We start from the raw sequence: 288,358 nt of genomic DNA on the forward strand, positions 1-288,358 counted from the left end.
ATTATGTCCCCCACTGGAAAATTCCACACAAATGGCAGCACTTCCATGTTGCCAACTCTGCAGCCCTGGAGCACTTAGTCAGGAATGCAATTTATACCTCTTTGGATACATTAGGAGGAGTACACAAATGCAATTTTACATGGTGTCTTGGTTTTAAACATTGTGAGACTCATTTTCATTCAAGCCAGATTAAGGTTAAAGCAAACAAATATTTTACTTATGAAACTCATACAGTTTAGAGAGGTTTTTGAAGATGCAGGACAGAAAGGAAACTGCATACCGTCAAGACGCCACATGAGATAAACTTTAAAGGTTTCTCTTCTCACAGCCCAGTGAAAAGCAGACTTACTCCTCATGCATTGCCAGGACTCCTGCTGTACTGAACATCCTTTGTCCTTGAGAAGCAGCCTTGGGATGTATCTCAAAGTGGGGGCAAAGGGGTGCCTGATGGTTTCCCTTCCTGTAATTTGTGGCTCGAACTGAAGGGCAGGATGCAAGGATATCCTTCAATCTCACACCTTTCACGAATGTTTTATTTCCAAACTTTGTTACCTTCTGCAAATGCTGCTGATGGTGGTCATAGGCAGCCATTGCCATCTTCCATCTGGATAACTAATTTTGGCTTTTTTCTGTGTTTGGTTTTTCTTCTGTGTGTCCTCATTCAAGTTAGATGGGAGCTCTGGAGATCTGTAATTCAACCCTTGCTCCAACATGACCAACATTTAAGTCAAATCAGGCACTCAGGATCTTGTCCAGGGGAGTTTTGAGTACCTGCAAGGATAGATTTGACATGTTCCCCAGGCATCCTTTTGCATCCTTAACTGGCTTCCCTGGAGGGGAGGAGAAAGGAAGGTTAGTTGGAATTTCCCTTGCGCCTACCCATGACCTTGCTTCTTGTGTTTTCCTGTGCACCTCTGAGAAGGACCTGCCTGTCTGCTGTCCATCCCTCCCCATCCTAGTGCTGGTGGCAGCCATCCCCCAGCTCCTGCCTCAGGCTGAGCACGCCCAGCTCTCTCTGTGGCTCCCCGTGCCCGCAGTGCTCCCGCACTCAGCCATCTCAGGAGCTCCCCTCCGAGCTCCCTCTCTCCTCTGCATGCACAGACAGCGTGCTGCAGCTACCCAGCAGGGCAGCTGGCCTCCTGGCTTTTGTGGAATCCTTTCCCCCACAGGCTGAATCCTGTTTTGCATGACCCACATTTTCCTCAGTCACGCCCTGCAGTGCTGCGTAGGCAGGATCAGTGCCTACATCCTGCTGAGGATGACACTTGACAGAAGAGAAGTACTTCAGAGTGATACTGGGGTAATTTGGGATGAGTGAGCTCCTCCATCTTCTTGTTGGCATTCTATGTGTAAATAATATGCATTTGACCTACCATTCTTGTAAACACTGGCTTGATGATGCTCCCTCAGCAGATCAAAAGGCTGTGATTTAATGTCTTTCCTAATGTAGCCAGCATTTGACAAGGTATTGCTGAAGATGCATATTGTTTATAGTTTTACTTATTGTTTTACTATTTAGTTCTGAACTCAGGGTGACTACTGACAAAAATAGCCCTACTTTTAAACACTCTCCAGTAGGCTTCTCCTAATTTATTTTTTTCATGGGAAGTTTAATACAGTTGTTTTTTTCCTTTTTGGTCAGGGGCAAAAAAACACCAAAGAGCATATTTCTAACCCAATACCTCTTCAAAAAATATTAATATTAAAATTTCAACATTGAAATATCAGCTAACTGAAGTCAATGGCAGCAATTTTCTTGCTGAACTTTTTTACACTCCTTTTCCACTAAAGGAAGGGGGCTGAATAAGTCAGAAATGTATGTTGCCTGTGGGGAATATAGTTTAATTTAGTGAAATCCTTCCCTGTGATAGAATAATGTCTTCACTCCTCTTTTGAACCCATTTATTAGCCTATTTCAATTGCATATATGATCTGAGATTATCCAAGTGCAGTATCAAAGAAACACCTCCCCAGCAGCAATACTACTTCGACTACATGGTGCTTCCATTAATAAACTTGGCTGTCACCACTGGGGTGGTTCCATCAGGCTGGAAGGATCTTTTCCAATTCCTTTAGCAAGTTAGAGGGGATTGTCTGGAGGTAGAGAAATAGTGCAGGATGGATCCTGCCACAGGAAGCAATCTTTCCTCCTCTTTCCTTGCTGCTTGCATCCCATGAGTAAACTCCTCCATGCTGTAGCAATGGCTGTCTTCTTCTACAACTGGATGAACTTCAAGCCTGAGGAGAGCAGACTGAGGACTGGGGAAGGGAAAAGAGGCAGGGGTAGGTTTTGTCCCTCAGAGTACAACAGCTTGGATAAGTCTTTGGTAACTTATTTATGGCAGCCTACACTTGCAGAAGTGGGAGGTAAATATTAAGGGCACAGAGCTACGACTCGCCAGGACTACTTACATCTAAAGGCTGAAATTGCTAAAACTTATCAGTCAATCCCTTTGGGCTTCAGTTAATATTCCTGATGAAATCTGAGGGGCAAGAGACACGGGAGATGGTGCTGATGCTGTAGAGCTATCCCTTGGGAGTTGCTTCCTGCCCCTGACTAGAACAAGCTGGCACTTTGAGCACAATGGTGCCCTGCCCAGCACCCAGGGTATGCCTCATTTTTCACATTCCAGGCTTCTGCAAAATTATAGTTCATTTCTCTGGGCCAATTAAGTCTGATATTTAGAAGGTTGATATTTTTTTGTTTTCTTGGTCAGATGAATCTCTTAGCCAAAGAGTTAGAATTACTACTTTTCACATTAATCTTTTAAAGTTCATTTTCTGTGCCTGCATGTTGAGACCTCAGTTCAAAGCCACAGCAGTGTAATAAGTTGTTCCTGCTGGAGAGAAGCCAGGGGAGTTATTCAAAATGTAGTGAGAACTGATAGAATCTGGCTGCCTTAGAGCCTTGAAAGGCAGTCTTAATTTCTTTTAAAATTGGAAGCTAACCAAATCCCTACCTTTTGAGCATTCATTTTGCAATTGTGAGGTTTTGCATATTTATTGTCCCTGGGGCTCCCACTAAGGCAGGTATTTCCATGGAGCTGCCTTGGAGACCTGGCAATGGCAGCATCCCCAGGCCCTGCTCGGGAGGGCAGCATCCTTCTCTGTGCCTGGGTTTCACCTGTGCAAGGATATTGCTGGCACTGTTCTTTCCCTTGGCCTTTTCTAGTAAACTTGTCTTCAACAGAAAAAAATTTAAAATTATTAAAAATCTTCAAGCCAAGCCTCATTTCTTTGCCCTTTGCCTGGATATTTCAGGGTACGGAAATGTAAGCATACGTCTGAGGTTTATTAGGTGTGCACATTTTTCAAACCCAGATGTTATTTTAAACATTTGACATGGAGTTTTGGCTCTGGAGGTGTTCTACTGTGTGCAGGCTCTGGTCCATCGCAGATGAACAAAGCCATGGCAGACTTGAGACTGAATTTGTCATCCTTTAGGGTTAGTGAATGATAGGCATTCAAAACTGAGTCAAAACTTGCTAGAACTGATGAATTACTTGTAGAACAGGGTCTTTGTCCAGTGAAAACCTATTCTGAAATGTTATCACAGTGAGTGTCTTTGATTATGATAAGTACTTTGTCAAAAAAAATATAACAAGGTCATATTCACACGAGAGTCTGTTCCTTGAAAGCCTCTCAAATTCTTCACTTTAGTATCAGGTATTGCAAAGTTGGAGATAAAAGCAGCCAACATAAAAAAAAAAATAGACATCTCATTTCATAAAGCTGTATGTTAATTGAATAATCAGAGCTTTCATTGTCTCCCTAATTTAAATTACCATTTGTCATCTTGTCACCATTGGCTGATATGAGTAATGGCTGTAACATATTGCTCTCAGTCTGGTACCTTGCAGGGACAAGGATTCATTATGGTACCATGTTTCACCTCTCACATAACTGCTGCTATTACTCCTGCCACTGAGCTCAGCTACCTTCAAATCTTACCTTGAGCTACTGACTTTTTCCCATGATTTCCATCAGGATTTTTAAAAATACGAATAGTGCGGTCATATCAGAAATTCAGTTTAATAGTAACAAGGTTTTGAAAGCTATGCTGATTGAAAAAACTGAAAGTTGGGCTTTTCCCCTCTCAGGCTTGCATTCACATTCTTCCCAGCTGAGGTCGGAGGTGCTTTTTCAGCACAAGTCAGCATGTGGTATGAAACTTCTAGTTCCAAAAAAAAAAAAACCACACAGTAGAAATTTCTGGAAGAACCTAACACAGAAGTCACACAAGCAAGCCTGTTTTCTTGGGTTTTTTTCCCCCATGTTATGGGATAATTGCTCAAGACTTTAGGACCTGATTCAGATGGGACTTTAGAACTGGCTTTCATGTTTTGATGGGATATGTAAGAAATCAAAATCTTCATTTTGTGCTCTAAGGTTTTGATGTGGATGTACTGGAAAAGATAGTTGTAGAATTATCACATTATGTCTTACTAAATTAGTGCTTAGGCAAATATTCATGCTTAGCTTTCAAAATCTTTTCTCTAGTCCCTCTAGAACTGCCACCCCTTTGACACTTTTCTCCAAGCTATGTATGAATGTCTTTGGTTTGCATTATTTTTCCTCAGAGGTAGCATTTTCATATTTTCAGACCAAGGCATCATGTTACTGTCTGTCCTGCAACCTTAAATTTTTCTCATTGATGACTGAAACATTTCCAGGTTGAGAACATTTTGTAGCCCTAATAATGCCATTATTTTCCCATTTAAGACAGGATTTTAGATGTGTGTTACAAATAAACGTACCAACTATTTACTTCTGGCTTGCTTTAAATCTTGCTTGTTTGTAACCCTTTAGGCTTTCCACTGCCTAGCAGAACAATTAGAGAGGCTGGTCTACCTTGAGGGCTGGCAAGGGCTTTGCTGGCCCTCTTTTATCTCTTTCAGCAGGGGATCTGGAATTATCCCAGCTCCTTGACACCCTGTCTTTCCTGCAGTCAGATACTTGAAACCTCTTTCTGAATTCCATGGTGCATCACAGACTGTGCCTAACCAGATCTGGGTAGTCCAATGCCTCTGGGCATCAGGAAGCACCAGGCATGTCCAAGAAGGCTGGAAGCTAAAAAAGAATGAAAATGCAGAGGCAAAACCAAGCATGTTTTAATGTGTATTGAATTCTCAATTTGTACATTAGAAATAAAATCCAGCTCTGACTAACTGGATATAATGCAGGAATGGATGTGAAACAGCTCGGAGATAGAGAGCATTGCTGCTCTCACCAGGGCTGAGCAAGAGACCAGCAGAGGCATTTACACTGTGCTGGGGACAGCTCAGGCAGGTGAAGCTCTCTAGGATTGAAGGGAAGTCTGCAATGAAGGAAAGGAAATCACCACTAAGCTTTCCCTCTTCCACAACCAGGAAAGATCTTGCCCTACTCTCCTAGCCCTGCATCTGCTTTTGGAAAATTTCAACTGACTATCACTTAGAGGCTGATTTACCAGGAGTAAAGTTCAGAATATAAAACTAAATGGCAATTTCTTTCTATTACAAATTCTTACAAGCCTGACAGTCCTTCATCAAGTTGGTTCTCTGGAGAAGGGATTTCTGTTGTGCAGCAAGAGCTTTTTAGTGAGAGCAGTTACCCAGTTTTCCAAAACGTTCAGGTTGTGTCCTGGATTAAGGAATGCAGCCTGGGACTGTTAGCAGTGAACTGGACTTGCATGGTCTGTGTCTTTCTGCTTGAAATCTCATTTCAGAAAGCTGTTCTTCACTTTGGGGATTTTTACCCAATACACCCCTGCCACTTGGAGACCAGTTTAATGGTGAACTTTCATATACTTCCTCTGTACCTTGATTCTAACTTCTTGCAATCCCCCCATTCATTTTCAGTAGAGACTTTGGCTGCCTTTGACCTGAGTTTTATACATTTCTCCATCCACTCCTTGTATCTTCCAGAACTAGCCAGATAATGAACACTGAAAGTTAATCAGGTGATTAATCAATTGTTTTTGCACACTCAGAATAATTCTACAGACACTGTACTACCACAGTAACTGTCTATAACATACACTAATACAAAATATATGCAAAGATCACGTGGGACCATTTTTCCACTTGCCAAAAACTTACAGATGTTGTAGATGCATTAAGCTCTCTGTTTGTAAAACAGCATCTGTAAAAGATTACTCACCATAAGAAGAACTAGATTACATCCGATATTTTGCAGAAATTTGTACTGTAAGCTTCCAACAGCACTCTGTTGCAGGCTCTCAAGGATATGAGAAAGCATAACAAGTGGCAGGCACAGCAGAACTGGCAGGAGCCCGTGTGCTAGTGATGCAGAATTCATATTCAAAGTGATATTCTGGTACCTTATCTCAAAAGCACTCTTAAAGATGGACAGAGTCTGTTTGAATTAGTCTGGAAACACGAGAGAGAATATTTTGATATGGAACAGTGTAACTAAGAGACGTTGGCACTGGTTTAAGTAAAAGAATCAGAATAAATATGCTTGAGGACTGTGCTGGGGTTTGCTTTTCTTTTTAAAGAAAAAAAACAATGTCAGTTGACAAGGGAAAACTATCAAATAGTTTTCACTTAAATACAGTAGTAGACTGAAGCCTGTTGTGAAAGAGTAATTAAGGATCAAGGTCAGGCTGGATGGGGTGCTGGGCAACCTGATCTAATTGAAGATGTTCCTGCTCATTGCAGGGCAGGACTAGGTGACCTTTGAAAGGTCCCTTCTGACTCAAAGTAGTCAATGAATCTATGACACAGAAAACTATCTGAGGGGGAAAAAAGCCAAGAAAGGCCCATAGAATTATAAATAGCAATGAGGAGAGGAGAATTTAGAGAAAGCTGATCAGAAAGGCAGTTTGGGATTCAGTTGCTGAACTGTCTTGGTAATTAGGTCAAAAAGAGAAACCGTGCAATATGATGAAAAAGCTGATCACAGCTCAATTTCAGAAGCTGTAATATATCAAATTCTTATCTACACTGACTTAGATTGTTTGGGTAGGATATTCTCATTTATAGCCAAACATCTGCTTTATCCTAGCATTATGAATCCTAATAATCCAACAGGCTTTCAAAAGTTATGAAATAGTTATCCATGTAATGCAATTAAAAATGCCTAGTGGTACTCTAGATTTTTATCCCTACTCTTCTCATATTCTCTGCAATTCCCTCTCATGCAACAGTAATTAATTTTTTCTCAATTAACTGTTAAACTACCCAAGAATATGAGTAAACTTTAATTAAAGTGGAATTTTAAAAATATTTCCCAAAATTCATTCATTAAATTTTTAACACCATACTGACATGAAGTTTCCTTGAGTTACATTGGTTGTCCTCCTCAGGCTGCTAGAACATATGTTTTTCTTTGATTAGATGTCTCCCCTATCTCTTCTGATTCCTGTTTGACAAACAGTACACTAGGATGTGAATACATAAAAAAGAAACCTTTTCACTCTGTTTGGCAAAAAAAAAAAAAAAGGTTTTTAAATTGCTGATGGTTAGCTTGTGATAATGAAATAATGAAGCTGTTAAAACCTTGTGGGGTGATTAGGTTGTCCTCTTTACTGAAGGCTTTCGCTATCCTGAATTGTCTGGCATCTCCCTATCTCAGTGGGTTCCTGAAAACTTAAAGAATAGCTTAGAAAAAATGAAATCATACCTCATACAGGAAAGTGACTTCTTTTCATTACAAAATGGTGGTATATCAAGCAGTTGAAATGGATTTAACAAGCTCAAATTCAGCATGAAATGGAACAACATACTTTTCTGGCAAAGAATTCTAGGGTAGGACAGCAAAATTCAGCAAACACTCTATTGCAGCAAAAATCTTCTGCTAGCCTTACACCAGCCCTAAAAGCAGCCATGCCTGCTTGATTTTATCAGGGTTTGCAATACAGGTGAAGAAAACTGGAAGCTGAGCTTCCCAAAGACTGCAGTGCTGACCCATTGGCCAGCTGTGTACAGAGGCATTTGAGGGTTCACTAAATGCCTGCCCTAACTGCACAGCATGCACTATACCCTCCTCACTCCCTAGCATTAGAAGAGCATAAGTAAGAATTGTTTCCACAAATGACAATATCTGAGCTCTTAAAGAATTCCTCTTCTGCATTAGGATGAAAATATTTAATATTCCTAGATTTTTTTAGTACACTTATTTGTCCAGATGACTTTCTCAGGCAGTCAGACATAGTCCTCTGAATGCCTGTATCCACATTTATCCTGAACTCTCCAGGGAGAGCACCTGGCTTTATTCCTCTCAGAAACCTGAGACCAGTTTTTCCACCAGCAGCTCAGCCCCTGAGATCCTGTAAATTGCAGGCCATGTATCTCCTTCAGGTGAGAGAAACCAAAACCAGGGGAGCAAGCTCTGCTAACACCCAGCTCTCACCAGGATCAGCTTGTGAACTCTGCTGCACAGGTTCACAAGCGTTAAATAAAGTCGAACTCCATCTGCTCCATGATTGCTGGAGTCCCCCTATGCTGTTATTAAGTTATTCACTAGTTACTTATCTAAGTGCCACATGTGGTGGTGAAAAGAAAAGCAGGAAAATATAGCTGATAGCCATTACCAGTATATAGAGCTATGGGTACTAAGAGGTGGTTTAGAAAATTTCTTAAGCTCAAAGCCAGAGTGGGTATCAAGAGCTAGGGAAATACCCTCTGCATGCTGGAGAAATCAAGTATTTTTGCAGTAAAGTACTGTGCCTGTTTAGGTTAGGACACCCTGATCCAATTTATATTGCAATTTATATATATTCAACTCCTTGTGGACTTTGATGCCTTTATGGAAGCTGTGCTTTCATCGGCTGTTACTGAGCTTGCTCACAGGCTGTATGTGAAATGGGATGATGTGTTTGGAGTGCTGGACAAACTAGGTGATGTGACTGTTTCCTCTGGCCTTACTCTACTGCTTCCATAGCTTAAATTCTTGACTACAATGCATGGATAAAATAAGTATGATTTCACAGTAGCTGAAAATCATACACATTTTTTGAGGAAAATTATGCAGTGAAAGTTTCATCAAAATAGATGATGCCTTAAAGAATGCTCAGGTAGTTTTCTCTCATGAACATTGCTTTAGATAGCCAAGTGAGCTTTTTTAGGATGAGGGGGTTACCTTTTTTACATTTCTGTCTATTTTAAAGAAAAAAACAAGCCCTTTCATCAGTGCTCCTATGATCATTGTTTTCACCCTAAGACTTTAATTTAAAAGCTGCTCACCACCCCTCCTCACAAAGCTAGTGCTACAAACCCGCTGTTAAACATTTTCTGACCTACCTCTATCTCTGTCATAAAAACAGCACATTAAAAACCAAATATTTTGGATTCCATGAAGAATATGAACTTCCATTTTCTTCAAGAGGTACCTGGAATTTGGCCCTTAGACCTTTTTGTATGGTCCTCGAAATCTGTTGTCATCCTGCTCTTTTTCTTGCACCCAAGCCTCTTCTTCGCTATTGAGGTTTCTGAAGCATCTCCTCCTCAGTCAGAACTATTTAATTTCTGGAAGATTGATTATGGTAGCTTCCTGCCGTCAGCCCAGATACACTTTCCCAAGAGATGCTATTCTTCCTTAATTATGCTGAAGTTGCCAATGTTAAATTAGGTACCTACGAATAACAGAGCGTCTGAATGCACCCTCCTACTCATCTTTCCTAGGAATGTGCTGCAAATAATAATACCTGTGAAAAGGTATTGGGAAATGGGAAGAATTTTTCTTCTCCTCCCTTGCTGTCAAATCTGTAAAGCAGAGCAAGGCCTGGCCACTGCAGGGACCAGTATTTGCATGAATTTTGTTTTCATATACTAGTAAATACTTCCCTCTGCAGGAAGCTTTAAGCTGATAGCAGCCACAGCCTCTGGCAGTGTAGGAAAAAATGCTCAAAGCCTGAAGTGGGATCTTATAGAAGATATTTGTGTTTTTGTAATTCTTGAAATTTCACCCACCTTCAAGCAGTACCTAAGATTTTTTTTCCATTCCCATGAGCAGCTATTCACATTCTAGAATTCTGTAAGTTCGACCTTGTTTGACAGTTGCATTGTTAAATGCTTCTCCATGGTAGTTGTGCAGCACCCATGTTTTTGGAAAAGGCCTGTCCCGTCTGGGTCATTCCTGATAGCAGATGCCATCCTGGCAGCTTGAGCACTTCTTTCATGGCAGCATGGGCCTGGCTTCTCAGGAGGCTAAGGGTTACTGATGCAGTCTTTGATTAAGCCATTTTACTTCTTCTGTCTCAAAGTTTAGCCATAGCTAAACAGCTATGGCTAATCGTTCCACAGCTTGGAACAATTTCTAGCCATGGGGGCTCCTTGTTAGTATGGTGAACAAGTGGCTGGCAGAGTAAGAAGCTCTCAAAGACTGCTTTTAGCCTTCCCTTTGCCTGGCTTTTTGGAGCCTGTCCAGGCTCTAAATGCAGGAAAGCTGTATTTAGGACTGATGGATCATTACCTGCTTTCTTTCTTCTGGTCCAAGTTGGACACTAAACAGTGTGGAGAGATGATAAACGGATCATTGTTTGTTATACATGCCAACTGCTGTCAAGAAATTTGTTGAGTGGACTTAGAACTGACTTCTTGGGGATTGCTTTTACCTCAAAAGTGTGCATTAACCCAGTATCTTCCAGGAGACTTGCTCTTTAATGCTGTTTCATATTTAATATTTTTTAATTTCCATTAATTTACTAACTCTTGTTCATTGTTATATGGGACACTAACTTTAGTTCCCCCATCCCAAACAATGTAGTAATAATATTAGAGGGAGGAGAAAAAAAAAGGCAAATAGATGAAAATGGTAATTGTAATAATGACCTCCTTTTCTTATTTAGGGCAAGGTTTTGATGCAGTGGATGTAGCTCAAAGTAACAGAATTTTGCTTCAGCAAAGTCAATGACCTCTACTTTCAGAGGGGCTTTTAGTTTCTACACCAGTTACAGAACAGGGTCATACACAAATTTACTTTTTACATTATACAAAAGTATGTTAAAAAAAAAAGGCAACACTGTGTTCTGTCACAACCTTTTTAGAAGAAATACATGGTGGTTTATTTTTCAAAGGTTAATAAGCTCCAGTGAGATTTTTATAAGCATGAAAAATATGTTTGCAATTTTGCACACTGATTAGAGATTTCTAATGATGTGTTCTATATAAACTTCAAAAAGCCTGAATTACAGCAACTGTGTGCTACTGCTGCTTCAGCTGCTCATTCCTTACACCACTGTTCTTAGCTGTAGAACAAAGACAAATTCTGCCTGAGGGTTGTATTTGGCTGCATCAACCTAGTACTCATTACACTCAAATGCTTGATAATGGTTTAGTACTGTCACAAATGTTGGCAGTATTAAAAATAGTTGCCAAGATAAATGGTCATGTTAATAATAATGGGATTTGCTAGTTTGTAGCAAAACTGGGGTTTTTTTGCCTCAGCTGGAAATCTGATCAAGAAGGATGTTATGCACCTGAAAAATGCAATCCCCAGGCTTTCTACCTCCTTTTGTTCACTGAGGAGATACTTTTGTTTGCATCTCTTCTTCTGGTATTCACTCTAATATTATGCAATCTTTGTGCACCTTGATCCACAGCTCCCTTAATTAGCTAACAAAACTTATTTTACCTCAGTTTGCTGGGTCCAGATTTTCATCAGAAATGCAAAAACCTAAGTCTTCATCAAGACACTTGAAATATTAAATGAAGCTTATTTCAGCCGTCTATAGACTAGAATTCTCAGGCTGCCAGGAAAATACTTTTAAATTACCAACCCTGTGTCTTATCAGCCTTTTACTGTATCATTCTACTTCAAACTGATTTTTGTCTTGGCCTTAGGAACTGCCTGGTTTAAACACGGATTAAACAAGTTCCCTGTTGCCTCTCCTCATGAGTTTTTTAGGAAATCCTGACCTTTTAACAACTTTCACATGCGATAAAAGGTAATCAACTAACTTGCTTTCCAAGAATTACTTTTCTTTTTTAAGTGTTCACTCAGCCCCTTAATCACCATTCCTTTTGTTCAGCAAAGCAAGCAAAGCACTGGAGCTCTGGCCAAAGGTTGTTATTACAGAAAGCAAAGTGAATTCTGCAAAGTAAGTTTGTGAAAGTATCATGTCTAAAATAATAATTTATTTTTCTTTTACACACCAAGTATGAACAGCATAAATTTAATATAAATGTTAATTCGTGTACAGAAGTCAAACACATTATTTCAACATTAGAAATTGCAACATGAAAAAGAATTATTATGTAGCTAATATCAAATGCAAATAAAATGAAACTGCTGTAACTGCACCTAAATTAACAGCAAAAAGGACAATTTAATATGGTGATGAAATACACTGAACCAAAATACACAGTGGACCACAACAGTTGATTGCTTTTAAGAAAAATTATTCAACTTGAAATCTTTCCATTGCATTGTTTTCTGTCTACATAATATTCCTTTCTGACAAACAATTTTCAGATACAACAGCTTATAAACAATACTTGCATAGGTGAGGCCCTTAGACATTTTAACCACCTGGTCCATTCCTTGTCAATGAACTGAAACTATGTATAAAATTCCAAAAATAAGAATGGTCTACAGTATTAGTTTCAGATTGTTAAGAAGGTTAAAAAAAGGTTGTTTTATTTTGTCATTCAATAAATAAAGCACTTGACTGAGAAATGCCAAATAGTCACAATAAAAATAAAGATGGCTCACTCAAAATGAATTACATATATCTGATTTTAAAAATCAAAAACTATTTTCAGTTTAATGCTAAACAATGTTTATTAAGAAGAACACGGCCTGATTAGAAAGTGAGCAAGCTGCTGTTCCACATGGCTACCACAGGCAAGCACAGGTGCTGGTTTCAAGGGACAGCCTGGATAAAAGTAAGGCCTTTACGAATATGAAAGCACACATTTGTCCCAACAGGGAGGTGCTAACAGGAAACACAACCTAGTGAGCTGTACATAAAAGCACATGTAATCTGTATCGGTCAAGATTTTTTTTTTTTGCCTGTTTTTGTCTCCAAGAATTAACTAAGGTACTGGACCTCAGTGTTATGACTACAGCAATGTAGCCTGATGGTACATTCATGCAAAGTCCTTCAAAATACCAGTTTTCCATTGATGTACTGCTAGATCAGAAGCAAAGATTCTATTGGACATGTTCTTCCTATAAAATTTTGCATCAAGTAAACGGAAGCAAACTTGCTGATGGTATTTAAGTCTCATATTATGCATGTTTATGATTGCTAGAATGGTGTTCATTGTTTTGTTGGTGGGATTTTTTAACATTTGTTTAAGATTTATTACATACAATAGAAGCTGAAAAAATTCTGTGCGAAAATACAAGAATAGGAATTGTGGCAAATTGTTTCAACACTAAATATAAATTACTGCTGTATAGGCTATTACAGGTAATAAAAATCTTTTAAACAAATTATATTTCAAAACCCAAATTTAATCAAACTAACCAAAACAATTTAACATTCAATTTCACTAATCTTTAAATTGAAATGCTTAATACACACGCTTTGAAGAATTATTCATCAATAAACATGGAATGTGAATTTCCAGTAATTATGTATCAGTGGGGTGTTCCTTTCCTTTTCATTACAAGATCCAAAGCAATAAATTCCAAACTCCTCTTCTTCAGGGATATTCAAACCAAGTAGGGTGTACAGTTGGCTGTGGAAAGAGAGGGGGAGGAAAGATACTTTGATTTTAGCAAACATACTGCATTATCCATTTCAAGACTGACTGAACAGTTAGGATAATGGTGTAATGAAAGCATTCACAGTCTTATACCAATGCTGTGCTCTTCCCTTTCCTCTGCAGCACTAACACTAACTCAAAATAATTAAGAAACTGTTAGTCAACTGCTCAAAGGGTTTTTTTTCCTGAGAGCCTTATAGTTTTAAGAGACCCCATTCTTTGGTACTGTATGCATTTTCTCATCAAATATACACACACACACTTTTAACTAAACTTCAAAATAATAACCCTTTGTTTCACCTTCACTGAATGAAAAATATTAATGCAGACAACCCTCAAGTGCAGATTAGGTTACTGTTCTGAGCTATATTCGCTGCATACCTTATATATATCATAGCAGCAGTCATTCATATTGCATATTTACCACTTTAGATCAGAGTCTACACTCAACTAAGCACCAAGTTCTTCCTGATGTACTCTGCATAGACAAAAACCAACTTCAGTATGATCATCAGTGGAGCAGAAGAAAGTATGTTAATTATATCCTGTTTTGAAGTGACTGACTCTACTGAAGGCAGACAAGTTATTTCACAGATAAAGTCAGTCCAACATTGTTGTATCTAACTTACTCTTTTCCAAGTTCTCTTACACAGACCAAGATTTACAAAATCTGTGTTCCCTGTCCGTTAGCAGCAGCCGAAAAATAACTGAACTTCGGGAAATGTTCTGTGTGCCTGGGATTAGAAGCTTCCAGCAGTAAAGTTAACACAGATTTAATGCCATTTTCAAACTGCCTTGTAAGCTTTTAAAAACCATTCTCACGCCACCCCAAAAAAAAAGGGGGAGGTCTCAGAAGTGACAGATATACACACTTAAATTCATCCACAATAGCATGTTCAAAAAAAAAAGACAAAGGAGACAATAGTCTCTTTTACATGAAACTGTGCACCACTTTTGTACATAAACTTATGTACCACTTCTGTACATAAATTTAAACCCAAGCTGGAAAGGCAAATAATTAAGAAATGACTGAAAAAATAACTCAGGAGTCATTTTAGAAATAAAAACCATAACCATCTTTGGGCCGCACAACCAACAAGAACATCAGACTGTGTGATTCATCATCAGGTAGAGGGCAGTAGAGATATGGTCTCCTTTGAAAAAAGCAACAGAGAATCTCTACAAGCCACAAGAGCTGTTTCTGTGAGGAAAGTACAACTTCTCTAACAAACAGTGCAGCTAAGACAATGTCTCTCAGAGAGGGAAAAGCCACAATGAACAATCCTGAGAGGCTTACTCACCTTTACTATCCCACCATGCTGCATTCAGGGACAGCAATGTTATATATGCTTGCTCGGGGGCTGTAAGAAAAACCATTATGTGTAAGTCATCTGATATTTATTTCAGACTTCTCAATTCATACTGTTAAAAAACTTCTTATAATACATCCTGAGCCTTTCTAAAGATCACTAAAAACCTCCAAACCACGAACTACCACTTATCATCTGTATTTGCTAAACAAAGCCAGCAACTCCTGTATTTTTTTTCAAACATCCTACAATTTGTGGCTGTTGATTGTTCCAAGAGCAATATAATTAACTTTGATAAAGCAAACCAAGGCAATGTTTAAGTAAAGAAAATTCCTACAACAAAACATGAAAACCATCTCACTTGACCTTTAGGCTTGATGTCCAAAATCTAGAAGAGCAATCTGAGATCCATTTGTTCTGAGATACAGATGCTAAATACAGACTCTTGAACTAGCTTATAAAAATTTTATCCATGACTTGTAAATTTCTACTGCATGCAGTATTTAATATGTTTAAACAAGTGAATTCATAGTAGTATGATACAATGCCTGTTCCACCTATTTAAGTATCATTTCCTATAAAACTTATATGAGGGGAACTGGAAGGAAACTATTATTTATGTGCTATAGTTACTTATTAAAAGGCTTTTCCTTGAAGATTTATCAGTTTATTTTTCTTATAAATACTTTAAAATATTCTCTTCTACCTAGAAAAATAATTTCATAAGTTCTGTTTCAGGGAGATGTAGCATGAAATAGCGCATGTGAAAGTGCAAAGCACACCCCATAGTGGAATACCCATTTAAAACCTGGCTGAAACTTCGCTCATTTTTCCCCATCACCCTTAAGTCAAACTTGGTAGGGAATTTCCCAAGACTCAGCCTTTGCTATAGAGAGTGTTATCTTAAGGACTAGAAATAGGTAGAAGTATTAATTTTCTACAGGACATTCAGGTGTTTCCCTATTCCTTTCCCTATCTCCCCACTTCTCCCCCTGACTACATTCACCTTCTGAAATTTCAACATGTAGCTCTGCTCCCTTTCTCATAAATGGACAGCCAGACAGATGATTTTCACACATTTAGCCAAGACTGAGTGTTTTCACTCCCCTGATGTGTTGGTGATTTATCTAGTAACATTAAAATATAACTTATTAATCTTTCCCTGACAGCATAGTTTTCTGTGTTTTCTAAAAACCATCATTTTCAAAATACTCAGGTGACACCAAGTGGTTAGTTGTTGTACTGCTATCTGCTCAGGACTGCTGTGTACCACTACTGTATAACTACTGTAAAAACCAAGTACTCTGTAACGCATGAAAGGAAATACAGAAATACATACCACAAAAGAAAAAAAAAGCCAGAATGCCTTGAGATTTTTAATCAAAGCAGCCCTTTCTCATTTACTTACCTCAGAACAGCTATATGTTTTAAAAAGAAAAATAACAGCAAAACCCAACCTGTACACATTGTCAAAAATTAAGTGGCCAAAAAATTAAGTTCCTGTAAGAGAAGTTACTTACCAGAAAGAATCAGTCCCTATGTCATCTTTGTACACTCATGTTTATAGGAAGTTGCTTCCAAGAAACACACTCAGACTTTTCTCAAATCACTGCTAGTTATCATAAACACAACCCCAGACAAAACCCCCAAACCCCAAAGAAAAACCACAACCCATACATCCATCAGCAGCATCAGCATCATTCAACACTTCCATGAGAAGGAAGGACTCTGTCACATCTAGCAAATCGTCCTTACCGGCAGATATTTCTTTCAACATAGAATATATATTGAACTGGAACAGAAACAACTTCTTTAGATTAGATAGGGGAAATAAATTGTACTTTTACACTCCCTAAGGCTATGTTTCAGCATCACAACAATGCCAACATCAAAATGGGGGTTTTTAACGAATAAGAAAGATGTGTATCTTTCAAAAGTCAGCCTTGTACGTTTGCTTCAAGTCAGGGCTCTGTATGCTCTTTGCAGGCCCAAATCCTCACAAACCAGAATGCACAGAGGCCATCAAAAGAAAAAAAAAAAGTGTTATTCAAAGATAACAAGACAGCATTACCAGCACTAGGCCATTAGTAGACAGCTGTAAAAAGCAAACCTGGTATTTGGGAACTCTGCTAAATACCAATTCACATTAACTGTGATTGTATGGCACAATCAAGTGCTAAAAAGCTTTAGAATATTATTAATTTAAATCCACTTTAAAACATTTTCCCTACAGCATTTGTAATTATAACTGAGGAGATAAAAATCTCCACACATACTTTCTTCATTTTTTTTGAAATAGACTGCATTCAGGATTTGCCCACAGCTGTGAATAATCGCTCTTAATCTAACTTTAATTGTTCCCTTGATTCTTTTCCAGAGAAGTACAGGAGAGAACAAAACTTTAGGTAATGAAAGAAGCAAACTGGGCAGGTACATATGGTCAAGCACAAAACCTGCAATTGTATTTATTCTTCTTTTAAGGAGAGCCTCACACCATTATTTTGAGTTTAGTACCCTTTTAATCTTTGTGTTTACGATTACATGGGTCATAAAGGTGTGGCCCTAATTTTCCTAGCTAGAAAAACATGGAAGCAGACACTCAATTAGTGAAATGCTGTGTGTACAAAACCAGACACAGCCATTTATTATTCAAAATCACTTTGGCCATCTGAAAGCATCACCTTCCAGAGGCATCCCACTAATGTAAACCAAGCACACCACTGCTGAAGTGGACACAATGTATAAGGCTTTGCACTTCAGAGGTTCTTTTTCCTCTAAGACCTTTTGGCCATGCCAAATCCAAACCCAAGGAGAAGAAAGAATGTCAGCAACAAGAAAAAGCTTGTTTACATTTTAGTCATGCATTGCAAACAAAAGGCATCACAGTCAAGCCTAAAATAAATCCGCTATGAACTCATCCAAAGGAGAAACCTCACCACAGCCTACATACAACTCAAGAGCTAAGTACAACAACAAGGGCTAAGTAGCAGTATTAGGAAGAGAAGAATGGTAACACTATTTTAATAGTGTACTGCAATCACTTTTCCAATTCACCAAATACAGAACAGGTGAGGGAAAAACCCCAACCAAAGAAAAAAAAATAACCCCCCCCCCCCAATTTTATAATAGGAAAGCTTTCCTCTTCTAGTAGTTGCATTCTGATTTTTAAAAAATGCAACATATATAAATGAAGATGGTAGAACACAGACTTTCAAATAATTTTTCAGCACTGTAATCATCTCACAGATGACCTTAAACCTAAGTTACTTACATGTCATCTAATTCTTCCTTATACATTATTCCAGTAGATAAATGTAAGCAAAAATTACCCAGGCATTGGACTGTTTAGATACTTACAGTGTTTTCTCAGTGCTTTCATCTAATGGTCCAGACTCAATTGACACAAGAACCAAGTCTTCTGCAGACTACTTTATACAAAACACACGTGTGCACCAAGATATGTATACCAAGAACCATTTAAAAGTAACTTTTCTAGCTCCAGTTCTTCATATATAATCAAAAATATTTATACTTACCTAGATGTAAAAGTGTGAACTGTGCTGCCAATTCCTTTGCATCTTCTACTGTTGTACAGAGTTTCTCTGGCATGAAATAACTCTGGGAATCATCTGCAATACTAGAAATAAGCACCTTGTACACCAAGAGTATTTTCCCATCCTGACTTGTGGTTGAATACAAGCAGTATTCTGGTGGTGCCCAGCTATTTTTATGGCAAAAATAATCCAGATGCATTACTGCAGAACTGAAGTGACTCAGCTTTAAAGAATACATGCTAATTGGAGTAAGCTTTATTCCTGGAAAAATGGGATATGTACTTCTTTCAACTTCAGGAGGGCTTGGACTGTGCTGACCATTCAGACGAACTGAAAGACTTGCTGGTTTCCCCAAGGATTTTTGAGTACCATCTTCTTTGTTAGGAAACCCTAAGAGGTTTTCAGAACTGGGACTTATCTGACCATTAAAATGTTGCTTCCAAGAACTTTCTTTGTTAACTGGCTTTGCCAGTGTTACCTCAATGCTGGCTCCATCAATGCACTTTCCGTTCATTATAGACATAGCAGCAACTGCATCTTCACGGTGGAAGAAATGAACAAAAGCATAGTCCCTCAACTTCTTCACACGTTCAACTACTCCTGGCTTGAATTTGTTGAATTCAGCTTTGATTTTGTCCTCTGTAGTAGATATCATTAAATTTCTCACATACAATACTTTGACTCTCTGCATAGTTTCTTCATCAACTACTTTCTCAGGATCTGCCCAGTCTACTTGAATAGTGTGACCCCAGGGCTGGAATGTTCCTACAGCAAAGAATCATTATATAAATAAGAAACATGCAAAGGAAAGCAGAATCATTCTTATCACCTATCTCTACAAAAAGGAAACATGATGCATACCACTAGAAACTAGATTTTCTTGCCTACATCTACTAAATTTATGTGAAATTGTTAAAGTAAATGAGACTCTGCAAAAATGACAAGTGTTCTGTTACCTTTGGGTTCATTAAGCACCATAAGCTGTCAAAACAAAGAGTTTGTGACAGGCACATAGAGACACACAAAAGGAGACCAAAAGTAACGTATTTAAAAAGCTACTAAACACAGCCTCTTCAATAATACTACCACTTTAAAAAGCATGGGCAACACCTGGAAATAGTAATCTAAATGTACAGCTTCAGCACAACCCTTACTCTGTGTTGCAGCAGATGCCAGAACCCAAATTAAAAGAAAAAAACCAAAAACCAAACCTGCTTTGTTACTCATGTCAACCCATCATTTCGCATATCATACTGGTTTATTTTTTATTCAGTGATCTGTAGGTATTTCACCTCCACTTTGCAGAGAGATATATATATATAAAATATACCAATTACATGTTGAATATATTACATATTATTACAAGTATTATAGTGATACTTATTATATATTTGATATTTTGCATATTATATATATTTTTGCATATTTATTTACTTTTTCTTTCAAAATTATTTTCTAGTAAAATATTAAAGACCTACCTTTTTTTAAAATATGAAACATTAATGTATTTCATAGTGATGAAAATAACATTACTCGTGACAACCCACAGAAAATACAAGGCACATTCCAGGCATTATCCTTTCTAATCTCACTTTTAAGAGAATTTGAGTGCAGAGCCTTCTGCACATAAATGAAAACTGAATGTGTGCCCAAGCAAATACATATTGGCATAAACACCTAAATTACATAAAACTGATGTGTATTTTTTAATTGTCAGAACTACCTAAATTACAGCTTCTTGAAAAAAAAAGGAGTTAAAAAAAACCCCCACAAACCTAAAAAATAAAAATCATCCTTAGCCAAAAGGCAATATTGCAGTTTTCTAACTCTCAAAACACCTTACAGAATGGAAAACAGAAATGATCCACCATCTCATCCCCCCACAATACGGAAATAGATACTCTTCATAAAAACTCAGTTTAATTACAAACAGTTTTACCTGGGATTAGTCGTCTTCTAGCCATTGCAGCTGCTCTGTGAGATTCATATTCTACAAAGGCAAAGCCACGATTTTTAGTTTTGTCGGTGGCATTTGGATAAACAATGACATCCACCACTCCTTCTGTAACTTTTTTCATTTCATTCAGTATTTCTTCTTTCTTCTTATCTTTAGGAATTGCTCCAATGAACAGTCTGCAGTTGTCCAAGCTTACACAGACACCAATAAACTTCCCTGGACGAATTTCATAATTATTAAGAATCTTGATGGCCAGCTGGGCTTCCTCTTTAGTGGTGTACATCACAAAAGCGTAGCCTCGGTTCTCGCCACTGAATTCCATCATCAGTCTGAGCTCATAGATCTTCCCGGCTCTCTCGAAAACAGGAACTAGTTCATCTTCATACATATCACGAGGAATCTTACCCACAAAAACTTCACAGCCACGAGGTGGTGGAGGACCTTCCCAACCTTAAAATAAATTGTCCAACAGCAATCTTAGTACAAATGCACATTTCCTCCACATCCAGTTTGAATGTGGGAGTTATTTATTTTTGGTCTCAGCAGAAAACTAGCACATTCTATTATGTCTTATTTCTTTTATGTTTAAATTTTAAGCAATGCCACAAACCCACTGTATGCATTTCTTTCAAGTCCATCTTCTGAGCTTTTTTCCAATGGAATCTATATGACAACACACTGAACTTGTTTATCAAAAACACTGACAGGTTTACCAAGAGTTTCTATTTCAATCATTTTATGCCCCTTAAAATTTTATTTCAGTTATTAATAAAACTGATATACCTAAGAAAGATACCTAGGTAAGAACTTCAGTTTTATTTTCTACTACAAAGCTTTAAAGTTACAAAATGTTTCTCTGCACTTCTTGCCCCTACATTTTTATAAATTTCACTAAAGTCCCAGTGCAGTACTTTTTTTTTCTTCCTTGACATCAATCAAAAAGTCCAAACATTTTGCTTCCACCTTCATTTATCCAATAAAATTGGACTCCCTAAGAAAAGCTGGATACAGAGCCAAACTTTCTGCAAAAGCCAGAAAGATGGAACACTTTTACTCTAAAAACAGACCATAGTTTTCACAGGCAGTAGTGGATGATAGGAAAAAAAGAAGCAAAAAAAAAATTCCACAGAACAATTCAGTCTTTCATTGACATCTGAAAGCTGCAGAACATCTATACCTCTCTCCTTAAGCCAAGGACATTTAAACATTCTTTCATATCTCTGCCATATATACTGAAAGATTTGTTCAACAGATAATGTAAAGGTGTATTTATGCATTTAATATTATGGAGTTATGGTCTTCAAATACAGCACTTCATTTTCCCAAAATAATTTTAAAAAATTTTTAAAAGGTTGTTTGGCCTTGTTTCTTTTTTTGAATTAGACAAACAGCTCAGGCAGAAGGTTCAAAGGCAGACACTTAAATCATGACTAAAAGTTTTTTCTAAAAGTTTGACAAGGAAGGTTTTCTACAGGAGAAAAAACAAGGAATACAGAGATGGTAGAAAAAACTATTAGCATAGTTTTTTCTATGCACTAATCATACTAGTGTATGACATGACAAAGCATAATGAGGCAAGCTGAAAAAATAATTACTCTCGACAAGCTAAGACAAGAAGATAATTAAATAATGGACTTCAGTTTGAGGTTCGGAATAAATTATATTCAGATGATTTTGTAATTAACACCTTTTCCTTAATGTATTGTCAGAGAGCCTGTAATTTACTTTTCAAAAAAATTAACAAGAATTGAAAGATTTTTGCCTTCTCACAAAATCATTTTTCATCTATAAACTGTACAGAAAGAGCTACGTGGCACACAGGGAAGCTACCAAGTCACCAGAATTGACATGCATTTTGGAATCACACCGCCATGACTTATCTAGGAAAAAGCTTGGCTCTATTCTGCACAGCATTCCACTTTTTTGTCATTTTCACCTTTATAAAAATCTCTGACCACTTCAGCTGAGGTCTGACTGGACATGGCAGCTAACACCATTTTCAGGCTAGTACTGCCATCACTCACATTGTGCCAGTCCCTTCCCACATTAAAACAAAAAACCAACTGTACACCATTCAGGAGCTCCAAAGACAAAGGCAACTGCACACCTCAGTAGAGGGAAAAAAAATGTGTAGGAGTAATGAAATTAAAAACCAATCTTTATTTATTTATTAACAAGATAAACTTTTACCATCCTTCTCAGCCCAGTAACTGACTGATGCTTCTCAATAAGCAAAATCCACTTACCACACAAAAATCCCCCTTTCTAATTTTAAAGCTGCATACTGACCCAGCAGTACAGCACAATACTGCCAACTGGAATTAGCCTCTGACTCCTGATTTAAAGGAAACTGGCCTGTGCCACATGTGCCAATGAGGGACATGTACTTAGCAGAGCACACATGGAAAGTTAGTCAAAAGCATTCCACAAGTAGCTGACAGAGCTTCCTTGACCAGGTACTTGATTCATCATTGGACGACAGAAAATGGGACTCCTATTTTTGCAGCAGTTCAATCAACATTAGTCATAATCCTCCTACTGTTAGTGTCCATGTCATCTTAAACTTCCACATAATTCTAATGACTCACACACCTAGTGACATCACCGGGTCCACTGCTTAGATGGGAGCAGACATAAAACCATGAAAATTCACTTTCAGCTTTTTTTTTAAAAAAAAACTGTACAGATACATTTTTCACAAGTGCATGCACTAAACAAGAACTGTGGCAGGTAAAAACCTGTAAATTTTTAGGGCAATTCTCAGCCACTGCTGAGAACAGAGCTGACAGTAATATTATCCTTTGACAGCAACACAAGCTTATAGAAATCACATCTTAAACAAGGAAAATTCATAGTGAAACCCTTCATTTATGAAGATACTGTAATTTCCTAATCTCAAACATTTAAGCCTCACCTGGCCTACAGCCATTTATAGTAACTCAGAGTAACTGCCAACCTAAAAAAAAAATGCATTTTCAATGTCCTACGAAAATATATGAAGATTTGAAGAAATTATATGTACCTAATGTCAATAAACAGACTGACGGAAGAGATACCTGGTCAAACCCATCTAGTTTCAAAAAATATTAATAAAATTAACTTTTCTAAACAAACACTCAATACCATCTAATGTTTTAATTAAAAGACATTATTAAGTAAAAGATGTATAATAATTTAAGAACAGGCTGAAGTTAGAACTGCAGGACATCACTTTCTCCAGTGCCATTTTCAAAAGAGCTTCACAGGGCTTCCTTCTGCTATTTTATATAGGCTTAGTAAAAGTACAGACAAAATATAAAACAGAAAAACTTCCAGAGAAATAATTTTTATGCAGCTCTAACCTAAACTCCACACAGCAATAAGTAAATAAAGTTCATGCTTGTGAGCATAACTTATAAAGACATGGGATCACAGGTCACAAGTGAGAATGAACTGAAGAGCAGCACAACAAATTTTCCTTCTTCTCTGAAACAAAATGAGTTCATCTTCAATGGTGCTCTCTCAGAGAACAAAACTTCAAAAAAAAAAAAAAAAAAGCTTTGGCCAATGCAAGTGGTAAGATGTAAGAGAAGACACTAAGTAGGTTAGGCCTCTGTCACCAACTTGTTTTTCCCTTCTGTGTCCCTAAATGTTTTGAAGCATGTTCTCAGTCATATGGAACACACTTGGCTTTGTGAACTCCACATCTGTTGTGCTACCTATCAATTTCAGGTAGTTTTAAAGGTGTGATTTTTAAGTCCACCAAAAGCAAATGTTCCACACAGTCTAGCTCAAGAGATCTTAAACTGCTGGAAACTGTAAAACACATCAGGACTCTCCCCATATGTGTCATGTTTCTTAGACTGTTCCCTTAAGCTTCTCTTACTGGTCACTGTCAAGATACACAACATGAGTTTTCAGTCTCAAAAGAAATGCTTACCTGGTGGTGGACCACCAAATTTTCTCTGCCCATTTTGCTGAACCATGCTGTATCCAGTCTTCTCCATCAGGGCAAGTAAAGCTGCCCCATTTTGAGCACCACTTCGGATCTTGCCGCATCCATTTGCTGCAGCTTTATTCTCCTCATGCATATCTGCAACAGCTTCAACAGAATATCACAAATATTCCAATTCAGCAAATTCTAAATTGTTACGTGCATACAGAAGCTACCAAAATACCAAAAAACCCCTCAGGCTATACTTGCCTATTTACTGCAACTTTGTTTAGCATGAAGCTTCAATCCTACACACAGCCACTATGACCTGTGTACTTGCTTTCAGACCACTGTTCTGTAGCTGGGATAATCTGGAACTTTACCCAGCTACAGAAATATGTAATGTAATAGATTATTAAATGATCTATACTCAAACTCTCTTAAGTGCTATCACAGCACAACATAAGTAGCACAGCTATTTTTAAGAATGCTGCCCTTCAAGTGGAAGCATGAATTCTTTCATAAACCATGTCATCACAGTTATGTAAGGGACCAAAAAGCTACTCCATGTAACAAGTTCCATTTTCTTATTACTTCATTATATAAGAATGCCAACTATTTCAAAATTGTATTTTAGTATTAAAACACTGGAGGAACACCTCAAGTCCATGCCCAGTCACTATAAAGAAGTCGAAAAACCCATGTACATAAATAATTTTATTAATACCAATATAAAATAAAATTAGGCAGAACAGTCTGGCAAAATTAAAGGTTTGAAATAATCCCACCTCTGAGATCCCTATTTTCATGGCTTTATCCATTTTCACAATTTCAAAAACTAAACCTTATGGATATGGTTGCTGCAGCCCTATCTCCTATTTCTCTAGTTATACACGATCTCAGCCAACAGCTTTAGGTTTCTGTCACCCAGCTGATGAAAAACATCACACCACTTGGGCAATTACCAATTTTACTAGTCAAGCCAATAAAAAAATCTCAAGTCAGATGTTTCTTTCATTGCCTCTTTTAACTTCTGCAATTTACTTATTCTTTTCCCAAAATTATCTGCCCTAAGGTCTGCTTAGGCAAGCAACCTTTTTCATCACTTCAATCCCTTGTCCAAATGCCATTTCCAAGTGCTATGCCACTTCTGGAGAAATGCTGCCCAAAAAAATCATCACCAGAAAAATAAAGGTACCACTGTTTGTTCTTCAGTGCCCCTGACACTTTCAGCTTTCTTCATCTTCGGGCTCAGGCTCCAAAAGATGTCCTGAGACATCAGCAGTTTACTTTTTATAAGAAAAACATTTAAAAACAGCTTAAAGCTCACACAAACATTTCTTGGCAACCCACTACTATTTGCTCAACAAAACTGAGGTTTTTAAATATATTGTAGACCAAATTTATGGCCTGTTCCCGTACTACATTTATGGATATTATGCAATGATATTACTATTGAGAGATGGGGTGCAGCTTATTCCCCCACTCCTGCCCCAGCTTTATAATTTCAAATGTGCTTTGTATCAATGCCATTTCTAAGTGCATTTTTTTTCACAACAGCCTTCACATGATAGACCCCACAAATCCTTCAATTAGAATGGTGTTAACAGTTATTTTTCCCACCCTAGGAAAAATAGACTTTTGGTGGGGATATATTTTTTAGTCTTTTCATCAAGCCAGTATTCACTTTAGAGCAGGAATCCATGCAGGCAGCCACTCTCAAGAAGTTTAAATTGTATCTGTCACGGGGCACTAAAAAGGCCAAATTTTTAACAAAACTCCAGGCTTTATCAAAAGGAGATTCCACAAAGCAGCAAGGCAGAGCACAAAAAAAAAAAGAAAAAAAAAATCCCGCACAAGCAAAAACAGCATGGCTCCCACCTGCTAGAAATGGTATCCCATCTCCTTTCAGCAAGCGAATTACATTTACTGTGTTTCACAACCTACAAGCTGCACAGTGATTCCATAATTAGGAAATCTTTCGGCAGCTTCAGGCCTAACATGGTATGGAGACGACAACGAAGCTGGAGCGAGGGAGAGGCAAACTGATTCTCCCTTTGTCGTCGTTATCTGCAAGGGCAGCACCGCGGCAGCTCGAAGGGGCGAAGCGGCCCTGAGGAGCTGCAAGAGGCCCATGCAGAAGCAAGCCAACCTCGGGCACGCCCCGGGCACAAACGCCACGGGCACAAACGCCACGGACGCGAGGAGGCATGGCTGCATGTGGGACAGTAAGGGAAGACAATAAACTCAATAAACTCAATATACACACACACACCCCACACACCCCCCCCCCGGAATCTCCACGCTACGCCCGCGGACTCGCACTTTCTCCACACCGCTTCATCCCTCATCGCGCTGCCTCCGCCTTTCCCCACGGCACGGCAAGGACCCGAACCCACCACTATCGCCAGGCAGACGAGGCCAGGGCATGACTCCCCGCTGTCCCGTCGGGAGCCGCACGCCACAGAGCGCTGCCCGGCTGCTGGCGCTGTCAGCGCCTCATGCGCCCGGCCCCGCGGGCATGCATGGGGTTTCCCTCGCTCTCAACCCGCCCGGCCAATCAGCGGGCGCGGAGGGCGGGCACGGACACAATTGACAGGCGGCGCCAGCCAATAGCAGCGGGGCAAACGTGCCCGGCACGCGAGAGCCCTTTAAAGCGGGCGACGGTTGGGCGAAGGAGGACGTGTCCGGCGCGCGCGCGCCGCAGCCGCCGCTGGAGCCGTTGGGACGGCGCGCGCCGCTCCCGCCCTCAGGGCGGGCGCGCGGCGCCGCCTCACGCCCCGGCGTTCCATTCCCGCTCCATGGCAGAGCGGTGCCGGGCCGTGAGCGCGCCCTTACCGTTTTCAGAACCTGGCTGGTATATCTTTTTTTTTTTGCGTCCTGAGGCTTTTATCTGCTCCAAAGTGGCATGTTTGGGTCTTTAAGATGTGATCTGGCGTGCACTCGTTCTTTAATGGAGTGATTAGTCTGGTTCAGGTCCGTGTTGACAAGTAATACCAAAGTGAAGGATCACTGAATCAAAAAGGTTGGAAAAGACCTCTGAAAAAGCCAAATCTAGCCTACGACCCAACACAGTCATGTCCACTAGACCGTGGCGCTAAGTGCTGCATCCCATCTTACACAGGGGTGGTGCTGATCACCTCCCCGGACATCCTATTCCATTCCAATATTTGATCACCCCTACTGTGAAGAAAACCTTCCTAATGCCCAACCTAAACCTCCCCTGGGTGCAGCTCAAGGCTACGTTCTCTCATCCTGCCTCTGGTTGTCTGGGAGAAGACGTTTCTGCTTTCAATCCCTGTTGGCTCCGTTAATGTTTCAGTCTCTTAGAAATGAACCCCATGAGCCTCACAACCACTGCAGCCACTCCGAGCCAGTTGGGTTGGAGGCCCTGCGGTCGTGGCGCTGCTCTTGAACTCCCATCACAGCTCCTTAGGGCTCACGGAGCAAGGCATACATCAAATTTGCCAGGGTTAATACCATGTGAGGAATTAGCTTGCAAGTTCTTCAAGTTGTTATCATAATGTTGTGCCCATTTCCCCTATCTAGCAAATTAAAGTCTTTCAAAACAAATATGCTTTCAGCAAAAACTTCTCTCCCTCATTTTTCCTAAGGTTTACATGCTTAACTGCATTTAGTAATAAGGCAGAGAATCCCTGAAATTTTACCTTCAGGACATGCAAATTCATCTTTATTATGAATATGTTCCAAAGTTTTTAGCAATCTCACTTTAAACCTGTACTGCCACAGAATTACCACATTGTCATATTTGACATTTAGTCATTTGAATTTGCTTATTTTTCAAAGAGAACGCATGTTGGGCTTTTATTAATAATGACATGTTACACTCATCATGTAATTTACAGATGGTATGTCTCCATTTAAAAGTTCTGAATAGCCGACATACCAAAGCTATTGCCTTCAAGATTAAATTTCACCACCTTTTCATTTCAGATGCCTGTTTGGTTTTTGTTTGGTTATTCCCCCGCTCCCCCCCCCCCCCCCCCATACATTTAAATTAGCCACAAAGCCTCTCACAGGAGTCAGTTTGGGGTATATTAAATCAAATAAAGTTAATGGGTATATTAAGTCAAATGTCAAATTTGTGGCATTTTGACTGCAGCTGTGTGTCCCTGTTACCTTAGAGACTGCTCACTCCCTGGCTGAAAACTCTGTGTGTCTCAGTTGTTATTGGTGGTAGGAAATACTGAAGGAATGCAGGCAATCTCTTTTAGATGAAAAAAACCCACCCAAACCCACAATTCCTCAGCATTTTCTTTGTATTTCATATAAGTGACACCTTAATGGATAGGTTGCCATGTAGAGCCATTTCTGGAGTACAGCAGAAGATCTCAAGGAAAACACAAATTTGCAATCATGTTTTTCACTTTATGGCATGAATAAAAGAGAATGTTAAATTCACTGAAAAGTATTACATTTTTATAATCTCTTATTAAACATCAAAGGCGAACAGAGGAGCTAAAGACCCCTGCGTTTCTGAAAGAAATTAATGATCCTTTTCTTCCTCTGTTCCCCATGTGCTGGTTGGATGTCAGAGTTGTCAGTGCACCCTTGCCCACAGGTGTGAGCTGCTTTTCTTTGATGATCTGACTGTTCACTATAATTAGGGTTTACTAAGAACAACTGTTTATAACCTGTATTTTTCTTTTCTATTGTTCTTTTAAGAACGACTGTTTCTAACCTGGATTTTGCTGTGACATAATAAAATCTGAGCTGAATGTTTGAACTCTTTTTCCTAGTAAGACATAATTTACAGGGGAATTTAATATTTTTTATTAAATTAACAACTATATCAGATAACTTCAGGTCTTCAGAAGAGATTTTACACACCTGAAAGTTTTATTCACTTGTTTTGCCTGAACTTTTATGAAAGGATGAGAAAAAAGAACTAGGCCCAAAACATGTTTTGGTATTTATCACAGCATTTATTTTTTTTATTGCTCTACTGAAGCAGTACCTTAGGACATAGCTGTTTAACTTTCAAACCTGATAAACAGAAACTTATTGTAGGATTATTGTACAAGAATTACAGCAAAATTTACCAAAAAGCATTTGGCACCAATTCTGGTTAGAAAATTACCTTAAATTGCAAATAATATACTGTTTGGCCCAAAGCTTTTACAGTTCCTTTTAACACTGATTTCGTTTCCTCACTAATGTCTAGTTGAAACACTCACGAATCTGATGGATGAGGAATGACGGCATAGTCTTGCCAAGATTATGACATAGATTCCTCTGGCTAGATTTGAAAATGTGAAAGAGGTCTTTTTCTTACACATTTTATTTTATAGCACTGCACCAGACAGTGCTTTTCCTTCTAAGTTATTTTAGGTAGCTGTAACACAGAAGTCCTTGATATTTAACTTCTGTTTTATTGGAATGCTAGCAAGTCCCACTATATATATTCCTGGAGTGGGCTATTAATGCAGTTGTAATATACTTAAATAGAAGCATTAGATTTTTTTGTCAGAGTGAATTTTACTATGGCCTGGAGCAGAAAAAGAGGGTATGTAGTATTTCAATGCACTCTGACAGATTTGATATGTAGTAGAAATACTTTAAAAGGAACCAGACATCCTTTGAAGTTTAGACAAAGGTCTCTGTAGAAAACCTAGACATAATATGATTGTAAATCTAATTACAGTAAGCTGTCTGAAAAGACTTCATTTCAGTCAATCAGTCCATTTTATTTTGGGTTTCACTTTATCAAGCACTGCAGTGCTTGTTTATTAGGATTCTCCTAACAAGGCATCCTAGTGCTTAAGGGGTCTTTTTTCTTGAAAAACACGGTTTGTTCTCATTCAGCTTTCTGCCTTAAAAAGTTGGCATGTCTTTTAATTATAAAATTACAAGACCTAATATTGCTGAAATAAGCATTTTGGGGGAACAGAATATCAATTGCAGAAAAAAAATATAATACAGAGTTCTTTTTTTGGGAAACCACTTTGAGACACATGCCACATGATTTTAACATGCAATGTTAAACGATATACAATGAAGATGAAAAAATGGATCCTGGAGCAAGTTCTGTCTTCACTTTTATGAGTACAAATGTCAACAATTGCACTGATGTAAATTGAATTAAATCAACTTTAAGCCAATATTGTTTAGTGTGGAGTGATGTAAAATGTGTGAGTGATTAACAAAGTGTGTAAAATATCTTGTCTTGTTTTTCCCTTCATTGCATCCAGAACTATTGCTTTCTGTTCCCTCTGAAAACCTGGGCCCTTCACAACAAAAGCCATGCTTTTATCACTGAGGAAAGTGGCAGTTTTCTGGCAATACAGCTCAGCCTGAGAGGGAAGGAGCAGAAGGGAACTGCTGAAAATGTAGCACCACAAAAGGTTGGTGGAAAAAGTGGTGAGTGTCAAGAAAGTAAAGTGAGGAAAGGACAGGAAGGAAGGAAGGGCCAAGGGAGACACAGAAAATCCTGTCCTTACAGCACTGTGGTCTTTTGATGTTCCACCATCACAGAATGCTTTCCAATCTGCTTTTTAAGCAGATGTTTCAAAAGCATTCTGAAACAGAGATATATCCTCTTCACCTCTGTGGAGGAGGAATTTAAGAGGATTGGCAAGAAAATGGCTACTGCCTCAACAAGCTTGAAACTAGAGTTTTCTTCACAGAAAGATGTGAGACACGAAGAACTACAAAGCAGGCTTCCTTCCTCACACCACTGGTGTCTCAGTTCTCATCGAAGGGATTGGAAAGTTCAGTCACAGTCCCTGCTCAATGTTTTATTTCTCTGCAAATATTGCCAAAAATACTTGAATTTATGGCAGTTTCTGTGAAAATCTTAGAGCATATCTCAGCACTGAAACTAAATAGGTGTTAAACTGTAAAGTCTTTGGTCATACTGGATCTGACATAGACATCAGGTGGAAGTTTATCAGGGAGTTTGAAGACTTTTATATCACATTAGTTTTTGAATATTAAATAATTCTGGAAATGAATTACATTGAGTGCAACAGTGGACAACAAGATGTCATTCTATTTTTCCTGAATTTAAATATTTAAAATACCTTTTGAGTAATTTGAAAAGTGGAATGAGTTCGGTGTTTCTTTAGATTGCTCATACTTGGCATTGAATTCCTGCTTATACTGAGAATCCTAAAAGGCATTGATGTATCCAGTTCACATCTTCTAAATTTGCAGTCCAGCTGCTGTGAGCTCCTAGCTAGCTTTTAAGCCAGGAAACTCCGGACCGTCAATACTAATTGTAGTTGAAGAACTTACAGTGCTTCTGTGTAATTTTCTTTATTAGGGATATAGTGCTCTGCTTGGAGACACAATTAAGAGAGCCTGAAGCAATGTTACCTGTCATTTTGGGTGTTTCTTTCATTTGTATACATTTTTATATATTTGTCTTTTATACATGCACAGATTACCACAATTTCTCTTTAAGGTTTCTGATGGTATTAAGTACCTCTAACAGAATCGTTTTTAAATGCTTTTCTGTATCTAGGTCTGTCCTACCAAGCCTAGTGACACAGCCAAAACTGTGGTGAAAAACTAAATTAAGAATCACTAACTACTACATCGTGGGCAATTATATACTATAGTAATAACTATAGTAATAACTGTAAAATCAGTGTTATGCAGCTTAACTGTTCCTTCCCGATTTCCGTTAGATGGTACAGCAGTGAAATAGGAATTCAAAACCAACGTTTCTAGACCTACTGCGAAGTTATATTGACTTAGTAAATATCTCAATTACTCGTTCTTTAAATGCGAGTTCCACAGTTAACTTCTCAATTTGCTGGAGACGGTGCATTTTCCGGACTCTAAGAGAGCCACTAGGTGGGAGTATGTTATCTTAACAGGCGCTTGGTCAGCCACAGCAGTTGTCATTTTGCAGGAGTTCCGCTCCTCTTTTCCTGGCAGCCGGGAGATGTTCAAACTCTCTTCACACCTCTTCAAGTCGGTGGTGATCGATCTGGCATTTTTCGACGCTTCCACACTGGACGCTGGGGAGACGCTGCCTGCCTCCCTGCACCTCTGGCCCGGGAGTACGTGAGCAGGGGCAAGCAAAGGCAAAGACTTCATAGAATCACAGAGAATCCTGAGTTGGAAGGGACCCACAGGGATCATTGATTCCAACTCCTGGCCCTGCACAGGACACCCCAAGAGTCATTTTCCAAATGATTCTTGAACTCTATCGGGCTTGGTGCTGTGACCAGAATCACTGGGGAGCTGTTCCAGGGCCCAGCCACCCTCTGGCTGAGGAACCTTTTCCTGATACCCAGCCTAAACCTCCCCTGATGCAGCATCATGCCATTCCCTCAGGTCCTGTCACTGGTCACCACAGAGGAGAGATCAGTGTCTGCCCCACCTTGTCCACTCATAATGAAGCTGTAAATCACGATGAGGTCTCCCTCAGTCTCTTCTCTAGGCCAGCCCGAAGTGACCTCAGCCACTCCTCATATTACTTGCCCTCCAGACCCTTCACCATCTTCCTGGCCCTTCTTTGGACACTGTCTAATAATATTACAAGTGCCACCCTTCAAAAAGTCTATCAAGGAACACAAGGAACACAAGCAAATTATGTAGAAAGCCCTGAGGACCCAGGTGAAAATAGATTCAGAGGATCACCTCGCTAACATAAAAGCTAATAATAACAATTTTTAAAAAAACACCTTGTTAAAATATATTAAAAGCCAGACATTTGCCAGAGATAGAACTGAAAGGTGATAAAGAAAAGGTCTTTTGAGGAATTAGGCTATAGGGAAAAAAAAAAAGTTGTAGCAATATTCAACACAAAAGTGATAGAGCAGTTTTCAACATATGCTAGTTCTTTTTTTAAAGGAACAGAGCCTCACATTAGTTCTAAACTGAGAATACAATAAAAGTTATTTTAGCACAGATTAATAAATTCCAAGTAATGACTGAAGGATGTGTGTGTTCAACTCAAAAGATCCAGGATGATACTGTTGGACTAAGAAGTGTAATGTGTAGTACATTTTGGAGGGCAGCCATGGTACTAGAAAGATGGTGCCAAATGAGCTGTTTCCCAAAGTACAACTTTGTGGAAACAGCAAAATCTCTGATTTTCACATCAGGAATATCTGAGCTGTAAAACTGCAAGTGGAAAAAAAGTACTGCAAATGATTATTTATTGTTCCCTGTAGTATAAGAAGGGGAGGGACAACAAATTTTTAAAAAGTGTTTTTTCATATATCATAATTTATCTTGCCATAGAGCCTTTCAAAAATCAGGCTGATAAACTAAAACTGAAGTAAGATAAGTTCACACAGGGTAAGAGTATTAAACGTGATGAAATGAATGGAAGCTCTAAAGCTGGAAGTTTGTGAATTGTAAACTTCTGAGAAAATATCAAGAATCCATCTGTACCTGTACCCTATCCTCCAGTGTTTGCTCTTAGTCGTCAGTGGAGAATGATACTTTGCTAAACTGACTTCCACATGTTGCTGAGGTCATTCTCAGTTTCCTCTGAGGGTAAAAATCTGGCCCTCATCTATAAGCTCAAGGTGCTCAAAGGCAGTAAAGTTGTTAACAGTGTCTGCTTGTCTTGCTGCAGCTCTGGATTGAAAGTCCAGTTTTCCTAAATAATAATGGGAGTAGATTTGTTCACAGAAAAAAAAATCTCAGAAGCCACATGAAGAGTGCATTGCCTAGACCCACAGAAATTTGGTAGAAACAATGGTGGCAGTGCAAAACCATCTGTAGACAGCTACCTGTAAAGATTCAAAAAGCTACAAAGAAAAAAAACAAAGCTGCCAAGTTTTTGATGTGTAGGATTCTTCGAATCATAATTCTGTGTAAAGTTCATAATTACTGGGGTTCATTTCTGACTATCAATATTAAATTTTCACAGGTACAAGATTTTGAAGAAGTTAGGGAATTAGTGGCAATATTTCATATTTAATTTTGCTCTCTATGAAGTAAGTAACAAAGCTTCTATTGGTTTCAGCTGGAAGAAACATAACCCAGTGATGCTGTTGTAGTAAGCCTGTAGTACTACTTAATTATAAATATAATGCTATAACTTTTACCTGTGCAGTCCTAATTATGCAACTTTTTTAAAGGAATTTCTCTTAAGATATTTTTTATTTAGGGTCAAATATTTTTTTGTATAAATAGATATCTTGTTCACACCCCATGTTTCTTTCCTGCTCAGTTATATACTGAGCTCACAATTAATGTCACAAATCCACTGTCTTTCCCATAAGAACAGACTGTTGCAAGCACAGATTTGTATTGAATTGCAGCATTAAGTACTGTCTGTTAGAGAACTTTCAATGCAATCATTCTACAAAATGAGAAATGCAAACTAGAAAATTACTGAGGGAAAGTAACTTCTTTAACTGGTTTGGGTGGATATTTTCAGCTTGCTAGTAAAAATCTCTTTGCAAGTCATAAAAACCTCATTATAATTTTGAAACACATTTCATGACTATGCATCAGTTCTACTGCCTGTGGAGTTCTCAATGCTTTAACAGCATTAGTTACTGGAATTGCTCAAAGACATCAGAAATAGAAATGCTCTGTTCCTTGCTGGAATTTATCAGCCAAGCAGAATTACTGCTTTCTCCAGGCAAGTTTTTGAATAGACATTATACTGTGTCTATGCCCTGTCAATACATGATGAAATTATCATTCTAAAATAGTTACTTGTACACTGGAGTGGTTCTTTCTTGCATACCGTGCGACCAAACCTACTTGCTACCAGAAATTGGGAGTAGTAAGAATACAAGAATAAGAATAAGTAAGAATACAAGAATATAAGAATAAAGAATACAAACAGCTGTCTTTACCACGCAATCATCCGTGATAAATGGCTGATGTACTGGACGAAGAAATGTTATTTTTACCTATTTGTCAAGGCCATGTCCTAGTTTATTACACATTTGGATGTCCAGAGGAGCTGAGGTTTGTCTACATCCCAAGACTGATGAAGAGATGAGTAATGGGATGTAGTAACATGACTGTGGATATCACAGGCTACCTCTTCATGTGTACTTCATGCCATTGCTACCTTACACACTTGACAGTCTGAGATGATCTGCAGCCCTAAGTGAGACCTTCAGGCTCCTCTTCCAAAATTTGAAATACTTTGAAAGGGACTTCTGAGATACTGTCAGAGCTGCATCCTGTGTAACTCACCTAGGAATAAAATGAGGCTTGGGATGGAATTGAAACAGTCTGAAGTGTATCTGCATGATTCAGATCTCTTGCTTCAGGTGAGCAGGTATGACTGCAGTACAGGACAGGGTCATGAAACTTTATCTGCTCAGGCTCCAAAAGAGACAGAGCTGGGATAGATGGTGCTGTACTGAACAGTTGCCTCCCCCTAGGGCTAAATGCACTGCTCTTTTTTTCACAGCCATGCTGTTTCTGGTTCTGCAGACAACCAAATCATCCTTGGCTCCAGGCTACTTACACAGTGCATTATCATGTCATTTAGACACTAAATAAAGCAGTTGAAACCAGGTGCCTCCCTTCCCCTTAATATTCACTTGGAGCTACCTACAATCCAGTCTGCAAATATAAATGGCAAGTTACTCTGTTTAATATCTAACCCTAATATTTCCAGCATGAGTGCAGGAAACTCATTATCTTCACATCCACATTTCTTCACTTTTGATTAGAACTAATTACTGATTTTTTCCTTCCATGCAGGAGTAGCAGACCCAGCCCTCCCTCTGTTTATGTGCAGTACTAAATGGCATCGTGCAGGTACTTTCTGCAAAATTACAAGGAACATGGGTGCAAATCTCAGCCTATGCACAAAAAGAACATAAAGTGGCTTGGCAAGTTAAGCAGAGCATTACCTTTCATTTGAATGTATTCTTAATTCCATCCTATAGTATGCCTTCTTAGCCTCAGAACCCTGGTTTCGCAAGCAGAGAAAATGCCTTCTGGGGAGGAACCATGCATTTTATTTATTGGGTATGTCCAATGCAAAAAAAAACTACAACCTTATGCAAATATTAACCAAGTCCTGGAAGCAGCCAGAAATCAGAGAGATAATTATTGTCATGGTTATAGAAATAGGAAAGAGTTAGAAAAAAAAAAGACACTGTAGCCAATAGTTTGGGAGGTACAGCAGGTATCTTCTTTAATTAAGAGGATTTGTTGCAATGAAGGCAAGGCAACAGTGCAGTAAAGAAGCAGATCTCTGATCTAACATAATAGTTTCCCCTTATTTTTACCTGAAAAATTTATGAATGACTTCCAGAAATGTCCCAGTCTTAGCGGTTTCTGACTGCATCTAAAGATCTGTTTCCCATTTTGAATGTCACAGGGGCCAATAGACCATGAGAAGTGACACCCTCCTCCCAAAGGAGCCTGTTCCAACACAGAGTGGACAGAGAACCATTTTGCCCTTCTAATTCAAAGTCACAAGTGTTGTCTGAGTTGATTAAAAAAAGAAAAAAATCAATAATCACTCTTCTAACGATGAGACTAAAAATTTAAAAAGTGAAGGGTAGCCACCCCACAGCCTTATCCAAAGTATTGTGAATTCCTGCAGGATGGACTGAGAAGGTCCTAGGAACAAGTCTCCCAAATCCCCAGAAATGCTGTAACCATCACATTTTTTTCCTCTCTTTATAAATTGGTATTGCTTTTTCCATGCAAAGTGCTGCTCAGGAAGGGGCTCAAGGTTTAGGGTAACAAATGGGGATGCCTATCTTGAAGTTCTGGCTAGGGTTATCAGCTAAACAAGGTTGCAAAATAGGTTTGCACATTAGTACATGGTCATCCATGTTTGCATTATTCCAGTTGCAGCACCTGGCAACTGGTGCTCTCTTGGAGCATGCCAAGGCATGGTCAAGGGAGAGCTGCTCAAGGCAGGCCAGGGAGGGCTACTCACAGCCAGCAGAGGTGAAACAGTGGAGTAGTTCAGCTACACACACGAGTCACAGTGTACCACCACACAGTCAGAAGATGGACCACCAGTCATTTTATTTACTAAGTTAGATTACAGCCTGTGGCATCAATGGAATACTTGAATTTAAGGGAAGGCAAATTAATCCTTTTAATCTCTGTGCTACCATGCAACCCCACTGCAAACCTCCTAAACTCCAGCTGGGCACAGGAAGGCAGACACAACACTGTGCCCTGCATCTTGAGTCTTCAGGCACACACTTCTGCATTCACCACACTTAATATGCCCTGCCCTTGCAAGTAAAATAAACCTGCATTATCTGCCTGTCACATTCCCACTGCTTTGTTCAGACCAAGCACCAAGTTGCAGGTGTTTTGATATAGTTGTAGGGGACTGTGCAGCTGATTTGCTCTGAATCACACTAGCACAGAGCAGTCACCAACAGTTTTGCGGTTTACAGACACACAGTACAGACTAGGCAACTTCTGAAACAAAGCTACACAGCTAAACAAAGTTCTCCTATAAAAAGGGAAAACCTAAAAACGCTACAGAAAGTTTTCTACCCTGCGAGACACAGAAACAGTAACTCCAAATCCCCAGTTTTGTGATGGACAGAACTGTGGTACTGGAATCAATGTAATTCTGACTTAAGCCTCCTAAAGGTCTCCCAACGTGCCCCCCTTCTCCCACAGTCTCTGAGTACTCAGGACCATGTCCTAATATTTTCTTGACTTCAGAACTGAAGCTACATCACAGAACACACCGGAATAATTTTTTTTAAAGAAATTATGCCTTAAAAAGCCTTCAAATACTTTTAGTGTTCCATTCCTGCAGGAGAGGAGATTGTTTATTCTACCAGCACAATACTCTGAAAGATTTTTGTAAGGCTGATGAGAAACTGGAATGCACTACAGTGCTAAAGAGCTTCAAAACTACTAAGCGTTTCTATCTTCACTTCTCATTGGAAAGCTCATTCATGACAGTTAAGTACTCAGGTGAATCAAGTCCAAAGCTATTACAAAGCATAATGAAGAAATGCTCTGAGTCACCTGAGAACTTTAATTTCAGTGGATAATAGAGCTGCTAACTAATGACTGTCTAACACGGTTCTGTATCATCCAGTGGTGCGTGATGCTTGATTTAATGTGAGAACATGCCACAAATAATACAGCACCATATAATTTCTAGCGATCACAGTTCTAATGTTTCTTGTTGCTGCATTTTGCACTCCAAAACCTGTCTGGACGATGTCAAGTCACACACAAATTTAATTCCCTCTTCCCTACCCCCTCAGCCTTTAACAAGTATTACTATGATTTTGTTTTCATTAAAAGCCTAGACAGTATTTATATGTAGCATTCTCCTCCAGCACAGGAGAATGCAGAGTGAAATCAAGCAGCAGATGACTGTTCACCACAGAATGAGTAATCATTTTTGTTCCAAGCTAAAATAAATGCAAGCAGAAAACCAGAATGCACACTGCTCTAATGTCTTCATTTAGTAACATACCTTTTTTGTTAATTTCTTTTAAACAAGGGTTTTCTAAAAACATTTTACTCATTTTATTTTTGTTTTCCTTGGAAAGCCTGAAGTGAAACATCTATCCTTAAAACCTGATGTCTTCACTACTTGCCTTTTCCAGTGGCATGGAAATACTCCTTCATTCCTTATACACCTTCATTACGTATTCTGGTTTAACCACACAGCTTTTCAAAACACTCCCCACTATAATGAGCTGTGGCTCTGGATTTACACTCCCCATCACCATCACTTACAGTTACCGATGAACAATTTCACTTCTAAGCACACACATTTCCCCAACAGCTGAACTGCTCCACAGTTTTCTGTGTTTTTCTTATTATAACTAGCTCCTTCATTTCAATGGCATCACAGTTGAGCTCAAGTCTGAAATGCAATGCTCCAGCTAGTGCTTATTTTTACTCAAGTAATTACAGAAAAAAAAAGTTGACACTGACATTTACCAAAATATATCAGAGCACAAACACCACCCGCTGAGCTGAACACGAAAATTCATGCCTGCTAGTCTTGTTTTTCTCCTCAGAGTATGACTGATTTGACTCATGCCTGACTTTAACAAAATTTCCAGATATTTGCTGGAGCTACAGTTGGTAAGAAAAATGCCTAAACATGCAGCTGAATTTCTGCTCCTATGTCATTATTACTTGTCTTTGATGAAAGGATGCAGCAAGACATTCTAGACCATTTCATAAGTTTAAAACTGTATTCTGAAGGAAAATTCTCTACTAATACATCTGAAAGCCTGCAAGGAACTGCTTTCATTTCTTTCGTAGACACCTATGAAAATCCCCATTTAGTCAATCTGGATGCTTTCTGCTCCACACTGTTAGCAGTGTAGAAGCACAGGTCCTTTGATACCAAAGCTAGAGCAGGAACATTTCTCTGCCTTCCAAGAGTCCCATGTGTGATTCGGTTACTGGTCATGACCCCATTGTTTATTGTATATGCGGATCATAAGAATTACTGGAATTCTTATAAATCCCAATTAAATAAAAGGTAAAAGAAAAGCCCACCTGTAATCAGACACCATGTAACTGCATGTTAATGGCTTGTTCAGTGCCCTACTGGGATATCTTAGAGTAATGCTACAGCATTAGACTCAATTTCAAGAGGTCACTAGACATTTTTAAATGAATAAAATTTATATAATTACAGTTATGACTACAGCTCATGCCTTATTCACAGCAAGTAAAAAAAAACACATTGGAGTTTATGTAAATATTACTAATGCATATGCTATAAAAAGTAACTCATGTTAATTAAAAAACATCTTAATTTCAAAAGTTTACCAGAAACAGTTACACTGAGCATTGCAATCTTTCAAAGCAGAACAGAAGTTGTTTACAAAGATCCAGCAGTAATCGATATCCAGCTGCTCGGAGCTGGGCTGCCTACTGAACATGTGAAAACTGGGCTGAAATCCCCTATTTGATGGCAGAAGGAGTCATGCTGCTCTTTCCTATGAGCTGGAATTTCACCCCAGTCTTTACATTCTTCGTCAGCTATGGTGGAGCAGCCAGAAGATGATGATTAGAGAGTAGTTAAGTAGACTCTCAGTTCTAAAAATCCCCAAGCTTCAACCACCTGTAAGGTCTAGGGGAAGGAGGAGGGGGTTTATAGCACAGTTAAAAAGAGTCTCTCTAAAAATGAGCAAGTGGCCTTTTCAGCAACAGAGCTGATAGCAGGACACTGCACACCATTAGTAGAAGTAAATCTGAGGTTGAGTCTTTAGTGAAGACACCATCACATTGGCCTTTAACTAGAAAGGAAGGCGAGCACAGCATGTGAACAAGTAAGCACACAAGGCATTCTAGGAGCTGAACAATTTCTCTGCATACATAAAAGACCTTGCTAAGAAAAAAAAATAGCAAAAGATTTTAGCATTTAAATAATTGCCTACATGAACTTGATTTCAAATCCAACTTTACACTTTCTTGATAAAGGCCTCAGCATTGAAGATAAAACATTTCTAGCACCAGCTACTGTCTTGAAAGTGAATACTTACAAAAGATGAGTATCGGCAGACATGTTGTCTTTCACTGAGAAAGTGTTTTAAGGCAATATGCAAAATGACAATACAGCCACCATAGAAACTGCTCCAATGATCCCTGATACTTTACAGCACCTACACAGGTTCCACTGCTGAGGAATGGTAGGAACTAAATTGGTGCCTGTCCTCCTCCTCTCTGCCATGTGCCCTGGAATGTGGAAACGTCCCAACATCTGTACATCACTAGTTGACATAAAGCAAGCAAATTTCTTCCTATAGCTCCTAAATCCCTCTGTGGCTGTTTATATTAGCCATATTAGCCACTATCACTGGCAAGGAAACTGGTGAGAAATTGCCGTGTTTCCTTATCACCAACTCAATTAAAAAGTTGTTCAATAAGGTAGCAAGTGTTTACACAATTAATGCAAATGACAGATTTCTTAACATTTCCCAAAAGGGAAATGACTTTAACTGGTCAGGAGAAATGTGCTCCCACAGCATCCAGCTCAGGGTTGGTTTTTCTTCTTTGCTCTCACAAAAGAGTCAATTTACTTGCATTTCCACCAAGGAGTATTTTAGGAATGGAGACAGTAATTTCTGAATATACACTATATGTATAAAAGGAAGAGGTAAGCAGTTTGTTATCCATTTCCATCACTTTGTGGAACTCCACCATCCATTTTTATTAATAGTTATGGCACCCAGGTATGCAGCTAAACAACTGAAGAACATGAAGGGTGTTATTAGAATCATTTTTGGCTAAAGACAAGGAGCAGAACTGCATCGCAACCCTACTTTTTCCGTGATTTAAAGGTGTGTTAAAATATACCAAGATTTTCAGGAAATCTGTTATTTGGCTTACACAGTAAGCTATGCCTTGTGCACTGTGTTCTAGACAAAGTTGCATTTTAAAATGGTGCACAAAGTTAAGAAACTTTACATGATGCCAGTGAGTAATGTGTGCTTTCATAAATACAGTAGTATACATCCTATATACAGACGCTGGATGAAAGACTCCAGGAAGGCTGTTAGCCAGCCATCCACAGAAAGAAGGGAATGAAGATGGTGGGGAGTGTGGTGGAGGGTGCCACACCTAGGCAGACTATTGACGCTAGTCCCACAAGCACCGATGCGAGGACACTCCTCTGGTCCCGAATAATCATCTTCACAGTCTCACAGAACTGGAAAAAAAAAAAATTGCAAGAGATGAGATTGAAAGAGGAAAGCTTTGGCTGCAGAGCTGTCGATGCCTACTCTCTCGGGACAGAGCAGCGATTGCTGCCTCAACTCTCACACAGGCTCCCCGGAGGGAGGGGAAGAGGGAAGAGTTGGACTGGCACCGCATCACCCCCAGCATCAGCCCCGGTAGTGCCTGTAGCTCCGGCTAGAACCTGTAGTTTCAGAGCATTTTAGAAGCGTATTAATTGTTCTACTAATTCGGCTTCGCTTTCCTCGCCGCTTGAAGCCAGCTGAGGCCAGGCTCGCCGCCGTCCCGAGCAGCTCCGTGCCCGCGGCACTGCCCGCTGCGGGAAGAGCGACATCAGCGGCGGCCGGGCCGGCGGGCGGTACCGGCACCCCCGCCCGGGGCCCGCGGCGGCGGCCGGCCCAGCTCCGGGGAGCGGGGCCGCCGGGGGAAGGGCAGCGCCGCCGCTGGCCGGGCCGTACCTTGTCGGTCTGGAAGCTGACGGGGGCTCCGTATCGGCAGTAGGTGACGAAGTGCTCGCAGTTGTTCCAGAGCAGACTGTAGGCCGTGGCGCCCACCAGCTTCTCCGCCCGGCGGGCCGCCTCCTCGCTGCCCAGCACCTGGTCCTCGAAGAGCCGGTCCATGTGGTTGACCAGGATGCTGCCGCCGTAGGCGAAGTCCTCCACCGTGTCCACCCGGACGCTGGCCGTCCTGGCGATGACGCCCAGGATAAGCCGCTTGTTGGTCACCACCTGCTGGATCTGCCGACGGTCGCCGGTGATGGAGGGCAGGATGTCGGGCATCAAGTGGGCGACGCGGTTCTCGCCCAGGTAAATGCCGAAGTGGATGAAGAGGGTGCGGGGCACCTCCAGCAGGTCTCCTCGCTTGAAGCAGCTGGTATCGTAGTAGCCGGGCGCAGGCGGTGGTGTTTCCCCGCCGGACCCCGCGGGCAATGGCCGGATGTGGACGAGGAGCATCAGCTTCTCCAGCAGCAGCGAGGCCGCCTGTGGCACCGGGTTCTTCATGGTCGGCGGGGAAACCCTCGGTGCCTCCAAGCAGCTCCTGGCCCCCGGCACCGCTTTTCTAGGCTACCGGCGGGGCGGGGCGGGCACCCAGGCCGGCCCACCGGGTGAGGGGCGTGCGGGGAGCACCCGCCCCAAGGACCGGCCGGGCTTGACTGGGGGGCGCGGCGGGCACCCTCAGCCGGCCCGGCGTCCCTGGGTCCGGCCGCGGCGGCGGCTCGGCCCTGGGGATGGCGCGGCGCCCGCAGCCTGGAGCCACCCGCAGCTCCGCCCCGTCTACCGCCCGCGCTGCCCAGGTAGAAGTGCACGGAAAAGTGCGGGCAAAGCCCTTCACCCGCCCCGGGGAGAGCAGCGAGGGGCTCCCGGGGCCACAGCCGCTCCGTGCACCTTTCCCCGCCGGCGGGACCTGAGGGGCTCCGGGTGCCCACCCCGGCCGTGGCGGGGGGCGAGCGGCGACAGGATCGGATCGGGGGGGCCGGGCGGGCTGCCACGGAGCTCGCAAGGCGGCGGGACAGGAGAGGGAGCCTCCGTCTGTCTTCCCTGAAAGGAAACAGGTTTCCGAGGGATAGCGGCAAGTCACATTCATAAATTAACTCGCCCCAAAGGTCCGCCAGCTAAGAAAGAGTGGGAAACGGCGGAGCGGCATTCCCGTGCGTTCAGTTTCATGCTAATCTATTATGCAAATGGCTAAATCCTGGCAACGGAGGGCACAAAAGAGCAGTCCTGTCAGGTCAACAATGCCGCCCGATCGGGGCTCGGAAGTTTCAGTAACCAAGGAGGTTACCGCCCCCTCGGGGAGGGCGGGATGATGGATGGGACAGACATTCATTTTACCTGGAAGATGACAGGGCGCGGAGAGTGGCAGGGGAGGTGGCTGTGGCTGCAGCCTTTCACCGAGTCCCCGCCGCCGCGCCCCGGCCCGCTGCCATGGATCTTTGTTCGTGCCCAGCCGCCCCGGCTGCAGGGGGGAGCTTTCGCCTCTGAGAAACGCGGAACGGGTGGAGGGAGGGGGAAAGAGGGACACGCTTGTAAGAATTCTGGAGAAGTTTGGTGGAGCACCTTCCTTTAAACTCGGGCAAACACTGCAACTTCAGGATGCCAAATACGAAACGGGGAAGCGGGAAGAGGAGCGATGGTGTGTAACAGCTTGGCAGCTCTCCCACAGGCAAACCGCGTTGAAACAGTAGGTTATTTTTCTCTCCTCAGTCACTTTAAACTCTATGGAACATGAATGAGACCTCTAGACCACCCCAGAGCTGTAGAATCCCTTTGGTCACACCAGCAAAAAAGAGAAAATGTTCACTATCCCTTTTCTTTCCATTAGCAAACAACTCTGGTATGATTCAGGAGGCAAAGGGGATGCAAAGGACCCAGCAGGTGAGAGCCTTCTACCCTCACAGCCTTCTACCCTTGTAAATACGAAAGCTTACTGATGAACCAAAAGCAAGTTCTCTCACTTCCTCAGTAAAGAAAATATTTCAGGGGAGGGGGTTACCTCACTACTTGTCCACAAAAGACAGTGGTTGGTACCCTTCCATTTCCTCCTGCTTGGAGCAGAGAGCAGCTTCCTGGGAAGCTAAGGCTATCCTCACCTTGCTTCATCTGCAAAAAAAGAGGCCCTCCATAAGCTCTTGTTCACTTGCTGATTACAGGCCAGAGCCCCAGCACTACTAACAGTGATTAGGCCTTTGGGATTTTCTCTGGAGTCTCAGCCAAATTTTTATGCAACAGAGGCTTACCCCTCTCAAGACCCCTACTTCAAATCACATCACTTACAAAAGAGAAAATACCTTTTAGATGTAGCTTATGATGTTTGTGCAGGAACCTTGTGGATTAGCTACAAGACACACAATTATATAATTAAACCACAGTATTTTCAAATCCAGCTGTTAAAAAACATTATTTGGAAGGTTTGAGGCTTTTGCTACTAGTAAATAAAACTGAGGGGAGGAGAAGGAGGAACTTCTCATTTTTAACTAGTGCATTTTGTTAATGGATGAGGGGAAAAGAAATTTAAACACCTCATTCTCATAAAGGGTCTCACCCATTTGGTGACGGTCACAGCAGGTGGTCCAGAGCTGGAGGCACAGAAGGTTGTCAGACTCCACAAAAAGTCCTGGCACAGCAGTGTCGCTGTTTCCCTCCTGTGTGGATAAGCACCATTCCTGCCCTGCACTGCTGTCTCAAGACTCCCCCTCTCCCCTTCCTTAAAGCTGTCTAGGGAGTGTCTGAATGGTCTTTGCTGAAATAGGTGATAGAGATGCTTCAGTCCTACAGTTCAGGTTTCTCTTCCCTGTCCAAAGGTAGGTAGAGGAATTCAATGAACTCCCTGGCAGATACAGACACTTCCCCAACGGGATTTTTCACATGGAGGCAACCTTTGTTTGCTTTCTTCATGCCAATTAGCTTTAATCCCAAAATCACCAGGGTCCATTTCAAGTAAATCCAGAAAGGAAACCAGGATGAAACTGAAGAAGAGGAATTGCCATGAGAGGGAGACTCAAAGCCTTACTACTGCATGGGAGGGTTTCAAAGTAGTAAGGTGAAAGGTGTGACACTTCTGCTGAGTAATTTCCTCATACCTCAGGGACTGAAGAGCTTCCTCTCTCCCTCCCCCCCAACACTCACTCACTCACTCACTCACTCACTCACTCACTCACTCCCTCTGAAGCCTAGAAACCCCAGCGAACAAGCCCAAAAGGCATTACAGAACAGACAGGTCCGTGGAATCCACCCAGGTAATGAATGCTTTGCCATTACCTTGCAACTGTTGTGAGCATTACTGTGTGCAAAGCACTTAATACAACACATCAAAGTAATTCCTGAATGAAACCATTCAGATTCTTGAAAAGCAACCTGCAACCCAACATTTTTTGCTTTCAAACCCAAGGGGCTGCACTTCTATTACTGTCAAAGTTCTACAGTGCAATGCAAGGTATACTTACCATAATTTTGCATGTGAAAGGGGGAAGAAAACATGTACTTTAATGGAAAAACATCTCTACTGGAGATGGCCAAACTAAAAATACACATTGTGCATCAAACACTGGCACATCTTCTTGGGTGACTTTTGTATACTAGCTTTTGTGCCTTTAGTACACAAATTAAAGTGGGAAAATCACTCTGAAATATTTAATATAAACAGTCCAAACAAATACTTCCTCAGTGTTTTTGGGTTAAGTGTCATGGAATAATTTAATTATAAAGCCCATGCTTTATTTTTGAGTAAGGCTGAGATGCAGTAAGGGAGCTGTGAGAGGTAAGAATGCAGCCTTTGTTTAGTAGTGCAGATGAGCCAAAGTACAAAAACTTAAGTAAGAGGTGTAAGCCAGTTTCCATTACACTGAAACTCCTGTATTAGAAGGAACCTTATTTTTTGCACTAGACATTACTATTTCCATCCTGCTCTCACAGCTAACACAGTAGGGAAAAGGCAGGAAAGGCGGGGAGTTGGAAGGGTATGTTCTTGCCTATATGAGGAACAGACCTGGTTTAACGAGCAAGCAAAATGACTTTTTAACTGACTGTTAAACCAATGCTGACGGCATATATGCTCACCTTTGTGTGTATTTTACTAAACCCCTCTCAATTAGTCAAGCTTTACTTTCAGATCATCTGGGACTGCTGAAATAAGCAAAGGTTCATGAATTCATGTTAAGATATTCAAGGAGTGTAATATCTTCGGATAGGGGGTTTTGGAGGACATAATTTGCAAGAAAAGTATCTGAAAAGCAAAGCCATTTGGTTTAAGCTGGTGTGCTGAAAGAAATAATGGACAGAAAACATGTTTGTGAAGGATAGTTTAATAGCATCCAAAACGTCTACTCCAGAGATAGAAAATAACACCTTTGTATTCCTATATCCAATCCATTTGAACACTGTACCATTCCTTTCAGCAAATTACAGCTTTCATTACAGAACTGTAAGTGACCAGCTCTCCAGCAAACAGTATCATTTTCTTTTTTGGTTTATGTATTAACAAAGACTATGGACAGAACAGAAAAAAATCTGAACAAAGAAGAGAGCCAGCAAGACAATGCATGAAATTGCAGGCAAGTGAAACAACTCCAAACAAAGAACCTCTGAGCTAAGTATCGCTCTCTTCCAGTAGAAGAAACCACATAAACAACAAAAACAAATTTATACTTTATAAATGTTTACTTTTATTCAGAAACTGATTGCATACACATTTCTAGAGTAACTTAAGCAGCATATTAAGTGAACTGCAAAAAATTACTGCAGCCTTTTCATCCTTGTAGGTTTGCTACTGAGGTCTACCACTTTTTCTTTTTTACTTCTCTCAGTAGGCTTCCAAATTATTAAGGAGAGTTTTCAAACAAACAATGACTGTAAACATAATAAAACCTGCATGCCATTTTCCCTTTGAAGTTATTAACTTGGCTATTTTTCTGCAACGAAGTAATGACTTATTTTTTACAACCTGACAATCATGTTGTACACATGGACAGTACCTATGACTTGCTCAGGCAATAATTGTTTAGATGGATAAAGCATTCGTTTATGATGCCTTCAATTCAAATGAACAAAACCACAGAAAACATGGGAACAATTCACTTTATAGTCCTCATTAGCAAGCAAGAGGCTAGGAAATTAATAGCAGTGATAGCACTGGAAATTTAGGATCTAACAGACAGGTTTGGCAACAATTAAAAAAGTACTTATTTCCATTATTTTGTCTATTAGTAATGCCTCATTTTATACAATCTCCCCAAAATAAACAAAAGTATTAATTTCTGAATATAAAATGCCTGAACACGTGAAGTAATATTTTTATGGCTTCTGCAGAAAAAATACAGTTATCAGAATTTCCACCTTGCTATCGTCCCAGGAAATCTGATACAGATTTTTAAGTCTCTTCTTAATGAGAAGAAGTTCAGAAGTATCCCAATTTGAACATGTTAATCATATTGTGCAGGAAGGGAGATGGAGAGGATAACTGGGAGTCAGAAGATAAGACAAGAGTACACTGCATTCAACATGGTTTTCCTTCACAGCAGAAGACACCTTTTTGTGGGAAGGGCAATGCAAATGACAGTCAAATAAATTTAATCCAGGGATGACTGTGCTACACAAATCAAGGATTCAATAGCCCTGGAACAAAACCACCCAGCCCTGCTTAACCCCTGCCAAGATTGCACCACCACAAGAAGGAGTGAGCAGGCTGACTCCCCTTTCCTCATCTTCAAATTTATTACCACACTAAGATCTGAAATTTACTACTACTCAGTGCTTTCAACTGAAGGATTAATTAGTAAAATATATTGGAAAATGCAATAAAAAAAGTCTGTCATTAACCAGACAAACTGCTGGAAGTTTGGTGGATCACCACCAAAGGTCAGCATTTATGACCAGTCACTGTATAACAGTACCAATTATTACTTTTCTTTATTGCCCAGCAGGGAAAACTGTTCCCCAGTACCAGACAGTGCTGCCTTCCCAGCAGTGCAGAGCATGTTACCCAGCCTCACTCACTGCACAGGACAGACACAGCTGACAGGACAGCAGTCCTGGTGGTTTTCAAATAAAGGATGAGAGAAGGAAAAGAGAGATGGACGGAACAGGAGGTAATTTCCATCTTGAAATAAAGATTATCTTGTCTAATAATTAAATGTTATGCTGCAATTTGATTAATTCTGTTTTTCAGGAAATAAACTGATTCTTCATCCACTGTATTATCTAGACAGGAAATGTTATCAGGCACAGACAAAGCTATTAGTCTGGTATTACTCAAAACGTTTGCCACTCTGTGCCATATAGCTAATCCTGTGAGAAATAACTGTCAAATTTCTACTCTTTAACCTTAAAAAAAATAAAAATCTCATTCAAGAAGCCAGTTCTTGTTTATAACATCTTTTTATACCACTTAGTGTTAAAAGCGTATATATTAAACACCTGTTATTCTATCAGTGATTTTAAATCAGGAACATTTTTAATCTGGAAATCCAACAGCATCTGTCCAAGTGCTTTACCCTGCAAGAAAAAGATCCAAACCAACATTTTATTTTACTATCTAAATATACTATCTTTTAAAATGTTTTTTTTAATGGTTTCATATGAGTATTTTTCCTTTAATCAGGGTGAGAATTCATTCGAAGTTTCTTGTGTTTTCAAGCATCCAAATCTGAATAGATTGAATAGTTTCTTCCATTTATTTGGTGCCTAGTGCTAAAATCAATTCATTTGGGGTTCAATTCTATCTATTCATACATAGCATCACCTCACTTTGTGGGCAGTCTTCTTGACTATGCTGAGATTATATGAAATGAGTATTTCTGAGCCTATGAGCACAGCTATGTAAGCCATAGCATTGCTCAGGATCTAATCTTCAGGTTTAGATGTTTTAAATATTTAATACTCAGATTGTACACTTGCAAAAAAAAAAATCTTATGTATATCTTTCAGATTCACATACAATCATCAACACAAAATACCTCATATCCATCTGCTTTTCATGTTTATATACATTATTTATCAGTATTTTAACTATAGAAGGCATAGACTAAATGAGGAATTGTCCTATAGCATAGTTCCTGTAAATACTAGGGAACAATCAGAACTGTCTAGTAAATCTGCATTTTTCAAAATGAGAAAAAAGTTTCTGATATTAAATTCTGAAATTAGTTTCTGATAAACTAATTATGCTGGTGCATCAAAAAACTGGTAAGTCTTCAAATCAGTAATGCTCTTTATGATGTGCTATCTTATTAGTACACATCTTTTTCACCAAATATTCCAAATCCACTTTCTACTTTCCTATGTTGTTTTCAAACCTCACAAATTAAATAGATAGTATCTATTAACAGAAAATTAAAAGGAAGTGGAGTCAAACCCCAGACCTCACAGTTCCAGCCCAAAAGCTGGTTATGAAGAGACCCATAAAAGATGTCTACATTGAAAAATGATTGCTTTGATACATGCCTGTGGGTCACTTCTTAGGGATGCTATACCACCACCACCAAGGGAATTCTTCAGAACAAAATTTAATCCATGGATTCCTGGCAACTCATATCTGTAAAAGAAAAAAACTGCACATCATTTCTAAGCAGATTCTGGACAAAACACATGTAGAGAACATCAAACAAAAACCTGCATGCAAAATTTTCATCCTTTTGATCATATCCTACTGCTGAGTCAAGTCCAAAGGTAACAAGAGTAACATAAAGCCTTACCTGCCTTCTTGTTCCTTCCTTACTCCAAATTACCAGCCCTTAATAGTTTTAAAGCTGGACCATAAGGTAATCATTCTCCTCTATTCAAAAATCACCAATTTCTAATAGGCTGTTTCTAGAGTATTTTCTTTCTGTAAGTTAAAGCTGGTATCTGCAAGCCACAGGTTGAAGATCCAGTATGAATTCGGACAACATGAAGGGCAAAAGGAATTATTCATATTAGCTCCTAGTTCTGATAGTGAAAAGTACAATCACTTAATTCCTGGAACTCACTTTTGCTAAAAAATGCTGCCAGCTAATTGGAAAGACACCCTCTTCATTCCTGAGAAACCTCTATGAGTCACTACATCAGCTCTTAAGACGAACAGATAACTTTATGGCAAATTCAAATCAGAGCTTTCCTGGAGCCATGTACTTTGTTCAGATAAAACTTTATTTTAGTGTGACAGACCTACGTTTCTGTTCCATTGCCACTGTAAGCATTTTTCCATCCTTGCTTTTGACTGGTGCAGTTCCAATTTGGAAACTTCTGTAGCAGTCTGGCAAATGGCTCTGTGGTTTCCTATTGTTTCAAGTTCCATAAATAGGTCTACAGTATATTTCCATTTGCCTCTCCTTGCAGTGTTTTGCCATCGTCTTTCTATTGTTGGTTTTCTTTGGTTTTGCTTTCCTCCAATATTTTCTTCATCTAAGTACCTGATAGCTTTGCTTTAATTCCATAGGAAAGAATTTAAATCAGAACATCATTAAGCCATGAGGAATTAACAGAGAAAGATGATATCCAATTTAAATCCTGCTTCCTCCAACATCACTTATTTTGCTTTAGTCACCTACCCGATCTTCATTTGTTTGGGACAGATTCTTTATATCTTTCCCCTAATACAGGTGCAATTTCTTGCAGTGCTCTTACACTGCTGATTTTGTCACTCAGTCTATCTCTTTCAGCTCCTTTTGAGCACTGTGAAAACCATGGCTGTTGCTGGTGCTCATAGCCCTGTCAGCCCTTTTATCTTGGGTATATGACCTAAACCTCTTGTGGAAAAAGATAATTCTGCTGAGCAGTGTTGCAAACACTTCAGTTCTTGTTCTAGAAAGCAAGAAGTCATTGGAGTGTCCATGTCCATCTCCCAGGCAAAAAGTTTTAATGAGTTCCTTCAACTTTTTCATTACCACACTCTTCTTTAGTGTTAGCATTACTAGTTGTTATTAAGAAAAAAAATTGGTGTCAGTGTTCTATTACCCTTTCTCAAAAACTAGTTGACAGGCACCATTATCATGCTTAAAGATAAATCCACTGGGAAGTCAGGAAAGTAGATTAATCCACCAGTGCTCTATTAGACAACAAGAATATGAAGAATAAAGCAATTCTACAGTAAGTTACCTACCTAATTAACTAAATTTAATACCATAATCAACTATATAGCACAACCCCACCAAATTTTCTGAAAAACTAAATAAAAATTGCCAATCACCACATTCCATGAAAGCCAGAGATCTACCAAAGCGAAGCACTACACTATGAATGTTACTCTGAAAAGCTGGCAAAGATTTCCAGGCAACAAAGAATTTCACAACTGGAAGAGGTCTTCTCAAGAACTAGACTGATGGAATTTTGATTCCTAATATCTCTTCTCTAAAAAGAAGTGTCATGAAAACCAATCAGGAAAAACAAATCAGGAGAGAAACTGAAGATAATACAAATGCAGAAACAAATAAGTGGAAGAACTTAATTTCACTTTCTGCAGTAATTTTGGCAGAGGAAATATGTAATACAAGCAACAAATCTTAATCTGGAACACTATAACATGGCATATTCATTCTATTTACTTTGAGAAAATATTTACAGTGGGGTAATCCAGCTAAAATGAGAATTACAAAATAATATATGATGGCCAGCATCTTCACTATTTTAAGGCTTGTCTGTAGCATCTGAGCATCCAAAATATTTCCACAAAGAATACAAACTTGCACAATAAAAGGAAGAAAAACCCCTAAAACAATTAAAATAGTCTTAAGCAGCAACAACACATTGACCAAGATGCTGGCAGGCATTTACTCAGCATAATTAAATAATTTAAGCTTAATTAACTGAGATCTAAAGGAAAAAAAATCTAATTGTTCAACTTAAAACATTTAATTAAGAGCTGCTTTTAAAAACACAGAAAACAAATAAACCTTTCAAAGAATAATGTATCTGTGACAAAAACCAGTAAGACAAGGAATATTCACTGTTCTAGCTGAATTCGTATGCTTATGCCCAACAGAGTGCATGCTTAACTACTTTCTTTAAAATGCTGTCCATAGTATTCAGAGAAGTAAGGTCTTCCGGTTCACCTCCCATTAAAAAGCATGGAAATAATAATGATATAAAATTATTTAATGCATTTAAATCAAGGAAAAGACTATGAAAATCAAGGAAAAAAGCGAAGGAAAAGACTAAGAATCCTGTGATGATTCTTTTCATCACAGGAAAGCAGGAGCCAAGTCCACAAATTTAAAGAAGTGTTTGCATATGAGAGATACTGTAGAGAAATACTTATTTTTCCTAACAAATGTATGTAAGAAAAAGCCATCTAGAAGGATCAGCATCCACATTCCTTGTTCTTCAGCTCTTGGTGAAAACATTGCATAGGAAGAAATCAGCCATCAATTTTTAATATTTCTGAGCATTGAAATGTTCTCAAAACATGACACATAGCACATTTCAGAAGATGAAAATAGCAAAATCTTATAGGATAGTTTTACTGTCCTTCTTAAATGACTGACCTAGTACCACTGCACCGAAAGCTTCTTGTTCTGCATCTTAAGATACTTGGATCTGTTAAGAATGTACTCCAGCACTCTGCTGTGGGAAGCAATCACCTGAGGACTGAAAGACCAAATTTTTCTATTATTCTACCTAGAGATCTGGAAATTCATGAGTTTTCAGTGTCCTCTACCAAAATAATCCCGTCTTTTCTCTGTTTAGTACACCTATTTAATGCCTCTAGTGAGAAAGCCTGAAAGGCAGCTGGTTAACAGACTGTCCTGTAGTGAATAAGAGCCATGGTTGGTATGTTTATAGTAGCAAAAGTAATACATAGTTTTTAAATACTCACCATTTAAATAAAGGAAATTAAGGAAAAATCAGACAGTAAGACAACTCTTTTTTTAATGACAGTTAAAACTAAAAAATAAACAAGTAATTAAAAAAGAAACTACACAATCTGAAGCACATGAGCATAATCCTTATAATCCTAAATATTTCCACAAAAGGTTTTATTCTTTTTCCCCAGTAGCTTTCCAATTCACTCACAGAGCTCCATTATCATTAAAGGAAGCCAAAACCACAAACAGATAATCTAATTAATCAAATTAATTTGGCTACATCCAAAGAGAGCAAATTTGTACTTCTATTTATGAACATAAACAGCATTAAGGAATGACAATGAATCCATTTCTAGAGCTATCATTAGGAGGAATGACATTGTTTATTTCTTCTTGTCTCTGCTCTGTTTCTGAGGAAATTCAATTACAATTCTTAGTATCACAATTAATTAGATACACAGATTTGTTAGCACTTATGAAACAGTGGGTGAGATCTGCACTGAGCTGCTTATGAAGACAAAACCAGCACTTACAATTCAAAGATCAGGGGTTAAAAAAACTCCAAACTCTGTCTGAGCTTTGAGCTGTCCTTTTCTGACTCAAGCTTTCTGAGCAAACAAAAAGACAGCCAACAGTTTATCCACTAGCCACGGAAATACATAAAGGATTTTAGCAAAATCTTCTTTTCAGCATAACTGACTTTGTATCAAAACCTGTTTTAGAAGACTGAATGTTTTGTGGCAGATAAAAAGGTTTAAAACCTGTTGACTGTTTTACTGGACATCGTTAGGAGAGCGAGCTTCATTACCTCATGCTACAACAAGAGCAGTGTATGTTTCATTCAGTCCCCAAGAAGGGCTCTGAGCATCAGCCATACCACAAAAATAGAATGTTACATATGTTATCTGCTGGCAGAGAATATTCTTTAGTAGGTGAGTATCACATAAAAGTGTCCTGTTTAGGATGTATTCTCTTTCAGATTTTAAGAGAAATTAGCTATGTTTTTTCTTTAAATTCTAGCTCAGTATATATGGCACAAAAGTGGGTGAGAGTGAAGTACTAGAAGGAATACTTTATCTAAAGTGAATGAACTTCATAAACATTAAAATGCTTTGCAGAAACACGGACAGTATGAGGCCCATTTCTGATGGATCATCAGGTAAGTTTGTGCTCCAGACTACAGTGGCTGTGTGAATGTCTTTCAGGTAGTGTTTTCCAGATTCCTAACTCTCAGTTCAGCACTGGCTCAGAGGCTTAGGAAGCCTCAGTTACTAAGGCTCCTGCAGTTCCCAAATGGTGCAAAACCAGTGGAAAGATAAATTTCTCAAAGGGCATTGGAAGCTATTTCTAGTCGGTAAAGACATTCTGTACTGGAACAAAACAAAGGAACAGTCCTAACACTACTATGCTAATTCTGAGAATTTAAATGCCTTCACTAAATGGACTCACAGCCTTTGTCCAGCTTTGAGAGAGGCCCAAGTTCATGTTCTTTCTCAGTGACTATGCTCAAATTGTTATTTAAAAAGGCAAAGGAAGAGACATTAAAAAACCCAAAGAAAATACATATAAACTCACAATATTGTATTAACATATTTTAAGACAATTTCTGATACCATCATGTATCTACCATACAACTGTGGGCTGCACAGCAAGCTACTCACCTTGTTACTAGTTCTTCTTCTGGTTTCTCATGCTCTAGAAGGTGTTGAAAGTAATTCTCCAGGGCTTGAGCAGTTAAAGTTTTCTTTAGGTATGGATAGTAAAGGGGATGCCGTGCTATCACACCTGTTAGGCATTAACTGGCATTAGATGACACAGGAACTGTTAAAACCAATTTGTATTTATCCTTTCAAAACCAATTTGAGGTCCTTCGCTTAACTGAAACTGTACATATGGATCCCCTTTAATGAGCTCCTGAATAAAAAACACAACAGTATGACAGCTCTCCCTCTGTCAGTAGAGATGTAGGGTGGAGCATGCACCAAAGAATGCTAAGTTACCACTAAGTGATCACTGGATTTTTTTCTGCTGCAAACAGTCCCTGTCACTGAAAAGACACACAAAGAACAACAACATCACAACAAACAACCCACAGGCAATTCTCTTCCCTAAATGGTTTGCAAGACTTAGATATTTAAGTAATCACAATTAACCACAACAAGGAATGATCAGTGACCAAAGGTTTGGTCCTTGCCCCACCTCTTGCACGGGATTCTGACGGAAGTATGACAAATCGCAATTACATTTTTACTGCTGTAAATATGCCTTATAAGCTTCCACTAATTTTATGCTGAAGCTGAGGTTCCAGAGCAGGATCAGGAAAACAGCTTTGTATCACTGGGACCTTTCTATGTGGACTTAAATTAGAGGTTAAGTTTGTTGTTGTTAGTGTTGTTCCTTAGAAAAGCAGCAGTGTCTTTGTATCTGAAGCAGTCTATTACATATACATCATTCATGACTTGGCAATGCTACACTGCAACAGTGGTCAATCACGGAGAAAGAAAAAGAAAAAATAGGAAAAAGAAAAAAAAAAATCAACATGGCTTCATTCTTCAACCCAAAAAAACTAGTTTCACAAACAAGGACAAGAAAACTATATTCCTGAATACAAATGAACAAAATTCATCAGTTTTAGCATGACAGCTAATAGCAAATCAAATCCCAAACGCACCTTTAATTCATACTGAGCTTTGAACACCACACGCTCTCATCTTCCAACAAGTAAGAGAGCCAATTGTTGCATGCAGAAGTAAGGAATAGAAGGAATTATTAAACAATGCAAGAAGCAGCACAATAAATGCAAAGAGACTGCACACTGAAATATGCCATTTGCATTAGCAATATAATAAAAACATTCTTGTACGTATGAGAACAACTTTAGTATTTCCTAATACTGTCAATGTTTTAGCCATAGATGTGTTACAAAATTAATGTATGAAAATATTATACATGATCAGACAGCCAAGAAATTACATTATGTAACATACATACATGAAGGACCAGCAACTGATGCATAAAAGAAACCTTAAAAAGGCATTCCTTAACTTCTGGGAGCTCAACTTTCCAACCCTAAACAAAAACCTTTCTTTTTAGTATGACATATTAGTATTTTTTCTTAGTACCTCAGATTACAACAGCTACTAATCAGAAGACTACAGATATTTCATTAGTAAATCCATATTCAATAGGCGTTCTCATTTGTTTCAGCACAATTATAAAAAAGGTCAGGTGATGTTTAAACACTTGATATGTAACTCTTATGTGAAAATGTTACATCACTGCAGAAAGAAAAAGGAAGAAAAATACCTATGTTTGCAGAATTGCCTTTGTCTCCACTTCTAGTATAGGCAAGATCTTCTAAGCGGTAAGTATGCGGACCACTTGGCAGATCTGTCCAACATAAAAATGAATTCATTTTAATGGTGCTACAAATAATTGCATATTTTAAAGGAATAACTGTCAGTTTAAGTGCATGTTTTTTGCACTGTTTGCAATACTCTGAAAGCATTTCCAATCCTTCTTCTCACAGAAGCACCTAGAGAAAAAGAGGCAAGACTGGGGGGTCAACATAAGGAAGTTGATCCCTCCTGCTCCATTTCCCAAATCCCTTTTACTTTTTTACAGCCAAATGCTGAACCGGGCATCCCCTCTTCCAAGACCCTTCAACATGACTTCCATCTTGGCCTTAGCAATCCAGGACCTCTGAAAGAGGGAGAGCAGCTGCTTGTCTTTTCTTGAGGAACCAGTAACTTTTGCCCCCTTAAGACACAGATCCCTGCCTCCAGTGCAGGTGGTAAATACCTGCAGTTGCTCCTGTCCTGAGTGAACAATGTTACAAAATTATCTACTAATGCCTGTCAAAAAAAGTAACAAATTCCTTTTCAAGACAACACATCTCTCACTTGCATTTGCACTATACAGCTTCTTATCCAGCTGTATAGATTTCTTTTTCAAGTTACTAGTTTAGTAAATATCTTAGTATTAGATAAGAAAATGTATGCTTTCTAGGAAGCAAGTCTCGATTTTCTAACTTGTTGATGTCAGAGTATTGGATGTTCAAGGAACATGGAGGTTGTTGCACTTCACTGAATAAAGTTGATATGAAATATTTTTATCCATCTATGTATCAAAAAGCAAACCCAGTCCTGTCCAAATCCAGAAATTTAATATTGTGGGATTCACACAGTATATACCCAAGGTTTGACGGTTAAGTTACACAGCACAGACCTCTTGCAATTGTTGATTATGAGTAGTAGGCTGTCACCATCTACCTCCTGTTCTCTAAAGTGAGAGATGATGCACCCACTTTGCTAATGAGTTTGAGCTATTCACTGATCACAGCATAACACTGAAACGTAAAGCATGGGCTATATCCAAGCTTTAGGCAGCAAGAATCAAGTAATTTTCAGACAGTTTTGCTTCAGATCCAACTTTCCTATGGCCTATGAACTCTCCTGGACTCCCTGGCTTTTCAACCTCACCATCAATAACAGACTGACCTCCATTCCTAACTCACAGTAAACTTCTCATCCCTCAGTCCTTCTCTCCTCTGTCTTTTGCTTTTCTTTTTTTCCATCCTTCTGGACACAAGTGGCAGTTCTCCCCCTCTCTCTGCTCCTTGGACACCAGCAGGGGGAATATGCAGGGCAGGGAAGTGACAGCCTTCCTGCTTTATGGCAGCTTCTGGTGCAACTGCTGCTGATGGCAGCCAGAAGCAGCAAGTCACAAATGTCCTGAATTTAAAGGAATTGATACAAGGTTTTGTAAATCAATTTTGCTGGACTCACTTTATGTTGCAAGGCACAATGCAGTGTGAAAATACATCAGTCTGTCTTTTTTGTACTATTATTGCTTCTGCTGAGAATACCAAACTATTTGGGTTGATTTTTTTTTCCTTTTTAAATTTTGGTTTAATTTTAGGGAGTAGGAGAGCAAGCATTAAAGATCTTACGCCTCAAATGTTGGCCTGAGTCATCACTTAGAGCACAGTGCACCTCCTATGAAGGCACAAGTAGATATGTAGTCTGTGAACTGCATCAGGTGATCAGGTAAACCCAGCCCTAGTCTAATCATCCTAACCTTCAACTCCTTCCTGCCCACAGAAAATTACTGAGAAAGACTGAGCCAGGTGAGCCAGGCTGACCTGGGTAAGAGAGAAACTATGTCCAAATCCTACTGGCTGCAGTTTTCACTGACCCTGTCTGTGGCAGTGGCAGCTGGACAGATCCCCCAAGTCCATTTGGGTATGGGGTAGGAGATATATTTGGTAACAAAAATGCCTTAGTACAACATGACACATAATTTGCACAGTGTATCTGTGTTTGGTTGAAGGAGATCAGTCAACACTCACAAGAGGAGCTCTGCTGGCACATGTGAGTGGCAATAACAAGGAAAATGTAATGAAGAACTAGGGGCTTTCCACAGCAACCTCTCCTACTGGCACACCTGCATCAGAAAATCTTCCCACAATCTGCCCAAACAACTTACCAGCACTGAACTGCTTTTATTAAGACCTAGAGTTTTATAATATGTATTGGGTCACTGTGAAAGGTGAGCTGAAAGAGTGATTACAGTTCAGTCTGGCACATCAGCTCCTCAGTGGTAGAAACTCACAGTAATGTGAAATTTGAAGAAGTTAAAGCATACAGTGAAAAAGAGGAACACAGCAGGTTTGTTTTGAGCTTAAAGCTCGCAGTCTTTTCCACATTCACCTGCAAGCAGAAACGTGCCATGAAATGTGGCAGAAAATATTTAAGGGTGTCTTTATTTAATTGGGAAATATTATTTGTAATTAAACATCTCCATTGAGAGTGGATCTGAAAGTCCACCTAAAGCTCATTGCTCTTTTTGGACCAGACTACCACACTTCATACACTAGAGAAATCACATTAATTTTAATAATTTCATTCAATATACAATTCAATACAAAATGTAGTGCTTTATCAAAGGCTGAAATGTGACAATATCTAAATCGCATACACTACTGAAATCTCTTCTCCATCAGATGTTTTACACAGTCAGTCTCTGAAAATCTCCTTTTAAACAAAACCAGTTCAAGTCAGTGTTTCTGGTATTCTCATTTATTATTAGCCTAATTGATTTATCTTTCATGATCTGTTTATCAGGAAATTGTTTTCATTTAATAAACATCTTAAACAAATCTACAAAAGAATTCCCTTCAAAGCTAGGGAAAATGGTAAATACAAATTCCACCCTCCCAGAAGCACATCTAGCACATATTTTAAATCCATTTTCACATATTTCTCTTATCTATTCAACGACAACTAACAGTCCCTCACTCTTGAGATAACCATGAAACTGAGAAAAATACTTTCCTCTCTAAATGCTTACAGAAAATGCTTTAACAGAAGCTATTCCTTTTACAGTCTAACCCATTTGTCTTTCTCATCCATGCTGTCCTACATTAAGCCACAGAAGTAGGTAAGTATTTAGTCACATGCAGAAAACGTTTATATTTACAACCAAGGGCAAAAGTTTAGAGATGCTTGTCAGGAGAAACAACCGGAGAAGTTCTGCTGTCTCTCAAAAGTGGGGTTTTGCTTGAACAAAGGCCTGAAGAATTCAGTAGTTAACTACTGGTGTCAGGCACCTCTGAAAGCTTTCTCAAGTTATAAAAAGGCAGTAGGGAGTCCAACAGCTTTTTGCTTCTCCCATATTTAGCACTGTAGTCACCTTGAAAAAAACCCCAAACCCAGGACTTTTGCTAACCCTTTCATTAAGCAAAACAATGATCTCCTATTCCTTAACTTGCCCAGTATGATGGTGCAAATACCACGCTGCCCTCCTGAGAACTCCCAGGGACCTGAGAGATGCTGGTGAGACATCAGATTTCCAACAGGCGCAAGAGCCAAAACCTGCTTAAGACTTTAAATTGTTCCCACACAGCACAAATCATTCTATTGAAAAGATGTTTGAATAGATGGGGACAATAAACACATGCATGGCAATCAGGCATCCACTATCAGTGGCTCTCAAATGGCAATAAACACCAAGTCATGTATGTATTTCAAAATTTCTCTATGTGACACAAACATTCCCTACTAGCTCATATTAGTTGTTACACTGTTCTATTGCTAGCTTTGAGAAAACACCACCCACCTTTATCTGGAATCTAGAGTAAACCTTAACATATAAATAATGCCTTAAGAGCATTAATTTTTTAAGTATACACAGACTTTAATACCTGAATTACTCTTTCACCATCAGTATTATTTTCAGAAATTTTTCTAACTTGTAATTTTTAGGTAGAGTCACTTGACTGAGATTTTCAAATACCTAGCCACAGCTTTAAATTAATTCTCTCAGTTCTCTAGTGAGCAGAAATAAGATAATGAAGACTGTTGGGACCAAAAGAGAATGATGGAGCATGCTGTACTTTAAGAAATACTGTATACAGTTCAGCCACTAGAAATAACAAAAATTTCCAGGTGTCCAGCACTTTCAATAATTGCTTGTATGAGCAACTCTGATTTATCAATTCCTTTTCATTGCAGACATCCTGACCTGCTCCATTCAGCTCACTGGTTAGCCCTTCTCAAGGTTCCTTTCTTTCTCAGAGAATTTGGTTAGACAAGTCTAGCAGCAACACAGCAACTATCACACGGGATTATTACCCCAGTGTGGATTCTTTTAAAGTCACCAGTTCCCTTCTTGCTGATTTTGTGAAGGCTGCCATATGGAACAGGAGGGAATTTTAATTATCTAAGTGCTGTGAGTCCGTAAGTCATTCCGTTTGTCTGTTCTGTATTCTGAACACCATTTTGATGCAACATAAACCAAACTATTCCCAGGATTCACAAAAACTAACATTACAGTATACTTTGAAATCATTTCAATTTCAAGCCAGCTTTACACGATCTTCAGTTGTGTTTAAGGCTTAGAGGTTTTTAATAAAAAATTTACTTCCGTACTTGTTATTTGAGACTTGTTATAGTCTCAAATACTGCATGACACTTCCAAGAAAACAGTCTGTTTTGCAACTGCCATAAAAATGGCATAAGGAGGCAAAATGTATTTCACAGACAAAATCCAATTTGCCAGGACAAAGATAGCAAATGATAAATTCACAAGTACAAAGATGAACATACCCTTCAATTCACTGCTAATCTTGGGTAGGTCAAACGAAACCACCTCATCTGATGTAAACGTGAGATCCTCTTCAAATATCTCAACATGCTGCCCATTTAAAAACAGGTTGATCTGTACAAAGAACACAGATTTTCAAACAGTGAAATCAGAAATCCACTACAATGTGAATAAATAAAGCATATTCCTAATTAAGTACTGATCTAGTAGGCTTCCAGTAATAGCTTTACAGACAAGACTCTGTTGCACCCTTCTTTTAAAAGGTCACAATACAATAATAATTCATTATAAACCTAAAAGAAATCTTTGTTTAGGGAAAAAAATGGTATAAAAACCCCAAAGGAATTCTTCGTCCAGTTTGGTATTTTTTAAAGGAAGACAAACCTCTTTATATCTCACTCTATATACTGCAACACTGCATGGAGCTGTGTCACAACTCTTTGATAGTTGAATCCCAAAACTTGAACGTTTCCATCTTTTCCATGATGCAACCCCCTTTTCTTCTTAATGTTGCTGTCTGTATTGTAGGCAAACTTCTCTCTGCATTCTGTGATCTTCTTCAAATATATTTTGTGAAAGCTGCTAAAAAAATACATCAATACAGGAATTTTGGGCTTGGTTGCTGCTCAGTAGCAACACTTAAGAGTAGACTCTAAGTCAAGGACTTTTCAGTTTCCCATCGTCTGCCAGCAAACAGTTGCACAGAGAGCTGGGAGGGAGCATGGCCAGGAAACCTGACCTGAACTGGCCAGAGGGATATTCCACACCAAAGAGCATCATCCCCAGTACATAAATGGGAAGAGTTGGGAGTTGGCTGGTTGCTGCTGAGCTCTGCTGAGGCACAGGCTGGGCATTGATCAATGGGTGGAGGGACACTCTACAGGGTCTACTTGTCTTTCTTGGGTTTTATTCCACTCATACTTTTTTGTCACATCCCTTTTTTAATAATACCAACAACTACTACTTAGTTTTAATTATTAAACTTTTCTTATCTCAACTTGCATAGTTTAATTTTTACCATTTTTCCCATTCTTCTCCCTATTACACTGGGGAGGAAGGAAGTGAGAGTGGCTGAATGGCACTTAATTGTCAGCTGGGAATAAACCCTGACAGGCCTTTTTCATGCCCAGCATAGGGCTTAATTGGTTGAGATAACAACAGAACTGACTAGCATATGTTAGAACAAATTTCTTACAAGCATTCGTTGTATTAGTTTAATTGCCACTGGCCACCATGACTTCTTACTACCAAGTGGATGTGTTTGTACCTTAAGTTCAATTATGTACCGCCTTACTTGCGGCATGTGTTCTCTGTTAGGATGTTTATCACCCATGGAAACTGGGCTGAGGTTATCAAGCTGTACTTTGTAACACTGGCTAATTATATGATATAATTACTGGTTGTGAAACTAATCTGCTATTTGCACTCAGCATTGCTGTCATCCCTGTACTTGGGAGTCATCTATCAGCAACTATTGATAATTATACCTTTTACCTTTTCTCTTTGGAAACTCAGACCATGGAGGGGACACACTTCCTTTCTTCTTCCCCTTATCCTCCAGGCTAATTACAATAGATCTTGAGATTTTTATATATCCTGGGATGCTCAAAGTAGCATGTTCCTATCATTATGTCTTCACAGAATCAATTAGATTGGGAAAGACCTCTGAGATCATCTTAGTCCAACCTATGATCCAACACCACCATGTCAACGAGACCTAAGTGCCACACCGAGTCTTTCCTTAAACACCTCCAGGTATGGTGACTCCACCTCCTCTCAGGTAGTTGCAGTGTGTGATAAGGTCTCCCCTGAACCTCCTATTCCCCAGGCTAAACAACCACAGCTCCCTCAGCTGCTCCTCGTGAGACTTGTCTTCCAGATCCTTCGCTAGCTTTGCCAGCTTCTCTGGACGTGCTCCAGCACCTCAAAGTCCCTCCTAAATCGAGGGGCCCAGAACTGGACACATGACTTGAGATGTGGCCTCACCAGTGCTGAATACAGGGGAATGACCACTGCCCTGGTCCTGCTAGCCACACTATTGCTGACACAGGCCAGGATGCCATTGGCCTTCCTGGGCACACTGTTGGCCCACGTCTTGTGAATGTGTCCCAGGTCTTGTTTAAACAGCTATTTAAGACTATTTCTAAGAGATCAGTCCTGCAGAGAAAGACTTGGGGGTGATGGCTGATGGAAAACTCAACCTGTCAGTGTACGTTTACAGCCCAGAAAGTCAACCAAATACTGAGCTGCATCAAAAAGGAGTGTGGCCAGTCAGTTGCAGGAGGTGATTCTCTCCCTCCACTCTGCTCTTGTGACACCCCACACGGAGCATTGTGTACAGTGCCGGTGCCCCCAAAATAGGAAGGACACAGACCTGCTGGAGCAAGTCCAGAGGAGACCATGAACTTCATAAAAGGACTGGAGCACCTTCTCTACAAAGGAAGACTGAGGGAGCCTGAAGAAGAGAATGTTGTGTGGAGACCTCATAGCAGCCTACCAGTATCTGAAGGGGCCTATAGGGAAGCTGGAGAGCAGCTCTTTGTCAAGAACTGTAGTGACAGGACAAAGGTAACAGGTACAAATTGAAAAAGGGGAAATTTAGGTTAGATATCAGGAGGAAATTTTTCCCTGTGAGGGTGGTGAAAGAATGGAACAAGCTGCCCAGGGAAGTTAGGGATGTTCCATCCCTGGAGGTGTTCAAAGCCAGGCTGGTTAAGGCCTTGAACAACTTGGTCTAGTGGGAGGTATCCCTGCCCATGGCAGTGAAGGCTGGGACTAGATGATCCAAAGGAAAGGTATCCCTTCAAGAAATGCTGAATGTCACCCACATAAGAGCACCACGATGCAGGGAAGTATCCACTTCTTGAAAGAATTAGCCATGGCAGAAATTATTTATTGTGACCTAACTAATATGCAGATTAGTCAGGTCAGATCCAGATGAAGCCCAATTCCCATGACCCACAGGACAGCAATTTGTGTGCAGCACATCATTACTGTATCCCAAGTGATTGGCAGCAATGACCTGGAGAGGCACAGAGGCATCAGCTGTGGATCAAGTGGCTCAACACCTCCAACAACATGGCAAAAAAAAAAAAGTCTTGCTCCCCAATATATATATGGACCAGTATCTCAGCTTTTAACAGTAACCATCCTTTTGATCAAGAGGAAAGACGTAGAAAGTACACACACAGCAGGCTACCCTTCATTTTACCTGTAAAATAATAGCATTCATTTCATCTGTATGGGAGGACTCCCAGTATGAAAGATTCAAACACAATCAGGTTAAACTTCCAGAACAAAACAATATAAATGAACTTAGCTGCAGCAGTTATTAGTACTCTGTTGTCAGCAAATGCAAAATAACTCTACTCAGCACTCTTTCTTAGGATTGTCCTTAAAGAATAACTAGTAGTGACTCGCCTTCAGTAGGTTTGCTGCAATTTCTCCCTACATAAAAGTTTTAGGTTACTTTCAAAGCACACATGGAAAACAACTATTTGAACTGTAAAATCAGAGGTGATCTATGATAAAATCAGTACAATTGCATAAAAGCAGTGGAAACAAATAAGACATTGAATCCAAGCTGACACCCAGAAAAGTGTTACCTAACACAAAAGAAAAGAATCCACTGTGGCAATGTTAACATAATTCATAATCTGCTTATGGAATTTTTTTTAGGTCAAATGCCTAACTAGACTCTTTGTAACTGAACTTCTAATTTAGAAAATCAGTTACTTCATATCCTACTCACTCTGTAATCTCTTGCTGGACAACAGTTTTTAAAACACAGCTAGAATTTTGAATCAAGGATTTGAATCACACCCCATTTCTATCCTCAATATTACTGCAGGACAAGAGTGATAGGACACATTGCATTTTGCTGACAGCATAGTAGTGCCCCTATCAGATTAGTTACACAGAGAAAGGACTTTGATTTTCTGTACTGAAAAGAGTAAATGAGACACTGCTTTCTTCCCTTGTTAAATTAGGTTACTGTTTAATCTCAACAGCATTTTACCAAGTATGGAACACAGTGCTAATTAAGTTAAGTTAATACTGAATTTGAACAACAAATTGATAGACTAAACTTCCATAAAGATAATAATTTCACACTAAACTTGGCAAAGACAAGCCATTTGTATACGGCAAAATGTAAGATGATAAAAGTAAGTAATTCAATTTTAGACGACAAGAAAGGTAGGGTTTTTTTAAATGTTTTTCCACAGTGAAGAGTTTGTAATTAACTTAAATTTAATAACTAAATGGCATGTTCTGTATAAAGTTGTAAAATTAAAATATTTTCCTTTAATGAAGAATACTACTTAAGGAAGAGGGCTTGGTTGTGCCTTCTGTATTAATGTTAAAGAATGAAACCAAAACAGTCCCTTTCTGATCATGTTGTTTTGTTTGTTCCCCCTTGCCCACTGTTTCCCTTGATGCCTGTGCTCCCAAAGCTTCCCAGAGCCACCCTAAGCAGAAGCCTGCTGACCTGTGACCCGTTAGGTCACAACACCTGTGGCCTAACACAGACCAACATTCCAGCCTCTGGCCACTTTCTTGACAGCGGATGGGTGAGAAGGCTCTTACTGAGTATTAGGATGCCTTGGCATGACAGGGATACAACAGCCACAAGCTACTTGAAAAAGAAGGGCATACATTCAGTCTGCAGTTTCCAAAGGATAAATTCAATACCTGACAGCACTCAGAAGAACAGAGACAATGTTTATAAATCCAAGCACATTATGGTTTCAGCAAAAGCAACTTCTTCAAGTTCATCTTGAAAACTTTGAACTAGACAGGGGTACATGCATCACAGAAAAGAAGTAGGCTCTAGATGAACATGTCATCTTACAGTCATGTCTCACCTAGGGCTGCCTAGACATCTGAACTGTAAATTCTTGGACTGAAAGAAACTATTGCTATGAACTGAACAGGGCCACAGTCACAGTTTCCACCATGGCAGCACAACAGTAGCACTGGTTTTCATAATTTGACAGTTTTTGTAACACAGGCAAGAACAGAAATTACTACTTCTATTTTTATAGACCTGTTATAAACCTGTTCAATCAGAGGAAATGCAATGATTTTAGTATTTATTTCCAGTAGTATACACAAAACACACCCTTACCCAAAAACTCAGAAGATGTATCCAAGTTCACAAGAATAATGTTCCACTCACTGAACACCCAACTGACTACTCTTTAAAGAGATTCCATTACCCTCCAAAGAAGTCAACAATTTTCTTAAGCACTCTTTGCAAATGCAGTAAAAATAATTCAAACCTACAATTCCAGAAACCTGAAAAGAGCAACTCAGTTTTGATGTAAGATATTTCAAAATTTGCAATAATTAAAATGGAAGGTTGGCAAGTTCAACTATTGCAAAACATTCTGTATGAGGAACATTCGTCTCTCTCAGGAAATATTTTTTAATCAAAGTCACCAGACTACTTTGCAGTTTTATTACTGAAAGTCACCCAAAAATGCCAGAGTCAGCAGGATTTTTCAAATTACTTCCAAGAGAACAGAACTCAGACTTTAAGCAGGTCTTACCTGAACATTGCTTTTGGGATAATAGAAGAAAAATGGCTTCAAAACCGGAGACCTAGACACACAAAACAAGAAGCACAAATGCATTTACCTCAAAATTAATGAAACTTGCAGATCATATACCTTTGGACTATTCATACACCAAACACATGGGAAATTAAATCCATTCAACCATGACTAGCAATGGTTTTTCAACCAACTTTGGAAAGCCTGAGGAGTGTAAAAACTCCTTAAATTCCATTAATAAGAATGTAAGATTTTGTTAAAAAAACTGAAGAAAATTTAATGAGGGGAAGTAGCCAAAGCAGCAAAAATATTTTCTTGACAAAGGATGTGCTTCTTGACATTGAAGTCTACTACACTGTCAGTAGCCCCACCGTACTAGGCCAGCTACACAGGGCTACTGGAAATACAGCCCCAGGTTCTTCTCCCATCTTCATGTGCAGTATTTGCTAAATGAAAGTTTTAGATGAATAAGCATGAAAAGGTGAGGATACAAACCACTGCAAGATTTTAGCCATATCTAGAAAGAAAGTGAATCAAGCCAAGTTTTTTTTCTAAACATGATCAATATTGCTATGTTCAGCTCAGTCATGAAATGGTTTCATGCTAAAATTCTGTGGGATGTTCTGGCATTTGACCGTACTTTTCTAGGCGAAGTGAACTCATACAAATGTAAATTTGGCAGGCCATATTCCAAACTACCAGCTACAAGAGAAAACTGGTCCAGAAATTTGCATGTGTTAATGCGGTTGAGCTACTGCCTTGCCACAGTCACATTTTGAGTTTTCCCTACAGCTCATGAAGCAAAGACATTGCTATGAGCCGATCAGAAACCTACATAACTCAAATTTAATTCAATAAAGACTTTTACTATTTGCATGCATATTGCATAGCACTATTATCTCGTTATTAAGCACAGTGACACAGAAAGATTTAGTTGCTTTTGTGGTTGCTGTCCCAAGCTGGGGAAGTTTGTGACAGTGACTGGTAAGAACATTATCATCACACATTACAACAAGTTAATAGTCGGGAGTTAACTTACACTCTGGGGCGCCCTCCAACAATTCCAGTGAGGCCAGGGGCTGGAAAAGGAAATTAAATTCACAAAAGAATGGTTAAAGCCCTCTTCAAAACATCAGAGCTTGCAGCTTACCATAGCCTGAATTGATCCATTTTTAATAAATGCAAGAAAATCTCTAGAAAATTACATACATTCTCATAAATTAGCAAAACTGAACATTTTATACAAGTTAAAAGGCAAAACATGTAACTGTGAATTTTAACAAAAAAAAATTTAAATGTGCAAAGTGTGAACCAAATCTTTAGAATCTTCTTCCAAATACTTTGTATACGAATGCCAGTGACATAATACATTTGATAGAAAAATAACTTGGCCTTAGTTTTTTTGTCATTCTTGTTTTATTTACTTTCAAAAAGAACAGAGAAACAATTCTGACGGATCATGGCTTCTTTTAGTATTTAATATGACTATGCTTGTATAGATGAACTGTTAAATTTGAATCACTCTCTCTAGCCTTTAAACTAACTTTGCTTTTTTAATGTGCTGGGTACAGTAGATCCCATTCTTTCTCTGTGGTACAGAGGCAATTCAGGGGTTTAAGGCACTAGCACGAGCCCAGATCTATGGTAAGTCAGCCCTGTATTATCAGGTTGCCAGGCTCTATCATTAAATCCATCTGCCCAGCTCAGTATTTCTGAAAGAAACAGTTCTGCTCTCCTCATCCTGAGCATAGCTTCTCACCCTTCTGTCTGGCATGGACAGCAGGAACACATGATGCATCAGAGCTCCAAACAGTATTGCAGGGGAAAGAAACAGTAAAATGCATACATTACATCGGCCTAGGAATTAATTAACAACTATGTTAAGCAGTCCCTTTAGAAGAAGTGCTGTGGAAAGCTGCCCACATGTTATATTTGGCCAAATTAATTATGGCTAAAAAGGGCTTCACACTTTCTGCAGGTGTGAATGCCCTCAGTTAGTGCTCCAAGCAAGCTAAAAGCCAGGTAACTGAGCTGTTGTGATGCTAAAGCTTACAGTGATGAGCTCTACTCCACATCAAGCTGCTCTAGCTTGGATTCAGTGCCTTGTCAATGTGGACACATACAAGGGGCAGCAGAGATTACACAGCCTTGCCATACTCATGCTCACCAGAAGTGACTTCCCCAAAAAAGTCTATGATGTTTTACAGTACATGGAAAAAAAAACCTTCAAAAGAAACAACATCACAAATAACCACCTGCCTGCTCACTATGTACTGCTAAAATGAAATGTGGTGGTGGATAGAAAACAAAAGAATCCCTTACGAAAGTATTACACAATTTTAAATGATCCAGTGAGGTTTCAAGCCCTATATATCTTACCTGTGCAATCATTCAACAGAATTGGCACTCAGCAACAAAACCAGCTGCAGAGATTTTATTGAATTATGTGCCTAGTTTGTTTATTTAGGTTGCTGGGGAAGGAGGGTGGATATGGTAAGGTCATGTTGAAAATACAGGTCCATAAAGCTAGTTAAATTATCTGTGGATTGTCATATGGGTCACTTCCTGCTAGGCAGCTGAACTGCTCATTAAGGATACCCAATTTTGCTCCAACATCAACTTCAACTTCCTGAAAGCTTTTAAAGAAAGCTCTTCATTTGCTTGCTTTCACACAAGGGATCTTGACTCCTACAACAAAGTAGTTCTCAAAACAGATAAGAAAACAATCCAAGTAAAAGCAACAATTGCTCACACCTCGAGGCCAGGATAACAGTCTTCTGTTGGTCTTTCAGGAGCTCAGGAGCACAAGCTACTGTAACAGCATATCTGTCTTTGGAGGTACTACAGATATCCCTGTAACTGCAGAGCAAAGCTACACCCACATCCCAGGTGCAAACTACTAAGTTCTATGCTATGATTATTGTATATGTAAAAATAAATATGATGGAAGCAATTTTAAGTCAAGTTTAATTTTCATCTATATGAAATTCCTAGTTAGGCTTCAAGCAGAGAAGTCAAAGCAAATCTTCAATTACTGATTGTAAGCCACAACCAGTTTGTTAATTCTGTAAACAGCACAAGAGCACTATACCTCACCTCAACCCAGGTCTCAGATTCCTATTACATTTCTCCAGTAAACCAAAAGAAGGCAATGGAAGGTGCAGTACAACCAAGTAATACTGAACTTGTCACTGTGGTCAGACCTACCTTCTGTTAATTAAATTAGAATCTCCTTGGATCAACCACTGTCCCAGGAAAACTTCTTATAAAAATATCTCCTTGTGCTCTAATTTATGCATACATTGCACTGCTTGCTTAAATAGCTGTACAGATGCTCTCCCTCCTTCCTGGAAGGCTTATCTTTATCTCCAATGACACAAACAACTTGTCCTACTTGTAGAGAATATCAATCAGTCTCAAATGCAGTCTCAAATTGCTAAGATTCTCAGCTAAATTGAAGCTCTTGATCTTACTTTCCCAGAAACTTCACATGACCATTTTTTGTCATCAGATCTCCATTTCTTGGTGCCTCAAGGAAGATAAAAGTATTCTCCTCTGCTATCACTGAACCTCTTGAACAAGTTGCTTCACTTCAAGCCAATGAACTCACCACCACTCTCTGCCAGCTTCTGTGCCTCAGAATGCCATAAAACTGATGCACTGCAGAATGGAGTGATTACCTTTAGATGGGAGACCTTCCTTTCAATGCATCTATACTCCGTTCATCTGTAGGTACAGTGTTTGTTTGGTGTCAAACTGAGTATCATGACATCTATTTTGATTCAAGCATTTGATCCAAAAGCCTTCTATTTTCTCACAGTGGCTGAGGACCAAGCCTAAAAACTACAAATTCTCCAGGGGGCTGGGCATTTTAAACCAATGCATACTGGGGATTACACCACTGGGATTCCACTGTTTTTATTAATTCCCAAATATATTACATGGTTGGAAAAACTTAAGGCAGTAAGAATGGTAAACCTGCTCCTTTTTAGATGACTAAGCTCTGGTACGGGTCTCTTCCTTGAGATTCTGTGTTTAAAGGTTTAAATCTACACTAAATCTATTAAATAAATATATTATTAGTTAGAAAGTGTTTTTCTTTGATTAATCTGCACAATTCTTCATATAGTCTTATCCTGCCTTTTCATTTTATGACTCCTTCCTCTATCTACTTTATGTCTTACTAATTTTCAGCCCAAGTATCTTATGAAAAAACAAACCATTATCCTCTGTGTATACATGTATGTATAATTAATTATTTGTCAGGTTTTCTTCCTTTGTCCTTTGTTCACAATTCTGCCAGAACACCTGCAGACTCCCACATTTTGGGTCCAATGGCAAATTTGATCCAAATCTGAAGGATGGAATCTCAAGAATACCAAAGCATGACTGGCACTGTCCTTGAGCAGAGATGTAGGAACAGATATCCATGTAATACAAGGTGAAGCCCAGTCAGGATACACCCACTCCTTGCTACAACAGCTTGACTATTTCCGGCTTCCCATGTATGTTTTATCTCTCCAGCTGCCTCTTAATCTTTTTTATTTTCTCACCCTGTAAAACCCTTCTGTGGATGTGGATGGACTTGCAAATACAAATTCTTCTAAAAATCACATATGATGTGCTGTAAAAGAAAGCAAGTTTCTGATAAATTTCATGAGCAGAGGTACGAGGCAAACTGAAGAGTGCTTGGGAAAACTGATGTTGCTCTCAGCTGGGGCAATCCAGGGAATGGATCCAGTGATAACCAGTCCTGATAAAGGATGCATAAAATCAGCCCAAATAAGCATGTATTTCAATATGCAGAACCACCCTGTTCTAATACATTATAATCTATGTCATATATACCACACCCTGTAAAATGCCCCACAGCAGAAAAAACCCTGGTTGGAACTTGCAATCAACCTGTGAGATGCAAATTTCCAGCAAAACAAGCCTCATTCCTTCCAGCTCTCATTATTCACCATTAGATTTACAAATGGCAGAAAAGCCAGATGTTTTGCCTCCTTAATATTCCCTCTATGCTATTCCAATCCTACCTGAATGGTCCACCTAATTTTGGATAATTACTACTTATTCTTTAATCTACTTCTGTCAAAAATAAAAAAATTGCTTCTGTAGAATTCTATGTATTTTTCAACAAAACAAACCATTATGCAATATACAAAGGATGCTAGACTGCATGAAGCATTTTGTAAAATATTTTGGAGTAAAAAAGCATGAAAATGCTCCAACTACTTGAAATCTAAAAAGCTTTAAGCACTTTAAGTTTAATAAAACTTAAGGGCTTTTTTTGAAGTTTCACAGAATCTCAAGATACAGCAATGTCTCTTGCTGAACAGCTTTCAGCTTTTGACCCTTATACTTCCAGTGACTGAATTAGCTCAGCCAATAGGTTATTACTGTATTTACTGCATATTCTAAGGAATGAAGCATGTTTTTATATAAAACCAGACAAAGCAGTCCACTTGTCAGGCATTATTTTTTTAGGTGATCACACTGGAGAAATCTGAAATCTCAGGTTTTATACTGAGCAGTTCTTACAATATGGTTAAGCACCAGTATAAAATGCATACAACCTTTTTTTACAGGGGTCAATTGTACGTTCTTAATTATTCTATCTATGCCCTCTGAAAACAGCAGATAGTTTATCTTCTGCACTATTATTCTCAAAAAAAACAGGGACTGCAGCAAACTGCTACCACAAGGACATTTCTAAAAGTATCTTCCAACACACTCAGAACATCAGTCAAAATATTTACATATACTCAAGCACTTTAAAATCTCAAGTTGTATTAACCAGCTGTCATCTTAGTGTCAAACTCCGGTCATTTTAATGTGAAATAAGGGTCAGCACATGATTTCAGCTATTAGTAAAACATTTCTTAGCTACTGAACCCCAGTTAAACTATAAATGCCAGATTCCCACAGTAAGGCTCTTCTTGAGCCTCTTCTATACTGCATTTCACTCAGAATAAAGTATCTGAATTAAAGAAGACAACATAAAGACATTAAATGAACAAAAATTATTTAAATTCTAACCATTTGGCTGACTGGACTGTACATAATAAAGAGATTTTCACTGAATAATACAAGCCACGTATGGGTTTGCTAGCTTTCATGAAGGGAGGGTGAACTTCTGTGGACTGAATGTTGCAGAACTGCACTGAACTCCCAGTGATCACCACATATTTAAAAATCTGAGTCTATGTGTCTAGGAATCTCTGCTGCCAAGAATAGGAATCTCACTTTACAGAACAGGAAAAAGCTGTGAAGACCCCACTATTAGGACTGAACTGTACAGACAGATTGGAAGTTATTATTTTTTTCAGGAGACCAACATGCATAAAGCCAAGCAAACTTGCTGCTTGCTGATAAAAAAAATCCTGGCTATTATCAACTTTCAGACTATTGAGGACTAAACGGGAAGAATAATTGTATCAATTAAAAGGTTAAATCCAAGTATTAATTGCAAAAAAATATTAAAAGATGGGATAAGGTGTGTTTGGCCTTTTTTTTTTTAATAGTATGTATCCCTTTAAGAGCAGCATAATCCAAATGAAAACTGATTAAGCGTTTGAACTTGTGAACTAAATACCACACTCAACAGAAGTTTACAGTAAATGTCTTCCATTCCAAACAGAAAATAAACAACAAATCACTCTCCAACATGGCATGTCTATATATACAGTAACTTCAAATTCTTCTCTGGGCTTAAGTGTCTCATCTGCAGTTTTAATAATGCTTTAAAACAATTTCTGTGAAAGTATGCTAATGTGTCCTGCTGGGTCTTACAATGGGAATTTAAAAAGAATTAGGAAAAAAAGTCAGGGAATAACTATGAAAATCTCAGTCATTCATTGTTGACTACAGAAGCTTCTCAAAAAATGCAACATCTCAAAATTCCCTCTTGCAGGTCTAACTCCTTGCACATATTGCAGAGCACAAACCCACACGGGCTTTAGCCCATTTCAACACATAGAGAGCATTCCTTCTTTTTATGCAGAGGATGGAATTTCATAAGAAATTGGGAATTTCAGATCAGCACAATGCCTTTAGATGGTTGTCCTTCTACCAGTGTGGAGGGGAGGGGCGAGGAATCACAATTTAAGCCCTCTTTAATTGATCAGAAGCTATGCAATGCTCTCCTTTTATGAGGCCTGAATTTTATTATCCTTGACATATACCAATTCCCTAAAATTTTATCATATCCAAAAGTCATATGCTGCAAAGTAAGTCAGAAGTTATTAAATACTGACATTAAGACTCTAAATTTGCTAAAAAGCATATCTGATACTCAAGACCTAACATCCAGTTTTAAGTCTCTGAAGTGAAGCATTATGAAGATCACTCCTCAAGAAAATTATTATGACGTGATTTTTATTTACAGGAAGGAAAAGAAGTTCTTTAATTTTACTGCTGTTCCCTGCAAAATCTGAAAAAACATAATTGAAAACTCCCTCCAAAGTTTATCAGGCAAATAGGTAAAACATTTTGACTCAAGTGATTTAAATTCAGTCTAAGTGAAAAACACCAAAAGTAGGGTTTTAGTACTGATTATTAAAGAAATCAACACCTATTTTACATACAATTTCTAATTTTCATATTATGATATTGCCAAAATAAAACTACCAACCAACTCCAGCTGACAGCTCCACAAGTAGTGACTAGCAGGCTAAAACCACCTGATGAAACACCAGAAGTGGCAGTGCTTCTGGATTTCACTACAAAAGATGCAGCAGGAGCTCTTGTGACTCTACACCCTTATTCTGAACCATCAAATCTCTTTTCTCAATCTCTCTTCTCCTCTACTCCCCATTCTTAAATTTTAGCCAGCTAGGTCCCCTTAAATACTGGTGGAGTTGCTTTCCAGCATTTCTTACAGGGAAAGGAGAACCAAGGACTCTTGATTCACATTCTTTTGTGGTTATGCTTTCTTTCACTATCTCAGGAAACCATCTGTAAAGCAGAGAGAATACTTTCCAGTGCTACTAGATGTTAGAAAGCTTCGCTGATCATCTTTACACAGCTTGCTAAAGGTTCTTGGATGAAAGGTGCTATATTTGAAGATTATTATCTGTACAACTGCCTACACAGCACTTAAGAGTAACAAGCACCAGACTGCTACTGATGGGAAAGAATATAGTTAAAAACAGTACTTGTCAACCACTATATACAGTCCAAGCAGAAGAGAAAATATTCTTTTTTTTTTCTTTTTTCCTTCTTGCCTAGTACAGATCTAAAAGTGTACTTTGTTTTTTAAAGGTCACTCTTAAATGTCCAAAAATAACGGAACGAAGTGTTTCAGTTCAGCTGACATCACTCTGCAAGTCATCAACTTCTCCTTCCTCCCTAGTGTCCATTATGAAGGATTTGTAATTTGTTCCTGCTTTTCCTCTGTTCTTCATTAAAAGGATATGCAGAAAAAAAGGGTTATTTGCAATGACTCTCATAGTCACTATCTCACCTCCTGGAAGTGAGCTAACACGGGAGAGCTGGAAGGGGTGTGACCAAGCTGCCCATCTTTGAAACACAGGACTTCACTGTTTAAAGGATTTTCATATGGAAAAGCCACTCATGCTCAAAATCTCACTTGGAATGTATCCCCATAACTGCCACCATTTTGGCAGAACAACGCCACACGCAGTTACATCACACAGATCCATGTGCAAAGCACAAAGCCACATCTGACAGGCATGCTCTATCCATGTAAGAGACAGCAGCCACAGCTATTTTTACTCAATGTCCCATGAGAAAAAGTGGTGCAGCACTGCGGTGGTACAGCACAGGACCTCAGGTGCTCACTGCCCAGAGCACTTACCCAGGACATGCAAGGCTCAAGTTCTGGGCTCTCTGCCTGTGGACAGCCTGACCCTCTCATGAAGGTGACCATACTGCCATGGGGGGAGCTATGACACTCTGGAGAGTTGTAATCATTTGCAAAAATGTCCCGGTGAAATAGAGGGAAGGGGGAAAAAGCTCAGGCAAAACGGGGTGGGGGGGAAATGAACACCAGGTGCTGTTACTAGAGAATTCACCTAGAACAACAACAATCCCAAGAGTCTTCGTTCTGGCTTCTGTTCCCAAGATCACTTACCCATCCCTACAAATCTGGAGCTGCCCATTTTAAGACAATTAAGCATCAGGAATTCCTTGTTCTCCTCTTCACAGCAAGGTTTAGAATTCTACACTACTGTCAGAAATTAAGCAGCGTTAAGCTGATGCAGTTATTAGAACACCACTAATTACTGTTTGGCAGTGTTGCAAAATTCTAAATCTCACTGAAGAAAGAAAATGGAAAACATTCTTCTTAATCACTGCTTTAAACATATTCCACATGAACAAGTAGCTTACTAAGCACTCAGATCCCAAATCTGACCCTTCTCTGCTTATGTAAGAGTTTATGGGCACAGGTAATACAGAAATTTAGCACACAACAGCAACTGACATAAGTGATTGTATGAAGCAGTCCCAGTATATCTCCCACAATTAAAAAAAAGAATGACTATGCACTTGGAAGCATGTCAATAAACAGCCCTGATAGCCTTTGACAGTAGTAATTTATGTCATGGAGGCCAAAAAACTTTTTGCAGTCCTGTACCTGGCAAGGGAAAGTGCTATTTATCACCAGATGCCTCGGATGATTCCAGAAATAGCCTCTTTCCCATTGCTGCTCATTAGGAGCAGCTCTAAGAATTGAAACAGATTTTTTTTCTGAGAAAAACTTCTACAGGATGTTCTAGAAAGCTTAAAGTGCTCCTTTAGGAAACAAACTCAGCACCCCAACCATTATCCACACAGACTGCCTAACCCTATTCCACATAGGAATCCATTTGTTTCATCACTGAAAGCCCACATAGGAATGCATTTGTTTCATCACTGAAAGCCCTGACAAAAAGAACTGAAAGTTTGCCAGCCACCTCAAGGCACAGATGTTCACATGTTACAGTAACTCAATTTCAATTCTACAAATTTCACCCAACCCACATAGGGCAGATTTTCACTTTTTCATTCTAGGAAGATCAGTGGTAAAAGGGAAAAAAATGAACCCTTAATAAAACCAACACTTTCAGACTTCAAATGAGGTTTAAAAACACAGCAATTATAAAAGAAGCACAGATTAAGAATTGAGAGACAAGTACAGGTCTATTAGCTTTGGACCTTACAAATAAGTAATGATTTTAAAATCCACACAGCTTTCTTTAATTCAAAAGGCTGTCTTCTAGGGCATTGTCTACGCATACATAAAATAAATAGTAAGAATAGATTTTTACTTTCTTAGTCTGCTATGGAGAAACCACTATGAAAAAGGAGAAACTACTTCAGTTATGATTCCCTAACTAGTTACAGAAATGATAGTTTGGTCCAACTGAAAATACTATCCTTCATTCATAAGGAAAACTCCAAGTCCTTAGAAGCAACTTACATCTATGGTAAATGGTAACCTGCTGATCAGGCTTCAGAACTGCAACATTTTAAACTATTATCTCAATGAGTACTTACAGTTAGTTCTACATGATCATATCTATATTGTATAAACAAAAAAAAAAAAGGACCACCATGCGCTGACCTTGTCTCTATAAATACAGCTTTAAAGAAAACCCCAACTTGCATTAAACTGTTCTCTGCAAATACTGTAAAGACTATCTGTAACACAGAATGTGAGAATGTGCACACTTCTACACAATTTTTAACCAACTGGCAAAAAATGAGTTCCTTAATTGCAAGGCAACACCTAACTATTCCTCAATTAATCAGTATTTTAGATTTGCTATGAAACTTCAGAATTTCAGGTGAAGCCCATGGAATTTAATTTTTAAGATCTATATAAATCCTAGATATAGTCTTCATTAAGATATGCAGAGGCCACTGCAAAATATCTAGGCTCTGGTCCTCAAATTAGGCTGTCAAAATTTAAATTCATTTAGAATGGATAATAGAAGCAGGATGAGTACTCGTGATTTATGCACGAAACACATGAGAGAGCTCAGAGCTCAGACAGTTTTAGGGGTGACACCTAAGGGACTTCAGAGTAGAAGAGAAAAAATTTTGCTCAAAATAATCACACAGTAGGTCACCCCAGAAAATTTAGAGAAACCAATGACATTTACAAAAAACAAATATGCCCTTTTTTGAAACAAACATTTGGCAAGTGACAGAAGCACAGATCATTTCACATTACATGACTTTCAAGCAAATACTTAAAAATAACCCTCAAAACTAAGATGGACTTAAATTCCAGTGGTTTGATTTTTATCTCACAGATCAATTAAAAAAATAAATCTTGCAATACAACACAAAATCAAATTCTGAGGACAGAATAATTTGAGGTTAGATTTAATACTGCAGGATGAAAACTCAAGATGGGTACTTAATACACACTGTGAATTAAGATGCAGATTGTCAGCACCATACTGCAGTATTAATTTTTTTAAATTATACATGAATGTTGTAATTACTTACACAAGCAGCTGTACATTAAACAGTTAGAAGTACAGTAGCATCAATAAAAATTCTTTGTAGCAACATCAGATAATGAAGTATGAAGAGAACCTTCAAAACTCTCAAACTGCACATCTCTTCCTAAACTGCAGTGCTATAGCTGGACACTGAGTATATTTTTGCCAGTTGAGTAACATTTGGTGTTTATTGGCAGTGAAGTCTAATAGCATTACTAAGTTTTAGGAACATGGTGAAAAAGTAAATCACTGTTGCACATCAGTGCAGTCACAGGTAGGAAGACAGATAAGGAAAAGGAGAAAAAACAGGATGGAACAGTAGCAGCAAGGGAAGAATAAAGAATCTAAAAGGAATGCAAAGCTGAACTTCGAGGACTTTCATTTCATCATTCTGCTAATGTCTGCTGCATTTCTACACCAAGCTTATATACCTTTAAAAATTATTATTTCACTATGAACAACATAAGGAAGCTTAACATGACTAAGTTTTTGGGTGCTAGTCATGCTCAGAGAATAAAAAGTAACTTTAAAATTCTTAGAAGATGATCTGAATAATTACCCATGCCAGTTCCAGCTGGTGCAATCTCTTTGGAGAAGATTTCTACAGCTTCTCTTTGTTTATGGTGTACAGCAAGCCAAATAACAGCTTCTCGAGGTCCCTGCTTCAAAAAGGTTAAAATTAGATTAGCTTAGATGCAGAACACTGGTTAAATTTACAAAACTGAAAACTAACTGTAGCTCAGTATTTGAGTGAAATCATTCAGCAACTTTTTATCCACCATCACTACCATTTGCTGTTAGCTTTTCATTATCTTTCTTTTGGAATACCAAGGAATCAACTATTGGGTATTTCAAGTCACTAGGGCACTGTGCCTGTTCTCCAGCATTCTCCAAGAATCAAGTACTGTAACTAACAATACCAAATACTTGGCTTCACTGTCAGTGGAATGGGCAAACAAACTTTGCTCTTATTCTAAGAGCACTGAGAGTACTCTGGGGCCAAGTTAGAGAGCCAGGTTCACTTCTCTTCGCATCAAGAAGGAAGCAGATCAGTCCACATAAAAGAGTTCAAACCTAATCCTTGGGAGATAAATGTGAGGACAGAACTTGTAAAAACCACCATGTTTTCAGAGAGAAGAGCAGATGCTCCCTCTAAAGATAAACCAAATGTGCTCCCTACTCTAGTCAAAACACCTGTCCTCGCAGATAAGCACTGTCTCTCATTTCAAATTTTACTTCTCCAAAAATTCTATTTTCAGCCACTGAAGGATCTACCATTGGAATCAATACACAAAAAGTATACAGCCATACAAAACTATACAGCCATACAAAATATACAGCCAATGGATGCACAATTTTAACATTCAGTGTTCCTAAAGCTATCACAAGATTCATTAAATTACTACAAATAATAATCAACTGGAAACATTCTTGCAAAAAAAAAAAAACCAAACAAACCATACTCATGCATTCACATCTGCTTTCTGGTTCTAAACTGTACCATATATTCAACATTCCATTTAAAGTTCCATGTTTACCTCCTTGCCTGCAAATGCAAGGTACAATGGTCTATGAAAATTAGCTGAATCCTTTTGGAGTGGATGAACCCAGTATTAAAACTGGTATATATATATATAGGCTGAAGCAATTAATCTTACAGTATCAGAATTAAAACAAACAAACAAAAAAAAAAAACAGCAAAAAAAGTCTGAACAATGTCTTGGAAATCAATTAATAAAGGGTTAGCAGAAAACTAACAGAACATACACAGTTTTTATGTAGCAAACTCTAAATGCCTGATGTACTAGTAAAAAACAGCTTACATGAAACACATCCCAGATTTCCAAACCACAAACTCACTGACACTTTCATAATTCCTTCCTCCCCAGCAGAACAGGGGATACTAAAAATCAAACATCACTAAAATTACTCAGTGCTGATTCAGGTCCCTTTCTAGCTCAGGCTGGGCTGGTGCTGACAAAGTGCTATCAAGAGTGAAGGCAGCAGTCACGTCAACAGGCAGACAAGTCTGAGAAAAAGAAGGGCTAGCCACTCTTTCCCATTTCTCAAGGGTATTTTGTGTTGTCAGGAACAGTCAATAGTCCACACAGCAGTTCAGACTACAGGCTTACCTGAGACACAGTGATTTCACAGCTGCAAAGGCTAACCATTGCAGCAGTATGACAGATGTGCATGGGAAGCAGTCCAGCCACACCGTGTATCAACACTGAGCCCCAAAAATCATTCAATTTACCCTGTCTTGTAGAAGTCAGTTACGTATTTGCTTCTTTGCTTCAAATTTAGGTGGTAGAACTTTCAAAGCAGGAACTTTTTTCCTTATGTGTTAATATACTGCCTAGCATAGTATGGCTCTGGTTTTGTGTAATTTGTAACCCAAATAACCAGGTCTAACTTTGCACAGAAGGACACAGTAAGGAAGTGTTTAAGTAACTACACTATCCCTACCTGAATACCCAATGAGTACATGTTTTCCTTGGGATTCTATGACTTTGTATTTTATATGGAAAAGCAAACTCCTCTTCCCAATCCTTTTTCTCAAACTACCACGGCTGCTTTCCAGATGAAAGCTCCCCTGGCTAGTTTCCTCTAAAATGCTGGAGGAAGCATGAAAGGCAATAGAGTCAGATTTCCTGTATTTCAGCCTTAGCTCTCACATCCTGTTTCAGGCAGGGATGAGATGCACATACAATGGCGGTAACACTCTGTTTACTTTTAATATAAGACCTGAGAACTGAGGCTGGAAATACAGAAAGTACTAAAAATACTCTCTTTCATGGAAAAAATTTCTTTAATGTACTATAAGCAAGGGAAACTGAACAATCAGGAGAGAGAAAATGCTCTACTTCAATTCATTATTCACTTTCTACAGAACTTCCTATGTAACAATTCTGTTAAAGAATATATTACAATGTGTAATGATCAGGAGTTGGTACAAACTGAACACAGACTATTTGAACATCTGGAACATCTGTTCCTCTGTTTCAGAATTCTGAGTCTGCACTCTTAGTAAGACACTTAAAGTTGCAGGGTTTATGGTTTATAGCCCTAAAATGAAAGAGACCACATTATAAAGCTCAGTCTTCAGGAGGCGACTCTTGCTGCTTTACTGAAGTAAATTGCAACTCAAGCACTGAAATGAACAGCTGTATTTATAACTTGACCAATTTCTATGAACACTCAATTTCACTAGTGAGAAGTCCACTGTCCTTCTCTACAGCACGTTCACATTTCCTTTAGATACAAGCTGCTGGATAAAATGTCGGCACTCGTAAGAGCAAACTCGGAGTTGAGTTTTGCCACGTGTACCTTAAGAGTTTTGCAAGACTGCCACTGACAAAGAAGAATTAAATGCTACTGTTTTGGAACAAACTGAACTGTCTAAATATTTAAACTGTGTCTAAGTGAGGATATGATTTACAGTCTTCTTCCTTTAAAAAGGACTTTCATTCTCTAGATTAGGAAAACAGACCATGGATATCACAGCTGCAGTGACTATGGCCATCATTCATATTCTTACATATGCACTCACAGTACAGAATTACATAGCTGAAGATTATTTCTGAAGTAGTGCTCACAGACAATTTTGAAGTTGTGCAGGCAACATTAATGCTGAGACTTCCTGATTGCAATATTTATAATGTGGTCTTTTTGCATTACATCTAATGCAATTTAAGTCTATGCCACAGAAGTTATTATAATAAGGTATTTCTTTCAGAGACCATCAGAACAAAGTACAACATTTTTGTAAGATTTTGTACCAGTGCCTTTGGAAGACCCAATACTGCAAAGACCTTGTCACTGTTAATTTTCTACATTAAGTAGTGACAGTGAGTTCTTTGCAACATGAAGGGGTGAAATTCCCAAGATGATAATGACTTCCTTAAAAGTTGTGGAAAAGATAACAATATGGAAAGATTAAAAGAGGTCAGTAAAAGTTTAAGAACACTCCACTGCATACTTACACCATCTATACTCCTTCTAGCATGAGGTCCATATGTATCTTCAGACCCTAAAACCTGTATGTTAACTGCACTGTAATCTTCATACCCAAGCTGACTGAAAATAAGACGAGTCCTGCAACAAATGATTTTTTTATTAGTAAGCTGTCTCAAAATGATTATCTGAAATAGCCCTGTGTCGTTCACAGAAGTATAAAAGATTTTATCAGTTGAAATATTGGAATTTTGTTAGGATATATATTTTGCCTGGTAGAACAAGCAACATTTTTTGCTTTGGTGGAACATTCGGAAGACACTGTTCATGTATCATTGTTGCCATAAATATAACCACAGCACCTGAAATAGTGAAAAAGTGTACAGAACATTAATACAAAATACAATTCTTCAATTGCTGTAAAGAACTGGAAAAGTGGTCATGCATTACAAATGAGGCCACCTTTATTTTTGATGAGATAAAAAAAATAAACAGAACTTAATTTAAGGTAACTAAATTTGTAAACTGTGTCTGTACTAGGGTATTTTAAATTATTCATCTACAAACATTACAGTTACAGATACTAGAGTTGAAAATACATTCTGCAGGTCATTTTTAGCCCTTTCACGTGTTAGTAATGTAACAGAGAATCATGAAAATAAAAGGACACCAGAGATTATTTCAAAAAGACTTCTTCACACACATACTGCCAAATCCCTTCTGCTTTCAATAATGAATAAACACGTAAAGGAGAAGTACACAAGAAAGAAGCAAAATAAGTCATCTTACAAGCTGCCAAAGCTGTTTAATGTCTTAGGCTAACAACTAATTTGACCTGTATAAACGAAGCACATTAAATTTGTGTGCCTTTTTCTGCACTTGCTGCCACTAGACAACTGGACAAAACTTAACCTAGAACAGACTGGAAGCTAGATAGTTGAAAGAACAATTCTCTTGAAACAGACCCAGACAGACTCGATCAATGGCCTAAAGACAACTTCACTCAGTAAGGCAAAGTGCTGGGTTCTGCATGTGGGTCACAGCGAGCGCAGGCAGCTCCACAGTCTGGGCCAGGGTGCCCTGAGAGCTGTTTGGCAGAAACTCTCGGGTGCTGGCTGACAGGCAGCTGAACATGAGCCAGCGTGTGCCCAGGTGGCCAAGAAGGCCAGTGGCATCCCTGCCTGGATCAGCAATAGTGTGGCCGGCAGGACCAGGGCAGTGATTGTCCCCCTGTACTCAGCACAGGTGAGGTCACACCTCAAATCCCATGTCCACTTTTGTGCCCCTCACTTCAGAAAAAACATTGAAGAGCTGGAGCATGGCCAGAGAAGGGCAATAAGGCTTGTGAAAGGTCTAGAAAAATGTCTTACAAGGAATGGCTGAGGGAGCTGGGGATGTTTAGCCTGGAAAAAGGCCACACAGTACATAGGAGGGTGTACTGAGGATGAGGCCAGCTCCTTCTACTGTGCCTGCAGTGAGAGAACCAGAGGAAACAGCCTTAAGCTGAGATGGGAGATCCAGATTAGATATCAGGAAAAGAATTTCCACTGTTCAAGCTGTCAGGCATTGGAGTAGGTTTCCCAAGGAGGTGGTGAAGTAACCACTCCTGGAGGTGTTTAAGAGATGTCTGGATTTGGCACTGGGTGATGTGATTTAGGGATTACAGCGATGGAGCTGAGTTGATGGTTGGACTTGCTGATCTTAAAGGTCTCTTCCAACCTTGACAATTCTATGATTTTATGAACAGAAACCAGTAAAAAAAACCTGCTGTCCACATTTCTGAAAGAGTTATAGTTGCTGATAGAGCATTCTTTAAGAGGGATCAGAACAGCTTAATTCTTATTCTCTATCTGGGCTGACATATACCCATCTTTTGATGTGTCAAAGAAACAATTTACATATTAAGCTGTTTAAGACTACATTTGAGATACAGAATGTGTATATTGTAATTTTCAAAACAGAGAACTAGCCCACAAGCATGCTAATGGGCTAGAGGCTACTTCTCACACCAGTTAATCAGCCCTCAAGTACCTCACATCAGCTCTCCTTCTGATGATTGCTCAAGAGAGCACAGTATACAGGCTGAATGAATTTTCCACATGTCAGAGACAGCAGCAGCACTACAATCTGTTTCAACCAGACAAAGATTCACAGAGTCCAGTCTGAAATAATGTCCAAGAGCAAACATGAAATGGAAAACACAACATTCTATTTTATTCCTGAAATAAATATCTAGGTTCCAGGAAGATGGCTTTTCAGAGGTTCTGAGTCTCTGAGTCTTTGTATTTACCACTCCCTGATGGGTTTTTCTATAATTTTATTTTCTCAATAGCTCTTGGACACGAGCTTTTAGCATTTGCAATTACACAGCCCCTATCAGCTTGCTCTTATCTGCCATTTCTCTTGAGGGAAGTCAGACAACTCCTCCTTCACCACAGTGCTGCACACAGGCACATGAATAATCACCCCAAGTTCACAGTAAACCTTGGATTTCTGCATGGGTCTACAAACAGGATGGGGAGGAAGCTTTATACAAAACATGGCACAAAGAAATAGATCTCTTAATGAGAAAGACTGGAGGTACTGGAAAAAGCACTGAGATTCCTGATATGAAATTATATTTAAGAGGAATTCCTCCTTGCCCAAATATACTGGCATGACAATACAACTGAAAGTTTATCACTCTGTCTTGGAACTGTAACTCTGTTCTAGCAAAAAACCATCACTGAGTCACATTTTAGAAAGTGTGTTTTAAATACAAACTCAGTAAACTTCCTACATTTCCTATAAGCAAGACTTTTCATAAATAAGTTTTGTAAAAGCTGTTGAAAACTCATGTGAAACTAGTTTATCTCTGGTATCTAATAGAATTTAATCTCAATCACAGCTTGCTCCTCACTAAATTAGGTTTTCTCTCCAGCCATCTGTTTTCAAATGTATTTGGCACCTTCCTCACTCTGTCAAACCACACTGAAGTGCAGCTACATACTGAAACAGGTTTCTTGAAAAGGCTACTTAAGTCTTGAAATGTCATCCCAATAGGAAAATTATCATCTTCTAGGATTCTTACAAGGTTAGTAATGTTGCCAGCATGTGTCACTGTTCTATTTTCATCACATCTGGAAAAAAAAAAGGCAAACCAGAACCCTCTGCAAGACTCAAATACCAACCTTTGCAGAATAGCTTCTGCAGTGCGTTTTGCTTTTTGTACTGCCTTTGGGCCTCCCACTGGACAGACAGCAGTAGCTCTGAAGCCATCAAGATAAGTGCCATTTACCTAATGATAAAGGGATTATGAAGTTACATGGAATTCAGCACTGATAGACTACAAATGCTCTCTGGCTATCATTATCTATACGAATACACACTTTTTAAACAAAGTAACAGGTTTTTACATACAAAATAAGGTTTGCCTTTTCAAATTTTCTACCTCTTTCTTTTACTCTTGGGGCAGAGAAGATGAGGATAGTGATAAGTTTTAGCAGTGTCTCCAAAATTTAAGATTTTGTAAATCAAAATATACCTTTCACATGAAAAAATGAGGTAATACCTTATAAAATGTTGAAGGAGGCAATCCTTTTGCTCCAGAAACTTTCACTGCTCCACCATCAAAACCTATAGTGGTTAAAAATCAGTATTTCAGCTTCTTCAATATAACTTCAAAGACATTCTTTCATGATACATATTAATCAAATGCACTTAATTAAAAAGCAAATGGTTGATAGCTGTACTGCCAGAGAAGAGAGAACCTTTCAGAAAACAGTCCTTCCTGCCTTAGAAAGCACAGCAGCAAACTGGTGACTGAATTTATGTCTGCCATGAGCCTTTTAAAAGGGCGTTTGAAATGTTTATTCATGCACTTAAAAAATACTTAACAAAGAAAGCAGCCTTAGGACATTAGACTCAAGAGTTACATTCCTCTTAATATCCAGTTATTGCACACACACACAGAGCATACAATTTTCTGCAGCTGGCTGGAGTGGACTGCAGTCCCTCACTTGGAAAAGAATCAAAGCAAGATGAGAAACCAGCAAGAGCTATTGGCTGAGAGCTTAGTAAGTGAAGGGTAACTTAACTTTAGCTTTCTTATCAATACCAGAATCAGTCTGAATATATGTTCCAGGGCAACAACCATGCTCAGTATTAGGAATATTAATGCAAAAAAAGAAAAGCAGAAATTTGCTGGGATGCTATCAGGTTCAGGCTTGAGCTGGAGAAAATCAGTAGGTGCTACTCCTTTAAAATCAGCAGTGCAGGATTGGCACCTCATGCTTCAGAGCCAGAATTATAGTGTAGCTCACCTGTGCCTAACCTGTGTTTGCAAATATTTAAGAAGCAATTCAAAGCCTTATACAAATACTCTGAAAAGATCAGATCAGAACATATCTAAAAAAGTAAATGTCACTAGTACAAATTTTACACACCAGTCAAATAACATCATCACCGTCTCTCAAGACTGAGATGAGGTTAATTTAACTCTCTAAATATAGAGCCACATCTCTCCATTCAGGATGAGGATCTGGAAGAGTTTTATGTTCCAGGTGAAAGCGTAGTACAACAAAACAAATACCACAAAATCAAATGCATAGCATCCATTGACAAAAGGAAAACAAGCACCTCTCAGCTCAAACCCTGCAAGTAATCCAGCAGGACAATAAAACTAGCAATATAAACAGCAAAATTAGATAGCTTGCCTCTTTTTACTGCTGTACGTGTCAAAGCACTTCAAACTAAAATATTTAAGCAATCTGCCCGTTTTCCATCTGTTATATTTCTAAGAGGACTAACTGAAAGTTCATGTGAAAGTTCATTTTAAGTTCAAACATGTCATATCAGGTCATTTGCAAGCTAAAAGTTCATAGGAAGGTTAGGGATTCTTTTTTTAAAAAGAGAAAGACTAGGGGCTAAGAGCAGCAAGCTGGCCTTATCAGACTGCCATTTGTTGCATGAGCAGAAGATTCACTGTACCATGTTATGTACTTTTTTACTCAAGCAAAACTTTTTTTTATGTTACCACATTTTCAGTTTTATCCCAGTAAGTTTTTAATTTGAGATTTTGATTGTTCTAAGCTTTAGAAAGACACTTGGCATTCTGTCACAAGTAAATTTCATTAGAATGAAAAAAATATAATATAGATCCAGTAAAAGGCAAACTTTAGATGACTGTAGATAAAGTTTTTTTCAAGCTGTCTTACTCAAATTACAGCTCTTTGAATCTGGTAAGCCTGGGGTTTTTTTGTTTTCCTTTTGAAGCTAAATTCTGACCATACATTATATCCATCTTTAGTCAACTGGCTGTTAAAGTGTTTTGAGGATTGCAAACGGACTTTTTTAAAAAAGATTCTCTGGTGGAAATCCTGTACCTAATCATTCTTCTACCATGAGCCACCTAAATGTGCAAGAAAAATGCCATTACCAAGTAGTGCTTTGAAAGACACAGCCTTTCATTGCTACCAACACTTCAAATGCCCTAAGTAAAACCATGTACAAAATATTTTTCTGAGAAAAGAAATTTACCTGCAATTCAAAAAAAATACTGAAATCATAATGAAGTTGTCTTGATGTTGTTCACACTGAATAAATAGTTTAAGGGCTTGACAGGTGCAACACAGGCATTAAAAAGTAAAGCAAAAGAAGCAGTGATCAAAAATATAAAATAGCCAGCAAGATAAATAAGATTACATTTAAAATTTATAAAGGAATTTCTAGCAGAAGTCCTTGAAAGTATCAGCGTAATAAAACATGACTCTAAAAAACCGATTTAACAAGAAATACGCAGAGACTAAATGGAAATTAAAGTAGCTATTTTTGTTTGATAACACACTTCATTGACACAGATATCATTGCATGAAAGAGGACTAACCTGGAATTTCAGTGATGGAAACCTGGGAAAAGTCACATGTAACATCTGGTAAAAGATAGCGCTGAGGATTGCCCAATTCATACACCAGCTGCTCAGCTACAGTGCCAAAAGAGATTAGTCCCCCTGTGTCTGGTGGTTTGGAAAGAATAAAGTCTCCTTCAGAGGAACATTCTACAATGGGGAAGCCTATGTTGTGCCTAGAATATGAAAAACATTAAGAAAAAAGCCTTATAAATACAAAGGGAAAGTGAAAAGAAGTATTAATAACACATCAGAATTTCATAGTAAGGGCCAATCAAGTAAAACCTGTCAAGAGTTACGATTTATCTGGTTGTTACTACAGAAATATGCACTAAAAAGCAACCCTTGAACAAACTGCTCAACTGAAATAATATGAGGACGTAGTCTACTGTCTGGGAAAGAAAGATAGATATAACAGGAGATTCCACCTGCAAACATGGATGTAGGGAAGGGAATGGAGAAGGACACCAACAGAAACAGTTCAAGCAAAAAGAAGGTGAAAGAATTAGAGGACTATGATAAAAGATGTAAGTTTAGAGTAACATAAACCATGGTTAATTCTAGCTCCATTTGGCTACAGTAGCACACACAGCATGACAGTGAAGACACCTAAATACACCTTGCACTCTGGATTTGTAAAAAAGCAGTCAAAGCAGGAAGAACAAACTGTGCTGGGAACCTCAGAGATTAAGGGAAGCAGGAAACAGGAATAATCACACCTACAAAGGATAATTTCACATGTCAATAATAAATTATACACAGGAAAGTCATAACCTGAAAACAGAAAGACATATGAAAGTAAAGATCTTCAGCACACAGAACATTACAAGGCACAGCAAAAAGAAAAGCACTGAAATTACGGACATGTTCATAAATTAAAATATTCTTCTTCCTCCTCACATTCTCACAAGCAAAATTTATCAAATAACTCATAATAGGAGGCTCATACTGGTAATTACAGTAGCAGGGCAGAGTTTTCAGGATTATGTGGACAAGATCCAGACATCTGCTTTTCTAGCTAAAAGGCTTTCATTTATTTACACAGAATTTGAGCAAAATTAAGAACTTCAAATTTTTTAGAAATACCTGAGAATTAAAATTAAGAGTGCAAAGATTCTTCTGAAAAGTCTACCTGGCTCCCTTCTCTCTCAGGAAGCCGAAATTTGTACAAGTGTGCCACAACATAAAATAAATACAAAAAGAGGAGTTAAGGAGATACAGTCCCTTGCAAAAGCTAAACCATTCTAAAAAAGGTCCTAATAATGAAAGGTGGTAAACTTTACTATGCTCATTAAATCCAATGACCTTCAGGTCTTTCAAACAAACTTAAAACCAGTCTATCCCACAATTAAATTATTTTTGGGTGGTAGTGGTAACAATGTGCTGAACATACAACTGAATTGGTTATCAGCAAAGGTTACATGAACACAGTTTGTATAACATAAATCCACAAAGTCTGAAAGAAAGTAAGCAAAAATACCAGTGAACTCTTAAGGGACATTTGTAAAAGTTCATGGGAGTTTGAGCAGATTCCTTATCATCAAGAATATTCAAACATAACTCCATTATTTTAAAAAAAGGATTAAGACACAAGATCTGTTACCAGAGATCAGCAACTTTTAACACTTATAGCAGACAAATTTGAAAAGTATGGTAGCTGGTGGACACCACATCAAATCAGTTAAGATAATACTTCATTTGACTGGTCTTTGAAACTATTTACACCACTAAAAAGATACAGGAAACAAAAAAAGCTTGTCCTGGTGAATGCAAAGAATTGAATGGAATCAACAATTTCATATACAGGCTATTCTAGGCAGGAGGAGGGGGGTGGTTGAGGGGAAAAGGAGAGAGAACAAATGGTAGCAGAAGTATGTATGATTCAAAATTTGGAAGTGTGACATAGAAAAAAACACCCAAAAAAGCCCTCAATTCTGGAATGGAACATTAACATATGGTAACAGACTAATGTGTAATTATCCCCACTTTAGATGCAAGGAGACACACAGAGGAAGCATCATGATTTGGCCAGGGTAACAAAGCAGGATCAGTGACTGAACAAGACTAGAATTAAGAAGCTTCTGCCCTCTCAGTTTCATGTTTGTGTGCTTGACCCTACCACCTATCTGTCCTGTCTCAATGCAACAGCACCCAGTGCCCTGCTCGCAGGCTCAATGCAGCTTGATCAGATCAGGTACCCAGAAGAGACACCACTCACATGAAGACAGATCACCCAGGGCAGTCCATCCCCTGCACTGACAGCCAGTGTCCCTGCTGCAGCCCACTGTGATCTCAGTCATCAGCACAGGCAACTCTTACAGCACTCTCCAGTGATCTTTGGTTTGAAGGAAGTAAACGGTAGACACTCAACTTCCTACTCTGAACCAGTCTACTAATATTGATTCAACTTCATTTTGCCCAACTTGCACTCTCAAAACCCCCAAAACCATTAAAAAACAAAACCCAAATGTAATAGCGAGACAAAGTGAGAAATTTCACCCCCTAATATAATCAAAACACAGCAGATATTGTTGCCCCTTTCAGGGTACACCACCACCCAAGGAACTTTTCTGTATGGCCAGTTAGTTGCAGAAGATGCGTGTTCCCCCAGGTTATGCCAGCCCTGAAAGCTTCCCTCACTTTTTTAATAATTCACAACATACAAATGCCATGATCTGGGTAAGAAGCACCTGGATTCTACCTGTATTGTAACTGCATGACTGGGAAAACACAAAACTCAGTACTATCTTCTAGGAGATGGCACTAATAACTCACATACACATGCTTAAGACAAAAATGTATTTTGTAAATTGCTAAAAGACATTACTTAAACTTAATTTTCACCTTGTAAACAAACTGGTCTGTCACTCCTAAGATACAGTCAAATGACAGCTACTTGAATCAGGCATAAAAAGCTCTTTAGCAGCAGTAGCTGCCTGCTTCAGGTATACCACAGGCAGTATAGTCACATCACCACCCTGACCACCACTTTTAAAATAGTGACTCTTTGCCTGATTAACTTGTTTTTGCTGAATGACTACACACCATCTGCTCTGTGGGGAACATGCCACCTTTAGGCTGACCATAACTCACAGCCAAGCTGTACTTTTGTATAGTGTAGTAGGGGAGTAACCACAAAACTATGAACTTTAGCAACAACTATGGTCAAAGAATCCTAAGGTACCTTGGCAAAGTGGCATCCTTCATCAATGAAGGAATTGCATCAGTTTAGTGACAAAATTCCTATGTAGGATGAGGCAGTAGCAAACAATGGAAACAATTCCAAAAGGGAACTAATACAATTCGTTCTAATTAAATTATATAAATTAATAAAATACAGTACCAGAGATAAATATCAAGTACTATTTTTAAAATATTTAAGCAGTTCTTTTAGCACAGGGTCAATATACACAAGTAACACATATCAGCTTGTGAGGGGAGATGACAACTACCATTCTTTAATCCAAAAAGTCCATTTCAGGTAGCATGTACTTAGCAAGTAAATACATTCTATATAAATGTATATATAATATAGACATTGATAAACCAGAGCACTGAATGAAACCAAGGTAATATTACACCTCAGAAAACCCCTCCAACCTGGGCCTAGACAGGAGTTAACAGTTAAAGTGGGTCTTAGTGAAGACCTACAGCACAGGAATAACCAAGTTACCAAACTGGTTTTGCAGCTGAAGCCTCCATCTCATCAACCTACTCTTACAGCAATCAAGAATCTGAGTTTTCTGTCAAGTTCTCTGCCTGCCAACAACTTACTCTTGGATTCATTTTTTCCATGTAAAATGTTATTTTTTCTTCAGCTTTGGCTCTCAGAAATTTTACAGTTTATGAGCATGTCACAGGTGATAAATTAAGCTAAGCAAGGATCTCCTCCCTGTCTACTCCGGGACACTATTCAGAAGCCTCTGAGGAGCCATCAAGATAAACTTCCTCCTTGTTTTGCCATACTTCTTACACCATTTGCATTACAAGGAAAGTAAAATCCATGACCAGTACTTTGGCTCAGGGAGAGAGACATTACTTGAGATAGAACACTTATTTCTCCCCCAAAAGTGTCAAATCCCTCAAGTACCTCATTCTAGCCACTACTGCTCAATGGAGATTTCTGGCAACAGAAGATGGGACAGAGAGTGTAGTACATTTACTTGCAGGGGAAGCTGCTGCAAGAATGAAAACAAAACCCCACAGCAATGCATGGTGGAAGTGAACCAGGATCCAAGTAAGCTGTGGTGTGAACTATCAGTTTTACAGCTAATGCAGCTGCCTGGGTTGTGACTCAGTGAATGTCACACCAAGGAGAGTTCTGAGCCAAGCTTCTCAACTCCTTAGCTATATATTTTAACCAGGATTCTACTAGGCAAAAAGCAGAAACTCCTACCACTTCTAGCAGTGTTTTGACAACAGGCTGAAAACTGATCATACATCAGGCAAGATCAGCACAAACTTACAAAGCAAAGGTACTAGCATCTCTTCACCTGTAGGTACCAAAATGTTTCCTAACGTTCAATTCTGCTTTAGGCAAGACTTACTGATTGCATCACTTCTCCCCTCTGACTAGGGCATTTCTGACTATGTCTCGTACCTCCACTTCTAATGGCCAAATAATTTCAGCCTAAACAGACCAGCTGCCTGGTGTTCTCAACTGCCTGGAACAGATGGTGCTACAGAGACAAAAACATTCCACACTGCTGAATGGGACTTGCATGCTGGATTTTGTGCTAGTCCCAAATTAAGAAATCTGGATCCAGCCCTTAAGAGTCTACAGCTATTGACTTACCCTTTTGGTCATCCCAGGCCAGAGGATTATGCAGTCTCAACCAATGTACACTCTTGGCTTAGGGCAAAATGTCAGTGTTTATCATCTCCTCAAAATGATTATCTACTGATCAGCCTTAGTTTATTCTCTCCTGCATTTCAAAACAAAACAAAACAATGTACTAATCACCCACTGGCACTAAATAGCAAGAGACAGCAATGTCTGGGGACAAATGAAATTAAATAGAGTTCTGTGGATTATCGATGTAGTTCTGGCAATACAGCTCATTTTCACACATGGCATGAATTGCCTGCTGGAAGCTGTAGACAATGTAATGTAATGTCTGCTAGCAGACATTAAAGAGGGAGCAGCGATGTATTATCACTTCTGCTGACCCTCTGCTGATGTGTATTACTATAAAATAACAGAAATGGAGTGCTTTTTTTGATAACACTAACTTAAAATCAGAATTTAAGAATGCACATTATTCTTTCTATAGACTATGAACTAATGGTTTCTCGCACTTTCTCTGCTAAACATCAGAGAATCCACAGAAGAGTCAAGCACCCACCTTAACAGCACCTAACCCCTCTACCTGTCTATCTGTCTTCATGAAAACTGGACAAAACCTTATAGCTTCAAGATTCCCACCTCTAAATCAAATGCACTAAGGAGATACACACAGCACAAATCCCAGCACCTTAGGTGAACACAAAGAAAGCAAGCAAGTTTGGCTTCGATCAACTGAAGTAACTTGGAGAGTCACAAGCTGGAACATGCACTTCATTTGTTTTACATTAAGAACTTACTTTAAGGAGACAACAAAGAAAATGAAAGAATAGCTTAGGTTTTGATAATTAACCATTAAATGCCCATACAAACATTCCTGAGATTCAAAGCACCCTTCTGCAGTGGAATTGAGTTCACAGACGTATCTGCATCAAACATTTCAAGAAAATTAAAAACAAACAAACAACCCCCCACACACACACATCAAAAATCCACCAACTAAACTATGTTGGATGAATGAAGTGGATGCAATCCAGAGCCTCAATACTCACTGAGACATGATAGTAAATGCACAGAATGTAAGCTCTAAATTGCCTGGCTTCATTTAGATTAACCAAAGTACTCTTGTTTACAGAGTTAATTATTTCTGCTTATGCATAAACAATAGACAGAAAAGATTCATAAGCCTGAAGTGTAGCAAATTCTTTGGGTCTTGTCTAGAAGTTAGAAAAAACCACACCCATCAGTCCTTCTTAGACAGAAGAGCCACGTACTGTTCTTGGAGAGAAAAAAACCCCAAGGACAGTAAAAAAATGACCCTGGTTGGAGCTAAAGAAGCTCACCCTCAGCAGTGAGGTGTGAGGAGGAGAGAGGCTGCCCTCCAGTGTTCAGTTACCACACACCAGTAAGTGCAAGGGATGGGTTTTCTGCTCTTGGGCTGCACAAATGCACTCCTGGAGTGGGAAACTCCTATGTGAAAGGCACATTAATAATAAACACAGATTTAACTTGCCTTCTTCCCCTTCCTATTTACTGATTTAATTGGGCTGGTTTGGATTTACATTAGGTATCACAGACACAATGATTTATTGAGATCTAAATTATTTTCAGGAGACTGTTAAAAATGTCATTTTTTCTAAAGGGGGGAGGAATCATTAATAGACACAGTCATGTAACTTCTGCAAACTCTGTCAGAGCTCTCTTTGCAATATAGCTAGTAAGTGGCTGCAGGAATGGCATATTCTGGTCACTACTGAGACACCATGTTATTACTGTACATTATTATGAATGCATTATCTGAAAACAGGATTCAGACTGTCTAAACAATGAAAACCCCAAGCCAGCAAATTTCTTTAAAATAAGAAGAGAACAGGTTACTACTAGACTGTTAAATGGGAAACATTTTTCTGCATCTCAAGAGTTTTCATAGTATTTGCCCTCCATGCTTTTGGGCCTAAATTCAGCAAACTACTATTTATATTGATGCCAAAATTTATCCAAATAATCTTCTCCCTGCCTTCCTTCTCCCCACATTCTAAGTGGATGTGCTGGATCACAATCCCACTTCATTCAGCGATGCAGATCTCCACTCTGCATCTCAAAACTTAAAAATCAAAGCTCACACATTATTCTGGTTTTGACTGGTTTTAGCAGCTTATCATACAGGCTGATGTGCCACACTATTTTATTTCAAGAATTTCATCAATTACATGTCTAAGACTCAAAAACTGCCAACAAACTGACTAGTTTTAAGGCACCATGACCAATTCTTTAGCAGACTTAAACTGAAGGTAAATAAATAACTGTTATATTAGCACAAATACAGTCATGTATGGTTTCAGGGTATGTAGACATATTGTTGGGGACAAGGTAACAGCAGTATCTATGTTCTTTAGCAGAGACTTAATTCAGCACTAGTCAGCTCTAAGCCACAAGTCTACTATGATTTTAGACAAAGCTCTGTAATTTTACAGATACAAAACTATTAGCTATGCATATTCATGTACTTAAACTCTTCTGTAAAATGAGCTATTCCCACTCCAATAGCTCACAATAGCTTCATATATTCAAGGTTCCTTTCTTTTTTAAAGCCAGGTTGACACTCCTCACAGAAAAATCCTTAAAAATAAAGACCTATCAAACATTTGAATAAGAAAATTACTATTCTCTTTTTTCATTTTAATTCTTTTATAAAGCGAGGTCTTCTGGGGTCACAGTTACAAAAGATTTTAAGAAGTTTCATGATGCAGCACAATTAAATGACTGGGAGGGACATCAGAATAGGAATTATAAATTTCCAAACCAAACTTATTACTATAAACTCTCTCCTTTGATTTCCCATAGAATGCAGCAGTGAAGAGTGAGTGCACTTTGTTCAGTAACCTTCCAGTAGGTGAGAAGAAATGTCCAATCCTGTTTGTTTCAATGCCATACACGCATTCACCTTTAATCAGCAGTGCTCAGGACCTCAGAAAAGCAGCACACATCTTTTAGGATAGCACTCTGAATCAGAAGCAGTCACTACAACGAGAAGAAAAAATCCAGGCAGCCCTATGGCTCCTCAGACAGTAGGGCACAGTCCTGCTGGGTCACCCAGCTGGACCAGAGTCAGCCTGGGAGCAGGAACACAATGGATTAAAGCACTCTTCTCTCCTGCACCTCCCCGCTGCTCTTCAGCCCTTTCCTCCATCACATAAAAGAGCTGCCTTTCTCACTATACAGCACAGGACAAGATTCCTCCCTCTCATCCCAACAAATACAGAAGTAACTGCAGCCAGAACTACACAGAAAATGTGTTCCCCAACTACTTTTAAAAACAGGTTGGTGGAAAGCAGGCCCCCTCAGCAGGCAGAATGACACCTATGTGTAACTCTAATTCTACAGCTCTGAACACAAAACACACAAGAGAACTTTTTGAAAGGACTGACCACCCAACACATTTCAGGATGTTCATCAGGTTATTCAGCAGGAAAGAACTACAGCATGCAATCATACCTACCAAAGCAAATTATGTGAAATTTTTGACTGACCAGGAAGCATCTCTGATCTAAATGAAGACTATTGTAACAGCATCCAAAACATCAATATTGTCTTTTCCAATACAATCATACATGAAAGTTAATAATGTACCTTTTCAAAAAGCAGAGGATACTGGAAAAAGGAAGCAGAAGGAAACAGGAAATATAGTTTTAAAGGGCTAATTTGTTTTTCAAAATCTGCAGAAATTAACAAAAGAAAGACCCTGTCTGACCAAAAAGGAAAACTTCAAAAGCGAAAACAGAACTTGTAGAAAAGTATCACTGAGGTGGCAAAATATCAAGAGGCCCATATTGTGTCCCCAAAAAGAGAAAGGTAGAAGCAATATTTACAACTTAGATATAAGCAGAAAACCTCATCTTTGGTCCACTACAAACATGCAGGCTGGTATCAAGTTTACCTACCAGTCTGGTACTGTGTGCCAATCAGTGAATATTCCACCTGTACACTGAGCACCACATTCAATGAGATGACCTGCAAGACTGGGAAAATGGCATTAAAGTAACTAAGTAAAATGCATAATCAATTTTTACAAATCCAGCTTTAAAATACAATGGAAATAGAGCTAAATAACAAAACATGCTATTTTCTTCCACAAGTATCTAACACAATTATGAATTATACATTAAGCATAACAAGGGATCCTGAAAGATTAATACAGTGTTTAAAGGACAAATTTTTGCAAGAATTTTCCTACAAGAAATTAATACCAAGAAGATTACCTCACACCTAAAACCAAGTTCTCCTAGTCATTTCAAATCTTGATCTAAATTCAGTATCTTAGTAGTCTGCACTGTGTAACTAGACAAAGACCATTTTTTAATGAAGAGACAGAAAATCTCACTTCCATGTATTATGAATTCACCTCAATGTACTGCCTATTACTATTTTCAAATTTTGATTGTGATAGTCCATAAATACTCAGCAGAATTATGGGGAAAATCTTCATCTCTATCATCCCCAACTCTGTGGAGCCTGAATTTCTCTCCATGTTTTTTCTCAATCAGAGGTTCAAGAACACTAACACTAGAGTTCACTCAGGCTAAGTAATCACTCAGTAATGAGGACTTCAATTCAGATAAATTATGCACAACATTAAATGAGGTGGCATAATTCTACTCCTTTCTGAATCAGATTCCTAACCTTAGGACTACAACAAGGATTTGTAAATGGGAGCACTGACACTGAGCTTCAACAAAACCATACCAGGATGCTGCCTTCCAACCAAACCTGCTTTTGTGAATCTTTTAGAGCAAGCCCTGCCACCATCCCAATTATCAACAGTGGCAGCCAAACAGAAAAAACTGGGAATCAGTGGCCTGTACTGTAAGATTTCATCTCTCAACACAAAATGAACAGCAAGAGAAAGTAAAGCTGTTAAATAAAATCTTTTAACCCTTTCTTTCTTATTCATATTTTAAGCTGGTTCCGGAATGAAGTTTTTATAATTTCCATTCCAAGTGAGAGTAGAAAGTGAGCCTTGAAAAAGAACTCAAAACCTAACAAAAACATGCAAATAAATTAATACAATGATAATATAAAAAATTAGTATGGGTTTAAAAAGTTGGTATCTTGACATTATGATATGAAATACAGATTTACTCCATTTCTTCTAATACCATTTACCTTCCTGCAGCTAGCAAGTCATAGTCATCCCTATTCCAGCCAAACTAGAAGAAAAAACACAAATATTTAAAATGCACAGAAGTTTCATACAGTACAAAAAACTGCACACAGTATGTTCATTGCTTTGAATAACAATGCATTGGATATATTTAAAATCTAAATAACAATAACTAACAGGGACTGTACACAGATTTGAGCTCCTATACAGCAAATCAGCAAAAAAATCTGACACATTTCAGTTTTTTATTCTCCTATTGATACACCCCAAAAAATTTAAACTCTGCAAAGTCATAATCTCTTCAAAAAAACTGAAGTGAAACATCCATATTACTTAAAACTGCACAACATACAGGTTTAAAAGTATAGTACCTACCCTGTGTCACCTGGACAAACCACTATGTGTCTTCAACTTTTGAAAATTATCAGTTCCTACAGTACTACCAGTCACCCTCAAAAACTGGAAGTATGCTTTCTGTTTAATGGGAAATTTTAGCTAGACTCCTTTCCCTGAGTTCAACCTGCATGCACAGTAATTGCTACAGTAATTGTTTCTTATTTAGCATTTTGCAGAAATCCTCCTAAAACCTTTCCTTAATAAATTAGATAAGGTCTCTCTGGAGTAGGCAATACACCCTGACAGTTATTATTTTAAGAATGTAAACAACTAGGAATAAAATAAGAAGTCATAATGGAAATTATAAATGGCAAGTTAATTAGGCAATGTTTGACATGCATGAAGTCAAAAGAGTATGATGTCTTAGAAAGTATGTTTTTAACTAGACACATACCCTATTTTTTTAAATATACACCAAAAGAAAGCTTCTATATTTGTCCATGTGTGATCCTTCATAAAAATTCATGAAAACCTATTAAAAATACTTCAGAAAACTACATACTATGCCTGTATAATTTTCAATTTCAAGGAATTTCAGAAATGCTGCATTGAAACTTGACTACTTTAAACAAAACTGCTTACCCACTGAACAAAAAACCCCAGTGTTTTAAACCACCTCACATGCTACCCCCCAACCAGAGTGAGCTCTACTATCGACACTTTGTGGTAAAGAAAAATATACTTGCACACCAAACTTTGCAGAAAGGCAAGGGAAAAAGCCCAAAACAAATGGTAAGAGTGAAATACTGGTGAAAGAGGCTAAGACTTCCTAAATGTCACCCATGTTTTCTAGCTCAATGGTATACAAGTTAACAAATATGCCTACTATCAGTTCAAGGGAAGGGGAAACTGACACTTTTCATGCACGTAAGAAAAAAAATACAGATGCTCGTTATTTTTAATTTAGAATCTACATTTTCATAAGGGACAAATATTGTCTGACAATGACTGCTGAATACTCACTCGCTATATTCATTATCATTTGAGAATTAACCTGTACTTACAGAATGAATGAGTGGTCCCAATACAATCCCACTGTCGACACATCTGCCCGTCACAACAATATCAGCTCCAAGGTCTAGAGCTCTGCTTATTGGTCTTGCTCTAAAAATGACAAAACACAGCACTAAGTACTTTCATCTTTTAAAGCATCATTTAAAAAACAGTTCACTGACACAGTTAAAAATCACTTAAAAGCTGCGCAAGAAATCAATAAATCTACTTCAACAACTACCTTGTCGTTAGGTATGTACATCAAGAGTATTTGAAAGAGCAGTCATCAGGGCACTATCAAATTCAGGTACCTAAATAACATAACTGGAACACTTCTCTTAATGTCCATAGAAACTTTCTTGAATAAAAAGCAGAGTGGGACATTTCTATCATCAGTCACAAAAGAGAGCGTTCCCAGAGATTAATTAACTATTTTATTTTTAGATGAGTGTATAAAGATGAACATTCTTCAGGGACAAAGCCTGGTGACTTAGCCCTCCAATTTTAAACCTTTCAGGTCAATTACCTAAGTGATTTAAGAACTCACAATACTGTCCAACTTCAAGAGCACTGTGCAAGAACAGGATCACCAGGACCATCAACTGGAAGAGATGTATGTGACCACTGTCTCATTTCTTGGTCCTCTCCCTTTACTAGACCTGATTCACATTGATTCATCTGCAGTGGATGGTGACAATGAAAATGCAACTTCACAAAGAGGTAGCTAGAACACCTGCATTCAGAGACTTACGGAAACCCTACACATCATAAAGGAGGGAAGGGAGATCTTTCAAAACAAGTGACCATCCTGTAAAACTGGTTTCCAAAATTTCAAGAGTACAAAGCCTGACACGGAGTTCAGCACAACATAACAGAACCTCCTACAGCACTGACTACATCCCAGTACTTGAATTCCTTGCTTGCACTTCTCTAGTGACAACACAGTAAACTAGTCCATTCTGCAACAGAATATTCAGCATATGAAAAAGCATTTCTGCAATTGTTTTAATTGAACTAACACTGTTTTGGCTTCAACTAAAATCTGATGATTCACAGATGGTGTATAGCTAAGAAGTCATAACTTACAAGGTTGTAACGAAAACTTACATACAAGTTACAAACACATTTTTTTCTGATTGCCTGAATAATTCAAAGAGGAACCTCATCTACTAAGTGGTTCTAACTGCAAAGCGAAACAAATTCCTGTATTCAATGTGTTAAAATTAGTTGTTCATAATAAATATACCTTGCTACAATAACTCACCCAAGATACACATTCATGCTGTGAATATTCTCTGGAAATTGTTTGCCACTCTCTAAATCAGTAATACCAGCTCCTTTTAAGTTCTCTTTCTGTTAGAAAACAAGCAGAACACACAAGCTATGAGTATTTTGAAGTTTCTACTTTAAGCCTCTCATTAGTATCAAACAACAGACAAACAACAGATCTACTTCATAGCAACTCTAAGCCAAGTATAACTATTAAAAGTATTAACAATACCAATGAGTTGAATGGCTAAAAGACTTAAATAGACTTTTAACCACAACTTTTCCAGCATGCAGAAAATTAAGGTAGTCTTTAAAGAATGTAATGTTCATTTATACATGACCAACAACAATGTACTGGTGCATTTTCTAGGCTTTAAAAGGTCTTTAATTGCTGTAGGACTAAATAAATCAAACCCTGCAAACAGAAATGTATCTGCCATTTCTGCAATGGTGTCATGGCCAGAGAACAAAGTTAATCCTGCAGCTTCACATGGTACCTAGAATAAACTGGGTTTTCACAAAAGTAGGGGCGAGGGGAGGGTGTGGTTTTGACCATGAATTAGGCATTAGCTTGGCAATCCAGTGGACTGAGGGGACAGTCAATGCATAGACACAACATCCATGTAAACTCTAAATACTAATTTACAGGTGGGATCTGTAGTGCGGGGGAAAAAACCAAACTTCCACTCTGAACTAATTTGGTATTCTAAATTAATGACTGAAATCCTCCAAACCACAAGTAACATTTACCATGTTTCATGTATCAACAGTAGAAGTTGCCTGTAGACCATAAAGCTGTGTCTTTTTGTTCCTGTAGGTTATGCACTGACAACAGCATAGAAAACAATGCATTTCAGATCAGACATGTCCATAGCAAGCTCAAATAACAACCACTGTTGTACCAGTAATGAAATTCTGGCCCACAGACAGTAATTTCAGCAGGGCAGAAGTTTCTTAAAAGGAAGTCCAAGCACCACACATAACTTGCAAATAAAGGATCTTACTTGACGATCTTCCACATTGAAGAGCATGCAAGAGGTAACAGATCCTATGCAGATAAATAATTTTCCACGTTACAGGCAGAGATTTAACCACAGTGCAAACCTCTCCTCTCTTAACTACTATTGTGTACAAACTCTTTTCCTAGTATTTTTCAGGTATGGCCAACATTTTTTGGCACATTGCATAGGTAAAGTGTAATTCTCTAAGTAAAAAAAAATCTCATGTCTTTAATCGTTCAATTTTTATTTTATATTTAAACTTCAATCCTCTCACTTAACGTTACCTTACTGGCTGTAAACTAATTACTTAAAACCAGAAAACCAACTATCTATAAACAAAGTACCATCAGGAAATGCCTGTAAACCACTAAAAAAGGTACCTACACCATATTCAGAAGAATTAACTGGCATGATTATCTAGTTTAGACAGAATCAGTTAATAACAGCATGTAAGCATGTAATAGCTTCTCCTGAAGAGCAGGCAGACCTTACAGTAGAGTCACATTTCGCTTCAAAAAGCTAAAGAGAAGATCCAGAGGCTTGTAAAATTCACCCCCACTATATACCAAACAGCAGATGTGCCAAGAATTATATTTATGCACTAAAAAAACCTAAAAGGTAATGAAGAACAACGCTTCTGACAGCAGAAGACTACTGCATAGAGACACACAAGGTTCCTAGAGGACAGTAAATGCCACCTTCATGCTATACAGACTTGAGCTACTAAGGCTTAAAAGAAAGTGAAATACCTCACTCATCAGATCATCTCCAGCAACAACAGCTATTTTCAAATCAACATCTGCTTTCTTTGCCACCTCCTGAAGGGCAGCTGCACAAGCAAGTGGATTAATTCCACCAGCATTACTGATGACACGAACACCTAACAGAAAAAAAAAATAGGTAAATAAAGTTCAGCAGCATCAATAATCAAACACCTGTACTTTAAAAAGTGTGCTGGAGCACAAGCAAGGTATCACCTTTGCAAGGTAACAGACATTCAATCAAGCAAAACAAGAAAACCACGTTAAAATAAGAACCACATTTAACCTGTGAAAGGATCAGAATAAGCCAGTACAAATTTTTTATGAATGGAAGGAGAAACTGACCAGAAAGACACACATAATGAGGCAGACAGACACCAGCAAACACCTCCGACAGAAACAGTAATAGACACAGTGAAGCTTTACTAATGTAAAAAAAAAAACCAAAAAAACAAAAACAAAACAAAAAAAAACCCACCAAAAAAAATCCCACACAAAAAAAAACCCCAAAAAAACAAAACAAAACAAAACAAAAAAACCAAAAACAAAACAAAACAAAAAAAACCTGTGGAAAATCATATTGTACAACTATGTAATCATATTGTAGAACTATGTGGGAGTTTTGAAAAACTTCAGTTACCTTGAAAACATCTAGCTCTCACGTTTTAATAAAGATATGTAAAGCAATCTACCATTCACAGATTGAAGCTATAGCAAGAAATACATGGAAATATACGCATGTATTTACAATTGTAACAAATACCCGAAATCAACTCAATGTCATCATCAGACCTGTGCCCCACATCAATTACAATGGGAATTTTCACAGAATTCTAGAACAGTTTGGATTAAAAGGACCTTAGAGATCACCTAGGCCCAAGCCCCCTGCTATGGGCAAAGTTATTCAGGGCTCCATCCATCGTGGCCTTGAACACTTCCAGGGACTGGGCACTCACAACTTTTCCGGACAACCTGCTCCAGTGCCTCACCACCCTCAGAGTAAAGAACTTCTTCCTAGCATCCAACCAATCTAAATCTACCCCAGCTTATGGCCATTCCCCTTCTTCTATCACTACATATCCTTGTAAAAAGTCCAACTCTCTTGCAAGACCCCTTTAGGTACTGCAAGGTGCTGTACTTCCCAGAGCCTTCTCTTCTCCAGACTGAACAGCCCCAACTCTATCAGCCTGCTTTCATAAGCAGGTGTACTGAATTAACATACAAACTCATGCAATACCTTTCCTGTGAATATCGTTTATATAGGGAGCCATGGCAGTGGAGACAAAATCCGGAGTGTAACCTAAAACCTGAAATAATAAAGAGCTGTAACAATTTCTTACGGGTAGGTCAACCCAACCCCTCTCCTTGGTTAACAGAGAAAACAGGGAAGAACAGCTACCTCTCAAATAACACCATCGTTTGGGTAATGAGATGGGAAAAGACATGAACACTTTCACCAGATGAAACTGAACAGATGCAAATAAATACATACGAATAAAAAGTATATTTAAGAAACCGTGTCCCCGTAACCAGGTATGTCTTAAACAGGTTTCGGGCGCGATCTGGGCTGAAGGAGAGCTCGGGAGGTGGCAAAGTACCGGAGCGCACCCGCCCCGGCCAAGCCCAGCACGCCGGGGCCGGACACCGGCTCGACTTACGGGTGACCGGGCCTTGGCGGCCGTCAGCAGCGACATGGTGATCTCGGAGAGGTAATCGAAGACGAGGAAATCCAGCTTCCCTCCGTACAGCAGCTGCGGCACTGGCGGGGCAGGCAAGAAGGCACCATCAGCTCGGGCACCCCCGCCCCTAGTCCCGGTGCCGGCCCCGCCCGGGCGTGCGGCGGCGGCCCCGGCCCGGCCGCTTGCGCAACGGGGCTCTCCGTGGCGCTGGGGCCGCCGCCCGCCGGGCTCTCCCGGCCCCCGCCGCCCCGCCGGGTCTCCCGGCCGCCCCCCGAGCAGCCGCTGCCGCCCCACCGCCCACCTGCGACCGCCGTGTCCCCCCAGAAGCCCGAGGCGCAGCCGATGCGCACGGCGGCGCCCGCCGGGGGCTCGCAGCCCGCGCTGCGCCGGCGGCTCCAGCGGGGCGGGCGGGCGGCGGCCCCCAGGAGCCGCGGGCCCCGCAGCGCCAGCAGCGCGGCGCAGCTCATGGTGGGGCAGCGGCGGCGGGAGCGCGGGCACCGCCCCGGCCGAGGCCGCCTAACACGGGGCTGGGGAGGAGCTGGGGCCTGCGGAGGCGATTGGGAAAAGGGGCGGGAGAAAGTTTATAAGCCCCGGAGCGCGGGGGAAAGTACGGGGAGCAGTGTGGCTGTAGTGCAGTGTGGTGATGTGACAGTAGTGTGTGCGGCCGCAGCGCGGTGTCGTGATGTGACAGTAGTGTGTGCGGCCGCAGCTGTAGGGCAGTGAAGGGTCCAGCCCGAGGCGTGTCCGAACGGGGCCTCTCCGGCTCGGGCTGTGCCCGGCCCCACGCTGGACACGGGTCGGTGGCGGGGCTGTCGCATCCCCAAGGAGCCGCGGGCTTGGCGAGCGCAGCCGTGTCGCTCCGAAGCGTGTGCGGTGTGTCGGGGGAAAGCCTCGACAATGGAAACACCATGAGGGTTTCATGAGGCTCGGGATAACGCCAGAAGCGTGTCAGATAGTCCGGTTATGGAGTACTTATGAAACCTTTTCCTGCTCGCCTAAATACAAAATGTGTTTATTACAGAGTAAGACTTTCTGTGGGGGAGTGCGCATCTCCGTTCTGACATAAAGCGTTTCTCGGGCTCTGGACTGAATTTCTACCCTGTGGACGTGAGGAAAGTGTCACCAAGCCAAGAAATACCCTCGTGTGTAAGGAAGAACGATTTGCTGGTGTCTGAGCTGGAGGGCTTCCTCCACAGGTGGCTAATCGTGCACAGGCGCTCCAGAGCCGATGCTCCGTGCCGGGCATCGACGGGGCTATGCCTGCTGCTCTGGCACGACAACAGCTTAGCCTTCTAATCCAAATGGGTTTGAATTGTATCTTGCAAATGATACAATAATAAAATTGCGAGTCTTTGCAAGAGTGATGGAAAATAAGGCGTTTGGTGTAACACTGACAGTGCAAAGTACGTGGTGATGATGAGAGGGGGTTTTACTGATGTAAAAAGTAGCTATGTTAAAAATAAATAAGTACTTCTGGATAAATAAATAAATAAGAGTTCCAGTTAGACTATTTTCAAATTGTGATTAGAAATAATGCAGTTGAGAGAAGATAGGAAATATTCATGCTGTGATCTTAGAATTTGATTCCTTATTAAGCAAGGTACAATGCTTTCCTCTTGGAAAGAAGGGCTATATAGCACTATTTTGTGTTCTCAGTGCTAGAGTGATGAACAATTCCTGTCCTAATCTATTAAACAGGCAGAACCAAGGAGGTCATGAAGAAAATTTGGTTCCCTATACAGATTTTTTATTATTACACTATGAAAGTATTTCATTATTATGTTGAAAATTTGCAGGTTTTGAGTCCCTATAAACTAGTAAACATGCAAATAATCACAGTAGGGAGAAAAACCACCAGGTAAATTATGCATATTTACCTCCAGAGAGCTTTGTCCTAAATATATATTTATTGTAGCTCCTAAAAGTCAACTTTGAAGCAAGAAGCAGAGCACTGTCAGGTACAAAATACATGGCTATCTGTATGAAGACATGCTTTCTGTAAATAAACTTTAAAGTGTTTTCCACATGTGTTTCGATATGGAATGCATTGCAGTCACATGCCAGCATATTGCAGCATGGCAGGAGATGTGGCTAATCCTCTGCTGTTGGAACCCAGGAAATTCCTCTGGCTGCCCTGGAAGACTGGACACCCTGCCAAGGGGCTCAGAGACCTTGGCACAGAGCCCAAGACCTCTGAGCCTTTGATCTTGACTCACAGCAAAAACAATTACCAACCTTTATATGAAGAATTAGAAGTCAAGAGTGTTTAAGTAGAATGATAGTGAATTTATCACAGGGTGAAAATGTAGAATTTTGGGGTTTTTAGAATGGGGGCTCAGGAGGCAAGGTGGAGCAATCTGGACGTGTCCAGCCTTTATCCTTCTTCTTGGCCTCCATCTTCTGCTGTGATGCTATCACCTTTAGATTGGTTTAGAGTGGAAACTCACTGTCTAACATAGGTGATAGGTATTGGGAAGTTATGGTAAATATTGTACACATAGTTTTTAGTATAAAAGGATAACACTGCCCCGAGGGCGGCGAGTGTGCCTCTGTCTGACCTGCTGAGCGGACCTCAGCAGGCCAGAGAAAGAATTTTATAGATAAGATACAATAAAACAACCTAGAGAATGAGAACTGAAGAGTTCTGGCTCCTTTTTTGACAGCTGGGCTGGGAAAAGAGACTTTCTAACACATCTCGGGGTCACTCTGACCAGCTAAAGTCCCGAGACTCTGCAAGTCATGCAACCCTCTCAAATCCTGGGGTGAAATTCAAGTGTGGTTCGCCTTGGCTGGGACACTATTACCAACATGCTGCAGTCCTGCCTTCTGTGCTCGAGCACATCCAGAAAAAATGCCAATCCCTGATAAAGAGAATCACTGATAACCCATGGATGCAAGTCAAAGTCCCACTGGAATGGGCTGGGCCACATTTCCATGCTGCAAAGCTGAACTCATGGGTGTGAGAGGAGCTGGCTGCTGAGGCCAAGGGCCCAGAGGCCGGTAGGTGGCTGTGTCTCACCGCTGTCCGCACCCTCCTCACCTGCAGAACAATCCCTGGCCCCAGAAACAGCCACCTGCTCCCTGCAGCCAGCATCCTCTGTGCCTTTCTGTGTCTCCAGAGGAGACGGGCATTTTATCTATATTTAGAAATGAATATTCACATGCACGTGTGTACATTGGTGAAACCACCTCGGGATCTTTATTCTTTTATCTTCTCTCAGGTATTTTCTAGCATGGATTTTGACAGCCACTGCTCATGGTTTGGGGGAAGGACTGGATCTTGCCTAGTCAGAAACAATTTCAAGGTCCTTATGGAACCTTGCATACAATTTTAGCAAATTTGTATATGGATGTTGACGGCTGTGTGAGACAATTAATATCCAACATATATTTAATATTAAGACACACCCATTAGTTGATCTCCCAAAAACACAAGGAAAGGATTTAGGATGGTTTCCATTATTTGCAATGGTGCAGTGAAGTGATAAAGGGATCAAAGCCTGTATTCTGTTGGTTCCTTCAGTATGGAGGGGTTTGACAGCTGGCTTGCAAGCAAAGCTGAGTTAATAGAAGAAATAGGAATTGATGATTTTTGAATACATCTATAGTAAAGAAAAAGTAACAATGTCATCTTAGCACGAATTCTAACAACATTATAGTGCAAGGATTTCTTATCTCCAGGGCCTCATACCTCCTTGAAGTTTCTGGCAATGCAGCTCCTCTATGCACTGCCTGCCACCTTGTCCTTGTAGCAGTCACCTGACTCCTCATCTTCTTCTTCTTCTAGATCGTACCAATGCACTCTTTTATACCTCTTGTTCTTATTGGTTACAGGCCTGCTTCTAATCTTAATATTTGGTCCAGCTGCAACTCATTGGGGGATAAGATTACCTTCTATACCACCTTCATTTACCCATAATGTATCCCCCTAAAGAACAAGGCTGTTAGTATAGAAACAGATTAGAAAAAAAACATGAAAATTTTTGTAAACTAAATTACATGTATAAGTAAATGTGTAAACATGCCTTATTATATTTCTGTAAAACTTTTGCCAATTATATTAATGCTAATTGCTTTGCACCAATAAATATAATAAGTTATTATTGTATAATTAAAGACTTAAAATCACACTTTATTAAAAGTATATAAGCCGGAAAACACGCAAAATAAAATCTTTTTTCTTCTTAAACCCTAATCACGTGTGTGTTTATAATGTCCAATCTAACAATAACACTCCAGTAAATGTGTTTCTTACTCAATTTTTACTTGTCCACAAATAAGTAGACTATTTATTAAGCTTATTGAGATTCCAGCAAAATCATCCATTTTTCTGACAAAGTAATTTATTCACTACCTCTATCCCCTCCATTTCACAAATTATTTTCTTAAAATATACTGAATTTTCATTACCATCGTCATTCCATCCTGAGCAGTAATGATTAGCTCAGAGCCCATTATTTTATACATGAGGTTAGGATTGTTTGAATGAAAACACAGGCAAATTATATAGTGGTTCTTTTCCAGGTAGGCTTGGGAAGCAATGCTCTGTGATGGTCAAGTCTTAATTTTGAGATATTTTTTGAGATGGTTTAAAAGATTTTAGGAGCAGTTTATTGCTCTTTGAGGACACCAGATGGCACTGTGTGGTTGTCAGTGAAGCCCAAAAGAAACCACAATGAGTAACAAGCCTGTGCGGAATTCATAGGCAGGAGGTGCTAGTAAAGGCTTGACTGTATTTGTGACCTGTGTAGGGGATTTGGATCAACAGTAAAAGCTGTCACAACTCACTCACCCATTGCTTTATGTAAAATTTTTAAGAATAAGCCAGAATTCCTCTCATCGTTTGTGAGAAGAAAGCAAGAGAAAGAAAAATCTTCTGGCTCTATTTTTTATGCCAGGGAAAGAAAGAGAGTACAGATTAAAACAAGAAGAATAAAGACTTTTATTTTTCTGCTCATGGTTTACATGTAGATAAATCTGAGCTTCTCTTTCCTTCAGTGACCCTAAATAAAGGCTTATATTTGCATTTAATCAGCTAGTGCTATTAATGTTTCAAACATTAATAAAGAAGCTTGTGCTTCTCTTCCTGTGAACAGATTCATGCACCAGCATGGAGCACAGATAACGTGTAAGAGAACTGTGGAATTCATTCTTCGACTTCCATCATCCTGAATTAATGGCATTCAAGACTAATCCTGGAAGTCAGGGAGGACAACACAGAGTGCATTTTTCCAAAACAAATACACTTTCCATTATATTATATTCTAGGATTATATTATATTTCCATTATATTATATTCTAGGATTTCTCTGACAGTCAGCCTTCCTCTGATTGCTTAAAAAAGTACAAGCTAAGTATTTCCCAGTCCAGAGGTTTATTGTGAAATACATTACATTTTTGCTGTATTTCCTTTAATGTTATTGTCAATAAATTCCTGTCCAAATTAATAATATCAGCCTATAGGTTTGATTATTGAAGTAGACTCTGTTTAGTTTATTGAGGCTCTGTCCTCTTAACTAATTACAAAATACTCAGCAAATATTTGAATTTACTACTTATCTCATTCCCACAAATTAGTGCATCTCTCTGTTTAACAAATAAGTTCACTGTTCTTGCCCTCAAGGTAAAGTATACACTGCAATCTCTCTTCTGCAGACAGTCTGAATACCAGCCTTTTCTAAGTGAATCAACAGTTGAAAATGGTTTCTGTAGATCAGTAAAGGCAGAGAATTTACTATGTTGCATCGAATACCCCTAAATAAGGCACAAACAACTCAAAGCTCAATAATGATGTTTCACTGAACAGGATTTAGGGCTTTGTAGGAGGTTTTTAGAATTTCAAGGTATAACACTGTGTGCTACAGGACTCAGAAAAACCTCAGCTATGACAAAACCGCAGAATGAGTTATCTTCTGAACCATCTTGACTCCATTCCTTTATATCACATTCCTTATTTCATATATAGGATCACTCTTAATGCCTTAAGATTTGAAAGAAGTTTAAATAAAATCTTTAATGCATAAAATTAGGCAAGCAGAACTAACTAAACAGAAACACAATAGGATTTTTCAAAAATAAGATAATAGCTCATTCAATCCATCAGATATCAGGCTTAGGGATATGAGGTGTCTTCAGAAGTATTATGATGATGAAGTGTCTTGATTTTTGAAGCTTTAATTTTTTACATATTTATTTAAATTTGTTTGCAGTTATAATTTAAATCAAAATAAGTACTATGTATTTAAGCAATAACCTTTGGTTATTTGCTGAAAACAAAGCATCTTTTATCTTATTAAAAATGCTGATGTGAACAGTCATGAATCAATGTCACTTCCATGTTTTGATTTAAGAAAATACATTAGCCTATAAGAACACACTCTAAAGGGTGTATTCCCAGTGTGGAGGCAATAAAATATCCCATAATTTCTTTCCAAAATGAAAGGTTCTGGCTGACATGAAGTAGATATATTTCTTACTGTTCTTCACTCAGTTTTCAAAGAAACAACTATTTCTGGCCAGTATTCGAGCTGAAGCACAGCAAGTACCTGGACTGGTGTCACAAGTGTAAAGAAATTAAAGGCTCTCCCTTGCACAGCAACTGATTTTTGTTGACTCATTTCACTTCAGGAAGGATGAGGAAGAAATGTGCTGCACAGAGTGGACTATACAATTGGAACAAAATGTTATTATTTACCTTTCGCCCACATTTTGAAAATTGAAAGAGAAAGATAAGTTACAAAACTTTTTTTTCATTTTCACTTTAGTGCCCTTGGCTTTCTCACCAACCATTGGTACAGCTTTGCTACTAGGCAGCTTTTTACTTGTCTCTAGTTCTCATCCTAATTATCACACTTATTAATTGACCTGGTAAAGGGGATTTCGCCCACTAATCTGTTTAGTAATGCAAGCAGGGTGACACATATTGGTGATAGCAACGCATTGTAGGAATTGTTTTTTCATAATTTACCATTTGGTATTTTTCAATATTTATTTATTTTTAAATAGGAAAATTATCTTCTGGAACATCTAAAAAAATGCAAGTTCTTTTCAAGTCCACTGGACACTTTCAGTTAAATAGCAATAAAAGCCCATTGGAAATCTTAAAACTCATCACTAAACATTTCTAAAATATTGTAGACTGATTTCTTAGGTTAGATTCTCAAGGCAAGTAAGTATAAGCTAAAAAACCAGATGTTTTTCCAAGGCAGCCATAAGGATATTCTGATATTCAGGAACTTATTTACAGACACAAATGTGTTTCATCTGGTTTGTTTTTCTGAGGAAAGGTTTTCTATGAATGATGGGCAGATGTTGGCTAGTGTCCCAGTGGCTGACAAAAATTACTAATCAATATTGAGTTGAAGAAAGCTCTTTCAAACAAATAATGATCTTTACTGTCTCCTCAAAAATAAATTGCAGGAAAAGAGTACACGGAGTTTGAGAACTCTTCCTTCCACCTGTGCTACCAGGAACTGTTCCTCATCTGTTACCAAACCAGCACAGAGTTACTGGAAAGAAAACACTGGCCAGAAAAGCAGCGTGGCTAAATTAGGCTGGACACATCTGAGGGTACAATTAGGTCTCTAGCACACTGGTTTGGTAAGTGGGTCAGCTGTTTTGCAACCAGGACCCACCAAGACAAAATGGTATGTAGGAGAGGAAAAATACCACATAGTCATTCCACTAAGACTATGTATTGGTTTCAACTTAATTAAAAGTAGGACTAAGATCTTTCTAAGTAAGGAAAGGTGTAAGAACAGAAGAAAAGGAAAAAGAAGCAAATATGTGAAATGATTAATTATTCATGACCGTGTAATCAGTAAAGCAAACAAAAATTTCCTGAGGTTTAAATATTTACATCTTCTGCTGACAAGTACCACAGTTGTAACCACAAATACAGCTAGGCAACACTTATAATTGCAGTGTGCAAATATTTGGTAATCATTGGGGCAATGTTGAAAACTGACTCCTTCATGAATGTAAATATGATAGTTTTGTGTAACATAAGCATCTGACTGAAAATTCAGGTTTCCTATTCCTAGCCCATTTGTAAGGATAATGATCCTTTTGTTTTTCCCACCAATTAGACATTTACCTTGAACATTAAAACTCTATTTATATAATGTTATTAAGTCATTATAGCCATTCTCATGCTTTAATTATAAAATCTTGGGGGTTTTAACTCAATATGTGAACTAGGCTTTTACTGCTGGAGTTCAATGTTGTGATCTTCTCTGACTCCTGAAATTCTTGCCTCAGAACACAATACAAATTTTTTTTTCATTTTCTCCTACCAAATAGTCTTCTGATAGAGTTTCAAGCCTATATGCACTACTTCTAGTGACAAAAGGGAAAGATGTGTTCTTTATTCTGTCAGAGGATGAGGGATACCTGAATCGTGCTACGTGGTTCATCTATTGCATCATGAACAGTACGTGCCCATCTGTACTCTGCAGTGTACACCTGTGTTAAAGCTGTTACTTAACAAAGTTCATACCAGCAACCCACTCATGCTATCTTGTCAAATCTAAGAGAATCCCACTGGTGCACAGCCCCTGGAATGGTGTCTCTAGGGCCCTGTGGACCCTTGTGTCATGAGCTGCAAAGATGAAGCCAAACAAGCTCGGTGTATGAGCAGCAGTGACAAGGAGGTTCAGCCACGATTTCCTCAGTCCATGTTGAAGCACCAGTGAAGCAACAGTAAAAAAAACAACAGCAGATAGACTTCTACCCAGTCCTATTAACTTTATTTTCACACTTTAGGAAACAGAAGTAACTCTGTAAAAGGTGGAAACATCCTATTTGTATCAGTAAGGTCAACAAGAGCACATTCCGCACATAGCTCTTGAAGGTAATTAAATTAATAGCAGATTTGGATAGACAAACCTTTAGCATCGGTCATTCTTTGCAAAAGACTTTTGGCAGCCTGGCAACTACCTCACTGGTCATCAGTACAGTTACTGGAAAGCTGACTCTCCCAGGCACAATGCTTCAGCCTCACTCAGGTGTCACATCAGATTGATTTTTAGCATCTTAAACGTGCTCATTTCCTTCTGGCACCACTATGTGGGTAGGTCTGTTAACATGATGAGAGTCTTCTGTTTGATCCAATTTGACCAGATTAAAGAGAATATACAGGTCAGGATCTCTCCATGTTTCAGGGCGTAATCATATCTAATTTTCTAATAATCTGGTTCCTATAGAATGCTTTTTTCCCATTTTAAAAATCCCTATTTAAGCCAAGTTGAAACATTGATCCTGCTGTACAGTGACAAAGTCATTTGCCTGAAATCACAAAGGTGACCCCAGTAACAACAGATCTATCCCTGAGCCCCATTCTCACCGTTCTTCTCATCATCTGGTCAAACATGTAACAAAGTCAAAAGCCTCATTCAACACTGCCTTATCACATCATGCTGTACAGGCACAAAATCAGACTTTCTCTGCAGATGCCATAGTTCAGACGCCAGACCCAGTCATGAGTGGAAAGGTGTTAATGCTCCCAATACAGAGAGCATGCAAAAGGACACACTGAAGTAATTTGCTGGAGCAAAGCCCATGGCAGAAGACAGGGCTTGTCAGCGTTCTTGTAGCAATATTGATTGAATAAGGCAGAGTCCAACAACATTGATTCCCCAGCAAGGAAGCATTGACCAAAGTAATTGGAATGGACTCGCTGTGTTGAAGGATAGGGAACATTCATTGCCTGTGAGAAGTACCACAGACTTCTTTTCCAGATACGCCACTGCCCAACGACTTCTCACCTTTCTCTGCCTCAGTTTTGTCATCCACAGAATAGGGAAAATGGTGTTGAGTCTCTTTGCAAAACACGTAGAGATCTGTGGGGGGAAAGGCCAATATAATCCTAAAATACCATTTGTTGTTAGGCAATTGATAGCTGGTACAGATAATTCAGATTGCTACTGTGGCTTTTCCCTCTGCTATTAGAGTGAAACTTCTGCCAGCCCTCGTTGCGAAGTGATGTGAGTTTGATTATGCTTGTGACTGGGTGTAGCGTGCCTCGTCTCACCTTCCTGCTTCCCCTGAGACCTGGCTGGAGCAGAGATCAGGCGACTAAGGGCAAAGCGGGTTCTGAAAATGGGAGGAGAGTATGTGCAAATTCTGGGAATCCACCTCAGACGCCTACCCCACCTCTTCCCACCACCTCCCAGTGCCCGCCCCCAGCTTCAGCCTGCTGCCTTAAACTGCTGCCGCCCTGCGCTGGGTGGAACATTGTCGGCTGCTGACTGCACAGGTGCGCCTGGTGGGACAGACACGATGGGGCTGAGGCTGTGCAGCTGGGCTCCCCTGGGGTCTCTCCTCTCCCTGCTCTTTTCTACCAGCATGGCGGTAAGTGAGGAGACAGCCTTTAGGAAACTGCGTCCTAGCGCAGAAAGTGGTCGTGGAGAAAATCCACTAAAAACAGCCCTCTTTCTTCTCTTCAGTACGTTGCCACCAGAGAAAACTGCTGCATATTGGATGACAGATTTGTAAGTACCTGAACAATTTTCTTTTATCTTAAGAATGCAACTAAAGCTTTTCTATGCTGATTATTAACTAACGTTATCATTTGAGCCTCATCGTTGTTTTCAGTACTTATTAAGTGTGCTTTGCTTAAGCCTGGCATTTACTGATAGCAGTATATGCTTTGTAAGAGTGTATGGGAGGCTGCACTGTGGATGAAAGCACATATCCAGCAGATGCTACAATAATGGCATGCGCTGTTTTCTTGCCGTGTACATGTAGTATGAAAGTAAACTGCCTCTGAAAATTCAAATACAAAGTCTGCTGCGAATGCCTGCCCTTTTTTATCCTTTATCATTTGTGTCAGCAGTGACTGAAAGTTCCTCTGCCCAAACATTCTGCTCTCCTTGCTTTGCTCCTGAAACATTGCCAACTGTGTTTCTTTACTCCTTAGGGTAGCTTCTGCCCAACAACTTGTGGCATTGCAGATTTCTTTAGTAAATACCAGTCCGATGTGGATAAGGACCTGCTGGAAATGGAGAGTCTTTTGCAGCGGATTTTTAATGCCACAGTAACAGCAGACCGTCTGATCCAACACATCCAAGGCCTCTATCCTAAAGAAAAGCAGACATTACCAAGTGAGTATATAAAAATAAGTACACAACTGAAAAATATTTTTATGTGGTTTTCTTCTTTTTTAATTTGCCTAACTACAATTATTTTGTACCTTGTCTGTTTTACAGATTCAATTGATGATTTCACTCAAAAGTCCAGGAAAATAATTGAAGAAATTGCCAGATATGAAAACATTATATTGTCTCATGAAACTACCATACAGTAGGTATCTTCCACTTCTCTTGTCAGTGACAACACAAACTGTTTTCTTTCTGTTCTTTTGTCAAGTGCCAAAAAGCCTCTCTCAGAAAGGTTTTTTGTGCTCCTGCGGACAGTCCTGCCCACCCTGCCATTAGTAGCTGCTTAGCTGTACACAGAAGGATGATGAGGATCTGATACTGAATTCTCTGCTCACCTGGATAAACTGTAAATTGTTTAAAAAGTGCAAGATAAGAATGCCATGAAGCCTGGAAATATTTTTCTTTATGTTTCTCCTGCTGTGCCAGCTATCCCTAAATTTGTTTTCATGACCTTTGGAGGTCATGAGTTTTTGCTGTAAAGCAGAGCATGTGGAATGTTTGTGCAATCATTTATTCTGGCCAATTTTGCTGCATACATCCACGAAAATGAGCTCAATTACCTAGTTCTAAATCACAACTAGCTATAAACTTAGTAATAGTCTTTTATAAGTTTACATTGGAAATAGAATTGAAAACATCATTAATGTTACTAAATCTTAAGGATATGTTTTTTGACAGATCTCCATTTCTATGGCATTATGTCAAAGATTATGTAGGCATTCTGACACTTACAGCAGTTTATTCAGAGCACTTACGTTTTACAAATACATCCATAATTGAAGAGGAATTTATCCTTTACATAAGGAGAGCAAAGTAAAACTTTCCATAGAGTTGTATGAATACATTAATTACTGGTTAGAGTTTTGCTGATTAGAGTCAAGTTTTGCACATGGTGAAGTTTTGCATGAGGTTAAGCCTATGCTTTCCCATTTTGCCTGTGCTGAACTCTGAATGCCAGTGCTGAGAGAGGCACCCTGTTTTACAGGGTGCATGTAGCACACATTAGATGCATGAGGCATGTGTCCAGGGAAATGAATGAGTGTGACACATTCCCAAAGAGCGGGTACAACAACCCATTTTTGTGTCTCTCTGTCCAGACAGTTGACAGACACACATATAATAAACGGCAACAGGATCACAGAGCTGAAACAGAAGATTGCCCAGCTTGAGTCAGTCTGTCAGGAGCCGTGCAAGGACCGGGCTGAAATTCAGGAGACAACTGGAAGAGGTGTGCAGAATGTTTCCTGGATGGTGGAGGGTTAATTCAGCTATGAGTGCTGCCGCTTGGCATCACAGCCATGATTTACTTGGAATCTTATGGGTCATGGACTTCTGCAAAGATACATAAAATTGCACATTTTAGAACTAGTCAGTACGAGTTAGATGCTCTGCAGGCAAGGATTCAGGTGCAACTTAGTTCTTGCTTTTGTGTTTCTGGCCAAAATACGATTATCCCAAAATGTGTGCTAATCATGAGGGACATGACTAGAGTTTCTCTGGACCTGGGACAAAGAGAAGATAACTCATCAGATTTCTACTAAGCCATGTGGAAAAAATTTTAATTATTCCATTATTTCCAGAAGTATCTTTCTTTGTTGCTGTAGAAATCAATTGAATTATTATGTTTTTCACTGCCTAAACTCTACATGAGACTAAATTCATCTTCACTTTACACAAGTCCCGTGAACCTCAGTAGGGTTTTTTATGGCAACGACATTGAAGTATGTGGACTAAATAGCTTACTTTGCAACAATGGTATTTAGATAATTTGCATTTCTTGCACTAAAAAAGTTACAATATGAAATAAATGTAAGAATAGAATTGTAGCTACATTGAAAATTATCTTTGGAATATCTTTACTTCAGATTGTCAAGACATTGCAAATAAGGGTGCAAGGAAAAGTGGACTGTACTTTATCAAGCCTCAAAGAGCCAAGCAGTCATTCCTAGTCTACTGTCAGATTGACTCATATGGCAATGGCTGGACAGTACTACAAAGGGTATGTCACTTAGGTATTATTGCTATATTATTTTTGCATGAGCACTGTTTTAACTACATATGATACATATCTTTTTGACTGAGGTTTTTATTTTTGGTTTTGGTGTTCTTGGTTTTTTCCCCAGAGACTGGATGGGAGTGAAGACTTCAGTAAAAATTGGGTTCAGTACAAGGAAGGATTTGGACATCTGTCTCCAGATGACACCACTGAGTTCTGGCTGGGCAATGAAAAGATGCATTTAATAACTACACAGTCCACTCTGCCATACACCTTACGAATAGAGCTGGAGGACTGGAGTGGCAAAAAAAGGTATTTGCTTATGATGCTTTTGAAAATGACAGCTTAAAACCTCCTGCTCCCACTGCCTCAGTTTGTACTGATAAAAGGTCGCTCCTAAAAAATTATGAATCCTTAGACCAGATAACGTGTGCATGGAACTGCTTTGGCTCCTGAACTTACAGCTGTGACAGCAGTCACTGCGTGTTGCTTTTTGCCAGGTACACGTGCCTGTCAGAAGGCCACATGCTGTCAGCACTCACTTATTAGAAGGAATCTGTTTCTTCTCTTCAAGTTTCTTTGTCTTACATATCTTATGGACTACATGATTATTATAGGTCTGGTCTACCCTGTTCTGTTCTATTATTTTATTTTTTATTTCTATTTTTATTATGAATCTGGGAGACTATATATATGTGTGTGTGTGTATCTGTGTGTGTGTTGATAATGTAGATACTTCATACATCACTAAAGACTGGTAGTAGTCAGAAAATAAGTCAGGTATTGGAGCACAGAAGTTGATTGGATGTGTGTGACTGAACTGAGGCCCACAGTCACATGAAAACAATTTGTTCTAAAATGCTAGGATGCAATAAATGCCTTTTCTGCTGTTTTAATGCATTTTTCACTTGTTCTGGGAGCACAGCATGCTCATGTTCAGCCCTGCCCTCTGTTCACAGCACTGCTGACTACGCTGTATTCAGAGTGGGGAGTGAAGAGGACAAGTACCGACTGACTTACGCCTACTTCATCGGGGGTGACGCCGGGGATGCCTTTGATGGGTTCGATTTTGGGGATGACCCCAGTGATAAATCCTACACCTACCACAATGGCATGCGGTTCAGTACCCACGACAGTGACAACGATAACTACGAAGGCAACTGTGCTGAGCAGGATGGATCTGGGTGGTGGATGAACAGATGTCATGCTGGCCACCTCAATGGCAAATATTATGTAGGTAAGGTGTCTTCTAAGTGCTTCTATCCAGGACACCACGTTTCAGCGAAAAAGGAAAATGAGTCACATTTGTAGAGTACGCTTTGCCTTCTGGATTTTCCAAAGCTGGCATGGTCCATTCTTTGCAATAATTGTTAATACCAGTAGTAGGAGTTTGTGACTGCTCTCCATTCCATAGTAGGAGAATCAATCCTGAGACAAACAAAAGAGGGGGAGAAAGGGGGTGGACAGGCTCTGTTGGGACACCCAGGGGTGCCATGGAGGTGTCAGGACCATAAAAATGTATGGGCACAGTAAATGTTTTAGAAAGCAACCAACTGTTTTGCTCCAACTGGTGTTTCCTAGGTGGTGTGTACACATCAGAAGATGCTGGTCCATCTGGATTTGACAATGGCATTATCTGGGCAACCTGGCGTGACCGGTGGTACTCCATGAAGAAATCTGCAATGAAAATCATCCCATTCAACAGACTGTCAGTAGATGGACAGCAGCACAACTTAGGCAATGTCAAACAGGTATGACCACAGGGCCGAGGAGATATTTAAAATGAAGACAGAACGTTCCAATAATAATTGAAACATTTCAGTAATAATTTCAAACAGTGAGCAAGGACAGCTGAAGTTAAGCCCACTGCATCTTAGCTTTGTTTATAATTTTGCCACAGTAGTAGTAGTCACATTAATTTACTTTAATTTTAGTGCACCTTCTACATCACTGTTTCTTTTAATGGATAGATAAATGGATATTCTCATGATCAAGAATAATCCCTTGCCTTTGCATATTTTAAATGCTGCACCAATTAATTACCAACTAATATAACTATTTATGAACACTAGCAACATCATCATAGCCTTATGTACTTCTTTCATTGGAAGAACATTAAAATACTCTCTGTTTTTCTCTTTTAGGTTGGAGATGCATAAAGAACGATTTGAAAAAGACCAGTCTGAACAGGAAAAGCAAATCTTTTCGTAAACACTGAACTTAGCAAACATTACACAGTTCAGTTTTGACTATAAAGCAACATTGACTGTAAGATACCCAAACCTCTTCCCTGAGCAGTGCATACCTCTGTTGATGGTTGTTTTTTTTTTTTCTGTACACATTCTCAATAAATTTTTGATTATTACAAAAAAGGCCTGAGTTTGTTATCTGTGGTCTACAGGTGGCCAAACAAGACAGTGAAAACTTTTGATAGGTGGATCAAACCTACTTGATTCAGTCATTCTTGAATTTCACACCAGCAGTTCCTGCTCTTTGTTTAGAGGCATGAGTTTGACCTATTTCTCCATAAATGTGTCTAGTATCCATAAGTTTTCAAGTTTTCTAATAAAGTTCTTTGGTGACGTTGATCAAAGTACGTAGCAAGTTGAAAGTAGCCTAGTTTACTGCTAAAGACTATTTAACTTAGCTTATCATGAAGTAATGAATCCATTTTCATGGGATGTGCTAGGTAGTGTCAATGACCAAGAACAGGTATTTTACTCCAGACCATGCATATTAACAAGTTTGTCAGATTTTAGTCAGAGTAATTTCCATTTGCTATGACACATAGTAGTGCACTGTACAGCTATTATTCTCACATACCCCTCTTTTTTTCCCCCACAAATATCTAAAAATTACTTCAACATATTCAGTGCTGTGCAACCAAAAAATGTTAAAATTTGCAGCAGAAATTGATTGCATGTTACTTGCATTTTCTTTCTCTGCATCTGATAATAATTTCCCCCGTGATCCACATGAACAAATCCACAGTACAGATCATGACCAGCAAAGAGTTTGCAATTCTGTCTGAATGTATCTCCTCAAAATCTGATGAGTGCATTTGAGGGGAGTGTTAGCAAACCAAATTAGGTTTTGGGATAAATTGCTCAACCAAAGTTACACCCAGAGCTAGAAACTAGCACTATCTCAAGCTGATGCATTAAGTAGTAAAATAGGGAGTGTATCCTGGTCTTTATGTTTTTAGCTACTTATGAAAGACCAGAAGTTTGCCTGGTATCTCTAAATAGCACATTCAAGTGCTTTATTTTAGAGACAGGAGGACATTGCAGTGATAAAAGAGACCTTACAGTCAGTTCATGCTGCCTCAGCAGTTTTCCAGTTTTGATACCCAGACGCCTCATGAGGCTGGTGCTGAGCATCTTCCCTGGATCTGAGTCTCCACATCACAATAAACTGCCAACTCTCTCTCATTTTTATTAAGATTTTGACATAGTTGAATTTTTACTCTTGGGCCAAAATCTAAGAGGAAGAGAGCTTTCTCAGGAGAGAAGAAGGCATCATAAGCTAGGGTCAGGTGAGGTTAACAATGGCTTGAGAGGAGGGATGACCCCTCCATACCACTGAGCTGGTATATTTGCACAACCAGCCATGATGCACAGCTCCCTGCCAGCCTTAACACTCAATTCCTCACCAAGCAAAGCAGTTTTCCCGAACATTTTGTGCTGTAAGGCCTGTCCTGTGGCTCCATGGAGCTAAAGCAGTATGTGTAGGGAGGCTGGAGAGGAGGATGCAAGGGAAGGGTTGGCAAGCCCAGTCTCCTCCTTGTTCTGCAAATGGTCACTTGAGCAGCATTGGTTGAGTCCCCTCCACTTTCTGTTCTCAATTTATGCCACCTACGACATGACTTTAAGTTGATATTATTTATTTATTTATTTGCAACATGGATTTAAAAAATATTCCTTTCCCCTCTGTCACTTTGATATCTGTATTTTCACTCTCCTAGGTCAAAATTGTTATTGCCTCACCTGGTTTAGATTTTGGCTGCAATTTGATGGCCGTCTGCTGTAATTACACACATTTCATGGATATGAGCTGGCATTTTATGGATTGCTCGCCATAACTAAGATCAGCTTATTCTTCCAGTTGGTTTGCTGATGGATATCTTTAAGTTTTCAAAAATACTTTTAACCTCTGAAGAGGAGCATTTGCTCCAGTGGTCAGAAGGGTCAGAATCAGCAAATCCAAGAAGCCTGATCTTTCAGTGAATTCCTATGCCAGAGTTAATCAGTGAGTCTTCAGGGTCCCAGCCCACTGTTGTGTTCTCTGGGCCCTGAAAGAAATCTGGCAACACTCGTGCCTCTGGAAGCTCCTTGCTGGGGTATCCAATACCATATTTATCAGAAAGAGGCCGGAAAAGACCTGTTTGTTCTAACTATTAAAAATGGAATAATACTCTCAGTATTATCTTTTGCAAACAGTACATTGCAATCGAACCTACTGCCCCTATTTTGTGTGCTGAGACCTGAGCATATTTCTCTTTTCAAAATCATTTTTTATTATACATGACCCTCAGACTGTAGCCTATAGTAAAAGTTATCTATATTTAGAAAAGTCCGTACTTCTCACTTTATAAAAGTTTATTAAAGGATTTGGTGGTCTTTGTTTCACACCTTGAGCTTGCAGTGACTCTTCCAAAGACCACTGGAGCACAGAAAAGAAGAATCTCACTCCAAAGGCAAGGGAAAAAAAGAAAAACTGAATGAGGAGGATGTAGAGGAAGAAATAATCAAAAAAGTGGATGGACTGCAGGACTTCTGGGTTCCTCAGTTCTGGGATATTGCATTGGGAAAATGTGGGACAAAGTGCTGGGACTGACTGCTAATGACTTTGGAAGGGTTAGGTAGTCTGAGGAGCATATGAAGAGAAAGTGAAGAGAGTTGAGTCTGAAGGAGAATGAAGTCTAAGACAAAGCATCCATAGGGAGGTCATGAATGAGCAGGCACCACTTGGAAGCTGTTGGTAGAGCAGGAGACACAGAGGGCGCTGGGCAAACAAGGTGAGGCTCACATCTAGGGCACATAAACCACCTCTAAATCCCTGACTCCCCGACTGTTACTGTGGCATTCAGCCAAAAGCAGGGCAGATGAAGTAGTGAACTGTACTTCTGTCCTTTGATCCTGAATTAAAGTTAAATCCAAAGTTTATTTAGCTCTTGGCCTCCAGCCTTTCAAACAAACACCAGCAGAAGTGACTGAATGATTGCAACATGAAAGCAGAGGTACAGGCTGAAGGTCAGGCACACAGATTCAGCCCCTGACTGTAAAGCCTGAGAAGCTCCTCCTTTACCCCAGCTTCTCCCAGCAGTTGCCTCCACAGCAAGCAGGAAACCCCTCTTAGCTTACCTAATGCTAATGATCAGATATCAACTTTTTTCCAGTCCCTCTAGCCTTGGTGGCTGAGTTTTACTTGGACCAGAGTTAAGTTTACTGTGTTTGAGTGTCACCAGAGAGCTGTGCCATCCCTCAGGGTCAAAAGAGGTCTGGAACATGCTACTTGCCATGTCCCCTGTTGCCCTGGTGACCGGTGCCTGGAACATCACCCAGCAAATTGTCACATCCTCTGTCAGCGTGGTTGAAAAGGCAGAAATTCTTCTGGTTTATGTGCTCATATTATTCTTGATTTTTAAGGCCCATTAAATTACAAATATAATGTTATTATTGATCATCACAAAATCAAGCACTGGCAAACTGGGAAAAGTTAGAACCCAAGTGACATCTGCATTATGAAGGATGCTTTAGTTGTTGCATAGATTGTAACTCATACAGTTAGCAGGACAGGGTGGTGCACAGTGGTGCCTTACTTACAGCTGATAGCCTGCAGAATCAGGTACTATTCTATTCTATTAATCCCAATTCCTGTGGGACCAGAGGCAAGATGCATGTCTCAGAGCTGGCTGCCAGCTGTTCCCCCTGAGCCCCATGGTGCTGGCACAGAGAGGCAGCTGCCAGCAATAGGATTTGCACTTGGGGTGTGCTCTGAAGGCTTCAGGATATCAAAATGGATCCCAAAAATTAATAGCTACTTTTTGACTTAACCTTAATTAATAGCTACTTTTTGACTTAACCTTCTCACCTGGTTTCTACAACTGTGAAAAGGGGAAAGTCATGGCCAGGGAATGAATGTAATATACAATAGGAACATCTTTGAAGCTTTAAGCAGTCTGCTGAGCATCACCCTACAATGACAAGAGTGTACAGCTCTGGGCAGATGCTTGCCTGTGGAGCACCATCCCCATGCTCAGTGTGAGGCAGAAGGGGTTCAGAGGAAGAAATATCATATCTGATCCCATGGTAAAGCACAGTCCATGACTGTATGCCCAAGGAGAACCCACAAAGATTGCACCTGCAATTCCTGTGCTCCTGAGCATGAAGGTCACAAGCTCATGATTTTTCACTAGACTTTTGTGTCTATTGTAGAGTTAAAAACTGAGCTTTTTTGAGTTTAACTGGGAGATTCTCCATGGACCTCAGTATATTTTGTTCAACACCAACATGGAAGCAAAGCAATGACTTCCTTTTTCAAATATCAGCTCTTTGTTTATGTTGCCAAATGCCCATCACACTGAGTGTGTGTTTTCCAGCAGGTAAGCACTGCTGGATCCCACTAGTTCTGACATACATCTTGGTTGACTGTCCAGTTACAAGAAACAGTTTTAGACAGGATTTTTTCCTGGAATTCTTGGTGTTGCCCGCATGTTGGCATTGAACAAACTTATCTGGAGCAAATAACTCCAGAAACTTGTGCAAGAGGCCTTAAGTAATCACTGAAAGGGGAGGGGGGCATGTGGTGTGTTTTTTCTACAAACAGAAGGGAGCATAATGATTAATCTCAGCTTTGCATTCAGGTTTAAATTGCACCAAAAGACTGGCAAAAAGCATCCTTTCAGTCAGAGTTCTTGCTCTTCTCCTGAAGATGATACCTGTGAGGATCCTCTGTGTGCTCCTGTGCCTCAGCATAGCCTGGGTATGAAATTGCTTACTTGATTCTTTTTGTATCTTTCTGCTTTGAATAGTAAGCATTTATTTAATGTTCATTCATGAGGTAGATAAATTTTGTCTATCACCTAGCTTGTAAAATTCAGTGCACACACATATGCAGCAGCTTAGTGTAACCGCTTCACTGATGAAGTTTGGTCACCACTTTTGGAGTATCTAGCACTCTATAGTTTTGCTTAACTCAGTTTTGCTGAATCTGCCAGGCTCCAAGAGCAGCCAAGCAAATCCATTTACATGAATTCAGACATTCATAGGTGATGCTCTAAGTCTTTAACATAACTGGCTGGATGCTAGTAGCTGCAGCCATTCAGGATTTTCATGTTTATTGGGATGAATTGTGCTTTCCTTTGGACAGTATTTCAGCAGGATCTTCTACCTGCAAATGACACACAATACCTTTATTATGAAAGACACATTTAAAAACAGGGATTCTTGTAGCAGCAACATCAGCTTAAACTACGGCTAAGTAAGAATCAAATTTTTGAAAAGGAAGGAGATTAACTTGATTTACAACTGTGCTAATATAACCTTTATTTTTTTCCATTGAGGACTCAGTCCATAATCTTATGTTATATTCTTTACATTTTTCTTTGTGACTGTTTGTTTGGGTTTTTTTTTTTAAGTAAAGTGTCTGTTTTAACAAATGACAGAAATTATATGAAGCAGCTGGGACAAAACAGATGCAGTCATGTTGGAGTTGTCAATGCCTAGAGGGCATTTTTGATATATGTGCTACTTTTAGGAGGCACTTGGGCCAGATCAAATCATTAATTAATCAAACTAATGAATTTGAATCTGCTGATTTTAATAAAAACATTCCAGTTCCTAAGAGTAGTTCTGACCCTGGAGATTAGAATTAGGATCACTTTCTCAGCTTCAGAATTAATCCTCAATCATAATAAGAAGTAGTCATTAATATTTTCAAGCATTAATTATAATGTTTGAAAAGCACAAAAGGTGCACAGAGGATTCCAATCAGACCTAATTACATCTTAAACACAGCTTTCTTTAAAGAAAAAAAAAAGGAAAAAAAAATTGGTCTTTTACTAAGTGATAACACTGCAGGAATCTTTATGTGTTTTGGCCTGGAATTAGTTTGTATATAACTTTTTCTTCTCAGGTTTGAAGAAAACCTCAGTGTACTTATTTTTCTTCTTTCCATTAACACAGTGAAATCCATCCATCACTGAAATTGTTTTTTAAATTGTGTTAGTAGCTTTCTTGCTCTTTTTGTCAGGCAAAACCCTGTTACAAGCTTCCAGTTAGCAACTGTGATTAAAATCAGAAACCCTAGTGGAAAAATTAATACATCTGTAAGCTACTTTTGTGTAGACTGAAGGTGGTAAAGTGACAATGAGAATTTTAGAGCACTGCAGCTAATGGGAATAGTATTTTTTAAGTATTTATTTTTATTTTTCCAGTTTCAGTCTAATTTCAAGTTAATTTTGTATTTACACACAAGACAAAATATTTATGTGGAATAATATTATCAAACTACATCCTGAGCATCACTAGCTCTCTACATGAAAGCATTAATTTTAAGAGATGTAAAGCTTTATTCTGACAAAAAAAACAACATAACATCTTACAAGAAACGTTGGAATAAAATCCTTGCACTGTTGGGTGTGATGCTTACCAGATGGCTGCGACTGCCACCCACCAGCTGTGTGAGGACACCAGCTTTGTCTTTCTGCTTCCTTGACAGCTGTTCACTGAACCTTGGTTTTACTTTCCCCCTTTTTCCTCCTGGCAGGCACAAGATGGAAAGACTGCCTTTGAGGAGGGGGGTGCAGGAGTGCGTGGTCCCAGGATTGTGGAGCACAAGTCCCCGTCCAGCTGCCAGTCTGAGAAGAGCTGGCCCTTCTGTGCCGATGACGACTGGGTGAGCCACTGACACTGGGGGAAGGGGGCCTCAGCTGCATCAGCAGCTGGATCAGCAGCTGGATCAGCAGCTGGATCACTACATCAGGTGCCACGGGGTTCAGCATTAGGGCCGAGGTGACACTTCAGGTTGGGGCAGCCTGCACGGGTCTCTTGTGGGAAACAAAGGAAAAAAGGGAAAAATGAAGACAAAATCAACAGGGAGAAGTTTGCAGTGGTGATGAATGAGAAGAGGAAGTAAGTCTGGAAATAAATAAATAAACAAAGGCTCACCACAGAAAAACATAAGAACTGTTTCTTTTCAGAATTTTGGTATTGCCACTTTTGGAGTTCATAAAATAAAGGCACCAGAAAGAGAATTGTGAGAAAAAGAAAAGAAGCAGCTAGAAATCACATACTCACAATCGCTCACTAGTTAATTTTTAGGAAGTCAAATTACAAGATGCTCAGTAAACGTTTCATAATAATTGACCAGATTTTTTTGTATATAAACTATTAATTTCTCTCTTTCTTGCCTCTTGCATCTCAGTCCTTTTCTATGCTACATTTATTTGATACCTTTTCTATGCTACATTTATTTGATAACTTCTTGGCAAAGAGCTTAAGTCTGTCAGAACATTAAGCTTTTCTGAGGAAAACTTTGCTTAAAAATGCTAGCCTCTAACATCCTCTGTCAAACTGGATGACAGACTTCTTACAGCAGACCCCTAGGGCATATATATGTATCTACAAAAAAATCTCACCCGTGAGGAACAGAGGAGAGGGGAAACTAAAGGTTTACTTGTTCCACACCCCACAGTTACAGCAGGTTTCTGAGTATGTGCTTCGCAGATTCCATTGTACAAGATGTTTACTCTTGAGGATTTTAGCACAGTTATTTCCCTCTTTCAATTCTAGGGTGCCAAATGTCCATCAGGATGCAGAATGCAAGGACTGATTGAAGAAAAGGACCAGGAGTTTGGTAAAAGAATAGAAAAAGTCAAGAAACTGCTCTCAGATAATCAAAACAGCTATAAGAAGTCCAATCAGATAATTGTGGAAACTGTAAATGCACTAAAACCAAAACTAGACAGTGCTCAGGGTGAGTATCTTGTGAACAGTTTTATTATCCATTACTGAATTACTGCTTTTTTGTGAATAAGCCACATGTAGTGAAAGTACAGGCTGCACTGGATATTAGTATCAGGAAACAGAACAATCATATTAACAGACTCTTAACTAGTTAGCAAAAATTAATTTAATCTGCTCAGTACTATGAGAAATATATATATTCTCAATTATGTGTTTAATTACATATTTTAAAATATGATACATATTTAGGAAAGAAAAGCACATAGGCATAGCTGACTGTGAGGCATTTTTGTTTCAGAGCTTGATGAGACTTACAATCGCCTGTCAGGAGAACTGAGACGGAGAATTGTGACATTAAAGCAGAGAGTTGTCACTCAAGTGAACAGAATTAAAGCTCTGCAGAGCAGCATCCAGGAGCAAGTGCTGGAGATGAAGCGCTTAGAGGTGGGTGTCTGCTGTGCCTTTCCCATTCTCTCCAGTGCTTAGCCACAGAAAGGGGATCTGTCCATTATGGTGAGCAGTGCTCCAGCTGGAAGAAAACATGCTACAACTCTCACAGTTTCCCATGAGTTCTCACAAATTCCCATGAGTTGCTACCTATCCATCCTGATTTTCTACTTTTGCTCTGTAGAAACCAGCAGGAGTTCTGTGAGTTTCTAGTCCCATCTGCTGCTTCTCTCTCAGGCCACAAGGATGCTCCCTCTGATGAAAACTCCTCCTGTATGAGGCGCTTCTCCTCCTGTAAGGAGTTGCTGAGCGATCAGAAAGGGGACATGCTCTGTCAATCCCCAGTGCTGCCACTGCTGCCCACAGCTAGGGTTGGAATGAGAATCTGTGTTCCCAGGTTGCAGCCAGTTCTTCTAATGGTAATGCGAGGAAAAGTCATGGCAAAAACAGTGGTTTTGCTCAAAGGCTCATTTTGATTCCTAGAACAGAAATCCATCATTTGGATCATTTGAGAAAGCAATGGTAACCCCATGACAGAATCTTCCCCTCTCAGCTGTAGGTGGGAGGTACTAGGGCAGCTCTCATCTTTCCCCTGTTCAGTAGAAGATATCCTTGCTTGAGAAAGCTCCCTAACCAAATTACTTCTCTCTGGTTATGTAGGTGGACATTGATATTAAGATACGATCTTGCAAAGGAACCTGTGCTAGAAGTTTTAATTACATGGTGGACAAAGAAAGCTACAACAACATCCAGAAGCAGCTTGTCCAAGCCAATTCTATCGACTCGCACCCAGAGCTTCAAACAGCCCCCTTGAGCACACTGAAAATGAGGCCACTTAAGGACTCTAATGTTCCTGATCATTTTAAGAATAAGCCTCTCCCAGAAATGGAAGCTTTGAACATAATCAATGACATCAAGCAGATGGAAGTGGTATTAGAAAGACCAGAAACAGACGCAAAACCCTCCCGAGGCGACAGCTCGTATCACACGGAAGAAGCAAGGGGGGATGAATCTCCATACCCCAGCAAATTAGTTATTCCTACTCATGGGAGAGATACCCTTAGTCTGGAAGACAAAACCTCTGCTGTTCGTAGATGCACCAAAACTATCACCAGAAAAGTTGTCTCCGGGTCTGATGGCCCTAGAGAAGAAGTAGTTGAGAAAACAGTCTCTTCTGATGGCTCAAACTGCGCCTATTTACCCGGAAATGTTGGAGGGGAAGGGAGCACCTACCATTTTAGTGGTGCAGATGGCTTGCACAAGCTAGAGACTGTATTCCCTGAGCTAGAGTCTTTTTTTACCCCTGACTCTTCATCCACTGCTACTAAGCACGTTAGTGGATCTAGCAGCTTCACAACCAGCAAACGCACGGGCAGTAGCCACGTAGGTACAGGAGCTTATGGGGTAAAAGACAAATTTGGAGATTTAGGAGAGGAGGAGGAAGATGACTTTGGAAGACTTCAGCCATCTGGATTCCCATCTGACAGTGCAAGTCACTCCAAGACTGTAGCGACCAGCTCTTCTAGTTTCAAGAAGGGAGGCTCTACTTTTGAAACCAAATCAGTAAAGACCCGTGAAATAAGTGAGCAGCTAGGTGGGTTGGAACATGATCAGAGTGCAGAGGATACCCCAGACTTTCAGGCACGCAGCTTCAGACCATCAGGAGGGAAGCGAAGGACACCCAGCACTGGGAAAGGTAGTTATTGAGGTAATGGAGCCAAACTCCATCCATAACCAAACTGACACATTGATTTTAGATACTGTAGTACAACAGTGCGATGATTAAATGCAAGCACTGTGTCTGTTTGTTACCACCTCAGAAACAAAAGAGAAAATATTTCATTAATACTCGGGTACTACATAGACAATTCACAATTTAAGAAATATGTAAAGCTTTCTTTCCTGAATTCTTTCTAATGTTGCCTGTTACTATACCTAGCATAGTCCAAGACGTGTTTAACAATTTTCCTCTGAGCTATTGGTATTTGGATTCCTCTGAACCTTTTATTAAATTTTGCTGATAACTTCTGTCAAACCAGATCAACTTTTTTTTTTAGACTGTGATGATATCCGCCAGAAACACACTTCTGGTGCCAAAAGTGGCATTTTCAAAATCAAGCCAGCGGGATCCAATAAGGTTTTGTCAGTTTATTGCGACCAAGAGACCACTTTGGGAGGATGGCTATTGGTCCAACAAAGAATGGATGGATCAGTGAATTTTAACCGCACCTGGCAAGACTACAAGAAAGGTTTCGGCAGCGTGGATGGCAGGGGGCGAGGAGAGTTTTGGCTGGGCAATGAAAACCTACACTTGCTGACTCAGAATGATACTGTGCTTCGGGTAGAGTTAGAGGACTGGGAGGGGAATGCTGTGTTTGCAGAGTATCTCGTGCAGGTAGGGTCTGAAGCTGAAGGGTACACCCTGGCCGTGTCCTCCTACGAGGGCACCGCCGGGGACGCCCTGGTGGCTGGCTGGCTGGAAGAGGGCACTGAGTACACGTCCCATGCCCAGATGAAGTTCAGCACCTTTGACCGGGACCAGGACCACTGGGAGGAGAACTGTGCCGAGATGTACGGGGGGGGCTGGTGGTACAACAGCTGCCAGGCTGCCAACCTCAATGGCATTTACTACCCGGGCGGCCACTACGACCCCAGGTACAATGTCCCCTACGAGATCGAAAATGGCGTAGTCTGGCTGCCATTTAAAGCCTCTGATTATTCCCTGAAAACTGTGAGAATGAAAATCAGGCCCATAGAAACCCTGTAAAAAGACAGGCCTTTAATGCGTGTTATGACTACAAGTTGAAAAGATTTTTTTATATATGTATGTATGATGAACCTTTACCCTGTGAATTTGAAGGCAACTGAGCACATTTGGAGATTAAAAAATAAAAAAAATATTAATTGTCAACAAGACTTTTTTGATTTTATTTTTAAGTGACAAGGAAATATTGTTTTAAAAGCCCTTTTGATATGAACTTTGTCCATGTCTTTGGAAGCTCACACATTGACTAGAGGCAAAAAAAAATCTAATTATTTACTTTGCTTTAGGGATGTTAAAGAAGTAAAAATATTTAGAAGTATGTTCACAATGAAATCCTGCCTCCACTGACATGGACTCTCAAAGTTCAACACACACTCTCATTTCCATTTCAAGGGGAGCACAACAGCAGTGGGAGTCAGCTCTCAGACAGAGCCAAGGGTGGTGTGGGTTCTCACTTTTGTCACACACCCAACATGGAGTACACTCTGATAGAGAATGAATGCATTTTAGGACCGACTTGTAAGAATCTCCTAAGCTTTGATTTTATAAATATGGACATAGACCTGCCATCCCATTGATGAATCCTAGATAGCTTACCATGCATACTAGTAGCTTCAAAATAAGAAAACTCCATGATAACTCATCAAAATGGAGCTCCCAAAACAGGCTATTATTTTCAAGCAACCGCTAAAAGGTTATGACCAACCAGAACAAGCAAGATGAAGAACTACCTACCTGAATGTTTCTCAGCACATATGCCAAACGAGAATTCTTCTAAGGGTAAGGGGTTTAAAGCAGCTTGCTGACAGTGTGTGGTAAGGATCTTCTAGAAAAAAGCTGGCTGCATGGAATATCAGTTATATTGGTCACACAATTACAGACCACATTGTATTTACCTTTATACTTTATGGCATAAAATTATACAAGTATTTACACTGAGTAATATTTCTGTGCTTCTAGAAAGAGGCATGAGCAAACTTCCTTGCCTCTAATCTCACTGACGTGTTGCATACCATTTAACAAGATCATCAAATACTGGTAAAGCAGCTCACTCATCCTTTTTTTCAGTGCTTCTCAAATACAGCCACTGTCTAATCTTTTCAGAAAGATTGCTGAAGAGCAAAGACATCTTTACACTCATGTGTGAGGAGGGGGTCTGTGCTTTTGGAAAACAGGTTTCCACTTGCACATTAAGCTTTTGTTCCTTAGCCCCAGTGGAAACCTGCCTGTGTGGATGCTGAACATCCATGTGCTTCTCTAGTGAGAAGCCACCACTATGTCTTCTTGTCCTCCTGGGCTTCACAGATTAAATAAACACTAAAGCTTTCAGGTGGGAATCCACCCACCCCCAGTGATCTGGGTCCCTTCCTTTGTGGAAGAAGGCAGAGCCCTTTAGAGATGTTCATCCTGTCTGCCAGGGTTGGGCAGTCTTGTCTTTGCTCAAGGGAGCTACTAGGTTTGATGAAATACTCTACCTCCACTACTCTGTGACTGGAGACATTAATTACTCCAGTCCCATGATAGGGGTTGTGTGAAAGCACATATGTGTGAAAGCAAGTACGTGACCAGGTCCCAGAAGAGGACATATTTTATCCAGCAACAGGAATGGAGCCAAGGGGCCAGTGACCTACTCATTTGTTCAATACTCTTTTCACTTTTATTCCATCTCAACTTGTTACACAGGTGGCTACTGTTACTTTTATAATACAAAAGAAGATAACTACCTCTTAGTGGAATGTATTTCCTTCTCCCCAGATTATGCATGAACACTTAAGAATAATATGAAGATTAGTTTTAAGATTTCATTAGTTTTTAGAAACACTTAGAAATAATCCTCCCCCTCTTTAAAAAAGATACAAAAGACCTTTGTAAAAGAGTGAAACAAGTTGGTTTTATTTTATCAGTGTTATTCTGTAATAGTTAATTCTGTCTTACGCACAAATGAAAAATGGGAAAAATACACTGGTGAGTTATTTTCATTGGACAGATTTAGATTTATATTTGACACAGCTTTTCACTTTAGGTCACAATACGGTTGTACATACAGATTGGGTTCTCATATGTAAAGATAAGACTGAGCACCATGCTGAAAAGACAACCATGTACAAACACTAAAAGAAACCCCTTGATTCTATACATTTTGATAATGTTTAATGTGGAAAGTATGGCCGGATTTTCATGCTCATCTTCTTCATTGAATACCATGACCCTTTCCAGTTCATCCATACGACACCATCATCTGTCCCATGCTTTGCCATGTCCCAGCTGTAGGTCCCTCCCCAGTAGTATCTGCCATTGGGGTTGGCTGAGTGGCAGCGGTTGTACCACCATCCACCACCATCTTGTTTGGAGCACTGTTTTCTCGGATCTAGAGTTAACCTGATGAGGGGAAAAAAAAAGGCATTGAGAGTGACATCTGTAATATAGGCTAACAGATCAACAGAGTACATATACCTGCCAGTGTACGGAAATTTTCAAACCATTATAAACAATTTAAGTCCTCTCTGATCATTCTATAAAGGATTAACCATCACAAGAGTGTGCTACACAGTGCACTCAGAAGGTAAAGCAGCTAAGAAAAACAAATCAAATTTTAATTGCACCTTCTTGGGAATATCACTTTAGTTTACTGCTTGATAACTGTGGTTATTTGCAGTTCATAATGATAATTACAATATCAATAAAATTTAAAGATGGAAAGCAATGAGAAATGTATGTCTTCCCCAACCTAAACAATTCCTTTCTTCACGAATATGTAATCAGGTATTAAGTAAAGATTAGAGATACAGTGCTCTATTGTGTACTGTTACAACTGAGCTCCTGTCTTCTGAGTAAGCAGGGCATTGCTATTTTAAGGGATGTGCTACCTGCCTTTTTCTTCAGGATCCATTATATTTTACTGGAGTAAGTAGCAATATTCTTGCTTAGTGTCCTCAGCACTGCTGCTGTCAGTCTCTAAACAAATTGACTATGAATATACTGCATCCAGATTTTGCTGGTAAGTCATTCAGCATGCTGCATGCTTGCTTCCTATTTGGTTGTGGATTGTCACTGTCACTAACCTAACATATAGTTTTACCTGTCCTTGGCTATGCCAAGAGAACTCCATAGACATTTAGCTGGTAACTTGCAGGGACATAACATATTTTGACATGCTACAAAATGCTGTGAAAACTAATGGCAAATTACAGAAATATTATATATTCAGCTCTATTTTTATTTTAAATGTCTAGTGCAAGTACATACCATCCATCATTGTCTCTGTCATAAGTACTGAAGTACATGCCATTGTGAATTGTCATTGTCCTGTTTTCTCCATGCAATTGGGAAGCTCCTTCCATCAGTGCATTGCCTGCAGTGCCTTTGTAGTTACTAACTGAAAGCTGATACTTGTTTCCTTCATTATTTATGGTGAAACCTCCATAATGAGCTGATACTTTATCACCATTCCAGTCCTCCATTTCAATTAGAACTTCAGTGGGCCCTATTTTGGTAAGCTGGCTGATCTTGTCATTTCCAAGCCAATATTCACCTGAGAAGCAACAAGTGAGAGCTCTGTGAAACAGACTTCACAATACACTTCAAGGCAACTTTATTATTTGCCTATAGGTCTGCTGGAGTGGATTAGTAAATTTTAAAAAATCTAAGAGCTTCAAAAAATAGGAGAAAATGGTTTCAGTAAGAACAGCTCTTTGCATTTTGTCCTTGGTGTTTTACCTGGTGTATCACAGTAGTTCTTCCCTCCACTCTTTGCAACATTTCCAAATCCTTTCTTATATTGATCCCATACTCTTCCGAAATTAACACTGCCATCCTGGCGGTTCTGAATCAAAGTCCAGCCTGCAGAAGCAAGAGTATTTAGATTAAATTACCAGTAAAAAAGAAGCATCTGACATTAAGATACAGCCCTTTTAACTTCACCTCAGGAGCAGAGGAGCATATGGCTTCCTTGCAGCAGGTCCTTTCACTGCTTTTGAGCTCAGCTTTGCTGCTTTTGCTCACACTTAAGTAGAACCTTGCTTCATAAGGAAAAGTGGAAAAAGCAGAACTTGAAGGACAGCTCTGGTCTTTTTTCAAGTGACAGGGTAAGAAATGAACAAGGCTGTGCTTGTCTGCCCACCTATGCACCACCCATGATGGTCATAGTAAGATACATACACAATTTATGTGCAGTTTCACTATGGAAGTATCCTTTTCTGCATCAGCAGATGACCTCAACAAGACTTCCCTGAATGAGTCAATCAGATTTAATTATCAAGTAATTCCAAAAGGTAAAATTTCATATGTCTTTATATAAAATGCAAATTACTAATTTGATTTTTGGTAGCATTGATAAATTAATATTATGAGAACATAGTTATTTCACACTAACCTCCATTGTCTGTTTCCATGTCACAGTACACTCTGTATGGCTTGACGAAAGGATCTGGCTGGATGAGGTACATTTCGGATGTCTCGCCTCCCTTTCTGATGATATCCTCACATTCTGCAAGAATAAAGCAGAGACTATTACTGAAAGATCTGTGATCTTGAACAGTTTTCTTATCTTTTGGTTTGCTGTTATATGGGAACATTTTTAAATAGCTACAGATAATATTTCACTTTCATTTTGATTTCTGTAATACATCAAGTGAAAGAATCATGGAAGAAAGAATACTGCACTGTGCAGCTTTTCCAAAGAGGAATTTCTGAAATTTCAAACTAAGTGATGCAACACATGCATCAATGACTTCTTGAACTAAACAAGCTTTTGAAAGAAGCTTGAGTGAAAATATCAAGAGTACAACTATGATAGTCACAAAAGTATCACTTCCACCTTACAAAGGCCTTGAAGCACATATTTCTTTAAAATCCAACTGGTCACTTATGAAGACTGATATTGGATAGGAGGATCTTTGGTCTGACCCGTATAGTGATCCAGAAAAGATTTTTTTTTTCATCGAAGATTTCCATCTTTCCTAATATGCTAACCAATTGTACAGGCTTCAGATGCATCTATCAATTTGCACAGTGACATAAATTGGAGAAAAGATGTCATTTGAGTTGAATGAGTACCTTTGCCTGAAACCACAGGAATATTGCAGGAAACAGTACATGGGGAACGGCAGTAGTCCACCTGGGTTGCAATGGCATTTTCCAGTTTCTGTATCTTTTTATGTAAAGTATCCACAACTGCACGAAGAACCCTGAGGCTAGATGGGATGTTATTGTCCAGATTATCCTTTATATAACTATACTGCAATTCCACTTCTGTGTTGTACTGAGAGACTAAATCATCATTGTCTAGAAGAGCAAAGAGATGAAAAGCAGATTAGTTTTCAACATATTTCCCAGTTAGGAAATGATGAAGAGCAGTTTATAAGTACAATTTGAGATGCCACTAGGAAGGAAAGCAGCACAGGCATTTCTTTTGCTTGCTTTTCTACAGTATGCAAAAACTATGCAGATACTCTCAGGGAAGTGGTACATGTGTACTGTTGTTTCTTTGCTAGCTAATAGGTTTATCAGTGGTGCTTTACTCTGCCAAAAAGCAGTAATTCCCTTTTTCCTGGAGAGCCGTGGTGCCAATCCAGAGGCTGGTCATAAATGGATTGGATGGACACAGGAAAACAGGTAAGGAGAACACGTGAATGATGTACATTTAAAGGCCTCATATGAATCTTGCCTTAGCATGAAATCCATTCCTTCGCCTCTCAAAGGATGTTTTTTAAGATTTAAGAGGTTACACTCACAGAATCCTGCTTTGTTAGATAGTCCATGGTATTTTTAATTTTTTTAAGAAGTCCCACTAAAAAGTAACTGTAGGAATGGCAATAAAATTTCAATACCATTTACACTAGTAGTTCATAGAAGTAGCATACCTTTTCTTTGTTTTTGCCTCTTTATCAATTTATCATCTAGAATGGACACATATTTGTAGAAAGTTGAGGAGGTGTCCGAAAGAGTGTTCACTTTAACTTCTAGATCACTAATAACTGGTTTCACTGATTTTTCCTGTTTTAGCAGTAGAGTTCGCAGCTCACATCCAGTCGGACACAGCACTCCCTTAAAAGAAGGAAAAAGGGCTGTGAATAAAAGTAAAGTCCTAGTCTCATCAGTGAACAGCCATACCTTTGAACACAGCGAAGAGTTTGTAATGGGAGAACAGGTATTTAAGCACCTAGATAAGCTTTAAAAAACTTTATTTGTTGGGAACCTCCACACTTAAACTTGTGCTCAGTCACTAAGATGCCTCTCAGCTTTACTACAGCTTGCATTTTCAGCAGGGATCATGGCAGAGACAGTGTGATAGGCTGCTGCAAGGCAGCAAGGGACGTGCTGGGCATCAAGCATGCCTGCATGTAGTAAGAGCTGCAGCACTGACTGAGATAGAGTAGAACTTCATTTTGAAACTAATTTTAAGAAAGACATGGGAGGATGGGGTTTTTTAGGTCCGTAGGGTTCCTTAAGATTGTCTGAAAGTGAATCCAGGACTTCTGCAGAGGTTTTTCCCGTCCTGAATAGTTACCTGTGCAAAACCAGGCGGAAGGCACAGGCTAACCCACAGATACTTCATTTCCTGAACTCTCATCCACCCCATCTTTGCCGTAGGCTGACTCTGCCACTAATCCCATGGACTCTGACACATCACCCTTCTGAATGCAGTCCTAGCAAACCCAAGCAAAGCGAAGCTGGACTGCTTTAAATGAATGACCGTCCTTTATTGGGTAAGGGAAACTCCCGTGTTGGGCGCACTAGAAGGAAAGGACGGTATGTCACCAGCTGCCTCAACAGCCAGACACTCACCAGCTCGTCCAGCGGACGCTGACAGCCTCCGGCTTCAGGATACACGGTCCGCTCCTCCTTCTCCCCCGTCTTCCCCCTTTTCGGGGGCCGGGCCCCGTACCCGCCCCCGCTCGGAGGAGGTGCCACGGGACGGAGCGCGGGCGCCGTTTCCTTTTTGTTCAGGGGTCGGTGGCCGCGAGGGTTACTCAATACAGCGGGGACGGTGCTCTCATCCTGCACAGCCAAGGGGAGACAAAACTCTCTGAATCTGGGACTGCTACTGCAAAACGGGCTGCACAGGGTGGAGGCATCCGTTCAGCGCTCTTTAGTATTTTAAACAGTAAGGAAAACCAGGGAATGGAATGAAAAAGCCATAATGGAAATGTTATACTGACATTATGTAAAAGTCATTGCCATCTCCTCCCTTGTAAGACTGGTCACACTCTCCATACCTAGATATATATAAACTAAAAAGTCTTCAAAGCACAGTAAAATAATATTTCAATAGCCAATTTTGACCAAGGAATAAATCTTGCATAGTTCAGAGCTACTAAGCACCATGAAACTTGAAGAAGTAGGCTACAAAAAAAAAAAAAGTAATTATACATTGTTGGGGCTAAGAAGTGTATTCAGCAGCACATTTTCAGTATCCCAGGTTTTTTTTTGGGCTACAGGAATATATGCAAGGTCTCAGAAATCAGGCCACAGTCAAATACAGCATCAGGTCCCGAGCCACATACCAGCTGTTAACTGGTGAAGTCAGGAAAACCATTTAATAACATCTCTCAGAGTAGGTTTGTAGAGCTCTCTGATGCATACATTCCCCTTGTCTGCCAGAAACAGCAAAGCATAAGAGGATGAGCAAGGAAAACAGGCCTGGTCCCTAAGCATTTTTTCAAACAAAACCATTTGAATTAATAGTTGTTTGAACTACTGAATCAAAACCTACAGTCATTTCCAATCCCACTGAGACTTAGCTCCAAATAACAAACATTTCAAGGGATCCAGCATCAGAGGCTTCAAGTAGTTTCAAAAATAAACAGCATACAAAACACAAAATTGCTGAAAATTATTAAACACATTAGTGTTATCAGTAGTCAATGTGCAGACACAAGTGCTCAGATTGTTAGAAAGTCTGACCAATTCAATTTTTACAGGGATTTTCAAACAATAAAAAAGTGCACCAAAATTCTAAATTGTGTTTCCCACTGAAATATTTTACTTAAACAAAAATATATATTAAACCATTATTTTATATTGATTCTCATTGCTTTTCCTTCTGTTTTGCAATTGTTACCTTTTAATTTCCAGCGTTAAGCTGTATGAACTGGTAGTTTGTTTAGTTTCAGGTTTTTTTTAATGTCTACTGACTCTGCAGAAAAGATTTTACTGTCTTTGAGACAGGATATGATGTATAACACACTTCTACTCCTTTATACCTAATACTAATTGTCTGTAACATCATATGTCATCATTGCTAAATTAGTATCCTTAAATAAATTTAGCTAAATAACTAATCTTACCATCAAACATTCTTCATTCCCTACAGAAAAAGAAATAGGAAGATAATATCTCCAAACTCAGAAAATAAGAGTTACATATATAAAGTTAATTTTTTGACCAATTCAATCAGAAAAAGAATATGCACTGGATTATCTTTTCCCACAGCTTCTAATTTAACTAACTCGCATAAGCTGAGGAAGTCACACATGCAATTAAATTAAATTATTATTAATAACTAATTATTAATCAATATCAGTATTACAACCTCGTTGTCATAGTCAGTAAAGCCCTGGGACTGAACGGAGGAAACACAGAGCAGGAACAGCAGGAGCAGTTTCATGGTGCTGGCTTGCTTGAGCAGCTCAGTGATCTTCTCTTTTCATCAGCTCTGACAGGGAGAGGTCACCTCTGTTCTTTTATATATGCAGCAGCACTAATTTCCAGCTTCACAGTGATAGGGTCAACCCTTCTGAGCAATCAGAGTTTCTCTGTTAATATTCAACTCTTCACTCTGTGCCTGAATACATCAGTTGTTGAGCAATTCCTCTGGAAATCTCTTATCTATATGTCCCAGAGACCTCTGTTGATGCTGGCATCAAATACATGTTCAGATCCCTAAAAGCACCTCCTGCTCAGATTACACAAGGTTATCATTTTCTCAAAAATCACAAGTTTTTTAAAGCAGCTGGAAAAGTGAATGGCCAAAGAAAAAAAAATTATTAGATGTCATGTGATGGCTCCTTTTTTTTTTTCCCTGCTGAAAATGTGAATGTTTCAGAAATATAATATTAAATGTGAAAACAACTCACATCATACAGATTTCTGCATTTTTCTAAATAGTTTGATAGTGCCTGATAGGTATGCAAATCTTTTGGTCTTTTAACATAAAAGTGAAAAAAAAGGTATATTGTATTCATTACATTAATAATTTTGAGTAAAAGCAATGTTTTGATTTATTAAAGATTAGATTAATACTGTAAGCATAAGCCAATGTAATTCCATTAATATAGCCTTGTGATATTGTAAATAAACTAAAATAATTCAATTTCACATATTAATTTGCTGGTTTCCTTTTTTAATACAAAAATTACATCTTTCAAGCATTATTTGAATGTTTTCAATAATCTTTTAGGAGAATACAGCATGAAATTACTTTAAATCATAGTGAAATACTCAAATATAATTTCTAATGTTTTACATGTTGCATATCACTGCTCTCATATTAGCAGAGTTTTAACATTTCATTGTGTTTATATCCTGGGATTTTCTCTGGCATTATAAATGACCATAATGTACTGAATTAAATTAAATTAAAATGGGAGCTAGCACACTTTTGTGTAGTCATTCATGTCAATGTCTGAACCAATGAAGGGAAGCAAACTCTGGTCTGAGCTTCCATTTCAAAGACTAACTTGATGGAGGGGAGGATTTTACGGGAAGCAAAGTTAAGAACAGCTAAATTGGTTTTGGCTTTTTCCTCTATTTGTGCTGTTGTTAGAATTCTAGTAAACTATGGAGATTCACAAAATATGAAAACTGTTTAACCTGACTGGTTTAATTATTAAACAGTTTGGCCCCAAATCAGCCATGGCTCAAGGAGCTGAAACTCCATTGAATTGGATCTCCTGCATGAGGACATCACCAACTCTATGAGATTTGGAAGAAGACAAACTTCTCCCTACTGACCTTAAGAAATCTCTCTAAGGCCAAAACTGACATCATCAACAAGTTATTTCCACTTATGGATGCTAGCCAAGATGTTATCATTGATTTTGGGAATATCCTAACTTTTAATACAGTTTTCCCTCCATGTACTTCTGAGGGAAGTTCAGCCACCCTCATCTTACAGATGGAAGGGGCAGAGTTATCTTAAACCTTTGCCCAGGGCTTACAAGTAGCCTGTGGTACAGCGGAACTAAAATTAGGTCTCACTATTCCTGAGCTAGAAACCCAAATTATCCCAGCTCAGTTCACAAAAATCTTAATTAAATATTAATAATATAAAGTGATATTTGTGCTAAATCTGATTTGAAATGATCAGCAGTAATTTATGGTGTCCTCCTTCAGGCATTAACATCTCTTTAGCTCCTGATGGAGAGCCCTGGTTGTGTTTATGCAGAGGGTGTTGGAGACGGGATGAGCAGGGTTGGTGCAGGAGCCACCAAGCCAACTGCAGAGCCCCATCATGGGAAACCCCCAGGCTTGTTCTGCCTTCAGATGGGATTTCCCCTTTGAAACTCAGCCTTTGACCCTCCCAGTACCTTTCATTGCTCCAGTACCTTTCATTGGCTTCCCCTGGAGAGTTGGGTGGTGGTGTCTCCATGAGGACTCTCCATGAGCAACACGTGTATGTCACACTCCAGCGGGCCGGCGGCTTCGCGCCAAATGACCAGATGCCTCAGGGCAGGGATCGTGGGACTGTCCATCTGGTGAGAAAGGGCCTTGTCTGCACTGCAGAGGTTGTGCCTGGGGACTTTTATCAACAAAAGCGGTCCACATTTGGACTGGCATACAGAGGAGTCTATCCTGGCAAACATACACGCATATAGGAAAGCATTTTGGCAGCAGAAGTTAATCTCCATTAGCATCTTGGTTATGAGATGTGATTTTACTCCCTTGCTCACAACCATTACAGTCAGGCTGCCACTTTATAAGGATTGAATAAAGCCTTATGAAGAAGCAAAACTATAGCTTAAATTTCTTCTAAAAATGGTATCAAAGAAGCGCTCTCTTCAAAAACAGAACAACCTCTCTTCCTTCATACTCCTTCCTCTAATTCACGTGGTTAAAATGAGAACCAGAGCCAATGTGGTGGTGATACCACAGCATGTCTGCTAGAAACTGCAATAATATGTTCCCAGAACTAACGTGGTGGTGATGCCACAGCACGTCTGCTAGAAACTGCAGTAACACTCCATGGACCTGTTGGTGTTCCAGGACACCCCTGTGTACAGCATTTTTTACTAAAAAGGCACTTACTGGCAGAGGTGGTGTGTGTTTTGAGGAACGACTGTTTGCTCGGTGCCCTGGTGTTTGTAGTGCTGGCCAGTGATGCAACCCTCTTTACACAAACTCCCCAACCCAGGAGAGTCATGATCACCAGATCACCGCTCTTTGGAGCTGGATGGATCCCCAGAAGAGGTCTTGGGGAACAGAACCTTCTTGGCTTACATTGAGCTATAGTGTTTCCATTTAAAAATAGCTGTTGATTTAGAAATGTCCTTTTAAAGCCAGTAGTGTTGTAACAGTGTCATCCTATGAAAAGAATATTGTGAACTTAAATGTTCAGCTCTGCTGAGATGAATATCCTTTTTTCTTATTTGCTTTTACTGGTAGCAAATATTACTTCAAAGGTTTCTTGTAAATGATAATGAATGCTATCTCCATGTTCTGGGAGCAACATTAATGACTGGGCTATTCTCTTTGGCTTTAATAGAACACTAAAAGTTCATCCAATTTACTAGTCACCTTCTATGAAATAGGGCTTATAAAAAATACATAGCTAGCTATTTCCAGAATTGCAGCTGTAGCTGACACGCAAGAACACATCAAGAAGCCATATGTAACAAAAAAAAATAATGAAGTGCATATTCTTATTAATATTACTGACATGATTTATTGATGTTCCAGGACTAAATTTCACCCTAGACTAAACCTTCTAGGAAAAAAAAAATTGTCCTCTAACTGCATTCTGAAATCTCTGAAAATATTAATTTGTCCTGTGAGTTTCTGAAGCATTACAAGGAAAACAGGAAACAAGTTCAGATTATAAATTTCTGAGGGGAATGTTTATGTGTAAAAAAAATTAGAAAACTACAACAACTCCCGGGCCATGTGAATACTACTATTAACAGTAACAACAAGCACAGACAAGTTTTCTTGCTAATTTTTTTTTTTATTTTGCTACCAGGGTGTATATTTCAAATTTGGTTTCCCATTAAAAGGCAGTGGAAATAAGTCTGATTTCTTTCAACAGAAAATAGGAAGGGAACAACTCTATAGACAGCCAGAGACTAGCCATTTCCATACATCAAATCCTGTTTGATCGAGCAGGCACATGCTACTCTGTGTGCAACCTTAAAAAAGAAAGATAAACCTGTTTGAAATTCCTAGCTCTGCCCAAGTTTCCTTTCAAATGTTGTGTATCTTCAGTCTAACCTCATCAGCCCAAGAGGATGTGAGACTTGCTCCATTTTGACACACTGCTCTGTGGAGTTTGCACTCTAGGTTGCACTTTAAGCAAGGACAGACAACGCTCCCCCTCCACGAGATGCTGTGCTGGTCTTTACAGGAAGCTCTGAAATCCAGCAGGGACTGTCAGCCGCACCAGAGGGACTACCAAAATAGCCTGACATGTTAAACATGAAACCTGCCTGCCTTGGCTTGAAGCTGAGCTGGCAATAGTTCTCCACTGCTCCTGACACAATGTGCTTGGCATATCTTCCGCAGCTCTACCTAGAACAGGAGCTGGAGCTCAAAGCCACTTCAAGCACGCTTCCATCACTGTATCCTAAATTACTAAATACAAACCACCAGCACAGCCACCAGAAGTGACCCACCAACTGCAGAAAAGACACGATATTTATGTCAAGCAGGCAAGCTGTGTGCCAGAAGTAATCTCAGGCTAACACTGTCCTGTAGGTAGTAAAGACAGCAGGTTTGAACCAACTATGTTGCACTGAATTACTTCTAGCTCGGATTGTTTTGTAAACTGTTCACAGCTCAGGCACGCAGGTGAGAAGACAGACTGAATGGCAAAGAAGAGCATCATGAAGGAGTGGCTGCAAAAGATGAGCTGGCTGCTCAGGAGGACAAGACTTCTTGGAATTAAGAGGAGCAGACGAGTATATGTGGAGAAAGAAGGTGCCTATTTGGAATTTGCACAGAAGCATTTGGTTATTCTGCTCACGAATGGAAGTGAAATGTCGGGTGGAGTACCAGGGTACATTTGGAAAAGAATTACAGCCTCTGCCCTTTCACAGCCAACACTTTGCCATGAAGTGCGGGGTTGCTAGCTCGTTCACACGCTCCACTCTCCATCGAAATGAGGTCCCATGGAGCCAAATAAAGACACTCTTCCCAAAAGATCAGCTGTAATGGCTAACATCCAATACCACCGCGCTTCAACGCTGTATGGCTTTACCCTAGAGAACTCACGAGGAGAGCAATACATGAAACCTGTAGCTCCACGGCCCCAAACATTTGCAAAGTCCCGTACTTTCAGACCCAAGCGGGACGGCCCAGCTCAGGCCCGGCGCTCACGCTGAGGGGGCAGCGCTCGGGCCGCTGCAGGCCGGGAGCGGGGCAGCGCCGCTCCCGCAGCGCCACACCGCCCTCTGCCGGCCGCTGCCCGCACTGCACCGCGCCGCGCCCGCCGCGGGGGACGCCGCACCCGCGGGATGCCCAGGCTGGAGGGAGGCAGTGACTGGGGTCACCGGGTCACACCTGCCGGGTCAAGCAGGGCCATCCCAGAGCATGCGGCGCAGGGCTGTGTCCAGAGAGCTCTTGAGTATCTCTAGTGAGGGAGACTCCGCAACCTGTCGGTGCCGCTGCACCATCATCTGCACAGTAAAGAAGTTCTTCCTCATGTTCAGGTGGAATTTTCTGTGCATCACTTTCTGCCAACTGCCTCTTGCTCCATTCTCCTGTCACCACCCCTTTATATATTTGCACACTGATGAAGTGACTCCCACCGCCTGCTCCGGCAGCGCGACCGGGGCTCGAACCCGTGATCCCCCATACACCGAGCGGAGGGGTTGCCATAAGCCCCGCCCCTCCGCTTTGGCACTCCGTCCATTTCTCTCTGTATGCGTCTCTTCCGGTCCGGCGCGGGAAGGCGCCGGAAGTGGCTCCATAGCGGCCGCGGCGGGGGGAGTTCGGCGGCGCCATGGCGGAGGTGAGGGACGGGGGAAGGCCCCGCGCGTTCACACTGTCGCACCCTTGAGGCGTTCTAGGCGAGACCAGGGTGCGGGAGCGGATTGGGGCCGGGCGGGAGAAGCGCCCACCCTCGCTGTCCCCCGGGTGGGAAAGGCCGCTGTGGGGATGTTCCGTGGCGGCCCCTCCTTCTGCGCGGCCCCCACTCGGTTCGGCCCGGAGACAGCGAGGTGCCCGCAGAACGCAGCGGGTGCGGGTCATCGGAGTGTGCGTGTCTGGCGCGGGAGTGAGCAGCGGGCAGCGGGTTTGCTTTGCCAGACTTGTGCCGAATGCGGAATTGGTGCTGGGGAGCATCAGGCACAGCATCGCCAGCCAGTCAAGAGACGGCATTGTCCCGCTCCGCTCTGTTCTGGAGCGGCCTCACCTCGAGTGCTGGGTATTGTTTTGGGTACCACAATATCAGAAAAAGGTATAAAGAATATGGAGATTAATGGTCTAGAGGGAAAACCTTATGAGGAATGGATGAGGTCACTTGCCATATTCAAACTGGAGAAGAGGCTGAAGGGATACCTCATTTCAGTTTACAGCTTCCTCATGAGGGGGAAGCAGAGGAGCAGGCTCTGATCTGATCTGTGAGGTGACCAGTGACAGGATCCAAGGCAATGGCCTGAACTTGTGTCAGGGGAGATTTAGGTTGGATATTAGGAAAAGGTTTTTCACCCACAGGATGGTTGGGTGCCAGAACAGGCTCCCCAGGGAAGTGGCCGCAGCAGCAAGGCTGACAGAGCTCCATGAACATTTGGACAATGCTCTTGGGCACAGGGTGTGCCTCTTGGGGTGTCCTGTGCAGGGCCAGCACTCGATGATCCTTGTGAGCCACTTCCAGCTCAGCACATTGTGATTGTGGGGAACTGGTGCTGGGGTGTTTTACCACCAGAGAGCTGCTGACTCTGTTGGCCCATCAGGGCAGCCTCAGGGTTTTTTTGTGAGGGCTTGGGAGCAGCTGTGGAGAAGGCCACTGGTTTTATAGGTTGTAGAATCTTTACTGTGGGGTGAATTTCATGCACTTCTGAAGGCACATGGGGCTGTCAGGGTTATAGAAGAAGGTGCAACGACTGCTGCCTGATGCAACGATATGAGCTGGTTTTTTACAGAAAAGCATCTGTCAAAAATTACTTGCAGAAGTTTCTTCCATGGTGTTACCTACTCCTCCATTTGTGGTGTCAACAGCTGCTGTTATTGAGTGGTAATTAGCCATGTTAACATGAAGTGTGCAGAAATTCATGATTGCTCATGCTCTTTTTACAGTGGTAGTGAAGGAAACTTAGAAGTTTTTTTTTCAGAATTGACTTCTTTATTGCCCACATATAAAAACAGAAGAGGGGAGGACGTGGGATAAAACTTTTATACTCATGGATTTGTCATGTAGATACCAGTGCAGGAAGTTTGATAAAAGTTTTTGGATTGCTTTTCAAAGTCTTGTAAGTTTTCAAGGAATAGAATATAGTTTTGAATGAACAACTAACATAATAATTTAATTTTTTAGTTTCCAAGAAATTTAGTGTCTTCTGTGAACCGAATGGTTGCATGTCATATTACAGAACTGAGAAATTGCTGCTTAGTTCAATTTTATGTTTCTGTGTTTGGTTTTTCATTTAAATCTGTTCAAACTTACTTAAATGCTCTTTTCTTTATTTTAGGAAGTCCAAAAGCATTCTGTGCACACGCTTGTGTTCAGGTCTTTGAAGAGAACCCATGACATGTTTGTAGCTGATAATGCCAAGCCTATCCCATTGGATGAAGAAAGGTAAGTGCTGCTGCATTCAGTGAAGTTTTAAACTTTGTCAATGATTGCTCCACCCAAGTCAGAAATTCAGTTGTTTCTGTACTGTCAACAGTGTAATCACGGGGGGAGAAAAATATTAGAGTTGTAGAGTAAGTTTTATGACATCCTCTGTACAATATTTCAAAACTTGGTAACAGTTCAGAAACTGGGTTTCAGTGAGGGTTTTGCTTTCCTCTTGCCATAGCCACAAGGTGAAGATGGCAGTCAAGCTGCGCACGGAGTACGGCTCAGTGCTGCACATGCCCACGCTCAAAGAGAACCTGAGGGAGAAAGGAGGCCCCAACACTGGGGATCCCTATGGACACAAACAGTACTCTGGAAATCAAGGTTAGTTTGCCCTTAGTGCTATATTTGTCCTTCCTTTTGTCACAGTCTCAATGATGTAAAATCTGCAGAATGCTGTCCAGTGTTAATCCACTGGAGATAAATACAGATATCAAAAAAACCCTTTTTTGATAGGTATTTTTCTTGCTAGGGTCCACAGGAGGTAAGTGATTTAGAAAAAGGGGAAGGCTGGTTTTAACAAAGAAGGTATTGGGTGCTGTGGATTTTTTTAATAATGATTAGTTGGTAAAAAGAGTAATTTTTGGTAATTTTAGTGTGTAATGTACTTAGGTTTTAAGAGTTGAGTAATGTATTTGTTATGTTGGCAAGTTTGTGATGATTAAGGATATGTTCTTTTGTTGACTTTTGTTTGTTTTGTATTTTTGCTGGTTTTTGTTTGGGGTGATTTTTTGATTAGTTTAGTTTAGTTTCATAGTATATTTACAGTCTTTTAGCTGTGCACTTTTTAAACCAGAAAACACTTCATTTCAAATCTGTAGAGTTTTTTTCAATATATGTTTTGTGAATTATAAAACATGTATGTATTAGTTAGATCTTGTATGGAAGTTTATTTTCTAAAAATGTTGTCTCATTTTAGTTGAGGTAGTTGATACTCAGTTGATACTGAGATTCTGCTCAAGGTGCTTTATTTGGAAGTGTTGTGAAAGTTAAGCTTATTGAGAGAGAATGAAAAATATTTTAAGAAGAATCTGACAGCACAGACAACCAACTGACTGGCTTACATTTCAGACACCCATGCTTTTTGTATACATGATATCTGCTTCAAAGGCAGTATGAAGATTTTTTTCTTGAGTCCTCTTGATAACTGAATAGTAGCTTCACCACTCAAATGAATTATTTTTACAGTTGAGTTTTCTAAAATGGAGATAACCAGAACAAATTAAATTGATGAAAATGAGGGAAGATCAAAGTACATTGGAGGTGATTACTGGTTTCTTCTGCTGTGTATGATCTGCTTTCTTTTCCTCTATTTTCTATTTGAGTGCATTGTTTGCAGTGCAGTAAAAAATATAATTATTAATATAGCATTCTCTTGCTCTTTAGGACAAGAAGTTGAATATATGGTAACTGGTACACACCCATACCCATCTGGGCCTGGTAAGTAAAGTAAAATTTTGGAAGTGTTTATATGGATTTTTTTGATTCTTGTATGAACAAGATATCCTTCATCCTAGCAGGAGCAGACTTCCTCTTGATGTGAATCCATAATTAATAGTAGTGGAATGTTGCCTGCTTTTCATCACCAGAGCAGAAAGGTGCAGGTTTCACCACCTTGCTCTGGGGAAGAGATTTGAGGGTGTAAAAATTTTAGTGCTTGTAAGGGTTATGTTTCTGTGTTGTTACATTGGCCATTGCTCATTGCCACTGCTACTGACTGATCCTGCTCTGTTCTTGTAAGAACTTAGTTTTAGCTGTTGATCTTTTATTGTGCTTAAGTTTATTATGAGTATAGTGGAAAATCTGTTGTCTTGATTTGTAACTTAACAGATGTGAGTGTTCAGTGAACCCTCAACCATTAAAAAACCAGGCATAGTTGCTTCTAACTATGGGGATAAGAATTGCTCACAATGGCTTCCTTAAGTTTCATGTTCTTTTAATAGAATCATTTATATCAGGGTTGAAAATCAGATTTCTTTCTTTGCTGTTTCTTCTTTTAACCTGAATGTTTTGGCCAAATACTGAATTTGTTGTCAACTGACAGAAGTTTGGTTAGGAAAAGAAATAAAGCAATGAGTTAAATCCCCCAGTCTGCACCAAAACTACACCTTACAAAGAATTTTTTTTTTTTTGACAATATCTGCTGTTGTTGAGATCACGTTAAAAATATGAAGATGTAGCCTAAAGTTCTCACTTAACTAGGACTAAACCTTTTGTAGTTCTGGCACCACCATGTGATGCCAAACACCCCATAGGGATGGATTATGAATTGTGCTGAAGGGCCTAAGTTAGCAAATGCTTCACAAGATCATGTTTATTTCTGTGGTGTTTGGATTTCCATAGCAGTTAAAGCTGAATATAAAGATGGATGCTGCTCTTAATTAGACTTTTTTTTTTTTGTATGTTTCCACTGACATACTGTTTTATACTCTAGAAATTTTATACTCACATATGTAGTAGATCAAGATGGAAAGGATTTGTGCCAAAATAAAGATTTCAGTAGATTTGAATTGAATGTGTAAATGTTATTGAAGGATGAGAAGTTTTATTAGAGGTGTGTCAGGCCCTTGTTTGCAGGTGTATGTGTATATATATGTTTGCATAATACACTTTGAGTTCCTGTTTAAAGGAGTTGTCTTTGTTTCTGATGTGGTTTTTTTTCCCCAGGTGTGGCTTTGACAGCAGATACTAAGGTCCAGAGGATGCCAAGTGAATCTGCAGCACAGTCCTTAGCTGTAGCACTTCCTGCTTCGCAGTCCAGGTACTGCTATGTTACCTCATTGACTCTGTTATCTGTGGGAATTGCAAGGCAAATCACAGAAGCTGGGATAAGAGCTACTTCGAGTAATTAGAATATTCTTAAAGGAACTGCTTTTAGTGTGGACAGGCATTGTTTTTCTGTATGCTTTTTATTTTGTATTGTTATGAGAGGCAGTGGGTGGAAGTTGGGACAAGGGAAACTTTTTAGTTAGAAGAGAAGAACGTGAAGCTTTGTGCTATCTGTATTTTGGGGTGGTGAGGTCCTGGACAGGGTGCCAGGGGAGGTTGTGGACTTTCCATCTTGAGAGGTGTACAGCACTCACCTGGGTGCAGCTCTGTGATGCCTTATCACTTAGCAGGAGAAAGTCAATTGCAACTCATGAACCATTTTCACTCCCCCCAGGCTGGATGCAAATCGGACAGCTGCTGGTGTGGGTGACATTTACAGGCATGCTGGAATGTCTGAGCGTTCCCAACCACCTGGGATGTCTGTGGTGAGTCTGTTGCACATCTAACTTGAACAGTACTTGATGACCAGATTGCTTCTGGATCTGTGTGTGTGTTGTCTGGACGTCTCCTGACTGACTAAATTTAATCAGTATTGAGAAGTCAGAATGAGAAAGTTTTAGGCTTTGGACAAACAGATAAGCTACAAACCAGAAAAGTAACCCTTCTTTTAACTTACAGGCTATGGTGGAAGCTGGTGGGAACAAAAATTCTGCGTTAATGCCAAAGAAGGCTCCAACCATGCCCAAACCTCAGTGGCATCCACCTTGGAAACTGTACAGGGTAAGTTAGAAATTATATGACACAAATGTGCATATAAAAGTAAACATACTCTATGTAAGACCTCAAATCATAATTTTTGTTCTCATTCATGAAAATAAAATCAAATATGATTTAAAAATGGGATCAAAAAGTGGTCACAAATAAGTTATGTATACACATAGTCTCTCTTTGAACCTCTCTTTTACTCTTGTAGCTGTGTTATGATAAATTTGGTAAAAGGTTTGCTGTATTTCTGCCTAAGAAGCTTCATTGTGTTTTAAATCTTTTGAAATTAGCTGTATGACAGTACCTGAAACATGATATCCAGTGAAACTAGTTATGGGGTTTGATTTTAGCTGTCTGAATTTGGAAAATTTAGAGAAACAGGCTGCTGAAAGCAAAGTATGTGTTGGCAGAGTATTTCTTGTGAGATCAGGCCCCATTATTTTATTATTGGAGTGTCCAGCTGTCATATTACCCCTGTTTTGGGGAAAAGAAGGTGATGGTATCCTTTAAGAAGTTATTATATAGAAATGTGATTTAATAGCCAATGTTTTTATAATTGTTCTTTGTATAAGCGCTATACAGCAACAGAACAAATCTGTGCTCATATACAGTCTTTCTCTGCAAAGCTTTAAGTGGTGAGCCACAGTGTTATGGACTCTCAAAGGATGTGAAAATGTTGCTTATACAAACAAGGTCTTTATATATTGCAGCTTCCCCAAGTCTGGTGTACGTAAATTTCTAGGTTTTTTTAAAACTTAAGTAGAAATCAAGCTGTCTTCAGATGTAATTTTACATTTGACTTTGGTTGGTAAATACTAGCAAATTTCTGTGTTGGAGAAGGAAAATTACATCAAAAGGTGTTGTAGTATTTCTGATACAAAATTTTTTTTGTTCTTTCTGAAGGTTATCAGTGGTCATCTGGGCTGGGTGAGATGTATTGCAGTAGAACCAGGAAATCAGTGGTTCGTTACTGGCTCTGCTGACAGAACCATAAAGGTAAGAAGTTGGAAGAAATGACTGATAAAGTTTGCAGGGGGTGGGGTTTTTTGGTGCCCTTTTAATTTTAAAATGTTTCCAGCCCTTGGAAACAATTTCTTGTTTACTGTTTGCAGAATAATGAACTGCAGAACATTTTTTCTTCTGTTACCTTGTCATAAAAGATTTGTGGAGTAGCTCTAGTTCTTTTCTTGAGATTTCGTTTGTTACATGGTGCTACAATCTGGAGAGCAAGTGTTTATGTGACTGTATTTTTAACTTACATTGCAGCAGGATCAGTTACATCTGGCCTGTTTACCCAGATTCACTGTGTAACTTTTTCCTGTCTGCCTTAAATACCTATTTTGGTGCAGATTTGGGACCTTGCTAGTGGCAAATTGAAATTGTCTTTGACGGGACACATCAGTACTGTACGCGGGGTGATAGTAAGTGCAAGAAGTCCATACCTCTTTTCTTGTGGAGAAGACAAACAAGTGAAATGCTGGGATCTTGAATACAATAAGGTAAGCTGCAGTTTCTTTAATTGAAGAATTAGCAGTAGCAATTACAAAAATCAAAGTATTTAGAATATTCTTTCAATTATTGGTTTGCGTGGTTTTTATTGATCTAGGTTATCAGACATTACCATGGACATCTAAGTGCTGTTTATGGCTTAGACTTGCATCCAACAATAGATGTGCTGGTGACATGCAGCAGGGATTCAACAGCACGAGTAAGTATAGCATTTTTGTTTTTAAACATCTTGATGTGTGTATTTCAATATCTTCATTTGAAAAAACGGGCACTTAGCAAAAGTTATCATCATTTTACATGAAATACTAAGGTGTTTGTGTTAGCTTTTTCTTATATTGTTGATAAAATTGAAGCCCAAATGCACGAACGTGCCATGTCACTTCAGGATAATGTTTTATTTCTTAATTTAGTAGGTAGACTACATAGTATATGTAGGATTGCTTAGTATTTAGAAGGTAGTATGGGATTATGGTGGCTTGAATTATCCATATGCCTGAAAGGTCACTGGCAGGTTCCTGCTCCCCTTGAAATTTACCAGCTGAGACAGTTCTGTAATAAATGGTTGGGTGAAGAATACCAACTAAATACCATTTCTTAATCTGTAGGACTATCACAAGGAAATTATGTAATCAATGACAGTGCCTAAAATACATTGAATATGCACCTGTTACTGACCTCTGACATGTTTGCTGTGATTTCATAGATTTGGGATGTAAGGACAAAAGCCAGTGTGCACACACTGTCAGGACACACAAATGCAGTAGCAACTGTGAAGTGCCAAGCTGCAGAACCACAAATTATTACAGGTATAGTAGGTGTAGTTTCATGAGTAGCATGATTGAAAAACCTAATGGTGAATGTGCTCGTTTGGTAATTGTGTGATGTTCATAATGTTATCTTGGTTAATTTGCTCAAATCTTTTACTAGTTTCTGTTGAAAATGAGCCATGCAGTGGTTATTACATACTATTAATTGTATGTTCAAGCAAATATGGCTGTGCATTGTTTGAATGCTTATCTGTGCTTCCTTTTTTTCTGGTGTTTTCATTTTTGTCATAATATGTATTGAGACTTGCATTTTCTGTGATATTTCAGTTAAGGAGTGTCCAGTACTGTGGTTAAGTGTTCATCTTCATTCCCATTATGTCAAAATCCAGCTTTGCAGTGTAACTTCTTAGTGCTTGGATTTAAGACTGAGTAAAAATCCAAATCTTTTCCAAACTGCAGATCTTTTGCAATCTGACATCATCTTCATCTGAGGTAGCATTAGTACAATACTTAGGTCTCTCTCACACCATTCTGGGTGCCTTAGCAAAGTAATGATTATGATAAAATCTAGGTGATGGTTTCTACTGGTTTTTTAAAATTTTCTTCTCATTGTAGGCAGTCATGATACTACCATACGACTCTGGGACTTGGTGGCAGGAAAAACTCGTGTTACTTTAACAAATCACAAGAAGTCTGTAAGAGCAGTAGTGCTACATCCAAGACAGTAAGTTTTCTTTATTTTGTTACACTCTCATAGTTTTTTGAGAATTGAAGAGAGCCAATATGAGTGATGATCTGGAATGGTAGAGCATAATAATGTGAGAAACTAATGCACTTAGGATGATGCAAAAATGTCCATATCAGTTATCAGATATATTTTACTGCACTGACTGTGCTTCCTTAGTATTGGCATTAGTGTACATTAGCAATCCTGAGAATGCCTTATATCCCACAGAGATGCTTATGCGTGTGCCTTTCATTCAGTCCTTAAAGCTAGGTGATATAGTGCTCATAAGGCTAATAATAAATATGTAACTGAATAACTGAATGGTTGTGGGCAGGAGTTGCAGCAGTTTTGTAATGGGCCAATCACACGTGATTAATGCTAAAGGAGATTAGTAGAGTGGTCTTAATAGTGATTAATAGAGTGGTCTTTCTTTTGAATATGTGGTTCACTGCACAAGACATTTCAATCTAACTGGCCTTAAAAAAAAACTCAGTATGAGAATTGAAGCTTTGAAGCAGATGTTCTTGGAAGTGCTCTGAATTTAGATGTTGTATTTTGATGCACAACAGTTGCCTGTTTGGATCCCCATTAAAACAATGGAGAAAAGAAGTTCACATAGAACTTGATTACTTCTGCACCTTTAAAATTTTAAAATTACATTCTGTTATTTTTGTCAAAAGTTCAGAATCTTTGATATGAATAAACCCTGTTCCAGTGTGTGCCTGAAAAATTGTGTCGCCTGTTAGCTATAGAAAGGCCTCTATTTTACTTACATTCTGAAAAAAAGTAATTCAGGGTTCAGCTTCATCAATTACACCTTTCTGAAAATAAACTTGAAGTGTTCTTGTCAAACAGTAGCAACTGTCAGCCTATAGTTCAGTATTTCTATTTTTTTTAATGTTGTGGTATTTTCTCGTAATACTCAACTTTTTTCTTTGTGGTATCTTTTAAATAGACAGCAAATTCCCTGGACATTTTGGCAAATGAAAGTATTCCTACAGGCTAGCCAAATAACCATGTAACTGCTTGCACATTTTAAAATGAAGGACATTTTTATTTTGGGGTAACTCAGTGGAAGAATTTATCTTTCATAGTTACGTTTTTGCAGGGCTCTGTCCTTGCTTATGTAACTTCGGAAGACTAGGCATTAGCCTATGCTTGGTGTTTGTTACTTTTTATCCTGTTACCTTTGCTGGTGATGCCCTGATACCTGAAAATTTTGCCAGAATGACAACTGAAGAGAACTTAATGTGTATTTTAAATATTTGTATGCATATTAAATCCTACAGCGTACCGGATGTTATGAAGTTTAGTTTATGAAGTAGAAAGAAAACAGTACGAGTAGGTAATTTACGACTTCATAAAATTTCTTAATTTCATGTGAAGCAAAACAGAAAAGCAGTTGTAATATTAAGTAATTTTGCAACTAGCATTTAGCAATAGTTTTAATGAAGGACATTTGCTCTCACTACAGCTATTTTGAGCTTTAATGTACTGTGTTTATTTTCTTTCAGTTACACATTTGCATCTGGTTCTCCAGATAATATTAAGCAGTGGAAATTCCCAGATGGAAACTTCATCCAAAATCTCTCTGGTCACAATGCTATTATAAACACACTGGCTGTAAATTCCGATGGTGTTCTGGTCTCAGGAGGTAAAAACGAGAAATACACATTCCTTTCCTCTCCCCCATGTACATGTGGCTGCAGGTCCTTAGGCAGAGATGCTCATGGAGCTCTGCTTTACCTAGGCCTGTCAGCCTGCTGCAGGATGCCATTTCATTTCGTAGTGAGTAGGGCCACTTTCATGTCCTTGGATGGTTCTGAGCTGCATGCAAATAAATTTGAAGGACTTATAATGTGCTGCATGGAAAAGGTTTCCTCTTCTCATCTGGCTGCTGCTGCAAGGCTCCAGAGTCCATCTTTTATGATCTGCTGGTCATTAGTGCCTCCTCTAGAGTTAGCTGCATGTTGAGGCAGTGAGACTGGATAGAGGATGTAGAAGCATCTTGCTAAAGCTAAATGGGAATAAGGCACTTGGTCCAATGTGCCCTTGGGTCTGTAGGCTAGGGATGTGGGGTAAGATGAAAATATGCTAAGCAGGAATTGGGAAACAGCCAATAACATTGTCACCTTACTCTGGTTATGTTTCCAACTATGTGTAAAAGGGGCCCTTGATTTTAAATTTGGATAAAGCTGTGTTTAACAAATGGCTCATCCTCAGTAAGAACAGGAACTTCACAAAATACTGGAATGGACTTATATGTCATTATTATTATTTGAAGACACTTTCAGAACATCCTTTTAAGATTTTTTTATGTTGGTAGTAGCTGAGTCTTAAAAAACACCTTCTCCACATAAAAAAACCTATTATCTTTTTACTGATATTAATTGCGACTTTTAAAAAGTTAAAATTTGAGTATCAATTCTCCCCTTTACATCCTAATGCCATCTACAGCAGCTTCAGAGAAGTTGATTTTACCTTGGAGTTTTCTACTGTAGAAACACCCTTCTTGAAACATCTGGATTTCTAGTTAGCTGGCTGTTGTGGAGAAATTTATTTTTTAAGAGATCTGTTTTGCCTAGATAATGCTTTTGAAGGGTGTTGGGTTTTGTAACTGAAAAATTTTCTTGAGAGCGTCCTGAATAGAGAGTTCAGATTGCTGTGAATGCCCTGTAGCTGATGCCAGTAGCAGCAATACTGGAGGTGGTTTGAACTGGATTTGGAATAAAATCTCTGCAAACATTAAACCTACTTTGCATTAAGTCCTTAATGTCCTAATCTCTTTGGGAGGATGATGCCTCCTTATTCAACTTCAGTGGAGCTACTGAGCAGGGAGCTTGATATTCAGAATGCCATTCCTTACTGTGCCTCCAAAGCAACTTGCTGCAATTGCCCCGTGATGAAGTCTGTCATCTCTCTGGGGTATCTGATAAAAATCTGGATGAGATTCTGAAGAAGAAAACAGCAGAAAATAGGAAAATCTATAGGGTGTACTGAGCTATTCTGCATGAATGTTATGTGATGTATTCCTGATGTACTATTTGTTCATGATGCTGTTTTTAGAAAACAGATAGAATTTAAGTGATCAAAGTACTAAATTTGCTTGTTTGTCTGTTTGTTGTAGCTGATAATGGCACTATGCACCTTTGGGACTGGAGAACTGGATACAATTTCCAGAGAGTACATGCAGCTGTACAGCCGGGTTCTTTGGACAGTGAATCAGGAATATTTGCTTGTGTTTTTGACCAGTCAGAAAGCAGATTGCTAACGGCTGAAGCTGATAAAACCATAAAAGTATACAAAGAAGATGATACTGCGGTATGTCAAAGTGTCTTTTTAAAGTATTTTCATAAAATCAGAAAAATTCAGGCAAATATAACACATATCTGTAGGGGACACGTTCATACTAACATAATCAATTTTGTTGAAGTTTGAAAGAAATCTCTGTATTAGCATTAACAGGACAGTAGCTAATTTCTGCATTCCTAATTATTGTTATATGCTGTAGTACAAATAAGTGTCAGGTCTGTGAACTCTTCTGTAAAAGGCCTTTTTGGTGAAGTTCGGAGAAATCTGAATACAATCATGTACGTTGGGTTTTGAACCAGTGGGGAACTGTGTGGGGTTGTATTGGTAAAAACATGGGAATCAGCAAAAGGATTGCATTTTTAAGGTTTATTATATTTATTTGTATGATCTGGACTATTTATTGGCCTTGACAGATTTTAGAGTCAAGAGCTTATTTTCAAACTGTTATTCTAAAATATTAATTGATTTTCCAGTAGAGAAGACAGCAGATGACTGTATAGTTTATCAGTGTATGTCTTCAATATAAAAAATATAAGAATTTTTATTAAACCTTGGAATTTTGCACTGAATTAGTCTAGGAGTAACTCTTAGATATAAGGAATCAGGAATTTTTTATCCGTTTTGAAGTTGTGCAAAATACACTCCATGACATCTACCGATACTGATGTTGATATGTGTGGAAGGCCTGTCACTGGCAATTCCTGCTCATGTGCTTTGATAACCACAGTGCTGTTTTGGAAATGCCACTGGCAACCTGATCATTTTCCTTGCTGGAAAAAAAAGAAGACAAGTACAGAACAAATATTGCTATGTACTTCAGACAAATGATAGAAAATTTAATTTTGAATAATTAATTACATTGTAGATTAGGTATTAATAATACTACATATGAAATAGAGTACATATACTTAATAAATAGTATTTCAAACTAAACCTCAGTTATAGGTGAGTTTCAAGTTTATAATAATCCTTATGAGATTGTTTTTTTTCCCTTTAGACTGAAGAAACCCATCCTGTCAGCTGGAAACCAGAAATTATCAAGAGAAAGCGATTTTAGTGTGGCAACATACTACTTCTGTAATTTTGTTTTGGCTTTCCTGAGAGCATTCAGTCAGATTTTGTTCTGCCTAGAACAGCAGAGCAAGAAGTCAGCTAAGTCATTGCTATTACAACATGTTTTATAATAAATTTTATTTCTCTTTCCTTTTGTCTTTTTTTGTTGCGATTCCAGCAAACCAGTTGAATCTTAACTTTGTGAAGCACGTATGGTTCATGAAAAAGATAGGTGTGCAGGTGGTTATTTTTTTAGGCTTACACTCAATAGATTCTTATAAAATATTTTGATGAGTTAGGTTGTCTGAAACACCCTTGCTTGACCTCAAAAGCTAATCACAAATTTATGCATAGAAGTCATCTTCTGGAAGTTCCTTGGGGACACTTTCAGATTTTAGACCAATATTGTTTATTGTACATAGGCTAAGTCTATACTAAATTAGAGTTACTGAGTAATTTACAAACAAGCAGGACAGCACAATAATAAGGTAGTTTGCTTTATAAACACGGCCACTGAGCATTGCTGGTGCTGTGTTATTGAATGAAATGGATCTTCAGAGTGTATCTTTCCTCAGGAAAGTGTTCAAATGGAAGCACCCATCTTCACTTAGTTATTTCATAGTGGGCCTTCTGTAGCAAGGACCACTGTCAAATCACTTTGTTCACAGGACCAGTTTGCTTTTTCCGGTTATCTAAAGCATGTATCACAGTAGAGTGCAGTGAACTTTTAAAACTCAGCTAGAGGTAAAGCTCTTAGGTAATTTAAGCCTTATTTTACAGGTTGCTGTCTTCCCACAATCTTAGGAAGGAATTTAAAATAAACTGTTACTGAAACGTAGTTTGTACTTTTGGAGGGACAAATCTTACATTGGCTCTACAAATGGTCACATAACAAGCAGTAAACATGTAAACCTCCTAGCTACTGCTGATCTGTGATGTCTGTGCTGCTCTAAAGTACTTTCTCTTCACAGGGCAGTGGAGAAAATCATTGTCATCTGGCCATTCTGTTATTGGCAAATTTGCTGGCAGTGTTAATAACTGCATTTGCAAGTGTTTATAGCTGCATTGGCTAGAGAATTAGACTGTGGCCTCACTGATATCAAGCATTGATGTCAAGCAGTTCACAATAATTATTTCTACTCTCTAGCAGTTTGACTTCTTTCAAATCTAGGATTTGTGTTAGAGAAGTGAGTTATTTGCAATGTAATTTACAAAAAGCTAGTAAAATTATGTGTTGTTTATATTATGACAATTTTTGTCTTTTTTATGATACATAGGAGGTCTTGTATTTATAATCCAAATGTTTGACAATGTCATTTTAAGGGAGTCCATGCTGCAGGAATAACTGAATAAGCTACTATTGAAGCAACTTCACAAAATAGGAAGGGGAATATTTGGTATTTACGAGTTGGTTTAAGCATCTTTTATTTGAGTGGTAATTTGAATTTTTCTGGATCTTGATTACAGTCCTTTCCACATTAACTAATATAACAGTTAAAAATCCAGATTGTGGCTTATGCATGTTGTATATGGCTACAAATGCTTCATTCCAGAAATCAGTGAATTATTGGTGTTATACAGAATTTTTTGCTCACAGTGAAATCCTATTTGGGAAAACAAAGCAGAGAGAAACAACTTAACTTGAAAAGACATGGGATTGCTGAGGATTTTTTTTGTTTCATTTTGTTTTGGGTTTTTTTTAAGAAGTGTCTATTTTTTTTTTTTTTTGATAGTTTGCAATGAGGAAGGAGAAATTACATCTCTAGCTATGGGCAACAATTCTATCATGTCTTTTCTGTACTGGCACTTTACTTTAGAAACTGCATTTATTTTACTCTTTATCATTTTGAAGAGAGATCAGAAATTCTCCTTAAGAATTTGTGTTTCTTCTCTGGACTTGTGCAGGAATCTGATATCTTAGGACAGTGGTTATGAGAGCATTTCAGTAAAGATTTTGTTTATACATTAAAGGCCGTGCACTATTACTTGGGATAATATGTTTCCTTTTTGGCCCTAGGATAGGCTGCCCCAGTTCTAAGTGTAATTTTTTTTTTTTTAAGCGTATTCTTGAGCATTTGATTGACTTGTTCATTTCCTTCACAGCAGTTTTTTCTTCCCCTTGACAGTAATGTGAATATCATCACATGTTTTTGTGTAAGTATTGTTTATCAAGATTATCAGATTTCATCAAAGTACTTCTCTGGTGCCGAGTAAGCCTGGATAGTCAGCTCTGACACACATAGGCCTGATTGTGCAGGATACTCAGTGACATTAGATTTGTCCATGTCAGTCATAGGTGAAGCAAAAGAGGAGGATCTGATCTACTGGATGGATTATCCATGCTTCTAGAAAGGGTCACAGTGCAATGTCAGTTTAAGTAATCTTGAATGGGAGTCTAATCGCTGAAAATAATTACTGTACTTAATTACAAAACATTTGATGTTGTCTTTTGTATAGGCTCAAATAATTTCTACCACAAACCCTGAGATTTGTTTTATACTATGTATAAAATTGCAGAGAAGTGAGGAAATGGGCTTTGTTTGTAAAATAAAAAAGTGTAACTGGTAAAAATTATGAATTTTCAGATGACTCTTTGCTTATACAGAGGCATACAGTGTAAGCTGTGCAGCTACAATGCTGTTGTGTTGCTGGCAGCATGAGAGTTGTGCAGAACAATATGTGTTTAGCAGCTGAAAGGCTTGCAGAAACAAGTGTCTAACAGCAGCTTCTTTTTAGTTTTGTTGGATTGGAATGAAAGTGCTATACCTGATGTAAGTGACAGCAATTTAGCAATCAATAAAACCTTCCATACAATATGAATTCATGTCTTTTTTCCATTAAGGTTTTTATAGTAAGAAGAACAAAAAAAACTGTATTGAAGTGAAAGTAATTCAGTATCGACATGGACTGTTTCCCATAGCACAGTAACAAATATTTTGCACATAGCTGTAATGGGAAATGAGAAACTATTGATTGCTGTTTTATGCAGAGCTTCCTGTCTCTGCATGAAGGGATTAGCAAAACAGATACAGAATTGTTCATGCATTTTCTCTAGCATGTTTTTATAAAACACAGAAACACCTCTGGAGTTAAGTATGAGTTCTAGGACGAGTTCTGGGTGAGAGATTTGTGGCAGGATCATCCCTTAGGTGCTACTGTCTTCCTATGCTGCTTGTCTTGAAACTGTGGGATAGGCTTTGTAACACTTAATCATGTTACTGAAGTCAGTAACATGTTAACTTCTTTTAGGTGCATGTTAGCACCAGGGTTTTGTTAACCTTTCTTTTGGGTTTTTGTTTGAATAGAATGAGTACACAAGTCCCAAACTTGTATCTAAACCATGGATTAATTGGAGGCACTCACCTGCAAATTAGACCTCAGCAGTAAAATAATTGAGCTAAATGTCTATTAGCTAAAACTGCTAAATGTGTCCTTGCAAAGAAGGTTGAAATCACTGACAAGAAAACTGTAGTTGAAAATGCTTGGGAAATTTGTACTGTGCAGGGTTTTTTTCCCTTTCTTCAAAAAAACTGCACAGATTCCCCCCTGTGTTTGAAAAGTGTAAGTAATGTGTGAAATGCTAATTTCTGCCAATGTGTTTTTGCAACCTTTGCTTTATTTTTTAGGTAGACCGTGTCTGCAAGACATGTCAGCTTTACTCTTTCTGCTCCAATAACAATTCTTGAGTTTTGAGATGCTGCAAATGTCTTTTTTTTTCCCCCAGGTGATGCACTAAGAGAAGGGATGAAGGGTTAAGTCCTTCAGAGCAAGGGAGAGTCAGTGCAGCATCAGTATGAATTATGAGAACAAAAGGCTACACATAGAGAAAAATAAGACTTCCCGGAGACCAGATAAGAAAACTGTAATTAACTGAAACCTCTCAGGGCGGTGAAAAGGATGGTGGAAGAATTAAGACTAAAGGAGACTAGAGCTATGATGTCTGAAAGGAAATATTTGAAAACTTGCTACATTTACCTGGCAGGCTGGAGTAGAGGAGGCATTTCTGGATTTGAATGGAAGAATGAACTAGCAAGAGTGTGTTAATGTGGGTACAGCCAATAGTGAAATGAAAATGTGGACACCTTGATGCAAATAAATCTTTTTACAGCAAGCTATAAATGCATTTCTGAAAAGTGCAGGTATTTTATATATCTGCATGTTCCAGTGCCCTCATGCTCCAAATTATAACTTAGTATACTACAGAAAATTCAATGGCAAGTGAAGAATTGTGGACCACTGCAGGATGATAAGTCTGGAGAGATTTGCTGAGGAAAGCGCTTGCAAGCACAGTTCTAAACAAGGCTTAAAAGTATAGTGTGAAGAGTGAAGCCAAAGTTTGCATGGTGAATATCTTTAAAAAAATAGGCTAATTTTTTTACTGCTGATTGAATGTAGGGATTACCTTACAACACTGAGTTTGGTTTTTTCTGACAGGTAAGTGATGAGCTGAGGAATGAGAAGTGAGTTTATAGCCACAGAATATCATGCTGAGAGGATGCATTGCTGTTGGGAGACTGTTGTGATAAGAATATAGCTTGTGCAATCAGAAAAACCTTTGTGCTGAATCCAAAAGTGAGGTTTTCTAGTTTTTTATTAATGGGAAATGACACTACAAATCATAATGTGACTTAACTATTTCCAAGTAAATCCCCTTGACAAGCAAACTTCCTGCACTGACAACTAGAGATCTGCTCTCAATAAAGCAGCAATATAGATTATGAATATAAGAGCTCCATACAAAAATTTGAGCATGGCTTCAGGTGCCAGATGAGTCACATTTCATGTCCTGTAGGTATATTAATTCTTTCCTGCTCATTCAATGTCTTTTCTTCCCATGCAACATACTAATGAGCATGTTTCTTTTAAAGAGAGCTTGGCAATGCAAACCAGCCAGAATCTATTAATTTTGTTAATGGCTTTGTTCTATTTAGAACTGAAAATCCCAGTGAAAGAGTTTTGTGTTCCCCTAAATCAAACTTTAACAGGAAATTCGAAAGTAACTCACAATTAATCACAGTAGCTAAATGAAAGCATAGATAAAATTGCTTGCTGCTTACATAAATTATTGTAGTGAAGTGCATTTTTTTGTTTTCCTGGGCAAACCTGATTGATTGTTTTTGGTTTTTTGAAATTTTTGTGTTTGTTAGATTTTGTTTGTTTCTTTTTTATTTTTTAGGTGAGGTTGTAAATGTCCTTTAATTATATAAGAGGAAAGAAAACCACTCCTGGTGTTTCTGCAGTTTTAGTTGCCATGCAGTTGCCAGTTCAATGATGCAGTTTTTCTGGAGTGATTGTAATAGAAAGACTGTGCTTAAAATGGCACAGTGAGTTTCAAAGAGTTACACGCTGACAAGAAGGTCCACACGCTGCCTGTAACATAACCCTGTGGCAGTGCAGTTTTAGTTTTGTATTCTCTCACAGGTTTCAATTTCTCAGTTTTTGTTCTTGGGAAACTTTAATGGTGAAAACACTGCTAAGAAATTGGAAGCTATCTCTAGCCCATATCTCCAGCCTGATTAATTCTGATCTGATAACTCCTTTTTTTTTTTTTTTTCCCCTTTTCCCCCATACTTGTCCTGACATTCTTCCATCAACAACATCCCTGAGGAACCTGCAAGATCCTCAGCTGTTCTGGAGAGCTTCATGTTGGCCAGGTGCAGCAAGCAGTGCTATCGATTGCTCTTTCAGGTCCCTGTGTGGTTCAGCCTTGCTGCATCAAGCACTGACAAGAGCTATGCAAGAGGAGTGTTTTGTGGTGGGAAGTTGTTCTTGGAGACAGAAAATACTGACTGAATAACCTGATAAGCAACCCAATGTTGATAGAGAGTTGTTCTGCTTCCACCCTCACAGTTCCTCTCATCTTACTTGATTTTTCTTGAGAAGTCATAGTTGTACAGCACACTGTGTATAAGATCTAACAGTGGTTGTTAACAATGCCTCACACTGGTTTTAATAACAAAATCTGACAACAGTTTTCATTTGTAACAGAAAATAGGCCGGCGGTAAAGCCTGAGATTGAATGAGGCACACACAAAGGAAACCTAAACCAAAGTGAGGAAGATGTTCAAGTAAATCATGTCTGGGTTTTTTCTCTTTTTAACATGTTCAGATCAGCAGCATGCCCAGTAATAGTTGCTAAACCTCAGCATTCCACTGAGAAACATTCAGGCCAGCCTGGCTGACTGTCCTGGCAGATGCTTTGTATTGGTGAAGCTGAGCAGGGGATATTCTGGTGGAGGAATGCCAAGATGGCTTTGAGTGAAAAGCTGTCCTTGTGATGAGAAAACATCTAGCTTTTTTCTGTTTCACAATTCCTTAGTTTCTTAAACCCCATAAATAGTTGCTGTGAACAGTAAACAGATCTAGTATTGCAGGTAATAAAGACCTTTAAATTGTGGTCAAACTTCTAAATTGTCTTAAAATTTTGGACTCAGGAATGTTCCGGGACATACAAGTCTCATGATAACACAGTACCTATAGAGAAATAAAAGAAAAAATCACAGGTAAGGAGCCATTAGCAGTAATGGTCACAAGTAGAAAATGGGAGAACTTTCTACTCTGGAGCATATTGCATCTCCATACATGTCTTCCAAAAAGAAAAGCCTAAATGTTATTGCTCTGTTCAAAGGGAAGACAGAAAGGATGGTGAGGTGAGGTGTGTTTATAAAATGAACAGCCAGAACATAAATGTCTGTGTGCTGTTCTGTAAGTGTCTGCCTTACACCCTGCTTATACTGCAGCAGTTAATTTGAAACAACTCTGGTGATAACTGATACCTGTGTGGAGAGGTGTGGGATGTGGCAAACAGAACTAGTGATTTTCTGCAGGACACACCTCACAGTTAACCACTAGGAGCCAGCCTGTTTTAAAATAACACAGCTGTTGTCACTCCTACCTCAGGGCAATACTGTTTTCACACTGTTCTCCTTGCTTTAAGACATGTCAGTTCTCACATTTTTTAACGTAGTGCTTTTCTCTAGTGTAGACAGGACCAAAGTAGTATGTGGTTGAATTTAAAAATGTTCCTGTATAAAGAATACACTTACACTTTGCTCATCCTCTTTCCTTTTCTTCTTTTTTTTTTCTTTTCTGAAAGGTTTTCCTGTATGTTCTCGCATGCAGTTCAAATGAAGTCACTTCTCTCTTTCAGTAAAAGGGGAACATAATTTGTATTATGCAAGAGAAAATAAAGGTAATGTTCCCTGAGAACCTTACCTTGGAAAAAATTAAAATTTTGATGATAAGTAGTTATAGTCAGCTAAGCCTCTTGCAAAAATGCATTTGATTCTCAACTTTTTAAATTCATTTTCAGTGCTTTTCGTTTTGCTTAGACTGCTGTTATTTCCCCCTGTGCTGAGGCTGATTAGGACAGTGGTCAGCAGAGTAAGATGCTGCTTTCTTCCTTCCTGCACATACCCTGTCCTTTTTCTCAGCCAGAATGAAAGGAGGTGGGCAGAGACACAGCCACATCACTGTCCTCCCAACCCAGAGCTCTGTCCCTTCTTCCACTCCCACCAAAAGCCTCTTTGTTGGCTCATGCACAGAATAAAATAATAATCTGTTGTTTCCCTCCTGAGCACCAGAGACCATCAGCAAAGTGAGTGTTTTACAGGGGAAGAAGAAATGGGTTTCTTGATGCTTAGAGGTTAGAAAGAGATCACCTGCTGAAACAGTGGAGTTGAGTTTATAGGGTCATGTTTTCTAAAATTCACTGTGGACTTTGTAGAGACTGTAAAGCTGTTTTGCTAACAACGTTGTTGTTTCTCCTGTCTGAAAGCATCACAACAATAAGAATAATGGTTGTGATCTATAATTTGCCACAACTATAAGCCACACTGAGCTTGGAGTTGCATTTTTCACGTTTTCCTCCAAATAGCTTTGCATGCTTTTTCTTTTTCTTTTTTTTTTTTTTTTTTTTTTTTTAATTTGTAATGGGACTGAGAAGTGTCACTGATGCACTCCATTGGATTTCTAAATTTTGTTTGGCAAGGTCAATGCAATCTGGGAAACAGAAATTCTACAGCTGCTTTGCTCATTGCCTCCCTGCTGTGATCATTGTCCCTAAAAAATACATAGCCTGAACAGTAACTAAGCATAGCACAGAAATGGATCCTGCCCCGTGGGGCAATGCTCAGTTCCTGTTCAGGGGCTGGATGACTGTAGTTGCTTGCAAAGCTTGTTTCTTACAAATCTCTAGGGGTTGTTAGGATGGTTTTGCATCCAGGCCATTGGTCCAAATATTAGTATTGAAGCATTTTTGCTATTAAAACCCAAAATGTTTCCAACAGGGCTCAAGGTGGTGTAAGTCTACCAGCCCTGCGGGCCATGTCTCAGTTTGGAGGTTTTCACACAGGTACTGAGGTAGATCCAGCCTGTGCTGCTCCATACATGTCCCACCTCTTGCCACCCTTTCCTAGGAGCTAGTGGCAGTGACAGCAGCTTCAGCAGGCCAGTGTCAGCTATTTGGAAATGTGTCCAGCTCTATGGGCTGTTTGCTGCCTGATCATCCATCTCCACCAACACACATTACCAAAACCTGGCCATGCAAACCCCATACAACCATCTACTTATCGTGCTGAATATTAAGCTTGGAGAAAACGAAGCATATGCACATTCCTGAGGAAATAAATTTTGGGAAGCTAAATTTGCAGTTCCTGTTTCACATTCTTTTCTCCTTTTAAATCAAGATGTGAATGTTGTGATACGCACTCTGTGTGTATGGTGATCCTTGCTGTTGCATCCCATAACAGGAGGAGGGAGAGGAAGTGTTCTTGTATTTGCTCTGCTCTGAAGTCTTCTTTGTCTTGCCAAAATTTCTTCTTTGGCATATTTTCTGTATCTGGCTCATTGAAGCCATGCATTTGTTTTCCATTAGTTGCCTCAGTTAATATGATGAGTTTCTTTATTATTTTTCAATACTGCATTTGAAATGAAAAAACTCACTCATTCAATGGTCTGATAAACTGGTGTTATTTGCTATCTTTGCCTCATGTCCTTCTTTTCACTCATTTTCCTTCTTTTTCTCTTTGATTCACATCTTAGAGGCAGCTTTACTCATGCATACATCATTTAATGTGTTTTCATGGGTGTGGTACTGCACACAGAAACCCCCAGTGTGAGCCCAAGCCTGCCACAACTCTGCCCACCTCGTGTGCTGGGAACAGGATGCTGGAGATACCAGGGACAAGATGGTAAAAAGAGCAAGGTATGGTTAAGAAGCAATAACATTTTTGAAATGTCTGTCTTGGCTGGTTGATTGACTCACTTTCCATCTATCTACATTTTCCACATCTCTTCTGGGCTTCTTCTCCTTTGACAGAAAGAAGTACTGCTTCTTTCTTTCATGTCCTTTCCCACCTCAGAAAGTGATGAACCGAGGGATCAATATTTGTTCTGTCTAACCACCAGTTTAAAATCCAGTTTGAACCATTTTCTCATTGTTTTGCCTTTGCCTTTCCTCTGTGTTTCTTCAAAGAGGGAGAAAATCCCCAGGCTGAGAAATTAGTTGAAGAGTTTTCTAACTCTTTAACAGGTCAGAAAATGTGAAGTGGCTTCTGAACTTGGCATACAAAAGCTCCCTGCATTGAATGGCTGCTTTAGATGTAAGTGTTGAAGAGGGAATTGCATCTCCCAGCACTCTGGTAAGGCTTTTTAGTACATTAAGTGATGGGCAGAGGGAAAGCCAGGCATGAGTTCACAGAGGAGTAATTTAGTAGGAAATCAGTCTCCCAAGAGAGAATTTTAACACTCTTCATCCTCCTCCAGAAGATACTTACTTTCCCAGTTATCTTCACCTCTTGGGGAGTTTTCTACCTGTGATCAGCAGCAGTTTGATGTCCCTGGATATGCCATGTTGCTGTCTATGACTTGAGTGCATGGGAGAACTGGCTGCAATCCCCAGATAATCGCCCATGTACCTGCCTGGCCTCCATGCCCGGGCCAGAGGCAGCCCTTGGCAGGAGCCTGCCTATGTCCCAGCCTTTGTGATGCACTCCCCAGTTTATTGGTGCAAAATGAGGCAGCTGAGGTTAACTCACAGAGGGGTGAACTGGAGCAGATGAAATGCTGGCCTGCATCTTGTCCTGTGGCTGTGGGGCAGCAACCCGTGTGGAGGAGCAACAGAAAGCAAGTCATAACTGCTGCCAGGATGGCCAGGCATCCTCTCTGAACACATTTTTCTGCCCCAGTTTAATCTCTCTGGTGCTCAGGTCCTTGCCCTTTTACTCGCTGAGAGGAGTTTCTATGCATTTCCCCATCCTCAACCTTTCCACTTTGCCATTTATTCCTTGCTTCATGATTAACTGTGTTTGAAATTGGACACAGAGGCATGTGCAAGTGGAAAACCAAAAGAGAAGTCCCAAACTGTGCTGTTACTATTAATGGCAGGGCTAGCAGCCAGCAAGTTCACTTGGTTATGCCAAGCCCAGATTAGACAGTACAAACCCTGACAATTTGGTATTATTTTCTGATAAAATTATTCAAAGTCTATTTTCTAGTGGGGAGACAAGACTGCATTTTGCATGAAAAGAATAGCTTTCTTTAGCTGTTGAGCAAACACAGAGCATCTGCCTAATATATATATCCAAGAAAATGTAGGCAGAAAATGTTCATTTTGGAACTTAGTGGATGAAATTTTGTCCCTTTGGAGTAAATGGGAGATTTGCCATTGACTCCAGTCAGGCAGGCGTTTCGCCCGATACTTTTTACATATGTTTTTATATGTTATGATAATTCGTGAATGAACTAAAATAGTCCTGTAGAGAATATACAAGGATTGTTCTTCTTTGGCTTAGGGGGAGCAGCCTTCATTTATATTGGGGTCCTTGGAAAGAAACATGGATGGGAGAGTCTTTACCACATTAACAATACATACTTCATCTTGTATCTCTGTTTTGTGTAATTCATCAACAGCAGCACTGCACTGAGAAAGGAGCACAGATGGGAAGAAAATGTTTGAAACCAGATCTGAAGGAGGCTGAGGTGAGTTTTCTGGATGGGGGTTATAATCAGCAGAGAAAGCAGAGTATCTTGCCCTTTGAGGTTGTCTCTCTTAGGTTGTTCCAAGTCTATGATCCAAAGGCCTAGCTGGGCTTCCAACCTCATTCTGGCTGGATTTCTAAATGCTCAAGAAATCATTAGTAGCCAGGAGATCTTTGAGGAGTTTATTTGTTTGTTACCTGGCATGGGGAGATTCTGAAGAATCCTTGTGGACACACTTGTAATTTCAGCCAGGTTTCTGCCTCCCAGCATCAGGTTCCTTCATCATGCTCCTTATTAAGATGCATCTTCTACCTCATGGGAAACCGATACCCATGGACTTTATGAGCTGGTTTTATCCCCTGTGAATGCACAATGCCTGTGCTCCACAGTCTGCTTTGGCCACCTCTTGCCTTGATTGGAATATGTTAGTTTTGGCCCAGGAAGTTCCAACAGTCCAAAGGAGCTTGTCCTTTCCTGGCTCAGCCACCAGTTAGGGCTGGCCCTCAGCCTGGAAGGCTGCTAATGTAAGAGAGAAAAGGGGTAGCTGGAGAGCCATTTCTGTTCTGTCTCTGGAAGAAACTTCTATTCTTGTCCTGGCCAGAACATCTCCAGAGGATGAATAAGTGGTTTGGAACTTAGGGAAGGAGAGAAAGAAAGAGGATGAAGTTAGTGCCATGATATTTTCTGTTGCAGGACTCTGGTTAGCAGGTAATTGGGGGAATCCTCCATTACTGCATTTAGCTTAAATATGCAGTGAAGTGACCACCTAGAGAAAATAAAACCATAGCTAATATAAAGCCCATGTAAATCAGAGCATGAGCAGATATTACAAGTAATTGGTAGGATAAAAATGTTGGTGATGCTGTTGACTGCAGAGTAGAGAAGTTCCAAACTTTTACTGACAGATCTGCTTTGCCCAGCCTAGGTGTGAAAGCAGTAGAGCTGTTTGGATGGTATTGTGTGCAACTAAGTAAGCTTGTCTTTTCAGAGCAACTTGGGTGTCTTCCTGTTGCTGTGGTATGACTAATCCCAGCCATGATATTTTGCTTCTCTGTAGTTGAGAGACATCTGTATTTCCAAGTGGATCCTACAGTTATGACTACATGGCAGTTACTGCAATTAAAAAGGTGTGGTTTAAATTAAAAGATTATTTAAGTGCTCATTGCTAAAGACTTGCATCTGTTTAGCAGCCTAACAGTGCACACTTTGGAGTGGTTTGGATTTTTCAGTTCCCTGGTACATTACTGAGTCCTGAATTCTAGCTGATACTTCTGCTATAGCCCTGTGCCTTTAACCTAGGCAGTAATGGCATAAAGTTGTTGCAGTAAATAAAAATTTCAGATAAATGCTTTAGTGTTCAAGCAAAGAAGCCTTTGGGAATATTTCAACTCATTCTGATTTCCTTTAAATATTATCTTGGCCACAAAATACTATTATTTGTCCTTGCAATGTGGTTTTTTTTCTGGAAAGCTTTAACACAAATTCTCTTGTATCATATTGTCATGTAATAAATTTTCGTGGTTTGGCTGATGTTCTGGTTTAAGCCTGTTCTAAAACAGAAGGAAGAATAGTAGCCTAAAATAGCAATTAGAAGAGAGATTTGAGGGTTATGAATTATTTTCTATTCCTGTCACTAGCTTAGCTCTCAGCTCAGCATGCCTTGAAGTTGCAGGAAATGTTTTATTGATTTCAGTAGATCTTGGTTCAGGTGCATTTAGTCTAACCTTGGACAAGTCAGGTGCCTTCTGTGCTTGGGACTGTAAAGTACGTGTTCTGCTTACCCCTCCAATGGATCACTATAAAGCTTCATTCATTCACATCTGTAGAGAGCTTAAGGGCTTGTAAATGAATGCCACTTTCTAAAGTACAAACTATTATTTCAATGTAGATGAATTCATTTTACCTTCCCACCAGCTGCCAACAATCTGTTTAGTGCAATGAAATTCTGACAGCCTGTGTCAACAACCGAAAGCTCATTCATGACAGAGAGAAAAAAGAAAGAGAAATTCAGACCTGAACTCTTCCCCTAGCAGAGAATGGCTTTGTGTATGAAAATAAAAATTTTGTCTATAATTTCAAAAGGCCCTCTCATAAAAGAAATGCACGTTAAATTAAAACTTCTGTTATTTTTTCACTCCATTGCACTACAGACCCCTCCTGGTTCTTGATGAAGAGTGAGGTGAAATATTGCACAACTGAGCTACAGAGAAAACAGCAAGCTGTTCCAAGTGCATAAGCCAAAATGAGCATTCAGAGAGAGATCACCCTGTCATGAGCTCATGCTGGCAATATGTTTTTTTCTATGGGTGTAAACTGAGATTTGAGCCTGAGAGAGACTCCATATTCAGCCCTGCAGGAGCACTTTTATGCGTGTTGTTTTCTTTAGAATAAGTGAGGAAGTTGTGAGCTGCTCCCAGACCTAGAAAAATACCTACAGCCACAGTGAGTTCAGTGGCCTCCTCCCCTCCCCTTCCCTCCCCACCATGCAGCAATAAACTGAAGATGGAGTCAGAGAGAACACATGCAGGTTTTACTGAAGGGACAATGTCATTTTGCCCTGTGTGATTACTTGGGTTTGTGTGGTGGTCTGAGCATTTTCATTTGGGAGGTGGTAGGCAGATGTTGGTTTGTGGTGGGCAGAGGCAGGGACAGGGTGGTCAGGGCTGGGAAGCTGGAAGGCAGAGTGGGTCTCCATGTGGGGCAGGCATGATTTGGAGCCTGATATCCCTGCCCCTGTGTGGCAGTGAGCAGCCCATCCATATCATGACTTTGGGCAGAGCCCAAAGTCAGCAGAGTGCCCAGTTTCTCTGTTCTCTGAATTTTCAGTCAAATAAGTACTGTGCTGTAGAGGAACAATGTAATTTGAATTTACTAGGATATTTCATGCCCTTCTCAGTGCTGGTTTGTTTTTGCTAGATGTGAACAACACTGGGATTTCTGGTATAAACTGCCCCTTCCAGGCAGTCACACCTCCCTCTGCCTGAGGTCTACTCCCAGCAGAGTGTGATCCGTTGCATACCGTGTTCTAGGCCTAAACACTTCACAATTCCTTTCAAAAGTGTCATATCATTCTTTTTGGTAAATTCTGAAAAGCATGGCATTAATTCTTTTCCTGGATGACCTAAAAAAGGCTAGTAACTCTAGTTAGGAAAAAAATAGATGCACTTTTCTAATCCCCAAAGTGCTGGCACCCAGTTTTAGAGTATGACTGTGGCTGGGGGCATCGTGGCACTGGGAGAGGCCACCCCAGCTGTGCTGTACCCAGGACACCTACTCTGATGAACATGTTTAAGAATCCAATTTCATTTTCCTGATGGCATTTTTCAGCACAGTTCAGAGATGGGATGCATTTTGAGTTATTTTGAAAGAAGCAGCCATAAACCCTTTGATGCAGGAATTCAGAAACAATGTGGTCAAGTCAGGCATGAACACATGGCAAATGTAATTGAACTAGTAAGCTGGGCCTACAGACAGTTCTTGCCTAAAATTAGCTGTAGGAATTTAGTCTTTCTATGATATCATCTTGTTCCTGTTGTCATATTCTACTGCATGAATGTACATGGGTTTAGAAGTCCTGCATTCCTTTTACAGATGCCTAGCAGTCTTTTTTTTCCTCTAAATACATTACAGAAGTTTATCTTATGGTTCACTTAAAAGCTTAAGAAACTCTTCTTTCCTATCGTTTTTGGCTGAGTTCACTCTGAAATACACTGATTTCTGTATCTACTGCATTGCAATCCATACCTAGGGTTATGTTAAAGGTAACATAGTCAAAGATGTCAATATTCGTGAATATTCTAGGAGTGATGAAAAAAACATTTACAAATATATTTTTATTGACTATTTTATGGTCGGAAATAATCTGCTGTGGGTAACAGTGTGATGTCCATGTTTCAAGCTTTAAAACCACTGCTGTGATGCTCTGATCTCAAGCATCTCATAATTGACATTCCCACCACCAGAGCAGAAAATACATAGCTAAAATTGGTAAAAGCCTGTGTTATTTTATTCTTGAACACACACACACACACACATACAGAGAAAAAAAAAAAAAAGAAAAGGTGAGCAGTGAAATACAACTAGAACAGGCTGGGAAAAGCAAGCAGGGAAGAACAAGCCCAAAGCCAGTGCCTTGGGATGCAGGAAGTACAGGTTGCATTGCTGATGCACACATGGAGTGAGGGCTCCACAGGGAGCCAATGCATTCACTGTCTGTGATCACTGTCTTTGCAGAACTGCAAAGACTGTTTGGCACTAGAAACTGTGATGGTGAGCTGGTTGGGGTTTTTCTGGCATATAACCCCAACCCCCAGCTGGTTTGGTCTGTTCTTTCAGGCTGGGGCCCCTTAGGGTGGTGCTGTGACACCTCCAGCTGAAGAGCAGGTTCAGTTTCACCTCAGGGGTCTCTGTCCATTGCAAGATGTAAATGTGCCCTATCTTAGCATCTGCTTGCAGTCCTCTGTGGAATGGTGATTATGAGCCTTCTCAGCCCCATAAAGATTCTGTAGTGATAAACCCCATAAAAAAATTATAAGATCTTGTTTAATTCAGTGACAGCACTGTAAAAGTAGGATTTCCCCCTGCTGACATGAAGAGGCTCATGGAAGCTGTCAGAACTGCTTTTAGATGCAGCTTATAAGACCTAAATTAAAATAGGTAATCAACTTCTGTCTCCAGCAGTCAGTCTGGCTTACTTTCAACCAAATAGGATTCATTAATTAAGATTTGTACAGATTTGTTTTCACATCTAGTAAAAATGAGTGCCTATGGAGAAGGTGCTAGGTGCTCCACTACCACCGACCAAAATGACATGAGCAGAATTACCCAGCAATCGTACAAATTGGCATTTGTATTACAGCTGCCAATACAAACAAACCTGCTACAGGAGGTAACACAAACATCTGCTCCCCTGTGGCTGATGGGGGGGTTTCACCCCATCCAGCCACACCTCCAGCTGTCATCTCCCCAAAGAAATACGTAGCACTGCAGAATACTGTGTGCCCTGAAAATCAGCAGGTCAGGGCAGTTATACTGAGACAAGGAGGATTGCTTTGTTCTTGTGTATTTATAGCTTCATCTTAATAGACTGTTTAAGAAAACATGTGAACCTTTCAGGAACGTAATTGTGATAGTGTCAGTTGTAGCACAGCAGCCAAAACTCAGGCATCAAAACTCTTTATGAAATTGTCATCTGGAAGAAGAATACAAAGGCTCAAAAACTGCTGGTGAATTCATTGCTTTTAGTGTTTGTACACGTGAGAGAGAGAAAATAGCCAGGGGCATTAATTCACACATGGATTATGGTATATTTCACTTTTAAAAGCAAAGCTCTTTTCTGATTTACAGCTATTTAAAATAATTACTTAGCTCAATGGAGCAAGGGAATCAGCTGGCAGAGTGGCTTAGCATATTAAGATACAGCTTTATGTGTAGACCCTCCCTCCTCTCAGTGCCCAAGTCCTCAGCAGGGACCTCAGCTGATGAAGTGATAGCAGCAGGTTTCCAGTCTCAAGCACACTGTGTGGGCTGCTCTTCTGTGATCAGGGCAGCTGCCCTGGGAAGCTGGATTTTCATAGATGGGAAAGCCAGAAAGGAACAGCCTAATCGTTTAGCCTGACTTCATTTTACTCGGTAATTCCTGCTTAAAGCCCTGTCATTTGTGGCTGAAATAGAACATGCCTGTGAGCTGTCTAACCTTGACTTAAAGCCTGCAAGGGACAGAAAATGCATCCTATCCCATGGCATGCCATTGCAATCGTTCTTGCTATTTGCATCTTGTTTGCAGCTTGAACTCTGCTAACTGACTTTTAACTTCCAGCTGACTGTATTTCGGCTCGCTGGCACCACTAGTGCTGTGCACAGTGCTGGCCAATGTTAACTAACATCATCTAACTGACATCACTGAAGGGAAATCTGGAAAGAGCTAATTCAGAGCAATCCTCTGCTTGATGACTCCCGTGTCTTTAGATATGGTTGTAATGGTTTTGTTTTGAATGCTCTCAGCCAGTTCTTGATTTTTAAAGCTTCAAAGCTTAGAGAGAGATAGATTGGGAAGCATAGTAAATGCTAGGGTATCATATCCTGGCGATGTGAAATAACTTTCATAATGCTGCAGTCACATCCCTGATTTAAGAAGCTGCATCCAGATGAAGAGATCTGGATTTGGAGCACCTGCAAATATGTTTGGTCATTTTATACTTTCAGTATAATCTACAGTTCAGACAAACACATCAGATAACAGGATTTGGTCCCATTTTGTTTCTCACATCTGCATCTTTTTTTCTTTCGTTCTTCTACACACATGGAATTTGACTACTGGATCTGATTGCACGTTGTAATCTGTTATTGTGTGAGAAAAGTTGATAATGTAGATAGTCTCATAAATTTAATGTGAAAATTCAACATAGTGGTCAAGGGAGATATTATATCCCAGGACTATTAAATTCAGCCTGGGATATATTCTTTCACACTTTCTGGAGCTACCTTTCAGGTTTTAGAGAGGCCACCAACGTCTGGATTTAGCAGTGGCAAGCAGATGGCAAAGGACAGCTTTATGTGGAATGCAACCCATGTAGTGGGAAGCTCTTGTGTGTTTATTCCTGGCCTGTAAGGGGGAACCGTTTGCCATCCTAAAGAGATTGCTTCAAATCTGCATCAGCATGTTGGAATAACAGGCAGCTAAAGAAGGAAGCCTTTTTCTGTTTTAAAGATAACACCATATCATGTTAATTACAAATGAGGCAGTGAATAGTTATCAAATATGAGGTCTTTTACTTTTGGATAAAATCTCATTGCTAGATTAATTAAATCTGTGACCAAGTTTATAAACTAAATATAGGTATAGATATAAAATTCGTTAGGATGTCAAAATCGGAATTAACACCTACCTAGTATAATTAATTTAATTATGCTAATATTTTTAATATTTTATTTTCTATAAACATTGTTCATAATAAAGGATCAGTTATATATATTGTTCATAACAAGAAATGTCTTCATCCTGCAGTGGATAGTGGGATAAATTTAACATGTGTAGGACACAGCCAATTTTTTCAGGCAAATTAAGTATATTTGAGCAATCATCTTAAAAAGGGATTGGATTTGCAGCTGGGAAGGTGTGTAGAAACAGAATGGAATCGACAGCAAAGAGATTAATGAAGATCCATAAAATGGAAACACAAAATTGGGACAGATGATTAAATCCGGTTGACAGCATATGAGATAAGTGGACTAGAAATAAAGTTAATGTGAAAATATTGGTCTGAGTAATCCTACTTAGATCGTTATATCTGAGTGACAAATTCTGAAGTAATTGCCCACAGAAGGCAGCAGCAGCAACATGCTCTACAGGTGGAGTGATGGCATTGTGGTATATCTGGAATGAAACCGAAAAACCCCACTACTACTATCTGTACTACAAACAGTATGGAAGTATGTCCTACTTTTGAAGACCGACTCAGGTATATTATTTCCAATCAGATTCTGGTAACTACACGATTTTTCCACAGAGAAGGCAAAGCATCTATTACTTCACAGCAAAAGGAGTTCGGCAAATTAGCTTGTGATTAAGAGTTAAATGATGGCTACCAGAAAAAAAAAACAAAACAAAACTTTTAATTACATTTCCCTGCATTAATAAGAAGAGCAATCCTTACATAGCTTTTTATTATTTTAACTGTGACCAGCCTCCATGTGGTCACCAGCAAATCTTTTGTGCAGCTGACACTCCTTCAAGGAGGTGTTGCTGAAATCAATATATGTGTGCCTGGGGAACTATAAATAATGAAACACCTGATGCTCTGCAAAGTTAACGCTTTCTCCATATATCACATATTACAGGCTGAATATCTATAGTGACCCCAGCCAGTGAGGCTGGAGACAAACATCCTTTCTTAGATCCAGCTGCAAAAGTTGAAGATATTAGTGCTTCCCCATGCCACAATTTTGCCAGAAAGCTGATTTATATGGGCGTTCTGTAACCCAGCATAGGAAAAAAAGTCACTGGGGTTAATGGAAATCATTGTTTCAGCATTGCTTAAACTAATCTCTGTCCTTAAACTAAACCCACAGAGGATCAGGAACACCACCTGGTAGGCAGAAATGGAAGCATGGTGCCCACTGGCTGAAAGGCAGTAACAAGCAGCTGAGACCATGCTGTCTTCAAACAGCAGGAAATAACTTCATGGAAAATTTTTCAGGTTTTATTTTATTTGCTTCAGCTCTGTCTGGAGCAGTTCAGCCACGCTCTGCCCTCAGCTGGCTGCTACCGCCCATCTAATGAGCGCTGGAATGGATCCTGCAGCGCTCCCGCCCTGCGTCAGCCCCGAGTCAGGTGGCTTGGCTTAAACTGCTGCTGCTGCTGAAGATGGTTTGCAGTGAGCCAGCGAGTGGCAGAAAAGGAAGTGGTCATACTGCTTTACCACCTCAGCCATGTCTTCAGCACGGGAGAGTCACATCTTCAGCTGCCACAGCTGTTGCGTGGGTGAGGCAATGTTTGTAGGTAGAATTAACTCTGTTATTGATCGACCTTAGTGGTTGTAACAACACTATCTCTGTCTGTTTCAGTGATCTTTTGCACTCTAGTGTCATACCCAGCTTTGGTTTGCTATAGTTTAATTCTCCTTGAAGGAAAAAGAATTTCCAATTAATCCAAGGAAGATTAAGCTATAGTAAATTGTGATTTGCAAATGTGGGTTGATTTAATTTGAGCAGCTGATACACCTATCACCTTCCAGCTTCCTTCCTTGCTGCTTTCCTGGAGATTGGGTCCCTGCCACAGGACAGCTGAATTTAGCATGTGGAGCTGCTCAGGAGCACCAGAGTTCACTGCCTTGCATAGTGGATTAGAGGGATGCTCATGTAGGATTGCCTGAAGACACAGGCTTAAAAGTGGATTCCTGTGCTGTTCACCTGCCTACAAAGTCAAAGGTGGCCACCTCCAGGAATGGAATTGGAGAACAGCAGGAGAAGTAACTTCCTTCTAACTGAGAAGGCTGATTCACTAACAGGTGAATGCTTCTAAACTGGAATGTTCTGGCATTTTGTGTACTCTAACCAACATCCCTCATCTTCAAATAATATGCTTCTCCTCCTGTCCACTTTTTACAGTGGAATACTTCATAAATCTGAGGAGCTGACAAGTGTCTTCACTATGAAAGCTATCTGTTGAGGATGTAGGAGGTGGCTAGTGCACTAAAACTTTGACACCCTGCTTCCCCTGGGATAATGTCATAGTGGCAGCTTCCCACCATGTCTTCATGTCTTAGAATTGTCAGTTCCCTTTTTTGTGTAGGTCAGCATGTCACTGAGAAGATGGGGAACAGCAGGGGCAGCTAAATATATCCAGGAGATGGCAAACATCTCCTCAAGATTTAGAAACTTCTGTTTGTGATTTGTGCAAGAAAAGAATGAGGTCATGAACATGGCAAAAAAAGAGAAAGAGAAAATGTTTAAGAAAGGAACGGAAGAAAGAATAGACTCAGAGAAGGCAGAAACACAAAGAAGGTAGAGGAACACTTAAGAAGTAAAGCTCATGCTCACAGTAGGCAAAACATCTATAGTGTCTCCAAGATGTAGTATTTCTGGAAACATGCTATAGTTGGGCAGTGCTTTCATATGACTTTACTTCATATAAAACTGTTAAAGTGTCCTAGTTTCACAAAATACATGAATACTGCCAGAACCACAGATAACTACGTCAGTCTTATTTTTCCCCTGCTATCTTTATGCATGCTGTATCTGAAGACAGAATTTTGCTCTTTAGGCACTGCCTGACCATGTCAACAGCAGGTTTTGTTTAGTTTTTTTGGTGAATGTGCCTGATTGAACATGATTCACATGTTTTCTTAGTGACAGCATGGGCTGCAAGGGACATGGCTGTTTTTCCAAACTTGCTGTGATTCAGTGGAATTCAGGCATTTTCATATTGAACATCTGTGACTTGGGGAGGATCCATGTGTTTTCTCAATGAATATGAACGAAGCTGGCAAGGGTCTCTGCATTTCCTTCTTGCTTCCATGCTTGTAATTATCGCAGTATATAAATATACAGAGACTTTCTCAGAATGTGCCTAAGAAGATCTGAGAAGATCTAAGTTTTGCTCTGTCCCGTTCTCTGTGTAAGGAGGCAAGTCAGATACAGTGGATGTGATCTCATGTGTTCCCCTTCCTGCCCATGCAACTACACACATGCAGTAGGACTTCTAAACTTACTTCAGAACCTAGTTCTCGCTCTTAACCCGGATATGTGGTATTGTGTAGGTCTCAAAAATGTTGGGAAAAACATCTCTTCACCTTCCTCTCACTTGCAGTGAGTTTGCTCCGTCCTTAGAGTGCTCTGGCAGTGTATTTGGGTAGTTCTTCCATGACTTTGAAAAAGGGCAAATAGTAAAACAGCTGCCCTCTCAAGTGCCCCTTCATAAACAAGGACTAAGCAATAGTAACTTCTGCTACTTACTGTCTTTTCCCTGATTTTACTTGTCTGTTCTAGGATGAATTTACTTTTCTCTGAACAGCTGCTAGATTCTTGCCTGAAAGCTGAAGTTAAGTTTGTAAAGGATCTGTAGGAACAGCAAGAGACTAGTAACCGCTAAAGTATTGTACTTGGCTTTCGTGGATAGATGGATGGATGGTACTTAGCATTTATATGACACTGTGTATTCTCGGTGTCATTGAAAAGCACTTACTCATTCTTAGACCATTCTGAGATAGATATGGGAGTCAGGAATACTGGTAAAGGAAAGAAGTTCCAGTCTTGCTGAAACTGATTGAAGTTTCTACTTAAAGCTTTACTTCTAGTAAATGCTTTCCTGCCATGCTGAGTTGCTATTTACTGACCTAGTGCTAGGATAACAAGCAAGCCTTTTAATGGAAAATGAGGACCAGAATATTAAGGTGAGACAAATCCTTGCTGAATTGTGCAAACTCGTTTATCCTCGCAGATTTCTGTTTCATTTAAATTCCTCTCCTTCACGAGCCATGCCTCTGCATCTAGAGGCAGTCCGTGCGTTAGTCACGCTTTGCCCCATCAGCAGGAAGCCAGCTGATTCCCCGAGTAATCAATTTCGGCGAAGACCTCTCCGGATCCTGGGCGGCACCGGAGCAGCGCCACACCATCCCGACCCAGCTCGACACGTCCGTGCGCAGGGGACGCGGCCGCCCCCCCGGGCGCTGGGTGGGTGGGCGGGCGGTGGCCCCCAGGGCTGGGGGGGCGCGGCGGGGCGGGGGCTGCGCGGGGCGGTGGCGGCGGGAGCCGCTCTCCCGCCTCCTCGCACACGCTCGTCCTTCCCATCACCGGCGGCGGCGTTCGGAGTTGCTCCCGCAGCGGCGAGGCGGAGGCACCTGCGTGGCGGTGGCGAGCAGCAGGGCGCAGGCTGCCCGCGATGCCGGCTTAGCGGCCAAGCATGGCGCGGCGGCTGCGGGCCGGCAGGTGCCGGGGCGGGCAGGGCGGCGCTCCCCCGACGGGACGGGCGCTGGCGCTGCTGCTGCCGCTGTGGCTGTGCACGGCGGGCGGCGGCGCGGCGCCGGTGTATAACCTCAGCCTGGCAGTGGACGAGGGGCTGCCGGCCGAGACGCTGGTGGGCGACATCCGCGCGGGACTGCCACCGGGCGCGGACCCGTCCGGGGGCTTCCTGCTGTCGGAGGGGAGCGGCGAGTCGGCGGTACTGGCGGACTTCCACGTCCAGCCGGAGACGGGCATCATCCGCACGGCGCGGCGGCTGGACCGGGAGCGGCGGGCGCGCTACAGCTTCGCGGCGGCCACGCTGCGGGGCGAGGTGGTGCAGGTGGAGATCGCTGTCACCGACGTGAATGACCACCCGCCACGCTTCCCGAAGGACACTCTGCAGCTCAACATCTCCGAGCTCAGCCCGCCCGGCACCGCTTTCCGCCTGCCGGCTGCCCGCGACCCCGACGCCGGCGGCTTCGGCACGCAGGGCTACGCGCTGCTGGAGGAGGGCGGCGCGGCGGGGGAGCCGCCGCTCTTCCAGCTGCGTTATGTGCGGCCGGAGCCGCTGGAGCTGGTGCTGCTGCGGCGGCTGGACCGCGAACGGGCCGACGTCCACCGGCTGGTGGTGGAGGCGTGGGACGGCGGCAGCCCGCGGCGACGCGGCCGCCTGCGGGTGTCGGTGCGGGTGCTGGACGAGAACGACAACGCGCCCGCCTTCAGCCGCGGCGAGTACCGGGCGCGGCTGCGGGAGGATGCGCCGCCGGGCACAGCCGTCTGCCGCCTGCGGGCCACCGACCCCGACCTGGGCGCCAACGGCGAGGTGCGGTACGCCATCAATCGCCGGCAGAGCGACCCCGACGGCTACTTCGCGGTGGAGGAGCGCAGCGGCGTCCTGCGTCTCCGCCGCCCGCTGGACCGCGAGGCGCGGGCCCTGCACCGCCTGGTCGTGGAGGCGCGGGACGGCGGCGCACAGCCCGAGGTGTCCAGCGTCCTCGTCTCCGTGGCCGTGCTGGACGTGAACGACAACCGGCCCTCCATCCGTCTGCTCTACCTCACCGAGACCGGCGGCCCGCGGGTCTCCGAAGGAGCGCGGCCCGGCGACTACGTGGCCCGAGTCTCCGTCTCGGACGCCGACGAGGGCGGCGACGAGGAGGGCGCGGGAAGCGACGGCGGCGGCATCGCGCTGGCCCTGCTGGGCGGCGACGGCGCCTTCGCCTTGCGGGCGGCCGGGGCCGGCGTCTTCTTCCTCTGCGTGGCGGGGCCGCTGGACCGGGAGAGCCGCGACCTGTATGAGCTGCGGCTGGTGGCTACGGACGGCGGCACGCCGCCGCTCTCCGCCGAGGAGCCGCTGCTGCTGCGCGTCGCCGACCTCAACGACGAATCGCCCGCGTTCCCGCAGCCCCACTACCACGCCGCCGTCTCGGAGGCCGCCTCCCCCGGCACCGCCGTGCTCCGCCTCAGCGCCTCCGACGCCGACGAGCCGGGCTCGCCCAACGCCGAGGTGCGGTACGCGCTGGAGGGCGACGCGGCGGCGCTGGCCCTGCTGCGCATCGACGCGCGGAGCGGCGCCGTCAGCACCCGCGCGCGCCTGGACCGGGAGCGGCAGGCGGCGCTGGAGCTGCGCGTGGTGGCGCGGGACGGCGGCGTCCCCCCGCGCGCCGCCGCGTGCCGCCTCAGCGTGCGCGTGGAGGACGCCAACGACAACGAGCCGCGCTTCGAGCGCGCCGTGTACCGCGCGCGCATGCCCGAGCACGCCGCGCGCGGCCGCCGCCTCCTCCAGGTGAGCCCCACACGGCCCCACACGGTCCGGCTCGGTCCGGCACGGTCCGGCACGGTCCGGCCTCCGGGGCCCCTGCCCTGGAACGCTTGCGCTCCATGGCACCGCCGCTGCGCTCCAGCACCGCCGGGAAGCAGGGAGCGCGGCAAGAGGAGCGCAGTTAGGCAGCGCGGCCCTCGTACCGCCATCCTCACAAGCGCCCTGAGTAATGTGCTCCTTGTCCCGTAACACTTACAGCGTGGGTAATGAGCACAGGAGCTCAGGTCTTCAGAGGGAGTCAAGTATCAGCTTTGGTTAAACCTCAGAGGGAGTTAAACCAGCTGTGATACTTCTGAGGACTTGAGATGGTCTTCAGAGAGCCGGTAGGACCCGTCCCCGAAGGCAGCATGACCCAAACTGAGCCAGAGAGAAGGGCAGACAGTGTAGCACACAACTAAAATGCACTTCGGGGTCTTTGTGATAGTTCCCGAGCTTTCTGCTAACGATGTGAGTCAACTCACCCTGCCTTTGCAGAAACTGATTAGTCCTAATAGAGAAAAAAGTTCTACTTGTTTGTAAAAACTCCATTTTATTCTTTGCAGGTGAGGCTGAATGGAGGCTTTGGAGGGCCAGAAGTTGGCAGAGACCCCTTTTGCTTTTAGCTTGGAAAAGCATTGCAGAATGTATACCTTTGAATTGAACAAAGCCTTTTCCATCAGAAAAAAATTCACAGCAGTTGGGCCTGTGAATGCTTCTGAGTTTGTGCAGAACTTACATGAATTTGGGAAAAACCATTACTTAAAGAGGAGACCTAGGGAGAACTGCAGTGTGTTTCCTCAGTACATTTGATGAAAATCAATCGGTCTTTATCTTCAGGTGGCCTACTAAATTATTTTTCTTCTGTTCAAATCAGGAGTCATTGGTGATAATTTGGGTCTGACAATAGCTGATTGGAACAAAAGGTGTTTCCTTCTCTATGTCATTTTTTCTCTTTTTTCCAATTGTACTCTGAGCTGAAAAAGTACACAATTTTACAGCCCTAATACAATTTAATCTATAAAACCTTGGGCAGGTTGAGCTCCTGGAGCTTTTCATTTGGTATCCCAAGCCATCACTTCCCTTTCTTTTTATTTCAACACCATGGGGGGGGGGGGGGGGAACCAAACCCAAAAAAACCCCTAGAACATCGTGCACCGGTGGCTCCAGGAAAGCCCAGAAGAAGAATAATAAGGAAATTTTAGGAAGTGGCGATGTCCCGGGGAGGAGCGAGCGGCAGCCCCGGCCCGGGCGCTGGGCGCGGGCGTCCGTGGTGCTGAAAGGCAGCGGGGCCGGCGCCGTCGGGGAGCGCTGCGGCAGCCTGACAGCGCGGCCGGGCTGGCGGATAGCAGCTGTTTGCTTTTGATTGAAGCGGGTAGAAGCCTCCCGAAGGGTTCCTGAGTGTTTCAAAGCGGATAACCTGTAATCGTGGTTTTACGAATTTTTTTTTCCTTGAATGTTTCGGTGCATTAATAGCGCAGATTTTCTAGGGCTGCAGATGTCATGCACTGTGATGTGATTGGTGTGGATATCACTCACGCTGCACTGAATTTTGGAATGCTGCTATAATCCTGTTTAGAGAGTAGAAAGAAGCTGTCATGTCCTGGTGATGATTGAATCAGGGGTAATAAAGCCAAACATGAATGAGAAGGAGGCATGAGAGACATGCACAGGAAGAGTAGCAGGTGAGCATCTTACGGCCTGCCAGGAAAGGAAGCTGGTTCTACTTGCAGCTTAATCCAGGATCATTGTAGTGATTTTCTAGTTTTATACTACATTGTGTGGCAGGCTTAAACTTTAAACATGTCCACCTTTTACAATGATCCTTTCCCCTAGGAAAGGAAACCTTCTGCCCAAAGACTGTGAGCAGGAAGTGCTATCATGAAATGGACATCTTTGTTTATGTTGCTCTAGGAGTTGCAGTGAGTGATGACAATGAGAAAATAGGTTTTGGTTTGGCCAAGCTGTTTTTCAGGGTCTGTGGTATGAGTGGCTCCAGGTAGGCTCATGAACTTCAGAGCTAGCATGAGAAGAAGGTAACCATGTTATTGTTATTGCTGCTCCTGGAATAGGAAACAAACCAAGATATTGAAGGAGGCTACTCATGTCACATCTTCCTCTGCTCAACAGCCTGAGAGGTGGTGATAAACATTTGTTTTATATTTGAGTCACAATCATGATACCTGGAAGTCTTCTAAACCCTCTAGTCTTTTCCCTCTGCAAGCAGAGGGGCTCTTGCAGTAGGGCATTACTGAAGCAGTCATGTTCATCAGTAACCTTTGCTTGGGAACCAGTGATGACAAACCACTACCTCATACACTGTTTGTCTAGAGCCTTCTACCTTAGTGCTTTTCTGTGTCTCTGCACAACTAAATAACTGCACAACTTGTTCCCATCTGTTCTTGACTGCATGTGGATAATGGGGGATTTCTTTCCTTCTGGGAAATCTTTAACTCCAACTTTGATCACTCAAATTATCTCCATTTCCCCCCTACTGTCCACAGATGTAGCCCATAATAGGGGCTAGTCTTGTGAAATGGATCAATTTCAATGTAAGTGTGTATTAGTGGTTCCTCCTAGTCTGTAGGAATTTACCAATTAGAAGAATTACCACGTTAGATAGAAAGATATATTTTTTATAAAAAGACATATTTTTCAACCACTTCTGGAAATACTGCTTTGTTCCAGGCATATGTCTGGGCTTTTCCTTGTGGACAAAAGACTCTACCTTCCAGCGCAGATTGACCAGTCAGGGAGAATCTGAATCCTGAAAAATAAATGTAATTTGTTTGTAATAATTAATATAAGAAAGAAATGTGGCATTGTAATGGTTACATCCTCAGGGTAGATAACGCAGGTGGAGATCAGAAATCTGAGCAAACAAATGGGAGAAAGTTAAATGAAGAAAAGGGAAAATTAGTGGGAAAGTAGTGGGTTATCAGACCTTGGAAAGTAGAGCAGTATGCAGTGAAAGATGTAAGTAGAATTTTGAAGTCTTTAACAGCATTTGTTTAACTTTGGCCTATTTTTTGATATTGAACTTCTGTTTTGTTACCAGTTGTTATAGACATACCTTTGTTAAAATGTAAGCATTAGTGGTGTCATGCCTTAAAAAAAGGTACAGGAAGGTAAAAGTGAACACAACCAGAAATAAATTGTAGATCAAGGCAATTTGCAGTAGCTAAAAGGGAAGCAGCAGAAGCACTCTTGGTGTCTTGTGATGTCTGCAGGCATTTTAGTAATGCTTTGATTTTTGCAAATGCATCAACATCCTGGTTTCTTCATGTAGAGGTACTGCATGTTAATTTTGAGTGGCTACTGGCCTTAATCAGTTATTATGATGATCTTTCAGCATAATACGGTTCTATTTTCCTAAAGATCTTCAGCATGGCCTAGAAATGGAATAAGATGGAGGAATGAGTGAGAACTCATTGGGTGCTTTCCTGTCTTTCTTATACTGTCTCAAAGACCAATGTGATGACAAATGTCCATTGACTGTTGAGTGGTGGTGGTGATTATGTCCCATTTCTGCACTCTTCGGTTTGAGCTTGACAATTTTAGGTAGATTTAGCATCTGATGATATGTAACTGATAACTGCACCTCTGTGGCCTAAGGGTGAGGGGGTGTGACAAAGTGTCTCTCTTTTGAGCCATTCACTTATCCTTTGAATGAATTAAGAAAAAAAGCTTTGTCATAGACCTGCCTTGATAACAGAGGTTTAATTCTGGTTCCAAATTATATTTGCAAGCTTTTTTTGGTGATTGTAATGCTTCTCAATAATCATTGCTGTGGTTCTCTTTAGCACAATATATCCCTGAAGTATAGTACTGTATTGCCAGATTTGTCAGGATTTCCTGTCTTCTAGCTGAAGCAGAGTATTGAAAGGCAATATTCTTTCTCTCTTTCTGTCTCTGAGCAGGCTAAAACTTTATCTGAATTAGGAGAAATCAGCACATCATGTTGGCATCAGTTTGCCTGGTGTTTTTTACTTAGATGGGGTGGAAACACCACATTCTCTTTCTTGTCCTCCATGGACTCCTACATAAAAGAGTATTTCCCTTACTGGCTTCTGCAAAGCTTAACGATTTGGTGATGGTGACAGCTGTCAGTTCAACTCAAATTTTGAACTTAATGAAGGTGTTTGTTTTTTGTTTTACAGCATAGTACATTCTGTGTATGTTTGGGGCTTATAGGTTAAACTTGCTTCCACTGCCAGAGTGTGCTGTAGCTTATAGTGTATAAATGTGTGATGGTCATTCTCTTACAGTGCATGCGCATTCTTATGAAAAGTCTAACAAATTATGTACCTGTAATTGCATATTGAAGAGAACATTGTCATGAATTAGAAACAGCCATGTCAGTAGCTTTTTAGTAAATTTATTTTCATTTATGGTGTATTAGAAAACTCATGTTTATTGACTTCAGAGTTATCTCTGGAAGAGCAGAGGAAGAGAAAAAACATATGTTATCTGGCAAATGATAGAGACTCACATGCATTCCAGTGTTATGACAACTTGGACTTTTCTTTCCATTAGGCAGTTCAACTTACTGGGTTGAGTTTCTCTATTCCTTTCATTTAAAAATCACAGACTTTCTGATGCTGAGATAGTGGGAGGTTTGTAAATACAATGACATCAAAGAAAGATTTTGTTTAAAGGTCTTAAAGCTAATCTAGGTATGTCAGGAATTATGGAATAATAAATCAGTGAGACTTTAAAAAATACTATTTAAAGGTATAATATATGTAAGAAGGATACATGTGGTTTGAGGATTTTTAAAGTAGTATAAGTAGCTTAGTATATTTGAGAGTTGTTATTTGTACTTTCTTGAAATACACACCTCCAAGAGCTACTTGCAGAAAGAGAGAATTCTAAAAAGACATTATAGCATGCATCTTTTCTACATTTTCTCTGCCTTCTGCAAAATCAAAAAGAAAACTAAGAGGACAAAAAGGAATGGAGGATACATCCCTGCTTTGAGGGATGGAGACTTGGAGACTGTAATCTGTCATTGAGACACTAAGCAGGTAGCACCAGCATTGGATTCAGACCCCATTTTTCTTCCTTTTCTTTCCCTGAATGTTGAAACAAGTAGCTAAAAGGACAGTCCTTTCCCTCATGGTTTTGGTTCTGGATCATTTAAGCCACACTGCAATTACCAAAAGCAGAAATGAAGCCAGCAAAGAAGGTTCATGCAAATTCTAAAGAGTTATGAAATCCAACTCATCCCTGTTAGAGGTAAACCAGAAAGAAGATAAAGACATCATGAGCAGAGTCATTCCTCTTCTTCTGGAGTTCTCCAGGTCCTATTTTAACTGTATTCAATATAAAGTCAGTTGCAGAGTGACAGATTTTGTTTGTTGACTTGAAATGCTACTGTGTTTTAAAACTAATACAGTTGACAACAGAGAGACCAAACCCCAGACTAAACTACAATAACAGCAAAGAAATTTGTCATCTAATCCATAACTATAATGCAAAACTATTTTTTCATCCAATTTTCTGTTCTTATACGTGTCTGAAAGAAGTTAACATGTCCTCATTTATCATTTATCTATCTATTTTATTTTGTAGAAATTATTTCTTTCTAAATTCACAAGTATCCCTTCGCACTCCAGAAGCTGTTCAGTAGATTCTCAGTATATTATCATAGCTTTGTGGATATAAAATTGTTTTTTGTGGCTATGCACATCTTTTTGTGATCTATTCATATGTAGCTTTAGGAAGTGTGGGTGGACTGGGCTCAAAGATAAATAGTTGCTTCTTTGAATCTGTGCAGCAGTAGTAGATGGCCATGCTGAGTTGATTGCAGGAAGGAAGAAAAAAGAAATCAACCCCCAAAATATATAATTTTAATCATTAGATAACTTCAGATGAATTGGAACTCTCCAAATATTTTTGCTTAAGAATTCTCTTATGGTGGCCTTTTAGCATTTTAAAAATAGAAAAACTGTTCCATCTAATAATTAAAGTGTTTGTAAGAATGAAACTGTTCCTTGATGCAAACCTTGTCTGGCTCTGAATGGGTGCATTGTAGATATAAGAAGCTCTGATCCTGGGAAATTGGAATTAGAAGCCTTTCACTTTGCTTCCCTTAGTTTGTGGTTACTCTTAAATGTGGCAAGTGTTAAATTTTCAGTGTCTAACACCTGCAGAAAACCAGTTCTCCAAAGGTAATTGCCCCCCATCTGTGTAATAAATCTACAGCTGTTTGCTACTTAGTCCATGATTTTGAGAACATATGAAATATTGAAACATCAAAAACACATTGATGTGGAAACATTTGGCTTTTATCTGAGAATTAAAAATTATGTTAAAATTTAAAAACATAAACATTTTAAAAGTTATTGCAGTAAATTACCTTTTTTTCCAGTTCTCAGGAAAATCTTTTAATTGCTGTCAGCAAATTGGGTCTGGAAAGAGGGAAGTTTTGAAAACTTATGTGTGGCTAAGTCCTAAATTTTCTGCATACTTCAGTCTATAGCTGTGATAGGAAAACAAGCATATGTGATAAAGATATTCTAGTTGGAGAAATTAGATGTGTCCCTAACTATGGAAGAGGAGTAATGATATTAAAAAGTCTTAACCATGGACTTTATATTGCAGAGAGCTGTGTATTAAAATATTAGCTAATAGCCTACTCAGAGCACCAATGGCAAACATAGAGTTCTTGAATACCTTTGGCTGTTAAATTTTTAGATTTTTATGCAGCATAATGAATAATATTTCTGTTAAGTGTCCAGCAAGAGTTCATTTATAGCCACTGACCTTCTGGAGTAATGGTCCTGAACTACTTTTTTAGATGGAAGTCATGCCAATTCAGAAACAGATGGATTTTGCTGGTGTTCACTTTTATACAAACAATTGGCATCAGCAGTTGTCTTATAGTACTAGAGCAAATTATTAAAAAGCTGTAAATGGAGGGGTATGGTTGGTTCTGTCAATTTATCAAATATTAATGGCATTTTATCATCCTTACAGATTTTCATGAATTGCTGGGTCAGCAGAATGCTTAGTCTTTCCTGGAAAGCTTTAAAGCATTGGGAAACAGATGAGTTAGGAATTCCTTAAAATTCCACCTTACTGCGCAAGCAGATTGACACAGAGCAGGAGGAGCCTTTTAATTTTACTTCACGGCTTAGTTCATTCTTGAAAACAAACTTCTAGTTGCATGCTGAAAAAAAAATTCAATTATTTCCAGAGTCTGCATGTTTCTTTTAAATTTGTCTGAGCAATCTGTACTCCACATTGAGAGTCAAACTATTGTGAACACTTCTGTAGTGAGGAATGGGGCTCTCTGTCTAGCTGATCAAATCCTGCTGCAGGTGTGAACAGCATGGAAGTGGAGATATCAGCTTGGGGTAAAATATCACACAGCTCATTTGGGACAGGTGTTATATGCAGCAGTCATTATATGTATTGTATCAGACCAATAAATAACCCCATCTAGCCTCATATCCTTCTTCTTATAGAAGCTAAAAGCATACACCCTGGATGAGTGCAAGAGCAGGGCAAGTGTGACATTTTCCCTCATGGATTCTTGGTGTTTGACCATTTTCAGCTTGAGGACATCCCAGGCAAGGTAGTTTCTGCACATTTGTAACCCTGAATGGATTTTTTTTCTATGAAAATTACCTAGCCCTCACCTCAGCATTTCCCAAGTATCATTGGCCCTAATATGCTGTGGTGGTGGGTGAGTCAATCAGCTGCCTACTCCAGGAGAAAGAGAGCCTAGAGACAAAGAGAATGTTGGTCCAACTCCTTTTGATTTCACACATCTGCTGTATCACCTCTCCATTCATTTCCAGTACTCATTCTTATTAGCTGCAAAAAAAAAAAAAAAAAAACAAAAAAAAAAAAAACACCAAGAAAAAAGGCATTTGGCCAGCAGCTACTCTTTAACACCAAATGACGAAACATGCCACTGATGAAAATATAAAATTAAGCCTTGTTTACAAAGGAAATGTAGCAGAAGAGAGTTCACATGTTATAGAATTAATAGAAGATAGTGCCTTGCTCAGTCTATGAGAAAAGCATACTAATCTGTGTAAAAAGGCACTTCTTTCAGGAGGAGTAATGGATTTTTTAAATGAGGCTCATAAATCACAGTTCATTCAATCAGTTGTAAGCTCTTTGAGACAAGTATATAAGAAGCTGTACAAAATCATTAATTTCATTGGCACTTAGGTGAAATAATTCTTCTCAGAATATTGAATTGCAAGGGATTTCTGTCATGTCTGAAGAGTGGTGGTGTATTTAGCATTGCAACAGAAGATGTGCCGCTACTACTCACCTCTTTGTACTGAACTACTCTCTTATATAAACTTGTGTATATAATTTTATAAATAATGTGCAGGTGATTAAATAGCTGTATCCTTTCCAACACACGTTTGACCAAATGTAGTAACTGTAAGGATTTATAGTAACTACTAGTGCACTCTAATGCAGAAGGGATGTTTGTAAGGACCTGTGTGCTGGCTGGATATGCTCAGATACAAGATCTCTGCTGACTCCTTTGGATAACTACCTGTTAAGTGTTTTTAGGGTAGAAGAAGGAAATATATACCAAAGTAGGTGGTTATTTGTTAAGTTCTGTTGTATATGGAGTAAAATCATATTCCTCAGTTAATCCCATTTAAATTAAATAGGATAAAGAAAATTGTAACTGAGCTTTCTTTAAGTGGGTGACCTTGACAGTACAACCTAAGCTTCAATATAGCATCTGACAGGGAGAGTTAGCAGAACATTGTTTTAAGGGACGGACAATGCTTGTGTTGCAATCCTTTTTTGTGCCTATTTCCTCACTTCCACAAGCTTCCCATTGATAACTTGGGTTACTCTAGATGGGTCAAATCTATGGACTTTGAAATGCTTTGAAGTGCTTTGTTTAGAAGTGGGTTTTCATTCTATAACTGAAAGTACGTTAGAGACTCAGCTCTAGGTTCTCTCTCTTCCTGTTCTCTGTATGAAATGAAAACAAGCATTACATTTATGCCAGACTTTACTAGGTCCATTTCCTGTGGGATATGACTTAAAATAAAAATCAGGATAGTTGTGCCTATTTAGTTGTGCTCACAGGCTGCACTGCTTTCAGCATAAACTGTTGCAGTGCTAACATTATTTGCTGTAAAAGCAAATGTACTAACTTCCAGCCCTGACAGATGTCTCAATCTCCTGCATTGACCTTGTGTAAAGTGTTTATGTCTCCCCTTCCCCCTCCTTGTCCCCAGCTACTTCCTTCATGCAGGGAATTAGGTTGTCATGCCTATGTCTGCTCCACTTCCACTGACTTGTGCCTACATCTGGTACTGGGAAAGGGGCAACAGGAAGGGCAATTTTTACCTAATGTCTGGCTAAACATATGTGAGACAAACAACTTCTGTATGGTCTTTTTGTAACAGTTATAAACAAACACATATGGTTTAATGCAGTGTCCAAGGAACTGGATGTATCTTCCCAATCAAAGAAACTGCTGGAGATGACTGCACTCTGCTTCTGGTGCATTACCTTCTACATGAGCTTTTGTTTTCAGTTGCATAAACCCCCAAGGAATAGAATTTTATTCTACACATTCTGTTTTTCCTGCTTCGAATTTTGAGCTCATGTCCAGACATACCAGAGTAATGATTTACCAAAGCCTTTTCTTCCATGTGTCCTCCTGTATTGTGGCATTAATATTAAACCTATCATTTGCATTAAACTGTTTTCTCATAGGCTGTCACAGATACATTGATATCTTTATCTCTGCTTCTTTACACCTGTAAGGTCACATATTAAACACTCTGCATAGATACGTAGTCACCTAATTATTTTTACTTAAGGTTATTTCATTAATCATTGGATAGGCTATTGCATTTTTATTAATTAGGTAATTTTATAGATACATTTCAGTTTGGTACTTGGATCACTATGATGCTTAATTGACATTTCTGTTGGATTAATGTGTGTTTACATGGACGTGGACTCAAAAAAGAATGTCAGTTATTCTCTTCTGAGAAGATTGTCTTAAGATGCTCCCAAATGGAGGAGAATAATCTATTGGAGAGAGGGATTATCCCTCTGTTAATATTTAAACTATCCATGGGACCATAAGTGCATGTGGTATAGATAGCGTTTTAGGTGTACTACTAGAAAATGCACTCATCTACATACATGTATCAACTCAGAGTTTAAACTTTAGGATTTGCAGTTACATTCAGGGGAAGGGAAGCAGTAACCTTAAAGCACTAACTCAGTACTTGCTCAGTACAGTACATAAAACACTTAAAACCTGTTTTGTGTACTCTACTGCTTTTGCTGCTCATGAAGACATGCAGCAGAACCTGATTTACAGGATTTTGTGAAATTAAATCTTTGAAAGCCCTTTGGATGTTTTGGAGCATGCTGTGCTTGTGGTTATTCTAGTGAGGCTCTCAGGTAGCTGTTCAGCACCAATAGTACCAAGGGTCACTTGGTGTTTGGAGCCCCATCAGGATCTAGTCTCCAGCTCATGGTGCAAAGGTAGGATGGGGCAAAAATTGCTCAAATTGAACATTGTCTATTGAATCAGACCACAGGGTTTGGTGATGATGGGTTTTAAAATAGACAAAACCTGGTGTTTCCTGCCTCTGCCTTATGCTTGTGTAGGTGTATAGTAATATTATACAACATCACTCCAGTTGGTGGCTGGACAAGTTGAGAGACAGTGGGGAGAACTGGGAGCATCTTTTCAAAAAACTTCTGTTGTTCAAACATACAGGGAGCTCAGGAACATATTCTGCAATGAAATCAGCCACAGCTTGTCCTTTGGGGGGATTTTAAAATCCCAGTTAGTTTAATGTGTGTCTGTGGGTTTCTAAGGGGAAGAGAGTGCTGTATGCATGCTCTGTAGAAGCAAGGGGATGAAACAGACTAATGCTAAACAAATTAAATGTGACCTGCTTTCCCAGAGCCCAGAACCCCTTCTTAATGTAACACATTTCAAAACAACGTGTTGCTGTCTCTAGTAATAGAATAATTACTTCCCCCAAAAGAGTAATTTGAAAATGAAGTCACAAGTTAGAAAATTCTTTCTCCTTTAGTTTTAGATTTGTATAACTTTTAAAGGATCTAAGAGAGAGCATTTCATTCTGGTTTTCAAAAGAAAGAAAAATGGCAACCTCCCATGTATTTGGCCCTTGTTTGTTTGCTCCCTTTTGTTACTATGAAAGTAAAATTCCATATCCTGGAATTTGTTTATTTTCCTTTTTTAGCTGTCTTTGAAGTTGGTGTCTTTAGAAATAATTTTGGCAGGGGTACAGCTTTATAATGATTTTGCTATGATACCAGACTGTTTTTGTGTTGTCTTTCCATTGATAAAAAACAAACCCTAGGTTTCTTAGGTTTGTAATACTCAATTAAAGAAGTAATGTTTACATATTCTCAAAACTAATCAAAATTTTGGTTGGGTTTTTAAAATTCTATTTTAATATCCACTTGTGCCTGTATCCGAGGATGGGGGAAAGACCTGACAGCTGAAACAGCCTTTTGGAAAGGCTAACTGCTTTTACTTTTCAGAAATCTTTGTCTGAAAGGAAGACCCTAGCCAGTATTTGGGAGTTAGACTAGAACATATGTTACATTTCCAGAACCCTGTGGCTGTGGGACACAAGTTATCCCTCAGTTTCTAAACGTTCTTGAAATGCTGTGTTCAGAAATCACCAGGAAGCACAAATGCTTTCCATGTCTATTACATCTTATTGGAGGCCATCTATAATGCATATTTTTGAGATTTTGATTTTAGGCAATGCCACCATTCTTGCTAATTGCTTCTAATGGAAACCATGTTTTAGGCCTACGAGCATGCACTAATCATGGTAATTTTTCCTAGAAAGTATGGATGAAAATTAGAAACATTGGTAGGGATTATCGGATGCAAATCTCAGTACCCACCATCCCCAGAGGCTCCCAGTGACTAAACCTCCCCTTGCCTACCCCACATTTCTGGGAAACATATCAGAACTGCTGTGCCTTTTGAATGCATGGTCAGCAGGCGTTTTCATCAAGTCATGGCTCTAGCTAGACCACTGGACATTGTGGATATTCACAGTTCAGTCGAAGAAAGAACAGAGATAATTTCTCCCAGGCTGAGCCTGGGAGTTTTAGAGGAAAACAATTAAAAAAATTATTATCTCTCTTTCTGTAACCATTGTTTATGGTTATGGTTCTCTACAATGTGCTATTCATAGTATGACAATAGTGTGAGATGTTTCTACTTTGAGACCAATCAAGTATCACCTGAGTGAGTCACATTATAAAAGACCCACTACTTTCATTAAAGAGAGCCTTCTGATCCACCTGAAGACTGGAGTCTTTCTTTCCATCCCTGACTCAACAGCATCAGGACCTCTCTGCTCCATCATCTCTATTCGGTGTTTTCCAAGTGGACAAGTTATTTGCAGAGGAAAGTTATTGCTTAAGTGGTAACATCTCACCTAAATCAGTTTGCCTTTATCCTTTTTTTAGGCTAGATCTCTTTAACTTCTAGTCTTCCATGTTTGTAGTTATTTTCTTCAGTTTCCAATAAATAAATTCGCAGGTCACAGCAAGAGATATTAGTTTGTTGGTATGTAATTTCATATTTTGTCATTCTATATTTATTACTTCAGTCTTCTTGTTCTTTTGTATAAAGATCCTCTTGATCTCCTACACTGATAGTGCTTTCTAGTTTCAGGAATTAGTGAATGTTATTGAGTTGCTTATGTTCTGTTTTTTTTCTGGTTAATTAATAGATTTACCAAGCTGGTTATCAATTCAGCCAACATATTTGTTAATTCTCTTTTTCAAGACAACTTGTTTTGATTCCTTCTTTACCTAGTTTTATAAAATATAATTCTTTGACTAAAAGTTGTGCTGTCACTACTAAGTGGTATGTAAAGAAATACAATTTTTATTAGTTGCTTTATTAAATACAGATCAGCTTTCTTCTGTGCCTAGAAAAAATCTGTAATTGGAAAAATACTGAAGTACTTGACAAATGTTTTGTCTTCCTTTCTGTCTTTATTCCTTGAAAGTTGTTCTAATAGTCTATTTAAGACAGGCTGATAGGATTGTAGTTGCCCCATTCAGTTTTTCTCCTTTTCTAGTAGTCCCTCCATTTGATACTTTTTAAAGAGATTGTTTTGTTAAGATCTAGAATGGTTACAGCTGCAAGCTTGAAGTTTGATTTGTCTGTTTTATAATAATTCTATATTGGGTCCTCCCACTTGGAATGCTGTTTGAATTTTACTTGTGAGGACCTGTTTTGTCCTCAGTGTAGTTAGTTATGCTGGTCATGATCACTGCTGATAGAAGTGGGGAAGGTACTTCTCCCCCAACAGCCAATTAAAATGGCCAATTTTAACAGCATGCTCTCATTTCATCTTAGTACACATATTGCTCTTCATTTTCTTCTGTCCAGAAATACCCATATTTTTTAATATTAAAAAAATCACTTCAGTGATTAACTGAAGTCCTAGGCTTTTCTCATATCCAGCCCTCCAGGTTTTTTTTTGTCTTTGTTAACTGCTCATTTGAGCATTATGTATTTATCACATAAACTTTGAGATACAGGCTAACTGTTGTTCATTCCTACATTTAATTTAAACTTAAGTGATAATTACATGGTCTGAAACATTCAAGTCCAATGGCTTTGCTATTTTCATTGGCTTATGAGTCTCTGAGAAGTCAAAGCTTCTTATAAAGAAATGATTCCTGGTGATAGTCTTTCTCTTAGAGTATGGCAATTCTCTCTGTATATCTTCAAGTCTAACCCTGGGGCCAAGGAGAGCTGGAGCAGATACTCAGCTTTACTCCATGTGATGCTGAGGGAAAGAATCCACCTAACAGCAGAATATCCTCTGAAGCATTAGCTCAACACTTTGCAGCTGTTGAAATCTCATCTTCTTGCTCTGAGGACTAACCATCTATGTTTCTCTTGGCTCATGGACTTGCACATGAATTAATTCTGTTTTTTTTCTTTTTAATAACATACAGGTTAACTGGGGTTGCTGGTAGAGTTCCTCCTCTGGTGGGACATTTCACTGGCTTATGTGTTAGGGATTTATTTCATTAGGCTATTCATTCTTTAAGCCCCTGGAATCTGAACCTCTGTGGGGTCTCTAAGCACCTTCTGGAGATACCATAAATCTTTCAAGTGACTGTTGGGATTCAGCCCAGCTCCTCTTGGCTTCTGCACTTTCCGGCTTTTCTTCATAACAAAGCTTTTCTGACATTTTGTTCTCACGTGAACTTATGTGTCTCAACTAAGTAAGACCACCTTCTTTCTGCTCTCTGAAAATGTCTGAGATTGGTCCCTATGTAGGCTTTTCTTTCAAAGCTTTTTAGGCTTATGTTTTATCTGCTCAGTGAATATTTCTTGCTTGGGTGTTCTCTGTTGTCTCCACTTCCTCCTTGTGGACAAGCAGAAGAAAACTCTTAACTGACTTTAATCAATCTCTCTCAATGAAGCAGTTGTTATTCTTAATGGCCAGTCATTCTGTCTGGTTTGAGTGGTATGGCTGGAGATAGTGTGTGTGAGAGTTAGTCAATTAAAAAACCCCAAAATTTATTAAAAATTGTCCAAATATCAGACAAATTTAATGAGTTTTTTACAGGGAGGATTCCTGGACTGGCACAGCGAGTATGAATATTCTCATCATGCAGTACTAAAACTGCTTTTCTTGAGTGGAATTGTTAATGAAGCCTTCACAGAGCCTCAAGAGACAGACAGTCATCTGTCATATTCCTCACCCTGCTTTTAAAAATCCTCTAGAAAACTCAGGACCTCTGAATACTTAGAATATCTGTAATCCCTCTTTGAATTAATATTAATTGAATTAAATAAGATACATCACTATAAGCAGGAGATAGGTTCTCTGACTTGGAAGAATAAAAATCTCAGTTGTATTCCTCTTGAATATGTGAAGTTCTTAAGCATGATATAATTGTGGTTATAATTCAGCCTACTTTTGTTTATAGCTTTGCTGTTGCACGTATGAAATGGGAGAAAAGATTACACAGGTAATTAAAATTCTGATGGAAGACTTTAAAAACAGTTTTAAGATAATAGGAAGGAGGCAGACTAACAAATACAGAGATGAGACTGGAATATTAAGCTGCCATCCATAGCAGCTGGGAAAAAAGAGGCACTGTGTCATTATCATGGTGGATAGCACCCTTTGATACCGTATAAATCTAGAATAATTTTTTCTCTTTAAATATCTGAATGCTTTTTACCAAGTATACAGTACTAAGACCATTCAATATTCTTGCTACGTTCTTTTGCAGCAATAAAGTTGTAGTGTTAATTCTTATCCTTTAAATTATAATAAAAATGGGATTCAATATAATACAGAACCAGGAGTTGAGTCCTAGTTATTTGGCTACTCTCATTTAAAATGTGAACTTTCAGTATACTTTTTTTGCATAGAACTCCTTTAGAATCATTCATCTCCCTGGATTAGTTCACATTCTCTTCATATGTACAGGCATTTCAGGCCTTGGAAACCGTAATGTAGTACACAGATTTAGATTCTAGGGACATTGTGTGTATTTGTGACAATTGCAGGGGGATTTTATATCTTCAGAGGGTTACTAAGCTATAAGTATATTGATCACATCTAGCTACAGCATCAATGAATACAGATGATCTTTATGTGATACATTATTCAAAACCTTAAAATACTAACATTGATTTGGTAAAGACATCTTTAATTTGCTCTTTCAATCTGTGTTTTGGAGTAATTTGTCAATTTCCAGGAACTCCAGTACCATAAGTCAGAAGTTCTTTTAGGTGGATTTTTTTGATCATCAATATGCTTTTGACATTTAGACCAGCAGCACAAAATAAGTAGCAGCAGGATTATGTTGTTGTTATCTTCTCTGGTTCAAATCCCCAGAGATATGACTTCTCTTGGCTCTTTTATCACACTTATGCTGGCCCAGTGCTTTAGATCTTATCCTGCTTTTTCTGAGCTGAAAAATTAATACAGGTTTTCACTTAGAACGATCCTGAAATTTGTTTCACTGCTTTTTTTCTATTTCCTATTAAATATGAATTTAACAAGGTGCTGCAGGCAGAACAAAATGTTAACATCCTTTGGAAATAAAGCATATTTTTGATCCTTAAGGAAGCAAAGAAGTTAATAAAGTAAATTTTCTCTCTTTTTTTTTTCCTTTTTTTTCCCCTGATAGCTCAGTTGTTAATTCAGTCATAAGGTGACAGAGGCAGAAATCAAGCTCCCATTTTCCTTTTTCTGAAAAGGAGTGTGTGATATGTGTAGGTGAAGGCTTTTCTTGTACATTAAAACCAGAGAAAACTCCATATATGTTTTCCACAATCACAGCTGCAGACCTGTGCTTGGAAAGCATTTCTAGTCTTGAAGGTGTTCTTAATCATTGTGATATTAATCTGGTGAGATGCTGTAGCATGCCAGGATGTTTCCCAGGAAATTGATTATAATAAATCCAGGATATGAAATTCATCTTGTGGAAATAAGACTTGAGAGGAAAACTGAAAGAGAAAGACAAGTCCTGGACAGTAAAGCAAGGTCCTCTCTCTTAAAGGAGAACTTACTGTGAAATTTCACTTCTCTTTGTGCTCTCGCCCTACCATGCTGTTAGTTTATTTCCCCCAGACGCCTCTTTAATACCGAAAGCCTGACTTCATTATCTTGAATTAATTAGTTCAGTGTAAAGTAGAAAACACTGAATATCAGTGATTGACTTTTGAGGGACCTGCAGGGAAGTTGTAGAAATAGGTATAAAAACGTGAAAGTCTTCAGGAATGCTTCTGCAGGATCAGCTGCAAGGAAAGGCAATGATTTACTTCCAAACCTAATGGCTTTGTCCAGGTGTTAACAATCTGAAAGAGGACAGTTTCAGCTGTGATCCCTGTAGTGGGGATATAACACTTCAGGCAGTTAATTGCCTAATAGCTTTAATTTCTGCAGGAGAGATTACTCATGCAGTCATTCCCATTCCCTAGAAATTTCACTTCTTCAGCATTTAACATGCCCCTTGCCTTCACTCGCCGCTTAGCGGACTATTCTATCACTGACCTGTTTACTATGTGTTAGTCTGTCCCTGGTTATATGTTGTGAACAGGAAAAGTGGATTACTGGACACAGTAATTGCAACACACTAAACCTGTGCATTGCAATTAAAACCTCTGTAAGTGTAGATAGCATCCTGAATGTCCACTGATCACAAAGTTTTCCATTTTGGTAGTTGAATGTTAGGTGCTGGAAAGTCTCACTAACTGTCTTTTCCTTTGAAAAATACAGCCTTTCTGTGAACTCTGCTTAACTAGAGTTTATGCTGTTGTTCCCTGCAATTAGAAATGGATGGGTTTAAGAAGTTACAGTAGATGTTATCTTGTTGTCTTTGTTAATTTTGCTAGTATCTGAAAGGTGTTGTTAAGATGCTGAGATGTGGTAAGGGCATGCCCAATTTAAAATTCCCTACCTGAAGATCATTAGGACAATGTGTTACAGTTATCCTGCTACCAGATGAAAGTAACCAACTATTCTGCTGCCAGCAGGCTTTATTATTTGATTGGAAAGGCCCCTTTACATATGTATACCATATATATAGATACACCATGGTACAGACCATGCTTACTACTTATGTAGTAAGCCTCCACAGCAAAAATAAGGGTTTTCTTTAATATCTTAATGGAATTAGTACCTATATTGCCTTTTAAAAGTCCAGCAGGTACTTAAAAAAAGATACTTAGTGAATTTTAGATATCAGGATTTTCTTTTGGAGTTGTGCAAAACAGTACACTGAATTTTCTTGGTGATGCCGATATTTGTAATAAGGGGAGTTAAAAGTAATTAACTACCTTTCCCTCTCTGGTCCAGCTCTAAACCACGTTTAGTCTTGTGTAAAGCTTTTGTCCTCTAAAGCCCCAGGTTACTGAGGCTCTTCTACAGTTGTGCTATATTAATGAGCAGCTTGAATGATAGTGGTTAATTCAGAATGGGAGGGAAGGTACTTTTCTCCCAGTCCTCTGCTTTAGCTACAGAACTTAGTCTTGTTTCTTCTGTATTTTTAATTTTTTTTATCAAGGTGTCTGGTATGTCTACCCTAGATCATGTGACTAGTTTGTTTTTCTTATTTGATTTGTAACTGAAGCTGTTTCAACTTCTTGCATGTGTCTTGTGTGGTCTGTCTGGACAGGCACTTTCCTCCCAAATTCACTTGTATAAAACACATAAGTTTGCTTCACTGTGCTTTATCCTATGAAACTCTTCATGTTGTGAGCTGTAGCATAGTAAAGTTAGACATAACAGACCATGAAGACTGAATGTGATAGAAAAACTTTTCTGAATATACAAAGAGACTTTATTTATTACATGGGGTTTCCAATTGCTCATGTTAAGCTTTTGTGTTATAATATTCATCACTGCGATACAGAATTAGAAACTTTCATAGCATGAACCAGGATGGTGACTTGTTCTGTGTGCTAAAAAATTTCTCCTCTAAAAAACGTGCTTTTAATAATACAGCTGACTTTTATGTTTGTCAGCAGTATTTGCATTTCCATCTTTTAGCAGTCAGGGACATTTTAGTAACATCAATAGGACAAATGCAGAACACTTAGTCTTCTCATGCTTTTTTTGTGTTTGGCAGGGTTTCTCTTTTTCTAATTAAGTCAACAAAAGATGCAGTTTTGGTTTCTTTCTTGTCTTTCTGTGTTGTGGTTGATAAATCTCAAATAGTCCTACCCAAGATAGTGGTCAATCTGTTTCATTCCTGTAGAGAATTGCTGACACAGATTAGCAAACTTTTCCAAGCTTCAAAGATTAGATTATTAACTGCCAAGCTTCTCTGGTTCTGTCAATGTTACTATTTTTTCTATAAAAAGGTAAATTTTTCACCTGAGTTTCTGGACATGATGAAAAAAAAAATCTGCCTTTAAGCCCTTGAACATGTTCAGTAGCTGGGACTTTACTGAGACATTTAAGTATCTGTATAATGTGGTCACCTGGTTTATAAATATAAAGAGGAAGACAAGATTTAACTTTATCTGTGAGGTTTTCTACATAATAATTTTCTGTATTGTGAATTTTTTCTCTGTGTCTCTGTGATATTGTGAAGAGAATCACAACTTTGAACAAATTTTCTGATTCTCTGCAGTCTGTCTTTAGATTCATCTATAAATGAAGAGCTGCTTGATGTCATTGTCTGAGTCCAAAGATGCTTAAGATAAGAATCAAGGCTTGAATTCTTCGATAGCAGTGTATCAGCAGGAATTAAAAACTTTGAGATTATTTAGTTGCCAGTAGTTGTCAAATTTCCAAGTGTCTTTATTACAGAAAAATTCCATCTAGCTGTGTAGATAGCCTATGTATCTTTCAGATACAGTTCATCAACAACAGTCCTAAAACCAATTTAAAGCCAAACATTTTATACCTTCAGGATGACTGTGGGAAGTATTTTATTACAGAATGAAATTTGCTTTCTTCCGGAACAGAGCAGCTGTAGTGTGTCCAAGTGCCTTCATCTGAGGAGCTCCAGAACCAACAGGTCAGCTCCTATTGTGAAAAAGAAACCAGCTGCCCAGTTTCCTTTGTAAAACAGGATACTGACTCCTCATGGTGAAATCAGGGCTCAAAGGAGAGTGAGAAATTTAACACCTGCTTTTAATTTCTCTTGAGAAGGCTCACATGCCTCCATGACTTCATTATCTTTAGGCAGCAAGAATCCCGACTGCTTGAAAATACTCTCATTCCTTCCATTGCCTGGATATGATTCTTTGTGCTGGGGTGATAACTCTTTCCATGGCTGTTTATCCTCAGCTTTGACTGTGGATGAGTAGGTGTGAGTAGACTTGTTCTCACAAGTAACTTTGTTCTGATGGCTGCATAACAAACACACGAAGGAAAGTCCACTGGGCAGAACTTGAAATAAACAGTAAAACGTACTTTTTTTTTTCATGCTGGCACTGTAAGCATGGCACATGCAGTTACAGTAAAGGAGTTGTATGCATTATGTTCTGGGACAAAAGCAGGGAGTGTAGCTGCTGCTTCTTGGGAGTTGAGAGTTTATGGAACAGAGCTCTGGTGCTACCTCCTTATTCAGACTCTTGGATGGGAAGCTTGGCGCTGCCAGATGATATATGCAAAGAAGTCAGTAAAGTGCAAAATGAGGCACTACTGTGTGACATAAATGACTGGAAAAGGAGCCCATTAAGTCTAATTTATAAAACTTGTTAATGCACTAGGATTTGTTACTGTGAGAAGAAATTCTTTTTTTCTTAAGCATATTGGATGATACTATAAAAATACTGTTTTCATAAACCCTCCTTGGGTGGTTTCATTTAGTAGTTACATAACTGCTTAGCCTGTTGAAATGGCCGTATTGAAAAGGTGTGGTGAAGTATTACCTTAATAAGTTTTAAAGTCTCCTCTCCAACTATGTGTGCATGGTTTTTAAAGTGAAAGGGTTTTTATGTTTGTGAACAAGAATATTTGAACTTAACAGCTAGAATTGTATAAATAGGGTTGAAAATGTGAGAATGCTCCTCCACCTCCTCAACATTTTGTCAGATCTCCTTCCTGTAATGGATATCAACACCATATTTTCTTTCAGCCCCAAATGATAGTAATTCTTTCGCTGTAGTTTCCCTCCAGTGATTCTGTTCTTTCCTTTCCCTTTCCTTGTTTATGTTACTCTGTTATCATCAAGTGGCCTTCTAACTCTCCAGAATCTGCCAGTGCTTCTGAAAGCCTTCATTCTTGCACTGTAGGACCTGATTGAACCATAGCTGAACATTCTTCCCACTGAAGAGCTGCTTCAGTGTTCATTGCCTTGTTGAGAAGGGAAGTTCTGTAATCATCTGGAACAATTTCATTTTGTTCATGGGAAGGATTTTGTTCAAGGACACACCTTACTCATTCAGAATCTTGTGGTGCTTTTAGCCATGGTTCTTTCAGGCCTAGTATTTGATCTCCTATTTAATGGGAGGGGAGTTAGTCAAAGGAAAATAAAATGGGAGGAGATGTGCTGAGCAATTGTGACTGCTGAGCAGCTGCTGTGCTGCCTTTCAGTTTGGTAGGAGCTCTTCCAGGATTTGAGGCTGTGGTGTGTTCAGCTGTCTGCTCTGTTGCAGTCAAACTTGTGAGGCCTAAAGGTGGAGGAACTTGTGATCATTGGGATGAAATCCAGCTGTGGAAGGAATGGACCCCACCCCCCAAATCCCCTCCAACTCCTCCCCCACAGGTGTTCTGGCTTTCTGGGAGTTTGGGAAGGATGTTTAATTCAGATGAATACCAAAGCAGTTAGCCTAATGTTCTGTAGGGAGATTACATTTGAGACGAAGGAAGGACACTTGAAAGGTATTAGTGTTTTATAACAACTCTCCTTTTCCACTAGGACAATCTTAGGATTGTTAGGATTCAATCAGCTGTCCACTACATATGCTACATCTTGGATACCATTATATTTCATTTTCCCCCAGTGGCTTTGGGGAGAGGAAGAGCAGGAACATTTTGATTTTCTGAAAAGAGCTCTAAAACCAGCTTGCCACAAGCCCAGTGACCCCTGTGAGGTGTTTATGGCAGTAACATCCTCAGCTGGGAGGAATCCCACTTCTTGGCAGCTCCTGAATAGACTTGGAGGCAATTCTTGTCAAATGTTTCACTTGGCTTCCTCAGGAACTGGGAGTTTATAGACAGTAAGTAAATAAGGGAGTCAAGTAAATTAATAGCAAATATGGCAAGCTTCAAAGGAGATCCTTCTCAAAAGATTTTTGACAGGGAGTATGACATAACTAGAAAACAAGGTGGAAAAGTTAAATTTACCCTGATCTTAAAAACCCAGATTCATAGGAAGGGCTTTGCAGCATGTAGCAAATGAACAGTCTTACTTTTAGACCATCTTATTCTTTATGAATGGGACTGGGTATCTTGGACTTGTTACTGCTGCTTCATTTGTCACAGAACACACTGTGAAAGAAACTAGTCATTTTGGCAGCCAAGTGAAAAACAAAACAGCCCAAAACTGTACAGATAGTGAAACCTCTGTACTTTAAGTGGGTTCCTTTGTGGATGGTGCTGATACACTCCAACAGGAACTTGTCTTGTCAGAAGAGAGAAGAGGTTTCATTTTGCCACCCCTGGCCATTTGGGCTTTTATGGGAACCAAATGTATGTAAAGGAAATATGTGAGAATTTCCCACAAAATTAATAAAGTTTCATTAGACTTGTTGACGTTAAGAGGTCCAAATGCAGTTGTTCACATGACATTATCTGGTTGCACACAAAATGACTGCTATGTGACCTTTCAAATTTGATAAAAGTAGTATGTGATTGTGGACAGGTTAACCCAATAGACAAAATAATAATAGTTACTTTACTGAGTGATTAAAGCTCAAAAAATAGGGAGAGTAGCTATGTTTAGCTATAACCCAGCCAAAGAAAATAAGGACCAAGACCTCAGCAGTAGCTGAGATTTATGGGATTTTGATGCTCACTGAAAAAAGGGGCTAGTATCAACTATATACTTAAAATTAAATTAAAACTCTACGGCTTAAAATTAATGCAACATTTGTAATTTTGCATCTATATTGTAACTGTATTTGTGTTGTTAAGCATGTTAATGTGAGACAGCTGCTACAGCTTCATACAGTGACTATGTCCACATAATGATCTGCTTTTGCATGCACCAGAGAAAAATCAAATATTATTCATACTTTAAAGGGGTGTAGAAAAATCCTGTTTCACTTCAGAACTTTGTCTTGGCACTAAACAAGCAGGTTTTTCTGATTTCCACTGATTCAAATTTCAAAACTTTAAATCCTTGTTATCTGCAAAGCAGCAGAAACGGCTTACTTTCCCAACTGCTGTTGGTAACAGATGTGAAGATGAGAAGCTTTTAAAAATTGTCAGTGAGTCTGTCAATGACCAGTAGGCCCACGGATGAAGCCAGATGATCTTTGGAGTTAGCATAATTCCTCAAAGAATGCAGAGGAACTGCATATAAAGTAAAACAGACAGGCATAGTACATGCATGCTCACCACAGCATTAGTTAACTAAAGGCTGTGGCTTTCTACATTTTATCTTTTGAGTTATGTACTTTTCTGTCATGTAATTATTGATTTTTGCATTAATGAGTTTGATTTCATGGTGAGATCTCTCTGACAGACCTGCTTATATGATAAGCAGGTATTAATTAAGGATTTAAATATTTTGTTAAGGTCTGCTGTAATATTACTTGCTTGGAGAGACTTTGTTTCACTGTATTTTGCAGCAAGAGACATTTCTTACTTCTGTCTTGGAATTATCCCATTCACTATTGACACACTGTCTTTGCTTTTGATTTCAGTTTCACAGCGGGAGACTTTATACTTAATGCATGAACAGTACAGTCTGTTTAATTCCAGAAATATATCTTTTTTTCCTTGTGGCATTCAATATTTTGGTACTGGCAGCCTGAGCTGTGGGCAGGGCTCTTTGTAGTGTTATCATTGATAGGATCAGTCATGCTGGAAGCACTGGGCTGTCATGAAGCTGCAGTCCAAAAAACCTGATCAATCATTCAAGGCTTCCTATAATTTGTCTTTATCCCGTTTTTTGTTTTGCAAAACATCGCCAATATTTATTAGTAATTTATTTTTATTGTCTTTGGGTACACTATCTCACTGTGCAAGTGTGATATGAATTCATGCCCGTATGACTTTGCTCATGGTTTAGCACTGGAACTACGTACCACAGAATGATATTATTTTCTATACTAGGTGTAAAATGAGCCCTAATAAAGGCACAAAGTCTGCATTCATTTGCCTTTGATTGCCAAAGTGATGATGTTATAAGGCAAAAGGTAATATTTCTGAAATTTCCCAGTCCATGGCTATCATATTAAAAAATAGTGGAATTCTTTGCAAGGGGAAAGATCATTAAAGGAGGGCAAATATGCCATGACACAATTTGGCTTGAATTTTGTATTAAATCTATTTTTATTAATTTCATAATGAAGAAGAAATTGTGTAAGATTTTATTTGTGAAAATTCTTAGTTTAAGAATTTTAAATCAAATACTGAAGATGTATTTCTGTAACTAAAGGAGTTGTTTAAACTGGAGGGAAATAGAGCAAATAGTTATTTTTCATCAGATTGTAGATTAGATGGCAGTACAGAAAGGAGATACTTGCAGGGTAGAAAATAATGCTGAGAAAGAGATCTTTTTCTACATGCTGGCCTGCAAACAGGGCTTTTCTTTTGTCTGTAACCCACAGGTGTTGACAGTGGGGCTGGTTTCAAAATGTGTTGAGTGCCGTCATGGTCAGTTCAAACCAGTCCCTCAGGATTTCATGCAGTAATAGAGAATACTGCCTGTGCTGGGAAATTGATTTTGACATACATTTTGCAAATGCCTTTTCATGATAATGTGATAGTGTTATTAAAATCCTGACTTCCTTGTGCTACATAACAGTTGGAATTCACAGCAATGTTGCCAGTTTTTAAAAAATCTTTGTCATAGAACGTGTAATTTTGTTTTGCCAATTTTATTTGTCTAGTATAACTTCATATTAATTTCATAGTGGAGTTTCAGAACTGCTTTCCTGTCTTTTCTTAAAATTTGGGGAAAAAGCCCCCACTTGTAACTGTATTTTTCTCCTATTCTGTCTCATGGTCTTACAAAGGGTTTTATTTTTTTTCTTCAGATAGCTTCTACAGGTTTTTTTATGTTCTTTGGTTGGTCTCATCCTATTCTTCCTTTTCCTCCTTCAATGTTATATACTTTAGGAGATATTGGCTGGATATTTATTAAATAAGTATGAACTTGAATTTGCTCTTGGGATTTTAACTTTGTGTGAAGCTGCACATCATTCTGGAAAAGCTGTGACAAGCAAGGGCAATGCATAATGCTGGCATCACTGTCTTTACATGAAAGCTTATTCTTCCCTTTGGTTCTTTTATTTCTTTACACACCAACAAAATTTGAATGGAATTTTTCCTTTTATTTGTTTAATTTACTCTAATATTTAAAGTTATCTTTCTAATGTAATTAGATTAGATTCCGAAACTTTTTCTCTTGAACTTTTTTTTTTTTTACTGGTGGTGGGCTGATGTGGAGAAACCACAGTGACTTCAGAGAAAGTGGTTTTTTGCTCTGAAATTATCCTGGAAATTGATGTCCTTCGCTATGAATGGGTGAGTTACTCTAGTTTGCTGGAAGTGGATCTTCAAGGAATCAGAAAGTAGACTTTCGCATTGTGGGCTGGGAAAAGCCAGATGCTGTAGCCAGTAAGGTGTTATTGTTGAGGGCAGCTTTAGCACAAAGGATGTACCACCTGGTACTCATGATGTGTACCTGCTTCTTTCTCCTAAAGCTGGAGACCTGGATTTCTGTCATCATCTCATTTTCCTGGAATTTTGTGCTGAGTTTGCCCTCTGCTCCATTCCTACTTCTGTAAATGAATTTCACAGCACTGTTTCATAGTACTCAGCCCATGAGTTGATATTGCCATAGCTTGTATTCATTATCACTAATCGTAGCAATCCAAACCTTGGTCTGTCCTGCAAAGTATGACTTCGCAGCTTCTGGTTTTGAAGCATTCTGTAGCTTTTTAAGTTGTGCCTATGGAAGATGCCTATAGAACCAAGTGGAAATTAAGTATACTTCTTCACAGAAAAAAAAATGGTGAATGACCACAGGATTTAGTAGAGGATCCACTTGTAGTTCCAGCTTTTTGAATTTACAGCAGAAGTAGACCAAATCCTGCAGCGGAGAAGGCTGCAGGAAATGACACCATGATTTTGGCATTGGACAAGTGATTGAAGATGATGGGAAGGGTCTTTTAAGGGTTAAATTATGCATAACTCATTAATCTATCTCCTTTGAATTCACTGAAATATGTATATAATCAACTCCCATTCACTGTAATTGTGTGTTCCTAGCACAATAACATGCTAAAGACATTTCCTTGCCTTAATGGCTTGGATTTCATATAATGGAGAAGTAGTAGCAGTGCATGTCTGAAGCAGAACTTTATTTGCCTGAGATTTTCTCCTGATAATGACAATCTTTTGTGAATAACACTATGCTACTTCTGGACAGTTTTCAGAGACAGAAAAGCCATTTTCAATTGCCATTAGTGAGAGGAAAATAAATGTAAATCTCACTGTTCCATCTTATGGTGCCTTTGGAAATTGCCTCTCTGGCAGACAGAGAATGTATTGTAACTTCAAAGAAAGTTTTGCCTCATAGTGAGAAAACAAAGTATCATTTCTGTTGTTTATTTTTTCTATAAATCTCTTTCCCTTGCTTGCTTTTACTTATTTTTGAACATATTGCACAGCCTAGAAGATGATTATTATAATCAAGTAGTTGGCGAGAATCTCCCACTTTGTAGTTCTGTTTAGCTCTGTTGCTGTCAAGAAGAAACAGTTTGATTCTTCATTGTAGGCTGTTTACCTATGTGTTAATGGTGAAGTAGGTCTACCAAGAATTATTTAAGACAGCTCACTGTTCATGAGCTTTGGTTGCTACTGTAATGGTCACAATTATATCTAGATGTACTTCCAATCCATTCTGCATTTGCTTCAAAACACACTAGTTTTATATCAGCCCACCTGTACTCCCAGTGCATGCTACATGCATGACATTGCCAGATGTTGTCCAGGCTGAGGCATTGGGTTACTGGTGTGAAAACAGCTCAAATGACAAGAGTTGTGAATTGTGAGCATGATGGCTATGTGGATATCATGTTTCTGTTTCCTGTCCCAAAAAACTGCATCTGCATTTACAGTACCTGACTATTAAAGTGCTCAGGCTTCTCTAATTCTCCAAGTGTGCATGTGTTGAACTGGTGGGCCGGATGGACTATGCTTACTTTGTGATAGAGCAGTTGTTTTCCCACCGAGCCCCATCACTCTTGTCATAATTAATTATTTCATAAACTTCTGAATTGTATTTTGTAACATCTTGTAGAAAGAATCACATTTAAAAACATTACTCTCTTACATTTAGTTTTCCCGTGAAGACTACTTTTTTTCACATTTAGGTTTCACCGCTTTGGAAAGTAGTTCTTTGATGGTAGCACATTTGTATATTCATGATGATTTGTTTTGATTGGTTTTTTTTTCCCTCTCTGTGGAACTGACTTTTTTGAAATGTCAGGTTGTTGTTTTTTTTTAACTTTTTCATTTAAGACAGTGGTTGTCCTCCAGCTGTGTGACCCTTTCCTTGCCATCATTTTTCTACTGGAGTTAATTTGACCTGCAGAGGTGCTGTGCTCACTTTAGAGTGCATGAGTCGTTCTGTAATTGCATTATGTCAGTTTTTATTCTTTAGCGTTTCTGAGTTGATTTCCATCCTGCTCCATGCACCATTATTGCATCCTACCTTTCACTTAGCACACTGGAGGCTTCAAGTGCTGCAGTAAATAGTGTATTTTCAAACTTGAAACAGCTGCCAATTAAGCAAGCTCTATACTCTGTGGTGAAGTGAATCTAAATGTCAGAAGTTGTTGTGGAGGTGTGCCACAGTGGTGCCTGTTGATGCCAGATCCAGCAGTGATAAAGGCATACCAATCAATTCCATCCTCCTTCTTGATGGAGTACTCTGGTACATTATTCAGCGTCAACTGAGAGTATCTCGCTTAGTCAGAGCATGGTGCTGATCACACCAAGGCCATGGGAATAACCCCATTCATTCAAGAGTTGGACTTGATTCTTGTGGGCTCCTCCCAACTCAGAATATTCTGTGATGGGTTCAGGTCACTCCTTTAAGACATCCCTTTGTGTCTTTTCAGCTTTCATGCCTAAGTGATCATTAGCAGCAATTAATTATGAGTCATTACCAACATTCCCACAGGCAAAAGGGACCTTACTGCAATCCGTAGTAGATCATTATCTGTGGAAAAGGGCCTTTACTGGTACTGCTCCATCATTTTTCAAGGACAATGCTGGCTCCATACTTGTTAAGGAGATGGAATTTTTAGTGCTTTTTGATGGGACTGCAGATACATTAGCCAAGCGTCCCAACACAAGCTGTGACTGATGTCAAGTGTTTCCTATTTCAGAAAGGGGAAAGAGACGGGAGAGACTGGCCAGAAAATGAGTAAAGGGACACTAAGTAATGGAATTATGAAATAATTGAATATTTCAGTGTAGATATTAGGAGATTTTCACTCCTTGTCTAACAATAGAAAATACTTCATTACATTGAAAAGGCATAAATTAAAAAATTATGAGAACATTCTTCCTGGGAAGAAGATTTGTAGCAATGACTTGTCTTGGCAAGGGGTTTTTTTTTTTGGAGAAAAGTTGTATATTTATGGATTTAACACAAGACAGTTCATTTAGAAGTGTTTAAAGAAATAATAAGAACCTGACCTTTGGTTATTAGCCTGTTTAACTATTTTACTTACATTGAGCACTTCATGGTAGAGGGGAAGAGAGTAGTTCAGTTGACTGTGCAGTTCTTGCATCTTGCTCTTCAGATCTTCAGACTCTGGCACTGACCATTGTCCAGTAACCAGGTCATGCACTAAAGGCTCAGTTGCTCGTCTCCAGTCGGGAAGTTTTATATCTTTATAATGTTCCTTCAAAAGCTACAGCTTCACTTGGGAAGGAAGGGGGGAAAAATGAGATTGTAATGTGGTGAGATGAACTAGGAAACAAGCTCTGATTCTGTGTAGTGGAATGAGATCTTGAAAATAAAATATGCTGGTGTATTTACAGGCAAAGTGAAAACCAGTGATGAAAAGTGGAAAGAGCACACAGAAAGAGCCCAGATATTCCCATCTCTCTTCTGTGTTCTCTCCAGGGTCCCTTGTGTGGATGGAATTCAATAGTTCTGTTGTGAAACTTTAGTTGCTGTGATTCCCATTTCTGTTGTTTGGCAGGAGCCAGGTCTCAGCAAGAAACTGTTTAAAAAGTTACATTAAGAGACTGTTGCTATGTGTCTGCTGTATAGCTGCTGGTGAGGGAGAGCTGCCACTCTCTGAGGAGGTACAGGAAAGGACAGGACCAGGGCTAGGGATGAAATGACATGGCAGTGGTCAGGAAAAATAAGCCACTTTTTTGGCCATATGGTGAAAAGTTCCAATGAAGGCAGCTGAGAATAACTAACGTCATGGACAGGTACCAATAATAGGCATGAAAGATGGAAGCAATTGAAAGCAGAATCTCATTATTCAGTAGTTTGCTATTCTAATGTGTCTTTTTACCTTCTCCAGAAAATGAGGGAACATTACATTACACAGCAATGGAAATTAAAGGGCTACAAATTTAGCACATAGATGTGACAAAACTGCAGGGATCCTTCTGGTTTAATCAGACTATCTGGTCTGTTTAAATACCATGGTTCAAATAATCTCATCCATTAGTTTGAGAAAAAAGTAATGAGGAAATAGGGAATAGGTTGTCTAAAAGCAGCACATGTGATAAAGTGATTTAGTATTTGAGACATACTGTCTGAATATTCAGGGAGGCCTCAATCCTCCCCAAAATTATGGATGTATAAATTCTGTATATACCAAGTTGGACATACACTTCTTTTTGGAGTTGTTATGTTTCTAATTTTTGTTGCTAAAGAGAAAATACTGAAGAATTGAGCTAGTTGCCAGGACAATCTCATTCTTCTGATTGCTGAAGTTGAAATTCATTCCAGTTAACCCTTTTGATAACTGAAGGGGCTAAATCAAAAATGTTCAGAACCAGTTTCCAGAACAGAGTATTTCCTTTCCTAGGAGAAAACAAAAGACTTTGGAGAATTCCAGAGCTGAGCAAATGGAACTAACCATCTGATTTTCATAATTCCCACTTCAAAATAGCTGACTTCTGTGCAAGTATAGGAACAGTATAGGACTTCAGTGTCCTGTTTGGAGGAGAATTCCTAGTCAAATGAAAGGGCTTGTGTCTGTATCACTGATGGGGCCAATTTATACCATCAGCCCCTCTCATTTCCTTCCCAGAACTTAATGCATCTGTTATTTTTACAAGTTAAAAATTGCTGCTAGTACACAGTGTGCCTTCCTTAAATGTTACACTATGAAACTTAGTCATTTTCTGCGCTTGTGTATTTGCTTAAACTATTCCCTCATATGATGTTCCTGTACTTATGGGATGTATTTTTGTAAAGGTCTTAAGGCTTGTCAGGTACTGGATCATGCTATTTAAATGCTCTGAACTCATGAACAAAGGATAACAGTAGAAATTGGAATCTGTTGTAATGGGGGGGGGGGGTGTGTATCCACTTGTGCTGCAGGTTCATGACATGATCCTTTCTCTTTGGTCCTGTTGGTTGGCTTAGGACTGTTCTGGCCTAGAAGCTTTTGTAACTTTGCATTTCTGCATGGTGTGTGCAGCTCAGTGGGACAGTCTGCTCCTGGGTTTCCATCTGATGGAGATGCATCCCTCACTGTGACAAATTAAATATTTGTCACTCAGTGCACATCCGGATGTGTATCCTAATTTGTGCACATATAACATGCTGGTCTTGTGGCCACCATGTAGCTGGGTTTGTGTGTGGAGGCTGTATGGGCAGGGACTGATAGCAGAAGGAAAGGTGCATCTCATGGTTTCGTTCAGACATGAAGCCTGGTCTGAAAAGGACATAGAGTACTTCTGGCCCCATAATTCTGAATTACATAGATGTCACTATGTTCATTTGAAGATCTGTAGCTTGTGAAAGAGAGTGTACATGCAATTATTTTTATTATTGATGTGTATAGCTCTAGTTGGCATGATAATGTGTTTCAGGTAAATTTTACTTCACCAAACAAAATTTCTGTTTGGTAAGTGTAATTCTGTGTAAGTGTAATTTTTGTATGAGTAAGTGTAATTTCTGTAAGTGTAAGTGTAATTCTCGTAATACTAATCAGGACTTCTAGTTCAGGATTGGGAACTATTTTATGGTAAACTCAGTTTTAAGTATTGAGAGTGTTTAAAAGCTCTGACTTGTGTTAAATTTAGAGTGGTGGTGGTGAGTTTGTCATGCTTCTGCATATCATTGTTCAAGCATCATGGATCACAGGTGATACCCTTTAACTCTTTTGGAGTGGCTCTGCCACCTCCACATATTCAAAGCTGGGCCATTTGAGTCGTGTTTGTAAAATATACAGCTAACTTAAATTGAAGAACTTGCTTGTTTAGTTACATTTATTAGGCACTCAGTGGGTTTTGTATTTCAAACCAAATAAATTACTAAAGGATTTTTTTTTTATTAGACATTATCCCAGATTTTGCCTCATGCAATTGAGGTTAACACTTGCATGTTCTGTGACTTTTGTTCTGAGGATTGTTTCTTGCTGCACATTGTCCTCTGCTAGTCCCTAAATTCTGTGAGTGTGAGGCTTGTGTAGAGCAAAAATAGCTAGAAATGTAGACAGGCAGTGTTGGAGAGAGAGAAAACAACATTGGTGTGTATATGAAAAAATTGATTTAGAAGGAAGGAGAAGGGAAGCATCTCAATACTTTGTGTCAGGCCTCATTTTTCCACCAATTATTAGGAGATATATAAGATCCCTTGCTAATTTTTAGTCTACAATGAACAAAATATGAAAATATTTTTTCTCAAGTGCTGTGAATACAATATTCAAGCTGTGTGTTTGGCCATGTCTTAAATTTTCCATAAAAGCAAAAAGTGAACTAAAAGAGCCCTCATCTGCTTACTTCCAAATATAAATTGGACATGATTTATAAGATTACAGTTGCATAAAATGTATGCTTTCCTTAGAAGAGCGTTTATTCTTCTTTTAACACTTAGGAACACAACATTTTGCAGGCAATAACTGAAAGTAGTGCAGGCCATATTTCTGAAAGCCAAGCTAGAAGATGCTATTAATACTGTGATTTAGGACATTAGCATGTTAACAGCTTTTCAGAAGGAGTCACGACAGAAGAGGCCAGCTTTCTGAAGGGATTCTGGAAGGCATTTCATATTTGTTAATGTTTGGCAGTCTGTTTAAATGAGCATTCAGATTCTTAACATTAGACATGCAAAGTGATAGAAACCTTTGCCTTCATTTACTTAGGTGTTCTGCAAAGCCTGTCTTGAAGTGATATTTTTGAACCTCCCCACAGTGATCAAAATAAAATGGGACAGATGATGATGATGATAGTATTGCTGTTTATCTAACTTACGTTAGTACATTTGCTGTAGTCATTAAAAGCCTGATTTTTCATGGATGAAATAGAAATACCTGCTTTTCATAAGTGTGTGGATGACTAGGTAAATTTAACAAGTCCATTGTCATTTAACTCATTGACCTGGGTACCAGTCTGAAAGGTAAATATCTGCAAAAATAGAGTATGGGTAGTAGGAAGCCTACCACTATTTGAAAAAATGAATAAACTGAAACAGCTGATGCCATGAGGAAAGAAAAATAATCTAACTTTGATCAACTTGTTTGTTCTGTGTTTTTTTTTTTTTTTTAAATGAGGACTCCTTCTTGATTTATGGAAAGGTGGTGACCAGTCAGCTTGCTGCTCTGGCAAACACCCACGTAAATTGCATGGAATACCCACAGCTTAATACAGATGTGAGAGGGACTGGGCCTGGGTTGACCCTCTCTGGCATCTTCTCTGGACTTGAGCAAAACTGTACATTTTCTGCGTTAACCTTCTGCTAGGGGTTTTTGGACAGCTTCCTTCTCCAGTGACAGCAGGCCCCCAGCTTGCCTGCCGTAGTACCCTTTCCCTGGTGTTAAAACACCATATCTACCCAAGAAGTGCAGCAGCTTACAAGTGTATTTGTAAGTGGCAATTTAGGCAGCCCACACATAGTCTTTGCTTACTGTAAAGGTGCAATAACAAATCCTTTCAGGCTGACAGCAAAGTAAGTTTGAGGTTTTAATCTTGGCTGCTCACTGATACTTGCTAATGTGACTTGGAAAAGAAATAGGAAAAAAAATTTCAATAATCTGACAATATACAAATAAAGGTTCTTGGGTTTCATTCTGTCTTCTTTTTCTTTAAATGGACCACTACTCTTAGTGATCTTGTTCACAACAAAGCTCCATAAATAGTTGTAGCAGTCCAGTCAGGAATATTGGTTGGAGCATTGTGGTTTGCATGCAGGAATTAGCAGCTCAGACTGGTTTTGGGGCTTGGAACATATTTGCACAAATGTGTGTAAGAGTTCAGATTTAGCCTCTCGTAAGACTATGCCACTGCTTAAAGAGGGTTTAGGTTCTATCTGGACTGAACTTTTCCTACCACCTTCTTACCATTTGTCTCAGGTCAGTTGAATCAGGAACTGACTTAGCTGAAATCAGATGTTGCACCAATAACAAAGTTTTTATGATGAGCTTTTATTGGATCTTATTCTTGATCTGTCTCAAAAGCCATTTGCACAAAACTGTGCCAAAAGGAATGCAGCTGGGTGCAAGGTTGCTTTTCTACTTACAGAGTTCTTTCTCTCCTTTGTAGCATCCTCCTGCAATTTGTCTATCACAGATATAAGTATAATCAAAAGATTCTGTCATTAGTGTTCTAAGATCATACACATATTCTAAATTCAGGGTATATACTTCAATCATTTAGTTAAATAATATATCACATTACAGCTGTATAAGTATATACTTGTTACTATAAGTATAGTAATGATGTTAATTGATCTAAGCAAAAAATGGAATTATTATAACAATTTTTTTATTAATCCTATAATACATGCTACTAATCATAAGTTACATTATTGATTTGCTTTTTTTTACTAAGTTGCCCTAAACAAGATAGCTAGTACCTTGAGTTTTGCTTTCTAAAACAACTTACTTAATATAATTCTAAAATCATCCTTCCACTAAAAGTTAAAACATGCTCCAGTGTACAATTATTAAAATAGCATATTCAGTATGAATAGTTATTTGTGAGATAGATATTCTCAATTATAAAACCCATCGCTCTTTGTTTTATGCAATTAGCACAGAAGAGGGAAATTTTTGTGCTCTGCTGTTCCTTGGCAGAGGTATTCAGCCTTGGGGCTCTATAGCTTACTAATGAAAAAAAATGGATTTGTACTTAAACCCTTAACTGTGCATAGCAAGGTTTTAGCATGTTATAAAATCTAAAATTATAGCAGAGTACGTGAACAGAATTAACAAATGAATGGAGCTGCTTTCACTGAAAAGTAGGGGGTTTGACTTTGGATGATTTAAATAAGGCTTTAGTCATGCAAATATTTGCTAGTTGCTGTTAATTCCTTTTTCTTTCCTCAGAAATATATGATCTTTTCATTTCTGTTCTTTCAGTTTACATAGATGATAAAATTAAATTATTTTCTATTTGATTAAATTTGCACAATAAGAAGGAAGGCAATGTAGACCAAACAGACTGATGGAGTAGATAGTCCTTTTAGCAGACATTTTCAGTACTGGAACTCAAGCTTTGTACTCCCAAAATGACATTTTTAACCCCTACTCTATCATATGATAAGTAGGCATTTAGCAGTACAGGTGCTTGCTATGAATTCAGACACTGACAATTGTATTTTGTAGCAGTCCAACTCAATCAGTGTAATAAGAGTGAAAAGGTCAGGCATTCCATGTTGCACCTGCCTCCCATACCTCTGGTTCATGGCTCACTTCAATGGGATCTAGCTGCTTGTGCTGTTTTGCAGAAGGCATGGTGGCAAAACTTAAGGCATGTCAGGAACTTAAGGCATTAAACTGGAGTGAATTCAGGCTGTGGCTAGCATCAGAGCAGGATTTGCAGATCAATACAGACTGAAATGCCTAGTTCTTCCTGGATTTGGACTTCACTTGCTGAATAGTGTCTGCTGCTCAGGATGAAAGAGTGATGCTGTAATGTACTTAGGCTGTTTTCTCCTCCAGTAATTTTAATTTTTCTTGCTTTCTGTAGACTAACTGAAAGCACTAAATCAAAGATGTGTCAATATTTTTTATTGGCAGGTTTGTTTACAGTCATCAGTTAGATACACAGAAGAGCAGAGAAGGCGAAAAACTAAGATCTCATAATCGTTCATCATGTAAATTAAGTTTCTTTTCATTTGTTGGTTGTGGGGAAGATAGAGAATGTTGTAAAAAATGGTGTATTATAAAGAAGGTAAAAATTAATGTGATCTTCTATGAGAGATTCATATGTGAAGCAGGGTTAGTTTTACTTTATTTTAAAACCATGTAGTTAATTGGAATTTCTGTACAACTCATGCGGGCACAAACAGAAAAAAAGAAAAAAGAACCAAACAGATGTAGTTGTTTGAAAAGCCAAAACCAAAAGCCTTATCATAATTAAGAAATATTATGTTTAGTTGAGGTTACTGTGAATACCACATTTTACATGCTGTCCTTGAGCAGAGAGGCTGCCTGGCTTCTGTCTCTGCTTGCATTTAGGCTTTTCTCTTTTCACTTGAAAGGCTGTTGAGAATTATTGAATGTTTTGATGGGACTTGCTTCTTATTAGCACCTTCATAAAACTGATGGCAATTTCTGGAGTGAATCAGAAATCAGCTGGAGGAATCAGCATCAGCTTCAGTATGGGTTAGCAAGGTCGTGTCTGTGCAATGCCTATTGTCAGTTGTTCAGCTGTGGTAGTCTCCATCCTAGAGCAGACCAAAAGAATGCAGAAAAATTGACATTAGTCAAGTCCATTGACCTGACCAGCACAGTGAAGATTTTTTTGTATCAGAGCAAGGATGAGGACTAAGGATTTTCTTATTTGTTGGGGATTTTTTGAGTATCTGGTACCTGTGGTGGTTGACAAAGTAAGCATCAATGCCAGTTGAATTAACAGCTTAAATTTCAGTTGTTATTTTGATTTGTGTCTTTCCAGATGCAGCCCAGTTTGAGAATGAAGAATGGGGCTTTTTCTGCTGTCAGTGCAATTGTCAAGGACCAGTTCTTAAGGCCTCAGGCAAACAATTACTTTTCTTGAAGTCAAGGCTCATGCTTTTAGGACTTCAAGTGGATCTGCAGCTTTATTCCCATTTCCATATGTTAAACCTGCTGCACTAGGGAGCAGGCTAATCGTGGGTGCTGAGGCAGATAGATAAAATTCCAAAGTAATGTATTTATTACACTCTTTTGGTTTGGTGTCAGCATTATTGTCTGCGCTGCCTCAGGCAGCTGTGAGGTAGAGATCATTGGTTTGTATTTGATATGCTATTTTCTCACTAACCAGGGCTGTAAGTCTCAGCACTGGCTTGAAGACACTTGATGATGTGTGATTGTGACAGCACGCGTGCTAATCTATCATACAGATACACCCAAGTAACTGGAAAAATGTCTTCTACCAGTAACTTTACTGCTAATATTTCTGTGGTCAAATGTTGCTGACAGCATGCCACCAACTCAGACTGCTCCTCTCCTTCCCTGTGGTCATGGACCTGGCATGAAGGTCTGGTAGAGCAGATGCTTCCACAGTAGTTAGCCATTCTGGTGGTGCTTGCATTGCCTATGTGAGGAATTAAAACACTTCTCTGGTGAGGGTTTGCCATCAGGTATTGCTGTACTGCTCCTTCAGTATGTCAAATGTAAGGAGGCTGGATTTTGTGCTGTTGATGACTGCAGGATAGAGCCATCCTTGCTCCATTGATTGGCAACCAAACTCTATCACTGAACCTTTTCTTTTCAGCTACCTGCTAGTTTCCTTTTTTTTTTTTTTTCTTTTTGTAGTTTAGGAGTAGTTTTCACCATTTTGTCTCCTTAGTCTTGTCTTACAGTTGGATGATGGATATTGTGGAGTACACAGTCATAGAATCACTAAGAGTGGAAAAGGCCTCTAAAATCATGTTCAACCTTTGACCAAACACTACCATATCAAATAAACCATAGCACTAAGTGCCACATCTGGTCATCTCTCAAACACTTCCAGGAATGGTGACTCTACCACTTCCCTGGGTAGCCTTTTTCATTCCTTAACCACCCCTTCAGTAAAGAAATTGATTTCCAACCTGAATCTCCCCCAGTGCAACTTGTGGCTATGTCCCTTGTTCTGTCACTTGTTACCTGAGAGAAGAGGCCAACCCTTACCTGGCTACAGCCTCCTTTCAGGCAGTTGTGGAGAGCAGTAAGGTCACCCCTGAACCTCCTTTTCTCCAGGCTAAACGCCCCCCAGATCCCTCAGCTGCACATCGTATAATTTATTTACTCTCTAGACCCTTCACCAGCTCTCTTGCCCTTCTCCGGACATGCTCCAGCACCTCAATGTCCTTCCTGTAGTGAGGGGCCCAGAAATGGACGCAGCATTTGAGGTGTGGCTTCACCAGTGCCAAGTACAGGGGACAGTCACTGCCCTGGTCCTGCTGGCCAGGCTCTTCCTGATACAGGCCAGGACACTACTGGCCTCCTTGGCCATAAAGAGAGATCAGGTTAGTCAAGCAGAAGCTGTCTTTCTTAAACCTGTGCTAGCTGAGCTGGATTCCCTAGTTGTCCTCAGTAGTGTAATATGCTTTTATTTACCCTTTATTCTGAATTTCTGTAAAATTGGCTGCTGGAAATTAACTTGCTTTTTATTATATCAGTAGAACTAAAACAATTAAACATACTTTTTGTGCAAAAAATAAATGCACAAAATCTGTCTTATGCTCTGACACTGAGACCACTAAACAGATTTTAACAGCTATGAAATCTGTATCTTGGTTAGCTGAAATCAAGTGAAGTAAACCTGACAGAATATGTGGTATGGGAAAAATTCTTATGCTGTGAAGAATTGATTTAATATTTCTTAGTCTCGTTTAATTGCTATCACAGATGACCACGGCGATGACTTACTTGACTGAATGGCCTGGTCTTTCCAGTGGTCTGGTCTATCTGAAAGATGTAAAATTAATCCTGGCCACTCACATGTGAAATTTAGCACTGCCAATCAGTCATGTTTAAGGCTGCATACTCTAAATCCTAAAAATTCTTTTTTATATGGGTTCTGAAACTTTGACCTGCAAGTGATAGGGTTGTCTTCTCTGTTGTGGTTTTGTGTGCACAAGACACTTCCCCCATTTTGCACATAATGTAAAATATTTGCTCTGCTTTTCAAAATATGTTCATTTGTTAGGAATATCTAGGAATCAAAATAAAGAAAGGTAAATATAACTACAGGGACTTTATTTTAATTTGTTGAGGATAAAAATGAGTGGAAATTTTAAAAAACCAAAAAAAATAACAGGGGAGTTTTCTCTTAAAATGACTTTGTATTTAAAGCAATGTAGAATTTAGTAGCAGATCTATTTCACTATAATCTTGTTTACTAGTAGTTTATTGGTAACTCAATTCAATGCCTGTAAAATATGGGGACATTGCCCATTGCTGTGAGTCGTCATCATTTCACTGAAGTGAATGGAAGAGGCTGAAGATCCGCCAAATATTTCCTTTCTGTAAAGCTCTGAAATCTCTGCTTTCTCAGCACAGTGATAAAAATGGCTTTGTTCCCTCTTATTTAAGTGTACTGCCAGCAAATTTTTTTTCTGTTTAAACCTGGATGTGTTACAGGGTTGAAGTGCACATGTGGATGAGGAAATTAGGGTAGTTACCCCTAAAATCACAGATTCTTTGAGATCATCCCCTCTTTTCATATGCAAATAGAAGATTATTTCCGCACTTCCAGCACTGTTGAATTTTATTTGTTTGTCTTCTTACACCTTTAGTATCTACCACTTCACACCATTCATTTTCCTCTTGCACTAGTCTGTCTAAACATCACAGAGGTGGGTCAGATTTTTCACTTGTTCTGACAACATTTCTCTAGGTACCCCTCTTTTCCCCTCCTGAGACAATTCCTGAAGTCTAACCACTTTATTGGTAGTGTCAACAGGGCAGAACAAACTGGTTTTTTAATCTGACAGATTTTTAGTCTAGATATTGTACAAGCTGACCAAAGGATGTAGGCTACAGGAAGCATGACTGATGGGAGAAGGCCAGCCAGGAGCTATCCATACAATGGCTCTTGTTGGCTTTAAAAAATGTTTCGTGGGGAAATACTTCTGAACTTATTCCCAAGTTTACACTCCTTAAAACCTTGTATGTTCAACTTACTGTGTTGAAAATAAATTTAGTGAAAGGAGAAAGACCTTGGGGGCATAACCCTTCCTTTTCTTCCCCTTTATTTTTCTCCAAGATTCCAATCTTGTATTAGGCTTGTCAGAGGTGTTACATATTTGGTACTCTCTTGCCTCCCACCTCTTCAAGGCACATAAATCCATTCAACTCTATCACCTTTGTGATATTGCTAACATAGAACTCTCTTGATCAGTCTACTGTGAAAATTCCTTCTGCTGCCTTCATTTCCTCCTGTTTGGGCTGCTGTAACTCACAGCTTTTGGGCAGTTAACTGCTGCAATACTCTGTAGGATTGGTACTCACAGTAGGCTATCACAACCCAACATGTTTCAGACTGTGACTACTGTGTGCTTTAATTCCTAAAATCTTCAATAACATGGTCACTTAATTGTGTCAAAAAACTTGAATTCGTTAGCAGGTTTTCACTGAATTCCTCCTTCTAAATCAGCTTGCATTTCGTTGATAATCTTAAGGGTCTTTTATCAGCCTCTATGATTCTATGATCATAGTTAATAGCTTCCCTGACCTCAAGTGTAGTGCCATTCAGTGTCAGATCTCTCTGCTACGAGAAATTTTTCATTTGCTTTTAATTCCAGATCTTCCCTCTTCAGATCAAAGGTTCCACGGTGAGTGATTAAAAAAGGGACTACTAAGTGGGTAGAAATTGATTGCATGTGAGGTACTTGAACAGGGAGAAAGATTATATTTTTCTCAGAAAATGGATGCCACTTAGTTCTGCTGCCTGAAAGATGATTATAGTAATTTAAGTTGATCACAATTAGACCTTTAAATTTGCATAGCCTTGAACTGAAACATTTTTATTTAAATTCATGACTCATTATGCCTTTACATGTACTGCTCAAAGTCTGAGGACTGCATAATTTACAACAAAGAAAACAAGTCACCGAACGTAATGAGCTAAACTTCTAACAATACCCTCAAATTTCACCTGCAATTAATCACTCATGCTCAGTTGCAGACAAAAATGTTAGCACCTACACGTGTAACTGCATGTAGGCACAGTCAGACAGAACCTTCCAGTACTGTCACCCCTGTTGGATTTCAGGCAAAAGAAATAAATTGAAATATTTTTCTTATAAGGGCCAAGTGAAGTATTGTTCCATAACATTAGGGTAGTAGATTACTGAGAGCACACTAGACGTATGTTCTGTTCTTGTTTTTATGACAGAAATAACAACGTACGAGGCTGGAGAAATGTGCATGTTGTAGACTTGATTTACATACAGCTGTAAAGCATTTTTAGGACTGGATCTTTGTTTAGCTGTGCGTGATTGTGAGTTTTGCCTTTAAATTGCCCAGAACGAGTGGTTGGACCCAGGTCAGGAGTGGCCACGGGTTGCACACTGCTGCAACTGTGGGATGCAAACTTGCAAGGGTGTGAAAAGCACATGCAGGGCTCTGTGAACACAGGGCTCCCCTAAAGGAGTTTTTCTTGGTGTAAACTCTGGTAGGATGGCCTTTGGCATTGTGAAAAACCTTCCTATGGGAGGAAGAATGTTATGGAGCATGTGGTGCAGTCACAGTGATACTTCTGAAATACAAAAAATCTTGAGTTTCCATAAAGAAGTGGAAAAGCAAGCAAAAACCAAACCACAACAAGCAAAAAATAATAATTGAAATAACACATGTATCTTTTGGGCTGCCACTTTAAAATTCTGATTGATGTAACTTGTCTAGAGTAAGTTTTAACTTTATGATTTGAATTGGCACTTTTTATGTGGTTTCCCTTTCCCCACTTCCATGCTTTCCAGGCTTCCCAAGACATGTTTTGTTCATTTGGTTTTAATTCAGTCTCAGCTAAGTATCTTAGTGCCAGAACAATTCCTGTGTGGGCAAAGAAGGGAGCTTGTGATGCAGTCACTGACTGGTCTTTATGGCCCCATTTGTTCTGGTAGGAGCAGCAGCCAAAGGCTGTTCTGGGTCCCATGGCCAAATGACCTGGCACAGCTTGTGTCCATGCAACTAAATTAATTTATATCACCCAAATGGGTGATCTAATCCAAACTTACTTCTAGGAATACTCCCTGGCCTGGACTGTTTCTTTTGAAACTCTACCTGAAACTGTGCCGGATGGTTTTCTGTACAGGCAGGCACGTGCAGACCTCCACCTCTGCCCTGGCTGTGGTTGATGGCTGTGGGTCTCACATTATGAGCCTGCACCAGGTGCAGGCACTGACTGGCACAGGTCTTCTCTGTGGCCTCCCACCAATTCTAACTCTTGGGCTTTGTGATACCAAAGTTTCCAAAGCTCTGTTAAGGTCTTCTCTGTTAATGCCTCTGTTAAGGCATTGTGCTTTTACAGACAGGCTGATGGAAAACCCATGGAAATTACCATTTTCAAAGAAAAAGTAGAAAAGGAATCCAGTTGTGAAGGAGAAATTCTTTATGTGTCTCCAGTAATGGCAAATTAGAGAACTGAAAATACTGGCTTTCTTAATGCGTGCATATTTTTGTAAATTATTTTCTACCAAAATGTTTCTAAATTTAAGTGAAAACTATCACAATGGAATATGCCAGAGAAGAGCCAAACTCAGCACAAAACACTTGTTATCAAAGATTTCAAGGGAATAAAATTGAAGGAGCAATGTACAAAACTTGTGTTTATCAAATACATTTTGAATCAACCCACAACAAAAAACATGAGTACCACCAAGCCTTCTTTCAAGTGAAAACTAAATTAAGATCTGGGGAGTCTTTTATAGAATACATTAGGTAAGGATGTCCTGCAGCACTTTTCTGATCCACATGTGACATAAGTGCTTTCTGATTTTTCATAAGAGCTACCTCCACTGATAAAAACATAAAGGGAAAATAGTTTAGGTGTGGCTTAGGACCGTGGCTTTTCTAGTCATGGGAAGGGAAGAGGATTGATATTTACACTGTCAGTAGTGGAGATATTAACGAACTGCTGGCAGCTTAGGTAGCAGAACATGTTTGTATTTATTCTCTGTACACACATTTGCTTTTACAACACAAATGGGTTCAAAAATCACAAACACTTTATTTTAATGAGTAATAGTTTCACTGGCTTCATTTTTATCTCTGTTGTCTCCTTGCAGGTCAAAGCAACAGATGCAGATGCTGACCAGTTTGGAGAAATTGAGTATTCTCTTTACGATGGATTTAATTTTTATGAAAAATCCAAAGCTTTCCAGATTGACCCACACACTGGTCAGATCTTTGTGTCTCAAGACATTGACAGAGAAGCAGATCCAACCACTTATGATCTCTTAGTAAAAGCTACAGATGGGGTAAGTTTCAGCTTTCTACACTGCCAGATTTGTGAATGCATTTGCAAATTTGGATGTCTGGTATACTTTTAAATGAGAATGTAGCAACTATGTAAAAATGGCATGAATTTGAAAAAAATTTCTTGTCCTTAAAGAGAACATTCTTGTCCTTAAAGAGAAAATTCTATTCATGAACTGTGAATTTCTATGCAAACTGATACAGTTGGCTGGGAAATACCAGTAACTCCTAAATAAAGTCTGGAAAAATGTTTCTAGGATGTTAGTCCTTGCTAATTTTCCTCTTCCTCTTGTAACCAATGGACTCCAAGTTACTTCTGCTCCCTGCTTTCAAGACCACTGCAGCAGTAATAACACAGTACCATGGGCTAGAACTGCATGGCTACTGTGGGTGACAGTGACTTTCCCGGGTAAGTTCCTTGTAATTTCTAGCTAGCTGATGCCATTGCTGCTCTGTGGCTGGGTGCAGCCTCCCTGCAGCTGCATGTCTGGAAGTTTTCCCACTTTTCAAGATCTGGTGCTTGTAAGTGAGTATTCATGGTACAGCAAGGGCAAGGTAGTTGCATGTGGCTGAAATAGTCCATTGCAGAACCTGGCAAGGAGGGTGAGGAGACATTTGCTGTGGTGGGAACATATTAAGGTGTCTGGGGATGGACACCTTGCCTACCTGATGCCATATAACAAAAAGTTTTGCTAGTAAGCTCCAGAAAAATAATGGAAGAAAACTATTCATTATATTTTCATTGCAAAATACTAATTTTGTTATTTGCAGTCTGAGGTTGTTTGCTTTGTAAGGCCCAGTTTGTACTTGTCTTTACCTTCTTCAGCTTAATAGTGAAATGTAAAGAAGCTGAAGAAAAGGTTATTGGTTGCCTTCAAAATTTAAAATTAACGTAAGGACACTTTTTGATATGTTATTCAGGTTACATTTTGCAGTACAATTTGTCCTGAAAAACATTGAAATTATATTATTTCAGGCTATGCAGTTTTTATTTCTTACTTTGAATATTAAAATTGCATTTAAGATAATGCCCTAAGTGTATCTAATATAACTTTTTTAAAATGCAGTTGTGTTAGAAATGCTGTTTATTTTAATTAAAATGCCTGTAGGTTTTTTTAATTGTACACTGAAGAAACTTAATGAACTATGATTTCTGTACCCATGAGTAGATTAACTTATATAGCTGCAGTTGATGGTTCTATTAATTATTTCATTTTGAGAATGTAGCCATTGAGGGTATATCTGTTTTGTTGACTTCAGATATTTGTGTAATAGTTAAACAGTGTTTTTTCTTTAGCTGTCCCAATTCAGTGTTCATTTCAGAGGCTACAGAAATATTCTTTAATTAATATTGCCTTTAGCAGTGTCCTTTTTCTTCCTCATAGATTTCTTTAGAGCAGAAAAAATACATAAATATATTGGTATATTTTTTTCCATGCTCATCTGATTTGAATGTCTAATAACTTGACCCTGCTCACTGCAGGGATTTGGACTGGGAAAACTTTGAAAGGTCTCTTCCTACTCAAATCATTCTATGAATTTAATGTAAGGATATAAGAAGTTTTTCCAGGACAGTGCCTGTAATGTCTATAGCAGAGATAGTTCTATCTGACCATTTTGGAATTTCACTTGTATGTGATTTCTGCCTTTAAAATTTATACTTGTATACATATATCCAAAAAAACTTTGAAGGTAAAGCAGTCTGTATTGAAATGTATAACAGCAGAAAATTAGGCATTCTGCTATACTTCATAATTTCATTTTTCCTATCATTCACGTGTTTGAAGCTGTAAAGGACACATACACATATCTGGAATATCAAGATTAATCATTAATAAAGGGTATGTGAGAGCTGAACAATAGTAGTGAAATTCTGAAAAGTTCCTAAGATATTCAGTCAGGTACAGAAAATTATTTTAAAAATCTGAAAGAAAACATGTTTGCATGAAGAAAAACTTGATGCCTTAATTTTTTTAGTTAAGTTACTGCTCTATTGATAAATCTTACCTTAAGTTACAGGAAAATAGGCAATGTTTTGAAACTATAGGGTATTTAATTTTTAAATTGCTCTGTCATTTATCTCTATTTATGGACCTTGTGTTTTCAGAAGTTCAGTCATGGGGAGAAAGGTTCAGCTTTTTATTGCCTTGTTTGTGACAGGTGAGGCTTGATCTTTTTACTGGAAGTCAGCACTTAGTAGAAGTTTGCTCACCTGACACTTAAATACTAAAGCACCTAAATTCAACATCTGCTTTTCAAAGTCTTTAGTGTACCTGAACTTGTGTTGACCAACTCTCTATCTTTAAAGCAGAATTTTAGTAGGATATTTATCTTATTTCCTGACGTTCTGCTGCTGATTTTGATGGATTAAAGATGTTAAGTATGGGGTTCAAAGTAGAGGCTGTGATCAGGGGAGAAATGTGCACAGAAAAGAGAGAGGAAGGATGAAAGGTCATTTGTGACAAAGAAGGGTAGAGAGATGAAAAGGAAAGAAAATAACACAGTTAATTAGAAGTGAGGAGGAAAAGAAAGTGTTTTCCAGGTGGTGTGCAGTTTATCTTACAGCAAAACTATCAGTTTCTTCCACCTGTTCTGGCTACTCCATTACATGGCCCTAGAACTTGTCAGTCATGTCTCTAATGCATTGTGTAGCAAATGTAAGGAGTGAACTTGAATTGCAGGTGGAGAGGGAGGTGGAAAACACCTTCTGTTAAACTGGTTTTAAATAAACATCCTGTGAGAGCTTGTGGGAGCACTCTCACTGATTAAGCAAAGATGAAAAGAAGTATCCTTGTCTCTCCTATTGGAATGATAGGTCTTCAGTTTTTCAGCTGCTTCATCATTGCTGCAAAGGGTTTAGTACACCATCAGCAGGGTGTTAGTGGCTCTCTTACTGCCTTTCTGCATAGAGACACTTAGTCTCTTGCTTTTTGGTAATCCCCCCTGTCTATTCAGTATTATTTTTCTTTTACATTGGAGCAATTGAAATCTAGATATAAACACTTGACGCTCGGAGGCAAAGCTTCTGAAGAACTTAAGGATTTTGAAATAATTGGAGACATCTCTCCACTTTGACAGCATTGCTTCAAGATGACATATCTTTTAGGTTTACAAAAAAAAAAGCCTCTATGTCAGAGATTCTGTATCTATCAGTTCAGTCTGGAACAAAAATTTGACAGCATGGTTCACTGGCAAAAACTTTGGAGGCTGTGATGAAAATCCTGATAGGTTTTACAGCACCAAAATAAAGAAATACAGCTGCTCAAAATAGCACCATTTCTCCTTATTAAGACAAAGAGTTTCCCCTTCCTAAGGCAGGATATTTTTTTTAAGACTTGATAAAGAGGTCTGCTAATAGCTTTAGCTATTCACACCCATTTGATCCTTCTGAAGTAATGAAAACATTAATTGTTGTTATTTTGACTTGATGGTAGTTTATGTCCCCTTTTTCTTCCACAAGAGACACAACCCTCTGGACTCTGACAGAAAAGTCATTGTAATTGTGACTTTATTGCACCAGAGAGTACAACAGTAGTGAAAAATACTAGAACATTTGAGATAAGGGATTTTAAAATGAACAGCTGTGGCTTTCTCCTGCTCATTAACATGTTTTGACAAGTGTAATTTTCTGTCAGCAATAGAGCTTATATAAGTCAGCCTTCATGTTTTGGAAGATAAATGTTTTGCTTGCTTCTGAGCAGATGAAGTATATCCACATCATTAGAAATAGGAGTTTTAGTTCCTTCTCAATTGAAATGATACTTTTTTTCAGATCTCAGAGTAAGAATTTGGCCATAACCAGTTAATATCATTAAGTTATTAAGTAAATGTCATACTTGGCATGGGAAGGTATACTCTGCTTCTTCAGGAAAAGAAGATTATGTCTCCATCATAAAATTTGGTCAATTTTCTTAGAGAATAGTCATTTCCCTATATACTTAGAGTTAATCAATTTCAGAAGACTTTTCAGTCTTTACATAACTCTGCAGCACAAATACAAATTGGCTGAAGAATGGGGTTTGGGGATTTTTCATGTCTGTTTAGCAATAATGAAGCTTGAAAGAAACAGCTTAACACAAGCTCTTGTGAGTTTGGTTTCATGTTGTTCCAACCATCTTTTTTAGATGCTTTTTATTCTTGACCTCACTTCTTCCCTGGTCCTCTTCCCTTAAAAATACTTCTGATTTCTGTTTTAAAGTACCTGAAAGCTGTGGACACACAGAGCATATTCTGATAGTGAGCAGAGCACATTCCTTCCCCTTCTCCTGCCTTCCCTTTTTAGCTCCTGTGCAGGGATTTCCTTATCATGGAAATCAAGTTCTGGGGAAGGGGCTTGCCCTGAAGTGGGGGTGTTGGCACTGGGCTCACTGCCATCTCCATCTCCTCATATTGGCATGGGGTTTCATGGCAGTCCCAGTGATTTGTAGGCTGATTACTGTCCTTTAGAGATCTGGTCTCCAGGCAAGAGTCCTGGCTGCTGGCTGCCTATGCAGCAGCATGAGCCCTGGAAGCATGCCATGCCTTATTTTCTTCAGAAGAGCACTAGGAGGATGTGGGCTTGATCTCCTTGTTTGTGGGTGAAACACAGACACATGATGCATAAGATCATCTTAATTTTCCACTTACTTAAGACTTTATGGGAATGTCACCTCACCCAATTGAGGTAACATTTACAACACAGAAGGAAAAAAACCACAACAGGATAAAGCAAAAAATCACTTTGAAAATATGAAAGTAAATGCTGATAGTATTTTTTTTTTTTTTCAAAAATAAGTCTGAACCTATGGACACACTAAGCAAACACTCAAAAATAGTTTTGTGGGAGATTGTTATATGGCAGGATAAGTCTAAAGGAGTCATATCCAGTCTGAATCTTTGGATAGTTTAATGAAGGTCAGGTTTAAAACTAATTGATGTGAACAATTGGATTGCAGAATTATGCAACATAGTTGGTTTTGGGTTGGTGTGGTTTTCTCTCTATCATGGCTACTGTGACTGCAAAATGAAGTTTGCACTAGCTCAGCATTGTTTATGTGTTTGCATGAACATCTGATCTGTGTCAGCAGTTTCTCAAAGTGACTGCTACAAGCACAGCATGCTCAGTGGACTTTGAAGAGCTCAGGATTCTTCCTCCATCTGGATTTTAATGTACCACATAAAGCACATGCAGGCTGTACATGCCTGTGCTGCTTTGTGCTTCTGAGCATGCCAGTGCCCCAGAATTCACTGTTATCTCTGCCACAGTGGACCTTCTTTCTTTTAAAAATGTTTTTACTTCCTATGGTTATGAAATAGTCTTGGAAACATGAACCACTCCAAACTCATGGAGGGAGTCCTCTGAGATGTAAATGACCACTAGTTTCACTCAGGTGCCTGTGGGGACTACACTTCAGTACCCCGAGAACTGTCTTTTTTGCAGATTGTCACAAAATTCAGTGCTTTGTCATAGCAAATCAGTATTTTTCTGTAGCATAGTGTGATAAGCCAGCTTGTAGTTGTTCCTTTCTTCTCCAGTTTTACACCAGAGCAAGGCTAAATCTGGCCCCATGTAGTATTTTAGCGGGCTTTTGTAGGGCATCTGACAGTAAATTGAGCATAGTATTGTAGACAGCAGCCTGACAGGTCAGCTTTTGGCTGTCCTGCACGCTTTTAGCCTGTGTCGCTGGCTTAAAAAGCCTCATATTCACCATTATGATGGTCATGCTTTTACATCTGGAAGTCTCACAGAGAGAAGTTATTCCTGCACCATAGTCACCTGAGGGGCATGTCTTCCTGGAGCATAAAGCCCTGACTTTTATCTGTGAAGGAATAAGTGGAGTGTTGGAGATGTTAGCAGAAGCATGTGAGGTTAGACTAGCCAAGTTTTTGATGTGTGGCGCTCATTAGCGTTAACAAAACTGACTTTGCGTTCAGGCCTCGCCATTGTAGAGAAGCTGAATTTCTTGATGCACTCCATCAGCCCTTGGTGTTGTGCTGAGCACATAGCTTACTTCTGTGCAGTGTTTTGGGGTAGTGCAGATACTGTAATTTGTTTTTAATGGACATTTTAATTGATCAATATTGTTGCAGCATGCTCCATTTCCTAATGATGGACTGAAGCCAGCTGTGTACCATCCTATTTTAAAAATCATCTTGGTTTTTGTTTTTTTTTTCTTATTTATCCAACAGGGTGGTCTGAGTGCCCAAGCTTTTGTTCGCATCGAGATAGAAGATATTAATGACAATCAGCCTGTTTTTGAACAAGACACCTATGTGACAAGTATCAGCAGTCACACACAGCCAGGAACAGAAATCATCAATGTTGCTGCCACAGACAGAGATTCAGGAATATTTGGCATTGTCACATATGAGCTGGTCCCAGGAGAATTTTCTTCTTTTTTCACAGTGGATACATCCACAGGTACTGTATGTGTCTATGATTCAGAAATGTTATAATTATACAAGATATATTTTCTCCTTGATTATGCTTTTTGTACTTGGAGTCATGTCACACAGGTGAAACTAAGATTCTGATGGAAAATAATTCTAGAGGTAGATGGAGTATTTAGGTTTAATGTGAAACCTTTGCATTCACTGGAATAAGCAGAAAAATGGAAAACAGTACATGCCAGCGCAATGAAGGACAAGCAGCATGCCACTTATCCACTATTTTCAGCCCTAAATCTATTGATCATTGGAAGAAATAAAAAAATATTACTTTTTTACAAAACATCTGCATTTTTGAAATTCTTAGGGATTACTCTTGAAGAGCAATAAAACACCCTTTACGATGTTCCTCCTTTAATTTCTTTTCTGTTCTAATCTTCCTCTGTACTGTGCTAAGTCCTCATTCTGCTCAGTCATACAAGGCATATTTGCCTCCCAGTTTGACTCAACGTTTAGCTTTCTAACTGTGCTTTTCAATAAGTGATTGACTGAACTGAAATTCCCATTTTTCTTGAGGGCCAGCCCTTGCATGTAAATGTATCCTGATCAACAGATGGTCATGGCACAGATTATTTAATATGTTTAAGATCTTTCTAGGCTGTGATACGTGTGTGTATATATTAGGTCTTTGGCATTCAAAATCTTGCAAGGTTCTATTCTTTCTAAATGGCGCCTGTTTTTACACAGTTCCCAAAACATTCTGATGAACAGAAGAAACTAATCTTCTTAGGAAGTTAGGCTGCTTGTCTTGGCTATTTCAGAATTTATTTAACTGTGGACTTTTAACTACCTGTCAAGTTAGGTTCTCAGGGGCATAACTGATGTCAAAAATACGTAGGTCAGTCAATAATTAGGGAGCTGGATCTCCACAGGCGTTTAACTGGTCATTTTAAAACTGTCCCGTCAGGCTTGTTGAAGAGAGCCCCTGTGGATCACATTAGCAGCATTGGCTTTGCAGCAACCCTGTGCTGAAAGAAAGCCTTTTGAAAGGTTTCTTCCCTGGATTGTGACCTTTTGGCCTCTCTTTCCAGTTTGGCACTTTGTATAGGAAAAATGTCATGCTTAATGATGAAGACTCTATAAGCTTGTAAGTTACTATTACCTCATGGATCTATCATGATATTTTATCAAAGGCAGACCAAATTCAGGGTGAAGTTGCTTGAGGTCATTATTGCTGACATTTCATGATGAGAAAAGCTCTTAGGTCAGACACTACTCCCAGCATTATAGTGCTTGGAATCTGATTGCACTTAATCAGATCTCCTGGGTAATTCACAAGGTCAGACTGTGTCTAATTTTAACTTATTAATATTAATGCTGTGGGCTTTTTTTTTCTGAATACATTTTTTCCATTTATATTCTTCCACATCTATTGAAAATAGGGCTTATGCTCAGTCACTGGTGAGGCAAATTATTTTTAAACTATAAGAAAAAAACCATTTTAAACAAAAAAGCCCAACCCCCCCCAAATGCCCCCAAAAAACCCCAAACATTAAAATTTCCAATATGTCACACAGAAGTTTTGCCATCTTCGAGCTCAAAAACCTGTTCAGTATTCAGAGAGAGATGAAACAAGTGGCTCACTGCTAGGGCACAGAGATTGTGAGCTCTTCCTTCTTATTTCTTGTTACAACAGAGACATTTTCCAGTGTTCATTGTGCTAAAGCTGTCTTCGTATGCTCTGATTTATGGCCTAGTTTAGCTGTGCCTCTCTGAAGGTTATGTGAGGGACTTCATCTAGTTAGCTGGGCAGCATTTTGTGGAGAGAGGGCAACAGATAAGTATGTGAAGGAACAGGCATTCTCCTGGAGATGGATGCTCAAACCAGAAAGCCAAATGAGATGATATATTACAGTTTGGTCTCTGGTTTTCAGATCTTATGGATGTGCAGTCTGTTTCTGTTGGGTTCTGCATTTTTTCCAATTTACAGTATGGCATATTCTGTTTTATCTGCTCTTCTCATTATGAGAGGACCTAAACCAAAGGACAATGATGATGTTGGAGAATTCTGTGGATTTGGTGGCCTGATAAGTTTTATTTTTTAAATTTTTTTTCTTGCTGAGAGAGAATTTAGAAAGGAGAAATGAAAGTCAGTGCATTAGTAATTTTGGCTTACTATTTTGCCTTAATGACTGCTTCATTATAGCCCTTAATATTTTATATGGACAGATATTTTCAGTATTATGAGATTTGGAATAATTAGCAGCAAATGGTGTGTCACATTACACTATGATACATATTAAAATAATATGCAAGATGAAGCTGTTGTCCATGATGTATGTAATTTTTCTTTTTTTTTTGAATTTTCTCTTTTTCTTGGCATGAAAATTTTCACTGTAATTATCTTCAGAGATGTTTGAGTGCTGCACTTAGAATACTCACTAAAAATTGACTTTTGAATTTTTTGGAAGATAAATGGATGAAACAGTAAAATAACAATTGAAACCCAAACTCTTTTTTGCTATGTCTTGCTTCTGGCTCTTGTTTGTTAAATCTTAGTTTTTCTATGAGCTGTGTTCAAAATATCCTACCAGCATGTCAACTCCTCACTATATAGAATATAACAATACTGTTATATATAGATATATATATATACTGTGATACATAGATATTGTGAGGTTGAGGCACATCCAGGCTCTTTGAAGGGGCTCCATCTTTTGTTTCAGGCACTGGGACATGTGGATGTTGTAAATAGATAAATTCAGTGGGAGTGGGAAGGAACATCCTTTCATTGACCAGACAGACATTCCACTGTATTCTTTTTCAATTCTAAACAAGATTTTATTAGTTATATTTGTTTGCTATTTTAGCTTTTAGGCACTGCATTTATTGTTTGTGATATGCTCTTGTCCTCATAAATAACATTTATTATGTTTCCATTTTTGAAAAAGTTGAAGTGTTTTTCATTTGATTGATGATAGACTTTCCACAAGAAAAACCACTTTAAGAACTGTGTAACTAGAAAAATGTATGGATAGGAAACTGTAAACCAGCTCCTCTGCTGGTTCGTGACTCTTGCTATCGTTTGTTTCTAGTGTTGATGTAAACAACATCTTGGCTTCATTATATTGCCTTTTGTAGATATCTGATCCATGCATGATCTATGAACAGTACTCGTGAATTGATTAGAACAGGGCAAGTTGAAGACCTCTTCTGGCTAAGAAACTGTTTGAGCTATGTTTGTTTATTTTCCCATTGTTACCTAACAAGCTATGTGAAAGACAGTGTATTTATAGTTATGGCTGAGCTGGTAATTAAAAATGTAAGTCACAGGATGCAATCATAAGTGTGGCAGAAAACCTATGCAGTGCTCGACTTTAGGATTAACAACTGAATTAGTAAACTTCCATTACAAAGACAGCATTAATACTTACCTTCACCCAAGGGCATGTAATGAATTTTTCCATAGATCTTAGTGATGCCCTTTTCTAGAGATGGGTAAAAAGATGGTTATCATCATCGTCATCATTCTGGTTCAGAGAAGTTGTTTCAAACTGATGAAATTGTAGTCCTTAAAAATTATTCTGGACCAGTGTGACTTCATGGGTCAGTCTTCAAGTAAACAGTCTGTTCATAGTCTTAAAACAAATTCCCTAGCTAGTCCTTGTGTGCAGAGAAAACTTCCATGGAGGCTAAGCTAAATACAGCAACCATGGTTTGTCTTCATATGAATGTATTTGTTATTTAAATCTAGCATGAATACCATGTAGAGAAAGTATCATTCACTCATTGTATGTTACAGCAGTATAAGCATATAATTTATCTTCTGTTTCTTTCAATTCTATAAGATATTTAGGCTCATGTTTCTGTGATTCCTACATAAATTAGATGCCTAGAACAAAGGCTATGACCTTCCTTTTGTGTATTTTATTGAGAATGTGTCTGTAAATATGGCTGATAGATGGGGTGGATCCATCCATCCATCCATCCTGGGCTAGATGCCAGGTGCCCACCAAAGTCACTCTATTACTCCCTTCCTCAGTTGTGCAGGGGAAGAAAATGATGACAAAAGGCTTGTGGGTCAAGAAAAGTGCAGGGAGAAATCTCTCAGCAATTACTGTCACTGGCAAAAGAGACTCAATTTGAGGAAATGACTTTAATTTATTGCCAATCAAATCAGAGGAGGGTAATGAGAAATAAAAACTACATCATAAAAGACATCTTCCCCCCCGCCCCCCACCTTCTCCTGCACTTAACTTCACTCCCAATTTTCTCCATGTCCTCTGGCCCCGGCAGCGCAGGAGGATGGGCAATGGGAACTGTGCAGTTCATCACATCAGGTTGTCTCTGCTGTTCCTTCCTCCTCACAGGTTATTTCAGCAGGGTCCAGTCCTTCAGGAACAGAATGATCCAGTGTGGGTTTCCCGGTGGGTCACAATTCCTGCCAGCAAACCTGCACCAGTATGAGCTTCCCATGGGGCCACAGCCTTCTTTGGGCATCCATCTGCTCCAGTGAGGATGGGGTGAGGGTGGATCTCTGCTCCCCTGTGGACCTCCATAGGCTGCAGGGGGACAGCTGCCTCACCATGCTCTGCGCCACAGAAGCCACTCCCATAGCCCCCACATGGCCAAACCCTTGCCACATAAACACAGTACACTGAGATATTTGCAGATCTCTCCATTGACTTGAAGATATTTGGATCACCCTTTTGTTATAGTACTTTCTGTTACTTATTTACACCAAAAAAAACCACATTTTGAGGAGAACAGACAAGCTTTGTTGCAAGAGCTGGTTAGTAGTTGAGCATTTAAAAACCATAAAAACATAACATAAAAAAAAGTCAGCACAGAGGTACAGTTCCTGCAAAATGAACATTCTTTTGATGCTCCCTTTAAGATGCACTCTGATTTCTTTTTAGCAAAGGGCATCATGTGACCAAAATGTCCTGTAAAAGATTTAGAGCAGTCTAGGAGCTTAGTCTGTTGGCAGAGAATAAAAGGATAAATACACCTAAAGATCATGCAAATTTAAGAATATAAGGAGTACCTTATCCAAAAGCCAAATTCAATTCTAGCATCTTGTCACTTTAACAGTGCCTAGTAATGGATACAAGAAGATGAGCTGTGTAGAGCTTGTACAGAACATTGCCTCACTGGTATATATTTCTTGTGGCAGTGTGTATTTTAGTGCTGTACTACTTTAATTACTACTACACTATGGAACCATATGTAAATGCAATTTAATGGCAAACTAACTTAAAATAAACTTTGATTTGGTTCAGAATAGATTCATTCCAGTTAAGGATGCTGAAAAATTTAGTTTTATTTAAAAAATAGAACTGTTTTTTAACAGCTGCATCTTCAGAATTTTAATTGCTTTGTTTTTATTGCAATACAGGTTGAAAAGTAATGTTGAAATACCAACATTTATTTTTATGGGGGAAAAACCCCAAAACCTTGCTTAACTCCATGTATTATACAGTGTTTAATATATAGCAGATTGTACTAGGCATCAAAGTAAAATGGGGATGCACCCTTTCTAAAGAAAACAAGGCCCATATTTATGATGATTGATGATGTTTTCCTATAGTATTGTAGGAGAAAAAAATACTTTATTTTTAAACTACTTTTGGCATTTTCCTACAGCATGTAGTACATTTGCTAAACATATGAAGAGCTTCACATAAATAACATTTAAAATTAGGAGTGCTTTATTTTGGAACATTTTGAGGCCACTTCTTTTTTTAAATGGCAGTTTCTTCAATTACTGTCTTTCTGATCTGTCATATGATATTGATAGTGTATTTGGAATGCTGCAAATCAGTGGAATATGTCTGAGACGTTGGTTTAGCACAGTAAGTTTTCACCTTTGAAGAATTTTGAGTTCAATCAAACAGGAAAAATTAGTGGTCTCAGCTGAGTTATTTGTGGGCATTTACCTTCACTGAGATCTCACCTAATGAGAAATTTATCATAAATAATGCAGAAAATAGTACGTTGTCCTAGAAGGACACACTGTAGTAAGTGTAAGGGTGCAGATTTTGGCCCTGAAAGAAAGTTGTGTAGCACAACAGCCTGAAAAAACATCCATACTGCTAACTCCTAATGGATCTCTTTTTTTTTCTTTTATGTATAAAATCCAGTAGAATCAACCATCTACAAAGAGAAATATTCCTACAAGCTATGTGCCAAAAACTCAACTGTGCAATAGTGAAGTGTATGTGAGATTATTGTGCATGAAAGAGGGCAAAATATTAACAAAAATACTCTAGCCCACCCTCCTAGTTAAGCCAATGTCAGACCTCAGAAACAGAAGAACCCACCAAAAGAGGCAAAGAATAAACTTCCGTGGCATTGCACAAATGATGTGGGCTGATTAAAAAAAAATGGTGAAAAGGAAAAGTTTAAGCTCATTTTAGAGGAGGGGAATAGTGTGATATTTATTCACTAGAATTTAGATGAGCAACCCATTTCTTTGCTAGAGACTGCATGGGTCTCAGAGCACAGGATATATTTACTGTACTTTGTGTTCTCAGTAAACCTAAAGAAAAGAAGAAAGTGGCAGGTCACACCAAGGGAGCAGACAGCTGTGGTACCATGTTAGAATGAATGCAGCAGGGAAGTGTGTGCAGCAGAAAATCAGTCCATGTAAATGAAGGGCAGGATCTGGAATGTTTTGTAATGCTCTTAATATAAGAACAGTAAATATATCTTCTTTAGCTTATAGCAGGCTTCATTCTGTGTCTGTTCTGATACCTTTTTCTGCAGTACCTTCAAAGAAATACCATCCTTGGTTACTATGGCAGTCGAGTTGTGTTACCAGGTTGTGCACTGAGCTATTTTTGGATCTAGAGGCTGGCAGCTTGATTGAAAAGGTCCTTGAATGACAAGGTCCTTGATTAAGTAGACATTTTTGAAAAACTTTGATAAGCTAAGCAAGGAAAGGTGACCTGTTGAGAAGGTGTGGCAGGGCTGGAGTTGTGCAGATTGTGGGGGGAGGTTTCTGCCTTTGTCTTTGAAAATACAGCAATTCACCAGGCCAAAGTCCTGCCTACTTACTGGTGTAAGCTTTGATTTCTGGATGGATTCGTGTTTGTGTAAGAGGGTTTGCTTTGTACAGTCAGGCAGCAAACACACTCTGAGTTACTATTAGGTCAGATTAAAGGAAATAAATCAGGGCAGAAACAAAGGAAATCTCCTTGTAACACCAAATTGTATCTTTTCAGTTGTCTGTTCTACTGAAAAAGTAGAATTTTTGGAAGGGTTTTTTGTGATGTTGCTTCTTTGTTTGTGGTTTTTTTAGGGAATAATTATTTAAATATGTAATAAAATAGAGTTAGGAGGCACCTAATCTTCTAAACTGGCAAACTGTAGTCTCTAGGGACGTAAAAATTTGCATCCCTAATTACAAGACTTTGTTTAAAAGCACTTGTGTAAAAGAAAACAGCCTAGGTGATACAAAACCATTCTAGTACTAAACTCACGCCTTCTTTTGCTCAATATTAGAGGCTGATGCTCAGGTGGGTATTCTGTTTGTGGCTAATGGAACTGCTGTAATTAGAAATTTGTATTTTATATGTTGATGAATACTTCTTAGCTCACTAAAACTCTCTGTAACCTATAGCATTTGAAATAGTAGTGTCGTGCTTCTGGTGAAGCTGCAGTGTTAAAACTGCTTCTGTTAGTTTGTAAGTACTGGTTTGTTATTTGCAGACTCCATGACCAGACTTTCATGTGCTAAGCAAATTCTTGCCATTAAACACAGTATGTTTGTATAGTATTGGTTGTAGACACTAAATCCTTTTATATCTATTTCCCTTTCTAAGAGGAAAACTATGAATTGAGCACAAGAATTTGCTACAGTGGGGCCAGTGTTGAGAGCATCTGCAGTGCAGGGGTATGAGACCTGTGAAATACAAATGTAGCTAGAAGATTGATATGGGTTCAATCAGTCATTTACTATGAAAACATTCAAACACTGAATATTTTCAAGCTGAAGAAGTCCTCTTCTTTGCTGAAATGCAAACCAGCATTTGTGCCATTAAAAGTAAGCTTTTCAAAGACTTTTCATGTGAGGTGAAGCTATGTGTATTACAGCAGGTAGATTGTAAATAACAACTTAATTCCTTCCTTCCCCTGGCCATTATTAAACCAGCTGTTCAGTGTATTTGGCAGAGTGTTGCTATGGTTACCATTAAGAATGCAGCTTCACTAAAAAAGGTGCATTTTAAGTACAGGTGAAATGCTAAAGCTGGAACCTGTATGCAGTGCCAAGATGACAGCATAGGCAATGAGTTGGACAAATTTAAATAGGAATGTCAAGCAGAAACACAATCATTCTTCCTTAAAAAAGAATGCTAATTTTAATGTTAATGCAAAATGCACACCTCCTAACTGCATTGATCTTCTGGAGCATCACCCTGTCTGTGCTCATATTGAAGTTTTTTCTGACACATAAAAAGCAAAGTTGTGCAGGCACCCCTGCACTGGAAAGCTGCTGAGTTAGGGTGGATGCTCTGGGCAGATCAGTGGGTCAGCTCTGACCTGCACAGTAGTGAACAGCAGGTCCAGTGGCCAGCTTTGGAGGTGAACTGGGGTGAGGAACCATGTGGACCTTTTGACCATCTGCTTGTTGTCTGAGCTCTGTCAGGTGATGCCAGCTGGCTCATCCTAGGTTATTTGTTGAAAAAATAGTGCCATCATTTAAAGTTTGTTAGGGTGTTTGGTTTCAAGGGCTTAGGTAACACCACCAGTAACTGTTGATTTGATTCCTCTTGCCATGTTCTAAAATTGTTTTTTGGTTTTTTTTATTCATGAACAATGAATAGAATATAATATTAGAAGCCATTGAAGTATGCATACCTATGCAATCCAGACTTTTTTATTGAAACTAGTGCATCCTGATTTTTGTCTTTGCAGCACTTCACCAAATGTGGAAAACATTTGGTTTACCTACAAATGCATATAAATGTCAGGCTGATTTTTGTTTTGCTTATGGAAGAACCCTGTGCAACAACAGATTTTCAAAGTGCTCAGATGGAGATGTGTGTGGAAATCCTATTGGGTTTACCAGCATGATTTTTTTCCATACAAAAAGTTCTTTTGGTGAGTGAGCCTACTTTGGTGCTGGATGCTGTTGTAAGATTAGGACTGAACACAGGATCATGAATATAATAAAAAAATGTATTTTTAAAAATCATTACATGTGGATTCCTGTCTCTTGCCTTCAACTGTTAAGAAACAGCAGTTAATCCCCTCATGGAATAGGGTGCACCTCCACAAAAATCAGAACAGCAAAATCCCATGAGAAATTTTGCCATTGCTAGAGGATGGTGGGTGGCTGAGAGTCCTGCCCTTCATTAGTGCATTTGCACTTTCTGGGCAAGTGGGCACAAAGTGAAGAGCAAGACTTCTTGGAAGTTCCTGCCCTACCATGTACAGTGAGTGAGGAAGAATGGAGCAGGTGAAAGAGCTGGCAGTCATTACATGATATTTTTCTTCAATAGTACTAGTTCTCCCTGTGCATTTAGTGCTCCAAGCCATGATAATGATTTCTGCTAGCCCCTGAGTACAGATTGTTCTGCAGCAAAACATCTGTGAATTCCAGCATGGCTGTGCTGACCTGCCTTGGAGCAGAGCTGTTCCCAGACTACAACCTGCAGTGGCAGTTGCTGACGTGCATCCAGCATTGCAGGTTCTGCCTGCAATCTGTATCCAGATCATATCCAGGCAGCAGGCAGTCTGTATGTCATGCTTTTGATTTATAAGGGCTGGGATCTGCAATCAGTTACGCCCATGTGGATCTAGTAAAAAAAATGAGATTACCAAGGCGTGAATGAGGCTGGGTGTTAATGCTTCTTCCAGTGTGTAATTATAGGATTGTTCACCTGTGAAGCAGAATTGATTCCAGCTCTCTCTCATGCAGAATAAGGAATTAACCAGGGATAAAATCTTCAAAGCACTGCAGTGATATAAATATTAATTTGAAAAATGGCAATTTAATGTTTTTAAAGGCAGCAGATAAGATTATTCATTTATATGGTGAGCCAAACTGTAAGAAACATGTCACTTTTCTTGAAGTTGACTCACACTTTGTGGTCTTTGTGGTCCCCTATTGGGAGCTTTGGTAAAACGTTTCTTGCAGAGAAGCTGTCTCATTATTCCCTTTTCATTGTCAATGTTTATAGAAACTGTTTGTCGTAATGGAAGAACATATTCTGTACTAAAGCAACCTGATTGTCTTTTAAGTTCTCTGAAGCCTTGAATTACAGGCTGCAAATGATTGTGGCAATAACAATAATAAACTCCAATCTTAATTACAAAATGGGGAAGAAAGGAAAACCATGGTTCATGTTCAGCCGGTTACTTAGTGAGACATGCCTCTGTTGAGTTTCGCACACTGAACCTGTGACTTTGACAGTTCCCGCTCCTTGAAATTTCCTCTCTGTTTCTGCCTTTGCAGTGTAGTACTGGGGCACCTCCTGCACTGTGCTGCAGCAGATGGAATGCACCCAGCTAGCCTGCTCTCAGGTGCGCTGGCAGCTGCTTTTGGCCCAAGTGGTCCTGACTGTCCGTTTCAGTCACAGTCTGCTGTTTTACCTAATCATACAGAAAGTGAAATCCCAGATGCTGCTTTCTTCTTTCCTGTCATGTGGTGTCGTAATAGAGCCTAATGAGGCATGTTCACCAACATATGGCTGAGCTATCTCAAATGTCTCTATAGATTATGTATCACCAGATGCAGAGCTAATGCCCCGTCCTACAAATGCTGAAAGAAACAGAATGTACACAGTTTAAAGTCAAAATGGGTTATTAAATTTCTGCATACTATAGTTTCTGAGGTTGGAGGGAACCATATGGAAAACACATACTTTTTACTTGGATTCTGCCCTTGTTCTTGTGGTGTCCCTGGTTGCGCAAAAGAGAGCTGAGTTGGTGAGATGTACTTGCCTATTCCCCTTTTTCCCTGTGACACAGCAAAAGAATGAAGAAAGAAAACAAAATCTTTTATTAATCTTCTTTTTGCTTTCTGTAACTGAACTGGCATGGAGTGTGCTGCAATGTGTCTAGGTCAGCAGAGAAGGAGCTTTGGTACTGAAATATTTCTGTTCAACAGGTCTTCAGAGCTCCTGCAGTGGAGCTCTGTTTGCTCCACCCTTTGCTAAAGGATGTTTTGAAGAATTTAGTTACTGCTCTGGGAGTAAGATTTTCAGTTTGATGCTTTTCTGTAGAAGTTTTCTAGTTCCCACATATCTCTTGAAGAATCTAAAAAGAGACGGACATATTTATATCCTTGTCAATAGAAAAATATCCAGTTGGAAAATTAGTAACATACAGTCCATTTGATTGGTTTAAATTAATTGGACAGAAATTAATGCTAAAACTCCATGTGTATGTGTTTATCCCCTGGAGAAAAATAGTTAAACCCCTTTTTCCTTCAAGCTATAATTGCTCAGGTTACCTCAGGAAATACCAAAAGTTTATGTCCTTGAAGGACTACTTTGTTGAGCTGCTGAAGTAATCACAAAGCTCAACCATCAGAAGAAAAAAATTTTAAAAAGCCAAAATAAGGTTGTTTCTTAGAATTGCATCAGTTATTAGCAAAGGAGCTGGATCACTACTGAACCCTGAATCTATCTGTATGTATCACTGTTGAGGTTTTAGTGTGGCTTGTCACACTGGAATAAGCTTCCCTTTTTGTTAGGGAAAAGCATTTTCCCTTGATCCTGAAGACCCTTTTACTGCATTTTAAGCATGTCAAGACACAGCTTATTATAATGTCATAGCAGTATATTTGGAAAGTCTACTGCATGCACATTTGAATATTTGTAAGATTTGTATGTATTTTCCATTATTCTGCTTAAAAATTGATTATAGAAAATTCACTCTAAATTCTGAGGAGATCTATTCTCATTGACTTACCCACTGATTCTCCTAGGGCACTTTGAGCTAACTCTAGTTTTACTTTGTCTAACCACTAAATTTCCAACTTGAATGGCAGACATCATCCCTACTAAACTTGTCTTGACAGCCAGGAAATTATAAAGGTAGCCCAAAGTTTAAAGGTTTGGTTTTTCTGAACTGCCAGAGGTTTTGTGTCTTCACCAGCTTCTACAAAAAAATAGGTGATTTCTTTAAAATATCTGTAGGTATGTAAAATGTTGTCCCTGCTAGTTGAATTGCTTGAGTTTACTGCATTTTTACTACTTAACACACTGTGATTCTAGCGTTTAGTATATATTTAGTTAGATGCACTCATTGCTAAGAAAAATTTTCCTGCATTTGGTCACCTTTCATCTTCATTTTCATGTTGAAAAATTTACTTCACAAATAGATTATCCTGAGGAATGTACTTCCAAGGTGCTATATTTTGGGAGTGAACCTTGTATTTTCTTTTCAAATAATTACTTCAAAAAGTTTATATAAAATGTAACTGTTAGCAGCTTGCAAATTTAATGGACCTTAGAATTCACTATTAAGGGGTATTTTGACAGAAACTTGTGATCAGACCGCAGGCGATTGCTTTCCAGATACTTTCTAGAGAGCCCCTGAATCCTAAGATTTATATTTTGCGGCTTTGACTCCATTTGTGTGTATGTTTTATTTCATTAGTTACTTAAGTAGAATGTCTCTACAGCCTGTTTGAAATAACATTAACTTTACCGTATGCAGAGATAAATTTATCTTCTGAAACAATACTTGTTTTCCACCCTGAAGCATTTCCAAACTGGTATAGACTAGTAGTAGTAGTAAAATTTAGCATTGTTAAAGATTTAACTGAATCTAAAATTAGATTTTCTAAAATGTTTCTAAATTAGAATTATGGACAATGTGTTTTGAAACAGAACTTGCTGTCTTTCAGTGGCTCAGTGAATGGTAAAGATCACATTTCTTTTCAGGTTGAAAAGAACTTGGCTCTCAAAAATGGAATTGGGAGTGCTGATTTTTTTCTTCATGGTCTGACCTTCTCTTAGAGTAGCAATTTTGACAGCCTGCTGAATTTTATCTTACATCTCTCTTAAGTGCTATTTTATTTTTGTGTGCTTTCAGGAATTATTTACCTGACTTCAGCTCTTGGCCGCCTGGCACGTTCTGCATTCTTCCTGACTGTTTCTGCACGGGATGGAGGTGGCCTTCCCTCTGCCAGCAATGCAGCTGTCACAGTAAACATCCTTCAGACTGTTTTGGTCCCTGCCATATTTGAGAGATCCCGGTATAGCTTTTCTGTTCCAGAAGATGCACCTGAAGACAGCGTGATTGGCACTGTAAAGGCCAGGGAGCCTCCAAGTAAGTCGTTTTAAGTCAGAGATTATATGTAATTTTGTTGTGACCATTAACTGAAAATAGCTGTAGATTATTTTTTCCCATAAACCTCTGCGTTATTCATTCAGTCTATCAAGCATTAAATAGAATTTATCTTTGGTATTTGCAGCAGCTGGTGTAATGGCTGGTTTATCAGGATGCTCTTTAGAACAGTTGGAGATTTATGGTACTCTCCTTGGTGGTCCATAGAGATTGGCAATGGCCTCCATTTTCTTCCTGATGGATTTCTATAATTGTAAATGAGGAGATAGGAAGCCTGTTGTGAAAGTTTAAGTAAGTGTGACAGTCTGGCTCACATTCAAGCATTAGCCATGCAGTGCAAATCTCAGAGCAATACTTAAAATTAGGGAGTATTCAGAAGTTTCAGAGGATCTGCAAGAAGCGCTCCTGGCCACCCCTCAAAAAACCAAAACGAACCGACCAAACAAAACCCCACATTGTCTCTAAGTGGAGAAGTCCAGATGAATGTTTGCAGGACCTTTGGAAAATATATTTAATCCATCTGGTTTTATTATCATTTGTAAATGGAAATGGATTAGCTCCTGACAGTCCTTGGTCATAAAGAGCCCTGTCCTGAGAGCCGTACATATTTGGTTCCTATGCAGAGCAGTGGGATCTGTGAGTCCACATAACAGCCTGATAATGCATCTGTAAATGTAAGGTCGTAGATGGCAAGGTTTCATACAAGCTTGATTAGTCAGATCCTCCCATTTCCTTCTTTTGGGAAGAACTGTCCTCAGGGTGGAGATAGCACCCGCTGTGTGGCCTTGGTAGGAAGCCTGAACCTTTAGACAGCTTATGCTTCACGTAGCATCTGATGTAGAAATGTTACAACAATGGTCACCCATGAACAGTAAGTTTATTAAAATACATTTTTTTTCAGGGAACTGCCACCTGTTTCCTTCCTTGCTATAATGAATGCCTGTGCGTAGTGAAATTGCTCCCACAAGACTAATTTATAGACATGTTTTTTCTGTATTTTAGATCAGGGAGAAACAAGAGGCGATTATGTGATTTTCTCTATAGAGTTTTATAATACCAGTGTGATGAAAATCAAAGAGTGCAGAAGTGGACAAACTGTATAGATTCATATTTTACTGAAGGGCTCCAGGGGTGGGAAGAAGGAAGCATAAAAAGCCCAAGAATGTCAAACATCTGTGTAGCTTACATTTATTCCATTGACTTTAACAGCATGCATTCTCCCCAGATGTTCTTGCCAATGTTTGTTATCACTTGCATTATTTTTTTGTTACACTTCTTGTTGTTGTTTCCATTTCTAGATTCACTAGAAGTGGTTTCTTACAGAATTTGCTCTGGTGATCCTCATGGAAAGTTCTCTATCGACCCCCAGTTTGGCATTATCCGCACCAAGAAACAGCTTGACCACGAAGCTCAATCTGTTGTGGTGCTCACTGTTCAGTCACAGCTGGGTGACTCCCCCGTCTACAGCAGCACTCAAGTTAACATATCTGTGACAGACATCAATGACAACCCTCCAGTGTTTCTTACCAAATCTGATAAGGTTACCATCTCACATACCCAGCCTCCCGGCACTGCTGTCTACATTGCTCATGCAGAAGACAAAGACAGTGGCCTAAATGGGGCAATCAAATACAGTATTGCAAGCAAGCAGTCAGATGCATTTAGCATTGATCCAAGTCTCGGAGTGGTGAACCTTACCAGGATAGTGGTGGCGGAAAAGCAGCAGGAATATACTCTACACATAGCAGCTGAAGACTGTGGAAGTCCTCCTCTGACTTCTTTGCTGATGTTGACAGTGGTTATTGAAGAGCAGAAGATGGGCCCTATTTTGGTCTTTCAAAGCTTGGTGTATCAAGTAGAAGTCAGTGAAGCTACCTCTCCAGGTGCCCAAATCCTGCAGGTTCAAGCCCACTCACTTGATCCACACAGCGTTACCTCCAATCTAACATACTCCTTAGAGCCTAGCACTGATTCTGTTGCATTTGGAATCAGCTCTGATACTGGCTGGATTTATCTTCGGAAACATTTGAACTATGAATGCACACCGATGCTGAGTTTTAGAGCCTTGGTCAGCGCGTCTGAGGACGAAAACCTTAGGCAAAATGCAAGTACATCTATAATAGTTAATGTCCTGGATGAAAATGATCATTCTCCCATGTTTATGCATGAGAGCTACTTCTTTGAAATTGAGGAAAATCCAATTCCCAGTGGTGTGGTTGGCACCATTACAGCTGTTGACAAAGACTCAGGAAGAAATGGACTGCTTTCCTATTTCCTCTTGTCTGATGGAAAGTATTTCAAGATGAATTCCAACACAGGTAGCATTTTATGATTTGTAATCTGCCTAATATTGCTTTTGGAAAGCAGCCTTCCCTAAGGGTATGGAAGTGAAGTATAAAGCTTCCAGAAACTGCTGTGAATCTTTTGGGTTGATATATGAATATTTTAACTCAGAGTGTCACAATTTGGGGGATGAAATAAACCAAATACATTTTCATGAAGAATCGACTGACCCTTAGGATTTTTTTTTCATGACTTTGTTCAGGTCACTTGGTCATAAGATTTGGTGTTTGGCTGAAACAAATTAAAAGGAGAAGTTTTAATTTATAGCTTCAATAGTTCATATGAGAAAAATTTTTGCCTGTGATCAAGTAGAGTTGAAAAGTACAAATCAGCCATAAGTAACTATAAAGGTACTTATGAAGTTAGACAAAGTGATTTAAAATACTTGTGAATGCTTCTGTAACTGACATCAAAACTGAGTTCATGTTATACACGGCGTCAAAGAAGTCAAATTGGCTGAGAGAAATTTTTCACAGCATAGGGTGTACTCTGCAGTGAATCTCAAATGCCTCAAGTAGTAGGGGTTATGTCTACACAGTATAACACCAGAGACCAGAGCAGGGAGAGCCTAAAGGAAGGGAATCCTTCAAGGGATACAGGCACCGTAAATAATCCAGTTTAGCAAAATGCTACGTAGGAAGCGATGATCTGCTGTTTAAAATTCCTATTTCCAGATGTCCAGTCCCCATGGGGAGTAAAAAGGCTTTCCCAGAATTTCTCTGTATGAATCTCAAAATAAAAGCAGCTTTTGAGTACGCTTATGGAACTTTACAGGCAAACAGAATACTAGGAGTAAACCAAGAAGGTTTTTAAAAAACATGTGGTTACCTGTGTGATGAGCTTTGGTCAACCACAAACCTCCAGCTATGTTGGGTATGGCTAAGCAGACAGGGAGAATATTGGTTGGATTTATTTGCTGGGTTTACCAGAATATATGGGAGACATAAGGGTTTATGATTAATGTACGTAATTAATAAAGGCCCCTTGTCAGCAGTTAAACCTCTGTGCTCATGTGTTATCTGTCCTGGAGTGTGGTGAAGGCCAGATGGATTTCTTTGGAAGGTCAGCACTTTGGTTCAAGCTGTTTTATACCTTTGCTCTGGGGCACCCAATGTACAGTAAAACATGTCAATAGGGCACTAAAGTACATATGCAAAACTGTGATTGACAGAATGTTTCTGCAGGATGGGATTTGGAAGGCTGAGGTTTACATGTCAGTGATCAGGTGTATCAGAGGGCACGTATCAGTATTTCACATTAAATTAAATGCATAATTGCACACACTAAGACGAGTGCTAGCGCACAGTAAACACCTAACTCAATTTCTCCCCCCTTTTCCTTGGCCGTCAGGTGAAATCATAAACTGGGCGGCGCTGGACCGCGAGGAGCAGGCGCACCACGAGCTGCGGGTGCTGGCGACGGACGCGGGGCGGCCCCGGCGCAGCGCCACGGCCGCCGTGCGCATCGCCGTGCGCGACCGCAACGACCACGCACCGCGCTTCCCGCAGGGGGCGCTGCGCCGACAGGTGGGGCAGGGCACCGCGCAGCGCCACCCTGCGGCCGCACCGCGCACTGCGGGCCCTTCCAAACCGGGGTGCTGCGCGCAGCCGGATCTAAAGGATTGCACGAGCCTAACTCTGTTCATGTGTGCAGTGGAATCCCGTTTGTTTGTGACCTCTGAGCTTGCAATAGTAAAGATGCTCGAGTTAGTGCTCTATACAGACTGCAACAGAGGGTTGCTAGAGCTCTGTTGTTTAACCATCTCCCGAAATGCTCATTGCACGCTCTAAATATTACTGAAATGGAATATAGTGCAGCAGCTAAACTCTTGTGTTATGGCAAGGGATTTGTTTTTAGACTGGCTTTATCCATGTATAATTGCAAATCATTTATGAACTGCTTGGTGACAGGTTTTGGAAGGGCAGCCGTCAGGGACACTTGTTGCCACCATCTTTGCAAAAGACTTCGATTCTGGAAACAACGGTGTTGTATTATATTCAATAGAATCAGGTAAGAATTTCAAGGGTTGATTAATACAAAAAGATACATTAAAATAACTAGCATTTTAGAAAAGCAATGTATCATACAAGATTTTATGTTTATTTTGTGTCAGGTAGGATAAAGCTGCCATTGTAAATAGGAATCAGCACCACCATGTGTCTTACGAAGTATTTAAGGAAGTGCAAGCAGCTGCCTTTCCTCCCTTTGCTCTCTCCCCCATCTTTCATGTGGTTTGGTTGCTTCTGTGGCTGGCTAAAGAGTGTTCAAACAGCTCTCAGAAAAGACTAGGACCATGATCTTTTACTGTACTTAGTTTAGTATTTCAGTCAGTTTAACATCTTAAAGGAAAAATTATCTCCCTTTTCCCATGACCAGTTGAAAACTTTCCTGCTAAAATAACAGTTTGTGACAGTCTGAGACAGGGATCAGAGGGATCAGTAGATAATCTGGGCAAACAATGAGGTTTGTGGTTTTTAGTTCAGGTTTCACCCTTTGTTTAGCAGTGTGTTAACCTGACATAGCGTGGCCCCTTAAAAGTTCTCTTTAGTTTTCCCCATAATTCCTACATGTAATAGCTTACTTCTGGGGTAAGTGGTAGGATCCAGTTTTGTTTGCAGTGAAATTAATAACAGAGCCATTCCAAGTTAGAACATGAGTGGGACTGGGGCATTAATACTGGTAGGAGACATAGATGTGATGTCTGGATCTGCTGCATACCACTTACTATGCTTTCATAGAAGTGAGAACTCCATCTATAACCAGGAAGGAAAACAGGTCTGTTCCTCCTGCTTTCCTTCATTATTGCTTCAAAACAGTAAGAGTTACCAGGAGCAGGACTATTTCTTTTTTGTTTGGTTTCTGCTCTATTCTACCAGTTTAATGTAATCAATACTTTTTAAGCTTGGGATTTGTAATCTATGGTAATTTGCATGTAGATCTTATAGTTTCATCAGAGCAAGAATACATTATTCCCTTAATTTGGCTATAAATGACTGCCTATTCCGGAGGGAATTGGATGGTATCTTAGACTTCTGCATTGTGAGTAAGAATATTTTGCACAAAAAAGTTCTCCTTTGTGAAAAAGGGAACCAGTACTGTGCAACCCTTTGTTTGAAGAGTGATGGCCAGGCAATACAGTATGTGTTTTTCAGGGGTCTCTGCCTGTTCATGTATCTAACTATATCCTCTTTCTTTAAACAGCACATTGGATTTTCTTACTGACTTCACTCTAGAGCCCCCAGAGGGGAGTAAATAAGAGTTCAAATTACAAAAATGACTAGCAACACGAAATATGACTGGTCTTGCAAAAGCAGTCTTTGGAAAGAACAAAAACATAAAAACAGCAGCAAACACACCCCCATCTTCCCCCATTTCAAATGCAAAAAACCACTAAAAATCCCTCCCAGCCTTGGAACTAGATATTTTCCTGATAAACAAATCCAGAAACAGCTGAGCTTCTCTGATACTAGTTTTTGTTGTTGTTAGTTGGCTCACAGCCTTTAACATCTGGTCTTCTGTTTCATGGTGAAGTTTTTGCCTGGTTTATATTTAAAATAGTATTTTCGTGTTCTGGGACACTGTTCAGTACTTAAATATGAAGAAGAAACATGATCTGATTTACAGCCATATTTGTTAAACAGAGAGACAGCAGGTTAATTGGAGAACTCCATGCAGACCAGTGCTCTATTCTTCAGTTGTGGAGCTGCCACAAGATGGAGAGCTGCAAGTGTCAGTGTCAGCTGTTAAGCTTGTAAATGTTGCTGGGTAATTTTTAATGGTTTTGAGATCTTAAAGAAATTTCAAGATAGGAGCAATATATTAAGCTACGTAGGAATGTTAGTGACAGATGCCAACAAAATGCATGAGGGTAAATCTGTAAAAGAACTATGAGGTTTACACACCAGATGAATTTTAGGTTACAGGGAAGTGTTTCCTTCAAAATGCCCCTTCCTCTTCCTAGAAAATCAAAGCAAACCACCCTTTAAAAATGTATATGCCTGGAAGTGAGTGGTCACATGACCCTACTTCCACTTCTGTGTTATCACTAATTCAGAGGGAGTTAATCCCAGCTGTGTGTACTGCTTATTCCTTAATGATGCTGGCAGTCGCAAAGTGATTTGCCTGGTCTTCTTTATGACTGTCAATGGGGTATAGTATAGCATTTATAACAGAAATTAGTATTTATAGGGCATCTGGAACCTACTGCTTTGTGTGGTAAGTCTAGCATCGACAGAGGCTTCTGCAGTTATATTTGGAGCAATTATGTGAATGCAACATTAGCCCTTGACTACATGAGTGCCAAGAGAAGCCTAGTTACACTGCTAACATGCACAAATTGGCAAGTGCTGTCCATGTGTCTGTGAAGAAGTCCTTGTTCTCCAGAATGACTTGCAAACAGTGTTCAGGGAGCATTTATGGACTTGCAGAGGGCTACATTTCTGCACAAGCCCTCATCATGTTCAGGTTCTTTGGGAGCTATGGCCTTGCCTTCCTCTTTTCTGTCAAAGGCAACAACTTTTCCATCATCTCAAAGGAGAAGGACATGGTCAGGGCACTAAGTATTTTAACACCTAGGAAAGAAATGGTTGTTTAGGAAATTAGGTAAAAATACATAGCTGACTATCACCGTGTGCTGAGGTCACTAATCTCTGAGAAATCTCTAGTGCTATTTTCTGTCTGCTTTCTGGGCCATTTTGCCTAAATGCCAGTTTCTGTAAGGCCTGAATGTTCAGCCAGCCAAAGTATACAGTAACACATTACTTGATGTTTCTCAGGGCACCATTGTTTTTTTCTTTTTGGTTCTAAACTACAATTTCTCGGATCATCTTTGAGAGCACAGAGCTGAAAGAGTGTCTGAGTTTTGGAGAACCTCATGTAAATGAAAGTCTGGCCAACAGTTGGACAAGACAGAGGTGAAAAATTTAATTGTAAAAACATATGTATTTATTGGCAGGTTACTTTTTAAGCTCAAGAAGAGACTGGGGCCATTGGAGTCTAGTTTTTCAGAGATTCAATTTTTTTCTGTTCCATGCTTCATCTGCTCTTTCTAGTTTCCTTATTTCTTATCCATTTCTCCTATACTTTCTTTCTTTTGTCCTCAGATACAAAAGGACATATTTAGGGTGTTCGATATGAGCAGCAGTTGTCTAGTTCAGGTGACTTATGGAGATGAGAGCTAAGGAAATATTTCTGGAAGTGCAGTGAGCATGAGCTTTTAGACCAATGGCTAACATGCTGTGTAGGGGTTAAACTTATTTCTCAGTGTAAAAGATTTTTCTGAATTTCAATCAAACGGCTACACTTGGAATGCATTTTAAAAATAAATTGATAAAAATACTAAAAAGCCAGACATGGGGCATTTCATTTATAGTGTGGCATCAGATGAAAAATGAAAATGTGAAACACTTACAAAATGAAAGTCCCAAGGTTTTTCTTTTATACAATGTCTCTTTCCAATATTTTCAGACTTTTTTGCCACCAAAATATGCACAAAACGATTTCATGCAATATTTGAATTTTAGTAAGTGTAAGATTTTGGCAAAATACTGAAAATATATGCATGCAATTCACATTGTGTTCTGTTTCTCGTATCTCCTGTGACTTTTGCTTAGCTGGGATTTCGTGTCATTAAACATTATATAGAACAAAATAGCAGATCTGTGACTGCAGACATATTGTTGGGACCCACACCAGGAAACTAAACCAAAAGCTATTTATGAAAAGAATAATATAGCCTTAATATTTTGAAACTACCATGAAAAATGCAAGACTGTCTCATTCAATATAATTGTCTTTATATATTGTTTCCTTTTGTTGGCAATTTCCTTGTTAATGTTCCAGACAGCAAGACTCAACTCAGAAAGGACTGATGGAGATTTAGAAAGCTATATTCATGCAAAAAATAGCAGAACAGTATTGAAAAAACTCCTATTTGTTGGTTGTGAAAACCCAGTTTTCCAATTAGTTTGCTAAATGTTTTTTAATTCAAATGCTACAGGTGCAAATATTTTACAGTTGCAGATGATGTAATTGGATACAAAAGTGAACATCTATATGTGCAGTTAACTAATTTGAATGTGCAGATTTGGAGAACATAAACAACTTCATGCTCACTTAGGTGCCTATGGAAATATAGTTGTTTATGTGTGTTTTGTGTGCTACATCTGCACTGAATTTATTTTTACCACAGTTGCTTACTGTAATAGTGGCTGTTATGCTGCATGACTTTATTTAACCCGCTAGCGCACCTTATTAAAAATTCACATAACAGAAAGCTGTTTAGTAAAGCTGGATAGTATTCTAAGAGAGAAGTACTTATAACAATTGTGGTTTTCTCAGTTTCTGGTGATGTATACAGAGTAACAGATACTTTCCCATTTTACTAAAATTTGAAAGTAATTTGTATTCTATTTCTTAAACATGGGGGAGCTATGTGTCTGTCTCTTTATCCAGGAGAGGTTTAGATTGGATATTAGGAAAAATTTCTTTGCTTAATGGTTTGTCTAGCATTGGAACAGGCTGCCCAGGGAGGTGCTGGAGTAATCATCCCCAGGGGTATTTAAAATACATGTAGACATGATACTTAGGGACATGTATTTGGGAATTTGGCAGTTGGGTTAAAGGTTCCACTTGATGATCTTAAGGATCTTTTCTTCAACTTGAATGATTCTCTAATTCTAAGTCATGAAGAGCTATTTATTCATCTGTGGTAAAAATATTCTTTGCAACTCTCAAATAAATGATGTGGCTGCAGGTAATAACTTCAATTAAAAGCCACTTAATATTAGAGTGCCACCAGTCTTCGATGAAAAATATGAGCATCATTTCCAATATTCACATGTTGCTCTGCAACAGCTTGCTGTAAGATTGGAGCTACCCCCACCTGGCTGCTGGTACAGAGCACAGGGAGGGCAGGTGGCATGGCTGGAGTCACGGTGTGTCATAGGGGCCAACAGTGCTCTTTGCTGGCCCCGTAATCTGCGAGTCACAGGAGATACTCGACCCTTCATGCTGCTTTGGAGACTAAGACTTAATTCTTTCTCTGGCCCCGTCTGCCAAGATTAGAAATAGGAGGACCAGTCCTGGGCTATCTCTCACCCTCCTGAAGCACACACCATTGGTGTGAGTAAAGTTGGTACAAAACTGGGCTGTTGCTTTAGTACTCTATGGGGTTTCTCTCCATATTTTTCTAAATCCACACTAAGTGGTTTATAATAACTATGTACTTAATGAATGAAGAGGGGGTGACCCAAACAAGCCAGAGAGATCCAAATGAGTACAGCAGGTTCCTTTCCTCTGGGTCCTGCCCTTTTTCACTGTTCATTACATTGTTTAGTACTATGGAGGCAAGCTGTTACTGATTTGCAATAACACATATCCATTTTTACCCCACAGAAGAGGATATAGGATACTTCCAGATTGATGCTGTCAGTGGAGAGTTAAGAACAACCCGGCCTCTGTCACATGCTGAGCGATCTGACTACAAAATGATGGTGATAGCCAAGGACCAGGGGGTGCCTTCACTTCAAGGACGTGCTGCTGTTTACATCCAGGTACTTATTTATGTTTTACAGATAGAACTACTATGTTAAATTCTTAGTTTCTTTGAAGGATAAAGCCAACTTTGGAAGAAAGTTGGGAAATAAACTGAAAAAAGGAAGAAGTTCAAAATTGTAAGCAGCTTGTCTCATGGTAATTTTCCTTAGCTGCTTTTCTGTTGAGGGAGGAAATGAGCAGGTAGACTCATTTTGATTTGTTAAGAATGCACAACAGCATTCTTAACAAATCATATTGCAAATAGATGATGCTTGTGCATCATGTATTGCAAATAGATGATGCTTGTGCTTTAGGAGATCATTGGAAACACTGGGAAATAGGAGGAAAATAACCAGGTAAGCGGAGAGAAAAATATCAAGTGGGACTGAAAGTGGGGAAGAAAGTAGACTTTTTTGTTTTCTCCACTAAGTTGCTCTCTTTTCTAAATTCTGTCTCTATAACCTTGTATAAGGATATGTTATTTCTTTGTGCTGATTTATACAGGGCTGCTCTTCATGGGAGTGTCAAATGCAGCATGTGCTCATTCCATAGACAGCCACCTGCTGTTCATGGAGCCACGGTGGGGCTGCTTTGTCCAGGCCACCTGTGCACTCCTCTGTCAGAGGCTGAATGTCATTGAGGCTGCTATTTTCAAGTCACCCTAAAGATGGTTAATTTTGCATATCTTGTAGCTTCAGTCCAGGCAAGGCAAATGCTGTTCCTGCAGTTAGAGTTACAGGACTCCTCTCCCTGAGCAACAGGAGAAGCATTGGGTGATGGACTGACTGCAACCCCTGGAGGAGGAGGGGAGGGGTGAAGGTCTTTTTAAGCTCTTAATGTACTTATTTTAAGCTCTTATTGTGCTTCTCATTATCCTGCTCTGATTTTGTTTGCAATAAGTTCAGTTAATATCTCTATTTCTAGTCTGTTTTGGCCATGATGGTATTTGCTGAGTGATCTCTCCTGGTCCTTATCTTAGCTCATGGACTTTCATTATGTTTCCTGTCCCCTGTCCAGCAGCAGAGGGGAGTGAGAAAGCAGCTTTGCTGGTACCTGGCATCCAGCCAGGGCCAGCCCACTACACATTACAATATTCATAATAATAGTGGGAAAATATTGTAGTCTTTGTGTTTTGATTGCAGGTGATCCCACTTCCCAATGGGAGATCTGGCTTCTTTCAGAACTTCAAGCACTTTGTCATACCTGAAAATTTTAAGCCTGCACAAGTGTTGGATTCTCTGAAGGCATCGAGTAACCATCTAGCACTTAACAGGAAACTGCATTTCAGTATTGCTAAAGATGATAATGCTCATTTTGAAATAGACAGCTTGACAGGAGACCTTTATCTTTCCAAGGAGCTTGACTATGAAACAGATTCACACTTTCTTTTGCAAGTTATTATAAAGGATTATAATAACCCCCCACAAAATAGCACTGTCTTCCTAAGTATTGATGTAGAAGATAAGAATGATCATTCTCCACATTTTCAAGATGATTTTGTAGTGATTGGCATAGAAGAAAATGTACCCGTTGGCACTCTGGTTTACACATTCAATGCAAAGGATGGAGATGGCAGTTTTCTGAACAGCAAAATAGAGTATTCCTTAGAAATAAGTAACACAGGTGAAAATCCATTTCTTATTCACCCTTTGTATGGCACTTTGACCACAGCTTCTCCACTGGACAGGGAGGTTACTCGTTCTGTCATCTTGACGGTGTTTGCAGAAGACCAGGCGATAAATCTGACTGATCGTCGGCTGGATTCCCTGGCTGTCAAAATTGTTATTTTAGATATCAATGACAACAGTCCCAGTTTTATGTCTTCGCCTCTTTCCTATGTCATGGAGGATGTGGAGGTGGGCTTCCTTGTACACCACATACTTGCAAAGGATCCTGATGAGGGAAGAAATGGACAAATTACGTATCACATTCTTTCAGGCAATGAAAACAAAGCATTTGTACTGGATAAAATCACAGGTACCATGACTTCTCTTCTCTGGGGTTTCTTGTGTTGTGATTCTCACAGTAACATTTGGGAGTGCATACCATACAATAGTGAAATACCACGTTAGTGTGACACTCTGCCCAGATGACTTATTGTCCTCAGGAGTTACTGCCTTGGGCAGAACACCACACAGACAGGGCAGTGCAGAGCACAGTAGTTAAGCACTGTGAGTCTCAGCTCAAAAATTTTGGCATAACACTGTTACTGTGTTGTGTAGGTGTACTGAGGCTGTACTGTAGGTGTACTGTATCTTCCAATAGTGTATTGAGGAAGGTGGGAAGAAAATGCAGGCAGTGAAATACTTAATTCTAATTTTGGCATGATGCATACTAAAGCATGTGCACACATGTATGTTATGATATGTTGGTAGGAAAGGCAAAGTTGAGTTCAGGAAGTCTGCATTATGCTGTGGGTGGAATGTATTCAGTGGAGGCTCAAAGTGCTGATGAATTTCATTCTTCAGCTCTCTGAAATTCTCTGCTTTCTAACTATTGTACTAGGCTCTCACACATGCTAATATCACCTTAGTTGTTGTAATATTTTCTGGTTCTTATTCTGATTTTGAATCTATTAGGTGATGCAGCTGACACTGATTTGTGGAGCTCCTAACTGCATAACTTATGTGCAAAAGAAGACAAATATTTAAATTAAATATAGTTTAAAAGTTAAGCCCAAAGTTAAATAAAAAGCAATCTCTGAACTTCACTTGAGTTTTCCATGAATCCCAATTTCCCTGGATGCCAAGGGCAGTATTTCTGGGCCAATTAGCACTGTAGAGGGAATCAAAGGTAATGAATGATGGCAAAGTCCAGAGGCCTTTCAGCAGTGGCATGGTGATGTTACATTGAAGCTGTAAGTGCTGGAAAAACTGGGATCCTAACCTGGACCAGGGTACTTTTTAAAAACCTTTTTTCTTTAAACTAGGACTCTTAACTACAGCCCAGTTTCTAGACCGCGAGGTTCAGGAGCGCTACAGTTTGACAGTCATGGCTCTTGATGATGGCAGCCCAGCTCTCTCTGCCACACAAGTTCTAACCATCATTGTTCTTGATGTGAATGATGAGACCCCGGGATTCCTGAAGCAACTGTATGAGACTGCAGTTCATGAAAACCGAGATCCAGGGGAGTTTGTTGCAAGAGTGGAGGCTGTGGACCAAGATGCAGGTAATTTGTGTCCTTTTGCTTGTAATTTACTTGTGGACCATAGTAGACCAACCCAATCTTGGTGCCTTGTGTGTACAGCTGTTGTGCTTTTCCCAAGGTAATGTATGTCTTTTGAGTTTCCAAATATGAGTTTTGGTTCAGACTCTCAATCTTTAATTAGAGCTTGGAGCTATTCTGACTTAGACTTTGTGCTAGCTTCAGCTCTGATGGTTATATTAAATGCAAAATGTGTTCTTGTGGGACACGGCATATGGTAGGTTTCACATGAAGAAATCCAACGTTCTCTGGTTATAAATCAGTGAACAATATTCAACTTTAAGTTAATATCTGAAAATTTTGTCTCTCCCAATCAGATCACTTAGTCAAGAGTCCTGGTTTTGTAACAGAGCCGGCAAATGTGCGCTTATCTTTTCTGACCAGAGAGGGGCACTGTCATCCAAGATTTTCAAGCTGGTAGAGCTGCGAAGGAATAGTGGAAGCTGCTCCGGGTTTTAAAGAGTCCTTTACATGCTAAAGAGTGTTAATGCATTGCTTTTCAGAAATACACAGAATGGAGAAATAAGGTGTGGGGATGGTTCATCTCCTCAGAATCACATGTAAGGACTAAACCTGAGAGAGTCTGCTAAGCAACAAAGAATTCCCTCCAGTTCTTCAACTACCTGCTCTTTTGAACTGTCTAAAATGCATAGCATATGATGCTACAGTTAGTCCGTGTGCTGGAGCACTTATATAAGGTCTGTGTGATAAATAATAAAATCTGGAAAGAGAGTTAAATATTACAATACTGCCATCTTTGGCCCAAAGGTAGTTTCAGCTCTGTGAATGACTTCAAGTGGATTCATTTTCTGTACTCTCTTTAGAATTGTGTAAGACTGTGCTATCTTAAAAACAGATGATGGAACTTGTTAGCAAAATAATCTTATGTATTCAGTAAGATTTGTAATTTTAATGTAGAGCAGGTGTTGATTACAAAAGGCTAATGTGGGCTCAGTAGAGGTATTATATAGAAAAGACATTTCCCCACAGGTATGTAAAGAATTTAGAAATTAGGAATGTGTAGGTATCCCTGTCTGTTATGATCTCCATAACAGCTGAGCTGTACTGCAGTCTGCCTGTGTATCTCACTCTTCCAAATATTTTCTTTCTTTTGTGGATCACAAAAAAGGTGATACTTGAAGAAAGATTTGGAAGATAGAGACAACTGAGAATTTGCTTGAATTCTTCTCCCTCCTTTTCCATCCCTTATATTTTTTTCACATCTTGTGGGAAATACAGCAGAAAAGAACTTTCCAGAGCAGTTAGTGGGAGGGAGTCGGGGTGGCTTGGCAGGGTGGAGAGGAAGGGCATTCCAAGAGTACTGGGTGGCACAGTGTGTGCCTGCCTGTGCAGACACTTTGGGCTAGAGCACTGTTGTGGCTGATGGTTCCTTCCTGCTAGTTTTTTTTAAGTACATTTTCCAGTAACCACAGTCCTTCTGTTGGGTCTTTTTCTTACATTTGCATGATTTGGCCCCATGTCATGGGTGTGTCATACTATTGTTTCAAAGTAATATTGAAGTGATGTTCATAATGTAAGAAAATCTGATTTATATAGGAGTCATATAAATATAATGCTACTCACTTTTCCTATGTTTTTGGAGCACAGTTTTGGAATAAAATTACTCCTGTCATGGTGTCCTCTTTTTTGTTTTTCCATCTTTTTTTCTTAGCACACTCTTTGAATTGCAGTTCACATCCCATTAATATTTGCATAGTCTCAGTGGAGGACTTTCTCCCATCACAATTTTTTGTTCATTTTGCATGTTCCTTGTGTGACCACTGGGAGGAACCAGTCATTATCAACTTTTTGTTTTATTTTCCTTTCTTCTTCATTCTCTGTGACTGGAAAGGGGGTCTGTTTGGGGGAAAGTAAAACTTCTGACTTTGGCATGGTTTTCTTTCACGTGAATATCCCTGAAAACTTTTGTTCAGCTACCTTGCTCCTGCACATTATAACACCTGCACTTACTGCATCTCTGTGTGGCCTGACTTAGGGAACCTTTAGGGAGCCCTTCATGCCCACACCCCTACCCAGCTGACATCTGACAGCTCAACATCATCATATGCAAGTGTAAAAGACGTTAACATTGGAAAATATGCATGTTGGAAAAATACACATGGCAAAGCAAAGATACCAGCAGCATATTTAAGACAGGTCAGGGTTTTTTCTTGAAGTAGGTCTTTGCAGAAGATTAAACTAGCAAACCAAACTGGCATTTGGCAAGGTCTCCTTTTAAGCTGATGTGCACCTCTGTGGTTCAATAGTTTTATCTGGAGCCTTAGGAAAAAAATCTTAAAAGGTTAATAGGAACCATTGACTTTGAGTTATGAGACAGGGCTTACTGCCATCCATTAGACATTATTGTAAAGTCCTATGAAGATGAGACTTGAATCTGGATTTGGGGCAGGGGGGACATTTTTTATTTCAGTTTGCAATTTCAGCTCCTAAAGTGTGACCAGTGCAACTGAATAATTAACCAGCAGGTTGGATTGAGTGCAAATGTGCTAGCTGCTGTGCTGTGGTGTGTGCATGTGTAGAGTCAGCACACTCCTCTTCTAGGCAGGGTGTGCAGCTTCTTCCTAATGGTACTTTACACTCCTAGCAGTTGGATATGGGAAAGGAGTCAGTAAATGCTTGGTAAATAAATGTAATTAATATGTCACATATCTGTGTTCTTTAAGGGTTAAAAGTTTTAACTTCAGCATTGTGTGAAATAGTCAACTTGGATGGTACCCATGTTTTTTCAGCCCTGGTTGTGAATTGTGTCCATTGTGGAATCTGTTGGAGAAGGAACTGTATTGAAGCAGTTCAATTGTAGGAGGCAAGAAGCTAATACTATCAGACCTGCAGCTTTGTGTCTCTTTTTTTCTTCTGTAGCATATTGGTGGTAAAGGATAGATAAATGCAGGCAAAACTGTGAATAGCTTTTAAAATTTAGTTGAATGATATCTGTTATGGGCAGATCAGATAAATATAACCTGAGACTTTGAAGACATTCACCTTGACTGTCCTCACTGATGTGATTTTTCTTCCTTCTTCTGTAAAGGTGAAAGAATTTCTGTAAGTCATTTTTCCTCTTGCTGTGTATTGTATACATCCCTCCCTTGACTTATATTAGGTGTGAATGCATTCACAGTAGTAATTGTCTTAATCAAATTTCAGTAGCACTGTCAACCACTTAACAAAGCTATTTAAAGGCAAATGAAGTCAACTATGTTAAAAACTGTAGACTCTGTTTCTTCTCTCACATGTGTTTCTCCATCAAATCCAGTGCAGATTGTCTTGTGCTTGACTGCAGCAGATGAGAACAGGCAGGCAGTGTTTGCATATGACTAGAAGTGTCATGTAATTTTTCAGGCATACCAACTGTCCCTGCCCTACTCAAGGACTAATTCTCAGTGGGAAAAACACAGAATCGTTGACTGGAATGTAAGAAAATTATATATAAAAAAAAGGGCACAATAGTCAAATCCTTTAGGTAATAATATAGGTGTGATGGAGATGACATTATACTTCCTTGGGAGGATGTTTCAACTAGAAAAAATATGAAAGGAATTATCTTACAACCATAATAGGTAAGAATGTTGAATCTCATTTCCTGTCCAACTAAGGTGGGTAACTTTGAAAGAAAGGTTTCTAAAACCTTTAAAAGTTTTAGCCTATTTCCTGGGGAAAGATGGGAAGGCTAATATCCCTGCACTATATACAATTGGTAGGTCTGATCAGGAACTGTATGGAATTGTCATTCAGAAGAACCTGGAGGGGAAAGAAAGAGAAAAATAAGTAGACCTGAATGTGAGGAGAGTTGCTGTGTTTTACTAAGATTTCCATTCTGTTTTAAAGGGCTGAATTCCTTGCTTCAGTATGAAATCTTACCAGGAGCTGGTTATGAGAAATTCAAGATGAACTTGGACAGTGGAGAACTCATAACAGCTGCATCACTGGACAGGGAAACCCAGGAGGTTTTCAGTATTAAAGGTAGCAGTGTGAAGTATCTATGAATGCCTCTAGAGTGGGAAGTGAGAGTGTGTGAGGCGTTACTATCAGCATTACTTTTTTCATGCCTTCTGAATTAAATGCATGTGGTAAGATTTTCCAGTACAGAAGAGCATATGCTTTTTGCATTGCACAAATAATTCTCCTACTCTGATATTATTAAAGAACACCTATTGTTGCAACCACAAACAATGAAAATTGCTTTCTTTTTGTTGATCTTAGTTTTGGTTCGGGACAGTGGAACTCCGTCGCTGTCAAGCACAGCGACAGTAATCTGCACAGTGCTGGATGAAAATGATCACTCTCCCACATTTCTTCTTTCTCCCTCTGGGATCTTTATTCCAGAGAACCAACAGCTTTCTGTTGTTTACATTATCCGGGCTGTAGATATGGATGCTGGCAATAATGGAGCTCTAAGATACAAAATAACTGGTAAGTTATATTCCATCATTCTGTTAGTTTAAATCAGGGAAATATTTAAACAGCAGCATCCAAGTTTTAGGCTAGTCTTGACTTTACCAGGCCTCCTGAGCTCCCATCTTGTCCACATGCTTCTTTCATGTGGAAAAGAAAAGAGATCTTTCACGCTTTTGTCAGCACTAATAAGCACTTCCCAGGCATACTTTCATTCTGTGTTCTGGATTTGAAATAGTGCAGAACAGAGAAAAAAAAACAAAAAAACAAAAAAACCCAAATGCTGGAATGAGGCATTAATCATGAAGGTATAATTTTTGTCCTTTTCGTTATAGTTGTAGAATTCTGAATGTAAATATTCCCTTGAAAATATACCCAAGAATTAATTGAAATTTATTTATTTAATGCTATTTTTAAAATTTTATTTCATGAGAGCTTCTTTCACCCAGCAATTAGTAATGTCATACTTGGCTTTCATCTTGCCAAACTCTCCCTGTTTTCACTATGCCAATGTAAGCTCCACAGCTGTTCAAAACCTCCTGTAGTATCTTTGGACAAGTACAAGTTTGCTGTGCTTACTTTGGTTTGTAGCTCTCAGCAATAGCTCAAATGTAGGCAGAGAGCTACTGTGGTAAAAACCAACACATTTTTATTTGAAGAAACAGTTATGAATTCCTTTGTTTTCTTGGTTTTAATGTTGTGATCTCCATGACATTTAATTTAGTTACCTTTGGTCTTTCTGCATGTTGTATAGTATGTAAGCCATTCACTGTTACTGAAAATGCTGACTTTTCAGTTGACTGCTTCATATTTATTCCCTGTGCTCCTGAATCATGACCTTGCCCAACTCTTGAATTCCAAGAGATAGGTTTGTAGAAGAGAACTAGGAGAAAGCAATTACAATTGTCAGCAATGCTTTATAGATTTGTGGAATTTGTAACTAAGGTTGGGAAGAGGTCACTTCATGGAGCAGCATAGATGCATGAGCTTTTATAAGGTGGGCTGGTTTGGGAAAAATGATATGCATCTGGCCTAAAGGCCAGTCTGTAAATTGTTATGACATTCTGCATTTGCTATCATAGCCACTCACTGATTTAAATGAAATACAGGTTTTAATTTGTATGAGAAATAAAATATGTGAAAGGCACATGAGCACACCAGCTGTATGAGCATTGGACCTTGTTATTGCAATTAGGATAGAGCATTCACAAGGGGTTCTTTTTTAAAAGTAGTTTTTTGTGATCATTTAATTTTTTATTTGTTTGAAAGGTGGAAATGTTGGAGAATACTTCACACTAAATAACACGTCAGGCAAGCTGCTGGCCACTCGTAGCTTAGACAGAGAAGACGTCAGCAATTTCACTCTTGTAATTGAGTGCCATGACCTAGGCAGTCCCTCGAGAAGCTCCACTGCACAGCTCTATCTAACAGTCTTGGATGAAAATGACCACAGCCCGTTGTTTGTGAAGACCCAGTATCAAATCTCTGTAACAGAAGACCTGGAGGAAGGCTCAGCCATCCTGGACCTCTCTGCTTCTGATGAAGATGCTGGCCTGAATGGTGAAGTTATGTACTCCCTTATTGATGGCACCTATGGAGCGTTTGCCATCAATAGTGTCACAGGATCCATCTTTACTACAAAGGCACTGGACAGGGAGACCAAGTCCCAGTACACTTTTAGGGCTGTGGCAAGTGACTGTAGCACCCATTTTCCAAGGAGCACCACTGTCAGTGTTGTGGTGCATGTTAATGATGTCAATGACAATGATCCTGTTTTTTTGCAGAATCCTATCAGGGTCTTTGTGCCTGCTGAAACTGCTGTGAATGAGACAGTAGCCACTGTGAGAGCAGAGGATGTGGATCTGGGATTAAATGGAGCTGTTGTTTTTAATTTGATGATGGCAGAAACCGTATTTCAGGTCGATGTGAAGACAGGCGACATCATTCTTCGGGAGCCGTTGGCTTCCAAGGACTTCAGTACCCAGCTGCTAGTGACAGCTTCAGATCAAGGCATCACACCTCGAACAGCCACAGCTGTGATCATTATCTTTACAGAAGAGCAGGAAGAGGTGATCTCATTCAGCCACAGCCTGTATGAAGCAAGTGTGCCTGAGAACAGTGCAGCAGGTGGGCATGAAATCCCTCTTCTTGTAGTCACCAATCTCCCCTCCTTTTGGAACGGAAATTGTAGTGAATAGTATAAGCAAACCTTTTTTTTTATGTGCAGCAGCAGGGAAAAGTTAATTTGGATGTAGCCAAAACCTGTTTGCCCCTTTCAAATGCACCGGCATGAAAATAGATGCAATGGAGGAGGCATTGTCTAATCATCAGTGGGTTCATGCATTTAGCAAAATTACTTTAATGATGGGTGCACAGCATTTACTTGTTGTTTCACTGGGCAGTGCACACAAGCTCAGATGAGTGTTGGGAACCAGTTGCAACCTGGCATTTCTTGTTTTCACAAAACCCTTCACAAACTGTAGTAGCTTTCATAAATACCTTGCTGAAGTTTTAGGCTTTGCAGAAGAAGGAGAAAGGGGAGTAGGATGGGGTAGAGAAGGCCGGAGGCCATTGGTACATGGTCACTTGGACATGCTTCTGCAGTGTCTCTCTAGGTAGAGACTGCACTATGGAATGCCACCTATAGACCAACCAGCTTCTGTCACAAGGGGCTTACAGATTTATTTGGATTTGTTCTGGATATTGATGAGAATTACTGCTCTACTTTTTATAATTCAAAGAACATTGGTAGGTGTCCCTCCAGCCAATTAGATGAGGCATCTTCTCCTGCATCAGGGATTGGTTCTGTCCTGATGAAGGGCAGAAATTAATGGCTTTCACATATTTCTGTCCAAAAATCTCACTATTTTTTTTGGCAGACGTATTTAAAGATCCGACATGCACTGTATTCTCAATTAAAACAGCTCATAAGGTTCACCTTGAACAAGTAATTTCTCTTTTATAATGCAAACTTCCCTCAGTAAAACAAAGGCTGTATTCCCTTATATCCTAAGAGTTTTGTGAGACTAGTGGGTTCCTAGATCTTGAGTAACAGCCTGTATATTGGATTATGAATCAGTAAATAAGAAATGTGTTAGTAATTTTGGAAAACCAATCAATATTCCTGGATGATTGCAAACAGAAGAGAGACTGAAGGGTGAAGATGGCTGTTGCAGTAATTACTGCTGTGGTTATTCAGCCATTCCTTCCTCTGTGCTTGTTTTGGACTACAAGCCAAATTTTTGAATTTAACAAAAGAAAATAAAGATCAGAGCTTTATGGCAATAGATAAACTGCTCTGATCCTAGATTTTTTAAAGTGTAGATGTGTTCCTGGGTCAGGCTAAAAAGCCAGCCTGAAATTACAGAAATGCCCCGAGGAACTGTGGTATCAGAATGCCATTGTGTACTCCCATTCAATCTATAGAAATATAATTAAGATTCAATTTAAGTTGTTTTGATTAAAGGAAATTTAGCAAAGCTTCAGGGTAAACAGGCGGGTTTGATCACAAAATGTTAGTTTGTGTTTAATAATACTTCTATTTGCTAAGAAGATCAAATTCTTCTAAGAATATAAGAGATTTTACCAAATACTAGTACTGTTTGTCTCTGTTTATACTATTTTCCTTTTTTCATAAGCATAAATAAATATCAAATATTTTACATTTCAGTGGGAAAGAAAAGCATGGTTGTAATTAAAACTCTCATAGAAGTTAGCTTATAGGATAGATGTGATCCTGGGACCCCTACAAATGTGAATGGTACCAGTGTATTCAGTCCAGGGAAGATTGACATTACATACTGATTATTTGTAGAACTGGTATTAATAAATGTGGCTTTTCTTCATAATTTTATTTCTGCCTTAACTGATGGAGAGGAAAAACACTACGTTTATTTTAAAAAGAATAAAAAATATGAATAATATAAACAACAAAAAACCAAAGCCAAGGGTCCTTAGTTTTAATTTAGTCTAAACCAATCAAATGGGCAAGTGCCTCAGGAACTGGTCCTCGTGGTCACATTTTCTTTAAGTGTTTAACCTCCAAGTTTAATGACCTTTAGAAAACCCCACTTTTCTATTTTTTTTTTGTTTAATATTGAATATTTAATGACTTTAAATATTATAAACTGTTCTACAGCAGGCACTTAGAAGCTAATTAATAAATAATCAAGTGACTGTGCTCTTCAGAGAGTAAAAAACCTCTATTATTTACCCAACTTTTAATTGAATGGTTGTTTGCATAACACTTGGAGACAGATTCACCAGTAAAACGTCTCGACTCCTCTATTTTCTTTTTCTGTTAGATATCAAATATATATCTCCTCATTCTTTAAGTCAAAGAATCACAGAATGGGTGAGGCTGGGTTAGGGTTAGGGACCAAAGGGGTCATCTGGTGCCACATCCCTGCTCAAGCAGGGTCATCACAGAGCACACGGCACAGAATTGTGTCCAGACGGTTCTTGAATCATTATCTCCATGCTCAGCTTTTCATTTCATGGCAATTAAGAGGTCTGAAGAAATAATGGCAAGGATGAACAGAGGTTAGATGGCAGAGGACAGTGAAAAGAGACTACTATAATGAGGACTGAAGAAAGAAGAAAATGCTACAGTGACACAGCAGCTCTGTGTTGTGCTGGTGTTAGGACATACATTAAAAGCCCCACATATATAAAACATATATGCCCTAAAAAAGAATTCAGCAAGTGTTTTGGAGCTGATTTGGCCAGGTAGGCAAATGCTGTTCACTCTGCTGTGTTTTGGTTTTGTGTCTGCAGGCATAATGGTGGGATCTAGGCTGTATAAAACAGTTTGAGATAATTCCATATGCAGTCAGACTATATGTGATTAAACTGAAAAAAACCCTGGATTTACATATTTTACATCACTTTTCATGTCTTTCAGTATTTTTTACTAATTCAGACATCAATTGCCTAGCATTTCAAGCTGATCTGACTTTGAACCTGATCTCCCTGCTGCCTTGCTCTATCTTTAGGGCTGAATGTGTTTTGCAGGGAGAAAGCTCCCTTTCCCTGATTTTTCTCTGTTAAGGCTACATGGTGTGACCTCTGCTTGAGGCAATGTCTGAATTGCATGTGTTTGGAATGGCGAGTTCCAGCAGATGGACATTTTCTATTACTCTTTATCTGTATGGGGCCTGTTTATGTCACAGCTGACCTCAGACTTTGGTCATATTTTTTTGACAATGAACTGTAAAAATTCACAGTTTGGAGGAATTGTTTTCTGTGAAGGGTATCAGAACAAGAGATTGGTACTCTGCTAAAAAGAAGTTGTAAACAATTCTATCTGCATGAAAAATGTGGAGCTTAAAGATTAGGATATGAGAACTCAGAAGAAGAGTTTATTAACATAGCCTCTGAAAAACAAGGATTCAAGTAGAAATGCTGCTGCTTCCTTTATTTCTGGTAGTATTTCTTCTTAAACACACAAGCAAACAAAAAGATCCGGAGAGTGTTAAAAGATAAAGAGGGATATTCTTCAGACCTTGGGGTTTTTTATCTCTAACTCTGCTCTGAGGATGGTGTGAATGATTGTCCTTGCAGCTTTCTGCAGTAAACCAAAGTTGCTTGGCAATGAAAATTCAACCTACAGCCCCTCATTTTAGTTCCTAAAAAAACTCTAGGTCAGCATTCATATATCTCTCTTTATATATTGAACAGATAGATGTTGATTCCAGAGCTTTTCTAGTAAATATCTTACAAGTATATTGACACGTACAGAAAATGATATGTCAAAATTGGCATACTTTTTCTTTTGGCCGATAGATTTTGAGAGCAAATAGTAAACCCTTAATAGAAAAATTCTGGTTTCTAAAACATAATATGTAACTGCTGAAATAAAAAAGGTATTGGATTGTTGTAATAGCAATGTTTCCTCTCATTTTTTTATACTAAAGTCTTCTCCTGTGGCATTCAGGACACGGACTATGACCTTTGTGATATAATAAAATAAATAGTTGCCTCTAATGCTGTTTGAAAGACTCAGGCTGCCTCTTTCCACCACAGCTGCAAGGAAAAATTACAATTTAATTAAATAATTAAAAACATTAAAATCAATGGCCATATATGCTAGACAAGTTTGTACGTCACTTGAAAAGAATAATTATTTGGAGATTGTGATAATGCCTTTTGAACTTACTATATTTTTGTTAAATGTGATGGTTCTGAGCAGGATAATTTATTGAGTTCCACATTTTCCCTTTTATTTCATTTCAAATAGGATTTGTATTTCACGTCTCCTGCATTCTATACTAAATTATTGGTCTTTTCATGGAATTGGATTCTATGTGAATTGACACATAGCTATGCAGATAGTTTCATCTTTTCTTTCTCTTTGTTGAAAGGTGAATAATTAAAATTCTGAAGGATATTTAATTTAAGGTACTGTTCAAAAACCCAAATTGAATCCTGATAAATGGAGGAAAAAAAAAACCTCTTTCTGGCCACTTGTGGGTGACATGATGCACCAAAAACCAAAAAAAAATTAGATATGACTTCAGATAAGAGAGAAGTCAAATGATTCCTGTGAGTTTGCCATTAGGAAAAGTTAAATCTCATAATTTTATTTAGGCAGGCAAAGATGTTATCAGATGTGTAATTTACCGAGGAAGGAGGGATAGACAGGGCTTTGTCTATAAATTTGTAATATAGGAAAAATAATGGAGAATTATTCTTATTGTGTACTAAACTAATGAATGAGCACCTAACCCAGTATGTAGTTGTGTATCTGCTATTTATATCAATACTGTAAAATTAGAACAAAACCTTCTAGGTTAACATGATGAAAATGTCCTATTGCTTCCATAGGTACATCCCTTCTAACAGTAGAAGCCTATGAACACAAATTTACAGGAGAAGACATAAAATATAGCATCTTCAGTGACCAGGAAATATTCTCCATACACCCTGTTACAGGTACATTTTATAGTTTTTTTCAAGTGTCTGTGTGTATTTTGGAGCATTAGCAAGTTCCTACCACAAGAACAAGGGCTAGATATCTTAAGAGTACTCCCCAGTAATGATTCTGTTTCAATGAGCGGGTCATTAATAAATCCTGGCACTGTCGTAAACCTGAGGTTAAAAAAAATTAAGTGCCAGTATAGCTGTTTAAAACACTCAGTTCTGATTTACTATTGATCACCAGGTGCTGGGAGTTGATAAACTACTGCTTTGTGACTCAGGCTGATTCCAACTTGTTTCTCATCATGCGGTTTCCCAAAAACTCAATAAACAAAATCCTTCTTAACACTTCTCAAGTAGAAGCATTAGACGCTTGTTGATTTTAATGCTCTTTGTTTCAGGCAAACATCAACACATTTTAAAGTCAAGTCTGTTGGGTTTTTTTTGTGATTGTACTTGTGTTCTGCAGCAGTTCTGCTTTCACCTGCTCTTCTGTCAGGAATTCCAGGTGCAGAAGGGTGAGGTGTTCCCCATGTACATTTACATTCTCCTCTCTAAGGCTTCTAAGAGAGCCCAGCTACTCTGGTTACCTCTCAGCTCCTAAACATCTGCAATACATTTGCCTTCTGAATAGCTGCAGTCTCTCTTTTTGGGATGGCATATAGACAGTGTAAGCAGTTTTCCTCAGAAACAGTGTAAATATTTGTACCCTTAATAAATAGCTTTATCCCTGAGTTTCTGAAGACTTTAACCTCTGATTATCATGATGTCTCCAGGCAACAAATGGCATACCACTAGAATAATTTTTTTAGATGAGGGGTGCTTGAAGTGCATACTTTTGATTTTCAAGTCCTTCCTATTTCACTGAAATAAAACTAGAGAGATTTGCCTTAAAGAACATCTTAGACCCAGACAGGTTTTTACTGAAGAAGTGAATCTTCTCCAATATCACCTAAAAAAAAGAAAATTCAAATGGTATTTTCTTTTTTTTTATCAAGCTGGGCTGAAAAATGGTTATGTGATGCTTTGAAGGGTCTCATAAGCACTCTCTTCACAAACAGGAGTGGAATTTCTATAGCAGTAAATGTCACAAGCCTTCTTTTGAGACATTTGATCCATTGTGGTTTCTTCTGTTTCCTTTCCTCTGAAGCCTCTCTTGTGTTTCTTAGAAAAAAATTAATTGAAGTTCAACCTTTAAGGACTTTTGAAGAGCAGTGCTTACATTAGCATAATTTTGACACCAGTAATTCTCTACCCTTGCTTCTACAGCAGAAGTATTTTCAGCCCTACCAAAATTTTGCCGTCTGTAATTCATGTTCTGAACAGCCAAAGCTCTGCTCTACTTGCCTTTCCTAGCTTAACCTAATGTTAATTAACCACACTTTGGAGAAGATTCTATACCATTTTCAAATTTTTTATTATGCTGTAGAATTGTAGAAAGAGTTGGAGGTGACTCAAAGACATGAACTAGTCTGTCCCTCCGATGCAGGAGGGGAATCAATTATGCCAAAATATGACAGAAATTTGTACTGTCCTTAAAAACCATCAGGGACAGTGATTCTGCAAACCCTCTCAAAAGTCTACGAAAGTCTTGGCAATTTGAAAATTTTTATTCACATTTATCTGAATGTTTGCTGAAATGTTTTAAACTTATGACTTCTTAATCTAGTAAGAGTAGACATAAGACAAAGGGAACCCCTCTGTTATTTGCATATTTGAAGATTGTTATCCTGTTTTTTCTTCAAGTGCACTTCTGAAGAATGAGCAACTCTGGTTCTATCATGTGTTCCTCCTAGGCGGTGTACCTCAGACTTGATTATTTGTGGCAGTCTTCACTTGATCCTTTCAGTTTGATCTCTGTCATCTGGAAATGTATTTCTTCTGCCACTGTCTGTTGTCTTTTCTCTGTAAACAGAATGTGATATTTTAAAGTGTTGTGCTGAAAATGCCTTTGAAATACTTATGTTCAAGATGCAGGTTCATAAACAATACTTAATGTTTGCTTATCCTAGAAAATAAAAAATAGAAAGCACTACTTTGGGGAGCCACAGTTGATACATTCTTATGATAGCCCAAGTTTGGGATAACAAGATTCATGACATTATTACTGAAAAGCCCATGCAAAACTGAATTTGAATTATAATGAAAATTAATATACAAATCAAGTATGTTTTATGCTTAGATGTAATGGAGAACTATGAGTATGTTTCTGGAATATTGAAACAATGTCTATGGATTTCCAAGGACATTTCATGTTTAATGTGGAGGTGGCCAGTTGTGCTGGTCATCTCAATAAGTTTCATTCTTTATTTATTTTTGACGGAGTGACAGCTCAGGGGAAGGGGGCTTGCTGCATCATAAGGAGTGAGTGTTTTGCCTGTGTGTCAGTCAGATACAGAAATTGCTACAGCTGCTGCCTGATGTGGATTTTGGTGGAGGGGAAGATGTAGCCACTGTCAGATGAAGGACAAAAGTCTCTTCTGACATGGCTGTCTCACTGACGTGTGCTGAGGAAGAAACATTATGCAGACACTGTGTCTCTATTCCTCTGCTAGTAAATTGGCTTCGTTTTTGGAAATTGCCAGTGTAGTGGTGGTTGGTGAAAACTCAGCTATCCAAGATTTATTCAGTAGCTAGCATGTTGGGTGATGGTAGGTAGAAAAAGGGCACAATGGCAAGCTTGCTGGAATTCTGTCATGTGTTCAATGGAGGTGACCATATATGTTTGGAATTTCATAACTGCATTTGTACATGTTTTTTCCTGAATGAATATGTCACATCTTGAAATTTTTATTTTTTTTTAATAAACCAGGTACAATCACAGTAAAAGAGCCAAAGTACCTTGATTATGAAGATAAGTGTAAAATACATCTTACAGTTGTGGCTGAAAACAGCTTCACTTCAGTGTTCTGTGGAGTGACAGTTTTGATTCAAGATGTGAATGACAATACACCTAAATTTGAGCAAAGCTATTACAAAGCATCAATATGGGAAGGCCAGAGTCCTAAAACAGACATCATACAGGTAAGTGAAAATATATCTTCCCAAACACAGTGCTGAAGTTCAAAAGAGGTTTGGCCGATCTGTTAATCACTACAATCCTGTTAGCACTGTGCTGCACAATTCTGTCTTAAAAACTGGGAGTAGGGCTCTTGGTGTTGCTACTAGTCTGCTTGGATATCTAAAATATTACATGATTCTTTCTTCTAGACCATATTTCAGATCAGATAATTCATTCCGGTCTGTTGAGCTGAAAGAGAATTCTCTATCTTCTGGGCAACTGTGCACCTGGAATTTAAATTCTCTTTTTAGAAAAATTCTGTTTCTGTCTTTAAGCAATTGAAAAATACCATTCAAATCTGTGGTTCTGGTTACAATATAAGCTGGGTCTTGTATTAATGCCTCTACTGAAAGGACTGTAGCAATAAAAAGAATACTTTCTACTCATCAGACTAGTAGAGTCAAACCCAAGTGTTCAATTTAAAATCTGATGCCTAAAGAGCAGCTTGTCTTAATTTAAATGTGCAAACACTTCTTCCTCTGAATGGATCCATTCTCCCAAAATGTTTCCAGCTGGCTGTGTTAGAGCAAAAGAAGACATCAGTTGGACTAGAAGAACACATAATTTCCTCAGTTCATGTTCTTGCATTGCAAGTCAGGTCACAGTGAGGGTCATGTTAGGTACTAAAGATATTCCCTCTCTAGAGAATAAATAAATGAAAAGCTAAAAATGCCTCCAGGGCAAAGTGATTAGAAACTGATGGACATTCTATTTAGAGAAACACATGTCCAGGAATGGAGAAAAATCAAAAGGCAGTCAAGCCAGATGTGTAATCAAAATTTTATGACAGAATACATTCTATTATGTTTTCTTTATTCAATCTGACTGGTTGCCTCTGCTATGTTTTGGATCCCAGATTCATTATAATGCTTGTTCAGCAACAAAAAAATACAAAGATGACTCTTCAAAGAGTAAGAGGACTCTGAGTAACCTGTTCACTGCTGCTGAATGTTCCTTATGCTGTTGGCAAATCTTTACAGATTGCCTCTGCCCTTTTTACATTTTTGGTTGGTATTTTTAAAAGGTAATTAATGAACTATTCCAGGAAATCTCTGAAAACATAGTAGTTTAATTATTTTATCCTTTGTCTATTTGTATAGCAGCAATACTTTAAAGGTCAGTCTTTTACCACTGAGAAAGTGCATTTTTATGTGCTCAATAGGGAGAGCTTTCTAACAGCAACCTAATAGTCAAATGATTGCATTCAGCCCTAATGCTTTATGTAGCTGAATTTCAAATTACTCATTCATGTGCAGCCCATTGCAGTTCACAAGAAGATTTTGTGACCTTACACAACACTCAAGCTTGGGACAAAGATGATTTATTTAAATACGTGCAGTTGAAAGGAAAGTAATCAGAAATATCTGACTGTAGTATAAGGGTTTTCCCTTCTGAAATCATGTTCTACTGTTTTTAATTAAGCCTCAGGTTTGCTCACAAACAGGTATTTGCAACTGACCTTGACAGTGGGCTGAATGGAGAAACTGAATACTCAATTGTATCTGGTAATGAAAATGCAACGTTTCTAATTGATTCAGCACGAGGAATTCTAGCAACTAATACAGGCCTAGATTATGAAAGCGCTTCATCTTACAGGTTTGTATTTAAGGTTCTCATAAAAATGTATTCTTTTTGTCTAGTCTAACTTGAGAATATTAATGTTACATATTTTATAGTTTCCTGTTGATATCTATTACCCACAGCAGAACCTGGGTGCAAGCCAGACAGCACTGAGAACAGCTCTAATGCTGCCCATTTGTACTATAGATTCTTGTGTAGTTACCAAATTTAGAGAAAGAAATATAGTCTAGTTTAATCAATGACAACACTTATTGATATAAATGTGATTATTCACTATAAGAACAATGACTGTTCCTGGATTTTAGTTTATTAATAACTGTCCAGACATTCCCTCTCTGGAAATGTACTTTATAAAGATACAGTGTAAACACTCAAATCAAATCCTAGAAACAGGGATATATTCTCATTTTTATTTGGTAGATAGTTCAAAGTTTCTACTCAAAAATGTGATAAAGACTTTTTTAAAACTGTTTCTATCTATAACCTGTCTTGCACTAAGTAATAATTTTCTCCAGTTTTTCTTAAACTCTGAATAAATATGGCCAAGTAGACATGACAATTTTTTCTTTATGGGTCATGCCATAGTTGGAATTAGAAAGCAAATAAATAATGCCTTGAAGAGAAAATATGACTATGAAGATTCATTAACAGACCCATTTTAAGTATTGCAGTCTCCACAAAAAGTAGTATTTCTCTGTGTGTGTCAGTAGAAATTACTTTTTTTTCCATCTGGTTGTGGTATCAGTTAAAATATTTGCACATTTTCCTGTCCTGTGGGACCTCAAAGTTTTAAACATCCAATAAGAATTCTTATGAATGAGAATAACTTGTGGAAAGAATATAGATAGAGTATGTGGGGGTTTTTTTAATATCAGGCTGATTTGATAATAATGTCCCCAGAATACTTTGTTTTAACTTAATACACAGGACACTTCATTTGGAGGGTTTTATTCAGTTTTTCGCTGAATCAAAAACATCAATTCTGATTTTCAAAAACTTAAATAATGCACTTTATTTGTAACTAGTACTTTAAAAGATCACCTGGAATAAGTCTTTCAAATGATGTTTACTGTTGGTGAAATGTTGAACATGGGAGCATAATAATTCTCATATCTCACTTTAAATGGGAGCCCAATTTATTTCTGTATCTATGTTAAAATTCTAGACTTTCAGTTTGACAGTTTGTTCAGGGAATCTGTGGCTTCATATTCCTTCTCTCTAAAACAAGTTATTAATCTGGACATTGTTAGGTGAAAAGTGAATAGCAAAAGAAGCTTTCAAAACTATTTCCTGTTTGATGTCAAAACGTTACTGCTGTTTTTTTCCAATTTGCAAGGAGTTGTTTATATATCTGAATTGAACATTTTCATCCCCAGAAATTCTAAGTCCCTTACAACAGGGTTTATAATGAAAGTGTTGACAGAACCTTAATTTTAATGCCTTGGCTAAAATGTTTTTATGAGAGGCTTTTTTTCCTGAAACCTTAGAAAGTGATTATTTTTAGTAAAATATTTCCATATGCATACCTTGCCAATATTCATTCTAGAAAAAATACACTTTCTATATGGAATTATGCATGGTGACTGATTGAATACTAGCTGCAATTTAAGTTATCTTCTGTTGGATCAGAAACCACAAGGATACCCAGAGTAGAGTTGGTGTGGTCGAGGAATGGAAATGCTGTAAGCCACAGCTTGAGTTACAGCCTTGGTATTCCATATTGTCAAGTGAACATTTAGGAAGTAAAATATCTATTTGACACTTTTTAACTGTTACTTAGAAGAAAGATGGAGAAACAAAGTGTTTAGGAGATCTTCGGGGAGGCAAAAAAAATGCAGTACAACAGGAAAACAGTCGTTAGTACATAAAACATTTAATTGTGAGATGCTCAGCTTTAGCCTGTATATCCTTTAGCCTAGCTTGTTGTTGGTGGTTTTTGGTTTTTTTTTTAATAAGATCACCTGTTGAGATAGATTTAATTCTGAATTAGTTAATTACTTTCTGGAATCTTCCCCTCTGGGAAGTGGTAAGGTCTTCCAAATAATCTCAGTTACATTTGCTTTTTATTGTTCAGAAGCTGCTTCCCACAAAGAGTAAACTTTTAATTCATGTTTATCATGTTGCTGCTCACCATTTTCTTTGCTACATTGTTTGTGGAAAGGTTGTTTACAGAATTTACAACCCATCTTTATGCAGATGTGAAATGGAAGTTTGAAGTCAAAACTCTTCTAATCTGACAGCAAGATTCTGACCCCACTAAAATCAGTGGGAGCTCTGCCATTGTCAAATGGTGCACATATTCAGGGTTTTCACTTTATCACTTGCCTTTATAATGTAATAGAAGGGCTGCTCTGTGTCTGCAGGCATTCTGGCTGAATACTATTGTGGAATGTTTTTGTATTTTCCAATTTCCACATCCCTTTTGTCCCTTTATAAACAATGAAGAGAGTCCAGTTCCTGCAAATGATAATTTAGTACTAAGTTTTTAATTCCTGCTCTGAATTACCAATGGGAGAACTGTGTCTTATTTGAAAGAGTTGTTTAACCACTTACACTTGGTATGAAACTGGATTAAATGAGTGCAGATGAACACTTCCCTTTCTTTGTATGATTTTACCATTCTTTTGCCATGTAGAATCTCCTGGACATTTTTCCTGCAAAACCAAAAAGTAAAACTGTGCGCAGTCAACCGTACAGAAAGAAAGATGGAATTTAAGAGTTGCAATGAGGAACAGAAATGGCTATTCTTTTTGGGTTTAAAACTTCCCCTGCTTATAATAGTGGTGCATAATTTAGTGATTTCTGATCAAAAGTGATGATTACTGCTTCCTTTAATTGTAGGTTGGTTGTACAAGCTGCTGATAAAGGAAACCCCAGACTCTCTGCTACAACTATTGTGAGGATACAAGTGTTAGATGTTAATGACAACGCTCCAGTTGTCCAACCACTAGGTGAAGTGGAGGTCCCAGAAAGTAAGTGTGAAAGTACAGCTAAGTTTCTTTCCTAATTCCTAAGGCTAGGAATTCTCAGATAATGATTTAGCGCTTTTGGTGATTTGTGTAACCAAACAACTGTAGTAAAATTATAATGGATAGTATTAAAGCTGAAATATCAAATTTTGATCTGCTTTTATTCTCAGAGTCATTATTTTTAATCTTTATACATTATGAATAGTTTGGAATAAAACCACAGGCTATTTAGGAGCAGGAAAAAATCTGCAGAAATACAACTTTAATCTGTTCATTTCCAGTATTGTACTCTTCCTATGTCTTTGATTTCTGCTCTTCCCTAATAAAAATGTTTGGTGTTAAAACCAGCATTGCTAGAAATGAGACATTATGAACTTCATTGTGATGAAAGAAATACTTCCTATAAATTTGAATGAAATGTTACTCAAAGTCTATAGCTAAGTCCAGTTGATGGTCATTTAGGGAAGGATTCAGGATCTCCTGAGTTCTCAACCCACCATGCATCTTGTGTCTTGTGTGACATTAGCTCAACATCTGCACAGCTTGAGTCCTGGGCCTGTAATTTTCAAATACAGGCATCTTATATGTGAATGCATTAAGATACACAGCAGAAAAGTTATAAACTCCAGTACTCCTGTTAACAAAAGATCTCAAGTTTGTCTTTTGTGATATATTTTATTCTTTCCTAAGTTTACCTGCCACTGGTAATGACAAGTACAGAATTCATAGATGCACAGCAGCTGTAAACTACAGGTTACTTAATTAATATTTTGTATTCCATTTAAGAATTTGCTTTAGGACATGGCACAGTATTTTTGAGGCTTCATGCCCAAAGCATGCGCATGAGAAATGGTTTCGCTTCTGTTAGTTCCAGGCTTTGTGAAATGATCACTAATAGGTTCAGTTTGCAATCTCTGGTACGGTCAAATTGTCCCATGACAAAAGCTGTCTGTGTCCTGTTTCTCAATCTTGTAGGATTATACCTTGATCTCTTCATATTTTTGTGCTATGTAGGTCTGTCTGAAGGCCTTGCTTCTCTCTAGTGGCCTTCTCATTTGGAAAAGCTCCAGAATTGCATTTGCTGGTTCTACACAGATCAGGGTCTCGAATGCCTCAGTTAAATATTCTTGTGGCATTGTTCAGAAAATACATGTCATATAAATGTTTGTGGAAAACCATCTAAGTTCCTGCTGCTGGTGAAGAAACTGTTATGACTGCACTGGATCTGAGAAAGTCTAAAGAAAACCCAGATTAAGATTGGGATACAGCACATACCTTTGAAGAAATACACTACTGTTTCTATAGCTTTTCTGGATATTGTGATTATTGTAAAATGCAAAATTTAAATACATCAAAAGCTATACACAAAGATTAAACATATCCAAGATCTAATATTACAAAATAGGAAAATCCTCAGAAATTGTAACATTATCTTTTAACTCTGACTTATTCTCAAAATTATTGTTTCAGATGCTCTGCCTGGTTTTATAGTGACTCAAGTGACAGCAAGTGATGCAGACTCCAGGCCAGCACTTCAGTTTGGTTTTATTTATGATAATAGTCCTGAAATGAAATTTGCCATCGATCAACACACTGGTGTCATCATAGTGGTGGAACCATTAGATTTTGAAGAAATTACTGTGTACACGCTGCATATCATAGTTTCAGATTCTGTGCATCAAACAGAAGCAGAACTCACCATCCTTGTTTTGGACATCAATGATAACCCTCCAGTGTTTACTCAAGATTTTTATCAGGTGGGAGCATGGGAAATGAACAATCAGCATATGGTATCTTTCCATGTATGATGATAAATAGTAGGTGTGTTTGTTCATATTTGTCTTTGAATGCATGTGAGCACTGAGAAGAAAGGTCTCTGCAAATTATTACTGAGCAGAAACAGAGCAGAGCTCTTCTAGGGACCTCCAGCCTATTCCTAAGAATTCTGCTAAAAGGACTGAGGAAACTGCTCAGTTTAAATGTTTCTGGTTTCTGTCTTCAGAAGGCAATTGGTGTGAATGCTAGCTCATAAACCATGCATTCATCACTAGGAGTTAAGAAGGCAATTGGTGTGAATGCTAGCTCATAAACCATGCGTTCATCACTAGGAGTTACTGGATACAATCCAGTCCAGTGTGGGGAGAAGGGTCCCGTGTTCAGAACTTCTTTCTTCTGAGAGAGTGCTAGACAAGTTGGTACCTTTATACTGGCCCAGTTACTATGGTATAAATTTCTTTGTTTTCAGTTACATAGCTCCACAGAGGTGTAGCAATTGCCCTTGTGGTAGATGATGCACATAAAATTTGCAATGTGTAATGCTGCCTTATGGCTGTGGCACTCGGCTAGGGAGTGAAGGATATGAGTTTTGACCTCCCCAACATCCCTTGAGACTGAGGAGGGTACAGAGTTCTGCTTTTGGACTCCTGGACAAGCATTTGAACTGGTACTGTTGTAGAAGTGAAGTTGTCCAACAGTGAAAGCAAATCTTTTTGTGACTATGGACAGCTGTGGGCCATAAAGAAAAGTGGAGATTAAAGAAAGTGGAGCATATATAAAACAGAATCATTGAGTCATAGAATAGTTTGGGATGCATGGCATCTACAAACTTTATCTAGTCCAAATGCCTGACCACTTCAGGGCTGACCAAAAGCTAAAATATGTTGTTGAGGGCATTGGCCAAATGCTTCTTAAACATGGACAGGCTTGAGGCATTGACCACCTCTTGAGGAAACCTGTTCCTGGGCTTGACCACCCTCTATGTAAAGAAATGTTTCAGCCTCAGAAAGAGGAGGCTCAGTCTTACCAATCTGTTTAAATACTAGCATGGGCAAGTAAAGATGGGCAAACCAAAGTCTTCTCTGTTGAAGGACAGGAGGCAGTGAGCACAAATGGATGTACAAGAAGTTCTGTTTAAACATCAGGAAACTTTTTTCTTTTTTTTTTCCTTCAAACTCTAACAGTGACTAAGCATTGGCACAGGTTGTCCAGAGAGGTTGGAGCATCTCTGTCTCTAGAGATATTCAACACTCAGCAGTACGTAGTCATGTTTTAGGTGACCCTACTCTGACCAAGGATTACACCTTGTAGGTACCCAACAGTCCCAGCCATTCTGCAATCCTGTGAACTGAGCTGTTTGACTTGGTGCTTTTTGTGTGTGGTAGATGTCCTCAGAGCCAAAAATATGAGGCACCACAGAAGATGTGGCTTTAATAATGCTTCATTTGTAAGTCTCAGACAGTTTTAGTAAAGAAATAAGTCTAAACATTTGGCCTAGTAAAGAATTTTCTACCTCTGAGCATTTGCAGGCACAGTAGTTCAGTCACTTAGATACCTCTGGGACAAACTGTAGACACCTGTGAAACTTTTGGGTGCCTGAGTGGGCAGAATTTTTGTAAATTTCCCACTAAAAATCATAAGTCCACATTCTGGAAAAAATGCATTATTAATACTCAAGTGATTTTTAGACCTTTATTTTCCTCAATCCTCATATGTGTCTGATTTTGGAGAGTAGTTTAGGCAAGTACTTGCTTTGCAAGTGCCAGAAATTTTTTTTGCAGATTGGAGCAGACATTGTAGGGAGAATTATTAATTGATTCAAAACAGTGTAGCTTTATTTACTATTTTAATGTAAACTACTGAACTTCTCTTTCCACAGTCCTGATATTTTGATGTGTTGCTTGGCAAGTAAGATACACTGCTTCTTTTTGGTTGATGATATGTATAATTCCCTATTCATCATGCTGTATTTTTATCCCTTTATTGTTCCTTCAAGTGTTTTCGTATTTATGCTCCTCATATATAGCTTAATATATCTTTGTGGTAATTATATACATATAATCTCTCTGTTTAAATTACTTAAACTAACACTTCAAGTTATGACAGAGGTAGCTGCTATATCATACTGAAATAGAAATCATACTATATCATACTGTTCATTTGAAATTGGATTTATAAGGTGGAAGGAAACTTTGGTCACAAAAGTGCTATATGAAACTTGAAACAATGAAAATTCTTAAAAAGGGAATGGATTTTCTTGGTTTCCTAGAAGAAAAAAAAAAGCATTTTGAAAAGTCAAATTCTAGGAATAGTCCAGTGGTGATTAAGTGGCCTAGTGCTGGAGTTTTCAGGGTGCACATATTGGCTTTTTTAGCATTCCAGTCATGTACTCCAGACAGAGACTGCAGACTGTATTCCATGTATGGAAATGAAAGGGTTTTTGAAAGCAAAGGGAAAAGCCTTTAGTTGCAGTCCATAAGTGTACTCTTGAAAAAAGTGATTCATTTATTTTCTCAACTTGCTGTCATAATGAACTAGATGGATTTTACTACTGTTTAAAGCTTACTATGAATTTTGGCCATATTGAAGGCATAGTTTTCCGCATCTCAACTCTTTCTGGTTTTGTCCCAGAAGAAAATGGGTAGGTAAAACTTCTTCCAAAGCTGGGAATTGTGTGGGTTTTACTGATAAGTTCAAATAAAGGCAAAATTTTTAATATCTAAAATCTTTTATTAAGCTCTATTTTTGCTTTATTTTCAGGTGAACTTGCCAGGGCTCATTTCTATGAATGCCACTGTTCTGACACTCTCTGCCATAGATCGGGATTCTGAACGTAATGGAATGATTTCCTACAAAATCCTCTCTTCCTGTGAGGGATTTTCCATTGATCACAAGAATGGTGAGTCTTCATGGTTTATTATTTCAGCTTTTTAAACATAAATCAAAGAGTCCTATTGCTTTCTCACCTGTTGCCAGTGATTACTTGAGTTCTGGAAATTTGTGGTGGCCAAAGTCCATCGTGATTTTGCTAAATCTGCCATTATCAGTCGGGGACTATTACATCAAAGACTGGAGTTCTCAGTTTGTGCCCAAACCATGCATATTTTTTCTGGTCTAAATGCAGTATGTGTATTGGATGCTGCATCATTGAGGGGAGGTCTTGCCTTCACAGCATTAGCTATGATTTCTTAGAATCATTGAATAGTTTGGATATGATCTTTAATGGTCATCTAGTTTGACCCCCCTGCAATGAGCAGAGACATCTTCAAACAGGTCAGATTGCTCAATGTCCTTTCCAACCTGACCTTGAATGTTTCTGGGGATGAGGCATCTACCACCTTTCTGGGCAATCTGTTCCAGTGTTTTGTCACCGTCATTGAAAAAATTGTTCCTCATATCTGATGTGAATTTACCGTCTTTTGGTTGAAAACCATTATCTCTTGTCCTATAATAAAAGGCCTTACTAAAATGTCTGTTCCCATCCTTATAAACCCCCTTTAGGGACATAATAAGGTCTCCCTGGGCTGAACTATCTCAGCCTTTTTTCAGGAGAAGAGCTCTAGTCCTCTGATCATTTTTATGGCTCTCCTCTGGACTCGTTCTGACATGTCCATGTGTTTTCTTTGCTGAGAACTCTATAGCTGGATGCAGCACTCCAGTTGGACTCTAACAAGAGCAGAGGGATTGAATCATATCCTCCTCCCTGCTGCCCACGCTGCTTTTGGTTCAGCCCAGGATACAATTGGCTTTCTGGGTTGTAAGTGCACATTGATGGGTCATGTCCAGTTTTCCATCTACTGGTACCTTCAAGTCCTTGTTCACATGGCTGCTCTCAATCCCTTCCTCCCCACCCCCTGTCAATATCAAAAGCTGCCCTGATTCATGTGTAGGACCTTGCACTCATCTTTGTTAAACTTCATGAGGTTCATGGACCCACTTCCGCAGCTTGTCCAGGTCCACCTGAATGGCATCCCATTCCTCAGGCCTGTCAGCTGCAGCACTCAGCTTGGTGTCATCTGCAAACTTGCTGAGGGTGCGCTCTATCCCACTGTCTGTGTCACTGGTATTAAACAGTGCTGGTCCCAGAGCCCTGGGGGATGCCACTTGTCACTGATGTTCATCCAAACATTGACCCACTACTCTACAGATGCAAGAGAGTAATTTTGTTGTGTACAGCCATTACAGCTGGGTCATTTTCAAATATGACTCTTTAGAATCAGCTTTTGGAATCACATTTATTTGCCTATGAAGTGTAGGCTTTTGTTAATTCTGTTTTATTTTCAGGTTCACTGTTTTTCACGGAACCAGTTATGCAGCTGAAAAATATTTCCATAATTCATCTCCTGATAGAGGCCACAGATGGTGGCAGTCCCCCTCTGAGTGCAGTTACGTCCTTAGAGGTGCACGTAGAAGACGTCAATAACTGTGCCCCTCGCTTCACAAAGGCTCTGTACAATCTCAGCGTGAGTGAGGATGCCTCAGTTGGAGAAAGCGTCCTCCTGTTCTCAGCCATCGACTGCGACTGGACGCGGGACAACTCGTTTGTTGAATACTCTATTATTGGTGGCAATGCTGAGAATTTATTCTCCATAGAAACAAGTGTCGTGGGGTCGGAAACATCCTACAAACTTGTCAGCAGTCTTGTTTTGAGCAGTGCTCTTGACAGGGAAACCGCTGCTTCTCACCAGTTGGTTCTCCTTGCCTCTGATCATGGAACACCCTCCTTGAATTCAACTGCTACAGTGCTAATAACTGTGCTGGATATTAATGATAACCCTCCAGTATTTAGCAGCCCAGAGTATCATGTTCATGTCAAAGAAAGTATCTCCATAGGCAGTCGCATCACTGAAATTTCAGCAAAAGACTGTGATGCAGGCACTAATGCAGAGATCACTTATGCTATCATCTCTGGAAATGATAGAGGGCATTTTTGCTTGGATGGTAGAACAGGATCTGTAAATTTGACGAAAACGCTGGATTATGAGGATACCATGAAATTCACTTTGGTTATCCAAGCCACAGATGGAGGAACTGATGTAAAAAATATGGCTTTTGCTGTTATTCTTGTTAGTGTCCTAGATGACAATGATTATGCCCCGCTTTTTTTGTTTCCCAGTCTGAGCTGCACTGTCAGTGAAAATCTGCCTACCTTTTCTTTTGTGTGTGCTGTTTGTGCATTGGATTTTGATAAAGGCTCCTATGGGCACCTTACCTACTCCATTCAGTCTTCATGTTTGACTCATCGTGAAGCTGCTAGAGACCATGACATGTTCTTCATTGATCCTTTAACAGGAGATATTCATACAAAGCAAATGTTTGACTATGAAAGCCAAAATAGGTACTGTCTCATAGTCCAAGCAGAAGACAAAGGTGATTCACTGGCTACCACTACAGTTCAGGTAGATATTGAGGGGAGAGATGAATTTGATCCAGTGTTTACACAAGAACATTATTTCTTTAATCTTCCTGAGAAGAATGAAGCAGGCCAGTTGATTGGTAGAGTGACAGCATCAGACAGGGATGGTGGATTGGACGGAGTTGTTCATTACTCCCTTCTAAAACCTTCTCCATTCTTTTCTGTGAATCAAACCAGTGGCAATATTTACTTGACTCAGACTGTTCACAGAAGGAAAAATGGCATCAAAAGGAATGATGATACTCTGAAATTGTTGGTAAGAGCTCATAGCCCCAAAATTGTGTCAAGGTTCACAACATGCACTGTTTTTGTGAATGTTTCCAATTCTCCCGAGAGTGATCCCACAGTGTCAGCACACAGCCTGACAGTGAGTGTTTCCATCTCACTGATGGTGCTTCTGCTGCTTGCCATCAGTCTTATCACACTTACTCTGAGACTTAAGCAGAAAGATGTGATGAATGCTTGTGTGAAAAGAAATCCAGTATCCTCCTCAGCTGCTGATGTGAATTCAATAAGAGAAGATGAGGACTGCCAGAAAATCCAAAGTACAGAGAGCAGTATGCTTCCCATGGGTGCTATAGCAAAATGGCTGAGCCTAGCAGGACTTGGAGAGGGGAAGGATGATGATGTCTCCTGCAGGCATTCAGACTCCAGTGGCCATGGTTCTGCTGAAGGGGAGACTGCAGAGGACGAGGAAATCAAACGGATCTATGAGTGTCCTTGCAGAAAAAGCATTGGCTCAGCACTGAGTGAGCACGGCTTGCAGATGCCAGATTCAGGGATCCCAAGACAGTCTGATCAGTTCTCCTATCATTCTGGAGAAACAGATGTCACAGCTACCATGCAAAGCATGGAGAATGTGCAGACCGTTAAAGGAGAAAGCAGAGAAGAAGCCTGTGACACAGCGTATGCACACAAAATCTTGCCTCAAACACTTACAGAAATTGGAATAAAAGAGGAAGGCATGATGACAGACCTCACAAGAGACTATGTCCTGATGCCAGATAGGAAAGACTCTGGGTATGATTTGCTTGCAACTGTTGGCACCTCAGATGAGGATCTCAGAGGTGGTTATAACTGGGATTATGTGCTCAGCTGTGAACCCAGATTTCAACCTCTTGCCTCAGTGTTTAATGATATTGCAGAACTGAAAGATGAAAATGTTCACATTCACAGCTTCTCTCAGGAGAAGAAATCTCTTGTTTTCCCTCCTCCCTTGATAACATCAGTAGCACAGCCTGGCATAAGGACAGTGCCACCAAGAATGCCAAATATAACATCCAGGCAAGCTTTTAATAAATACCCTTATTCTCCCATTATCCATTATCATGGATACCCTCCATCAACCATGACCCCCAGATTTTCTCCTACTCTCTCTTTACTTACCATGCAGACACCTTCTGCTTCTCCAGTAGTGTCTGATGGGAAAATGATAGGAACATGTCTTATTGATCCAAGCTACGAACTTGCAACAGAGGAAGAAATTCAGGTCTAGGTTATTAACTGACAGTATTTTATTGTAAAAAATATGGCTTAAAATGTATTTTGTTACTTTTTAACAGCAAAATATGCCTGTCAGAGCTGCATCACCAGTATTCTTTCTGTTTTCATGAGCGTAAAAATTTAAAATATAAAGTAGTCAGAAATTTGGTAACTATACCTCTTGTTCTTCCCAGAATACACTGTGAGAGCATGAGGTTTCTCTTTCAGTTCACAGCTCTGGTTTCTATGTAAAACACACAACCAAGTGCCTGATAACCAATTTGACCAATTTTACCATTTTTCTTATAAAATACATTAATAACAAATAAGTGGAAGTAAGTATATATTGTGGAAAGCATTTGTTAGCATACTGGTGGGTTCTGACTGATTCTGTGGTGGTGTTAGAGGAGAGTACTGGAGGGATGCGTAAATACAGCAGATGTGGGGGTAGACAAAGGATAAAACTTGGGTTCCTACTGAGCTCTTTCTCCTGTGTTTACTCAGGTTTCCCACATCTCAGCCTCTGGGTCCCAACAATCTGTTTGGCCTAGTGTGGTTTCATCATCTGCAATGGCTCCTCAGTGGGCTTTCTTAGCTATCTTTGTGCTGTGAAACCCACTCAACAGGTTCTGTGCACCTTTTGTTTATCTACTGGTTTAAAGCCAGCAAGTCACAATAATCTGAATAATGGATGACCTTTGGAAAACAGAATAATCAGTGATAAGATAAAAGCAACCATTTTTCTCTATTACTAGTTCTCAAGTAGGTACCTATTGTCTTTTTGTAGCTTTACAGAGGGTGCCCTGGGGCTCAGGCAGCGGTAAGAACAGATCATGTTACAGTTCTGAAGGTTGGGTATGCCTCCACCCTGGTCTTTGGTTTTGTGCTGGACCAAAGATCTCTGCAAGACCAAATAATCTGGCCTTGTTTGTTGTATGTATCATACACATGGCATTTTGTGTACGTATGTATATCCAGACACATACACATGCTGTATATGCTTGTATACTGATCAATAAAATACACAGACAATACATCTAGAATAACTCTGGTTTTTCTTCAATGTATGTTTCAAAGTCCTTTGCATCACATGTAGAAGTGTGTAATTGGTACCTAGGAGTCTGCTACTACAAGCTGGATGTATACAAAGGTATATATAGCGCAGGTCATAACAGGTGGAGGGAAAGCATGCAGTGTGGTTAGGCTGAGTGATTTCGTGGGATCAGTAGCATGTGTGCAGTGGCTCCTTTTCCTCAAACATGCATGTCAACAATTGCAGCCTGTGGGCTCCTAGCCAGTCTTTGAATAAGATCCTATTTCTGAGGCTACACTGACACTGTACATCTTGCACATGCAATAGGATCCATGATGCTATGTGTCTTTTAAAGCTGGCATTTCTTCTTTGTACTGCCGTGGAGTTGGAAATGAGACATCATAGGAATTCATTGGGACAGACAAATTTTATGAAGAAAGAAGATGGGATGGTAAGTTTTGTAGTCAGGCAAAAAACTGGTGGCGAGAAGAAAGCAAAAAAAGGGATTAATTCCCAGTTCATAGCTAAACGGACATTCAGCTTAAGGACATTATTTCAGAATGAAAATTATTCTCTGCCTGTTGGCATTATGTTATATACAGCCTGATTGGCTTTAACTTAAATGTCTGAAGTCATAATTTCTAATACACTGAAAGGTGTTCTTTGGGTGTTGACTTCTGTGCAGTTACAGTATCAGAAGGCACGCAGAGCTGCCTTTTCTGTGAAGTCAACAACTTCGCTAATTTGATTTTAGTTTCAGATGGTCGTGGACAAGTGGCAGCTATTGCTCTGGTGAGCAATGAGCACGTGCCATCCTTAGAGAAGGGGTCACCTTTTCAGCATGGGATCTGTGGAAGAATGAATGTTTTACACAGCAAAATTGTTTCATCCTTCACATTGATGGATATGAAACAGGTAACAAGGCCTTCATTTCATGTATACAGTCTAGGCTAATGGATGAGTAGCATTGTCTTCGCTAATATGGCTCTTACAAATGTTCTGATGCTATTAGCATTAGAAATCATTAGAAAGCATCACTAATCATATTTAGGGCAGTATTTGGACCTCACCTTGCTAATGGGTGCCCACCTCCTAGGGTTCTTGAAAAATAAGAAAATTGTTTCTGTTTGTGGATTTTTAGCTCCTTCAAATTCAGCTTGTTTTTGATCCCTTTCTAAGAAGATTAGATATGATTTGCATCCTATTTATCAAGACATGATATAAACAATGAATACTTTGTGCTCCATTTAAGTGTTACAGCAATCTCTTCCTTGTTTCTTAAGTATTTATTGATTTTCTTTTTTATCAGATGGGAAACAACACTTAGCTGATATATTGTTGTGTCATATATAGTCAAGCTCAAAAACTTAAACATTGAAACAAGTGCCTGCAATAAATCATGCACAGTTCTTTTAACCTTACTGGTTTTTTTCTTTAAGTAAACAGTATAACTTTTATAATTTACCATGACTTTAATATTAGCTTGCCTTGAAGAGGCTGTGTTATTTTGCAATTCTGCACACCAGTTTTAGCACTTTGGAGAAGGTACTGAACTTGTTAGTGGAAAATCATATTAAGCTCAAAAAGCATAAGCTATAAAATAAAAGACAGTTGTCTCTTCTGGAATTTTGGCTGCCTGCCTTCTGGATTTGCTTGTTGGCAGCCTTGAAAACACTGGTGTAAATCACTACCAAATGGATATAAAAATTCCATCTACCGGTAGTAATTGTTATATTGACGTTCAAGCAGATTTCTGTGCAAAGGGAAAAAAACCTTCATATTTTCGGGGAACCCATTATTTATGGATTATAACATTGTAGGCCTGTTTTCTAAAATGATACTAAAAACACCAGTTACCTACACAAGTCCATATTTATTTTGTAATTTATCTTCAGCTGATGACAAATATTATTCCTAAAGCAGTTTTAGGTAAAAATAGTTGTGATAAAAATGAACCCTTGTTGCTAAGTCTATAGCACTGACAATTCCTAGTATCATTTACATTCGGTAGCCATCCATCCTCTGTGCTGCATATCACTTGTTGTCTATAACTGACATGTAGCTTCCCGAAAACTATATTTAACTGTTCTCTTTGGGACATCTATAAACTGCAAATATGCTGCTCTGACCAAAAAAAAAAAAAAAAAAATTACTAGAACATCAGCTAGTACTGATGTTCTGACAATTGTGCCCATATAGCTTTATACTTCTCCAGCACAAAGACCAGTTGGCAATCCAGTGAGCCACCATAGGCATGTTTGAGGCCAGTGGGATTAGACCTCCTCCCAAAGGTGATGCCTACATTGCTCCCTGAAAACCAGCCCTCTAGGGGTGAAGAACACAGAGGAATTGAATCCTTGCAGGAAGGGAATTGCAGCAGTTGGCTGCAAATAGAAGGGGGTGTTCCCTAAAACCTTGTAAAGACACTAATTGGTATAGGAGGCAGTTGTGACTTTGTAATTGAATATACTGTGGTGGGAGGTTTATATTTAGGATTTGCCTTGCTTGGCAAGTGAAATCGCTTTGCAGCTTCTTGCTCTTAATGTCTGTCACAACAGAACTGACTCACCATGGCAATGTGTGGCTCAGTTGCCTGTAGATGATCTGGTTGCAATAAATAAAGTGTTGCAGAATCAAATAGAGTATAGTTTTGGGTGCCTCATAGTTGCTAGTTCTGTTAGCTGTTTGCTAGCACGTATGGAAAGCCTAATGTATATTCAGTCTGTGCATGGATTTGTATGTGCAGAACTCATTCAAAAAGCTGCAGTCTGACACCAAAATCCTCTTGGTGGCTTTGAAAATTCCTCCATAAATACACAAAACATTTAAAAAACACTGGAAAAAATGTGGATGCCTAAGCAAAAGAGAAGGGGCCTTACAGAAGGGAAAAAATGAAGATCTAAAACTTTCTGGTTAAGACTTGCACTTTACATTGCTGCTATGGCTATTCCTCATAAAACATCAGATGCTTTTCTTCTGTAATGTGTAAAAAGTAATAGAAGA

At 39.3% G+C, this 288,358-nt stretch overlaps 8 protein-coding genes across 9 annotated transcripts; 4 read left to right on the forward strand and 4 right to left on the reverse strand.

Annotated features, from left to right (window-relative positions):
- Positions 1-1,057: 1,057 nt before the first annotated feature.
- Positions 1,058-26,604, reverse strand: RBM46 (RNA binding motif protein 46; the record flags this gene model as incomplete). Its single annotated transcript, XM_084204008.1, has 6 exons — positions 1,058-1,264; positions 2,961-3,181; positions 18,505-19,287; positions 20,462-20,929; positions 24,399-24,560; positions 26,394-26,604. The coding sequence occupies 6 exons, from the start codon at positions 26,602-26,604 to the stop codon at positions 1,058-1,060; spliced, it is 2,052 nt and encodes a 683-aa protein (XP_084060134.1).
- A 15,216-nt stretch (positions 26,605-41,820) lies between these two features.
- Positions 41,821-43,000, reverse strand: LRAT (lecithin retinol acyltransferase; the record flags this gene model as incomplete). The annotated part of the gene is made up of 2 exons (XM_084204282.1): positions 41,821-41,973; positions 42,458-43,000. 2 exons carry the CDS (start codon positions 42,998-43,000, stop codon positions 41,821-41,823), a joined length of 696 nt encoding a protein of 231 aa, XP_084060408.1.
- Positions 43,001-46,830: 3,830 nt separating this feature from the next.
- LOC311152898 (uncharacterized protein) lies at positions 46,831-104,744 on the reverse strand. Of its 2 annotated transcripts, none has more exons than XM_084204337.1 (20): positions 104,577-104,744; positions 104,255-104,355; positions 103,834-103,903; positions 102,585-102,715; positions 100,830-100,918; positions 99,577-99,676; positions 98,179-98,222; positions 96,957-97,034; positions 88,212-88,408; positions 85,899-85,963; positions 85,519-85,625; positions 82,378-82,489; positions 78,954-79,053; positions 67,975-68,014; positions 66,933-66,984; positions 61,383-61,494; positions 56,581-56,664; positions 54,936-55,059; positions 49,937-50,027; positions 46,831-48,988 (listed from the first exon to the last, which is right to left on the reverse strand). In XM_084204337.1, the coding sequence occupies exons 1-20, from the start codon at positions 104,740-104,742 to the stop codon at positions 48,914-48,916; spliced, it is 1,938 nt and encodes a 645-aa protein (XP_084060463.1). In that variant the 5' UTR covers positions 104,743-104,744; the 3' UTR covers positions 46,831-48,913. The 2 variants fall into 2 exon arrangements, with proteins under 2 accessions (XP_084060463.1, XP_084060462.1); XM_084204336.1 differs by having other exon boundaries at positions 78,954-79,056.
- A 9,772-nt stretch (positions 104,745-114,516) lies between these two features.
- FGG (fibrinogen gamma chain) lies at positions 114,517-119,796 on the forward strand. Its single transcript, XM_084204474.1, has 10 exons — positions 114,517-114,625; positions 114,721-114,765; positions 115,194-115,377; positions 115,483-115,576; positions 116,532-116,662; positions 117,300-117,433; positions 117,558-117,742; positions 118,390-118,667; positions 119,012-119,181; positions 119,575-119,796. Exons 1-10 carry the CDS (start codon positions 114,554-114,556, stop codon positions 119,587-119,589), a joined length of 1,308 nt encoding a protein of 435 aa, XP_084060600.1. The 5' UTR covers positions 114,517-114,553; the 3' UTR covers positions 119,590-119,796.
- A 4,546-nt stretch (positions 119,797-124,342) lies between these two features.
- FGA (fibrinogen alpha chain) lies at positions 124,343-130,735 on the forward strand. The gene is made up of 6 exons (XM_084204776.1): positions 124,343-124,414; positions 126,200-126,328; positions 127,225-127,408; positions 127,697-127,842; positions 128,506-129,541; positions 129,903-130,735. Exons 1-6 carry the CDS (start codon positions 124,364-124,366, stop codon positions 130,610-130,612), a joined length of 2,256 nt encoding a protein of 751 aa, XP_084060902.1. The 5' UTR covers positions 124,343-124,363; the 3' UTR covers positions 130,613-130,735.
- A 1,746-nt stretch (positions 130,736-132,481) lies between these two features.
- FGB (fibrinogen beta chain) lies at positions 132,482-139,253 on the reverse strand. The gene is made up of 8 exons (XM_084204463.1): positions 139,143-139,253; positions 137,396-137,608; positions 136,471-136,654; positions 135,665-135,892; positions 134,982-135,095; positions 134,327-134,449; positions 133,856-134,141; positions 132,482-132,988 (listed from the first exon to the last, which is right to left on the reverse strand). The coding sequence occupies exons 1-8, from the start codon at positions 139,215-139,217 to the stop codon at positions 132,760-132,762; spliced, it is 1,452 nt and encodes a 483-aa protein (XP_084060589.1). The 5' UTR covers positions 139,218-139,253; the 3' UTR covers positions 132,482-132,759.
- A 5,449-nt stretch (positions 139,254-144,702) lies between these two features.
- Positions 144,703-160,310, forward strand: PLRG1 (pleiotropic regulator 1). Its single transcript, XM_084204915.1, has 15 exons — positions 144,703-144,773; positions 146,452-146,558; positions 146,782-146,924; positions 147,987-148,040; positions 149,268-149,361; positions 149,764-149,854; positions 150,048-150,149; positions 151,038-151,130; positions 151,484-151,633; positions 151,741-151,842; positions 152,347-152,449; positions 153,026-153,134; positions 154,652-154,791; positions 156,265-156,458; positions 157,447-160,310. Exons 1-15 carry the CDS (start codon positions 144,765-144,767, stop codon positions 157,504-157,506), a joined length of 1,551 nt encoding a protein of 516 aa, XP_084061041.1. The 5' UTR covers positions 144,703-144,764; the 3' UTR covers positions 157,507-160,310.
- Positions 160,311-179,883: 19,573 nt separating this feature from the next.
- Positions 179,884-284,335, forward strand: DCHS2 (dachsous cadherin-related 2; the record flags this gene model as incomplete). Its single annotated transcript, XM_084203860.1, has 20 exons — positions 179,884-181,707; positions 223,762-223,953; positions 230,120-230,351; positions 243,368-243,604; positions 244,921-245,940; positions 247,316-247,491; positions 247,876-247,975; positions 253,361-253,518; positions 254,644-255,478; positions 256,431-256,670; positions 260,553-260,687; positions 260,928-261,137; positions 262,389-263,246; positions 267,945-268,052; positions 270,850-271,061; positions 272,543-272,694; positions 275,521-275,651; positions 277,119-277,405; positions 280,185-280,323; positions 281,709-284,335. 20 exons carry the CDS (start codon positions 179,884-179,886, stop codon positions 284,333-284,335), a joined length of 9,873 nt encoding a protein of 3,290 aa, XP_084059986.1.
- Positions 284,336-288,358: the final 4,023 nt, after the last annotated feature.

This window comes from Fringilla coelebs (genome assembly GCF_963513975.1).
Source record: "Fringilla coelebs genome assembly, chromosome: 4".
Lineage (NCBI taxonomy): Eukaryota > Metazoa > Chordata > Aves > Passeriformes > Fringillidae > Fringilla > Fringilla coelebs.

What these genes read in the sequence shown, in the direction of transcription:
- LOC311152898 (XM_084204336.1), bottom strand. Translation starts at nt 104,742, where the DNA reads ATGAGCTGCGCCGCGCTGCTGGCGCTGCGGGGCCCGCGGCTCCTGGGG. An exon ending in TTCCATCACTGAAATTCCAG is followed by an intron (nt 85,964 to 88,211) that starts GTTAGTCCTCTT and finishes TAACCACTATAG; the next exon opens with GTTTTGATGGTGGAGCAGTG. An exon ending in CTCCTTCAACATTTTATAAG is followed by an intron (nt 85,626 to 85,898) that starts GTATTACCTCAT and finishes CTTTATCATTAG; the next exon opens with GTAAATGGCACTTATCTTGA.
- FGG (XM_084204474.1), top strand. Translation starts at nt 114,554, where the DNA reads ATGGGGCTGAGGCTGTGCAGCTGGGCTCCCCTGGGGTCTCTCCTCTCC. An exon ending in GCATATTGGATGACAGATTT is followed by an intron (nt 114,766 to 115,193) that starts GTAAGTACCTGA and finishes TTTACTCCTTAG; the next exon opens with GGTAGCTTCTGCCCAACAAC. An exon ending in TCAGGAGACAACTGGAAGAG is followed by an intron (nt 116,663 to 117,299) that starts GTGTGCAGAATG and finishes TCTTTACTTCAG; the next exon opens with ATTGTCAAGACATTGCAAAT.
- FGA (XM_084204776.1), top strand. Translation starts at nt 124,364, where the DNA reads ATGATACCTGTGAGGATCCTCTGTGTGCTCCTGTGCCTCAGCATAGCC. An exon ending in TGTGCCTCAGCATAGCCTGG is followed by an intron (nt 124,415 to 126,199) that starts GTATGAAATTGC and finishes TCCTCCTGGCAG; the next exon opens with GCACAAGATGGAAAGACTGC. An exon ending in AAAACTAGACAGTGCTCAGG is followed by an intron (nt 127,409 to 127,696) that starts GTGAGTATCTTG and finishes TTTTTGTTTCAG; the next exon opens with AGCTTGATGAGACTTACAAT.
- FGB (XM_084204463.1), bottom strand. Translation starts at nt 139,217, where the DNA reads ATGAAACTGCTCCTGCTGTTCCTGCTCTGTGTTTCCTCCGTTCAGTCC. An exon ending in AGCGTCCGCTGGACGAGCTG is followed by an intron (nt 136,655 to 137,395) that starts GTGAGTGTCTGG and finishes CCTTCTTTTAAG; the next exon opens with GGAGTGCTGTGTCCGACTGG. An exon ending in GACAGAGACAATGATGGATG is followed by an intron (nt 132,989 to 133,855) that starts GTATGTACTTGC and finishes TCCCCTCATCAG; the next exon opens with GTTAACTCTAGATCCGAGAA.
- PLRG1 (XM_084204915.1), top strand. An exon ending in GCAGGGATTCAACAGCACGA is followed by an intron (nt 151,843 to 152,346) that starts GTAAGTATAGCA and finishes GTGATTTCATAG; the next exon opens with ATTTGGGATGTAAGGACAAA. An exon ending in GTAGTGCTACATCCAAGACA is followed by an intron (nt 153,135 to 154,651) that starts GTAAGTTTTCTT and finishes ATTTTCTTTCAG; the next exon opens with TTACACATTTGCATCTGGTT.